Source organism: Podarcis bocagei (genome assembly GCF_964188305.1).
Source record: "Podarcis bocagei genome assembly, chromosome: 8".
In the NCBI taxonomy this organism is placed as follows: domain Eukaryota; kingdom Metazoa; phylum Chordata; class Lepidosauria; order Squamata; family Lacertidae; genus Podarcis; species Podarcis bocagei.
This window is the reverse complement of record NC_138133.1, coordinates 45,018,274-45,306,631: the sequence shown is the minus strand read 5'-3', so window position 1 is coordinate 45,306,631 and position 288,358 is coordinate 45,018,274. Positions and strand designations below refer to the sequence as shown.

Genomic DNA, 288,358 nt, shown 5'->3' with positions numbered 1-288,358 from the left:
CTTCTACTCAGGGTAGACCCAGTACAATTAATGGTCATTACTAACTTAGGCCTATGAATCATCATAATCATCATCATTCATATGCCGTCTTTCATTAGCTAAAACAATGCTCAAGGAGGCTTACAACACAAAAGGATATACATATTTACAAAAATATAAACAAAAGTAGTCATAAGCAAGAAATAAAACATATCATGATGTGTGCAACTTGGTTGAATTCTATTACAGTGGTACCTCGGGTTACAGATGCCTCAGGTTACAGACTCCGCTAACCCAGAAATAGTACCTCGGGTTAAGAACTTTGCTTCAGGATGAGAACAGAAATCACACGACGGCGGCGGGGCAGCAGCTGGAGGCCCCATTAGCTAAATGGTACCTCAGGTTAAGGACAGTTTCAGGTTAAGAATGGACCTCCAGAACGAATTAAGTTCTTAACCTGACGTACCACTGTATTTGGGTAGGAGTCAACTAAGTTTCACCCACTGAAATTAATGAACATGACTAAGTTAGGTTCATTAATTTCAATAGGTCTACTCTGAGTAAAATTTTGTTGACTACCACCTTTTGTTTTGCTTGTTGCAAGATGTAGGATTTGGCTTCTTAAGGTTGCTCAAAAGGGTCCGGCTTCATAATTCATCTGATTTCCCACTACTATTTATGATCATGATTTAAACCAGGCAAAAAGTTATGTGTATTAGCTGTAAGCTAATTTTGAATGTAAAAAACAGTTGGTTTTGAGGACTTCTCCTGAAAGTTCAAAGGACATTTGTGAAATTCATATTCTGAGTCCCCTGCAATGCACAATAACGTGATACTGAATGATGACAACAGCTGCTTCCTCTGTTTTTGAGCAGATGGTTCCTTGAGTCCTTAGAACATTGAAGGCCAAACCTTTCCCTGAGGCTGGTGTTTGTGGGAGAAGCAATGGTCTTGTCTGCTCAACATTAATCATGAGGGCACACCAATGGAAATATTACTTTGTTCATTCAAACAAAAAAGCAGGGCAAATCTACCACCCTTTGCTTTGATTTTTTTTTACATTTCAGTTACAGAATTCTGTTCCTGTCCTGACCCTATAGTGTGGTGAATGGGGTAGTTTTGTGCCCCACTCCAAGGACAAAACAAGGCATTGAGGTTGGTTGAACTAACCTTGAGCTGGGCAGCCAATAAAGCTAAAAGGACAATCACCCCATGTTATTCTTCAGACATTCAAAACCCCTCCATTCCTTCCTGTCCAGCTACACCAGCTTTGAAAATCAGCCCCCCAATGGGAGGCTGTGCAGGGACAGGGAGAGCTATTTTCAGCAGGAAATGACTCCATGCATGCTGTGCTCCTGATAGCAACTGCCCTCTACATTTGTAATTAAAGAAAATACACAGATGCATCCTTTAGATTAAGTGTAACTTGTAGCTTGGTCCTTAAGACAGCAAAGATGTCTCCCTTGCCCTGTCTCTTAAGGCTCCAGAGGAAAGGGCATCAGAACCTTCTTGGAGGTCTGCCACATTCACCCACCCAAAACTTAGAGGACTGGAGTTCACGATCAGTGCAGGATTCCCTTGGCATATTATTGGATGCACAGGCCATGAGCAGGAAGGTGCACCTGCCAGTGCTGAGCTGAAAGTTCTCATATGAGATATTACAGCCAAATTTAGTCGGGTTGAAGCAAAACTGCCTCCACATTTCAGGGTACAAAATTCAGTTACACAGATTTTGGTGGAATTTACTGATACATAAATCACAGCATGAGTAGCCTTCATGAATTACCGGTAGTTAAATGGATGTATGGAAGTGAGAGCTGGACCATAAAAAAGGCTGATCACCGAAGAATTGATGCTTTTGAATTATGGTGCTGGAGGAGACTCTTGAGAATCCCATGGACTGCAAGAAGATCCAACCTATCCATTCTTAAGGAAATCAGCCCTTAGTGCTGAAGAATTTGGAGCAAATGATTCAGCAAAGGAAACACAGCCCAGAATAACTAAGGAGATAGTCCAAGAATACTTGGCTAGTTTAGATGTATTCAAGTCTCCAGGGCCAGATGAACTGCATCCAAGAGTATTAAAAGAACTGGCAGATGTGATCTCAGAACCACTGGCAGTCATCTTTGAGAATTCCTGGAGAACAGGCGAAGTCCCGGCAGACTGGAGGAGGGCAAATGTTGTCCCTATTTTCAAAAAGGGGAAAAGAGAGGACCCAAATAATTACCGCCCAGTCAGTCTGACATCAATACCAGGGAAGATTCTGGAGCAGATCATTAAGAAAACAGTCTGTGAACACCTAGAAAGGAATGCTGTGATCACCAATAGTCAGCATGGATTTCTGAAAAATAAGTCATGTCAGACTAACCTGATCTCGTTTTTTGACAGAATTACAAGCCTGGTAGATGAAGGGAACTCAGTGGATGTAGCCTACCTTGATTTCAGCAAGGCATTTGACAAGGTGCCCCATGATATTCTTGTAAAGAAGCTGGTAAAATGCGGTCTTGACTATGCTACCACTCAGTGGATTTGTAACTGGCTGACTGACCGAACCCAAAAGGTGCTCATCAATGGTTCCTCTTCATCCTGGAGAAGAGTGACTAGTGGGGTGCCACAGGGTTCTGTCTTGGGCCCGGACTTATTCAACATCTTTATCAACGACTTGGATGATGGACTCAAGGGCATCCTGATCAAATTTGCAGATGACACCAAACTGGGAGGGGTGGCTAACACCCCAGAGGACAGGATCACACTTCAAAACGACCTTGACAGATTAGAAAACTGGGCCAAAACAAACAAGATGAATTTTAACAGGGAGAAATGTAAAGTATTGCACTTGGGCAAAAAAAATGAGAGGCACAAATACAAGATGGGTGACACCTGGCTTGAGAGCAGTACATGTGAAAAGGATCTAGGAGTCTTGGTTGACCACAAACTTGACATGAGCCAACAGTGTGACGCGGCAGCTAAAAAAGCCAATGCAATTCTGGGCCTCATCAATAGGAGTATAGCATCTAGATCAAGGGAAGTAATAGTGCCACTGTATTCTGCTCTGGTCAGACCACACCTGGAGTACTGTGTCCAGTTCTGGGCACCACAATTCAAGAAGGACATTGACAAACTGAAACGTGTCCAGAGGAGGGCAACCAAAATGGTCAAAGGCCTGGAAACGATGCCTTATGAGGAACGGCTAAGGGAGCTGGGCATGTTTAGCCTGGAGAAGAGGAGGTTAAGGGGTGATATGATAGCCATGTTCAAATATATAAAAGGATGTCACATAGAGGAGGGAGAAAGGTTGTTTTCTGCTGCTCCAGAGAAGCGGACACGGAGCAATGGAGCCAAACTACAAGAAAGAAGATTCCACCTAAACATTAGGAAGAACTTCCTGACAGTAAGAGCTGTTTGACAGTGGAATTTGCTGCCAAGGAGTGTGGTGGAGTCTCCTGCTTTGGAGGTCTTTAAGCAGAGGCTTGACAACCATATGTCAGGAGTGCTCTGATGGTGTTTCCTGCTTGGCAGGGGGTTGGACTCGATGGCCCTTGTGGTCTCTTCCAACTCTATGATTCTATGATTCTATGATTCTATGATTCTATGCTCACTGGAAGGACAGATCCTGAAGCTGAGGCTCCCATACTTTGGCCACCTCAAGAGAAGAGAAGACTCCCTGGAAAAGACCCTGATGTTGGGAAAGATGGAGGGCACAAGGAGAAGGGGACAGAGGACAAGATGGTTGGAAAGTGTTCTCGAAGCTACGAACAGAAGTTTGACCAAACTGCGGGAGGCAGTGGAAGACAGGAGTGCCTGGCGTGCTCTGGTCCATGGGGTCACAAAGAGTCGGACACGACTAAACAACTAAACAACAACAACAAATGGATGTAACACATTGGCTTTGCAAGCTCTGGCCAGGATCCCGACATGGCAGCATGCACATGTGTGAGAGCATCACACCCTGTAGTGTTGGAGTTTTTCTTCCTCAATTCACTGTGGGTAACTGTCCTGACTTCGGACTTGTCAAAGGCACAAATCACTGTTCAGTGCCAATAGCAGCCAGTCCCTTCTGAAACAGGAACTGCTAAATAAAGGAGACAGTACCATTTCAGCAGTGGCCATGGTAAGTCTCCCACATGCATATAGTTGTTTCACTCAAGCCCCAAGAAAGACCTAGATTTTGCTCTGGTCTGAAACTGTCATCATCCCTGACCATTGGGGATGCCTGACTGGAGCTGGAGTGTAATGAAGTCTAGAGGTTCACAGCTTCCTTACCCCCCACCCAATGTTATTTCTGGACACACAACAGCAGTCAGACATCTGAATTGCACTGAAAGCATAGCTATTAAAAAGTTTTCCTACAAAAGTCCCCTCTCAAAACCACAAGACTTCATGTAATTCGTTGTAGTAGGAGTATGAGCTCAAATGTCTCATACAAAGGACTGATTAAAACAGCATTAGACTTCTTACTTTGTGATTGTTGTTTTTTAATTGGAGAATGCTAGTTGTTATCTCCAGCTGCCCTTTTCAGCCACTGCCAGTGGTAAATATCAGCATCGATTGGATGAAAACCTGTTAATTCTCCAAATCGATACTTCATTCACCCCAGGAATTTACTTGCTGCTATTCATTTAAATAAATGTCACTCAAGCCTTACTTTGAAAAGATCTGGTGAATGCTGCAAAGCACAGGAAATACTACTAGGAGAAACTCCTCCAGACTTTCATTTTATGCTGTACACATAGCAGTAAAGGGATTGCAGTCTCTGTAAGTTACAACTACAGAACAGCAGCTAACATCTGCTCTATGGATTATGCATAAGAGTATTTGCCAGCTGAGATTTGGAAGTACTCTGTATTTTAAAACAAATGCTATATACTTAGATATTTAGTGTGCACACACACACCACCCCAGGAGGTTAGCATGTGTAATAATACAAACCACAAATGATATGTATCAACTATGAAATCAAATATGAATGAAATATAAATTATGAACTAAAGCCATCCAGTGCCATTGTAAAACTCACCACAATTGTGTGTGGTTATTTAAATGCCATTTCCCTCCCACCCCACAGAGATATCTTGTTTGCATCCATTACATTATTTACATGTACACCAACTCAGAATCTATTTATTGTGCAGCGCAGAAGGAAAGCTTCATAAACCATAGCAGTGTAAAGAAAAAAAAACTATATGGAGATCTTTTAAGCAAAAAGATATCAACCTACATGAATGCTGAACAAATAATGGGTCATGTTATACTTTCATACTTAGAAAGAAGGCCATAAGGTCTGACCTACTAATGCCAATTCTAGTATTAGTATTTTTTTAAAGAACCAAAAGCACTCTGGTTTTGACAAGCAAAGAAATCCACTTTACAGAATTAAGCATTGAATTTAGTTCATGCATTACATATGAATTAGAATATGCACTAGGACAAATTGGCTCAAGTAGGCTGCAATTTCCATCACCTATGATCTTTAAGAGCAGATTTGAGCAGCTTTTCCTTGGATTGGTTCAATTTACTGATCAGTCCCTCTGGTCTGAGAACCAAGTTCATTTCGCCATGTATTCAAAGATAACCATAAGTCAAAATGAAGGTGGATTGTTCTTTAATAAAAATAGCTTTAGATACAGTTCTAACTTCAGATAGGGAATTGGGCTTGATATCGCATGGACTTCTCTTTCTACTCAATGCTGTGGTGCTACTGTTGTGGCAAATCCTACTAACATCAGGTACTCCCCTCCCTCCTCCCACTGGACCCAGATGTGTCTCCTGGGAAGGTGTCAATGTTGCTTTGTAACTGGGCCAAAACCAATGCAGTTTAACGATCTTAAATTGCCCAAAATGCAATGCTGTCATGACCCAAGCCTCTGACTTCCCAACCTCAGGGGGAAGGGGGCATGGATTAAACCTGGACCCTGCTTCTTCAGAAGTTCCAGCACCAGAGAAATCCATAATGCCAGCACCTCTCTGACCTAAAGAGGTCATATTACTTTCTTCAGACTATGAAGATTCCAGCTTAGAGACTGTAACAGAACCACAGTCATCCACTCACTGCTGAAGTTCGAGCCATTTGGTGTTCTCCATGATGCTACCTACCCTGATGGTCTTTTGGATGTTTACCTCTGCCTTGCTGGTTTGGACTTTCCTTTGGTTTTATGTGACCTTGCATTGCTGGAATTTGACCCTTGCTCAGCATGATTCTGTTTCCTGGATCTGGAACTTGTACTAAAAGAATATAACCTATTGTCTTTGGACTCTGCTCAGCTCAAGTCCCCACTTGAACTTGAGCAGTCCCCAGCTGGGACCACTACCTGGGACAGAACAATTGGCTGATGTTAATTCCAAGCATTGTGTTTTGAGCAATACAAGATGGCGGCTAGCCACTGTGTTTAAGAGTTGAGCACTGATTCTGTTTCCATTCAAAAGTCCTGCTGTCACTGCCACCACCATTCAGGGCTACTTCCAAGAGGAGGTGAATACCTGCTGATGTCAGCACCAGGTGAGGACCTTCAACGCAGTGATGATAACAACAGCAGCAACACCAAACAGAAGCTCTGGTAACAGTGGCAGGGGTTTGAGCTTTGGGGTGTTGTCAGGTGCCTGACGCCTTCAAGGCCTGGCATGAACTTTTGCTTTGAATCTGTGTAAAGTTGATGCTTGCACTTGCAGCAAAGAAAAACAAAGATGGGTAGAATATTCAGGTTCTGGCTTGATCAGATGCTGAGAAGCAGAGGCGTGGGAAGGTCAGGTGGTACCCAGTGTGGAAAATTTCTTGCCACACCCCCACACAAACATTTTTTTTTTTTTACTGCAAAAATGGTTTTACATTATTTCATATTTTCTTACAAAGGAATGTGGATTCTGAGCCTCTGATAACAAGTAGGCGACTTAAATCTACAGGATGGATTGTGTTTTGGCTTGTGTTGTTTTATTTATATTTATTGTTTAGGTAAAGGTAAAGGTACCCCTGACCATTAGGTCCAGTCATGACTGACTCTGGGGTTGCGGCGCTCATCTCGCTCTATGGGCCGAGGGAGCCGGCGTTTGTCCGCAGACATCTTCTGGGTCATGTGGCCAGCATGACTAAGCCGCTTCTGGTGAACCAGAGCAGCGCACGGAAACGCCGTTTACCTTCCCGCCGGAGCGGTTCCTATTTATCTACTTGCACTTTGACGTGCTTTCGAACTGCTAGGTTGGCAGGAGCAGGGACTGAACAACGGGAGCTCACCCCGTCGCGGGGATTCGAACCGCCGACCTTCTTGATCAGCAAGTCCTAGGCTCAGTGGTTTAACCCACAGTGCCACCCGCGTCCCATTTATTGTTTATTTATTTAATAAAATTTATATTTTTTTAAAAAAAAACCTGCAAAGTGGTTTACTAAAAAAAAACACAAAAAACACACCACAGCAGTATAATCAAGAAAAATTAACAATCCTACTTTAAAACATACAAAAGCTAAAATATTAAGATTAAAATTTCTTCAACTTCCTAAGCATCTAGGTATGCTTGCTTAAAGAAGAATGCTTTTAGCAGGTGCCTGAAAAGAGTCTAGCAAAGGCACGTGCTTTGTTGAAATTTCAGCCTTCATGACATAGGAAAACAGCCAAGTAAACAGCTATTTTCGTGGAGGAGGGTCAAGATATTAACAGATATGCATGAAATTTCATATGTAGCTATATAATCCGTAGTGTAGTAAGATAAGACCTTTGGAACAGGCATTTTCAAAAAAAGTTTTTTATAAACCACCCTAGTAGGGCAGTAATTGTTCCTTGATTATTTGTCACCCTCCTCCATGATGGTCAACCTGCCCTCCCACCCCCCTTTCCTACGCCCCCGCTGACAAGTTGAAATTTGAACCAAACTCAGAAAGATCATGTGGAGTTGAGATGAAGATGGGAGAAACCAATTTTTTTGAAGCTTAGTAGATGGGAAATTTTAGCATAAGGAGAAAAGGGGAATAGAAAAAGGAGGGGAAAGCAGATGGCAATTGTGTTACGAACATCTAACATAATTTGCTACAGTTTTGTCAATTAAAGATTAGGCCTTGCAGAGGAACTCCCTGGACAACATGGCAGGTTCACATGTTCAGTTGCTGAAGCCACAGCTTGAACTGACCAGAAAAGGCCTAATATTTGCTTTTGCCTGAAGAACTGGCCTTGCCCTTTTGCTGAAGGTGTAACATTAGGTTGCAGTGAACCATCTTTGATTGGTATAATTATATCTTCTGTTGTGGTTGAAGCCATTCAGGCATTTGTTTTGAAGTGCCTGGTAGACTTGTGGGCATTCGTAATTGCATTTGTAATCAATAAAACTGAGCTGTATCTTTTCATTTTGTGGTTTAGATTTCTGTTTATAATTACAAGGTCAGTATATAACCCTTGTTAATGCTGACCTGTATCACATGAGCCTGTGTCAATGCTTGCACTCTGACACTATCGCTGTGTATTTTATTGGTGAAATGCAGTATGTGGTCAGAATCCCAGGAGATACTGCTATAAATAGCACATGTTTCTAGCTGTTCAATAATATTGTATTCTTTTCTATTGTATTATTATGGCTAAAGCCTTTATCCCACTTATATGACTGCAGACTCTCATTCCTTTCACTCATTCTAGCCTGATTGGTGAGATGGAATCTACAGTTAGATACAAGGAGAATCAGTGGAGTCTGCAGCTGGGTCATCTCTATGGCTGCACACAAACCTTACATTTAAAGCTCATCTCCGCTACCAAACAAGGAATCCTAGGTTCTGTCATTTACCTTACACAGAGCTACAATTCCCAGCATCCTTCACAAACTACAGTTCCCATGATACTTTTAGGGAACTGCTTTAACTGTATAAACTTTTAAGTGTATATATTTTACAGCAGGTCTGCACAGTTTGTAAGTCACCAAGCCCAAAGAGAAACTTTTAAAACCCTGTGGTGGGCTTTATATGTGATTGGTGGACTGCATTCAGATTTGTGGGTCAAACATTTTGCAAACATTGCCTTCTGTGATCAGAGATCAATACCACCACCACAACTACCAGTGCTTTGTTGGCTGAAAAAAAATGTAGTATCTATACAAAATGGCTGATCACTACCATAAATGTTTACCTACCAAGTTAATCAAATTTGGACAATGGTCTTTTATTATTTATGTCCAAATCATGCCATAAATATTTCAAGGCATAGTCTGAAGATACAGATACAGCAGAAGACACAGATGCTTGTCTGGATCTGAATGGGATATCACCAATGATGTCGCCTTGAGTTTCACGATGAAAGAAAGTTGGGATAAAAATTAATACAGTAAAGAAATTAATGTTTGAAAGGTAAACTCTAATATGCTTTAATAGTTTCTTTTGAATAACTACAGGTCATTCTACAGCTGTGGGTTGTGTGCAATAGAGTTCTACTCAGAGTAGAGCCACTGAAATTAATGGAACTAAATTAGTCATATTAATTAATTTCAATGGTTTTGCTCTGAGTATGATGGACATTGGATCCAACCCTTTGATTTTATAGCTGGCCATCATGTCCATATCAACTGGACTACTGAGAATACTAAAACATACTCCATAAATCCGACTACTCTTCCATGTATTACAAATTCATAACCAACATTTGCTAAACCTCCTTGTCCAGATTTAATTTACAAATTTCACTTTCGGTATTTATATTATCATCTATGAATGAAACACATCTGTGGTGTTACACACATCCTTGGGATGAGACATGCCATTTTTCCAGGTCTGATCACACCTCTGCTGGCTCCTCAGTAGTTTTCCTCCTGGCAACTATTATCACCTCAGCAAGCTTGAGAAAGTTGTATTTCAGCTAGTTTCCTCCATTTTCTTCTAGCAGGAATACAACACAGTCAATGTTTGCTGAGAAGTATGTCTGGCATGCCATGTTGGGAGGAGTGGCGGATGAATAGCAGATTCCCTTGACTAATTGCTTTTTAACATCTTTATGCGCCCCCTTGCCCAGATTATCCGGAGCTTTGGGCTGGGCTGTCATCAATATGCTGATGACACTCAGCTCTATCTACTGATGGATGGCCACACCAACTCGGCCCCTTACACACTGACCAGATGCTTGGAAGCTGTGGCTGGATGGTTTCGTGGGAGCCGATTGAAACTAAATCCTTCGAAGACAGAGGTCCTATGGCTAGGTCGGGATAGCATGGGGATGAGGGACCAACTCCCTTCTCTTGCGGGGGCCCAATTAGTGCCATTGCCTTCCGTTAAGAGTTTGGGTGTAGTCCTTGACGCCTCCCTTTCCATGGAGGCGCAAGTCACAGCAACAGCCAAGGCGACATTTTTCCACCTTCGCCGCATCAAGCAGTTGGTCCCTTACCTTTCCCGCCCCGACCTGGCCACAGTGATCCATGCGACAGTCATCTCCAGGCTTGACTACTGTAACTCGCTCTACGCGGGGCTGCCCTTGAAGCTGTCCCAGAAACTCCAGCGGGTACAGAATGCTGCAGCGAGGCTCCTCACAGCGTCTCTGCCATGGGAGCATATTCATCCAGTGCTTTTCAAGCTGCACTGACTCCCGGTGGAGTACAGGGTCAGATTTAAGGTGCTGCTTTTGACCTTTAAAGCCCTTCACGGCCTAGGACCCTCGTACCTACGGGACCGCCTCGCCTGGTATGCCCCACGGAGAGCCTCAAGGTCCATAAATAACAACACCCTAGTGGTCCCAGGCCCTAAGGAAGTTAGATTGGCTTCAACCAGAGCCAGGGCCTTTTCAGCACTGGCCCCAACTTGGTGGAACGCTCTGTCTCATGAGACCAGGGCCCTGCAGGATCTGATCTCTTTCCGCAGGGCCTGTAAGACAGAGTTGTTCCGCCTGGCCTTTGGATTGGAGCCAATTTGATTCCCTCCGCCCCCTTTTTCTTTTTTCTTTTCCTTCTCCTGCAATGAGGCTCCATTTTAATATTTTAATGTTCCATTATTTTAATGTTGTATTTTATTTTTGTTTTTAAGTTGTAATCACTCATCTTGTTTTTATTATTGCTTGTAAGCCGCTCTGAGCCCGGCCTTGGCTGGGGAGGGCGGGGTATAAATAAAAAATTATTATTATTATTATTATTATGTCATAAATAATGCTTTACATGCCTAGAATTTGTGGGTCTCTGAATTCATCACTTTCTAAAATGTCATTCAAAGTTAAGAGTAGATTACAAAAGCATAAACAGACAGATCAGTTCAGAAAGAAAGAGAGATGCAGCTTCCAAGTAAAGTCATGATAAATAACGGTTTCACAGGTCTTGAAGAAAGTGAATCATTTCCAGTTTTCACTCAGTATAACTTTTTTCACACTGAGAAAAGATAACTTTAAGAGGTGAAAAATGGTCCTTTTCACATGTGAACACTGAAAAGGGTTGGGGGAAACCCTTCACCATTTCATACCAACACTTTCAAATTGTACTCACATAATATAAAATTACACCCTGCCTATTAACACACATAGGTCAAAGGTCTGAATCAATGAGGTTACAACCCTTTATATATTTACAGTGGTACCTCGGGTTAAGTACTTAATTCATTCCAGAGGTCTGTTCTTAACCTGAAACTGTTCTTAACAATTATCACTGTAGTTTAGGTACCACTGTAGTTCCTAAACATGGCTATTTTTCCTCTTGTTTATTTATTCATCCACATGTTACAACAATTATCTGCCAGTGTGGTGTAGTGGTTAAGAGCGGTGGACTCGTAATCTGGTGAACCGGGTTCGCTTCCCCGCTCCTCCACATGCAGCTGCTGGGTGACCTTGGGCTAGTCACACTTCTCTAAAGTCTCTCAGCCCCACTCACCTCACAGAGTGTTTGTTGTGGGGGAGGAAGGGAAAAGAGAATGTTAGCCACTTTGAGACTCCTTCGGGTAGTGATAAAGCGGGATATCAAATCCAAACCCTTCTAATTTGCATTGATTCCACTGGGTCAGGAGGAAATAATTAAGATCAGGGATTTTTTTAGGTGCCTCTACTGATTATATATATATATATATATATTTGTCTAATTCCTTCACTTGCAGCAATTACAATATTTTGAAAGCTACCTGTGTTTCTCAGATAATTTAACAACTATGCCATTATTATATTTCCTTACAAGTGTAATTGCAATCATTTTAATTATATTTAATTATAATTCTACACATTTTAAACTCCAAAATATCAAGTGATTTTGAAATTATAAATAATTTAATTATGCCATTAAATCTGACTGCTTTATTGCACTGCGTTCATTATTGAGCAACTGCAGCAGCTGAGTAGCTAAGGTGTCCTGTACTTTCGTAGTGCAACCATGCACATACATGCCTCCTCAGAAATAAGCTGCAGTGAAATAGATTGGGGCTATAACATTCTATCATTATAAAGCAGGGGTCACCAAACCTTTTCAGCAGGGGGCCGGTCCACTGTCCCTCAGACCTTGTGGGGGGCCAGCCTTTTTGGGGGGGAGGGGGAAATGAACGAATCCCTATGCCCCACAAATAACCCAGAGATGCATTTTAAATAAAAACACACATTCTACTCATGTAAAAAAACACCAAGGAGACCCCACAAATAACCCAGAGATGCATTTTAAATAAAAGGGCACATTCTACTCAGGTAAAAACACGCTGATTCCCGGACTGTCCATGGGCCAGATTTAGAAGGCGATTGGGCCAGATCCGATGTTATAAAGCATAGATTTGATTCCATGCAAAACTGATAGAATTGTGGCAACAGTGAAAAGGGGATAGCAAAAAGTAAACTTTCCTACCTTTACAGTGCATAATTATGGAAGTGACGATTATAGCACTGGTGTGTGTGCCACAGTTTGCGGTTTAAAGAATGCAAAGTAGAACTTGATCTTGCACGTGTAGTATTTGATAGTGTGCATGTTGAGAGATCAAACATGGATTCTAGTCCCTGCCACTTCTCTCCTGTCTGAGTGCATTAATTACAGGACTTCAGGGAAAGAAAATGTTCCAGGAAGCATGAAAAGAAACTAGTGTACCAGATTTGATTAGTTATCAGGACAGAGATGCCACCTACTTTGGCTCGTTAATTGGAATATGTCTTGAGTTTGTCTGCTGGATGTTTTAAACTTCAGTGTAAGTGTTTTGTCAGCTTCAAAAATGTATCTCGTTAAATCATTACCTGGCTAGCAATTACTTCAGCACTTCATGTACAGCAAAAGAGGGTGGTATTTATTTATTTTAATAAGGTGGATACAGTTAATGGAAATGTAGAGAACACAATCTTTTGAAGAAAAACATTATGCCATACCTGTTGACCTAATAGTGAATGTATTGAGTAGAGTCAATTTTATATACACTGGTGATTTATTTATTTATTTTGCAGCAAACCATTTACACAAAGCCTTTGTGCCCCCCAAGCATAGAGATCTTTCAAAGCTTAGCCCCCCCAAGCCATTAAATGTGCCCAGCTTCCCCCTGGCACCAGCAGAAATGAATTTTTCCCCCTGTCAGCAAAGCATTATGTTCTGCAAGCATAAGGGGCTATAGGAGTGGTTTTATCTCAGCAAGTGGTTGTAACTCAACAGCAGGAGGCTTTGATGCTAAGGACACTGTCATTGAAGTATACAGTGTATTTAGGACACTTAAAATAAGCGTAGAATTACCAACTCTAATTAAATTATGTTATTACCCACCTCAATTACAGCAGTTAAAATCTATGGCAATATATATTCAACATTTAAATACTAAATTATAGTGCTTTATGGTTGTTTTGGGGTACAACAATAGTAGGTAGAATATGATAACAACAAATATGAGTCATGAGTTGGATCCTGCAGTTCATACGCAGGCAATATACTCATTGATCTCAACAGGATACTTGCTTGCGTAAAAGCTACAGGATCAAACTCATTATGAACAGTGAGTCACCCCAGGATTGTAAAACCAATCAGTATATAAGAAGGAAAGGATATTCAAAAACTATTTTTCATATCAGAATATTTCTAGTGGATGCATAGAGCATTTCTTGATATGATGCCAACTTGACAAAATGTTGCAAGCTGACAAACAACTTATCAGTTCCATATAGAGATAGGCGATTTCTCCTTGGGTTAACTTAGGAAAAAAATTAAGGAGTATCATTTTTTTCCCCTGAGCCAATATGAGTGGCACAATGGGTCAGTGCATCTGCCTGTTAACCAGAAGGTTGGTGGTTTGAGCCCAGTCATGGACAGCTTTGGGCAGGATTCTTGCATGGCAGGAGGTTGAACTAGATGATGCTCAGGGTATATAAATGAATGAATATAAGAATAGGCACACACAAACAAAACAGACAACTGAAAAATGTACCATGTAATTCTGCACACTCTCTAATGAGAATGGAGATTGCATTTTTCCCTGAATTACTTTACAAATATTTTAGAACCTGTTATATCATTAAGCATCTAACAGCTTACTGATTTAAATCAGATTTGTAAAGTCATCATCTTAAATTTATAATTGCCAAAACCTGCTACTGTTGCACCACAAAATTAAGAAAATGTAAGTAGTTGCTTGCAGATTGACAGTACTTTATATGCAGGACAAAGCTAATGTAATTTTAGAAATATAACTTTTAAAATAGCAAATTCTATCAGGATAGCCATGTGAACAGCAAAACAACGGAATGTTTAAGTTGCTACAGGACTGTTCTTCTTCTTAATATAACAGCACACTTATAAGACATCAAAAAATCAATGATAATATGCGATTGATTACCTTGCAGTTCCTTTGTGTGACTATCCAAAGGAAATAATTTGCTTACAGTGCCATTGTGCTTGGTTGTTGCTTATGCCTTCACTTCTTGCTAAGCGGTTCCCACTGCTAAGACAGAAAACAAGTGTAGAATAGGGTTTCCAGGGACAGTCCCCAGATTTGCAAATCTGTCCCTGGACAAATTCCGTCCCCGGAATGTCCCCAGATTTGCAAATCTGTCCCCAGGAAACGTGGCAGTGGCAGCCTCAGCAGCCTGGTAGCGTAGTTGGCTCTGGCTGGCTTCAGGAGCTGCTCGCTGCCACCACCACTACCAAAGGGAAACCAGGGACATCTGGCGGCACAGATCTCCTTCCCCCTTCCCCCTTTGTTTTGACAGATCGGGGGAGGCTCGGGAGTCATGGGTGGGCAGGCGCTGCTCAGGAGGGGTATAAGGCGCATGGTTTCTCTGCAAGACAAGGTGCAAAGCCCTTCTTTTGCACCCTGTGAAACATAAACGCGCAGAGTTTTTTTAAAAAAAACTGGGCAACAGCTGCCCGCCCATGATTCCCAAGCCTCCCCCAATCTGTCAAAACAAAAGGGGCAGGGGGCAGGAGATCGGAGGAGGCTCAGGAGTTACAGGTGGGCAGCTGTTGTCCAGTTTTTATAAAAATCTGTGCATTTATGTTTCACAGGGTGCAAAAGAAGGGCTTTGCACCTTTTTACAATATGCATGTGTGCTTGGGCCCAGGGTCTTTTGCCTCACCATCCCCTCTACTGACTCCCTGTTGCTACTCAGCTTAAAAAAAAAGTGTCACTGGATTCATTGAAAAAAAATCTGGTAACCATAGTGTAGAACTCAGGGCCTAACCACATGTTAATTGTGTGGTTTGCAGTTCATGTCAGGAGATTTAAATAATCTAATCCTAGATGCCCACACCCAACCCCCAATTTCCATCAGGAGTGTAGTTCAGAGGGAACTTTTTTCTATTATTAATTACAGTAAGAGAAGGGGGATTTCCTCTGGGAGCGTGTCTGGGTAGGGTGGCCATTTATAATCACCCCCAGAGGAAGACAGCCTGCATAAATCGAATATAATAATGTATGTGATGTCTCCTTCTCCCACTCCTCTCCTGGCCATATGTTTCATTAGGGTCTTTTTATTATTATTAAAAAAAACCATAATTAAATGTTAGCCCTGCCCCAACATAATTTGGAAGAAATTGGCCATGGGTGTCCTTCCAGATTTGAGCCACAGGCTGCATCAAGGGGCTGTGCACAACCCTAGCCAGTTTGTTCAGCCTTGATGTTAATGTCTCATGGACTGGAAAACACAAGTTTCTTCACTTATTGATATATGGCTGTCGATTTATTTTAGATTGATATGAACTGTGATTCTGCAACCTGGCAGGATTGGCAGGGGAGAAGGAAAGGGCTCTCCCTTACACTTGCTGCAAATGCATTAACATTAATGATAATATACTATTCCTATTTTTTATGCTCAGCCTATGGTACACATGGGTTCGTCAAATTTTATAAAAATTTAATGGAGACACCATAAAATATTGATAGTACCACAGAAAGCCCCCAAGACCAACATGTTTAATTAATCAGGCATTCAAATAAATAGATAAAGCCACATTAAGATAAATTTAGATAAAACCACGTTTACAGAAGAACATGGTGGAAGTCGTCATGGACCCAGATAATGAAAAGACTATATTTTTAAATGATGGGTGTTTTACTGCAGCATATATACAAGACTGTGTCTATACACAGAAAGCTCTGTTCAACCTTTAATATGAAAATTGCTGCCACTGTTGCACAATATATGAACATGTCATACAATCAGACACTCATATACATTTAAAATGCTTGATACCAAAAGAAGGTGAGGTTTACCTTTAAAAGAATGGCAGATTCCTCTCTAACATTAATAAAACTTGCAGCTTTCTGTTACATATTTTCATAGTTTATTAGTTTATGTAAAGGCAAAGGTACCCCTGCCCGTACGGGCCAGTCTTGCCAGACTCTAGGGTTGTGCGCTCATCTCACTCTAGAGGCCGGGAGCCAGCGCTGTCCGGAGACACTTCCGGGTCACGTGGCCAGCGTGACGAAGCTGCTCTGGCAAGCCAGCACCAGCGCAGCACACGGAAACGCCGTTTACCTTCCCGCCAGAGCGGTCCCTATTTATCTACTTGCACCCGGGGGTGCTTTCAAACTGCTAGGTTGGCAGGCGCTGGGACCGAGCAGCGGCAGCGCACCCCGCCGCGGGGATTCGACCCGCCGACCATGTGATCAGCAAGTCCTAGGCGCTGAGGTTTTATCCACAGCGCCACCCGCGTCCCTATTAGTTTATGTAGTATTTCCTTATGAAATTTGCATGTGGAAATGTGGAAGACATTCTAAATAAACATGCCTGCGTGAATTTTTCAAATAAATCAAGTTACTATGTAGGCTGAAATGTCAATATGTTTTTGTTTGAGATTACATTCCATTTCTGTTTCTTTCTCTGCTTTACATGTATGTTTGTATACAAAATTTGTCTCTTTAAAATCTGGCTATAATTGGAGTAGGTGTGAGGATGCTATTAATTCCACACTTAAATGCTGCTGTCTAGTCTCAAAGATTCAAATTTTTTCATCTTGTGACCTCAAGAAATGAAAGTGGTGTTTAAGCACCATCATACTTTAAGCATGATCATATTTTTCTACTTCTGATTTTTCTGCACTGGTTACTTTTTCCATGTTGCATTCAGTGTAAGCATATGCTATTACTTAAAATGTTTCATTCTTTTGTTCTTACTTATTTTTTCATCTTTGGTCTCTACATACTTGCCTTCTTGAACTTAGTTTTGCTGTTTCTTTGGTTGCATTCCGACATAACTCTAAACTATGATTTATTATTACAATAACAGGTTTAGCCCGCCCGCCCTGGGCTTATACATTCTCCCCTCCCCTCTTTCAACATAGCTGCAAGTAGATTGAAGTTTCTGCTTCTAGTTTAGATTAACCACAGTTTAGCGGTTGTCTAATCCCTAAACTGTAGTTAATGTCAACTATGGCTAGTGAAAATTCATTTAAAATGCTTTGAAACTGGCTTGTTGATGAAGTGAAGAACATGAGGCAGGAGTTGATAATGCAGGTGAGCTGTACACAAGCAAGCTGCCAGCTAGCTCTGTGGATGCTCCTTTTATTGACACAAAATGCAAACCCAGGCAGATACATTTTGGGCTGTGACCTTTACACATCTTCCAGTCCCGAGATTGTGGGGTGGTACAAAGTTATTTTGGCACCTGTTTCCACCGCATCATTTTCCCGTTCCACAATGTATGACGAAAGAGACAAAGGTCTCAGAGACAAAGGTCACAGACAGGACACGGCAGACTACTGAGACCGCAAAAGGTTAGACAGAGGGCAAGATGTTCAGACAGTTGTGGGCCTATCTGTGAGGGGGAGTGTGCTCCGCACCCCAAGGTGCACACAGCTGAGGCTGTCCGCGGGCAGGAGTGTGCTCCACAACCCAGCGATCATTCCTGCAGTTTCCATTAACCGTAGTTGAGATTGATCAATTTGTCCATCTATGGAAAACACAGGAAGCTGTGGTTGTTTAGTAATAATAATAATAATAATAATAATAATAATAATAATAATAATAATAATAATAATAAATAATAATAATAAATAATTAAAAACCAACCCCAGGAGCAAAATCTTCCATGTTGGAAGAGAGGGGAAAGCCTGGGTTGAACTTAGACTAATTTACCTGGGTTGAACACTAATTTACTGTATGTTTGTACATTATATCCAATCCAGACCTCTCCTTTTGTTTCTTCTACTTCCTCTTATTGCTCCGTATTCATGGAATTTGTAGCTAGCTGATATTTGTTTAGCTAGTTCTCTTCAATTGCTTGAAAAATTCCTCATCTATTTATGCTAAGCCTATACTGAAGCTGCTGTTGTTTAATTTAGCATTAATCTTATCAGCATCTGGTTTTTAATTATTTTTCATTTTCTTCTTGCCTGGAAGACTACAAGCCTATCTGGGTAGCACATTAAAACAAGATCTAAGATATAATTGAAAAGTTTTTGAGAACAGCATACACAAAATCACAAGCTTATTGGCTGTGAGTCCTGGATGACGTGCTTCCTGCCTTGCAGGCCTTTTCTACCTGGTCTGGGGCCCTTATTGACTCCAGCTACCAAAGCTGAGGCTTCCAAACAAACTCTTTGGCTAAGGTATTGTTTGGGGGTTTTGTTGGGGTTTCCTTTTTGCTGTTATTGATATTATTGTTTTGTGTCTTTTAAAATATGTGGATTTATGTGGAAATGGTTCATTTTGATGTTTTATTTATTGTTTATGACTACTCTTGTTAAATTTTGAATTAAGTCCCCTCCCCATGTTGTAAGCGGCCTTGAACATGGATTTAACTATGGAAAGGTGGCTTACAAATAATATTTTGTAAGGATGGATAGATAGCAATTCAACAGAAGCCATCAAGATAACTCTGGTTTGCAAGTTGTTGTGCAAGAATTGCACACTGTATCTTATTTAACCTTTTGTTTCCCTTAATCCCAACAACATGTGAACTTGTGCAGTGGTGGAGGAAATTAGAATTGGTCAATTAATGTCAAAAATCCATATTTGAGGTCTAAAACTTCATTGTAAACAGCTTTATTTTAGTTTAGTTTTGCTTGGTTGTGTCCTATACAAGCCATTTCCTTTGTGGATTAACAGACATCACCCCTTTCCTGTTTTCCATTGTGAGCTAGAGTGTGTGTATGCATGTTCAGTTTCCTGTGGAAGAATCTTCTCTCACGCAGGGACTCAGGTCACATATTAACAGAAAGGGCAGTGACTTCCCTACTTGCTGTGGTCAACAGGGATTTGCTCATGTCCAAACCTGGGTTGATTCTTTCCTCTTCAGCCGAGCCATTTCTTATTTTTAAAAGGCAGAGACAGGAGGGATGAAAATAGAGAGAGCTCCATTATATGTCAGAGAGAAATTTAACTCCAGGCTACAGTGTCCAGAAAACCACAAATCAATTTCCTCCTCCTCCTGGTCTTTGTCGTCTAACGGCATGTGCTTGCAGCCATCTTTATCATCGAGAGAAAAGGACTGTTTCCCCCAGTATATTGATGGACTCACCTGGTCTGATAAACAATGTAGGTTAGGTATAGAAAAGTCTTGCATTGTTAGTATTTTCCTTGCAACCTTTTATTCCTATCTGTTTTTAAAAGATTCAGTGGGTGGGTGTAGCTATCCCCTCCTGCCTGCTTGTGACTAACACTGCCTTGCCCGCTAGCCCATTCAAAGAAGAAGCCAGGTGCCATCCAGTTGTAGCTCCCTTTCCCTCCCAGCTCCAGCTGTGGGAAGAGTGGACTCGATGGAACAATGGCAACAGATGGTGGCAGCTACTGGAATAAGGCTGGGTTATGTTTCAGTGCAATTTAGGCTGCTTTCTGGCTGTCACTGTTTTGTGGGAGGGATTCAGTTGCATGCTGGGAAGTACACATTGTGCAACTGCTGCGAGTTTTGAGGTCATGTGCAGAGAATTCGTTTCCAAAAATATTAGCAAACATTTTGCAGTAAGAAAAGAGACAGGATACTGCACTGGAAACTGTGGGATAACGACATAGTATAACCTCCCCACAAAACAAATAGGAATGAATACTTAATGAATAGTAGATGCCATATAACCTCCCCGAAAGTTTATGGTGGGGGGAAATCAGGTTGTTTGAAAGTGACCTTAGAGAAGGCTAGTTGCCAACTGCAGAAAATGTTGTCTGCTGGGGCTTTAGTAAACAAGACTACAATACAATCAGGCCACCATGGCTTTAAAAACAAAACAAAACAAATGCATACAGACTGTTCTTCAGGCATTTCCCAAGCAGAATTAACCATGGAAAAATGGCATGCAATACATTTATACTGTTAAAATGCATCACCTGACAAGAAACAGCCTATAGCCTGTGACTACTCCCTAAAGCAAAAATTATAAATACTGTACAGACCTCTCATTTAGATTACATTTTAAGGAAATGTACATTTTAAGGAAATACTAATAGCCAGGCTTCTTCTTATCTTGTCTTTCTCTTGCTATCTTAAGCATAATTAATAAACAAAGTGTAACTTAACAGAAAGTAACATTCTACCAACAAATCCAAACCATTATATTTTAAGAGCATTTGTTGTGATTATTTTCTTTTTTATACCTCATATTAATTACTATTTCACAAGACTCTCTCTCTTTCTCTGTCTCTCTCTGGGTGGGTGGGTGGGTGAGAGAGAGATTTATTGGAACTGAATCCAGTCAGGGAGGAGATTTTTTCCACAGTGCTGTTTTCCCAGTATAAATCCACTCATCATTCCAAGCTAGGAGTTGTCCCATATTGTGCCTGTATGCTTTTCCTTCAGAAGGTAAACAGCACCTTCAGTGGTCAATTTGGATTACGAAAATGGCACAGGGGAAAACCTTAACTCCCACCTCTCCTGTATTCCCTCTTTAAGCTTTAAGAAAATCAGATCTGCTCATAGATCTCCCATTGCCTTTTCTAGTTTGACATTCAGTATGTACACAAATAGTGAGTTGGCTTGAAATATATAATAGCCAGTAAATTTGTTTGCTTCCATTTTCTGTATTGATATATAGCATACTGATCTGGGGTACTGTTGGGTCCAGTTTATGTCCTAGTTATGCAGTAGCAAGAAAGGACTATCACTCTTCTTTACTAAAGAAAGCTACCGACTGTAGGGTTCTGCCTCAGATCATTAATTAATACAGAAACAAAGTTGTAAATCTCAGCTAGACAATGAAACTAGAATGGGCCACATGCAGAAAGTGAAATATGCAATAAAACAGCAGGTATAAAAAGGAAATATCTGTGCTAATTAGCGTACCACTTTTGGGCCGCGGGTGGCGCTGTGGGTAAAACCTCAGCACCTACGACTTGCCGATCGTCAGGTCGGCAGTTCGAATCCCCGCGGCGGGGTGAGCTCCCGTCTTTCGGTCCCAGCGCCTGCCAACCTAGCAGTTCGAAAGCACCCCCGGGTGCAAGTAGATAAATAGGGACCGCTTACTAGCGGGAAGGTAAACGCCGTTTCCGTGTGCTGCGCTGGCTCACCAGATGCAGCTTGTCATGCTGGCCACGTGACCCGGAAGTGTCTTCGGACAGTGCTGGCCCCCGGCCTCTTAAGCAAGATGGGCGCGCAACCCCAGAGTCGGACACGACTGGCCCGTACGGGCAGGGGTACCTTTACCTTTACTTTGGGCCAGCGCGTTAAATTTAAAGCACAAAGCTTTTCATAAAAAGAGGCTAAACTCAGTGGTTTGTGTCGGGTCTCTCACATAAAGTTAAGGTGCCACAGCATATTTTAAGAAATGTAATGCGGATGTATTCTGTGATTTACTTAGCCAATGGTTTCCTTCATTATTTCTCATTCACACTTGATTACTGGCCATGCTGGCTAGGGCTGATGGAAGTTTGAAAACATCTGTAGGCCATCACATTGGCTACTTCTGGTTTAGTCCAAGGCAATTGTTAAGACTTCGTGGGCATAATTTTACTTTATGCAATATAGGGCATAATCTGTAATTTTCAGTTTCACCAAAATGCTATCATGATGATATTGATGCTGTTTGTTACAAAGCAGAGGAGATAAATCCTGCAGTGTTTAATTTTTGAAATTCTTATAAATAGATTGTGTGGTGGTCTCTGAAAACACTGGGGATCCCACGTCTTGCGGCAAACATGCAACAAAAATCTATTCAATCTGTTGAATATGTTTGCCCAGGATTCACTTTCCTAAAACTTAACTGCTGCAAGTAGTCAGAAAAAGAAGCAGTTTTCAAATATTCACCGTCATGAATTGCAAAGTGCATATTGCAAAAGAGCCCAAATTATTAACAGACATGTTGTTAATGGAGAACATCCCCCAACAAATAATATTCCAATGACTCAGAGATCAAAAGCTTTTCAATTACTAATGTGCAATTTATGATAATGCAGAGTTACTATATTTATTTGCATACTCTTCAGCCTATAAAAGTCAAACACTATGCACATCATAAATCATTTCCTGAAAGTTATTCTAGATGCAGAGACAGAAATGCCCCTTCCATTGAATCATTCCTTGAGACAGCTTCATATAAGATTATAAATGAGCCTGAATAAAAGCAGAATCCTCAAAGTAATATTTGTTCTATTCCTGGAGGTTATCACAAAGATAAACTATCCATGTCTGGTGCAAATGATATCACTTCTTGGTACTGATTTCGCTGACAGTGTATACATTTTTAAAAATGTCATGGGAAGAATGTGGAAGAAGAGCGAATCTCCTGCATGTGCTCAAAAATAGCAATGTGCTCAAGATAAGTGTTGCAGTGTGTGGGCCTAAGATTGTGACAAGAATAATGTGTAGTTTAGTATCTTTTACTAGACCACCTATAGATGCAGCAGTAAGCTTTGCAAATGTTTCCAACTTACCAGTTGGATGTTAAGGACAGTTGATGTTAAGGACAGTGTGCAGCAAAAGGTGTACAATTCTAAACAAAAGAGTATTAGAACACAGGAGGGAGCTGTCTTACACCAAATCAGGCTATTTATTCATCAATACAGTGGTGCCCCGCAAGACGAATGCCTTGCAAGACGGAAAACTCGCTAGACGAAAGAGTTTTCCGCTTTGGAGGTGCTTCGCAAAACGAATCTCCTATGGGCTTGCTTCGCAAGACGAAAATGTCTTGCGAGTTCCTGCGGGGGTTTTTTCCTCCCCCCCCCTTTTTCTAAGACACTAAGCCACTTATCAGCTGATCTGATAAGCCGATAAGCCACTAAAAGCCGCTAATAGCGCTAATCCGTCAATGGGCTTGCTTCGCAAGACGAAAAAACCGCTAGACGAAGAGAATCACAGAACGGATTCTTTTCGTCTTGCGAGGCACCACTGTACCTGTTTCTCTGGCAGATGGCTTCCCTGTCACCAGTACAGTGGTACATCAGGTTACATATACTTCAGGTTACATACGCTTCAGGTTACACACTCCACTAAGCCAGAAATAGTGCTTCAGGTTAAGAACTTTGCTTCAGGATAAGAACAGAAATCTTTTTCCGGTGGCGCGGCAGCGGCAGGAGGCCCCATTAGCTAAAGTGGTGCTTCAGGTTAAGAACAGTTTCAGGTTAAGAACGGACCTCCGGAACAAATTAAGTACTTAACCCAAGGTACCACTGTAATGCCTAAACAAAAATTTGCAACATAGTCAACTAAAAATAATCAACAGGAACTATCTGTTTTCAATCTCAACTGTGAAAGAAGTCTGCAATTTTCCTTATCATGCATCAACTAGCAGCTTTGCATATGTGGAGATGTATATACACGATGCAGTCATATATACACGTTTACTCAGAAGTAAGTTCTATTGTTGCCAGTGGAGCTTATGCCTATCTGCATTACATGGAGACTAAGCCTCACTAAAAAAAGCAGAACATACCTCTGAGTAGACATATATATTGTTATAGATTTGGGGAGGAACCCTCCCAAACCCTAGAAATTAATAGAAGGTAGAATTTTGATTATTTGGAGTATTAAAGGGAAGATTGCAGGCCAGCAGGAAAATACAGACTTAGCTCCCTTTCCAAGCCAGTTGCTCACCTGGAACAGAGGCATTCACAGAGGCAAAAGGTATTGATGGCCCATCTAAGAGGAATCCTTGGGCCTGGGCAGAGAGAGGTTGCCAAGGTGATGGGCGTGTGTGAGAGACAGGAGAAGAGTGTCTTCCGCAAGGTGTGCTGGGAAGAAGGCAGAGAACAAAGGTTGAGATCCATCTTTGGCAGGGCAGGCTGACTGAAGGCTGGTTGGGAGAGATGCCTTTGACTCCAATGCTGCACTGCTGTGGGGAACAAGCCCCTCTTGAAATCATGAAGGTGTAAGATCTGTACTCCCTCCATGCAGACTGAAGGTGTAAATATGTGAACAAATCATATTTCTTAAAGCTGTGGCAGTCTCCGCCGCATCTTCAATTCTCCAAAGGAGAACAGATCCTGGGTGAGTGCTTTGGCAGAGAATGGTGGTAGCACCCAACTTTTGTAAACAGATGATTACATGATTAATTCTGTTTCTACCACTAAGCAGTCTGGTGGACTTACTGAACTGTAGGGATAAATCCTTCATAGGCAGCTTGCTGGATATGTGAAGAAATAAATCTAAGGCATTAAAAGGAGATTTTGGGACCTCGCTTAGCTCAGATAGGCAATTTAATCAAAGCAATGTATTAGCATTTCTAGTTGCTAGGGAATGGCACCTCTGTACATCTGACTACAAGCTGCTGACTAAGGCGAGAGGCATATTAGGGAGAGGTTAATATGATTCCATCCATCTTTCATTAAAAGGTGAAGCTATTTGTACTCTTGTGGCCAATGACAATAATTCAGACACTGCTCTGGATGGTACCTCTCAGGCTCAGGACTTAGATGTCTCTAATTATTTGATAAATGCATGGACCAGTTAATAGCCAAGTGCCGTTTCAGTCGCTATGCAAATAAAAGTGGACACAGGTTGAGTCATTATTTAATCTGGGTGAAACATTGATATGGTCACTGATGGCTAATCTACTTTTGCAGCTAAATTTATAGTTTAATAATAATTATTCAACATTATATTATCAGGCAGCACTCTGAAAAGAAGATGCCTGATGAAAACATAAGAATAGTCCATTACATTATTTCCAGCAATTATTGTGAAATTGCTTTCAAAGCAATCATGTATTTATTAGCCTGTGCTAACAGAGACAGAGCTTTGAGATATGAAAGATTCCGACAGTCTCATCGTAAAGGATGCTTTCGATGCAGTTTGCTGCAAAAACTAAGCTTATTTCCTTCAAAAGGATTCTCCAACCCTCATTCAGCTTTGCTTCACTTGCCCTAGCAAAATCTGTGAGCCAATGAATAGGATATTGTGCAAAAGTTCAACAACAAATTCCATGCCTGTCTGTTCTGATAAGTTGGGGCTAAGCTATATACGTACAGCTGCTTGAGGTGAGCCTGGAGCTGGCAACTGTATAGTTGCAAAAAGAGAGAGAGGGAGAGGGAAGGAGGAGGCAGGAATGAATGACAAAACCAGGAGACAGAATTGAAGAGCAAGCCAAGAAGTCAAGGCCAAAAGACAATTCCATCAGGGCCAAAGGACAAACCAGGAGGCAAGATGAAGGACCAATAAACAGATACAGGCACACACAAATGTTCCTGAAGTCATGTTTCTTGAGCAAGGCTGAACTAGAAGGATCCATTAGGCATCCTGAATGAGCAGAGTCAGTTCAGGGCCTGAGAGTCCGGTACTTCATTGCCTATTTGGGTGGCTGCACCCTGCAGTTTGGTGCCTCATTGAACAAGGCAGCAGCACCTAACTCCAAAGCCTATTTGAGTCTCAGCAGCTCCTGCCAGGCATCTGCACTTGAGCCATGCAGGTGAGGAGAACTTGGGGGTAGTGGCCATACTGGAACTGTGGTGGAGGTCAGGTGCTTTCACCAATGTAGGAGTGCATATGGACATCCCCATCTGAAAAAGAGGATAGAAATTTGCATATGACATAAAAGTATTGGCAAATTTTATGCAAATTTGTATCTTTTGCAGGCGCAGCAGAGGGCCCAATCCACATACTGTTTACTAAGCCCAACAAAATCCTGTAGGCACCCCAAGTAGAGCCACAATCTATGGGTGCATAGCAACAAAAAGTACCTGCCCAGAACTGTTTTCTGCCAAACTAAGACGTTTTGCAGAAATATATTAATTCTTCATGTGCTCCAAAGGAAGCCCTATAAAATACCTTCCTGCTGTTTGTCAATCGTACGGAAGTCTTTCTCAGGTAATTAACGCTGCTGGTGAACAGACAGCCTGGATGATATTGCAAAGAATTAACAGATTTTTTATTACCTTGGGGTAGAAGCTAATTCTGAATCTTTCTAAAGGGGAAGATGGACAGTGATAATGAAAGTAGCCAAAAGGAAATTTGGAGCTTATTAAGCAATTCCCTCTTCAGCAAATGCCATAGAATATCTTAATATTCACGTCAGAAAAGCAAGCAGCTTTTTGAGAAGTACTGAGCTGATCCTCTCTCAGGAGAAGCTTTCACACATTTGACCCTTCTCCATATAATAAACCAGAAAATGTAGAGGGATACAGGGAGGAATAGCAATGAACCTTCTGGAAAACATATCTAGACATTCCATTTCAGAACAAAATACAATAAACAGCCTTGCTGATGCTTCTGGGAGCTCAGCCACCATGTGGCAATGCTTCTAACACAACATGAGCATGGGACTGTAAATGCTCAAGCACCGTTGGTCAAAACTGAGAACAGCATTGTCAAGAAACACACTGATATTCCACAGTTTTGATCTTACAATGACAGTTCTGATTAGTTTATAATTATGATTTTTAGCCTGCAAAATTGTTCCTTTACAAATTAACTAACAAAACAGAACCTGGGGAAGTGAGGTTCTTGTTGCATTTGATAATTCCCAGTTCCAACATCTCATCTCAGTCTTCACCTTATTCTTCTTATTTTATTAATTCATTGCTTGCAATATTTATACCGTGCTCAGCAGCGAAGGTAGTTTGTACGTCAAAGATTAAAAATCACAACAAAGGTCTGTGAAGACCTTTGATCACAAAAAGCCTCATCCAGGAAACCTTCACAAAGACCAGAGCTTTGATGGACCACTGAGCTACTCCACATATATAACTTATCTGCTATGGTGATGAAAGAGCACCTTCTTTTTCCATACAGATGAATGTCCCTCTGCTCCTAATATTTAAATCTAGGAGGACATCCACTCAGTTAGAAGCTCTATACTCACTAGGGCACATACAGAGCTTTAGATCAGAGCCACCATATGCTTAATAAGTACAGTGGTATCTCGGGTTAAGTACTTAATTCGTTCTGGAGGTCCGTTCTTAACCTGAAACTGTTCTTAACCTGAAGCACCACTTTAGTTAATGGGGCCTCCTGCTGCTGCCGCGCCGCCGGAGCACGATTTCTGTTCTCATCCTGAAGCAAAGTTCTTAACCTGAAGCACTATTTCTGGGTTAACAGAGTCTGTAACCTGAAGCGTACATAACCCGAGGTACCACTGTAGTATTATCAACTGATTAGAGAGGTGGCGTAAGGTCAAATTTATGAACTGTGACACTTCAGGCAAAAGTTATGCCCAGTATTAAAGCTGAAAGTCGTGTCTTCCCCCCTGTCTTCCTTTTGCTGGGTATTCAACTCCCCATCCCATCTCATTTTCACCCCCACCCCCACGCTGAAGCTAGAGCCAGCCCACCCATGAGTCAGGGTGAAGCACTCACCTCAGGCAGCAGGTGGAGTAGTTTCGGCTACATAAATGTGAACACTCAATATTAGTATGTAGGTAGCAGTGTTCCCATATTTCACCCCTCCACAAACAGCTTGAAAATTGCTGATGGCCTTAGTGGACCACTTAATATTATTTTCTTCCTGTTGTAGCAATTGTAATGCTCTGTGCTAGATGCTGTATGATTTTAAATTGTACTTATATTTAAATTGTATTTAAATTGCTTGTTGTTCTTATTTCTTATGTTGCATTTCTTATGTTTCTTATGTTGCATTTAATTGTACTGCATACAATAACATGCAGAGTAAGAAATAAATGAAGCAATAAAAATACAATTAAAAATAAGTAAGAATACTTAATAAAGACATTCCACAGACCACCTGAATGAAGCTCGTGGACCTCAGCTAATATTTTATGTGCCAGGAGCCACATTGACTCATGGTCAACCCAGTGGCAAACTTTGAGCTCTCAAATTTCAGTGGCGCCCTGGGTGACAGCAAAATCCCGCCTTTCTCACTCCATTCTACAGCATTGTTGTGGCGCTTAGTGCAGCCAAACCGGTCGCACTCCCCTAAACCTGCCTCTGGTCAACCCTCCAGGTGTGGCTGAAGAGTAAAAGTGGGTGTGGTGAAAATTGACATTTCAAATTGATTGACATCCTATACCCTTTTAAATTTTTCTTTGGGGGGGTTATTGGGTTATTGTTTTTATTTTGATTATCTATATTGTGGTTTTATATTTTAATTTGTTCTGTGAACCATCCTGAGACCTCCGTGTATAGGGCAGTATATACCGTAAATTCGACTAATAATAATAAAAAGAAAATGTGGGGAAGGTGGGTGCTGATGGCCAGACAATCAGGAATGTCTACAGAATCTACAGCAACTTGACATGAGCCAACAGTGTGACGCGGCAGCTAAAAAAGCCAATGCAATTCTGGGCTGCATCAATAGGAGTATAGCATCTAGATCAAGGGAAGTAATAGTGCCACTGTATTCTGCTCTGGTCAGACCTCACCTGGAGTACTGTGTCCAGTTCTGGGCACCACAATTCAAGAAGGACACTGACAAACTGGAACGTGTCCAGAGGAGGGCAACCAAAATGGTCAAAGGCCTGGAAACGATGCCTTATGAGGAATGGCTAAGGGAGCTGGGCATGTTTAGCCTGGAGAAGAGGAGGTTAAGGGGTGATATGATAGCCATGTTCAAATATATAAAAGGATGTCACATAGAGGAGGGAGAAAGGTTGTTTTCTGCTGCTCCAGAGAAGCGGACACGGAGCAATGGATCCAAACTACAAGAAAGAAGATTCCACCTAAACATTAGGAAGAACTTCCTGACAGTAAGAGCTGTTCGACAGTGGAATTTGCTGGCAAGGAGTGTGGTGGAGTCTCCTTCTTTGGAGGTCTTTAAGCAGAGGCTTGACAACCATATGTCAAGAGTGCTCTGATGGTGTTTCCTGCTTGGCAGGGGGTTGGACTCGATGGCCCTTGTGGTCTCTTCCAACTCTATGATTCTATGATTCTAACTACTGACTTCTCTTATCAAAATAAATGTGTGACAGCCCCCCTTTTAATCAAAGGAAAATAAATAAACTGCTGGGCCCCAGGAACTTCTGCCTTTATTTATTTATATGATTTATAAGATAATTAGGTGCCTTGTTTTAATGCATACTACACAGCCTGCAGAGTCCTAATGAGACTTTTATAATGTGCCTAGATCAGGGCAAAGATCTGCATTGCAAATTTAAAACCTTTTTAAAAGTTGAAAACATTTGTGAATGGACATTAATTTAAATATAGTACACATGTGTGTCAGCATATCCGAATGCTTTTAACAGAACAGTTTCTAAATTAATTTGACATGATTGTCAATCTCACTATATTCAATCTTGCAGCTTTTAGGTCAGCTGAGAAACCTATATACTCATCATTTGGACTGCTAAATTTGAGAAGTACATAATCTATAACTCAGTTTTCCTAAAATGGCACAGCACTGAGAGCTCAGAGTTGTAGATTTAAATTTTAACTGGAACATTGGCAGTACAAGCAGAAAATCAAATTCTACACAATAGCTCAATTCTTGACCCTATCTATAACCTCTTCTGCTTATTACCAAGCTGAGAGGAGGGGGAAGAGTGCTATATAACATTTAGTAATGGCACTGTAACCACTGCAAATATAATTTGATTAGCCATACTTGAAACACCTCCAATTTCTTGCTGTAGCTGCAAAGTCTGCCAGTCTTTTAAGGTATATTCCAGAGAAATGAAAAGCAGCATTATAAAAAAAAACTGGGGCTACTTGTGAAAATTAAGAACAACAAAAGGACTGTGGATACCGCCAATATTTATTTCAAGTTAGTGGATACTAAGGGACTCTACCCTGATATCAAAGACCATATGGAATGAGAGAACTCAATGGGTGAGGATAAGAGGGGCAGAAAACAAGCAAATCATTGTTATAGGCATATAAATGAAAAGGAGTCCAAGGCCTTGCATCTGAGAGGAGAGCATTTTGTTCTCTTACAGGAAAATCATCCATGCAGTCAACTGCGTGTATAAAAAATAAACTTGGTAGAGATTCTTTGAGTCCAATATACTGTACATTGCATTCATTTGATGCAATCCAATGACTTTCAGTAAGCTAGAGAGTCAGCTGCTGGAGGTCCCATGGCCAAATCTGGCTCCCAATGGCATGCCACTTTACCCTCATCCACTTGCTAATGCAGGGTAAAGAAATGACCAACAAGCCATTTGGAGGGAATGAAGGTTGAAGATGTATGACCAGCTTCAATAAAATGAGTCCTATTGGATCATTCCCAATGGATCCTTGAGTCCATCAACGGACGGTTGGTTGGTTGGTTGGTTGGTTGGTTGGTTGGTTGGTTGGTTGGTTGGTTGCCTGCTTGCTTGCTTGCTTGGTTAGTTAGTTAGTTAGTTAGTTAGTTAGTTAGTTAGTTAGTTAGTTAAAAACATTTTAAGGTTGCTATTCTGAAGAAATGCCCATCCAAAGTGGCTTACAATAAAAGCAGAAGATAAAAAAGTACAACATTTAAAACTAAAAACCTAACGCTACACTTTTTCTTCTTCAAAGAACTAGGGAGAGCATAACTGAGAAAGACCACGACCTAGCTAATGAACATCACACCTGGAAGGCCAGCTGGAAAAAAGTGAACAATGGACTACGTTTGGCTCAGTAGGTCACATATTGCAAAGGTCAGCTATGAATAAATATATGACACCAGTCATGTCTTTATTCAAGTATCTTTGGTATATCCTTAATAATTCCCCCAATTTCTCTCTCAATATGTTGTAAGCTGGGGGAGCTGAGATGGCAAAGGTTGGATTTCTAAGCTCTCCCTGCAAAAAAAGCCATGCAAGATATAATGAGTAGGTCTTGTTCTCTGCATGAAATAATATAATTGCTGGGGAAAGATTAATGGCACCATATGTCTTCAAGTAGTAGTTCAAGCCGTATTTTTAAAGAACACAAAATATTAATGTCCCTGCTTTTCATATAATATGTACTGCTTATAAACTCAGCATCTTTTAAAATGTTATTTCTTCAAACACCTGTGCAAAATATACAGAAGACATTAAAGGGAATATTCCTTAACGCAGCATTTATTGAAAGCTCTATGTGATTAATCAGGAGCACAGCAAGCTAGCTAAGCACCTAGGAAGTACTCCTTTCCCCCACTTCAAAGCCCATGTGCCGATATTAAGTATGTAACATTGACATTTTCAACAGACAGCTACATGATTTAGGGCCTAACATCTAGTAAAAATCAAATGATCTAGCAACCTACCACTGCAATCAGTTCACTTTACATGAGCATATGTCTTTATTCACAGTAGACATTCATAGATTGGGCTATGTGTGTATGAGTCAGTTTTCAAAAAGGGAACTTACAGTGCACAGGTTTGCTCAGAAGTAAGTCACGCTGTAAGGTCCGTATAGTTAAAGCTATGGTTTTCCCAGTAGTGATGTATGGAAGTGAGAGCTGGGCCATAAAGAAGGCTGATCGCCGTAGAATTGATGCTTTTGAATTATGGTGCTGGAGGAGACTCTTGAGAGTCCCATGGACTGCAAGAAGATCAAACGTATCCATTCTTAAAGAAATCAGCCCTGAGTGCTCACTGGAATGACAGATCCTGAAGCTGAGGCTCCAATACTTTGGACACCTCATGAGAAGAGAAGACTCCCTGGAAAAGACCCTGATGTTGGGAAGGATGGAGGGCACAAGGAGAAGGGGACGACAGAGGACGAGATGGTTGGATAGTGTTCTCGAAGCTACGAACATAAGTTTGACCAAACTGCAGGAGGCAGTGGAAGACAGGAGTTCCTGGCATGCTCTGGTCCATGGGGTCACGAAGAGTCGGACGCGACTAAACAACCAAACAACAACAAAGTCATGCTGTGGACAGATCCACACCATACAACAAAAGTACATCCTGTTGACATTTTAAAGCGCATGACTTCTCCCAAAGGACCTGGGGAACTTTAGTTTGTTAAGGGAGTTGGGAATTGTAGCCCAGTGGGGGGGAACTACAGTTCTCATGGGTCTTTGTGGGGAAACTGTGTGCTTTAAATGTACGCTTGCCTGCTTACTTGCATGTTGTGTGATGGGGCTCTGAGAAGGCAATTGTTAGCAATGTTCTCTTCCTACTACCTTTGTCCTGAGGATGAGCACCTTTTATCAACATATACGTCAACGCTTTGTAACCTGTCAGCAAGTAAGACAATATATGCTCATGATGGCATGGTGTAAGCAACATGGATAAAAATATTTCCTGGGCACCCAGGCTGTACCTTCTTACTGCAGTCTGAATAAAATATATTCTTCCCCACCCTGGTGTGATTTATTAGCTCAGGTCTCCCCAGCATCAGACTCTAATCTATTAGAGTACAGTGGTACCTCGGGTTACATACGCTTCAGGTTACATACGCTTCAGGTTACAGACTCCGCTAACCCAGAAATAGTACCTCGGGTTAAGAACTTTGCTTCAGGATGAGAACAGAAATCATGCTCCGGTGGCGCGGCAGCAGTGGGGGGCCCATTAGCTAAAGTGGTGCTTCAGGTTAAGAACAGTTTCAGGTTAAGAATGGACCTCCGAAACAAACTAAGTACTTAACCTGAGGTACCACTGAGCTTCACATAGAGCAGCAGTTGTTACAATACCCCTGAGTGAAAGGCCAGTATTGTTCTCGAACTGCAGAAAGGCAAGTATTTGCCTGAGTTCACATACTGAGTACATGGCTGAGATGGGATTTGAACCAGAGACTGACCAGCTTGTAGTCATCAGCTAATCCACTTCATTACTTCACAAAAGCCTACGCAGAAAGTTCAGTTAATAAGCAATGCTCACATGGAGGGGAAATAGGGATCACAGTTGTTGGCCCCAGTCCTGATCCTTTTTAAAGAATAAAGTCCAACACGTCAACAGTCCCATTTTCAAGGGGGCCAGATTTAAGCAAGACCTCTCAAATTCACTAGGAGCATTATTCCCTCCATGATTGACTTTATGATTGACTCCATGATTGACTTTATAATTTTTTAAACCGATGCATTATTTTGCTGAAACCTGGTGTCTGAATTCTCTTACTACTACTTTCATTGTGGGTATCATTTTAAGAGTCTCTCTCTCTCTCTCTCTCTCTCTCTCTCTCTCTCTGTGTGTGTGTGTGTGTGTGTGTGTGTGTGTGTTTTAAACTGATTTTTATCCTGGATATATCCTCCACAACATGTAGCCTTTTAAGATTCTGAGTAGGACCTTGCTCTTTTCAGAGCTTCCCCACTTTGATCAGTCTCTTCCCCTGTGTAATCACCTCTTCCTGTACATATAATTGGCTCCTTGTTTGTCACAGTGAACTTTTACAATGTCAAATTAATTTCCTGAAATGTGCATGGTTTCCTTGACAGCTCTATAGCCTGTGCAGATTTGGATGAATTCCATATCAGGTGGTATCTCTCTCTCCACCCCGCCCCCCAATTTCCCACTGAAAGGATGTTGGTTTTAACAGTGAGCTGGATAAGCAACATTGCAAGATACTTAACATTAAACCAGCTAACCCCTGAATAGTAGCCTACAGCCTTCAAAGAATTATGTTACATCATACATTTATCATGTGTATAGCCTCAAGCCAACAGAGCACTAATGCCCCTGTGAAATTTTATTGAATAGAGGCACAAATCAGTACTAACATGAGAGTCACTGCCTATGTTCATAATAACACTGCCCACTTTGGGTATTATAAAATATTGTTCAGTACGTATTGGCACTTTTAACAGATGCTTCTTTGATAGTAGAGTGTGAATGTTCCAAAACATCCAAAGACAGATTGTTCGGAACCAGTTTGGGAGATGTGGAAGGAAAGCAAGGACCAAATGAAAACCTTCCCAATAGCTCCCCAGATGTGATGGAGCTGAATTCCTCTTGCTCCAGTTAGACCAAGAAGAGGGAACCACTCAGAAGATTTCCCTTGCCTTTATCTCCCCCTTGCTTAAAGAGACAAAATGGCGACAGCAGTCTTGAAGAGATTATTCAATTCCTCTGGGGTGGCGCCATCTTGAATAATATGGGGCTTCCGTAAATCAATCCAACAGCACCTTCTAGAGTAGGCAGCCTCAGTGGCAGAGGAACCCTCTCTGGCACCTGGGGCGGGACGCCGAGGGGTGGGGTGAACTGTCCGGTGACACACGTGCGACATCCATACAGACTATGGTCACTGTGCAAGAGGCAGCCCGTATGGACAGTGCACGAGAGTGGCAGCCCGTACGGATTGTACGTGCCCTCGGCCACTCTACAGCTGAGGGAGAGGCAGGGGCCATCTTGTCACCCCCCCCCCCGAGTGGCACCCGGGCTGACCTGTCCCTCCGCCTCCCACTTCGTACGCCCCTGGGCAGCCTGTGGCTTTAGAACACCCACCTTACCTGACCATTGGCCATGTTGGCTGGGGCTGATAGGAGCTGGAGTTCAACAACATTTGGAAAGCTGTAGACTTCCCCTCCTCCTCTCGGTGTTCTGCACTGTGTGCTTTACATAAGAGACAAGCAGGTGGGGCTTGAGCAAAGAGAAAGGCTGCAGCAAGGGAAGCGAAAAGAAGCACCATTTAAGTGTTTTTGGTGCCGTGGTCTAAACCACTGAGCCTCTCAGGCTTGCTGATCAGGAGGTCGGCTGTTCGAATCCCCACAACGGTCCCAGCTCGGTCCCAGCTCTTGCCAACCTAGCAGTTCGAAAGCACCCTCAGAAAATGCAAGTAGATAAATAGGTACCACTCTGGCGGGAAGGTAAACAGTGTTTCCATTCGCTGCTCTGGTTTCGGTGTTCTGTTGTGCCAGAAGTGGCTTAGTCATGCTGGCCACAAAACCCAGAAAAACTGTCTGCGGACAAACGCCAGCTCCCTCGGCCTTTAAAGCAAGATGAGCGCCGCAACCCTAGAGTCATTTGTGACTGGACTTAACTTCCAGGGGTCCTTTACCCTTAAGATTTTAATATTTCCTTAGACTCTAATGATGCCTGGATGGAGGAAGGGTCTCTGAGTATGTGTGGAAACTAACCTATGTTACAAAGGTAACATATATCGGTACATCTGTCATTCTGCCCACTTTGCATCTGGCCTCACCCAGCCCTGGCATGTGGGCCCCCTAGGAGTTGCTTAGAAGGAAATGTGGTCCTTGGGCTTAAAAAATCCCCCTGAAATCTTGCTGCCACTTGCCAGAGATTGGGGTTCATGTGTAACAATAGAAATGTGATGTGGGGGGAAATTAAGTCCTCCTGACCCTTCTTAGTATTTCGTTTTGAACTTAGGCAACCACTGAATCTGTTAACCTTCATTAATAACCAAGCAGCAATAATATTTATGAGGCCTATTTATTCCTCAAAGATTCTAGGTAAATATAATTCTGACTTTATGCTCACCAAAATAGTAAATGAATTTTGAGTGCTTATGTGGAGGAAAACCAATTTAGGGGTTTAGAAAGTGAGCACAAATTGTTCTAAGATTGATTTCAGAAGCTAACATGCTCAATAATATTTTTTTAAAAAAAACAAACAAACCCACATAGCACTTGTTTTAAAATGGCTTCATATTTCTCACCATGTTTTCCAAATAAAATCTTCTCCAGTTAGCATCTTAAAATATATCATTGTGTTTCCTCTGCAGCCTTAGTATGTGATTTCAGGACCACAACTCATTTACTGCCGGCAATAAAATCCTGTCATTAAACTACACAGGTAACAACAATCTTCCTGTTCCAAGAATCTAGTTGAAAATATTTAATCAGTTCCATGAATCTCTTTTAGAAACAAAAGTGAGGGTTTCTACACAGTCAATGTTTGCCGCAGCAGGACAGGAATGGAACAATGCATACTTTATTTCCAGTATTCACAAAACTAAACTACCTCTTTGCAAATCCTCTTGACTGGTATTCAGCAGCCTAGTGCCATCTAGATTTTTTGGACTACAACTCTCATCAGCCCCCAGCCAACACCGCCATCCATGCTGATGTGAGTTGTAGCCCAGCACACCTCGAGGGCACCCGGTTGGAGAAGGCCGTTTTTGATCAGCCCAAGATCCATGGATTGTATGGTGAAATGTATTGTGTCACCCTTTCCTCATCTGTCATCCTTGGACCGGGGACATGAGAGCAGGGGCAGGAGTAAGACAAGGTTTCTCAGTACAGTAGAATGGAGACCGCAGGAGACAAGAATCGGGAATCACATAAATCCTATTCAGGCATTGTAAAGGTAAAGGTAAAGGGACCCCTGACCATTAGGTCCAGTCGTGACCGACTCTGGGGTTGCGGTGCTCATCTCGCTTTATTGGCCAAGGGAGCCGGCGTACAGCTTCCGGGTCATGTGGCCAGCATGACTATGCCACTTCTGGAGAACCAGAGCAGCGCACGGAAACGCCATTTACCTTCCCACCGGAGCGGTACCTATTTATCTACTTGCACTTTGATGTGCTTTCGAACTGCTAGGTTGGCAGGAGCAGGGACCGAGCAATGGGAGCTCACCCCGTCGCAGGGATTCGAACCGCCGACCGTCTGATCGGCAAGTCCTAGGCTCTGTGGTTTAACCCACAGTGCCACCCACGTCCCACATTCAGGCATTGTACTCACAGTTAAAATGTGACAGGGAGTAGGGCCACATTGGCATAGCTCCTCTTTCTGGCACCCATGTGAAGAACACAAATATCTCAAGTGGGGGCTTTTCATCTACAGGTTTCCATGCATTCTGGAATGTTGAATGATCATAGTTCTGGATCACAAGGAAGTCTGTATATGCCCCCTTCAAACATATGTATGGGCAGCAGGGTGCCCTTTCCTGCTCACACGTTGGTGTTAGCTGTGACTAATACAGCCAAACAGGGCTATATAAAATAGAGGTTAAAGCCAGTGTGCAATTTATGTAGCTCAGAAACAATCTGAAATAGATATGGTAGAAAGCAGATATCCAAAAGCCCTTTGTACAGATTATTTAAGGAAATACTGCAAAGAACCTAAGCAAAGTATGACTTAAAGAAGAAAATATTAAGAAGGACATGGTAAAGTTATGAAATATGTAATCAGCTGTCATGAAGATAAAGAATAATTAATGCAAGGCCCTCTCAGGGTAGCACAGGAGGGAATGTCTTCAAACTGCAGCAATTCAGAAGTAAAAATAAACTGATAGGCAATGGAATAAGTTGCCCTCGAAAGTTGGAAGATTTTCAATGGCAATTTTAAAAGGTAATTTAAGGATCATCTTCCAGAGTAAGGGAGCCATGTCGCTGCAGAAGGGGGGACCAGATGGGGCTCAATACTTTTTCAGTCTCACCTGTATGAATTGTGCACACAATCTTTTATTTCCCATGTTTCCCCAAGAAATGACAATAATTTAGCATTTGTTTCAGCTGATATTCAGGGTGTGGGTTTTTCCCCCCCAGCCAGAACTTGCTGGAATTTAGTTCTGGCACCTCTCAGGTGGGCACCATTGCCATTCCAAGAGAATGAAGGAGGTGCTCGTGGTGAGTTCTGGCACCTCCTTTTTCTAGCAAATAGCACTGCTGATATTACTAGTGGCACTATTACCCACCCCTCACCAGCAGGTCCTAGGGTGGGTTGCAGCAATTTACAATTCAGAAATTCAGAACAGCTGAAACAGACTAGCCCCCGGAATAGGTTGGGTCCTGTGAAGTCTTAGCAATGGCTTTCCAGTTGCTGGCCTGCTGAAGATAAAGGCAAGGGAATGCATCAGAGTTCTACGGGCCAAGAATTTTACCCCTCAGGCTGGGTCTGGATGACTTCTGTCTGATCCTTCACTTTGACTCTCAGTTTGAGAGACATGGAGACACCGGGACCATTGTGTGTAACTTGAAGACAGTCAGAGTAGAGTAAATAGCTGAAAGAGTCAGACTTTCCCTTCCAGCTGGGAAAAGACCAAGATCTTTGATGCTAAATTGGTGGCCGGAAAGCTATTCCACGGGCAGCAACTTAAGTTCCCAAATCGGCGGCACTGAAAACGATAGAGTGCCTCTGTAGCTAATACTGTATCTCCCCCACAAGGATTTGTAACAGCCATTTTCCTGACTGAAGTGAGAAAGGGAAAAATAGTTTCCTGTAACAGTACTGCTAGAGAGGAGGAAGGTCTATAAACTCCTGTTGAAGCTGAATGAGTCTCAACTTGAAGGTCATCTTTTTATCCAGAAGTGTACAATTGTTGAATGTTTCTCTACATTATTCACCGTTAGCACAAAACACCTCAAATCCAGTATAGGAAGTGAATAATAAACTCTGCAAACGTCAGGTACTTGGTATGATGGTAATCAAGGTCAACAATGTATTCTCAGAGTATTCTAGTCATGAGAAATTTGAATGTCAAGGGTAATGAAAAGAAATGCGTTATTACCTAGCTATAATGGCTGCATTTCCCCCAGAACAGTTTGATAAGACCAGGAATTAACCCCAGACACATTCCAAGATCTGTATTGCAAAGTATTGCCTGAACCTGATGTGGGGAACCAGGTGTCAGCCTTGGAAGCTGTTCCATCCTGAGACTTCCCTCAGTCTGGATAACTATAAACAAAACACCACAAAACTCTCAAACATGTATTTTATTGAAGTTCACAAGGCACGTTTACTCACATTCCAGTAGGCCGTTCTTTTGGCTCTGAGTGAATGTGGTTAGGAGGCTCTTTATGAACTTCTGTAGGAATGAGTGAATTTACTCTTCTTCCTGGGCTTGCAAGAACTAAAACAGAACTAGGCTACAAAGGAGAGAGGGAGGTTTTCCCCACTCTAGGCAGAGACAATAGAAACTAGAATATTATTGAGCCTTCATTTCCCAGGCTGCCTGGAGGTCTGGAAACAGGAAGGGCACTTCTTAAAGGAGCACCATTATTATTTCTTCTACCCAATACTAAAACACAGATTTGCTGTCACTAAATAACTGAACCCTGTGGGCGCAGAACAAAAGCTGTCTTACACCAAGTCAGATCATTGCATTGGTCCATTAGTTCAGTATTATCATCAGTGACTCTCCAGGGTTTCAAACAGGGATATTCCCCCCACTCTACGCAGAGATGCCAGGGGTTCAGCTTCAGACCTTTTACATGCAAAGCATGTTCACTGTCACCAAGTCCCAGCCCTTCTCATCATGCACAATTATAAAGAAGCTTACCTCTAAACTAGCACAGACCGAACAAGCTATAACAACCCTGAATATAGCTTGGGGAGGGAGAGATAAGGAGGAGGATTGCCCACTTAGAGAGTATGCATGATCCCTGTGGCAAATCTCTTTGAAGATTACCCAGAAATGGTAATCTTCTGCACCTGTCCAAAGCACTGGTATTTAAGAAGCAATTGTCAGCAGTGTGTTCCACCAGTGTAAACCAGCATAGAGCCCCAAGTGGAGTATTACAGGGAAGGGCTGTCCATGGATTAGTTGGAGCCTAAGATGGTCCATATTCAAGACAGAGACAAGTAAAACAAAACACAAAACAAACCCAGCTCCCCATCTTCTGCCCAGAACAGCAGGAGCTGGAGCTACCTCACAGGAGCTACTGCTCCCCTCCTGGCCAGTCGCTCTTAGGATTTCTCTGCAGAGAACTTTTAATGGGTCTACCCCAACTAGGATCTGTAGCAGAAGTGGATAGGAGACTCAAAAGTGGGACACATCCATACTTTTTCCACTGCAAAATTTTGTTTCCATATCAAATCATGAATGCCATCTTGGTGAAACACTACAATCTGAAAAATGTTCATAAGTATGACAAATTTTCTGTTCTTAAACATTTCCAGCATAAACTTGGAATATGTATGGGAAATGATTCCGGATTATAAACCTTGGCATCTAAACTCCTTTCCCACATATGATTGCTAAATCAGTTCCCTCCCTTACTAGGGATGAGAGTCACTGTTCTGTACCTGATTGTCTTTTGAATCACATTTTCTTAACTCAAATTTGGTCTGTTGCAATTCACATTTCATTAGATTGCTTGATCCAAGCCCAGGCAGGGCCGGATTTAGGTTTGATGAGACCCTAAGCTACTGAAGGTAATGGGGCCCTTTATATGTCCAGCTGTCCTTTGTCAACAACAAATTGTCACTGTTTTTGTGTTGAATATATGCTATATGGTAATTTATGGATCTACACAACACAACACTGTTTGCTGTATGTAGGTTTTACTTTGTTTTTATCTTACATTTTGGAAATGTACATGCAGGTTTTTTCCCCTTTAAATTTTTTTGGGGGCCCCAAGAGAGTGGAGCCTTAAGCTATAACTTGTTTAGCTTATACGTAAATCCAGCACTGAGCCCATGGCTGGCAATTTGCAAAAAAACACACAAAACTACTGTTTTTGATTCTCCTAACAGGTGTTGCAGTTGTCGCTTAGTAGTCAATATCACACTTGACAGTACTGCTACTGTTATTGATTGCCCATTATCAAGCAGCCATTTGGATGCCTCCAGGGGTGTTGTAATTTGTCCATCAATGAGTTTAATTGATAATATGTGATCCTTGTATGTTGTTGAAAGAAGATGCTGCCCAAAGAAAGTGGGGGGGGGACAGGACAGGACAGGACAGGACAAAGCATTAGATGTATTTTATCGTAACAAGACATAGAAATATCAAATTTTATAAAATGGTTCATTAAAATATTAGTTGATTTGGTGGGCATGGAGACAGAATTCTATATATTAACTTCAGGAGTTGTGGAACCTCTGTCACTAGCACTACAGGTCTGCTGTGCACCTGATTTCCTCAGGGAACAGGAAAGAAACAAAAGACTTAAAACCATTGTCTGTGTGCGAATGGTGCAGACATTAGGCAGCAAGATATCCCCTCCTCCAGCAGGTATGGGGTGAGGGACATTGCAACATAGCAAAGAACAACAATCCAATAATCCTCCCCACTCTCTCATTCCCACCTTCTTGCAAAGCCAAGAATGGCCACATGCAGTAACAAAGTTGGCAAAGGCCTTTGCTTAAAATTGAAGGGAAAGCTGTAGTATTTTAAATGTAACTAATGTATTTTGAATTATGCCATGCATATGTGAGTGGGACACAGCATGATATGAAAGCACGGACACAAAGTACCTGGTTCTGTGAATGAACAACTGTTGCTCAGGGCACTGAATTTTTCCTTAAGCATTGTGCAGTAGTGAAATTTACAGAACACAGGAAAGGACATAACTGATATTATTCTTATTATCAGCTATTAAGAGAAGCAGTGCCACTGCCATTTTCTACTGGATGGTGAATTATGTATGTGTGTGTGCATGATTTTCATGCAACAAATACATGTTTAGCGCAATGGAACATGACCAAAGCAGGGTATGGTTTGTACTCTTGAATCTATGCACTGTACTGCTGCTTAGTCCTTTATTTTAAAATATATTTCCCTATATTTGCAAAGCTGCTAGTACCATTAAGCATTTACCCACCTTTGTGTAATGGAGAGGAGATAAAAGATGAAAAAAATAGCAATGAATGTTAATGCCAACTATCATCACCTCAATAAAATTGAGTTAAAGGGAATACACATTTCAGCACTTCATATAGCAGTATAACTCCAAAACAATGGCAATTAACAGAGTATCAGTTTAATGGCTGTGACTCAAAAATGTTGCTTGTGCTGTTTTAAAACATATAAATTAAATATTTAAATTTAAATTAAATAGTGCTAGCACTCACATGAAATACTATTGGCTCACACTGTGTACGAGCGAACAGTGCAGAGTTCACATTAAAGTTCAGTTATTGTGAAATTCTCCATACCCCTCATCCACCTATCCTGCTGACCCAAATATCTACCTTACTGCATGCTTGCAACCACCAATTGATGCTCAGTAATTCAGTCCAGTAATTTACATGGAGCAATACAGTTTTCTAGGATTCATTGGAGACCCCTAAAGGCCACGATAAGGCTTCATGCCTTATATTTGACACTCATCTCCAGTGAGATATAATTAGGTAAGCCAGGATTTGAACTTAGATCTACATAAATGGATGGCCACATGTGGGTAAACATGAGCTCCTTTGCAGAACTGAAAACTAAATAATTCCTGCCACTGGACCACAACATAATGTGCATACTAGTATAAACCTGGTAAATCTAGTTCATACAGTGAAATCATGCTAGTATAAGCCTTTTAGATGTAACTCATACAATAAAATACTCTGATACTGATCACCGAATATTCTTTAACATAGCAGGGCTTTACGATGATCCTCTTTTCTAAGAAAAAGTCGCAAGATTATAACACTCGTCAGTCATCTCAGGAGAAAAAGCAGTGGTACCATGTGTTACTGGAGAGTGCTTTCTTCTTTCCTAACAGCAATTACATACTGCTCAGAACACTGACAGCAATTAAATAGGATCTCTGTTCCTGAACACCTTTTCTCTTCTTTATGTGTGTGAGAAAGAGAAAGAGGAGAGAGAAAGAGAGAATTTCAGCAAACTGAAGAGCAAAATTAGATATTGCACAAAATAATGAAGAATGGGGAAACTTTACATTTGGAAAAGAAGTAATTTGACAGTCTTTTGGCTATAATGAAAGGGCTAGCAAGCCTAATCAATTTCTTTTGTTGGAGATCTTCTTTGAGTCAGTGTGTTATTGTTTAAAATACATCTCAAAAGTGCTGAACTGCATGCACTTTCCTTGTGATAATACTTTTTTCCAGATCAGCTAGTATAATGGTAAAAATATGCTAACAAACGTTACTTTTGCATGTGGCTTGACAGCATTTTAAAATTATTACAGATCCCCTTTGTTCAACACAGGTAAAATTAGCATGCATGGGGAACAGCAGAATTGTGGCAACAGGCTGTGTTCCCATACCCTCCAACATTTTTTCAATGAAAATAAGAATGTCCCATCCCATAATGATAATTTTACTATTTACCGTATACCCCATACATCTTACTGGGTTGCCCCAGCATTCTGGGCAGCTTCCAACATATCTAAAAACATAATAAAACATTAAACATTTTTTTAAAAAAACTGTCCTACACAGGATTGCCTTCAGACAGCTCAGGTGCTGGATACCCTCCCACATTTCTCCAATGAAAATAGAGACATCCTAAGGAAAAGCAGGACATTCTGGGATCAAGTCAGAAACTGGGATGGCTTATCTAAATCAGGGGCGTCCCTGAAAAATAGGGACACTTGGAGGGGCTGCATTCCTGCCTAGACACATTCATTAGAACATCAATAGAGAACCTCCCTGCATACAGTTGTGTTAGACTTCCAAGAAAAGGAAGGTTGTCAGTTGTATGAAAAGGTCCTGTGATCATCCTGGACTCCATTAAAAGGACCTGTCGTTGGATGGTCACTTGCTGAGCCCCTCCAATACTCAGCTGAGATCCGGCTTCCTTTAAGATACTTGCTGCTGCCACTACCTTCTGAGTGGGGGGAGGGAGCCTTAGGCCGCCCAAGCCCCTCTGTTTGGCCCCCAATACTCTACCCAGATCATCTCCTAAAACAACAACCCTCACCACTCCTGCGCACTACTCTCCTTGAAGGCTTTTGCCTGGCTGGGGTGTATCAGTGAATTGTAATAATGCCTCCTGCTCACCTGTAAGAAGCTGAAAAATAGGAGGTGAAGAGCGTAGATAGCAGTGACCAGAGGAGACATGACCACTGGAAGGTGAACAGAAGGAAGCAGTTTAGTCATGCTGGCCACATGACCTGGAAAGCTGTGGACAAACGCTGGCTCCCTCAGCCTGAAAGTGAAATGAGTGCTGCAACCCCATAGTTGCCTTTGACTAGACTTAACCACCCAGGGGTCCTTTACCTTTGCATCTGTAGCAACACAACCAGACACCTTCATCTACCCCATCTGCAATAAGACACATTTCTCCCATATCAGAACACAGATTTGTAATACCTCTAACAATTGCCAAAAACAAGAATAAAATGTTCTCAATTTAGTGATTTTATATAGACAGCCTAACCACATATTTTATCTGCTGGCACAATTCTGAAAGTTTTGAAGTACTGATTTCTTACAACTGCTTGGAAATTATATTATTTTTTGTATAAGGTCGATATTCAGTATATTTATTTAACATTGTCCCACCACAATCATACACACACATGAATCTTTGTTAATTTTCCCTTGATGTTTTCTACAGCAATTAAGCTATTATCACTGAAAGCTTTTCTCATAGAAACTATGTTGCTTCTGTTTTCAGAGCACTGAAATCAAATATTAGGCTTGTTTTTTAAAAAAAAATCTAGTAAATCTACCTGACTCTGTATCCAAGGCAACAAATCTCTGGTTAATGATCAACTAGAATTTCTCTGTGGAGGTGGATATTAGTTTTATTAGTTTTACCAAGCACTGAAGTAAGAAGCTTCCACTGAAATGTCTCCTTACGCCCATCTGCAGCATAGGTTAAGGCAGAGAAATGCAGAACAGGAAATTTGGCAAACAGTTTTTGCATGGAAAATGTTTAAATTTTGAACATATATTCAGGGGGGAAATGGAATTAATATTTTTCAGAATGAATGTTTAAACTACATCAGTCCATGCATGTGGTACAATATCACAGGAAAGCTCCTGCCTTCTCCACCAACAGCACTGTGGGGGCTCACATTGGATTAATAAATTGAACAGATAAAAGCTGAACAATGGCTTTCCCATGACAAACCAAATTGTAGCAGCTTGGGGGTGGGCTGGGGAATAATACTTTGGCCCTATCCCTGCTGGGCAGAGTATATCCTTTGAAAACTGTCCTTTCCCAAAACTGATGTAAATGTTTTTGAAATAATTATTTGAAAAACTTTTCACATACTAATAAATCCTACTATGTTAGTTTCACTTTAAACTTGTAATTTTCTTTCCAAAGTTGGCTAGCTGAAATGAACTGAGCTGTCTACATCACTTCCGACACAAACACACTGGGGGCATTCTTTGTTCACCAACTCATCCTGTCATTCTAAGCAATGGCTCAGTCATTTACTAAACAAACAGACAGTGACTATTGCTATTGCTTCTGGTAATTTTCAAAAATTCTCAGTTGAGTAATGAATTTTTTCTCAGCACCGTGGAATTAAAGACCATCAAAATTATGAAAAATAAGAGCCACAAAGTGAGATAGGCTCAATAATTCACAAAAAAATGGATGAAATGGAACAATATTGTGAATTACATGGGAGGTATGCAAGAGCTGGGCAATTACATCCTTGGGTAGTTAACCATTATTACCACACTGCTTGCAACAGGCTACAGTGCTGCACAGTTTCAAGCATGCCTTGAAAGGCAGTCTCAAGCTTTTCCACTTCCAGCTTTTTCTATAGGCTTATTCACACACCGAGCACAGGCGCAAGCTGTGTGCAAGTGTTTGCGTGAATGAGTATACACTTCATTTGTACAGCACACTGATCATACACTTGTTGAATGATGAATGCAACTAACTGCATCAGTTTACTGCTCAGCCATTTGTGTTCACAGGTGCACCGACTACATTCATCGAATGGGTGAACACTCCTTATGGGAAACCACTTCCAGAGTTCCAATCTGAGATGTGTACTGTTCCTTGGAAGTGCATCACCATATAAACCACTCTCAGTCTTGATCTATATGGCTATAGGGTCCATAAGATGGTGTTCAAAAGCCATATCATGTATCTTCCTCCTGCCTGCTGCTGTGGCTAGAAAACTGCTTTGCAGAGCAGTGAATGTGTGTTATAGTCCTGCCTTATCCTACCTTGTTTAAAATATACCGTGCGGACCAAGTACACAAGCATTGTCGCTAGATACATGGTAAAACCATTCCCTGCATTCCCATTTATTTTGGTTCTGAAAAGCAATTTAGTTGTACAGTAAAACAAACAGCCAATAATTTCATCATGCGCTTAGCAGCAACATGCATCACTTCAAAGCCACCATGTACAAAGTAGTGTGTGAATTGGAGGTTTTCTTTCAAGTATCCTTTGGATTTACTGATCTGCTATAAAGGGTTATCTGTACAATTGTGGAAGATAAACATCCTTGATCCAAAGCAGTGGTCTTCACACTGACACAAAGACTACAGTGAATTGCACTTTGGTAACAAAAGCTATAAATCTTCAATATTAGGAAATAAACAAAAGAATGATTTGAAGCAGAGCGAAGTGTTCCATGCTATTGGTATCTGATAAATCCTTTTCTTTGATAGTGTAAGATAGCTTCTACTATTAGAACTCAGATCTCCAACAAATTAAAGGGGTTATATGAAATAAATTCTCAATCTGTAACATGCTTTCCTTTTTCCTTAGATGAAAGATGATCTGCTCTTTGAACAAGGCTCAGGATGCTCTAGGGAATTAAAACGTTTTCTCCATCAATCTTGTCTGGCATGTCCAAAGGCTGTCCAAGTATCATCCCTCTCAGATCACAATAGGTTCTCATAGTGAATCTTAATTACGGTTTTAGTTATTGGATACAATGGTTTAGAGTGGTGTAACTTGTTCCGGAAAAGCAGTGAACAGATACAGCCTTCAAATGCTATACATTTATATTGCATGCCATCCCAATCTCTGTGCAGTGAGAGATTCCAGAGTGCTTACCCAGGGTTCATGTTTCCTTTGGAACAAGGCACAGTGAAGACTGTGGTTTCTATATGATATATGGTTTATTGATGCATATATACAATTTGAGTCTTGAGCCCCTTGATGGAGGGGCTCACAGCATTAGAATCCCGAAAGGGTCTTGCTTCTCCCATAGCCGCAGCCTTGGATTCAAGCAAAAATCAGGCATGACACTCTCTCTGGCTTCCCAGCCTGCAGCTTTGCTTCTACCTTCTAGCTCACATAACTCAACTCTGGTCTATGGCTTTTTAACTATCAGTGAGTGGCACACAACCACTTCATTTGTTACCATAATGGCCCATACTTAGAATCAGAGTTGGAAGGAACCCCAAGGTCATCTAGTAAAAAAAACCCTGCAATCATTACTTCACCTGGTAAGGTGAGGGTCATTACCTCAGCAAGAAGCTCGCCTGGCTATTCCAGGAATTCAATTCCTGCTGGATCCAGCATACAACCACAACTCATAACAATGCTCCTAGGGCTTTTGTAACTTCTCTTGTTGTCGTGAATTTTTATTTGTTCTTCACTCCCATCTTCCTCTGGCCTTCATGACAATTACAGAATGTAGGAGATAACAAATCCATATGATCATGAACATAAATCATGCATCCCGTAGCAAAGTAAATTGACTGCAAAGGTGAACATTATTATTAGAAGGTGGGAGATAAAAATATAAATTGCATATTATTTGACTTTTCTGCTGATAGGTTGAAATGAATTGGGAATTGTATGTTGGAATTAATTCATCAAGAAATATATCATTTGCTGAAAGTATAATGAAATAAGTGAGTGGCTAGGTCTGTATGTTAATTGCTTCACAATTATAGAATCTGTGCTGCATAGCTCAGATTGAAGATAAACATTCTACCACCATTGCAGTCAAATATTTTTCTCATTTGCAGCCAACATTTTCTTGCACAGTTCCTGACCGCCCATAAACCATGCAGTGTGGCACCTGTTTTTGCAGCCAACCAGGAGAATAATAATAATAATAATAATTTATTATTTATACCCCGCCCATCTGGCTGGGCCTCCCCAGCCACTCTGGGCGGCTTCCATAAAAACCAAAAATACAGTAAAATATCACACGTTAAAAACTTCCCTGAACAGGGCTGCCTTAAGATGTCTTCTGAATGTCAGGTAGTTGTTTATCGCTTTGACATCTGCTGGAAGGGCGTTCCACAGGGCGGGCGCCACTACTGAGAAGGCCCTCTGCCTGGTTCCCTGTAGCTTTGCTTCTCGCAATGAGGGAACCGCCAGAAGGCCCTCGGCGCTGGACCTCAGCGTCCGGGCAGAATGATGGGGGTGGAGACGCTCCTTCAGGTATACTGGACCGAGGCCGTTTAGGGCTTTAAAGGTCAGCACCAACACTTTGAATTGTGCTCGGAAACGTACTGGGAGCCAATGTAGGTCTTTCAAGACCGGTGTTATATGGTCTCGGCGGCCGCCCCCAGTCACCAGTCTAGCTGCCGCATTCTGGATTAGTTGTAGTTTCCGAGTCACCTTCAAAGGTAGCCCCACGTAGAGTGCATTGCAGTAGTCCAAGCGGGAGATAACCAGAGCATGCACCACTCTGGCGAGGCAGTCCGCAGGCAGATAGGGTCTCAGCCTACGTAGCAGATGGAGCTGGTAAACAGCTGCCCTGGACACAGATTTGACCTGTGCCTCCATGGACAGCTGTGAGTCCAAAATGACTCCCAGGCTGCGCACCTGGTCCTTCAGGGGCACAGTTACCCCATTCAGGACCAGGGAATCCTCCACACCTGCCCGCCTCCTGTCCCCCAAAAACAGTACTTCTGTCTTGTCAGGATTCAACCTCAATCTGTTAGCCGCCATCCATCCTCCAACCGCCTCCAGACACTCACGCAGGACCTTCACCGCCTTCACTGCTTCTGGTTTAAAAGAGAGGTAGAGCTGGGTATCATCCGCATACTGATGAACACCCAGCCCAAACCTCCTGATGATCTCTCCCAGCGGCTGCATATAAATGTTGAAAAGCATGGGGGAGAGGACAGAACCCTGAGGCACCCTACAAGTGAGAGCCCAGGGGTCTGAACACTCATCCCCCACCACCACTTTCTGAACACGGCCCAGGAGGAAGGAGCGGAACCACTGTATAACAGTGCCCCCAGCTCCCAGCCCCTCAAGATGGTCCAGAAGGATGCTATGGTCGATGGTATCAAACGCCGCTGAGAGATCCAGCAGAACTAGGAAACAGCTCTCACCTTTGTCCCTAGCCCGCCGGAGATCATCAACCAGTGCGACCAAGGCAGTTTCAGTCCCATGATGAGGCCTGAATCCCGACTGGAAGGGATTCTTAATGCAAGGTCTTAAAACGGAGTCTTTCGTAAATGCATGTATTAACAAAAAAGTTTCTATGATTTGCAAGACATAAATTTTATTTAAAGATCTGTTATCCAAATGTAACTAATAATACATCTCATTATGTGACAGCAACATGCTTTCTCAGGTCTTAATGCCTGTACATCCCACATACATCCTAAGAATGTTGTCCAGGGATCTGTCTTCAGTACAAGGGATCAATGCTTAAATAACTCAATAATAAAATAGAAAAACACACACATAAACACATACATGTATACACAGTAGATTGTTTCCTTAGTAAATGCATTGTGTTTTGGGGCTGCAACCACATCTGAGTAAGCACAGCCAACCACAGCACATCTGGAATTAGAGCTAAGGACTTCAAGATAGGCTTGATTCCTTACACAGCTAGGGATGAATGGAGCTGTCAATTTCAATTCTCTCAGTTTCTTATTTTTCCAATCTTAAATTCGGTTCTCCACATTTCTGCAGCAACACATCCTCATTAAAATTCATCAACATTTTAGTGTGACTTTTTCTTAATAAGCACATTTTAGGATGTAACGTTGCCTAATAGACACATTTTTGCAAATAATTCCTCCAATGTAATGCATTGTTAATATTGTTCTCACTATTATATGCATTCCTGTGCACATTTTACCCTGGTACGAGCATTTCTGTACACACTACTTGGCAGGAGAACTGCACTGCAAAAGTTGGAGAAGTGCATCTTTTGAAGGATGGATCTATTTCAGTTCTCATTTTGCTTCAGAAAGTGTGAAATTGATAGATTTGCTTTTAAATGGAAATTTAATCTAATTTCACCTCCTTCCCTAGACACAGCTGGTTTAAACATTGGGTCTTTAGTCCAGCACATGCCAACCTGGTGTTTTCAGATGCTTTTGACTGTAGCTCCCATAATTTCCCAACCATGAAGACTGGTCCAAAAGATCTTGAGGGCACACTAGATAAGATGTGGGAGAACGAGGATCAGAGCACTCGACCTTCAGCAGAGTAGCCGGTGTTCTTATAGCAGAGTCTGGGGGAAGTGCAGGATTTCTGATCCCAAAAAATGGCGTTGGAGGAACCCGTCATCACCACGTTTCTGCTTTAAGAATAATAAAATCAGGGACCTCCTACACTATAGCCCTTATGAAGATCAAATTATTAATTTATTTTTAATGTATCCTGGACTGTTGGAAAAATGAATGTTGTACCATTGTTGCTTTGATTTGAGAAGTTGGGTCTGTGGCGAATATTTCAGCATTATTAGATTATCTCTGAAACTGGGGACTTTCCGTTGAGGGGAGGGGTGATTCTCATTCCTACTGTAATAATTATTAGGGACAACAGTAGAGAAAGTGTTTTCCTCAAAACAAATAACTTAATTTCCCAAGCTGCATCTCATTATGCCTATTTGCGTTACTTACAAGGCATTAAGTTTCACAACGGATTGTAACACTTGGTGACTAATGCCTAAGCCTCTGATGCACTCATTTCTCAGTTGGGTCTCATTACTTGTTATTCAGCCACTTTTAGACCAAACTTTGCCTCCACCCACATAGCCTTGTCATTACTTTGCTGTTTATTACAGTATGTTTGTGATAACTTAAAGAAGAAGCTATGAGCAAAACAGAAGACCTAATTTTGGGTGAAACTTCAACTACCATTATCTGTGAATTCACTATTTAAAGCATTTATTGTTGTCTGTTTTTAAACACTTTCTAAGTTTACCAATCTCGGTATTTTGATACAGAGAATCATACTAGGATGAGGCAATGAGCGATATCTTTTTATTTTAAAAATGGAGCATTTGTACCCCATCTTTCAGCCAAAAAGACCTTCAGAGTGGCTTACATGCAATATATCTAAAAGACTGCACAAAAAGAAGAGAGGATGGGGAGGGAAGTAGGGGAAAGCTAACTCAGACACCATTTCTCAAGCTCAGGGAAATTCCAAGGTTTGCAAACGTACAGAAGGAAAACTTTTAAAATGAAACCTATGCAGGACTGAACGCACACACCAGTTATGAAACGTACAGAAGGAAAACTTTTAAAATGAAACCTATGCAGGACTGAACGCACACACCAGTTATGGAATGTTGAGTGTCAGTTGGTGGGAAGGAAAAGGGGAGAATGAAATGGAGTATCCTGAAAAAGGGCATGGCTGACTGGAAGGAAGGAGCCCTGCACACTCCTGCTAAGAGACGATGATTCACTGTGACATTTTGTTGCAGGTTCCACTTGCGATTTGTTGGTGCTGAATGTTACAAAGGATTGCACACAATAGTTTGTCAAAATGGTTGCATATTGCAAATCAGATATTTGAATACTGTAATAAGGAAAGAACTGGTGTCAAAGATTTTGGTCTGTATGCCCTTAACCTCTTTGGTCATCAATGCCTTTTACAAGCAAAACTAAAATACTCATCTGACAATATGTTTCAAAGAGACAAGTCCTACCCAACCCACTTGAAGGATGAACACAAAAAAGGCCATTGACATAAATTGCCCTCTCGATTAAAAAACATACACCTGGGTGTTTTTGCCTTGTGCCTAAAAAAACAGACAATGATGACACCAGGCATGCTTCCCTGGGGAGAACATCCCACAAATGGGGATTCACCACTGAAAAGACCTATTCTAGCATCATCCTATGAATTTTTAAGTGCATCCTCACTTATAATTATTACAATCATCCTAAACTAAGAATTATCCTGAAGAACAAAAATCTGATAATTTGTCACCTCAGAATATACCACAGAATGTGTGGGTATTTGTAGGAGTGTTTTTAAAACACATTTGTTGCCTTTCAGTATCTGATTTGCACTGAATTAATACTTCATGATTCTAAAAGTAATATTAAAGCCTTTCCCCCTATGGCTCTAGCAAACCTATAAATTTCAGCTACGTCATACAACATGAAATATTAAAGTGATTTCATTATCTTCACTAGCACTCCAAGAACTGTAAAAACAGCAAAAGGAAAGAAAAATGTATGGCATGTTTTTGGAGATAACATCTTTCTTTGGCAATACAAAGCGCAGCAAGTAAAGCCATTCATTATTAATGTACAGAGAAATGAAACACACTTAAAGACTACTTTCATAGGCCAATGCTTTCTTCTCACAAATGTTAAAGAATTCAAACCTCACCTTCTCCGACTGAAGAATCAAGAAGTGTACATCCAGATTTGTAATGATCACATATTTTGTAGACCCTTTCAACTAATATATGAAATTAGCAGGGCCCAGGTGGCATAAAAGGCTCCCATTTTTTTATTTTTTATTTTCCTTTCAGCACCATTGCATTACAGGTTATTTTCTCAGCTGTAGCCAAACCCATACATTTTTATATGATATTCCCAAATCCTGTAGATTCTGCCCTAGACTAGAGTCTATTTCATCAGAGGCACTAAGTATATACTAACATATCTATATTGGCATATCTATACTTGGGGGTAATGGGGTCAGAGAAGAACGAAGTCAGTGGGAAATGAAACGTATGAAGAACAGTGACAATTACATAAAAGCAAACTAATTACAGTGACCATTGGCAAGCAGTGTTGGTGATGCTACCGGCTTCCTGGCATTGGTCAGCTAATTAATACCTATAGTCTAGATTCAAGCCATAAGTGATAGAATTGAATTTCCTTTTTCCTTTTTGCCACTGATGCTACATTCTTATTAGAATTATTAGCTATACTCACGCCAAAAAGTTAGGATGGATAAAAATAAAATTTAAAACTCTTTGGACCAAATAGAAGTTCTGGTAAAATCTACTGCTCTCTCTTCTACTCCAAAGACAGCAGCATAGTCCAGAATTCCTTCCCAGCTGGGTACAGTCAATGAGAAGAGTATTTTTCTGGCAAAAAGATGTGCCATCCTCTTGAAGAGTATATGCAGGTTCCTCCCACCTCCTTTCATATTCTTCCTTTTCATGATAAAGCTCAAGGCAGCATGTGCTCAGCTAGTGTCTTTATCCTTCAATAACTTTGCAAGCTAAATTAGATCTGAAAGTGCCTTGCTGCAAAGCTACCCAGTGCGCCTCATGGCTAAACAATGATTTCACCTCCAAAATTCCTTGGTACAAGAGCCCTGTCATGGTTTTACAATGTGTCTAGAGCTCCAGCTGCCTTGGATGATAGGTATTTGTTATATGCATGTTGCTATAGTGTGTGTGTGTTTATTACTTTCTGAAATATGTAATAAGCCTTTCAGAACCTACAGTCTCAAAGGAATCACAAGACAATGTAGATTGTGTTGGTTTGATTCCAGATAATGATTTCTATTATTTTTCTTGATTGGATGAAAAAATGACTGTCAAGGTTGCTGATTTTGTTCTTGCTTGATACCTTTCCCCATCTCATTTGGATATGGTTGAATATTTTGAGACATTTGTGGGACTTCCGGGTTAGCGCCACCAGCAATGGCGGATTTCCTCTGATTGGAGGAATCCGCTCCGTGAAAATCAGGGTCTGGACCGCCACGGCGAGGCGGAGACCCATTAAAAACCACAGGCGGGAGACGCCTGTGGACTTGGGATTTGGCTGGCACCTTTTGCGCCTCCCCTACTCGCGGGGAAACTCGGCTACGGGGATCCGGAGTGACGTGGGGTGAGCGGCACAGTGCTTCGAATTGATTGCTCTTTTCACGGAGTGAAGCCGCATTGCTGTTGTTGGAGAGCGCTGACTTTTTACCTGTGGACAATTGGACTCTAAACAAGTACCCGTGAGTAGAACAAAAAATTGGATTATTAAACTTCGTAATTTGGCACCGGAGCGGGAAGGTCTAAACAGGAAGTCCGCCTTCCGCTTTTGTAAATAGATTGAAGCAAAGACATTGCAAGCTAAAGTCTGGAAAGTTGTTTGTAAAGGACTAAATTTCCATCATTTAAAACTACCAAACCCCCCTTGGAAGCAGGAGAAGAGGGGGGAAATCTTAAATTGTTCAAGCCTGCAGGAGAGGGAGCAAAGAAAGATAAATTTCTATCGTCTTGAACCTGGGAACGGGCTGTCAAAGATAGACGTTTTGGGAAAGTTCATTGACTGTGAATAATAACGTATGTTGACAGATAGTCAAATAAGAGAAACATATTGACTCCAATGTTTCCTTTTGCACTAAAAAGGAACAAAGATTTGCAAAACGAAAGCAATTTTGCTGCTGGATTTGATATTGATAATTCCAGTCAAACAGTGAACACTGATATAGAACCTGCTCAAGAATTGACCCAGGAATCTGCCCTGACAGGGCAAGCCGCGGAGAAGACAAAGGAGGAGGTTGTTGTTGAACCTCAAGTAATACAAGTTGAGAGAGATGCGGCCTTGCAGGACCATAAGCTGTCGTTTCTGGTGGCTGAATCTGGAGTGAGGCAGACTTGGAGAGACAGAGTCCTGTCGGGACTGGAGATGGCAAGTTGGTCATATCCTCCTATGCAGGGATGTCCTGACTTTTGGGATTTGGTTTTGGGCCAGGAGGAGATTGGAGTGGTTGAGGCCCTCAACTTTGGAGGGACATTGAAGTATGCTCTGGAATATTTTTTGGATTTTAGTGCTAACTAATGGAGAACGGGCTGACCGGCCGAGAAGGGATAAAGACATTCTTAGGTTGTTCCCCTGAGATCTACTCCTCAGAGACAAAGGAAGGAAATTAAGTACAAGACCAGCAGAAGACAAAGTAAAGTGCAGGTACAATTATGAAGAAGATCTGCAGAAGGGACATGGAAAAGAGTTAAGAGCCTCGGACATAAGATCACCAGGTTGATGGACTAGATGGAACAGACAGAAAGGACTGACAGAGCCCGAGACCAGGAAGAAGAGACGGTGGATGAAGATTGGCAGAAAGTTTAAAAATTCATTTAGAGAAATATTGCAAAATTAATGACTGTTAGGAAAATCTTGGAATGAAACTATTAGGCTTTAGTAGAAATGTTATAAGGAGTTATGTATAAATAAGTTTTTAAGTTCTAAGGTTCTTTTTTATGGTAAGATAAGGCTAAAATAAATTAAGACAACTAAAGGACAGAATACAGTGAAAGATGGAAAGGATTTGCTGAGATAATTAATAATTAGAATACAAAAAAGGGCGGTGTGAGGAGGTCGATGAAACAAGTTAATGAAGATAAGGATATGGGAATATTGGATTTGTTTCTAAATTTATTCTTTTGCTCTTGTTTTTGATTTTAGTGTATTGTATGTTTTGTACTTTTTATTCTCTTTTTATTGATTTGTATTGTTTAATCTCTTTTTTTCCTTGCTTTTTCTTTTTCTTTTTTAATGTAACTTTAAATTCCCAATAAATATCATTTTTTTTAAAAAAAAAGAATATTTTGAGACATTTGTGATGAAGGGAATCTATAATGAAGGTGAGCATAAGTTATACAAAAGCAAAAAAAAAAAGTGGGGTGGGGAGATATTACTGACACTGGTGTTTACAAGATCTATAGAAGCACCTCAGTTCAGATGTTATCTCAGCCCAGTCAAATGCTCCACATAATTCTTAAGTCCTGAACCCCTGGCCTACCTGACAGGAAGTCACTATGTCAAGTCCAAAGTTCAAAGTCTGAGGGTCAACCCACACCAGTCCAAAGGCCAGAGGTCAGGAAATGCAGTCCAGGGTGAGCCCAAGGAAGCTAAGTCTGAAGTCCAGCAGTCAGGATACAGTCAAGAGTCAAATCCAAAGCACAGTCCCACGGAAATCCTGGCACATCCACGTCAAGGTCTATCAACATGGGCAGCTGAGCAGACAAAGCACCTCAACTCTGCTTCCCTTTTGTACTTTGCATGCTGATTGCAGCATCTGAGCTTGATGAGACATGTGACCCTCACCTGTTCTAACTCTGCTCTGGCTGAGGAATCACACACCTTCTCCCAGAGCTTGCGAGCCCCATCTGCTCTGGTTCCTGTGGGGTTGACCCCCATCCCCTTGCCATCCTCTGTCACCCTGTGAGTACTTCCTTCACCAATCCCTGCTTGGCAATGCTCCTCACTGGGATCCTCATCCTCCTGCCAGTTAATGGCATTTAATGAGCTTATGGAATTTGGTGCTAGCTGAAGTGGTCATATTCTAGAAATGTGAGATGTTGCGTGATTGTCCACATTACACTTTCCCCCTGGATTGATGCAATTGGTATGGTTGTCAACCATGAGAAGCCTACATATGTTTGGGTGGCAAGTATAATGGGGCAATTACTATTTTATTGTTTAGATACAAAGGCTCCAGTTGTTTCATGAATGCTTGAACATTAATAGAAGCAATTGATTCTGGCCACTGCATAGCTCACTCATTGGCGGGGGGGGGGGAGTCTGGGAGGAGGAGAAAGGAGAGCAAGCATATGTAGTGTGAAAGAGTTCATGCTGCAAAACATCTGTTGCTAGTTTGGCAGAACACACATAAGAAAGCTGAATGATAAGAGCTGGGTAAACCATGCCAGCAAGGGGAAGGGAAAATAAATCGTATGTTCATATTGTCCATCTCATCTCCATTCTATTCACATCCATGGGGGGAGGGGGAAGCTGGGTAAAATGGTATATCAGGTGATCAAAAATAGCAGGAATTGATGTTCTTTGTGCATTCTCCCAACATAAGATTTTTTTTGGGGGGGGGGCGGTGGACAGACAGGCAGAAGTGTTGATTCAATGGAAGATGTGGAAATCTATCAGAAAATGAACAAAAAAAAGTCAAGCCTGAGCAGGAGGAGAATGATATGCCTCTCTTTAATAAAGACTCTCAGTTCTTCAGCCAAAAGAAATCGATGACTTTTATAAAGTCAGATGGGGGCACATAGCTCAAAGTAAGTGCAAAATGAATTATTATATGGCTGAAAAGCAGTTAAGAGGCTCAGCTATGATGAGTCTTCTTGCATCCCCAATCTGTCACTCAAGAAGATTAGACAGCAAATTGGGACCTGGCCTTTCTGGTTTAAGGTCATCCTGATGAGCCTTCCCTGTTTTTCGGGCTTAAATGGCAGAAGTGGACACAAAGGTGCTTTGGGGATCACTTTTCATAATTCTTGGATCTAATTGATGGTTCTCAGTTATTTTGCTTGGGGAACAGATGCCAGAAGAAGACAGTATTGCAGTAGGAAAGCAAATAACATATATAACAATCTATAGAAGGTGTATATAAATTAAGCAAGTGGAGCCTAACAGCTGTACCAGGATTTGAGTTTAAGCAATTTGGTTTGAGTTCATTTCAGCCACATTTTGTTTGTTGGTAGTGTCTTTAGGTTTCCTCCAGGACACCTTAGTGTCCATCAGCAGTAACCTTGGGCAGTGGTAGATTCCTGCCCCCACTCCCCATGCTTTTATGAGGTTGGTTTCTCAATAAAAAGGAAACTAAACATCAAAGTACATTGAGAGCACTTCGAAAACACCTGACTCCACCCCCCTCATTAAGAGTGCTGGGGATTGTAGCTATGTGAAGGGTAAACTACAGTTCCCAAGATTCTTTGGAGGAAGTCATGTGCTTTCAATGCACGGTGGGTGTACAGCCTTATATGTACAGTGGTACCTCGGGTTACAGACGCTTCAGGTTACAGACGCTTCAGGTTACAGACTCCTCTAACCCAGAAATAGTGCTTCAGGTTAAGAACTTTGCTTCAGGATGAGAACAGAAATTGTGCTCCGGTGGCATGGCAGCAGCAGAAGGCCCCATTAGCTAAAGTGGTACCTCAGGTTAAGAACAGTTTCAGGTTGAGAACAGACCTCCAGAACGAATTAAACTCTTAACCAGAGGTACCACTTTACTGTAAAGCTTTTCAGCAATGCTGTGTTTGCTGATGTTGCTGAGGGGGGCCTCCTTTCTTGTTCACCTTGCCATTGAAAGACTCTCAAAGGTGAACTTTCAGAAGCCTCCTAAGAGGCCTGCGTGTGTAATGCAAGAACCAGAATATGAGGACATGCATTTGAGATAAACCCCCTGAGTGATTTCAGTGTTTCATTTAAGGAGCTACGTTCATCTCTGCTAAAGTTAGCAGTGACATTGTAGGGAATAAGTAGAAATGAAAACTATTACTTTGTTGTTTTGCTGTGTTGGTTCCATTGATATATATAAACTAAAAACAAAACTAAATAAAGTTCTAATATAAAATAAGTAAATGGAGATATGAATGCAAGTACAAAAACTAGACATGGCAAGGGGAAATGTAAATGTTTTCTTTTTTTCTGTTTACATGACTTTTAAGAAGCTACCCAGCCACTCTGGGCAGCTTCCAACATTTATAAAAACACAGTAAAACATTAGACATTTTTAAAAACTTCCCTATACAGGGCTGCCTTAGGATGGCTTGGGGGTTGGATCACTCTATACCCTCCAACATTTCTCTGATGAAAATAGGGATGTCCTAAGAAAAAGTGGGATATTCCGGGATCAAATCAGAAACTGGGACAGCTTCTGTAAATCAAAGACTGTCCATGGAAAAAAGGACACTTGGGGGGTCTGTGGTGGTATCAGTCCTGCCTGGTGTATGGCACTCCTTCACAAGCAGTTTCTTGGAGGGGACTAGGGGAGGTCTCCTAACAACTCTCAGCATCCTTAGCAAATTACAGATCCCAGAATTCTGAGGCTGTCTAAAGTAGTATGGTACTACTTTAAAAGTATTGTTCAGATGGGGCCGAAGTCTACAACAGTTTTACATATTTCCAGACCAACTCTTAGTAACATTCTGTTAGCTACCATTCTAAAGGCCCATCCAGGAAGACTACAACTCTCACTGAGAGGTGCTTGTTCTTTTTGCTTTACAAAACAATGTGTTTTTCACCCTGCATATGTCAGGAATCTCCTGAATATGCAGAAATGCCTGTTTTGTGGGTGGCCCCCTACAGGATGGCATGAGGCTATCATGTCTGCTGTTAGAGGGAAGAATGGTGACGAATCTTCGTCATGAAGCATTAAGAATCGTGTTTATTTTTGCTCTCAAGCTGCAACAAGGATGCCTCCTCAGTTATAACAGATGGCTAATGAGAAGACCTCTGGATTTTTAGAGAGTTAATCAAACTGAAAAGGCCTTAATTAACAGTTGCAACAGATCTGAGCAATATGTAAGTTTTTCTCATCAACAATCTAAAGAGCCAAGAACATGAACAACATTTTAAAATATATGCATCCCCACAACACCCCACTGCTTGAAAGAATAAATTCAGAACATTTCCCATTTCATTTATTCTTCCTTTAGAAGCATAGCATTAGACAAGGAATACTTTTATTCAAATTTAAGTATTCAACCAAGCTGTGTAATGAGAAATCGAACTCTTAACATTACAATCGGGGAGAATATAAAATAATGAGGACTTCAGGAAATTCAGCATCTACAATTACCCATTCTGTTGCCTGATTTTCCCCCTCCCCCTACAGCCTCACATTATAATTCAGACATCAGTGACCTCAGGGGTAAGAATTAAAAGCATCAGCCAGACTTTCTGGTGTATAAATGACCTAGCTTTAAATTCCTCCTCTCATTCTTCTACCTCCCATATTTTTGATTGTGGAGAACAAGAGAAGAGTACTTCATTTGTGGTCTCATTAACAATCCCAAACCAATCGAAGAATCATAGAATTGTAAACTTGGAAGGGACCTCAAGGATTATCTAGTCCAACCCCTTGCAATGCAAAACTATGCAGCTGTCCCATATGGGGATCAAACCTGTGACCTTGGCATTATCAGCAACATACTCTAACCAACTGAGCTATCTGTTAAAGGCCAGCTAGAGGGGAAATAGCTACCATGTGAAGGGTTTATTTTAGCTACATTCACATAGTAATCCATTCACTGAATAGCAGCTCACCACAAGAATCAATAGATTTTCTTCAAAGTATCATAATCTCCACACAATATTATAAATAACACCTTTCCCCTAATCCATCTGACAAACCACAATATACAAAGTCCCTGCCCCATGGACACTGTCTCTAAATGTGAAATTATTTCATAGTGCACTAACTCAAATTCCCGTTTTGGGAGGAATTTTGTTTGATGACCAAGGAAACAATTATAGATTGCTGGGTTTGGGAAAATAGGCTTATTTTGTGTGCCTTGGCTCCCCATTCCACAAACAAATTTTGTCTTTCATATTTGCTGTTGACTGGCAAACTTGCATGGTGCTTCCATCTGTTCCTTTTATCTTTTTTATGAGAGAACAATGTTTTGGTTTGTGCACATCCATGAATTTCCACAGTTCTGCTTCACTGATATACAACTGTGATAACAACAGTCCTCCACTTTTGCGAGGCCATGTTCATATTAGGTTCTTCCCCATATAGCCTCATTTTCAGACTTCTATTTTCTCATGGTGCAAGATCCTTTTGACCAAGCCATTAGGAGCAATCCTCCCCCCCGTGCCTGCCCCTGCTGCCGCCAGCTGCAGCAGGGAATATTCATTCTTCTTTCCACCAACATGAAAGGAGGCATCTTTATATTGCCATTAGCCTTCCCCCGTTGCAGTGAATGGAATGCTAGGATATTTGCTAGAACTGCAGTGGCTGTAAAATACTTTCTTCTTCATTCCTCAAAGCTCCTGAGACACATTTTCAGACAGCGGAAATAATCAACATTAAAGAATCCAGAGCAACATTTTTTCATGATTATTTTCTACCGTCAGCAGCTCTAATGTTGGAATTGTAATGGATTTAATCATTCAGGTGCTCATGTGGTACAATCCTCAGTATGACTGTCCTGTCTCGGAATGCACATAAGGGGCAGCCCATTTAGAAATGCACCCACACTGGAAGCTGACAGGCCAAAGATAAAGTGTATCAGAAAGTAGGAGAATGGGGGGCACAATCTGTGACTCTTCAAATGTCAGACTGCATCTCCCATCCATTGGCTATGTTGGCTGGGGCTGATGGGAATTGGGGTCCCACAACACCTAGAATACCACAGGTTCCTCATTACTGAAGTGAATTTTCACCTTATTTTTACTTCATTATCTATGAGATACAAAGTAAACAAATGACTTTAACTTTTGGGTCTGATGTCTGTTGAAGAAGCCTTTAGTTATAGGCTTCCTTAATTCCATGAAACTCAAAGAATCATTCATAAAGTTCCCAGGCACAGACCAACCAGACCCAGACCTACTTAGTTTCAGAAAGCTTATGGTATTGCCTGCCTTCAGTTTTTGCCCTTGGATCCTACTTCCGGCTTTAGCTGCTGATGTTTATTTATAACAGTTGATGTGATATCCTGCTGTAAAGCAAGTGGATCAACGCAGAACTCTCACACTTGCCTTTAAACAACTACCAGCATCCTTGCCATAATGATTTGATACGTTTATCCTAGTGCTTGGTAGATGTGCTCAATCATAATGACCCTTAACTCCCACTGAGTTGATGCCAATGTCATTTCTGGCTCTTCCTTCGCCCACTGCATCCGGTACATGTACAGAAATATCGTTTGTACAGAATCTTTACTTAGCATGGTACAGCAGTGCCAGTGGTGATTGTGGCTGTTGCTGCTACAGCTCCAGTACAAGGAGTGAGGCTGAATTAAAAGAGCTGGAACTAGAAGCAAAAGTGAGTCCAAACATAATTACAGAGGCTGCCATTTACCTACAAATCCTATGGCAGGGATGGGGAGCCTTCTGTCTTCTTGATGTTGTTGGACTACAGTTGCCAATACTCCTGCCCATTGGCAGTGCTAGCTGGGACTAATGGGAGTTGAACATCTGGAGGACCATGGGTTCCCTACCCCTCCCATACACACACCCCTTGGGATTTGACAGAAGCAAAAGCAATACAGTGCCTATCCTGAGCCTGATCGTTAGCAGAGAGCAGAAAATGCTGGTTCAGCACCAATCTCCACCCCTTGTTCCTGACTGAAGCCTAACTGGAGATTTGGAGTGCCATTGTTGATAAAGTCAAGGACTTGCTTTCCCTAACTCTCACCTACTTTATAAGGCTATGGAAAGGATACAATTAGAGATTCCCACATACGTAACACAAAACTGCTTTGGAGACCCAAATGTGCACTTAAAATATGCACTGGGCAGTTACGTATCTTGTTTTTCCATAACTGATTACAGCAAGGAGGAGCCCGACTCTCCCTATGAATAAAGGGGATGCTTAAGGGGACGCTTATCTCCTCACTCTCCCAGAAATTTCAGAAAGGAGATTTCCCCTGCCTGCACAGCTAGGTGCAAACAGAGTCTTTTCTCTAAGGCTCAGAACAACATCATAAAAGGCCAGACTCCATTCCTAGCTGTGAAGAGATAACCTTCTCCTTCCTAGTTCAGGAAAAAACAAGAGACGTAGCTACTGTACTTTCTAAATATTTAAGTATACATCTAGTTTGGCCCTTGAATAAATAATGTTGGGTGACAGGAGACGATGATAGGTCAGAGAGTCCTTCTGTTCCTCATTGTTTTTTTGGCACAAAACATATTTTTCCCCACTTACACCATTGACTGCAGCTCAGTGGAGAGCATCAGCATGTTCCAGATTCAGTACGAAGCATCTCCAGGAAGATTAGGAATGTCTCCAGTTGGAAACCCTGGAGAGCTATTGCCATTGTAGACAATACTGAGCTAGATGGACTGACTTGGTAAAAGGCAGCTTCCTAAGGTCCTATGGTGGGAACCGGATTTTATGATCTTTTGCCAACGCTCATGGAGGGCAGGATAGGCCTATTAGGCAGTAAGAAGAAAATGATCCTAATCTCAATCCTTGGGAAGAACACAGCAACAAGTCTCCACAAAGCTTTGCCTGAAGGAGACAACTCTCAGTATATCACCATCTTGTGTGCTCTTCTTGTTTTTTATTGTACAAACCTTGGCATATTATTAAAAGCTTTAATAAAAAGAGAAGGAAAATAACCAACTTTGTGAAAGAGTAATTCTGTAATCAGTGCACAGCCTTTCAGGAAGCAGAGGTTCATTCCTTCAAGTGCATCAAACTCTGATGCCTCAGTTATACATTTTTGTGACACCCTAATTTATTTCAATTTGCCCCAAGCTTGGACCTGACAGGGAGCTGTTTTGCAATTCATCTATTTACCGGGAGTTTTCCAAAGGTTATTCTTTTTCATGATATGCTTTAAACAATTAGACTTTTGTCCTGTCTGCTCCAAAGGTCTGGGCCACTATAGCAGTGCCGTGGGCAAAGTAGTAAGATGAAGTTTGATGGCTGATAAACCGTCACCACCACAACTAGGAATATTTATTTGTCTATGTGTTTAAAAAGATTTATATCCCATTTTTCATTTTCCAAAGAACCACCAAAACTGATTCATAAAATCATAAAACATAAAAATATCCGATAAAAGTATCAAGGACTGGTATTAAGGGTCAGGGAAAAGCTGGGTGGTTGCCTTCAGCTGGCAATGAAAACACCTCACAGTCAGGGCTCACCACATCTTAACAGGGAGAATACTCCACATGGTAGTTTCCACAGCACAGAAGGCCCTCCTCTTCAGCTTCACCAGATAGATATCCTTAGATGGTATGGTTCAGAAGGTCCCATATCTGCAGACCACAGTGGTCTGGGTGGTTTACAAGAGCACCTGGCAGGTGTGCTGGTGCTATGCAGCCAACCTCCCAATAGTGAAGTCACTGCCATTTACCAGGGTGGCGCAGAGGTGGATCTGGGTGTCATCAAGGTTGCAGGTGGTTCAGGTACACCAGCAGGAGTGCTACATTGGCTCTGCTGGTGTACCTGACTCCATTCTCACTGCCACCATGCTCCACACCCGCATTGCCCTGATAAGCAGCAATGCTCCTGCTGCTAGGAAGCTGACTCCACAGTGTTGCCATGTCAGATGCTCCTGAAGGTCCTGATTCTCCACAGCAATGTTGTTCTAACAGTACAGGAGGTCTTATAACTATCACAATGCCTGCACAAGGTATGGACAGGGCCCCAGAATCATTAGCATGCTTGGATACAACAGAAGCAAGCAAGGAAAGTGAAAGAAAGGCAAACTAAACCTAGTTGAGTGTTCCTAGACACACTTTTGGTGGCTGTTTTTCTCTCAGTGTAGTGGATGTTAATTAAAGTTGCTTATTCCAACATTAATTCACTTAGACTGCAATCCTATACACATACTTATTGGGTGTAGGTGCTACTGAGCTCATGAGACCATATGAGTAGGCATGCATAGGACTGTACTGTCAGTTAATTGTTTAAACCTCCAAAAAAATACCTAATAGTTTTACACTTCAAATTATTCAATAGACTTTAACAACATTTCGTGGCAATCAGCTGCATTGTTTATCCTGAATAATTACAACTGGGCATAGCCAGCGTGGTGCTCTCCAAATGCTTTGGACTCTGGCTGCCATCAGCCTCAGCCAGCATGGCTAATAGTCAAGGATGATAGGAACTGGAGTCCACAACATTGGAAGGGAACCACATGAACTACCTCTGAATTAGAATGTGCCAGTGATTTTGGCCCACCTAATTTCCAAACTGTTTTCAGGTTGGTTGGTTGGTTTTCAAATGGTATTTAGAATGTTAGCTGAAGTACAAATGTTAGAAGTACAAAAGAATATTTAGCAAGGAAACCTTAAGGGCAGGAAAAACAAAACTACAGACTCCAGACTCAGGAGGTACTGCTGACTACTTGGATGTGAGGGAAAGTGGTAGAAGGTAATGAAATGGAGTATTCTGGGAAAGGGCATGGCTGAATGTCTGGAATCCTTAAAGGGAGCACTCCAGACTGCAATATTTTGTCCCGCTTGTGAATAATCTTTGGGTTAAACTGCAATCTCCTGGTGAGGGTCGGGGTAGTCACCTTGGCCATTTAGATTAACTGATGCATTGTAAAGGTGTTGCTACCATGAATGTAGAGGGCAAAAGAGGCCTTTGCCTTCTCACTCCCACACTTTAAACAAATTTAATCACACAGTACAGTTGGTCATTAAAAGAAATGGAAAGTAGCTGCTCTACAGTAATTGTGTCGATATTTTACTCTTACCCTTCTTAATGTTCTAATTGGAAGCTTTTCAGCTAAACGAGATGTGGGCTTTTATTCACAAATTCTAATTTCCTTTAGCCAGATTTGCTTGAGCTTGCTTGTTGATTTCTAACCTTGTAATATATATAAATTTCTTGGCAAGGGGGGGCAATGGCAATTTTTATAGCAATGCTTTCTTTGGAATGCTGCTTTCATAATGAACATAAATTGTTAGCATTTATCATCATGTGATGTAATCATATAAAGGCCTTTTCCATCTTCATCCCCATAAGGTACTGTTCGTTATATTGCATTATCATGACAAATGACAAGATTGCTTCCATGACATTTCGGCTATTACAAAACTCTGAAGGGAATGGTTGTATATAATGCTAGCCAAACCCTTCTGAAACAAGTGCATGCATTTGCAAGACAAAACTGCAAGACTTGGAAGCAACCTCAGAAAATCTGTTAGGTAGTTTTACTTCACAGCATTTGTTTCAGGAGGAAAGTGCTTTCATTAAAGCTTGACTTTAACATGAGTGAAGAAATTGCAAACATGTTGTGGGCACCTGTAACTTAGGTAATGCCACATATTTAACCTTTTGTTAAATGGGATATTCAATAAGCCAGAAAGAATGTCAGCATGCATTAGGAACCCTGGCAAAGTCATGGAGGTATGTTTGAGTTTGGGGCAATGCTATGTCAATCTGGCTGGGGTGGTAGACTTTATTTGTGGGGTGAGGGAGGGAAGACACTTGGGGAATCAACCAGTATATCTGGTGGATAACTCTGCCCCAAGTAGAGTCAGGCGACAGTAACAATCTTAGCCCAAACACCATCACTCTTGGTCTTAGAAGACTTGTAGTCACCTTCACTGCACTCAAGATTAAGTGTTATTAATGCCCATCAGAGAAAAGTCTCACAGGAAGTGGTCATTAACCTAGAAGATCATCAGCAAACATCTCCTTGAGGTGAGGCATGCAACCATTGTGAACTGCTGCACCAGTCACTCATTTGGTGGGATTTCTTTATGGAAAATCCCTCAGCAGTGGTGCCATTTGGCAGGGAGATCAGTAGTAGGTGGAACCAGAGTCAATGACAGGCAATAATAAGAAAGTAGGCAGATGGACTGGCTGAGAGCAGACTGAGGTTGTAGGGGAAGCAGCCCCTTTGATCTAATGAGCCAGTCTCCACTGCCACCAGTAGTCCAGGATATGCTACTTCTGCCAACCTAGCAGTTTGAAAGCATACCAGAGCAAGTAGATAAATAGGTACCATTGCGGCAGGAAGGTAGATGGCATTTCCATGCACTCTGGCTTCTGTCACAGTGTTCCCTTGTGCCAGAAGTGGTTTAGTCATGCTGGCCACATGACACAGAAAGCTGTCAGTGGACAAACGCCCACTCCCTCGGACTGAAGTGAGATGAGCCTCACACCCCATAGTCGCCTTTGAGTGGACTTAACCATCCAGGGGTCCTTTAGCTTTTTTACCTTTACATCGATACATTCTATTTCCCCTGCTATAGCCAGATATTTGCTCAGCAAGCAAAGTGGAACTGGAGGGTTCTACATTGCTTGTCATTCACTGGATCATTGGGTCTGGCTTTTATATTGACAACACTATTGTAGTTCTTCTATTGTAGCCTATTCATCAGATCAATCTGTAACTGCACTGATGTGTAATGTTACAAAAATAACTACAGGTGCTGAAGATGGAGAAAATGCCAACACTCAGCCCAGTGGTCATGAGTAAATGCCACACTTGTCTCTCTTTCTGCCAACACTCCAATTGCTTTACCTGATCAAAACAAAGTCATGACATTTCACATTGTCATAAAATAATGGGAGGGATTATTTGACATAAAATATTATCTTTTGTCCTGTCAAGGGATGAGTTAATGCAGGCTAATATTACAAATTTAAGAAGCAGGAGGTTATACTTTAAGTCAATCACTGTCAGGTGGATAAACATTCATGGTTACCTGAAATGTTTCATGAACTTCTCTCACAACACTTAAATGAACCTGTGTAAAAACATTTAGCAGATTGGACAAAAATGATGGGCAGATACCAGGATTTTAGCTATAGGCCTGGATAGTCATCTCTCTGAGCTGATAGATTCACAGTTTTGCATGAATATAGGTGCTAGGTGCTGTTGCTTTTGACAAGAGGAGCCAACATGTGCCAGAGGTGGATTTAGGGGAGCAAAACCGAGACAAAAGGGTGTCTCAGGGGGCACCACAACAATGACAGAGAACAAAAAACAAAAGGCGGCAGGCACTGCATATTTGTGTTGCACAGGGAGCAGCTGAAATTTGAAAACCCAAATGGGCAATGTAACTCTTTGTGTAAGTTCCCTACCAAGGGGGCATTTTGAGTACAAGAAACATCTTGGGTCCAGGGACAGGAACAGAGCCAATATCCTTCCTTCCAAGCAATTTTTGGCTGGAGATGCCAGGATGGGAATCTGGGACTTGCTACCTGTGACAACAGCAGCTTTTGCTAGTGCAGCCGCAGCGGCGCTAACCCATTATCACTCCACTGGTGCAATGTCCTTTATTAGTTTGTGATGCCAACACGATGTCACATGACCTGACATTGTTGAAAGGCGTTTCTGTGCGCTCTGACAATGTTCCATTGCACCAGAAGCGGTTTAGTCCTGCTGGCCACATGACCTGGAAAGCTGTCTGTGGACAAACACCAGCTCCCTTGGCCTGAAGGCAGAGATGAGCGCCACACCCCATAGCAGAATTCGACTGGACTGGGGGTCCTTTACCTTTTTTTACCTCAGCTTAAAGATTTTATCCTTGTCTGTGTAGCACAGTGGCTCCAGAGGCATAACTAGGGGCAGGCAATACCAGCCCCAGCTTTGGGGTGGGGCAGGCGGGCACAAAAAATCACCCATCAGGCATTGAAGTCCTCCCATGACACTCCCCGCCCAGACTCAGCATTCCAGCACCTGCCTTGGCCTCAGAATGAATCTGTTGGGATCTCAAGCAGGGAAAGCTGTTGCTGCTGCTGCTGCCGCTGCCGGAGGGGGTGCAAGGGGTTGTCAAAGAGGCTTCCAGGCACACAGCAATGTGGGCATCCCATCAAGTCCCAAGCAGGTACATTCCTCCTGTTCAGGCAACCTCACCTGTGTCTCAGATTTTTTTCGAGGGTGGGTGTGCCAATACAGCGCCTTGCCCAGGGTGTAAGGAACTCTGCGCTCTGAGCAGCTTATACAATCTGCTGAACAGACCCCCCCCCCAAAAAAAAGGCTGGATACAGAATTCCCTGTCCCTGGAATGAGTGCCTTAGATATTGTTCTGGATAACACTGAAACAGAAGTCAGATACTTTCAGATGTACACATTTTTTGACAGCTTTCCTACTTTCCCAGGAAAGAAGAATAACCTTAAAGGCATCTCTGTTTTGGCAAACCATCTCCCCCCCCCCACACACACACACTTTGCTTTAATGTGAAAGATTTGAAACAGAGCTATTTGAAACACAGCTATGAAAACAACCTGTTTCAGATTTTGAACAAGGACGGAAACTAATGACATGCTAATAATATTTCTTACTACTGAAAGCTGCTCATCCAAAACACATTTTATAAAAAGTACATTTCTGATGCCTTTTTAGGGGTAGTAGATTTACTTCTGAGAAGATATAGATTGGATTGCACCCCCCCCAAAAAAAATATGTTTATTAAGAATGGGTTTGTCACATGCCTCAAAAAGGATCAGAAACTTTTTTTATTCATATTTTATTATTCCGCATCCCTATTATTTTAATCATTGCCTACAACATAGGCAAGTCATTGAGAGTAAGGCAAAATGGGACCATTTTCATGTATGGTTAGTTATATCACTAAATTTCATAGTCACGCTAGGCCATCTGCATCCAAAACAGCAATGTGGGGCTACCTCAAAAAATGAGAATGATTACAGTATAATTCTTTTTATGTTTATTCACAATGTATCTTAACCAGCAGACAAGTTGTTTTCATGCTTGGTGGTGGGTTTTTGTTATGGTTTTATGCATATATTTGTTTTGTGGTACAGTGGTACCTTGGGTTAAGTACTTAATCCATTCCAGAGGTCCGTTCTTAACCTGAAACTGTTCTTAACCTGAAGCACCACTTTAGCTAATGGGGCCTCCCGCTGCTGCCGCGCCGCCGGAGCACGATTTCTGTTCTCATCCTGAAGCAAAGTTCTTAACCCGAGGTACTATTTCTGGGTTAGCGGAGTCTGTAACCTGAAGCATCTGTAACCTGAAGCGTTTGTAACCCGAGGTACCACTGTACAGTATTAGGTGAAATTTTCTAATGTAATTCTACAAAAATTCAATAAATGTGCTTTGTTTTTTAAAAAAAAAAAGTGACATCACAATGAGTCATGGCTCCTTGTAAATCTTAGAACTTAACCTACATGTTCCATACTCTTGTCAGAAATGTACAAAAATGAAACAACTTACTTTCAATCATCACCATAGCAACGCTAGGCAAAGGGAACGAGGTAGCGGCACTGAGTCAGGGCAGGAATCTTGTATTGTGATACGATTTGTGTAAATCCTGATTTGTATTAAAGCTCACAATCCTTCTTTTTGGCTGGTAGGCTATTTACCCCTTTTAAACCTTCTATTTTTCCACTCTTGATAATGGGGAAAGAATAAGGATTAACCACATTTGTGTCATGTTGTGTTATCTGCGGAAAGGCAATAAGGAGAGCAAATCCAATTGGAACTCCACATGCTTTTATTGGAATAGCATGGTGGCATCTTTCTGCTCAAAGCATGTGAGAATCTCTTTGGCATGACATCCAGATAAATGCTGATTGTACTTTTTATGCACTGATTTCATAATACATTGGGAATGTCAGGATAGTGCAGCCAGTGGAGCATGAGTCTCTTAAACTCAGGGTCGTGGGTCAGAGCCCCCTGTTTGGAAAAAGATTCCTGCATTGCAGGGGGTTGGACTAGATGACCCTCGTCGTCCCTTCCAATTCTACAATTCTGTGATAATTTGCACTAAAGGGCTGCATTTTCAGAACCATCCTCGTCATATGCCTCCTTCCAGCATATTCTGCAGCAAGGAGCCTGCTGTCATCATTTAGGCTCCCTAGCAATTTAGAGCAGGGTTCTGGATCATGCGGTGAGGCCTACACAAGTACAATAGGCTCCTCGCTGCAAATATTTGCTCTGAACATGTGGGAAGCCAGAAGCATCTGTGAAAGTGAGACAACAATGGAGTTGGGGTTAAAGGTTTGCTCCCACAACCCCTTTCTGCTTATGTTTCCCCTTTCAACTGAATAGGGCTACACAGACTGCAACAGATTGCCTCCTCACTTGCATACCTAACCAATCGCTGCATTCCCCAAGAGAAGGCATTCTTCAGATACCATCCTACCAGAAGGGTCATTCCTCATGCTGTCAGAACAGGACCTTTAGGGTGGTGGCAGCTACCCTTTGGAATCCCCTCCCCGCCCCCCGCCTGCTACAGACGTTCCTTTTTCAACAAGCCTTCTAAATGGCAAGCTTTATCCCAGTTGGCACCTCTATTTTTTATTGATTGTATGTTCTGGTGTTGTTCTGAACTGTGTGTGTTTTTGTCCACATGTATATGTGTGTGTAAGGGACATGGGTGGCGCTGTGGATTAAACCACAGAGCCTAGGACATGCCAAACAGAAGGTCGGCAGTCCAAATCCCTGCGACAGAGTGAGCTCCCATTACTCGGTCCCTGCTCCTGCTAACCTAGCAGTTCGAAAGTATGTCAAAGTGCAAGTAGATAAATAGGTACCACTCTGGCAGGAAGATAAACGGTGTTTCCGTGCACTGCTCTGGTTTGCCAGAAGTGGCTTAGTCATTCTGGCCACATGACCCGGAAGCTGTACGCCGGCTTCCTCGGCCAATAAAGCGAGATGAGCGCCGCAACCCCAGAGTCGGTCACGACTGGACCTAATGGTCAGGGGTCCCTTTACCTTTACCTATATGTGTGTGTGCTAGATAAAAACAATTACAACAAGTACATATATATGTAACTGTTCTATATATGTTTTTATTATATTGTATATTGAGGGTGCGTCATGGGAAGTGATTCATAAATGAAATATCAAGAAATCGTTCACATTGTTTTCAAAATTTTCAGTGGGCATCCAAGGACTTTCTCTCTTTAGTCATCCCAGTTAGTAATTGTGGAAATACAGGACAGTGGCCTTTTCCTCTGTAAAGCTGATGTGACAAACACATAATGTTAACAAAGGAAAATGCACTTTTAGGGATGCAATAATGGTACTTAAACAAAGAGAGAATCCCTCTAGAAATATGCTGCTACTTGTCCAAATCTTTATGCAAATACTTTTCAACTTTATGCACAAGCAGGCTGTAGCCACATCTTTAAAGATGATTTCATAAAAGAAAAGGAGAAAAGAATGCAACCCTTCTTTCAGTCTCGGTAACTAAATCACTAGCTGGAAAATCCCTGCAGGCCAAATATAAAACCTTTATTCAAATTATTGAAGAAACTGACAAGGGAAGATTCCTTTTAGTTTAATCAGAATGGATTACAATGAGCCTATCTCATTACACCTCTATTTGGATTTCAAAGTTCCACCTTCAAAAATATATGTCTGCAGCAGCAGCCCTTGCAACTTTTCATTTCAACTTGTCTCTTGTCCCGGTGCTAATAGATGAACCGCACATTTCACATAAATACTCATGTCATTCTCTCAGGATTTTGGCAAGGTATGTTTGCTTTAAAACATAATTAATTACCGTATTTTTCTGTGTATAAGACACCACCTATTTTTGGAGACTCAAAATTAAGAAAATACACTCAGCACTATCCGTGTATAAGACGACCCCAATTTTTAATTATTATTTTAACGTAAAGAAAACCCCAACCTAGTCTTTTACATGGAAAAGTACAATAACTGAAACTTATTTTTGGACCCAATGCATGGGATGAGTGGGTGGTATCTCATAGGGGCAGTCACAAGTTGAACAAGGACATAAATAATCTCTTTCTCCTTGACAAAATGACTGAAGGGCTTATGAAGCATTGTGAACAGCACCAGCTTTTTTCAGTCCTAGCTCCATGATTTTGTAGGTGCCCTCTGACACAGCACCTTCAGTAGGCCTGCTTGAAGAAATGAGGTGGGCAAAATAATGTTTCTCTTTAGGGTGCATCTGATCTTCCTAGATACTTTGTACAAAGTGGAAATGGTAGCTCTGTTAGGGCAGCGGGCCTCCTGTCAATCTTGAGGCCCTGACAAATGCCAGTGCTATTTTTCTAGAAAAAGAGGTGACAGAACTAACCATGAATGCCTCCCTTGTTCTCTTATAATGGCAATGGCGCCCATCTGAGAGGAGCTGGAACTGAGTTCCGGCACATTCCGGTGTTGGGATACTGCCAGGGAGACAAAGTCCATCATAGCCCCACGTCGCCTCCAGACGTCCATCGATCTCCCATAGACACGCAGTATCATCAATTAGCGACACGAGCTCCAGAAATAGCTTGCCACATTCCAGGGCTGATGCACGCTCTTATCAGCAGATAATGCACAGCGCAAGATGTACGCAGGAGAGTATCATTTATAATTTTATTCTGCGTTAGTCAGAACAGAGAAAAACATGACTGCCTGCTTCAGCGTTCAGGCACTGAGAGAGAGAAAAAAACGAAAGCAACAGAAAACATAAACATCTGTGAACAGGAAATACGCAGACTCTGTGACTCTCAAAGCCTGCTCCCTTTTAAGATGGAACGGAAATATCCTAACATCTGGCTGGAAAAAAAAGCCCTCTAATGTCCAACCATTCCACCCTCTGGATCAAATGCCATAAGTGAAGGAGGAGAGGGAGGGTGGATGGATACAGGCAAGATAATTTTATTTTATTATGAAGGCAGAGGGAGACAACTGGATGCCTCATAGGATGAGAAACCTAAGCAAATTGGGCCATTAGTATGACTTTCTGTGAGCTCCTTCTGAAGGAAATCCAACCTGAATAAAAACGTACCCCAGAAATTTTCGCTGCTTGGATAAATGCAGAAAGCATCACACTGATTCCATCCAACATCATGTTAAATTGCATTTAATTAATTTTCTTGAATATCATACCCTTAAGATACTTAATAAAAACGAGCTTACGCATTGTGTCGGAGAATTAAAATCTACCTTTAGGGTCTATTCTAATTACAGGATTACAAAAAATTGCCAAATCATTTCACAATATTTACAACACAAAGCCCCAGAGCTACCATCCATATCACCAGCATGGTTTAATGGTTGTATATTCACTTGCTCAGCTTTAGACTTTAACATGAGACTATTTAATTGGTGGATTTTCTAGGAAAAGTTCCCTCACAAGTGGCTTGTAGACTATGTTTTGCTTCAGAGGGCTGTGTTCTTTAGCCATTTGCACAATATTTAAACACCGAATCCCATGCATAGTCTCAAACCATTCATTCAATTCATGCATAGTCTCAAGCCATTTTGAAAATTTATTCATAAATTTCAGTATTAGTTACACATTCAGCTCAAACTAAGGCAAATGGAATTTTGAGAGGCAGTTCCTTAAGCTCTGAAATGATTGAACTGAATTTGCCTCTTGGGAGTTCTTTCCCAGGTACAGCAAGTGACAAAATGACCTTTGCCACAAGCCAGGGTCCAAGGAGACTTCCTTCACCTGGGCAATGTGAGTACTTCACTTAATTCACTCTGTATGTCAGACTTTCTCTGGGCAGAGTGCGCTTGGGTCAGGAAGGGTGGGGAGAGATACCCCAGTGATCAATGAACCCATGCAAAGGGTCCCAGGTTCAATCTTAGGTAAGGCTGGGAGAGACTCTCACCTGAAACTCCAGAGCACCACTTCCAGACAATACTGAGCTAGATGTATTCATGGCATCTCTCAGGATAAGGCGGCTCCCTATGTTCCTATGAAATAAAATGCTCTGACGTCAGGTCCCAGTACAAGGTAGTGTAAACTAAAATTTTGCCTGGACCAAACTCAGTGTGACAGTAAATGCACACATGCAGTTCCATTTGTTTGTGCATATGTGTGCATGTTGATGCAAGAGAGCAATTTTTGTCCAGACCTTGATACTTGGGGAGGCTTTTTTAACCCCTACCACTCCTACAGCGGTTCCAGCAAAAATCTCCCCTGAAGCTGTGATTAACCCTGAAAGAGAAGCTTCCATTGGAACTAATGGGAACTCCCCAAACCCCCATGCATAATTAATTTATAACTAATTTATCATTATAACCAGGTTGTTTTTTTCACCTTGCTGGAACTCAGTTCCAGGACTTCTCGGGTGGGCGCCATTGCCATTATAAGAGAAGAAGGGAGGTGTTCAAGGTGAGTTCCGGCACCTCTTTCTCTAGAAAAATAGCACTGGTTATAACTATAATTTATAACTTAGGCAACAAAGATGGGAGCCTCCCAAGTGCTTAACTGAAAATTGGTAAACAATCCAAGTCATAAGAAAGCCAGTACACAGACAAGTGGTTGGTGTCCAGCTTCCCTTAAGGCCCGGGTTGTTGCTGGAAGGGAGAAAAAACTCCTGGCAGTTGTTTTTCTGCCCAATAACAGAGGGGCGCTGGCTGCCTTGTCTCTTGCTTCTGTAGCCATAGGGCAACAGCCAAGTCTGGTAGATTTTTAGGTAGGAGGGAAAAGGAGCAAACTTCCAACAGCTGTTGGTCCTTTGGTCAATGAGAAGCATAGGAACCAACTCCTAGGGGCCGAGGTCCCTTCAGCCCTCCAATAAAATATTTGAGGGGCCAGGGTTATCCCAAAGTTGGTAGGCATTCCCATTCAAATGGTGTGTGCGCGCAACACATCTTGTGATCCATTATACAGGGTGGGGCTTACCTGCCCCCCCCCCAGTTTATTCAGGTTGGCACCCCTGATGAGAATTGTCATGCCCTCCCATCCCCTAGCTTAAATAGCTACAACTGAATCCTTTTTGGTGCAAGGAAGATTCTTATTACTCACTTTTTCTAGAGGGGAAACAAAAGCAGAGACAGCGAACTTGCTCAAAGTTACCTTTGAGTCCACGTCTCCGCTGAGATTTGAATCCAGGTGTTTTGTGTCTTTGTCATGCATTTATTCTTCTGTGCTCACAGAAACCAGAATGTCTATCAGCGATTTCAGATGGAAATGTAGCATTTTCAAAGAATTGCTTCTGCTCTAATATATAAGCATTTCATGAATATTTTACCATTTAGAAAAGACACAAGAGAACACATGGCAAGAAAACCTTGAATAACAACATAAGGAATCCATTACAAACCTAATTAAAGTGCATTTTGTTTAATGGACAATGGAACACGTGTACCAAGCTCTACTAAATGCATCTGAGAATTGGGATGCAGACCTGGAGTCCTTAAGAAAAAATCAGAATATAATTTAATTGAAGTCGGAGTGAGATGGGTGGGGAAATCAACAAAATTTTACAAACCAGTAATTATTGGGTCCTAAATTTATGTAACTGCTGTTGAGCAGTAGATATAAGGTGGTGTACAAAACCTCCAGGCAGATCGGATGCAACACTCTGCCAAGCACTATACCAGTGGGTCACCAACATTTTTGCACCCACTAGCCATTTGCAAACTGGAGAAACAGTTGTGGGCAGCAAGCACACTGCAACCAAGCACATACCACAGCCTGCTCTATTGGTTATAACAGAATGTTTCTTTTAAGACTAATTTCAGAGGAGGAATGGGGGAGGTGACCCTGTGAGTGCCAGGGAACATATTTGCTGGTGGCAAGTGTGTGTGTGAGCACCATGTTAGCAATTCCTACATTATACATATGGACATGGAGACATGATTCTTGTTTTTAAGCTCTTTGCTATGATTCCGAAAAGATGGGTAAGGTAGTTCAAAAGCCACAGGAACCCTCTGCTGCTAACACAGCTACCTTGAGTCCCCCTTTCTTTGACTCATCCAACGATCACCAGGCAGCCACAACTGTAATTGCCCACAATACTCTACACCAGTCATTCTTAAACTACAACTCCCATCATACCTAAGGTTTGGACATGCTGGCTGAACTGGAGGGCCACAGGTTCCCCATCCCTGCTCTATGGCAACACTGTGGACAATTGCAATGGGAGCTACCCTATGTTCATCAGAAGAGTGCTGCTGTGTGGTCATCCTTAATATGCTCCTCCTCCTCCTCCGGCACTAAGTCTTAGGGCAGTTGTCCCTTAGATTGTCCCATCTTCTTCTTTGGCTATCACTCATAGCTGAGTAAGATTGCCTTCTATGAACACAGTCTTAATGATGTGTCCATAAGTGACTGTGGAGGCCAATTCTGGATCCACACATCCTTCCACAATGGGGACATAGGTTTCCAGGTGGGGATTAATCACAGTGAGGATTTGCCAAATGTCCCACACCAAAGGTCCTCTCAGTTCTAGAGTCAGCAGTGCTGCTAGCACCAGAATGATGTCAGCTTAATGTACTTCATTCAGGGTGTGCTACTGGATGACCTGTTTTATGAGCATTCATCCTGATTTGGTTTTTTTTTTCCCAGTGCCACACGAAAGCTGCTTGGGTCTCTCAGATGTAAAGAAGCAACATCAAATGGCTGTTTGGTTTATGAAACTGTGGATTCAACCATAAATTGAATTTGGGATCCTGCCCTTTTGTGGACCTGCCCAGAACCTGTGTGCCCACTCCAATTTACTCTGCATCCTGTGTGCTTCCATCGTTGGTTTGGAAGCAGCACACCTACGTTAACCACCATCTATATCTATCCTATTGTTTTTTAAGAAATGCTGCATTTGACGCATTTTCCTCAAAACCGTCTTTCATCCAATTTGAGGAAAAGAATGAACAAGCTATGTTTTAAGTTGGTGATGCATAAGCCAAAGAATGCATCCACTATTTAAGCTATAGTCAGAAAAATATGAAAACATGAAAAATTTAGAAAGGCTATATAGTGTAACTTTATTTGGTTTTCTTAAGAGTCATTTTTCAGAATGCCTTAAGAAATAAGATCCATAGTCATCAAGGGCAGATTTGGCAATACAGATGAACAGGAAATGTAAGTCCTTCCTTCCAAGGACCTTAATTGCCAGTAGATATTTGAACCTACAGCCTTGAATTTACTGAATGCAAAGTACAAGAGGATCAAAAACATGATTAAGATACAGCGGACTATAAACAGATGAGTATGTGTTCACATATAAGTAGATAATTGCCTGTACTGACATACTCAAGGTTATTCCATTGTGTTTAATGAAAAACTGTGCTTTTATACAATTATGCCAAAAACACAGTGATGCAGTGACAATGTCAGGCTTTTACCCCATAACATGTGCACCAAGGATAAGTCTCTGGCTTATCAACCCATACACGTTGACGTGAATTCCCCATTTCCTTGCTGCAATCTAAAAAGAGTGAAGAACATATGCATCTTGTCCAAGGTTGCACGGTTATGCTGAACATTGTCAAACTTTTCAGTTTTTCTGTCTCATGCTGCCTGCTCAAAAATGAAGAAAGATATTAATCCTTTATGTTCACAGCACTTGGATTAAGAGAATATACCTAAAAATGGGGTGCTGAAAAGGGTATATACTGTATTGGTCTCTGAGCAAATATGATTACCCAACCCCATTCTGGAAGCTGATGTTCTCGATATTCGTTCTTTACATTCCTCCCCTTGCCCAGATGCCCAGTCCTAATGCAGATTGCCTTCTTTTGTCCCTTCCTTGCACCCAGCTTCCTCATCATATCACACCTTTGTTTCTGCCAGCACAGACAGGAGTGCCAGTGAAGGAAAACTAGCGCACAGGTCCTTCAAGTCAACATTTGAACTAGTAGTGCACAAGGACGTGGGAGATCAGGAATCAAATCCCCACTGAGGCACAAAGCTTACTGGGTGACCTTGGGCCAGTCTCTTAGCTTAATCTGCCATGTGACCCACCTTAAGTTCCTTCCATGAAAAGTAGGATATAAATAGAATACTGTAATTGAATACTCAAATATTACACCTTACCAAGTATGGCTTCTGATTCTGTGTTCCCTTTGGCTGAACAAGAGATTCACACATTTGCTTTGAGCATTCCCTGTGTATCACCTAAAGAGAGAACTCATGCACTTTGCTCTGCCCCAAAGTTTCCCAGACATGAAGACAATTACACTTCTCTCTGTAGAAGAGATACATGGCTCACCTGTTTTGAAGTTATACCAGAAGCCTAGACTGCTGAGGTACTACACACACACACACACACACACACACACACACACACACACACCCCTTCCTTATTTGATCATACTATCTAAAGCCACACAGAGTATTATTAATAAACTGAACCTGTAGAGCATGGGTAGGCAAACTAAGGCCTGGGGGCTGGATCCGGCCCAATCGCCTTCTAAATCCGGCCACAGATGGTCCAGGAATCAGCGTGTTTTTACATGAGTAGAATGTGTCCTTTTATTTAAAATGCTTCTCTGGGTTATTTGTGGGGCATAGGAATTCGTTCATATCCCCCCCCCCAAAAAAAACCCATAGTCTGGCCCCCCACAAGGTCTGAGGGACAGTGGACCGGCCCCTTGCTGAAAAAGTTTGCTGACCCCTGCTGTAGAGTGCCATAAAGTTAATGACATCTGTGATGTACAGCAGGAAAAGGTCACCATGTACTTCAAGGAAAGTTTCATCAATGTTGTGTCAGCACTTTCTGGCAAAGATCCAACCACGTGGCACCTGTATTCATTGGCCCCAGGAAAAAGTTAGAAATGTAGAAGCTTGGAAAGGCTTCACAAACCTCTGAGGGTTATGTTGTTGTTTACATGAGCCCTTTTAAGACGAACTGGTTGCCTCACCTCAGCAATGATATTGCGCTACTGGAAAAGGCAAATGCAGTGACCAAGGAGATGAAGCAACCCCACCCCACCCCATGAAGAAAGGTTGCAGCATCTGGGGAGGGGGGTTAGTTTAGAGAAAAGGCAAGTAAGAAAAGGGGAAATTATGTGTATCATGGAAAAGGAAGATAGAGAACAGTACCACCAGCCTTCCACCTCAGCATTAGAAATCAGGACCATCCAGTGATGCTGAATGTTGGAAGGTTCAAGAAAGACACAGATAGAATATTTGTGCTTCTTCACACAATGCATAGTTAAGCCATGGAGTTCACTTCCACAAGAGGTCGTCGTGGCCCTCAACTTGGATGGCTTTTAAAAAAGATTAGACAAGCTCCTAGAAGTTAAGGCTATCAGTGTCTACTAGCCACAGTGGCCAGGTTCCACCTCCACTTTTGGGAGCCGTGTGCTTCTGAATACCAATTGTAGGATATCAGCTGCCTCATGCGAGAGAGATGAAGGAGGTGGAGCCCTCACATATTTCATAGTGCCTGCCTTCACACAACGCATTACGCTCTTGGCACCCTGTGCTGTCTTTAGCACCAAGTTCTAGATTGAATGTAGTAATGTAGAACAGGCATTTTATGAACAAGCAAACACCCAGATACGTTCAACGCCCATCAGTTGAACAGAACCTTCTCTAACATAGGCTTGCTCTAAGATTCTATTCATCTTAAAGATACAGTAGATCTATAGATATATCAATTGGAGGTGTGTGCTCAAAGGGGGCCACAGAATAGGAGAAGGGAGGAGGAGACATGGAAATGGGAGGTGATGGTCTGTATGCAAGGGAGAGATGAAAACGGAGTGACGAAGAAGCAGAGAAAAGGAGGTGAATGTGAATATGGGGGTGCAAAGGGAGTTGCAAAAAAGGAGGACGTAGGAGGCCTGGGGGTTGAAGATTAAAGCAGTGCATGGAAGTGTCTGCAGAATGGGAGGAGATGGTAACTTCATAACTGGGAGGAGAGAGGAGTGGAAAGTGGAAAGAAGAAGAAGAGTTTGGATTTGATATCCCGCTTTATCATTACCCTAAGGAGTCTCAAAGCGGCTCACATTCTCCTTTCCCTTCCTCCCTCACAACAAACACCCTGTGAGGTGAGTGAGGCTGAGAGACTTCAGAGAAGTGTGACTAGCCCAAGGTCCCCCAGCAGCTGCAAGTGGAGGAGCGGAGACGCGAACCCGGTTCACCAGATTACGAGCCTACCACTCTTAACCACTACACCACACTGGTTTGTGTGCAAAGGTTTGTGTGCAAAGTGGGTGCATAAAAGCAATGGGGAGGAGGCATGGACATGGGGGTGAAGGTGAAAATGGGTATAAAGTGGGGTGCAGAATAGAAAAGTGGCTTCAGAAATGGGGGTGGGAGATAAAAAAGAGCTTTGTATTTCCAAGGGGTGGGAAGGGGAAGCTGTGGGCTGTTATTGTTGGGAGAATGGCAGAGGGGTTGGCAAGTGGAATGGGCAGAGGCACAATTCCCTGTTAATAATAAATATTCACGTATTATGACCTCACTATGTCACTAGAAATGCATAAGTAAAGGTTGATAAATGGAAACTTATTCAATTATCCACGGAACAGAATAGGGTATTATTCTATTTTCATCTTATAAAAGATTGAAATAACAGAATCAACTAATTTTTATAGCACCTTGTACTGAATATTTAGTTTTCATTTTATTTGAGTATCATATATACTTTATTATTATTTGTACCCCGTCTATCGGACTGGGTTGCCCAATATATAAAAACATATTGACAGTGTAATCCTATACATTTACTCAGAGTTCGTTGCGTATAGGATTCCAGCGCAATAGTGCATTCCCAAGATTCCTTTTGCTTGTTGAGAATCTGCCGCTGCTACAATCTACAGGCAAGGTTTTGAGGGACAGAATGTGGCAAAATTTGCTCTCTAACTCCTTCTTCTATGGTTTTCAGGACCAGTACTATTATTAGACAGAGAGGTAGAGAGCAATAGCACTCAGATGTTGGAGGACAGATATTGGTATGCCACAGGGCCTAGCCTGGCCTTTGCCCCCAAAGTAGTCTGATCATCTGTTCTGTAGTCAGTGATGAAGTCAAATTCAATTGCCAAGCCCAATCAGCTTCTGTGAGTGAAAGAAGGAGGGGATGGCTTGCCATCTTACCTACAAGATTTCCTGGGCCGAAGGGTATTGCTGATCCCAAGTAATCTATGAATTAAAACAGGAGCGTGTGTTTATCACACTATGGATCCACACTACTTTTAGAATTCAATGGATAAGATACTAAAGGTATTTTCAAAGACCCATAATAGTAGAAGTAAAACTGACATATAAATTGTTCCTATTAAAGTTGGGGTTTTTTTAAAGGCTACAAAGAGGAATTGTGGTGATAAAGCATTAGAAACAGAGATGAAATGCACCATAAGAAGAGTGGTGATGGAGAATGATCAATATGCTCTGCCACAGGAGCTAAAGGGATTAAAGCAAACCACTGCAGCAAAATGTTACCAATAATGATAAACGGAGAACGGTGCTTCTCACAGACACAAGAGACAAATCAAGATGAGACAGTGTTGTAGAAATATCACATGAATGTGAAACTCGGTACTGCCATCACCAAGTGTATATTTTAAAATAAAAATGTGAAATAACTGTGGAAAGGACTATGGATTGTATCGCAGAGAAGAGTGAAAGTTAGAGTATCATTCAATGGCTTTCTAAAGAAATCTACTAGCTGCTTCCCCCACTTCAAGGATCTTTCTTGGTGTTTTGAATGTCTTAACTGAACTCTCTCTCTCTCTCTCTCTCTCTCTCTCTCTCTCTCTCTCTCTGTGTGTGTGTGTGTGTGTGTGTGCGTGTGGACAGTAAATTGCATAAGGGCCATTTAGATCTGTACTGATTTGATATTATAACTTACTGTAATTGATGTTTTGGGTTTTGCACAAAGCCCTTGCAGAACTTTGTTTCCATGACAACATCTGATGGCTTCTACATTGTGTTATAGCCACAAAAAGAAGATCCTAGAGCCAAATATTTCCTTAAGAATGTATTTAGTCGATGTATTTTTCACCTGGCAGCATCACAACTGATTGTAGAATGGTCAGAAAATGAAGCAGAGTATTAACGTTTTAGAGTTTGGGGCAGCATCTACTACAACAGGAATCTGTGGCTCTCTATATTATTCTTTATTACTATTATTATGTCTATTTACTCAATTTATTTCCTGCCTTTATGCCCAAAGGAGCCCAGGGTGGCAAACACATCAATAATATGAAACATTATGAAAAGCATTCTGAAAACAGTTAAAGAAACATTCAACCAGTAGTTTCTGAGTTGCCTGAAATAATATCTTTCGGCCATCAAATGCCTGGGTAAACAGAAATGCTTTCAGATGCCTCTTAAAGGAAGATGTATCGGCTCTAAACCAGTGTCTGTTATCAGTAATGGATTGGATGAGGGTGAACAAATTGGAACTTAACCTGGACGAGACAGAGATGCTCTTCGTAAGTCAGAAGGCAGAACAAGTAATAGGGATTCAGCCTTTGCTGGATGGGCTAATACTCCACCAGAAGACACAGGTTCAGTTTGGGCATGCTCCTGGACTTAGCCCTGAGTTTGGATGCCCAGGTCTTTGCGGTGGCCAGGAGTGCATTTGTACAGTTAAAGCTAATGCACTAGCTGTACCCATTCCTTGAAATGCCCTATTGGCTGCAGCGACACATGTCTTAGTCACATCCTGTTTGGATTACTGCAACACTCCCTATTTGGGGCTGCCCAAATCTCTTCAGAAAACATTTTAAAAACATTGTTTGATGAATCTGATCCATTTAAGTAAGGGATATTCTTACAGTCGTACCTTGGAAGTCGAACAGAATCCATTCTGGAAGTCCGCTCGACTTCCAAAACGTTCAGAAACGAAAGTGTGGCTTCTGATTGGCTCCTGAAGCCAATCGGAAGCCGTGGAAGTCCCGTCGGATGTTCAGGTTCCAAAAGAATGTTTGCAAACTGGAACAATTACTTCTGGGTTTGCAGCGTTTGGGAGCCAAAACATCCGAGTTCCAAGGCGTTCGGGATCCAAGGTACGACTGTATTAATTTGGGGTAGAGGGAGTAGGCTGTATGCAAAATCCTTCTAAACCCTGGATCCAGCAAATGTTAAAATATAAACTAGGCTGATTTCCTGTGTTGAGGTGATAGGATGGGTGAAGGGCCATTAAGGGAAACAAAAGAAAGGGGTTTTGTAGGGATATTGCAGAGCGGGGAGTAGGGTCCGGAGGGAGCACACTTCCCCACCAGCAGGCAGCCACGGTCTGCCTGCACGCGTGACCTTGGGGTGCAGGGCAACCCCCCCCCCCAGACAAGCCACAGCTGTCTGTACATCATTCCACCTCTGCCTGACCTTTTGTGGTCTCAGCAGTCTGCGGTGTCCTGTCTGTAACCTTTGTCTCTGAGACCTTTTGTCTCCTTTTGTCATACACTCTGCAAGGGGAAAATGACGCTGTGGAAACAGGTGCCAAAATAACTTGTACCACCCCACGATCTCGGGACGGAAGATGTGTAAAGGTCACAGCCCAAAATGTATCTGCCTAGCTTGCATATTTGTCTCAATAAAAGGAGGCTCCACAGGAATGGCAGCAGCTTGCTTCAGCTCACCTGTGCGCAGCTCACATGATGATCAACACCTGTCTTGGGCCTTCACTTCAGGTTTTGTGGGAGATGGCATGTGGGTGGGGCCCCTCCCCAGCTCACAGCTACTTACAAGGATGAAGCAAGGTTTAGAGTTTACAGTTTGCAGGGATGTGATCTAGAAGTAAAGCAGTAAGGTGGAGAAAGAGGGGGAGAGCAATATTTGAGAGCAATGCTGGATTTCTGTTTGGCTCCAGGGCTCTGGCTCTGGGAGGAACAAGACCCTTTTGGAGTGTCAATGCTGTGAACCCTTCCACGTAGGCTCAGGTTGTCTACATGTGTAAATAAACCATACATCAAAAAGACACCACAGTCTCTGCTGTGCCTCATTTTCAAAAGGAAACATGTAAGTGCTTGGAACTCCTGAATCTCGGACCGCTCAGAGATTGCGGTGGCACAAGGCAATATTCTAGCCCCATTTATTTATAGGATTTCTAGCTCACCTTTTTGTGAGATGTGAAACACACAGCAGTCAAGTACAACATTCCTAGAGTGGACATGCTAGGGGATGCTTTGTACCAGCCTGGAGAAAACTTCCTGTTTCCTCCTGAGCTGGGACACACTTCCTCTGCATGTGACTAGAGGCGGGTATGGTATAATCTGGCCCTCTCTCTGCCCAGGAACAAGAGCAAAGCAGGGAGCACACCTCTCTCTCTTTCTGCTCTTTTCCATTTTGTTTTTCTATGTGTGAGAAGTGACTGCTTGTTCGTAGTCATTTAGGAACTAACTCCCTTATGAGATAGTTCCACATGTGTATATACTTTTGTAACATAAGTCTGCCTTCGGGGATCCAACTGTGAACTGAATGAATGTGAGTAAACTACTTTTATATTTACTTTAATAAGATTGTCATGTTTATTCTTTTTAAGAGGGACAAGAAGGGATCTTTCCAGGAAACCTATATTTAGAGGCTAAAACTAGCCTGCAATAAGCAAACCGCTGTGCATTTAAAGGGGAATGTTTAAACTCTGCTTAGATATAGAACTTGCTAACACAAGTTAGGAAGGATAACATTAAACAATATATCCTCTCCCACCTCCCTGAACATTCCCACACTTTTCATCTGTACAAAAAGGTAGTTTACAGGCAAGTCCATACAGTAGATGATGCAAAACAGCACAATACAGATATCAAAACTGTGCTAAAATGGCAGGAAAATGTCAAACCCAAAAAGGCCCTAAAAGTGTGCTGTCAATTAAAAGCTATAGTTTACTGTGTTTTGCCACATGATTTTTAAGCAAATACAATGCACGTCTAGGGCACTCTCAGATGCAAACTAAAATGTTTATTCATTAGAGTATTTGTGCAAATTTGCAAAGCCATTTATATGAATTTCAATTCAAGGTAAGAATAACTTTTGCAAAGCTATTTGAGTTTCTATAAGGAATAAGGAAAACATTCGTTAGCATCATCAAAATTTTATTTTGTCTTTGCCATACGCCATAGCAATGACTTCAAAAATAAATATGAAAGCAAACATTTGTACTTATAATCTTATCTGATTCATCAGCTTTAGCTTCAGGAATGATTCCCTCGGCTAATGTCATAAATGGAATTGGGCTGCATGTCTCCCTTCAGAACCTGTGGAGTCCCCCTTGACATGCTATTATTAATGGAGCTCTTTTTATCTACCAATGCACATCTCTCTCAGAGTGCTTAAACATATTTTCCACCCTGTGAAGCAACTATCTTCCTCTCTAAATCTCTCTCACTCATCAGATTTGATGACACCCCCGGTTGTTGTTTTTTTTTACATATACAAAGCAACAGGCAATTCTAGACCTTGTTTACAGCTTCGGATTCCTTGGTGAAGTCAAAGAGTTCTGCTCTCTGGGACAGCAGTTCACAAGGACCAGCATGGTGTTGTGCAAAGGAGAGATAAAAAATATGCTAACACTATGGAACAGTATTTCAGGGGCAATCCAGCTGAAGGCTAAAGAAAAAAGACAGGACTGCCATCACAGTAGGTAGTAATCCTCATCTTTCCATGATAACTGAAGGCAAGAAATTGTTGTCAATAAACTGTCAGAGGCAAAAAACCATTAATTAAACCAATAAATAGAGGCAAAGGGGCTTTTCCCCAGTGTGTGTTGGCAGTTCCAACCCATAGATGGTTAGCGATTGGGAAGGTGAAATGAGATTAAGTTTGCATGTAAAGGCAAACTTGACCAATTTGCTTTTTTTTTACACAATCCATGAACCAAAGCACAGCCATCCTTCAAAAGTTCTCCATATTTTGTGCTCACTTCAGCAGCATATATACAGTAGTACCTCGGGTTAAGTACTTAATTCGTTCCGGAGGTCCGTTCTTAACCTGAAACTGTTCTTAACCTGAAGCACCACTTTAGCTAATGGGGTTTCCTGCCGCCGCCGCGCCACCGCAGCACGATTTCTGTTCTCATCCTGAAGCAAAGTTCTTAACCTGAAGCACCATTTCTGGGTTAGCGGAGTCTGTAACCTGAAGCATATGTAACCTGAGGTACCACTGTATACAAAAACTGGAACAATACAAAGAAGATTAGCATGGCCCCCGTGCAAGGATGACATGCAAATTCATGAAGCGTTCCATATTAAAATAAAAAATTCTCCCAATTTTGAAATGCATTCTCGAGCCAAGTAATGAGTGTGAAGATGCATATACTAGGGTAGGCTTAAAGGACACAGCAGTCTGGAAAGTAAACAAGAATGTTACCATCTTTTCCCAACAAGAACAGAACAGGAACAGGAAAGTCCTGACTCCGCCCTCATACAATTAACTCTAGTGCCACCTAGTGACTAAAACTATATAATGATACCATCCACAAAATCTCTACCCAGGGTGAGGCAGGAGAGAAAAAAGCATCTACTGTTTGGTCCTGTCCTAATCTGTTTCTGAGGAGATACCCAGGTGTGGGAGCTGTAGCATTTAAACAGATCCTAAAAATGGAAAAGGAATACTGATTGCTCCTCCCGTAATAAAGAAACTATATCCAAATATAGTTTGCCTTTGGTTTTGTGTCTTATTTCTCATTTGGGAAGAAGACATGCCTCTTCTATAAACACCAGCTGTTGTGAAGCAGGGTGGATGTATGTGGAATTTTACAACGAACCATTTTGAGTTTCAACCTAAGTTCTAGTAACCTGGCACCGTTTCAATGATGTCATGATAGTTTTTGGCATTTTATATCAACTAAGAAATACACACACACCCAAAGCCTTACTACTTTATCACTAGAATGAATCCAGTAATGTAGCCAGTATTACTGAATACATCTAGTAATGTATTCCTTCCGAATAGCTGCTAATGTAACTACTGTTTGCCTTCATTTTCAGACATTAACGTTATGAAAAATGCTAAGCACAGTTTGCTAATCATTACCCATTGCAAATGAAGATATAAGTAATCTTCCTTAATCAGGTCTTTATGATGTCTCTATTCTCTCCCCCCCCCCTCATAAAGCATTTATATTACAGATGCCTGGACATATTTTACTATGTAGCCATTTTATTGATTCATAAATAGGGAAGTTATCAGACTTCTGACTGCTTCTCATGAGGGGACTAATTAGATTATTTGATTGTCTGGTTCATCAGAGTAGGAAATACTTAAGTGTCACAGCTGGCCTCAGACTCAGTGTCTTGTGCCATGATTTTTAAATGAAAACAATTATATCTTCACTGGGAAAACATTTTATAAATGACTGGACAGTAAAAATGATCTAGGCAACAGATAATATCCTATTGTGCTTGCTTGGAGAGACTCAACATCTGTAGTGCCTTTGAATTTATTTACAATGGTTCTTTTTTCCATTTTGGCTCAAAGAGGCTTCTTTGCAACAAAGAGCTGCTTAAGAACCAAACACCTAATTAGGTTGCCTGTAAAGACCTAAGGCTGACATTTCAGGAGTGAGAAACTGGCAAGTTCTCCATTTTAACAGAGCCCCCAACATCTGTTACTGATGTAACCTTTCCAAATGGTGTATTTGTTGCTACAAATTGCTGTGCCAATGAGACTTTTAAGGAGAAAGAAAAATGACGTCAGTCTATTGAATTGCCTTTGCTCGTCTTCCATTCTGTGCCATCTCTCTTGACTTCACCAGGTTTTCAAAAGTCCTTTCACAAGCACAGGCAAGGAATGTTGGGTTCAGGAGCATGCAGAGCTTATTTCGAACAATGGCCGCGAAATGTATGGGTAGAGAGAGGCAGAATTATATAACTAGCTGCAATCTATAACATGTGCTAAGAAGAATCACTTCTCCATAACAGAACGCAAGGCGCCCCTTCTGTGTTCTCAGCTGACCTCGAACTGGCACATTTGGGTGATGACTCTCCTGCTGGACTGTGGCAATGCATAACTAGATACCCCCTACTCAATGCAGGAGGGGCCCCCGCCAAATGCAGGTGTGTTGCCTACCCATGTTTACAAGTGAGTTAAGCTATCTGATATGACTATCTGAACAGGCCTGGCCCAGGATATTGGGCCGCTTGAGGCAGAACATCCTGCTACCCCGCTCCCCATAGACACATGCCCATGACCCTGTGCCCTCCCTGCTCCCATGCTGCTGCTCTGCCCCGATTGCAGCTGGGCGAGGCACCGCATGGATGCTGCCACCATGGCAACCCAGGTACAAAGGAGGTGGCGGCAAGAAGCATCTTCCTCAGGTGTGGCTCTGCCACCTGAAGCAAGAGTCTCAGCTAACCTCATGAGCAGGCCGCCCTGCACTTCAAGTATGTAAAAACCTAACAAGGACTACTCCATTCCTAAGACCATTAAGTCCAGTGTTTACCTAATGGGCGCACCAAGTTTACCCAATGGATATAGGCAGGTAAGTCACTGCACTTGGGGACCTCACAGAGCTGGAGCAGGAGAGTTGATATAAGGGTACGTTGCAATCTTGGTTCATATGGTATAATTAGTTAATTCAATAACTCTCCATGCAGAAACATGGCAGAATCATTTGCCCTCATAGTCCAGGAATGGCAAAACTGTGGCCCTCCAGATATTGCTGGAATACCGCTCGTTATCCCCGACTGCTGGCCATTAGAGCCCTGGCTCATGGGAATTGAAGTCCAGCATCTGGAAAACTTCTAGCTTCCCATCCCTAGGCTGATAATGGCTGCTGTGATGCTGCCTTGAGTATTTATTTCTCTAGCAGGTCCCAGCCCACAGTTTGGGAAATACTGTTTGGTTGAAAGTCACTTTTAGAAAAAGTCAAGACTGACTGTGCAAGCTATACACAAAAGTTTAAAGATCTGTAAAGTGAGTCATCACCATGAGTCTTCTTTGAACAATGTGAATAAATATCGCATGGCCCCATATCTTCCAGCATTCCATCTATTAATAGTGAGGTAAGATTACTCCTAATTTGTATTTCACATCTATCTCAAAATAATGGTTGAAGGGTGATGATGAACATAGAGACGTCAAGCCTCTTATCTCCTGAGCATCACAGCAATGTCCTCAGGAGGTCTTCCCCCCCCCCCCAATTTCTGCTATTTATTATCACTGACATTCACTTAGGCTGCAGGCAATGCAGTTGCAGAAGAACTGACCACACATTAGGTACTTTCTTTTTGCATCCAGTTTAACCTTCTCAAACCAAGGGTTGCTGGCAGATTTCTGTGCAAACCTAATTCCATCATTTGCCTCCATTAATTTATCTATTCCAAAAATATCTCACAAAAGCATTACCAGCCATATTTTTGCTTATTAGACTACAAAGATAAGTAAAGGTCATATGCTAATTTGACATTTTAAAATCAAACTCAATCCTTCACTTCCATTTTTTAAAAGTTTGATTATAACATTGAGTTAATCTAAATATAAGATTAGAATATATTCTTACAGGACGTTGTCTTTTCTAATCAGAGACAACCGCAACACCTGTCATAGCCTTTAAAGTGTTTACTGTCAGGCCCCAGACCTCATTTTCTGTGCCAAGCTGCAGCCTTTAACGTATAAATGATAAAGAGCACATTGGAGCATATGTGTAATGCCTTTTTTCAGACCAGAAACAGCACCTACCTATCTGCATATAGATGAAAAACATTCTAGATCAGTGGCATAATTCCAGGCTGGTTTAAGCCCCAGAACCTCCTATGAAGATGACGCCTGGAGAGATTGTGGTCACTGTGCTACTCTCCTGGCTCCTGCTGTAAACTAAGCCATACTTTGTCATCCAAATGTGGGCTCCTTGCTTGCCTCCTCCAGATAAACCATGAGCTGTAAACCCAAGAACAAACCTTGGCTACAACTCCTGGTTTGTCTGGAGTGAGACAAGCCATGAGCCACTAAGCTAAACCTAGGGCTTAGCTCACTGCAGCACAGCAACAGCAGGAGCTCATACACTTGCACTAAGTTATAGGTTGGCTTAAAGTGTTATGTGTAAACCATGTCACTGTAACAAATAAATACTATCACCTGTCACACACTAAATTAGTAAGAGTCTGTGGGCTCTGCCTCGAAGACCGGTCCATTCATGCCCTGCTGCCTTATTCGTCTTGCTTTAGGGAAGCCAAGTGGCCATCTTTGCAGACCCATCTATGGGATTCTGTGCCTAAGCATCATTTTAGAACTCAACTAGCAAGGCCCACTTCTTCTTAGGATCTGTGAGCTTGGATGAAGCAGATTGTTTTGATTTAACTACTACTGAAGGCTGCATCAAACCCAGCCTCACTTATAGATTTGGTATAAGACAAATGAGAGTCCAGGGGATTTTAGGTATGCCTTCAGACCTGAGACGGACATGGAGGACATCAGTACTGAGAGGGCCTCCAATGCTGGGCTTTCTGTTACACTGGTTGGTTTCATTTCCATGCCTGAAGAGCCTGTCGATAGGCCATCATCAACATTGCATCATGACAGCTTGATCAGCTATGAAAAGGGAAGCTGGGCAGCGTTGGGATGGGAGTGCTGTAGAGGTTTTTGTTTTGGTATCTGCTGTCAGAATTGCCTCGTGCCTATATGAAGACTAAAGCACCAATCCTACACTCACTTTCCTGGGAGTAAGCCCTGTTGGAACTCAATGAAACCTGCTTCTGAGTAGACACATATATTTTGCACTGTTACTTCTCTTTTAGGTTTGCACCTTTCCACAAACCAAAACAAAAAGGCGTTGTTTTCACCTTGTTTATCTCAAAGTACAAAAGGAAAATCTTTTAAATAGTTTAACTTGGAAAAACAAGAAGCCCGTAAATAGTGTATCAAGAAAAATATCTCTGAAATTGATTTTTTATTATTAAAGTACAAAAAATCCAGTCAACTTGTGAACATCCAGAGCTTATTTAAAAATTTAACAGCACACTGAACAATCCGAAGTTTATTTAATTTGTAGCAGAGTCAAATTTATTCCGCTCTCTTTTAAATAATGGTTACTCCTTCTTAAGATATACTCCTTTTCTTACAGTCTTGCATACAAACATATGGTAATTTTTATTAGAGCATTTCCCCCCCAAAGTAAACCCTAAGGGGAAGAAAAAGGAACAAAAGCAGTTTATCATTCAAAAAAAAATTAAATTATTGCAGTAACCATTTTAAAACATCTTTTTAAGAGCTAATGTCAGAATACATATTCAGGGAAATTCTGGTCCTGTATATTTGAGAAAGAGGAATCATTAGAATACAGAGACCTAAATCAAGCTGAAGTTAATCATGATGTAAACCCACAGAAACCAAATAAGCCATGATTATTGCTTTTGTTGTGACAAGAACACTGTTGACTTTGGGCTCTTTACATTCTCTCACTCTCTCTGTGTCTCTCTCTCAGGACAGACTCTACTGGACTAGGAAGGGATAACATGTCCACCTGCCCTGCCCTGTGACATTTTGTGGGTGGCTGACCTTTATCCTTTTGGCTGGAATACGAATGCATTTGGCTTTTAGACTTTTGGTAATACGTGGAGATTTTGTTGTCTTAACTTTTTTTATAAATTGCATCCTGTATTTGTGTATGAATTTAAGTTGCCTTAGGGGTCAACTTAGGTATAGGAATCATCATTACCATCATCTCCATGAGATATGATTCAATGTACAGACACACCTTGGAGCCCAACTGCAAAGGGCAAGGCTAATTTTTGAAGGCTGCTGTTTATATGGTGGCTCAAACAACAAAAACTCCAGAAGATGATTGCAAAAGTCACCCTACCACAGCAGAGGACATATATGATGAACCCAGGAGCAAATTATATACCTGAAGGCATCACTGTTGTGCTCATCACACAGATTTCAAAAACACCATGCAGACTTACAGTTAATTCATACTGTTTCCCAAGTGCAGCATCAATGTCAAGGACAAAATCTAGAGTGCTCGCAAGAACCCCAGCCTACAGTTACTTGTCACTTTTGTTCTGGAATGCAGTGAAGTAATCTATGTGCTGGAATTTGAGAACTTCATTGCCCCAACTGGTCCATCCAGGCTGCAAATTCCGAGCAAACAGCTCCAGACATTCCACATCCGGCTTGGTATATCCTTTTAAAATCTCTGGGGAGGAAAAATCATGAGATTGATTTAGTTTTTTTAAAAAAAAACCCCACACCTCTGTTTCTTCAATTTCCTCAAAGCTGTTGGAAGGTGGTGGGGGTGGTGGGGAAGAATGTTTCAATAAAGAGAGAGAGAGAGAAAGAGAGAGCAAATTAATTTCAAGGATCTCATCAGCCAGCTTTACTATTTATAGCCAGAAAGGAATATGAAATAAATGACCTTGAGAGTATGAACAATACTGTCAAAGCTTCCAGTCACTCTAATTTATCAGTATTCATTTGGAGACAGGGAATGAGAGCTTCAGCACCACCTTGTTTTCAGAATTGTCACCATAACATCTCTCAAATGGGAGTGCTTTTTTGGGGGGGGCAGCAACACATGGACAGCTATATTCAATGCATATTAAAATTTATTCATTAAAAACTTAAGCTTTGAAACAGAAACTTAAAAGGAGGAGACACGTCAGGCACCGATTGATTTCACTGGTTAATATATTCCCTCGCAGCACGGTTTACAGCCCAGTCCTATGAAGCCTCACTCATCTCAATGATTCCCAGCATGCACAAGACTGAAACTGCAGATCTGCAAGCTTAGTAGCTTGCAGTAGGTTTGTTGTGGGGCATATCTCTTCTTCAGCCATTCCGATTCTTATGGTTTCCTTCTGAGGATCCCTGGAGACTGTAGTTTATTAAGCCTGCTGCAGATCATTACCTCCTTCACAGAACTCTACTTCCTTGGAAATTGTTAAGAGGAAGCTGCCAGCTAAAGCAGTTTTGTGCTTGTTTAAGACACGCAGTTAAGATGCTGCGCAGAGCAATCCTATATTTGCATTATGACCTGGAGACATGCCTCTACTATACTCACAAGACAGCAGAACTTTGTTATGGGATTGCACCTACATAACTGATTAACAGTTTATATAGTGATTTGTGTGGGTGGAATCCAATGCTACGCGAGTGGAATCTCACTTATGAAGCAAGGGCCCTCCTTCCCCGGCACCCCACAAAATCTGCACTATACTATCAGGTGTTAGTATCCCACTTCATTAGCATTCAGCACAGTCAACCAGATCATCAACTGAGTTCAAACATATATTTCACCAACTAAAAATGGACAGGCCAACACTCCCTCTCCTTGCTTAGTGAAGACACAGCACCATTCAGGAATACAGACATGTCTGAAAACATGATGACATAAATGCTAAAAGGCTTGGAAACAAAATGAAGGTTCATTTGATTCTCCCCAAACCACACACCCCCCACTAAAAAAAACCACATCAATCATTTATCAATAAAGGTCCTATCCATAAAGGTCAATAAAGGTTATGTCCTCTCCTCTCTCCCTTTACATTTCACAGTCAATTCTATACTTCTGTTTCTCCAATTTTATCTGCAACTTGAACAGTTGCGCAGTAGACAAAAATTCAGCTGCTGTGTTTTTCTCTACCAACGACTCTCTTCAGCAACCTGCTGAATTTCCGCCTGTTTTACAGCTGCTAACATTTTGAGTTCAACTGTTTCAAAATGATAACACTCTTACCATCCATATTAACTACAAATGGTTTCATATGTACCTACATTAATGCCAGTCCATATGTTCTGAATCTGGTCCTCTCTTCTGCCTACCTTGTTTTCATAATTTCTGGAAAACTTAACAAGAAATGCATGAAATAATAATATATAAGAAGTCAGAATGCATGTCTGGAATAACAAGCTTTTTTGTTGCCACAGGCACACCTAGGGTCACTTGAGCTCTTGGCAAGGAGCTGTATTATGGGTCGTCGTCCCCGTGTGTGTGTGTGTGTGTGTGTGTATGTGTGTGTAGCTGAGAAGCAGGAGAGGTTGTGTGGACAGGAGGAGAGGAAGAACACACCTCCCCTGGCTGGATAGGGCACACATGCTGCTCTCTGCCTGGAAGCCACTCCAAGGACCCTTTCCATCCCCTTCTATAGCACCACCAGCAGCAGTTTTTTTCTGCTAGAGATCCCAGTGGATTCCTTCTGTGGGCAAAGTAGGTGCTAAGCTGGGGGGTGGGGGGTGGGGGGTTCTCCAGGTGTAACAGGAAAACTTCCAATGCCTGATAGGGGATTTTTGAGGGGGACGGGTCTGTGCCCCCTAGGTTTGCCTCTGTTTGTTGCTAATGTTAGCCTTACCCATCACAGAATTAACTGCTTACAAAAGATGAGTACAGTACTACCTCGGGCTACAGACACTTCAGGTTACAGACTCCGCTAACCCAGAAATAGTACCTCGGGTTAAGAACTTTGCTTCAGGATGAGAACAGAAATCGCGGCGCAGCGGCAGCTGGAGGCCCCATTAGCTAAAGTGGTACCTCAGGTTAAGAACATTTTCAGGTTAAGAACAGACCTCCAGAACAAATTATGTTCTTAATTCAAGGTACCACTGTAGTGGGAAAATTCCCCCATGTTTCACCCTAAATTTCCACTGAAAGGGTTGTCAGGAAAAGCTAGTGGGTGCTAACTTTGCCACTTTGCCACTGTCTTGCGCGCGCCCCCTCTTCTAGATGCCTCCACCAGATTTTGTTTCTCCCTTCCCTTCAGACTCCTCCAGTTTTATCTGCACAAACAGAGCATTTAATCTCCTTTGCTACCAATGCTGTAAAAACACAGAAACTATGAAACTGTGTTAAGATGTTATTGTTGAAGTTTGCTTCTTCGCATAAAATGTCACCGTTGCCGGAAAAGGGAATCTCTTCAGCAGGAAGGTGAGACAATTTAATAAAAATTTAACATTTGCACAAGTCTTAGCTGGTTTAGAAGAGCCTTGCACATAATAATTTAAGATGTGGCTGCTCAACCTCTGCTATGCGATCATGCTTCACTCTTCACCTAAAGTGAATTGAAAGAGAAGACTGGCATCTTTTACAGCTTTATAAATATGAAGCCTTTGACTGGAATTGGAATACAAGTATACTTTCACAGCCTGAAGACAGATACATCTAATGAACTACAGATTAAATAAGATGTGCATATGGAAAGGCAACTAAATAACTTGTTAAACCAATTAATGTTATTTCAGAATGGTGGTGTTTTGGCCATTTTTGTTAGCACCGTACAGTCTTTTGATTAAAACATTTATATCCCATCTTCCCAATGTAAAACCAATAGTTAGGGCAGAGAACAGATTCAAAATAACCACTGACACATCATAAACCACTTATATTTCCAAATACTAGGTTGCATCCAATTTAGCCTTACTGGGTGTAACTAACACCAACTCAGTAATTTCAGGGGGTCTGCTTTGAGTATCTTATTTGGATACAACCCTCTATGTTGTGATCCCTCTGGAAAGAAGCTAGACTAAAGGATAAGTAGCAGATCACATGACCAAGGGAGCCATGATGGCTGCCATGTCATCACAGGGGAAAACTGGATGCTCTGGGTTTTTTCCAGGACACTTGGTGGGTATGTATTTTGTGTACGTTAGTAAATAATTTTTACTTAAGGAACAGTTCACCAAGTCTTGTTCACACAAAGCTTCCACTAATGGTGAAATCCCGCTTTCTCACTTTTCTCTGTTGCTCCCTCAACTCAAATCATCTCTTGCTGGCCACAATGACATGCAGCAATAAACCAGGATTTGGGGAATATTGTGCCTACCTTGAATGATTCACTCCTCCCATGTTGCTAATGTGATAAACAAACCAGCAAACCTTGGGTTCCCATTATTGCTGAACCAGGTATTATGGTTTGCAGGTCCCCAGCAATCATTGATCCATAAGCCAATAATAAAACCCTGCCTTAATGCTATTTATAATAATATTTATATACTGCTGTTCATAAAAAACACCATGTACTTGGTCACACATAAAACCATACAGTATGAACCATAAGTAAGTTGAAATCAGCTAACTATTATGTACAAACATACCCACTATATGTAACAAGCGCTCGGTCTTGGGTTTGCTTGGGTTTAACAGATAGAGCCAAGCAAAGGAAAGACCAGCCGAACCTGCTCTACACTACTGAAAGAAACGAGCTCAATGATGAGGGGTCTTCTTACAAGACAGACAACTATACAGGACCTTGCAAATCAATGTAGGCAGTAATCCAAGCCATGTCTACTCAGAAGTAAGTCCCACTGAATTCAATGGGGCTCACACCTAGATAAATGGAGTTTATGTGGGGTTACGCCTTCAGGCATAGCTTCCTGGATTAACTGAGCTGCACACATAGACCACAAACCAGTGCAACCAAAAATGGAAGTTCAAAGGTGCATTAATTTTTTTCCCTGAGTCCTTGACAGTGGAAAAGGTGGGGTATAAATAAATATATGATACAAATGATATTTGGCTGGCATGGGGATATTAAGAAAGGTCTTGCTATCTGTCATATTGTAAACAAAAGTTCTACAAGTGGGCACTCAAAAACACATTAAAAAAATTGTCCAGTAGCACCTTAGAGACCAACAAAGTTTGTTCTGGGTATAAGCTTCCGTGTGCATGCACACTTCTTCAGATGCCAAAACACAGTGAGTGAAAGAGATTGAGGAAATGGGAGGAGGCGGCTTCATCTCTCATTTTCCTCTACCTCCCCATATTCCTCTCGAAAAGCATTGTTGCTGCCTCTACCAAGAACATACAAGCTCAGTAAGTAACTTCCTTGACTCAAAGTGAACTTGCTTGCTATGACGACGATAAAAATTGCAGTCTTTCAAAGCAGCCACCCAAGGTCCAGGTTAGTAGAAGTACGGCTATGAATCAGCACCTTTAATAATATCAGAGGAATTTTAGAACCAAAGAATTTAGAACCTGAATTCCTCAAACTGGCAGCAACATGCATGCTACAGTGCTCTAGCTGGAACACAAATGCAGCATACTAAGAAATGTAATGGGTTGGATCCCAACCCTCCGTAACAGCTTCTCAGAGGGCACAAGGAAGGCAAAGGAATTAGCTAAAATTGCCTCTCCCCCCCCCCTCACTTCCTTTCTCAGGAATGTCCACTGAATATACAGGAACTCTGCATTCAACCAATCAACTGCAATCTACTAGTTATTCACCTCTTCAAGATCAAGGTTATTTCTAAAGTGGTTATGCCAGTTGCAAAGCCAAGTATGAAAGACGAAACCTGTCCCTCTTAAAATGCCTAATTCGTGCATAATTGAATCCACAATTAGAACCCAATGAAAATATCAAAATTTTCAGTAAGTTTTTAACCTCAGTTGTTCGTTATTGATGGTCAGAAACTAACAATACAAACAAATGAGCAGAGGTACTCAAGCCATTAACCCGTCTCAAAGGTATCAATAGTTGAAAATATAAAAAATGTTTAGCTTTATAGAACCATTTCAGGAACATACCTGTCAGAGGTGGTTTGTGTGAGTGAAGGTTGCAAGGTACACTCACAATTAATTTCTGATCAGGAATTTGAGGCATGTCATCCTCTGAAATCCTACTGTATAGATCAAAACAAAATAAATGGTGAGAGCACAAATGAGAATATCTTGCTAAATATCCAAACCTTCATTGGTCCCGTTCCCCCTCTAAACAGAATAATTATAATAATATCTCACTGCCATACTAGATGGTAAGCCCCTGGGAAGCTAAATATCTAAATGCTGAGTGTATTTGTTTTCTTGAAAGATAAAGGGCAGCTTATGAAATTTCTTAAGCTTCTTCAAAAACTAAGCCAATAAAGAAATATGACTGCAAGAAGACAAATATAGTGCAGCCAATATATGTTTCAACTTTAGAATATTGTTTGCCCTTAACAAAACAGATCTATATTTAATACAGGGGAACAAGTGGTCTACTTGGCAGCAGAAACCAACAGCCCTGCAGGGCTAACATGGGTGACATGGAGAAGATCTGGTTTGGGCTAGCCAAACAAGGAAGATATGGAGCTACCCACTTCATATAATATCACTAGGAGAATTCCTGTTTTGGCAAGACTTTCCTGTATAGGTTAATGTTTGCTATTTTAACCACACACATAAAAGTCCAAGCAGCTGTACTAAATCACCAATTCAAAAACTCTTCAAAGAGACTTCGGCAAGGGACCAAAGAATTATGAAAGTAGTTCTGCAAGCCCAAAGAGGCTTTAATCTTGCTAACAGCAGGCACAACACTCTAAATTGAAAGTTATGTGGAAGTTGTGCTATGGCGTGGAGATTGCCTGTTGAAAGAAAGAAGGTAAGAAAAAGAAAATATCCCACTGGGGTTGCACAAGCCCCTCACATTAGGCTAAGTGGCTCTTTGGATCCCAGCCCCAATATTCACATAAACCGATTACACTTTGCTAAAGGGGAAGAGATATAGTTCCTTTGGGATCCCCCTCCTCCTATTCCAATTCAAATGAATGCTCAAGGCAGCTAATGATCTTGGCCCTGCAATGACATCCCACCCATTTTAGTGATAATTGGTCATCAGTTAAAGGCATCTGCTTCCATGATTTCCCAGTGTCGTATCTTGAGAAATTGAATTTCACAGCACTGTAAGAAACAGACAACTAAATATCTAAAGCGAACAGCAGAAGGAGTCTGGTGTATTTTACAGCTTTCTTAAAAGCTAGTCTTTCAAGGGAACTGGAGTACAAGAATACTTCAGTCTTCATATCGTTTTGTTAAGAAAGGCCATTACGCCCTCCTTTGAACCTCAGCTGAGCATTCCTAATGAATGCCTTATAATAATAATTCCCATTAATAATATAGAGAAATCAATGGACTCATACCTTAATGGCACATCTGTATTTTGCTGGACTCTTCCCAATACAAGAACTTCATAAGGCTTCTTGTGAAAAGAGTCTAATGGAAATACAAACTCTCCAGACTTTGTAATCTGATAGAAAGGAACCGGAAATCAATGCTGCAAGTTACAAATCAATGTTACAATATTTTATTTTCTATTGATCTATCCTAAGGATGTTTTCACACTATACCCAAGTCTAGTTCAGAGATTGGTAGTCTTCAGGCTTGTGTAATCCACTTTCTTTTTCATTTACACCCTGAAGTCTATCAGTGGTGGCTTGGGGGTAGACCACTGAACCCAAAGAACCTTAACACTGTGTGGCTACATATACAATTATAAATCCTTATCTGAATTGCTTCAGATCAAGGATTCTAACATCAAATTTGAAATATGATCAGCAGGGCAGCCCAAGACTGGTCAAAGCAAAGTAGGTTTCCAAAGCCATTTGCGGGGGGAAATGGGGGGAAACCTAGTTTCCCTCCCAAATTTCCAGGTTTTTTTCCAGGCCTTCCCATCTCTACTTATGGGGGAAATAGTGAAATAAATCAAGAATTGCAACTGGGGTTGCAACACTTCGTTGACCGATTTAAAATATTTTGATTTAAAAGAAAAAAGAAGCGACATCAGATTAACCAGGAAGACTTTTTTTAAAAAAGGGGAAAAAAGAAAAGGCTATTTACAAATTATTCTCAGGAAGGAATGCCTCCTTCTGCTACTTGCTCAAAAAAAATAATGTTTCCCCCCCTTTTTATACATGTACAAATGTGTGTAATTTATTAGAACTCATGCAGTTAACATAGTAAGGTTGCAATCCTATATAGACCTGGGAGTAAGCCCCATTGAAGTCAGTGGGACTTACTTCTGAGCAGATATGTATAGGATTGTGCTGACTGAGTTCCTTAATTGGGTGTCATCCCTAACTGTAACTTCCCATGTGAGATAATATATTAAAAAATTACATACATAACAAAAATTTGCTTCAAAAATGCTAATATTCAAATATTTTAAATGCTACCAATAAAAACAGTTATTGAGAAATAAATTTAAAACTAAACATATATAAAAATAAGTCCAAAGGTTCCAGCAAACTTACTTTCACCCAGAACCACTCCACCACTCCACGCACAGACCAATGGGGATAGAGTTCATTCTTCACAAAACATAAATGCTTCTGTCGGTTAGTCACCCAAGTGACCACAAGACAACCTGGGGCCGCCAGCGCTGGAACAGGAATTTGCTTGATTTGCCAATGGGACAAGTAATTGTACCTACACATGAATAAATTCACAAAGTCTGAGCTGGACCAAAGCTAGAAAGGAAAGCAGCAGGCCTTTACAAAGCAATGGCAATCTTTTGCAAACTTTTTTCAATACTAACATTTAGATAAATTAAAACTGAGCCAACACTGACATCCAGTGGTGAAATCTGTTCCCATCGTATTTGAACATCTGTTTATTTACATTCTGATCCACTGGGTGCAGCGATAAATATCCCTCCATTTCCAAATTCTGTTATGCATAGAAACTGAACTTATGGTCATTAAAAGTTACATATTACATTAAAGCAATTCTCTGCAATGCAGAATATCTAATACTTTGATTTTTTCCCCACTTTAATCTACAGCAGATTCATACAATATTTAAAAAGCTGCTAATTAAGTTAAGCAATGGAATTTGCTACCACAAGATGTGGTGATGGCCACTAACTTTTAAAGGAAAATACAATAATTCATAGAAGATAATATTAGCAACAGTGAATAGAATTGATAGCTATATGCTACCTGAAGCATTAGGATCACCAGTTGCTGTGGGTAACAGGATGCTGGACTAAATGGGCTTTTGCTCTGAGTCTGCAAGGCTCTTCTTCTAATATTAAAACTGCAGTAATACAAATTTGCAGTAATACAAATAGAAAAATACTGACATGAAAATCTACGACTTTTCACAATGAAGTGTAGAGCTTTCTGAGTGATTGTTCAGGCGATTTGTATTAGTGAAATGCCCATCACACAGATATCTGTATTTTTTGTACTGCATTTTAAAGAGGCATGCCTGTTGATCACCTGAGAATCCATCTGGGTGGGTAGACACATACCCAAGTATTACAGCCAGAGTTATAGACAGCAAGGAAAAGTGATATAAACTCAAAAGTGCTGTTATGCTATTCTGTGACAACTCTTCCTTCTATTCCTCCCATTCCAGAAGTACCACTTCTTTTCTACTTCTATTCTAATGTGAACTGCCTCCATTCATCCCTCCCATGTCGTAATCCCAGAACACGATACAAACATTTCCCTTCCTGTCTAGCAAATGGCGGTGGAATCAGAATCCTCCTACGATAGTGGAAACGTGTTGCTTTACTAGTCTCAACGCATTGCTTATTTTAAAAGGAACGTACAGTACAGCTCTTGGCCAGCTTGCCTCTCAGACACTAAGGCCATCCCACCTAGCAGCTTTTGTAAAATATGAATTAATTAGAAGCAGACCAGAGTAGCTTTAACTTCTGCAAACGCTCCGCAGGCACAGAAACCATTCATTTTGATTAACCTTCAAATAGCAGAGCATTCAGAGAGGTATATTGCTCAGAAGTTAATATTTTCAATTATGAAGTATTCTCATTAAGGGGGCGGGGAAGGTTCAGTGTTGTAATCTCATTCCCCAACCCCAGCATAACTATATTTTCACCTTAGAAAACTATCAAACCAGGTTCCCCACTGCCTCGTAGAACTTTCGTATTAATTCAGTTTAATTGAAGTTCTACTGACATAAAATTGCAGTTATCCACTGGAGAATTAGATGCATGCATTCTAATGTCGTAATCTGAGTTTACAGAACAGAACCCATTACATTTGAGAACATCAACCAGAAAATGAGAAATGAAACAAAGCAACAAATATGCTAATATGCCTTTAGTTGCCACCCCCACCCCTCAAGCTGGAACAGTAGATTCTGGCCGCAGTCCCCTATATTCACTTACCTGGGAGTAAGGACTTAATGGAACTTACTTCTGAATAGACATGTCTCCTGTAGTAAACAACTCTTAATTGCACTAGTAAAGCCAGAAATTGTCATTCCACATACACCATTAACATCTAAAAGGGAGCTGTTTTAATATGTATGTTTAATAAAATATATGTTTTAGAAGGTAAAAGGCTACCTGTTACTTCTTTTAACAGACTTGTTCTCCCATGGTGGATCTATTATAATTATGCCAAACTTTTTTTTATCTAGAAAACAAAGCAACAAGAATACACATTTTTCGGTATTTCAAATTATGTCTATTTTTATTTTTTTGCAACAAAACCAAGTTGCTCACCAAGTTTTAATAAACAATTTTCATACTATTTAAAAGAACATGGAAATGTGATGTTTTGTCTTTAAAAGTGGTAATGCTACCCTGCTCTGATTACAAATAAAGATATAAACATACTTCTGAGCAAACTGAAGTGGCTCCATTTCACGTTCATTCAAACTAACAGGCAGTCATGTCAGTTCCAAAACTAGCATAAAATGCTTCTCTTTTATTAACAGAGGTTTCTGTTCCACAAAGGATGTATTAGCCTCTAATTTTTCTAATATCTCCCACTATGCATGCTAGAAATCAGATAACAGGTGAAAATGAGTGACTGCCGTATAGTATGAATATGTGTTTGTAACAATTACTGATGCTCAAATCTAAGCATTTCTGCTAATAGGTGTTCTACACAATTTGCTCTGTCAATATATTAATGAAACATTGAAAAGTGGGTAATTTTGCTTGGAAATGTACTTACAGTCCAAGAGCGGCTGCATAACAGAAATATCAGATAAAAGGAAAGCACTTTTGGGAGGAAATAGGTACTTCTGTCCCATTAATGTTATTATCTTTGCAGAGTTTGTGGTGTTTTCTGTAACACAGGAAACCTGAACTTGTTCTGGAACACAGGAGTCCTCACTTATCATGCATACAGCTCTTTGTTCTGATTCATTCACTGAAGGAAACTGCTTTGCCATCTCACATAATTCAGCTAAACTACTGTGTTCTATAACAGGAGTCTTGGCACAAATCTGTTTTGAAGAGCTAGGCTGGAGGAAACCACTTCTAAGCCCCTCCTGGACTAAACTCCTGGTACCATCCAAAATCAAGCCGCTGATCTGTGCAGCAAAGAAAAATGAAAAAGAGAGAAAATATCTGAGGCGGGTTGTTACAATTCCACAGAGACATATCCACAGACATGCAAATCTTCAGTCTGTGAACAGGATTATCTGAATGAATGACTGAACAGTCCACACTATAAATCATTCTGATAGTTTTGCATTTTAAATATCAAGCCAAGGAAAGTGCCATTCTAAAACACTGGCATTCATTATCCTACTTTAAATACTGAAATGGTGCTATTTATAGCTCACTATGCTAAGAGCTGCAAGTTGAACTATCATTTATAGTATATGCATATTTAATCATGGAAGTGTGCATTTGAGGTTACTTAAACAAGCAACACCTCCATCACAATTATTTCTCCGACTTACCTTTAAATGGTATTCTAAAGCATCACGTTCACCATGGTTAAGTTCACTGCTTCTTTTTCGTTTCTAAAGTTAACAACATGCACAAATATCAGCACCTCTATCATTTAAAAATATTGCCATACTCTATGGTTCTTTATACTTAAAAAGATAAAGGTAGATTCTGTGATCCATCTTGCACTCTAGAACTTGATAGAAATAACCAAAGCCTTGCTGCTATTGTGCCCCCAAAGTGATAACACTTTAGTGCTGTCAAAGGCAGACATATTATAGGCACACCTTGTTAAATAATGTTGTTAATTAGTCGACTCACTGAAATCAAAAAAACTACATGGTAGTTCAAGTCTAATGTGGATGTTAATTTTATTTATGTTACTCCAAGTAACTAGTGACTATTATAATGGCACTGAAGGAAATGGGACTGTAAATGTTTTAGAGGGATTGAGCCTTCAGTTCATTAAAGTAATCAAGCATCAGTATGTGCTTATACAGTGACAAATAGAACTCTTGTTTCAAAGGAAGATACTTTGCAGCAATTCCTCTATACTGTACCTTTTTGGCTTTAGCAGTATAGTAAGAGCCATTCATCTTGACTCTTTCTTGCTGTTCTGATCCGCCATTTCCTAGACCAGCCTCAGATCCCTTTTGCTGGAGTTCCATTTGATTGTTTGCAGCTCCATGTGGCTTCAGCACATTAAAAAATTCTTCCCGAAAAACATATGTATTCTTTACCATTAGACTTGCTTTCTCTTCTGGGGCCTTGACCTCATCAATAGAATCTTTTCTGCAAGAATTTTTAGCATCTAGGCTTATAGCCTCAATGAGTGCCCCATCTGAGGAAGTAGCAGTAGCAGGACCATCAACAAAGGCCAAGCCAGAATGATCATGGGAATGGCATGGCTGGTAGTTAGCTTTGTTTATGAAGGAAAGGTGGTCCAGTAGCCACCCAGCTGATAGATGACAAACAACAGACATTCTCTGCTTTTCCTGCTGTTTTTCAGTGTATTGTTCTTCCAGGTGGATTCAACATAAATAAATAAATCAGTATCTCTGAAAAGTAAAAAAGTAAACCTTTTATAAGTATTGCAATTTATTATTGGGGAGTTTTTTTAACCAAAAATATCAATATTCTAACAGCATAATTCTATGGAAGTTTACCTGGCAGTAAGTCCCACTGTATCCAATGTGTCTTACTCCCTAAGTAAATGTACTTAGGACTACAGCCAAAGACAGATAAATTTCTTCCAGTATACCATGTTAAATTATTCAAAGACTTTGATTTTAAATTCTTTACAAGATTGTAGTTTGATGACAGCAGTATGTTATTAAATCATAGATAGCAGTGGTATACATTTTAATGCTTCTAAGTGCAATACTGTTACTTAGCCCTTGTTACACAATTTGTATAACTGTAGGAACCACGTTATTTAAATCTCTGCCTCCTAATGGGATTGTTCAGGCATTACTTGGGTTTTCTACTCAGGTGAGCTTGGAATGGGGTCTCCAGCTCATGAAACTTGCTCTTTTCACCATGGACAGAGAAAAATTACTGTAACAGGAAAATCCCATATTGATTTGAAAGGGTTGCCTCACTTACCTTGAATATGCAAGAGAGAGAGAATGTAATTCTGAGACTAAATCGTGTTCTCAACCCACGTAATGCATTTGTTTATATCACTAGTTTATCATAATTGCACCTACTTAAAAACAACTATAATTGAAATTAACAGAAGTAAATTGTTTATCACTTGGATGTCAATTATGTTTAAAAACCAAGGGAGAATGTACCTCATTTATCCAGCTTTATTGCTTTAAGTAAATTTCAAGTTTTTAACCATTTCAGCAAATCGTACTTAAAAGTCAACTTTGTATTTGTAGAAAAACGTTCCAAGCTTTTTATGCAACATGTTATGCACTATTATGGCAGAAACAATGTGCAAATCTAGTCTGAGAGCACCACATCATGTTACAAACTCTGACACCTATTTTAGAATAGCTGGAATTGTACATGAAATTTAAACTTAAGTTTTTGCGGGCCTTTCCAGATACCCAAAAACTCCTTGCTCTTTTTCCTGCAAAAGTATTCCCCCCTGGAAGTTGTCCAAAACAAGTCATTCAGACTGCCCCAACACCCTTAAGCAAAGTTATCATTAACACTTACAAGAATGTCTGCACACAATACATTTTAAGATGTTCTAGTTAACTGCAGTCATCTGTAGCATAGGCAACAGTAAAACTTCCAATGAGGTCGATAATAAAAACATAAAAACACCTAGAGGGAGACTATTGGGCAAGGCAAACCCAAATCACTAACACCCAAAGGCAGGATAAATAAAACTGCTTGCTTTACTGAAGGACAGAAGGGAAGATGTATGTGGCAATTTCACTCATAAAGCACTTTCGAGGGCTGATTTTAGAGACATTATCTTATTCTAAACATTATCTTATTCTAATCCCTACCATAAGGTAAAACAGTATTACTGTCACCATTTCGAGACTGCCTAGCGAGTTCGTAGCTGAGGACAGATCTGTGCCGTGGGGGCTCGTGCAGGAAACCTACAAATACGTTTACTAGGAAGCCAAATCGCAAGGAGCTCAACAGTTTACTCCCAGAAACGAGCGCATTAAAGTCAGACAGGTCATCAGAGCAGCCCAACAACCCAACCCAATGCCTCCCTGCCACGGCTACAACGCCAGCGCCACAGGGGAGCCCACGATGGACCACCGCACAGCCATGAAGCTTCGCTCCCATGGGCGCAGCCACCTTGTCGTACGTAAGGCACGGTCACGTGGTTGAGGTACCGTAGCCGACGGCTGCCGCAGATAACCATAGAGATGAAAACGTTTTTACTGTATATACGGCCGTTGCGATCATTTCGCTCGTGAAGAGCGGCTTCCTCTTTCTGAGGGAAGTGACGTCGCCTCTCCTCCCTTTACGCTTTCTTATACTGAGGGCGTCACTGGTGACGTTCCTGATTGGCGGGTAATTTAAAAAAAACACCAACCAACCAACCAAGAGCGGCTCCGCGATTAGACCGAGAAGGGTCTAAACAACGGGACCGGCGGCTGAAAGCCCTTTGGCGCAGGCGCTGCAGGCCTTGAGTGGGGTCGGGGGTTCTTCAGCTCGGCGGAAGGAGGTGATGGGGGGGGGACCTATGGGCGGGGGGGGGGACCGTTTCTTTTCCCAGCGCCCTATGCAGGGAACGCCCTAATTTAAGGCTCCTCTGATCCTTCGCCGGTGGGCTGGGGCTCTGCGAAGCCTCCCGTCTCCTAATGTGAGATGCTTGGAAATATTCTTCTCTTCCTGCCCCTTGAAAAGAAACCCTCCCTTAACCGCACCTTCTGGCCTTGGTATGCTCAAGCGGGAATTTTATTTATTGCTCTCGGGTAAAAGGCTGCCCAGGGCTGCAGCCTCAAGGAACGAAAGTGCCCCCCTCCCGGTTCTCCGCTTGCTTCCCTTCTCAGGAGGGGCGCAGTTCCCCTCGACCTACTCTGCCTAACCCAGGGTGAGGGTCAGTGGCGGAGGCTCTGGGTGGCATCCCTGAGGGAGATGACAAAAATGAGTTTTTAAAAATAATTTTTGAAAATTGAGCTCACAAAACTTTTTAGTTCAGTCAACAAACGTAACGAAACACGGCTGGCACTGGGGGCCACACAGTGGGGGCGGGCACTTACCGCGGGGCCTGCAGCGTGCCCGAGCCACACATCTCTCCTGGGAGTGACGTGGTGGCTTGGCGCTGCCTGAAACAGCAGTATGGGACTTGTGTCTGTCCTCCTCTCCCTCAGCCGCCCGACAGCTGAGGGGGAGGCTCTATGCAGCGTGCCTCGTCCCCAGCTGCAGGACGCCACACCTGGCACCCCAGCGGCTAGCTACACCACTGGCGAGGGTGCTGGAGAGTCCTCTCCTGCTGGGGCGGCTCGAGGCCCTTTTCTCAACGGAACAGGACTTTCGCCCCCGAGATCCCCAGTCGCCTTCCTGCCTCGTGGTAGATAATGGTGCCCTATTTATTTGTAGTCTGCCTTTTCCCTTGATGGGGTTCAAGGCGGCACACAGATAAAAACCCAACATAGACAGATGCCCAGCTTTTAAAAGAATAGCCTTGCTTGGACCTTCCCAGTTCTGTCGCTGACCAGGCAGTATCTTCACTCTCTCCAGCAGGCTTGCTCCTCTGCAGTTCGCCTACAACAATGCATCGCAGCTCCAGTACCAGCCGCCTCAGCTGCCGGCAGTCCATCCATCCTCTCAGGGTGCAGGATACCAACAAGGCGGTGCCCAATACTCCTCTAACGTAAGTAAGATACATAATTTCTCTTGTGGCAGGGTTTCATTCCTGAAAGACAAAAGGGGTCCTGGGATGCTGCTATATAATTGCTTTTTGAAAGTCCATCCTGTGTGAGATTGCTGAGAACCTAAATTCTGTGTTAAGAATCATTAGGAAAGGAGCTGTTATGAGGGGGAGAAACTGCTCCTTTTCCCTTATGGGGTACCCAAGAGCCCATATAGAGCCCTTTTGTAGGTTCTCTATTGGTAGGAGAAATAACAAGAGGCCAAACAGAGAATATTGAGAAGCAAAGTAGCTATTAAGCCTGATCTTTATTAAACTGTTGCAACTGCTCACCACAAGCAGGAAAGAGGAGACTTTTGAAATTGCCCACCCTCAAACTCCAGACCAACCAAGAAACATCATACATACATCACAGAAGGGGTGTAGCCCAGGACCATCTCCCCCAATACATCATACATACATCACAGGGGGGGGGCAGCCTAAAACAGAATCCTGAGTGTGTTATCTCCTGTCTGGCAGGTTACCCGATTGCATTATCTGGGTTTTGGCCACTCTTTCGTTATTATAACTACTTAATTCCCGAATCCAGGTCACAGGCTCACCCTATTCACACCTTAAATGTGCCCTTAAGGCAGGATTTATGAGCACAGAGACAGTGGGGAGGTTTTTCCCCATTTCCTTCAACCTTGCAGAGAAATATTTGAGGTCATTTTGGGAAAGAGAAAATGGTTTCAGGACTTTTCTCTGGGTTTCAGATATGTGGTTTACATATTTGTATGTGTTTGCTTGGTACATTTATGAACATCATGTGTGTGTGTGTGTGTGTGTGTGTGAGAGAGAGAGAGAGACCTTAAAATTCTTAGAACAGAACAAAACAACAACAACAAACCTGCCAATGCAATTCTCTGGTGACCTGTACCTGGAATGCTGGGTGCACTTCTGATCCTCATACCTTAAAAAGACATTGTAGAGCTAGAAAAGGGCAAACATAATGTTCAAGGTGGGGAGTAGCTATGCGGAAAGGCTACAGCAGGCTTCCTCAAACTCGGCCCTCCAGATGTTTTTGGCCTACAACTCCCATGATCCCTAGCTAGCAGGACCAGTGGTCAGGGATGATGGGAATTGTAGTCTCAAAACATCTGGAGGACCAAGTTTGAGGAAGCCTGGGCTACAGCATCAGGGCTTTTTAAGCTTGGGGGAAAGGCAGGTAAGCAGCCAGGGAAGGGCATGATGGAAGTATAAAGTTATGCATGATGAGTTTGATTGGGGATAGTGTTTCTTCCTCTTTAAATATTAGAACCAGGGGACATTAAGTGAACATGAATGCTGAGAGCTTCAGGGTGGACAAAAGGAAGTACAGTGGTACCCCGCAAGACGAACGCCTCGGAAGACAAAAAACTCGCTAGACGAAGGAGTTTTTCGTTTTCTTAGCCACTTCGCAAGACGCATTTCCCTATGGGCTTGCTTCTCAAAACGAAGCTTGCACCGCAAGCTCCGGGGATAGCGGGGAAGCGCAGCGCGTCTTCCCCTCTCTCCCCGGACCCCTTTTGAACCAAGGGGCGGCAATGGGGAGAAGCAATTCTACCCGCTGCCCCTTCCCTTGCTTTAAAACAGGTCCGGGGACAGAGGGGAGATTGCGGGGCAGGCAACGGGGAGAAGCAATCTTCTCCCCACCACCCCTTGGTTTAAACAGGTCCGGGGACAGAGGGGAAGGCGTGCGGTGCTTCCCCTCTGTCCCCGGACGGTCTCCATAGGAACGCATTGATTGATTTTCAATGCATTCCTATGGGAAACCGTGCTTCGCAAGACGAAAAACTCGCAAGAAGAAAAAACTTGCGGAACGAATTAATTTCGTCTTGCGAGGCACCACTGTATTTCTTAACGTAGCACATAGTTAAGTCTTGGAATTAACTACCTCATGTAGGCGTGGCCACCAACATGAATTATTTTAAAAGGGGGCTAGACAGATTTATGGAGGATAAAGCTATGCTCTACCTCCACTAGCAGAGGTGGTATACCTCTGAATACCAGTTCCTGGAAATTGCAAGTGGAAGAAGCAATGTTCCACTGAGATCTCATCCACAAACTTCCCATAAGCTTCTCACTGGTAACATCTTTCAGCAAGGTTCGTCTTACATTCTTAAAGTACACATTTTGAAAATTGGAGTCCTGTTGATGTCTGGTTTCTATTTTAATGAGATTATTAAAGGTGTTGTATATAGCACATTAAAAATAAGCATAAGTCACAGTAAAAGGTCTATTTTTAAGGTAAGCAAGAGTAAAAATAATTAAGTGGATGTATATCGAACTTAATGTATGCAGCCTAACAACATCTGTATTGCAGTTTGATACTAATAGCTGGCAACTTAATTGTACAGAATTTAAAGGTAACTTATTTCGCTATGATGTGTGCAAATCAATATTCTTTTCAAGACAAGAGAGGAGGACAACCTTTGGAAAGCTGAGTGTGGGAAAACGCGGATCAGTGACATCGGAAAGGAAAACCAGTTTCTTTGGCAAAAGGTAATAGAGCGCACAGACAAAAACTCCTGAAAGGCCTACACTTGGCAGAATTCTTTAAAAAAGAAATGGGCATGAGGCTATTTAAGCCACAGCACCATTTAGAACGCTGGAGCAGTGTAACTTTGTGATGCTATTTCCAGCCAGGGGAAATGTTGCAACACTGTTACTTCCTATGCTTGGAAGTACCAGTTTAGAAGCTATACCTACCCTTTGAATGTGGGAGAACTCTGGGTTGCTTTGTTTTTTCAAGCCAGATATAGAGTGGTTTAACGCTTTTATTTGGCTAGAAAGAAATTCAAGAATACCTTAGGAAAAGGAAAAGCCCCACACTGCACTTTAATTTTCTGGTGGAATACTGTGGTGTGGCAAGTTGAATGACATTGTCAACTGTGAGTCTGACTTATTCTTGTAACCTAACATTTGTATCCAAGTAGCTCTGTTTGCTTAGTAGCAGCTAACTTGAGATTGTCATCTTACTCCTTTGTTTCTAGGAGCAGTGGCCCTGGAAGCTTACGAAGCAGCCAGTATGGGGCATTCGGGAATATGGAAAAGATCAAGGAACCTAGGCCACTTCATGATAAAGCATACGTCCAGCAATGTATCCGACAACTCTACGAAGTACTTTTCAACTACTTATATTTGGCCTGGGTTTAGAATATTTAGCTGGTTTTAGTTGCCCCTGATTGATCCACCTTAGGAATCTCATTGTAAGATAAAAAGGGTAAAAAAAATACCCTAATTAAATGAGCAGCTGGATTTTTTAAAGTGTTAAATACTTTGATACATTTATTTTTTAAAAAATGAAAGGTGCTTGGTGCTGTTAGAAGAGGCATTCCTTTCTTTTATACTGGTAGGGGTGGGGATGCCTTTTCTAAGATGCCACCTTCTGAAAAAAAGGATTTTTAAAAAACCCAACAACAGCAACGTGCAAGACAGAAGTATTTTTGCTCATACAAGTCTTTGTAGACAAATTCATTTAACTTGCATGGTTAGCTTTATTTGAGTGGTGCCCTAATTTGGATTGTGTGGCTTCATGCGGCTCTGGCGTGAAATCTAACATATATACACTATGTATAAGCTGCTCATAGGTCTTTACTGTAATAAGAGGTATAATTTTTAAATAACTAATTGTGATAGAAATATAACGTTCCCCCCCTCAGTTTCTTACTACATATGGATATGGTCCTACCGTCTCTGTGAAGTCACTCCAGGCTCCATCTACTAAGGACTTTGTGAAAATCTTCACTTTTATTTATGGGCAATTTTGCCCTTCTTATGAGCTTCCCAGTTCTAAGTTTGAAGAAGAAATTCCAAGAAATTTTAAAGAGCTTGGGTAAGTACCAGGATAATATACTATATGCACATTTTTGTCAGTATGAGAACATTGTCTACACTGCTAAAAACAGGAAACTCTGACCCGTGGGCCAAACTTCACCCACCAGATTGTTTAAGGGAAGCCATACCCACCCTCCCTATGTAGGGAAAATTTGGAGATTCCCTTACTGGAGGTCAATAAGATAATGATTGCATTTGCAAAGTAGCAGCCCCAATTGTGGAAGTCACTACAAAGGATTCAAAGACAATACATGCATGCGCATAGCATTGTAAAATCATTAAACCCACCCCTTCATTACGTTAGTTCAACACAGTCATAAAACATCATTTCAGCAACACTAATTAGCACTTTACACTTTTTGACATGCTGCCAGGTGAAGGCACCATCACACTCTGACCCTCAAACTGAGGGAGGAAGGAGCCACTAGGTGCCAGAGCCTAGAAACATATTGCAAGTCTTCTCAATGGACTTCATCACATTGATTTAACTTTTATCAAGGGGCAGTTTCCTCTGTAGCTCAGGTCCCCCCCCTTCTCTGCCCAAAACAAAGCCTCTAGGCATAATGTATGGCATTTGTTTTAATCTGAAATAACTACCATTGTGTAGTCCACTGGCTCATTACCCATAAACCACTGGCTCACATTAAGAATACTATTTCATATTTATCAAAAATATAGAAATATGATCCATCCTATTTTGTGTAGGAAAGGATAATTGGCTGGATCTAGACACATCAAGGAAGCATTTCAGTTGAATGCATTGTGAACTTTATGAGAAATTGTGTTGGCAAAATAGAACTCCACAGCGCCATTTGGTGTTACTGTTATAATGCAGCCATATACAGTGGTACCTTGGTACTCAAACGACTAGCCGGTTTGCGAACGTTTTTTGGAAGCCAAACGTCCGACACAGCTTCCACAGCTTCTGATTGAGTGCAGGAAGCTCCTGCAGCCAATCAGAAGCTGCACCTTGGTTTTTAAATGGTTTCAGGAGTCGAACGGACTCCCAGAACAGATTAAGTTTGAGAACCAAGGTACCACTGTAAAACACATAAAACACATTTTCTTTACCAATCTAGCTGAGTCCATTATATGTATAACTAGAGATTCCTACTCTCTGTCAATCATTCTCTTGAAGTGCTTGACTATACAGCATGTGGTCTGTCTCACTAACATATTGGCACAAAGCAAGTATATTGCAAATATTGACTGGGTGACAATTATGCATCGAGTCTTGACTTTAACCTGGTCTTGCTAGCTTTGATAACGTGTTGTTATCTTTTGACACAGGCATAGTCAACATGCTATGCACAGTTAACTTAAATGGCCAAATTGTGGATTGTAAGAAATAACAATAACTGAACCTTGGGCAGAGCAATCCTAAATGGGGCTAGGGAGCAACTGCATGGTAGAGTAGAGTCACTGCCACATCCAAAGCCTTGCTGCTTGTACTGGTATAGTGTGTTTGTGTGAGAGGCACAGATATGTGGTCTGCCTCTTACTGCAGTAGCACCAGGCTGGTGCACCTAAGGAGTCCTAATAGGGGACCTCTCAGCAGGAAGCAGTCGTGGATCCAACAGATCCTTAGCTAGCTCTGCTCCACCCCTGTAATGCCCTGAATCAGAGCCCTACACTGGCTACCAGTGATGGGATCATTGCTAGCAGTAAATAGCTTCTCAACTGACTGCTTTTGGCAACCACAACAAGGTGTCTCAGGTGGCTGGATTTTGCAGACAGATAACTCCACCATATCCTAATCTCTAGTGGGTTGATGCATAATCAAAGTGGAGGGGGGAAATGCTTTTCATATCTGACTATACTTCCTAACCTTAATATTAAATAGCATATATTTTTGTATATTTTAAAAATCAAAATATATTACACAACTTTCTAATATTTTCTGCTTCTGTTATAGATACCCCTTTGCATTGTCAAAAAGTGCTATGTGCACAGTGGGAGCACCGCATACGTGGCCTCAGATTGTAGGAGCTCTGGTCTGGCTGACAGATTGTGTCAAGGTACCACAAAGCCATTGGAATAAGTCTCCAGTTACTTTTACAGGGTTTGCAAGTACTGTAAATCAAACATGGAAAGCTAGGGTTTACTTTTACTTTTTATATTTTTACAAACATGGAAACTCTAAACATTTTATATTGGTCAGGTAAACTTGTAGCCGTTTTAGACTCACTGTTCTGGCGATTTTGAGAGCCAGGTTCTTTGCAACTTAAGAGTTCTAGAACTACTTTGAATTTAGGTGATATAGAGAAGGCTCGGCCAAAGCAATAATATCTAGGTAATTTTAATACTGCATTTTCTTGGTTACATCTATTTTGGTAAATGTGCTATTGACAAGAGATTTGTACAGCTTCATTGCTGTTACTAAGGAAACCTACATACTCCTGTATAAATGTAAAGAAATCTACTTTGCACATTTATTCATGAACTTCACTGGTCTACAGCAGCAGCTAGGTATCAGCTGTATTCTGTTGAATAGTACTAATTCATGCATGTTAATATATGATCTTCTCTGTCCTTTTCAGTTGTCTTTTTATTTGAAAGAAAACATGCCATCATTTGATGAAGGGCAGACCTTGGAAGGAGAGACTGAAGATGGAATTATACATAACAAAGTATGTGATGTGAAATATCAGGAAATGTGCTATTTTTGCAAGAACACAAAAAAGCAATGTTCTGGTCTAAAGGAAGAGGCAGCTTCTCTTCCCCTCCCTCCTGATTTCCCCAACTCTGCCCCAACAGTCTCTTCATCTGTGAGCCTACACATAGGCACAGAGTTTAGAAAATTTTGAGAGAAACAGAAAAATTCTACTGAGGTCTACTAATCTCATGCTTTAATTCCTGTTAATAGGCAGGGTTGAGTATCCATCTGAGTATTTTATAATTCCATTTGTTTCAACAGTGTATCATTACCACCTCTTCTCTGCTCTCTCCACACACACAGTGGTGTATTTCCAAAATACAGTGGTGCAGAAGATTTGCACCAATTCCTAAAGCACCCCTGCCAGTGTAGTTAGCAGATAGAATCATGCGCCTAATGTCCCTCAAAATACCAAAAAAAAAATTATTTGTTTGAAGTTCCGTTAAAGCTCTAGCTAAAATGCAGCTGATTCCAGGAAATGTAGAAATAAATAACTTAGTTGCTCATCTTGGATTATTTTATAGACTTGCTACATAATACAGTTCTGATTGGCCTCTGCTTCTGTGGTTAAAAATCCCTATAATGAAACTGACTTGAATAACTTTATTTGCAGCTTTTTTTAGACTACACTATAAAATGTTATGACCATTTTATGAGGGGTGGAGACAGCTTTGAAGAATTCGATGCTGAAATATACTCCAAATTAAGTAAGTAGTTTTCATTTAAAAACTAAATAGAACTCAATGGGTGCAAATGCTAATCTTGTGGTTTCTTCAGCACTTTTCTGTAGTTAACATGTTTTTAAAAAATTGTTAACCCATAGTGAACTTGTTGAAATATAATCAATCATTTAGTTAAATGGAAGAATCTTATCTCAAAACCTTCTCACTTTGCCCAGCTCCCTTTTCTGTGATCCCAAGTACTTATATATAGCCTCTAGAAGTCATATGGATAAAAACAGTCCAATCCAGTCCAGGTATCTTTAGGAAACCCTATCCCTGGTTAAAGTAATCATTGATTATAAAAAATAAACAATTTGTGCTTGATAAACTACAGTTCCTGCATTTTATCAGTCTTTTCTGACAGGCATGGGTTAGTTTTTAGGTCATTGGGGCATTCTAGTCAATAGTCCATAGGTATTTAATATTAAATATTGTTATTTGGCAGTATCCAGGTCCACAGCAGAGCTGCTACACTGGAGTAATGTGGGCAAGAGTATAGGATGCTTGATTAAATTTTAGCAAAAATATGGGGACTGATTTTTTTTAATGCCCCATAGACGTGGTGGTGGGAATAGTATTAGTGTCTCAAACAGCTTCAACCAAGCATCAAGTCTTCCTGTGCGCACTATGTTTTGACAGAGAAATATGTGATGAACTAGTGAAAGCTTGGTACAGTGGTGCCTCGCAAGACGAAAAGAATCCATTCTGTGATTCTCTTCGTCTAGCGGTTTTTTCGTCTTGCAAAGCAAGCCCATTGAAGGATTAGCGGATTAGCGCTATTAGCGGCTTTTAGCGGCTTATCTGCTGATCGGATCAGCTGATTAGCGGCTTAGAAAAGGGGGGGAGGAAAAGAAACCAGCAGGAACTCATAAGACATTGTCATCTTGCGAAGCAAGCCCATAGGAAAATCGTCTTGCGAAGCACCTCCAAAACGGAAAACTCTTTCGTCTAGCGAGTTTTCCGTCTTGCGAGGCATTCGTCTTGCGGGGCACCACTGTACCTTAAATTCTCGTCCTCATGCATTTGCCTTGCTTTCCATCTTTCCCTGAAATCTATTCCTTTTTTGATGTTTCCATATACTGTATTTTTCGTCCCATAGGATGCACCTAGTTTTTTGGGGGGGAAATAAAGGGGGGGGAATTCCTTTATTTCCCCCCCAAAACCAGGTCAGGGAAACCGAACCAGGTCGAGGAACAGTGGGATGGCGGTGCTGCGCCTCCTTGCTGTCCCCCAAGCTTGTGGGGCTGGCCGATGTCTGTCCGGCGGGCGGGGCGCTCTGCTTCAGGGTGCCCCTCGCGCCGGGCGGCAGGCTGCTATCCGCAGCGTGGGGAGCCCTGCGGGGAACTCCCCAGGGCTCCAACACGCTGCGGATGTCTGTCCGGCAGGCGGGGTGCTCTGCTTCAGGGCGCTCCTCGTGCCGGGCGGCAGGCTGCTATCCACAGCGTAGGGAGCCCTGCGGGAACTCCTGCAGGGCTGCCTAGGCTGCGGATGTGTTCCCGAAGCGCCGGACGCTGTGCTTTTAGCGCGCCCAGCGCTCCGGGAAGCAAGCTACAGATGTGTTCCCGAAGCGCCGGACACTGTGCTTTCAGTGTGCCCGGCGCTCCGGGAAGTAGGCTGCCTAGGCTGCGGATGTGTTCCTGAGGCCTGGAGAGCGAGAGGGGTCAGTGCGCACCGACCCCTCTCGCTCTCCAAGCTTCAGCGAAAGCCTGCATTCGCCCCATAGGACGCACCCAGATTTCCCCTTCATTTTTGGAGGGAGGAAAAGTGTGTCCTATAGGGCGAAAAATACGGTATGTTGCCCGTTTACATTTCCGTATGGTGTTTCCATTTATCTGGTAGTTTCCATTTCCCCTATCCAACCAAACTATTCTAGCCTTGGTTGAACTGTAATATATTAAAAATAGTCCTAGGACATGCTCTCAGCCCCATGATGTAGCTTTTTGGCTAATTATGTACCGACATTGCCTGGATAATTGACTACCTGGGAGCCCTTTGTACACCACCTTGAGTTCAATGATGAAATAAAGGTAGAATATAAATGTAACGAATAAAAATAAGTGCTAATTGAAACTTTTACTGTATTCATCACACACAACTTGTATTTCATGTAAACAAGCGACAAAGTATTCCACACAGAGAGCAGTTAGGGCAATCTATTCTGCAATGCAGCAACTTCATTCCTTTTGGACATTGCATTGCAAAATAGCAGTGGCTTGTAAAATCTGCAGAAGCCTGTGTAAATTTACTTCCTAATGTATTCTTTGTTCTGAGCTCCCTGTTTTGGTATAATTGGTGTGTTGAGTTATTAGCAGGTTATTTTGACTTTTTTTTTCTTTTTCTTTCAGAGGATCTGTTTAAGATAAATGAACATCATTTGGAGGCATTTGAAGCAGAACTAAAAAAGCTGAATGAGGAGATTGCAAAGCGTGAGAAGGAGAGAGAAAGTGAACCGGTGTGTAAATGGCTGTGGGAATACTATTTAAAATATCTTCCCCACACTTGTTTTATCTGCCATTCAGGATATGATTTCATTGCAGTATGTTAACTTATCTATTGTGGGCATTTGTTTTCTTTTTTTAAAGGACCGTTTAGGGAATCTACGGAAACTGAAATCATCTTTAAAGGCAGATGTTCAGAAATATAATGCTTACATGGCCAACCTGGAATCTCGCTCAAATGCGTTCAGTCAAAAATCAAAGAGTATTACGGAGGAGTTGGAGGCTGGTGGTAAGGACAAAACACTGCTCAACAGTAACTTGCTGTATAACTTATTTCATTGTCCCATCTAAGGTTTTCTAAAATAAAATATTGTGCATACCTCTGTATTGTAGTGAACTTTTTCCAAAGGAGGGATTTGCATAGAAATTATTTGTTTTTGAACTACTCTGAGCTGGTAAACAAAGTCAAGTTACTCATATGAAGATAATTTTTAGATCTAAAATAAAGGTACCCTTAAAGTATATAGGGCTTATTCCAAACTATAAGACAGGTTCTTTTTTGTGGTATTTCCCAAGTGCCAGAAAAAAAATAACACTGAGATTATCTATATCTTCCCTTCATAATTTTGGTAAGTTTCTCATTTATTTCAATAAGTTTCAGTTTGTGAAAAAGCAGAATTCCACTTGAGAACTCAAGTTCCAAACACTCTGGAATTTTATCCACAAATGTGTTTTAAGCTAATTTAAAAGAAGTAGAAATGAGTGTTGTGATCTGCAGCAACATCTTCGTAACTGGTTCTGTTTTTCATTTTGGGTTCCTAACAAAGTTTTACATGTTCTTAAATTTAGCCATGGAAATGGAAGCCCTGAAACAAGAGAATGCTCAACTGAAGTACATTTGTGATAATCAAAAGCACTCAGTTGCAGATATTGAGAGGCTAAAGAGTGAAATAGAGGAGTTGCTGCAGACAGTCAATAAAAAAACCAAGGAACTGGAGACAGAGCAACATCACTTGTGGAATGAGGAATTAAAATACGCTAGAGGAAAAGAAGAGGTATGTGAATCTACACTAATGTTTTGAAATCAGATATTCTGGCCACTCACAAAGTCTGCTACTTTATGCTTTCTAAACTGGAGGAAATTGCAGAGCTTGATTTTTGTGGTAGAAGAGTGATTGCTAGAACCCAACGGTTTCTCAAGCAGCTAGAGCATGAGGTATAGCCACGATTTTGCTTTTAGTCTTTAACTTAAGCAATAGTAGTTGCAGTTCTGTTTGCCGGACACTGGATCCTGTTTCAGCTACAACAGTGCATATTTTTGTTGAGAATTGGTGTAGTAAAACTGACTTGGATCAACTGCTGCCCGGGTCACTATAGTCTAACAACTACTTAACTTTTTACTGAATCACACTCTGAAAGACAATATAGAAAGGGTATTTTTTCCATGTTGAAGCACAAAACAAATGTGAACCAAAAAAGCACCAAATACTTTAGGTTTTGTTTCCTTGCTCTTGTCAATTTATCAACTGCAGTGTTTTAAAGCTGTACCTCTTTTTGTGTCCCCTCCCCCCACCTTTAACAGATTGAAGCCCAATTGGCAGAGTTCCATAGAGGGGCTCGAAAGCTGAAACTAATACCTATAAATTCAGAGAACTCCGGTGGCCTTGATTTTGAGATTAAGTTTAAGCCAGATTCAGGGCCGAACTGTCTGGTCAAATACAGAGAACAAATTCATGTAAGTGTATGCTTATGTTTTGGTGTAAATAGTCCTCTTTTTAAAAAGCCATGCAAAGTGGATGGGGGTAGATTTTAACATTGCTTACAAATGAAGAACACTTAGCAGAACTAATTTGTCCTACTTGTGGACTTCCCATAGGCTCCTGGATGGCAACTGTTGTTAAAGAGGATGCTGGCTGTCTTTATGATAGAATGGATAAATGAATCAGAATGATAGTGTATTATCTTAAATTTATTAAAATATAACTAGGTCTTCCAAAGTTGTCACAGGGGATAAGGATGCAAGCAGTCAGGACTAATTTGGCCCCTTGGGTATTCTATCGGTTCATGGAAATGTCTCTTTCACTCAGTTTTCATATCTCTCTCCCACCCCCTTTACAATATCTCTATAATCATTACAGGTCCCACTTAAGCACCTTATAAGCAATACTGAAGACAAAATTGAGAGTGCAATAAAGAGAAAAATTGGTCTAGAAGAGGCCTTAGAACAGGTGAGTGTCCAAATACTTTGGCTCCAATTGGAAGCCACTGCCTTTCAAAACTGTCCCCAAAACAAAAAATATAAACTATGTAGATTTGTGTTGGTGGTTAAGTACAGGTAGCTAGTTAGTAGTGGAGGGAATAGCTGAATGAATAGTGGAATGAAGAAAAGACAGGGAACTATTGGTGCCTTTAATCCCTTTTCAGCTACACACTTCTCTGAATGTAGATGTAGCTCATGCATTTTCAAACCCTGTTCTGCATGTAGGCTAAGTAGTGAAGTTTTAGATTATTGAGATGCCAAATCTGACAATATGATTGATTCTAAACTCATTCCCTGATCCTCTAAGGCAGCATGTTAGGAGTGTTCTGTCTGCCACCACTAGAAGTGTAGATGTCTAAGAAAAGGACTGGATACAAGGGCTACTTTGTTCCTTTCTTCTGCTATTGATATCTTTTTATTAAATGCACATTTTTAAAGGGAAGCACAATGGTAGCAGAGCAGAACAGCACTCTGAAAATGCTAAGAGAAGAAGGCCAAAAAATGGAAGATCATTATCAGCAAATAATGAAGGTAGGTAAAGTGTTGCTAAACAGGTTTGAACACTTACAAAACAGTAATTTGTTTACTGCATTGCTAGTCTGCATCTGTTTATAAATATATGTTTCTAAATAATTCCTTTAAAGTGCTGACAATGACAATGAATGTTTGCTTTTATGAAATGACATCTGAAATTCGGAAGTGGTTGACACTGGCAGGCTTGTAAGCGACAAACTGCTTGTGAGGGATAGTGTGTCTGAATTTTCATGAAAGCTTGAGGATACACCACAAGAGTCTTCACAGCCTCCACCTGGAATGGGAGCTAATTATCTGCTGCTGAAGAAAAATATTCCCTATCCTAGAGCAATATTCCAGAATTGAAACAAGGCCACTATATTTTATATTTATAGCCCTCCTCCCAATTTCCTCTTTGAATAGATAGTGTCTATATACATGTTACAACCATGTCATTACATTAACGTATTCTGAAGTGATAATTCATATTGCAGAAAACTGAAGAAGAGGAAGAAAAAGGTATCCAAGAGCTGGAATCGTTGGAAAAACATAAATATTTGCTTGAGGGAGGAGTCAATGAAGGTGTCAGTGAAGCTAAGAAAGAGCTACAAGAACTCGAATGCCAGTAAGTCTATTGAGATGTAGATGTAGGGTGTGTTTTAAAATATGCTAATGTATCTGAATTTTGTTGCTCTTCTGCAAGTGCTCAGTTATTTTTGAACAGTATCTATATTGAATGAATGCAAGAAAAGATCTAACACCAAATTTGGTATGCCTTCACCCATTAAAATCAATAAGCATACTTAACAGTTTTGGATTGTAGTCATGATGTATTTACTCCCCAGATACCAAGTGGTTATGAAAACAACATCGGAAGAGAAACGGAGAGTGCATAAAAATCTACAACTCTGTCTGGAACTGACATCTAGCCATCTTGTGTCTGTAAAGGTAACTAATTCTACACTTAAACTGTTGTTTATTTTCATCAATCTGTGATTCCTTAAATGCTTATTCTTTAAGTGCTTATTTCTTCATGAGTGACCATACATAGTTTAATAACCATGCATGTGTTTTTCATATGGAGGGGCTATAGCTCAGTAACAGAGCATAAAGATGTGCAAGCAGAAAGCCCCAGGTTGGGTCCCTGGCATCTCCATGAGATAGATTGATGAGAAAGCCCTCAGTCTGAGTCATTGGAGTGCTGCTACCAGTCAGAACAGATAGCACTGAGCTTAGGTGGAGCAAGTGACCTCATTAGGTACATGGAAGCTTTGCAAATTGTGGGGAGATAGTTTGGTACTTTCATATTATATTCCTGTTTCCATATATGTGTTGGAATTATGCCTAATAAAATACTACCTGCATATTGCAGGGGGTTAGACTACATGATCCTCAGGATCCCTTCCAACTCTATGATTCTATGGGATTACTAATTTATTAAAATCATGCTATGGTAGTTTCTCAAAAAAAATCCTGATCATACTGTATGATTTACTGCACCAGACTGGATGGGCATGTTTATTTGAATGCACATCTAATTGAGGGCAACAAAGTGCATTGGATTTATGCCTATGGTTCCTGATCCAACAAATGATAGCTTGTTTCTCTGTGTTGGTTTTCTTATCTGGGTCTGGACAAGAGTTTCCAGCAAGATGATGAGACATATTCCCAACATTACTTTGATAATGTTGCTTCTCCACAATGCTTGCTTTGTTTTTATAAAAGGTGAAAGGTTGAGATTTCTCTTCTGCTGCTATGCATTTCAAAAATACAGTTCTAAAATCTGATCTCTTATTTTATTCTAGACCTACCTGACTGAGCAAAATGCAAAAGTTGATAGGGCATTTGGTAAACTGATGTCTGAAGATCCATTGGCAAACTTGAAAGAAATCCTAAATACTTACAAAAAGAAGGTTGAGACTTTGTATGCCTCAGAAAAATGAGTGAAAACCTATTTGAATCTTTTACAAATAACATTATGCTATGCTTAACTTTATTTCCATATATTCCAATTTAGCATGTAAGTATTTCAAAGATGAGAAAGTTTTTTTAAAAAAAAAAAAGCTGTGTTGATCCAGTAGTGTGTTGTCACACGCTGTTAATATCCCTCACTTCATTTAATGTCCTTACTTGAATGGGACTTAGCATCATGGATAGGCGTACACACTACACCTTTTCTAAGATGCTATCTGTCTCATTCACTTTTTGTAAATTGTTGCAGCCCTTCAAAAAGATTCTTGCAGGCAAATGGCTTCATTTTTTATAATGGCATACCAAAATCAATATACAAAACAAACTGTAGATACAAAGACTGTTCTTATACCAGCTTGATTTTTGGCACGTATAACTATTTTCCTATTAATATTAGGTTAAGTAATTTCAAAAGGCAATTAAGGGTTGGGACTTGGTCTAGTGAGCTATTTAGCACTATTTAAATTATCTGTTAAACTACTAATTTGTATAGTTCCCTGAAGAGTTTAATAACATGTACATGTTTAGTTCAATTTTATACTTTTCATCATTTGTATTATCCTATTTTTGTGTATTATTGTTGTTTGTTATCCATAGTTACCTTTATTAAATAGATGTTGCTTGCTACCCTGTGCTATATGCTATGGTGGTTTTTAAAATATATGAATGATGGCCATTCTCCTGGTCCTCAAGAAGGTCACCAAAGTTTTTCAAGGTGAAACCACTATTACTAAGATAAGCTATGAGCACGTAGTGGAAGGTGACCATGCTTTCTTCAAAAATACCCATGACATTGTTTGTACAGAGACGAATTGAAATGCAAAGTTCTCTGGTATTCCTGCGTATTGTACAATCATACAGGATCCTAAGGCACTGCTCTGTGAACAAAAAGGGCCTTTAATCAATGGAGGCGCTTGCTAAAAGGATGAGGATTTTTGTGTGTGTGAATTTTCTTCATACATTAAGCTGCTCATGCTGCTTCAGAGGACTCCTACCCTTAAGCAGGTTTTGCAAGAATGTAAAATCAGAAAAAGGGCCTCCTTCTTTAGCAGAAGTGGTAGGAAGATTGATTCATGAGTTCTTGGGATGCGGCACAATTGTCATATGCCACTTTGGGGATGCGACTGAATAGTGAACTTTGAACAACAGCCTTGTTTTGTGTGCCAAGTTGATCAGGTATGAGATACACAGTTCGGGAATCTTTATTTGCAGGTGGTGAATGCAAAGAAACTAGGATGAACAACCAGACCACAACCTGCGGTCTTTCTTTGCAACAATTAAAACAAATAACTAGATCACAAATGAAGGTTCAAAGCTTTATTTTCTTAAACCAGTATTACACAGTGAGCAATCGGAGCCTTATTCTTTTCTGACTAACCCATCCCAACCTTCTCATAGTGTGGTTACACACTGCCATCCTTCAATGTCTAATTTTATTATTTGTTTATTAGATATTTATTTCTGATTAATTATTCTATTCTTAAGCTGTCTACAAACATCTATTCTTAATGATCCATGATTAATATATCCATTCTTTACATTAATTTGAGATTAAACAATACTAGCCATACTTCATGTATATTCAACTTTTTATTCTTTCACATTTGAACACAGAATGTTCTTAACCTCTACTTTAAAAAAAAATTTCTACTGGGAGGGGTTAGTGAAAGTTTATAGATTGCTAAGGAGCACGGCTAATATCAAATAATGGAGTTTTAATAAAAAAAATGGAGTCCCAACGGAGAGAGATAGGAAATTCTCCTTTATTCCTTGATTTTATATGATTACTAGGGGTTTGTGTCTGCTTGCCAAGTCCCCTAGACTAGAGCATCACTGTCCTACCCCAGCTGACAGCAGCACCCCAACATGTGCCAGCTTATTCCATAGTACCCGCATCCTCTCTCTGAAGCATCTCTTGCTCTGCAGGGCACAGCTGAGCTTAACTGTTTCTCCCTGCTTCTGGTGACATCACTCCACCACCCGCCCCTCAATCAAGCCCTTTTTATCTACAGAGGACTCCATTCATTTGTATTCTAACACCTATTTCTTTTGATGCTTTGAACTCCTAATTGTTAATCCCACCAGGTGGTCACCTCACAAAGAAGTTTGCCTGACTTCATTAACACTTGTTTATTTGGATAAGATTATAATGTCTAATACACAACCCAGGAAGTGTGCCTATTTAACTAGCTTTTATCTGCTAATTACTGATGCCTATCCCTGGGTCCACCACACCTCTTCCTACCCCTAATACACATCTGGGTCTGGCTATTTTCCCATTCTGACATATTGGCTCTAATAAAATTCTAACATTTATTAAAGCTTAGCAACCACAGATCAATACCAGTTCTCGGTAGCACACATTCGTATTAAAAAATATAACAATAAAAGGTAGATAAGTTTATTTTATTTAATACATTATAATTCTTGTACTATAAATAAGAAAGGCCTGGATTACCATGTTGGTACTAGCCAAGCTGCTCTAGGAAGGAAGTTTCAAAGCTGCCATGTGGTTGAATGGCACTTTAAAGTATGAGACACTACTCTCCTGCTCCTAAGGGCTTAATAGAGCAAATGGGGGGGGGGGGCGGGAATAAGGTAACCCTAGTTAGACATAACTCTGGGAAATAGGGATTGTGTCAAAGGTTTCATAGAAAAGCTATGATTGGCGGAGGAATTTGAAGAAAGCAAGGAAGTAATGGAAGCAGTTACAGGTATAGGAACAGCAAGGAAGAAAGCAATTATTTAAGGGAGCAGCAAACTTGAACAGCTAACAGTAATGGAGTAATCTGTGTGAAGGTAACATGGTTTTAATAGCAGAAAGGTAAGAGCAGGAAGGCCTTGGGGAATTCTGAAAGTAAGCAAACATGTTTGAATGGGATATGGAAATAGAAAGGAGGCCAATATAGGATTGAAGGAGTAATGCATAACCAGGCAAAAGGTGAATTTCAGGTGCATGACGTGTGCAGCATAAGCAAATCAATCTACCTTTACATTAGCTTGGTAACAGACCAGTCTAGACTGAAAGGTACTAAGACTGAAAGAAGGGTCATGCAATGGTCACCAAATTTGGTGAGAAGTTCTGCTGGGTAGCATGGCATGCTGCATGACATTCCAGGTACAGCAGTGAATCCAGGAGAACACCAGCCTGTGAATATAAATGAGCTGGTTCTTTTCCCCACATGCCTTTCGATCCTGTCACACAAATAGGGAAATCCTCCCCTGCTGTCCTCTAGTCTAGGCCACTATGGCATAGGCCCGCTGATCCAACACGCATTACGAAAAGAGAAAGGACTTTTCCAGTAGTGGGAAGGGCAGCTGGGGGGAAACACTCCCTCCCCTCAGGAGTAACTTAACGGCCAGCGGAATAGCGGCGGTTTCGCTTCCCACTTTTCACGTCAGCGGCGGTCGCGCCCTTCATTCTCAGAGCGGGCCGGGTTCCGACATCGCCAGAACAATAGTTGCCATGGTGCGTTTCACAGCGGACGTGACGTCCTTGAACTAGAACGGGCCGGACCCCCCTTGACAGCCGCCGGATTGAAACTCCCGCGAGCGCTTTCGCTTCCGGGTTTGCCCCCCTCCCTCGCCCCGCCCCCCGTCCGAATCGCCTCACTCTTTTGGGTTTTGTTCCCCGCAGCGGGGCACCGCCCCCTCCGGCCGGCTCAGGCCCCGCCCCAATCCACGCCCCGCCCCTTTCCTCTGCCTTAGCAGCCGCTGCTCTGAGCTGGGCGAGCCGCGGCGGCGGATGCGGGCGGCTCGGTGGTTGAGCTGAGGCGCTCGCTCGCAGGGAACTGTCAGTCAACATGGCAGCGGCTGAGGAGGCTGCGGAGAGGAAAAGCGGCGGCGGAGAAGTCCTGTCTGTCTACGTGTTCGACCGGCGCCAGGCGGATTCGGACGGCGAAGACAAAGTTGTGAAGTGTCCTGAGGGAAACTACGGCGCCTTCCGTAGCGCCGTGTGCCAGGTGAGAAAGCGCTTGTCGGGGCTGGGGGGGGGGGAGAGAAGGGGGCAAAAATGCGTCACGGCATAACGGGCAACCGACGGATGGGGAGCCAGCAACCCAGCCCGCTTTTTCGTAGGGTGCTCGAAGAGCCCAGACTCGAGGGCGCCCGGTGGCTTCTCTGACACGGGGGTGGGGTGGGAGCGGCGAATCGCGCGCGGGTTGTGGGGGGGGGGGCTTCTCTTGACACGGGTGGGCGAAAAGGCGCGAAATGGCCCGGCGGCTGAGCGAGGTTGACGGGTCGCGGTGGGAAGCGAGAGCGCGAGTGTCTCTTGAGTGCAGGGAGGATGGCCCGCTCGGGAGGAGCAGAGCTGTCATGTTGAGAAGGAGCAGGAAATGCAGGTCCCTCGCTGTGGACTTGCGGCTTGCCAAAGAAGTCTGTTGGGCTGTTTCGGTTGGGTGCTTGTTTTTCTTGTCTCTTTCACTCTAAGAATAAAAATCTCATCATTGGAGGATTTGCAGTGGCTCATCGGCATCTTGGATTTGCACGGAGTCAAGGGGAAGGGGGTGTAAGAGAAAGCGGGTTGCAGCACGAGCGCAGCAGCCTTTGGCATGGGAGCTAGAAGGGGAGGACCCGAAACCGAAAGTGGTGGGAAAGGTCCGGAGAGATTGCTGTTTTAAAGTTTTGACAATCAGAGCTGGCTTCAGTACAGAAGCTGTTGTAACAGAGCCTGGTCAAACTGCCTTTTTACTGAATCCTTATTTCAAGTAACCACTTTTTCCCTCAGTGCCCTCCTTGCTCCAGTCAAATGTCTGCCATTGTTGAAAACTATGTTTCTCACATTATCTCCTCTGCTTACTCTACGAAAACCTCTGTTGTTGTTTGAAACCTCAGTTTTCCTGTTAAGTCTCTGCAGCTCAGCTTGCTTTACTCAAACCTCTACCATTGATTAAAACTTCATTTTCCTCTGTGTACTTTCCTTCTTCTGTACTCAAACTTCCAGCCCCAGTGCCAGACTATTTTGTGCCCTAGGCACAGCTAATTACTTGTACACACACATACACATACAAATTGCATCAGCAAGGGCCTTAGCATCAGTATTTCCAGATAAACCTTATGTCATAAAAAAAACTCTATTGAGCATCATATATACCAAGATGGTATCTCAGCGGTTTCAAAGCATCAGTTCAGCTCCCCATCTTGTTTTGTTCAATGGCATTACAGTTATGCCTCATTCTGATACATGGTTAGTGAGAATTTTCCAATGCTGAGTCGATGCAGAGAAATAATTATAGATCCATTGAACCAAACTGAAGAAACTAGTTGCTTCCAGACAACACTTAGCAGCATTATTGACTACGAAGTTTAAAATGTGTGCATTTCAGGCCACAAAAAGGCACATGGATTTACGTCCAGGACTCTTTTGTATGCCATTTTCTTTGCATTTAATGTTACTCCCATTCACATAACTTTGAGCACACAGATTCTCATTTGGTAATGCATTTGCTCGAACTGTCCAATAAGAGTTTCTGTGATAAAACACCTGTAGTCTCCTTTAGTGGAACAAATCCCAAGAAGTGTTCTCTTATGATAACCTCATAAGGCATGGACAGGGAGGACAACTGCCTCCTCCATCAAGTAAATCCATTAAAATACTTAACTGAGGTTCTGTGCCCCCAACATAAAGCCTGGCTATGCCCATGCTCACGGAGGCCACTTCAGTGCTGCTAACACAGCAGTTTGACTTTACCCCCGGTGGTGCACTCCATTATATCTCAAGACAGACAGATAGCATCAACAACAACCTCAAAATATTAATATATACATAAAAACAGTTCTGATGTATGAATTACTTCAAAAATAATAAAAGTATTCAAAATATAAATATAAACTAAAATATTATCAGAAATTTATAAGAAAAAAACAAACTAATCTGTATAAAACTGTCCCTCAAAGGTCAGCACTGTGCCCCTGTGATATCTGCACCCTAAGTTGGCCTAATGATAGCAGCCCTCCTGCAAAGTTCTTACTCTTTGGTACTTCAGCTGCCTTGTGTGAAAGAGATGGAGGATAAAGAGCCCACTTTGAATATTCTATAGAACTTTCACACAATTTGTTTCATTCCTGGTACCATGTGTTATCTTCAGTTTGAAGTTCATGATACAGTGTGAAATTTAGTACAGGTATTTTATTAACAAACAACACCCATGTATGCAACATTCACCAGGGTGGATACAAATCAATTATTTTTAAAATTTAAATTGGGGTTTTTTATTTAAATTGGATTTTTAAAATTTAAATTGGATTTTTTAAATAAAATGCTTTTGGATGGAAAATATTTCTAAAGATAGTTTTCTATTTAAGTTACATTATAGTCCAAAGGCTATTCATCAGGAAATAAGGATTTGTTTTAAGTTTTTTAATGTGTTCTAAGGGATGCGGGTGGCGCTGTGGGTTAAACCACAGAGCCTAGGGCTTGCCGATCAGAAGGTCGGCGGTTCGAATCCCCGCGACGGGGTGAGCTCCTGTTGCTCGGTCCCTGCTCCTGCCAACCTAGCAGTTCGAAAGCACATCAAAGTGCAAGTAGATAAATAGGTACCGCTCCGGCGGGAAGGTAAACGGTGTTTCCGTGCGCTGCTCTGGTTTGCCAGAAGCGGCTTAGTCATGCTGGTCACCTGACCCGGAAGCTGTACGCCCGGCCAATAAAGCGAGATGAGCGCCCCAACCCCAGAGTCGGTCACAACTGGACCTAATGGTCAGGGGTCCCTTTACCTTTACCTTAAAACTCAGTCTAAGTTTTTTTTTTTTTTTAGTTTAACAATATCAGTTAACAAACGTGGATACATATGCTATATTAAATAAATTAAATATATTAAATAAATTGTTTAAATTGTTATTAAGGAAATAATTATTTTTCTCCTTCCAGTAAAGTACAGCAGGAAAGTTGTCCAAATATAAACAGTTAACTTATTAAACCTCACAATAATTTCATAATTATCTGTCTATGTATTTCTAATAGTATAACCAAATGAGTAATTTTTGATATAACTGTAAAAACTACTCTGAAAATTTGTTATTCCAAAAATGAAACCTTCATCTGGTTGTAAATATTAAGATTATACCAGCAAGAATGAGTTTTTCTGTAAAAAATGATTTAAAACAAGTCTTAGTGACTAGTGATTCAAATCAAGTCTTACTGACTAGTGATTTAAATCAATTTGATTTAAATCAAATCCACCCTGACGTCAACCCAGTGGCGTAGCGTGGGTTCTCAGCACCCGGGGCAAGGCAAGTAATTTGCGCCCCCTAACCCGTGGATTTTAGCACTCGAGTCTCTTCCGCGCCCCCCCCCCAGATGTTGCACCAGGTGCGGCAGGCCCCCCCTGCACCCCCTGCACCCCCTACGCTACGCCACTGCTCCCACCACAAGTCTTCAGGACAGCCATCCGAAGGCTGGTGCGGGGAGAAGGTCTCTCCGCCCCACCGCCAGCCTTCGGAGGAGGTCCGAGGACAGTGGGATTCCTGCTTCCTCGAGGAGGGCCGGCCAAACACGCCCCCCCAAATGTTGCGCCCGGTGCGGCCGGCACCCCTGGCACCCCCCACGCTACGCCACTGCGTCAACCAATGGAACTTAACACTCTGTAATTTAAACAAACAAACTACCAGACTTGCTCTTAAGATTCTGTTCATCTTAAAGATGCAGCAGCATACATCAGTATTGGAAGTGTGTGCAAAGGGGGCTGCAAAACAGGAGAGAGGAGGAGGCATGGGAATGGGGGGAGGGAATGATTTGTTTGCAAGAGTGAGCTGAGAAAAAGGGGGAAGAGTGAGGGAAAGTGGCAGCATTGGAGATCATAGAATTGTAGAGTTGGAAGGGATTCTGAGGGTCGGTCTAGTCCAGTCCAACCCCTACAGTGCAAGAAATCTGTTGACAGTCTTCTCCAGGTGGGCTCAAACAACCAACCTTCTGATTAACACACTGACCCAGAACTACTATATTCCTCTTAACCATGCTGTTTCCTGCAGTAGTGAAGATAATTGTACACAACTTTATCAATACTAGGCTACATCTCGGCTTTGGACTTGTTGTTCAATATAGAGGTCTGCTGAGAAATGATTACCAACCATGTTCTGATGCAATACTTCTAATTAAAGTGTAAAACAAACGCAGGAAGAGTGTTTTGATTAGGTGCTCAGAGACTTTCTCTAGGGCAGATCGAAACTGCATTCTAGTCATTCTAGTCTGTAGTTTAAGCTTAAAAGTTTAGAAGACTGCAGGTAAAGCTGAGTAAAACTTTGTCGATATTTATGAGATGAACAAAATGTGTCATTCCATATTACAAGAAGTAATAAGATCTTGGTTATAAAAGTAACGTACAATATCATATGGAGAAATGAAAATGTTTGCAAAGAGAAAAATTTAGAAGCCACGGAAGCCCTGTCAGACATTTGGCTTCCAAAAGAATGTTCGAAAACCGGAACAGTCACTTCCGGGTTTCAATCATTCAGGAGCCAAAATGTTCAAGAACTAGGCTGTTCAAAAACCAACGACTTATAAAAGTGAACTTATAAAACAAATTAAGCTGAAACCAAAAAGTGCCTACATGAAATACTGGGCTCATAGTAAAGAATGGAAAGGGTCTAATGTGCTCCAATAGCCTTATAGAGTTTCTCCTACAAAAATGTTTAGATGGCTTTAAAGGGGGATTAGAGAAATTAATGGATGAAGTATCTTCAGTATCCATTTGCCAGGGCAGCTAAACAGATTCTCCAGGTTCAAGTCCAATATGCCTTTCAGTGCCAGTTGCTCGGGGCAACAATAAGGCATTGTTAAAGGAAAGTGCATCCAGGACTATATAAACCTTTTTGGTTTATAGGACACTTCTTAAGGTTCTTGAATGTTTTTACCCCGAGCTCTGCTTTATGTCCCTCCACCCTTCTAATTTAATATTTAACTTGCCTTTGTAGGTATTTGGCATTTCCTCCAAAGAAACTTTTATTGTGACAACCACAAATAGAATACAGATCACAAATGAAAACTTTGGTACGTAAGTTTTTCTTAATGGATACAAGCTATACCCAAATGCTCTCTGATAAAGTAGCAAAAGTGCATCAAAACTCATGCCTCACCCATTGTTTATTTCTGAGATGCCACAGGACTCCTATTTTTTATCAGAACTCTAATTAGTTTCTGTATACATAGCAGGATTTTAAAACATAAAATCAGAAATGAGAAATATTTTTATGCTCTGTGTATGGAAATCAGTTTTTTAAAAGAATAACACAAAAGTTAAGTGCTAACATTCATGTAGTAGCAATCGAAAATTAATATCCCTTGTTAATTGGATATCTGATTTCATTACTAAATTGTTTTTTATAAAATGCAAGCTAAGTAACTTATATTGCAAGTCTAAGGGGGAAAGAAGCTTTGTACTAAGTAATCAAAACAATGTACATTCAGGTCCTTCTTTCTGAACACAATGCGTTCACTGGAAATTGTTCGTTAGGCAATTGTAGTGTTTTATCTCTCAAACAGTGTATAAATTTTATGAAATAAATATATAAGTAAATAAAATATATTTTAACAGCAGTATGAAAAATGAAGTTGGATTTTTATTTCATATATGTGTTGTAGGGGGAATGGTTAAAGATGGCATGACTGTCTATTTGCTACAATCAGTTGACCAGTCACTCCCCTCTGCAACAAAAGAGCGTATTGATTTCCTACCACATTATGATACACTTGTGAAAAGTGGAATGTATGAATACTATGCTAGTGAAGGACAAAATCCGCTGCGTAAGTATATCAGGTATTCTTTGAACTGTAACTGTATGACACACAGTTAATTAGTACATTGTATTGTTAAGACCAATGTTTTGCTATTAAATACCATGCAACAGATTTAAAAAATAAGCTGTAATTAAAATAAAGTTAGTTTTAAAGTAATCTTTTAAAAATTGCATCAGGATTAAAACAAACTTTTCCTATCTATCTTCCTCTTTTCCCTTTAATAGCATACACACTTTACAGCCCCTAAAAAGTTGCCTCCCCCTCAAGCTCTTCAACAACATACTTTAATGTGTTGAACAGCTGTACCAGTCTATAGTGTCCTTTTAATCCCTGGTATTGGCATAGCACCCCACATTGGGTTGTGGGGTATGTGGGGAACTCAGGTCAGAATACTGCTAATTATATTATGGATGGCTGATCTAAAATGCTGACTGGGACTGGGAAATTGTCCCAACAGAAGACATTACCTGAACTTACAGTATGACATCAAAATTCAGTGTAATCTTTATATGAATGAGTCTCTGTCAAGTTTCTAATAGCCATCTGTCACTACCTCTCCTGTCAGAGAGAAAGATACTCCTCTTTTCAGAGGGAAAGAAGATAAGGTATAGCTTGTATTGTATGTTGCCTTTCAGGAACATGTCAAAAGTGGATATTCTAATTTTTGTTAATAATTTTAATTATTAGCAAACATTTCTCTCTTTTTCTGTTTAGCGTTTGCTCTTGCAGAATTAATTGATAACTCTTTATCAGCTACTTCTGAAAATACTGCCGTCCGGAGAATACAGTTAAAGCTGGTAAGTAACTAAGGAGCTACTCCAGTGTTTTGCAGGGTTATTGTATGATAGAATCATCATATACTGTTTCTTCTTCTTTTAAAAAAATAGTTATTTGATGACTCTCAAGGGAAACCAGCCGTTGCCGTGATTGATAATGGAAGAGGCATGAGTTCTAAACAACTGAATAATTGGGCTGTGTATCGGTTATCAAAGTTTACACGACAAAGTGATATGGAAAGGTTAGGATGTTCTAATTTCAATGGTATTTAAGTATTAAATTGGTGAATTTCATTGTGTAAGAATTCAGTGTTCTCAGGACATGTTTTAAAAAGTTCCCGTAGTTCTTAAATGCTGAGAAATTGAAACAGCTAACAAAAAGTCCAAATAATTATACTTTGAGGTCTCAGTATTTCAAGTCTTTTATCTTTTGTTAAGATATATAGTTTTTACATTGATAACTTTGTCAACCACTTGAAATACTTTAGTAATTACCAGGAAGCAAATCAATGTTTCTGAATATTTGAATGAATATATAATGGAGATATTTTGTAATGTTTAGTTAGTAGTAAGCATTATGTGTTCTTGCTTGGTATTGTTATTAATTGGAAAAGTTTTCAGTAATGTCTGATATACTCACACTTGCATATTTAACAGCTTCTGCTATTTCTTTTTTTGTCTAATTTTGGTATTAGTGACCATTCAGGATATGTACGTCCTTCAGCTGTACCCCGCAGTTTAAACAGTGATATATCATATTTTGGGGTTGGTGGTAAACAAGCAGTGTTTTTTGTTGGACAGTCTACCAGAGTAAGTAACATTTTATATTTTTACAATTTTAGCCATTTTATGTGGTACTTCTTGGCTAACCTAGATTAGCAACTGGCTGTGTTTTCCTGCTTCTGTCTGCAGCATACCTGTAAAGTGTGCCCCATGCTGATACAGTAGTCATAGGGAAAATCATCAGACCATTGTCACCAATTGGCTATTAGAAAGGGGGCCTGTCCACTTAGCAGTTATTGGGAACACTGGTTTGGCTTACCCACACCCTTCATGGCCTTTGGTAAACGAACAGGACCCCTTTGCCTCCCAGCTGTTAGTTGGTAACAATAGTTTTCCTACATGAACCACAGTCTGGCAATTGGGACTGCTGGTCTCAAACACTGGATATTACACACTTAAAATGAATGAGAATACTCTGTGTTGCTGGTGGAGAGAAGGCAGTCTTTGTCTTGAATACGACATGGTAATGAGACGGGGTGTATTCTATATCTGGGTGCTGTATTGGGGGGGGGGGGAAATGCATACTGATGGTCCCTTCTTGTCATCTTGTGTGCACTTTTGACAGATGTGGCTTCTCTTGTAATTCTGAAACTGTTCTACAGTGGTACCTCGGGTTAAGTATTTAATTCCTTCCAGAGGTCCATTCTTAACCTGAAACTGTTCTTAACCTGAAGCACCACTTTAGCTAATGGGGCCTCCTGCTGCTGCTGCACCGCTGGAGCACAATTTCTGTTCTCATCCTGAAGCAAAGTTCTTAACCCGAGGTAATATTTCTGGGTTAGTGGAGTCTGTAATCTGAAGTGTATGTAACCTGAAGCATATGTAACCCAAAGTACCACTGTATTTATTATTTAAAATTTTTAAATCTTGAACAGATGATAAGCAAACCTGCAGATTCTAAAGATGTTCATGAGCTTGTACTTTCTAAAGAAGATTTTGAAAAGAAAGAGAAAAACAAAGAAGCTATATACAAGGGATACATTCGAAACAGAAAGGTAAGGAACTTAAATTATTTGTTGAGTTATACAAAATACTTGAAAAAAGGTCATCTTAGTACTTAACAAGTAGCTACCAGGGTTTAGGCAGTTGTTGGGAAATTAATTGTACCAACAAGTTTTATCTTTTCTGATAAGCAGCTGGACAAGAAAGATGAGAGCAGTTGTTTCCCAGTTTATGGTTACAATTCCAGTCAAGTGACCTATTTTATTTTATTTTAAAACTATTTCTCAAAGCCATCTGACTCTTCCCATATTGTTAATGATGATGAACGATTCCTGCACAATCTTATCATGGAAGAAAAAGACAAAGAAGGTTTCACTGCAGTAGTTATTACAGGAGTACAGCCAGAACACGTACAGTACCTGAAAAACAATTTTAACCGTTGGACGAGGCAACTATCGTGAGTTGTTTGTTAAAATAGTTAATATGTTCAAATACTATTGACTCAAATCTTGCATTACTTAAGATTTTTTTGTGCAGTTTCTGCAAATCATTTATTAATTGAATTTACTATAAATTTATACTAGTCTATATTAGTGCATAGTACGCTTAGTGCTGCTTTCAGGTTTCCAGCTGCCAGTTGTGGGGTGCCCATTTTATAACTTAACTTGAAGTAAATGCCTGCTTGATTATTCAACAGTGTACCAATTTTGTAAATGTCTTTTATTCAAACTTTTAACAGACACATATACCATTTTTTTACAGACACATATACCATTACTATATCCATGGACCAAAAGGAAATGAAATTAATTTGCCAATGAAGGAAGCAAGAACTTTCAACAATATTGATATTGAGGTAGGATCTATATACATTGGTTTGCAAATAATTACATTTGCTTAGAACCAGGGACTATCCAAAGTGTTACACTTGCAAAACAGGGCTTTCCTATTTCCTCCTTTCCCTGCATTGTTTCTGGTGTTCAGGGAATAGCATGAGCAATGATGCAGTGGGATGCCAGTGGAAAATATCGTCCCTTCCTTGCATGAACAGAAGTGTCTTTCTGCTAGCATAAGGAATCCCACCCATTGAACAGTGGGAACCTCTGGATCCTACCCACTTCATATTGTGTACATCTGCCCTGCAAGGAGATAAAGCTCCAGTCATGGCTCTAACCTTTAGACAGCCCTGCTACTACCATTCCTATAAGCTATAAGTTACTGGGGAGCACAGATTCTCCTGATTCCTGGTTTGCACAAATCTTGGAGCATGTTGTTAAGTTTGTATTATTTCTGCCTCTTGATGACCGTGGCAACGAACAACATTTATAGGAGGAACTTGCATTTATTTGTTGTTTATTTGTAGATTTCAATGTATGAAAAAGGGAAGACACCTAAGATTGTGAATCTTAGAGAAATTGACAATGATATGCAGACATTATATATAAGCACAGCAGCGGATAGTTTTGAGTTCAAGGCGAAAGTTGAAGGAGACGGTGTAGTGGAAGGTGTTATACGCTATCACCCTTTCTTGTATGATAAAGAAACCTATCCTGATGATCCTTGCTTTCCTTCAAGTAAGTTGGGTAACTTTCATACTATTTCTCAATACTATTCGCATCCTCCTTGTGCAGCTCTTTAGCTTGGGAGCGGGGAACACTGCACTGAAGTGGTCTCACCTACCCTCCCGAGGTTCGTGCAGCTCTGTGCGACCCTCCGGAGGCCGGCTTGGCACCAGGCTCCGGAGGGTCGCGCAGAGCTGCCTGCCCTCCCGGGGTTCGCGCAGCTCTGTGTGACCCTCGGGAGCCCGGCGCCAGTTTTTGAGATCTGCAAGGGAGGCCTTGTTGGCAGTTCTGCTGTGCTGTGAAGTTTGTGAAGTGGCAGTATCTGAGAAGACCTTCTCTATGGTAGCCACTCGGCTGTTGAATGCCTTCTGAGGTGCATCTGGTTTCGTCACTGTATACATTTCAACAACTGGTCAAGCCACACATTTTTGCACTGGCAATTGGGACTAGAGGATGAGATTAGAATATTCCTCACTGCAATGTTGTTGTTTCTGTCTGCTCTTCATTCAGCTTAATGATCTAGTACTGTTTAGGTTTTACTTAGTTAACTTGTAGTATTGAGCTTGAAGGTAACCTGCCTCGGGGCAGGCTACATGGCGAAGGACAGGGCTATAATTACATATATATATAATTCTACAACCTGAAATTATTATGCTGTAAAGTGCACCTAAGGTTGATGGGGACGTTTGGCTGAAACTTTTAGGGTGATCTGTTTCCTGCCTTGTATGACAAGGGAGAAAACCATGAAGCCTATTGGGTCACTGGGTATTAAGCTGTACAAACTTTACTTTACTTTACTTTACTTTACTTTACTTTACTTTACTTTACTTTACTTTACTTTACTTCACTTCACTTCACTTCACTTCACTTCACTTCACTTCACTTCACTTACCAGTGTTGAATAACTTTTATTAGTTTGCTGCATATTTGAGGGGAAACTGTATGACTAATAAATAATTAGAAATAGTGGTTTAATGTTCTATTTTGGAGAACAATGTCTTCTGTCCTTGCATTCCTTTGTAATTTGACACTAATTTTTCAATTTAGAATTAAAAGATGACAATGATGATGAAGAATGCTATGTAATAGAAAAGGGAGCAAGAGGGAAAAGGCCTATTTTTGAATGTTTTTGGAATGGAAGACTAATACCATACACAACTGTTGAGAAGTAAGATTATGCCTATGCAATAATTTACATTTTTTATTTTTTTATTTTTGTAAAAGTTTCTAATCATTGCCTTTCTCCCTAAGCTTTGAGTGGTGTGCTCTGCCCAAGAGAGGTCTTGCCCCATCTGAATGTTACAACAGAATTTCTGGTGTGTTATTTACAAATGACAGATTTCAGGTCAGCACAAACAAACTAACTTTCATGGATTTGGAATTGAAGTTAAAAGACAGAAACACAATTTTTACAAGAATCGTCAATGGACAGGTAATACTTGTTCAATTTAATTGCTTGTCACAATTGGATAAATAAATTAAGAGAACCATTATATGTGAGCTTTCTGTCTTTTTATTGACGTACTTTAGATTTTTAAAGTACATTGCCTAAGACAATTACATTGCCTAACTTTATTTGAGGAGTTTGGTATGTGTTACCATAATGTTGGGGCTGGCTCTTAGTCTGAAGGGGCCCTGGGCAAAGTACTTTGTGGTAGGTTCCTTCCCTACTTCATCAATGAACCTTGGGAGGCTTACCTGGCTTTAGTAGTAGTACTGAGCAGGTGGGTCTAGTCACCTTTTTAATTCCCCTCAGTGGCCAAGTGATGCTAGGTCAGGAACATTGTGGGTAATTAAAATTGCCACACCTTGTCTCTTCGTAATTTTAAATAATGACTAATTGAAGCTGAGGCCTGCACAAGACTGCACCTTCAGACAGTCATAAAGGCTGAACTACAGTTACTCTAATACATGTTCAAAATTCTTCACAGGAGCAAAGAATGAAAATTGACAGAGACTTTTCATTGTGGCTCAAGGAGTGCCATGAAAAACATGACAAACAAATAAAATTCACACACTTCAAAGAAATAATTACACGGACTGAGCTGCACTCTAAGCGCTTGCAGAGTCCCTGGTCTACATATTTGGCAATAGAATGGGATGGAAAGACATACAAAGCTGGGCAGCTGGTAAGTTAATTGCTTGTTGATGACACTTTTTAAAGATGGCCTAACACAGATTTGAATGCAACAAAAGTTTAATATAAATAAAATTATAATATGCTTTTAAAAGAATGTTTGCTGGGGAAATAGAAGTACTTTGTTGCTTATCCTGTATAATGCAGACAAAAATATTGATGTTATATATTATTTTATGTTATAAAAAGCTAATTTAGGATTCAATTATTGCTACTGTAAAAAAAATATTTTAAATATTTTTATTGATGTGAGCATTTCTTCCCCACCCTTGTAATGCATACATATCCCTCTGGGTGTCTTCGAACAATTAAAATCACAGTATCATTATGAACCCATGATGTCACAATACTTTTTTTTACTGATAATTCTAATATTCCTTGTAAATGGCTTAGTGGTTTTATTGCAATCAAGCAGTAGATAGATAGACACTTTAATTATGCCCAGAAACAAATTAGCAAACAACACAGCTGTTGCAGATGATGTGTAAAGTTAGCTGTTTGAACACTGCCCTAAAACTGGATCTTAAACCCCCCCTCATTCTTGCAGTTGTGTTCTGAATCAATCGAAGTTTCCAAAGATTGTTCAAACGTAGCCCAAATTTAACACATTGCAGAAATATAACCTATATGTAATTAACACATCTGTTGCTGTAGCCGCATCTCCTAATCTCAGATAAGTGGCCCATCAGCCTATGAGGGGGAAAGGCACTTCTGGCGCCCAATAGCCACATGCGTCCCTAGATACAAGGCTGAATCTAGGACTAGCCACAAATTGCAAGCCTGCTTCTTCAAGGGAAAAATCAATGAGACAGTGTTTTGGCAAGCAAGGTGTGAGTGGGTGAGTGTTGCAACCCAAGGTGAATATTGATGCTCACCCCTCTTCAGTGTTAATGTGTTCCATTTTATTGTTTTTATAAATTAACAAAGCCTGTTGGGATAATCTGGGGTGACTTTGAAGGCAGCAAAAAAGTCTCAACAAGGCATTTATTAATTATCAGCACCAGCTGTTGCCTCTGATAACTACAAACGTACCCCATCAGCACATGGGTTTCCACTTGCAAAACAGGACTTCCCCCCTCTTACTACAACCCAGTTTGGGGATCAGAACTGAACTATTAACTTGAAAAGCATCAGCCTTGCTGTGTTTGCTGGTCCCGTGGGTAACTGTGAAGCGAGGTCCGAGTCCAGTCCGAGATCAAGGGTGCAGTAGGGAGGCAGTCAGTCAAAGCTGAAGCTGGGTAAAAGGCAGGGAGTCGGGTGAGGTCAGGAGCTCCAGCAGGCAGGAACAGGCTACCAACAATGTTGCTCCCGCAACCTGGGACTGGCTGGCTTGTATCTGCCCCGAGGCATAGGGCGGCCCCGGTCCACAGGTGACTTGCCTCTCCTGGCCTGGAGGCGAGCACTCCTCCTGCGGGAACTTAGTTCCCTCCGCCTCTCTGCCCTGAGCCTTTGCAGTTCAGGAGAGGCTGGGGGGTTACCAGACCCAGAGGCAACCTCAGCTTCCCCTGACGGGGCTGAGAGTGGAGCACCTGTAGGCAATGGGTCCTCCATCACCTCAGGAGCCAGAGCAGACTCAGCTGGTGCCTGCACCTGAGGATCCAGCAGAGGTTAGGACCCTTCAGCTCAAGCCCCAGCCCCAGCTCAGCTGGTTCTGGAGGCGGGGAATCCTGTGCAGGCTGGGATTCCTCAGGTTCAGCCTCTGAGTCTGAATCCCAGGCCATCACACTGTGTGTGTCAAGGTGATCAAACCTAAGACACACAGCCTCAGAACTTCCTTTGTAATAAGGACAAGTAAACTTTCAAAACACGAAAATGTAAAAGCTTTATTCTCCTAACTAAGTTTTACACAGCCTGTGGTATCTCTCCCTAATGAAATGCTATCCCTCAGAAAAGGGAAATAGGAGAACTCATCTTTCCAGTTTCCTATCTAAGCAGACTAGCCCACCCCCATCCCCCACAAAGGATTTTGTGATACCCACACCAAGGATCCTTCCCAGGAAATCCTTGCAGCAGTGATAAACAGGGAAATGGTGAGGTGTGAGAGAAAGACACATGTTGCCTCTGTGGGTTGGCATAGCCTTCTCCAAAAGGGATCAGAGGGAGAACTGCTTTTATGGAGATATGGGATGGACAAAAAAGTCCTATCCCACAGGATCCAGAATGCCATAAGATGGCAAAGCAGCATTAAATCCTGGTTCTAGATATAAAAAATGTCTCTGTATTGTCCTCTTCACATGCATGGAAACATACTTCAGGCTCAGAGTTAGGGTCTAGCCCACATTACCTGCATCACCGGGCTGAAACTTGACCTTCACACCTCCCATCCATTAGCCCACAGCCTTGCTTCTTTGTTTCAGCCTCTGTAGGGAAAACACATTTCAGATAAATGGTTGCTAAGGCTTGCTAGATTGAACTGTTACTTTCAAGGCCGGAGCAGACTGCAGAAAGCTCCATTATTTTACTAACAGCTTGGGTTTCAAAATCACAACTAAATTTAATTATTTTTAAAACATTTCAAAATGAAAAGATAGAAGAGATAAAATAAGTGTTTTTGAAAGTATTAACTTTTATAAATAATGAATACACAAACTTTCTTCCCAGTGATATTTTTTTAAAGTTCCAGTTTCATGTTGGTATCCAGCTAGTGTCACGAACAAGCTATGCCTGTCACTATGATACGTGGGAAGGTTTATTCCCAACCAGAACAGTTTTTACTGTATCCCCTAACAGAATATAGACCGCAAACAACTTTTTCCCCCTAAACACTCTGTGCCGTTGAACCAGCATGGTAAACAGAGGTTTTTTAGAAATGATGCACTGTGTCTTTGGAATAAACTTGGAACCTCTTAAACAGTCCCCCCGCCCCACCCCCAACTCCAGTTCGTAACATAGTGTAAGCTCTGTATTTCACCATGCAGTGGGTTCTCACTTGGAGAAGAACTTTTACATACCAAATTGCATTTGCATGCAGGAGATGCTTTTACCAATACTGTTTTTGGCTACTGAAGAATTACAATAAATAGAACTACAGTGGTACCTCAGGTTATGTACTTAATTCGTTCCGGAGCTCCGTTCTTAACCTGAAACTGTTAGCTAATGGGGCCTCTTGCTGCCGCCGCGCCGCCAGAGCACGATTTCTGTTCTCATCCTGAAGCAAAGTTCTTAACCTGAAGCACTATTTCTGGGTTAGCAGAGTCTGTAACCTGAAGCGTATGTAACCCGAGGTACCACTGTATGTTAGTTAGTCTTTGTTGTTTCTGTATGTTCATGCAGATTGAATGGATCCACCAAATATTATTTCTAGGATTAAATTAAATCTGTAAAGAGTACAGTAAAAAAAAAAAAACTTCTGTTTGTGTCTTAGGTAAAAACAATTAAAACAGTTCCATTACTCTATGGCAGAATAAGGAAATTTTTTCTATATGGAGATCATGATGGAGATGTGTATGCTACAGGAGGAGAGGTTCAGATAGCCTTGGTAAGTGAATAGTCAAAAGTTGTAAACTGATTAAGTGATTTAATTAGATTAGAGGTAACAATTTCTTTGAAAGTCTTCCATGAAGATTGTATTTTTCGCTCCATAAGACGCACCTGACCATAAGACGCACCTTCTCCCGCTGGAGCCTTAGCAACCGGACAGAGCCTGCAGCTCAGTCAGCCTGTATCCAAAGGCGGCGGCGGCAGCAGTGAAACTAACCTCATTGGCTTTCCTGGCGGCTGCACCAACAGCCTCCGCTGCTCTTTTCAATGAGCCTCATTCTCCAGCCGCAACATCTGTCTCCCTGGGCAATGTTTGCTCAGACATTACTCGGCTCTGGCGGTAGCCTCTCTCTCTCTCTCTCTCTCTCTCTCTCTCTCTCTCTCTGGCCTGGCATTAAGCCGCAGCAAACTCCTGCTGCAACTACATCCGCTCCCTGGGAGAGAGGATGCCAGGGGAGGGGGGTGGAAAGAGAGAGAGCGCTTGTCTAGATCAGGCGTTGTTGTTGTTAATTTGTATACTGCCCTCCATCCGAAGATCACAACATAAAAATGCAAAGCAAAAACAGAGCAAAATTGAAGGTCGACGCCTTGCCTTGCAAACAAAATCCAGATGTGTTGCCTGCCAGCCGTGCTTGCTCATCCAAGGGATAAAGAGACCCGTTTCCTCTACTGGGCAACGTCTCCTTCAGAGCCTTCAGACACACATGGGCATCTGGCAGCTAAGCCTCAGGGTGAGAGGCAAATATATTGTTTGGCGGAAGCTCCCCATCCCAATTTGACAGAGCATGCGAGGGAGAAAGATCCCCCTCCGCGCTGGCTCCTGGCTGCTCTCATGCAAGTCACAGAGCCCCTCAGATGGAGGGAACTCTAAAGCGTATTCTAAAGCCCTCTCCCCCTGCCTCACCTCTCCTTACCCCCTCGCGCAGGCGTCACCATTAGGACACTCGCACGGGCGGCGTGCCACGCCCCTGCCGCCCTGGGAACCAAAGTCCCCAGCTCCTCTGCTGCCAGGGACCACACATTCACTCCATAAGATGCACAGACATTTCCCCTTTTTAGGAAGAAAAAAGTGTGTCTTATAGAGTGAAAAATACGGTAATTATATGCAAGTCAAACCGATTTCAGCTAAAAGTGTTAAAAATTTGTACAAATCTCTAAATGATGCTCAGCTTTTTATTAGCTTGTTTATTATTTGTCTGATTTAGAGATATTAGAGAAAAGATAGCTGCACTTGACCCATTTCACATTTTATTTGATAATAAGGCTTTTAGCCCCTCCATTATAGATAACAGTTCTTTTAACCTACTTTCCTCCCAGATCTTCATATCTCTTAGATAACAGCAAAGAGAGGTGACAGCCCTGTACTTAAGTACTGTACTATATAATATATTATTTTATATTGAATTTAATGTAACGTTTAATCCTGCAGTCTCGGGGAGGGCAGCCCAGCTTTCAACCAAGAATCACAGAGCAATTTACAATAGAAAAATACATACCACAGTAGCAAATAAAGCAATAACCACCTCTATACAACCTATGGCTTTTTAAATTAGCCAAAGGCCTGAGAGAAAAGGAATGTTTTTGCGTGGCACCTAAAGTTATATAACAAAGGCACCAGGCGAGCCTCCCTGGGGGGAGCATTCACAAGCAGGGAGCCACTGCAGAATGTTATGAGTCTCTTGTAAACCCCCTCACAGGCACTGTAGATAGAACCACAATTAATGCTTCAATGGTAGAGAGAGCAAAAGCGCAGCATGGTGGAGGCTAACCTGAGGAGGATTTGGACCCTCCTAATTCCCCTGACTGTGAAAGAATATCAGCCCTGATGTCAGTATAATTCTTTTCCTCTACTTTCCAACCCTGCACCTTCTGCCCTAGCCAACGTGAGATTGGGTAGACTCAGGATTTGTTGGTTCCAGGGGCACAGATTTACCACTTCCAGCCCTCATTGGATTGTTCTGCCCATGATGATATAAAGTTCTATGTATCTGAATCCAGATATAATTTAATTCTATGCTTCCTTATCGGAAGTCATTTATAAATAAGTAGCTTAACTTTTCAGGAACCCGAGGGACTCTATGATGAAATCAAGGTTATACCAATATGCAAACTTGATCGTTCCGTTTCCAACAAAGCAGTGAAGAAATACATTGAAGAGGAAATTTCCAAGTAAGTTTATATAAGCCAATGAAAAGCTAACCTGTTAATTCAAAAATATGCAGGCTGTGTTTATTTATATTTATTAAATTTGTATACCGCCCTTCATCTGTAGATCTCAGAGCAGTTCACAAAATTGTTTAAATGAATTAATCTAGCAGATTTAATTGATTAAAGCTTGCAGTGCCAGAAAATTTAAATAATAACTTTTTTTTTTAATTAGGCTTCCTGATAGGTTGTCAGTAACATGGCCCGATGGAGATGAATTATTACCAAATGAAACTAAGCTTGCAGGAGCTACCATAGGTATGTGTTAATGATAAAGGGCTGGATCTAGAAAGAAGTGACATTCCTCCCACCAGCAGATCATCATACCTCCTAAAAGGATCCTCCTGAATAATATGAGCTATGGCACAGGAGACTGAGGAGGAAGTGGGGTCATCAATAATCAGGTAGAGGCAACTTCCATGAAGGGAACTAGCACTTATGGAAAGTGTCTCTGCCTGATTTTCAAGCATTTGTCTCCCCCAACACAACACAGAAGAAGAAGAAGAGTTTGGATTTGATATCCCACCTTTCACCCCCTTTAAGGAGTCTCAAAGCGGCTAACATTCTCCTTTCCCTTCCTCCCCCACAACAAACACTCTGTGAGGTGAGTGGGGCTGAGCGACTTCAGAGAAGTGTGACTAGCCCAAGGTCACCCAGCAGCTGCATGTGGAGGAGCAGAGACGTGAACCCGGTTCCCCAGATTACCAGTCTATCGCTCTTAACCACTACACCACACTGGCTCTTTCAAGAGGGTTCTCTGACTTTTGGAGAGGCTGCTAAGGAGAGAAGGGGGTTGGAATATCATGTTCTACCAATCCACTTCTATGGACCATGTGTGTATCTAATTTGTAGTGTAATTTAAATATTACTTATGGACAAGTGGAGTTTGAAAAGAACTTACACTTGGATGTGTTTAATGTATTTGGGGGGGGTGTTCTTTTTTTTATTTATAGGAGCACTAAGAATTGAAATATTGAATAAAAAAGGAGAGCCTATGCAAAAGCTTCCAGGGTCAGGTCATGGAGCAGCGAAGAAATTGCTTGTGGAACTTAAGGTCATTTTTCATTGTAAGAATGCAATCTGTTTTCATTAGATTATTTTAAAACATTATTATATTGAGGTTTGATACACTAGCCATTAGAACAGAGCTTTCCAAACATTTCATGTTGGTGACACATTTTTTAGACATGCATCATTTTGTGGCACAGCAATTCAGTTTTACTAGCAAACCAAACTAACCACTTTCTAGTCCCGGGAGGAGCGTGGGGAGCTTTCATGTGACACACCTACACAATGCCAGGGAAACTCAGCCAGATGGGCGGGGTATAAATAATAAATTATTATAATGCAGCTGCCACACTAACGTGTCGCGACACACGGTTTGGAAAGCTCTGCATTAGGATAATACAATGTCTCATGTGTTAAACACTTAAAGTCCTGATGCATCTTAAAATATATTCCTCTAAAGCAGCAGTGGGGGATCTATGGCCTTCCAGGTGTTGTTAGACTCCCACTCCCTAGCTACTAGCCATGCTGACTTAGCCAGCACATTTCAGGCTAGTAATTTTCTTGCAGACTACTAACTTTAGAGGATTTATTTACAAGGTTGTGTTAGCTGTTTCTGGGCAGACTAAAGCAATCAACTATTCTTCAGTGCATCAGTCATGGGCACTTCATTTTTCTTTGCTACATTTTGTGAGGGTAAGGACAGAAGGAGCAACTTTGGAAAAAGAATATAAAATTGTGCATTGTATAGGTTCCTATATTCCCATATTTAAGCAGCAGTCTGGTGCTCACTTATTTGGAAGAAAGTCCTCATTGAACACAAGTGGATATACTTCTAAGTAAATTGGATTGTGCTGTTAACATTGCAGACTCATGGGTGCTAGTAGTAAGAAAGACCCCCTATATAGGAATATATTTAAAATATATCCTTCGTAGGTAAAAAAAAAAAAAGGAAAGTATGCAAAATGTATACAGTATTACTAAGAGATGCAAGGCTTAATTATGAGAATGAAACAACATTAATACTATGTTTAGTTGCTAATTAACATTATTTAGTGGCCAAATTTGCACCAACCTTTAGGAAACATGAAGAAATAGCAATAGGAAACTTTTAAGTCATGCTTTAAAAATTCACCATTCAATTAATTTTCCTAGAATTCAGTCAGCCTACCTGGAAAGGGACGACCTTCCTCACCCCAAGTTCCAGATGGAGCTGGGATGCAAAGTAGGGTTATTTTTGACCTTGTGCAAAGGCACAAGGGGCGAGAGGAAGATTAGGCTCCTAGCAACTACCATTTTTCATTCAGCTACGAAGGCGTTCAAAAAAGTAGTGAATCTCTACATTTCCTGCCAGCTGCCTAATTTTCTAATCCTGTTGGTTTCCATTAGGGGACATTTAAGCAAAATCAGTGTCATTTTAAATAACATGGCTGGGGCTGAATCAAGCCTACATCACTTTAAATTTAGTTCTCAGTTCACCTTCACCAAACTGTTAATGTAGGGGTGGTTACCCCCTGACTTGGAGGCCTTATCTGCCCCCCCCCCAGAGCACCAGTTTTGAAGACAGCAACAAAACTAGTGTGGGGTTGTTTTTTTAAGTAGAGACAGCACTGGTGTGGGCAGAGTAACCCCTTATTTAGTTACCTTAATATTATTATTAAAATACACATATATCCTGTATTATTTGTTTGCAACCTAATGCATTTAAAGATACCTTAGCACAATTTTTATATGTGTTTTCTTTCTTTCCCCCTATTTAAGCCCATGATGGAGATAAGGAAATCATTTCTCATATCAGTCAGCATGGGGGTAAATGGCCTTACTGGTTCAAAAAAATGGGTGAGTGTTTTTGCTTTAAATCTACCTTACAGTTGAGCAATATTTTGATTATTTCATTTTAAACTTTGTTTCTGATTATACACAGAAAATATTACTAAACTTGGATCCTACACATTGAAACTGCAAGTGGTGTTGAATGAAAGCAATGCCGACACTTTTGCAGTAAGACCTCTTCCATCAGAAACATTTAAATTTAATATAATAGGTAAGGTTAATACTGTTGTTGTATTTTAACCAGTCAGCCTGTTCTTTGCATGCAGAAGTTAGCTGTGACACACTCAGTAAAATACTATTTTTCTATTTAAAGTTGGATTAAATGTTGAAAATGTTATTGAAAGTGTCAATAAAATATAAATGAGTTGAAGCATTCAGGCTGTATTCAGATGGGTGAAGAATGACTAGAATTAATCCACTAAACAGTTTCATTGTAATAACATTGTTTTCCCCCCATCTACCTCAGAGGGCAAGCCTCAGAAGTTTTCAATAGGTCTTTTCGATCTCACATTTCGAGTTGGGCATCCATTCAATATTCCTCTAGATGTCCAGGATGAATTTGGTCATGCTACTCATCTGACGGATGATATTGTGCCAGTTCTTGAGGCTAGGTAACTGTCATTTTAATTATTTTGTTTATTTAGTATTCTTAAATAAAGATTTGTATTTTCTCTGTTTTCCCCAATCCAGTGGGTCCCAAATAAATGTTGTGCACACACAGCTAGATGCTTTTATTTCAGAAATTAGTGATCTGTCTCCTTTGCACCAAAAACTAAGAAATCGTCTCTTGAATTATTACACAGTTTTGAGGTTACATGGTGTTAATGCAGGAGGAGGTTACAGGTGCTTGCTGTATCACAACTGAGGCTTTTTACCCATGGAAAACGAATGGAGTTCTTAAACTGGGATTTTTCACAGTAGTTTTAACATGGAAGGATTCTGTATGCTGATGGGAGATTCCTCCCATCTAGTTCAGGAGAAAAGACTAATTTCATTAGAAGGAGCAGTGTCTCAGTATTTTTCTTGCCTACAGTGAAAAGCAGTGATGCTAGACAGTGATCTATTGAGAATATACAGGAGTGAGACAATATTTCAGGTATCTTGGATTAAGAGGATGTGTCCCTAAAATATGGAATTAAGCCATAATCTACCTATTTAACTGAAATGTCTATCATTCTTTTGAGCTGTCTTATACAGTGTACAAAGTGCAGTGCCCCCCCAAAAAAACTAGGCAATTTGAATATTTTGCAGCAGTGCCCAATCTGGACAGGGTGTTATCATTCCCAAACCAAGAAAATAGTGTTGGATTGACCCATAAGAGTTATTTCTGATCATAGACAGACACCTGGGCCCTGGGCCTTTAATTTTCCTCTGGTGGGGAGTTGTTCCCCATAGTCATCCTGACAGAAAAGGTAAAGGGACCCCTGACAGTTAAGTCCAGTCGCGAATGACTCTGGGGTTGCGGTGCTTATCTCGCTTTACAGGCCGAGGGAGCCAGCATTTGTCTGCTCCGCAGACAGTTTTTCCAAGTCATGTGGCCAGCATGACTAAGCCGCTTCTGGCACAACGGAACACCATCACCAGAGCAGTGCACGGAAACACCATTTACCTTCCCGCCAGAGCAGTACCTATTAATCTACTTGCACTTTTTGGCGTGCTTTCGAACTGCTAGGTTGGCAGGAGCTAGGACTGAGCAATGGGAGCTCACCCCATCGCGGGGATTCGAACTGCCAACCTTTTGATCGGCAAGCCCAAGGCTCAGTGGTTTAGACCACGGTGCCACCCGCGTCCTGATAGTAGCCCTCTCTTTTCTGTGCAATGTTAAAATAGCAAGACCACAGTTTTGCATTTTGCTTATTCCTTACTTTTGGCCTGATCCACAGTAGAGGTTTCAGAAGCTTCTGGAATTTTAGTCTTCTGAAGTGAATGAGAAGGGTCACTCATCATCACATAATATTCTGTATATTCAGAAAGAGCCCTCATGGGTAACTCCACATTATGTATTATTTAGTTGCAATTTTAAAATGGTCACTTTAGTTCTTAAAATTATTTTCACTTGTGTTTGTAGTGGCTTAACATTACAGTATGAAGAAATAGATAAAGGACCAAATTGTGCCATTAAGGGTGTAACTGCTAAAGGCCTGGTAAACAATTACCAGGGAAAGGTAAGTTGAATTATGGCAAAAATGCATTGTTTACTTTTAATAAATATGTGGCTGCATACTTGTTTTCTAAAGAATCATAGTTGTTTTTCATAAGAATTAAAATATTTATCTAAAATATTTTCTATATATTTTCTATTCAATTATTAGTTTGTAGAGTATTAAGTCAAGTATTCTAGAAGTCCTTCAAGTCTAAGGGGGAGCGGGTGGGCTGTTGCCCCAGCTCACATTTTCTGGAGGGGGCACAACTAGGCGCCCCCACAACAGGCTCCCATCAGAACCTGGCTTTGGCGTGCGAGGCAGCTTCCTCGTGCCCAGCCTCAGCTCTGCTTCAACTCCACATCCAGGTCACGTTTGACCCTGGGAAAGAGTGGGGAGTCCATGGCACAGAGCTGCCGCCCCTCTCCTCACCGAGTGTACCCCCCACGGCAGCTCCATCCCCAAGTCAGCCCTGAGCAGAGAAGACGAAAGACTGTGGGCGCATGTGGCGCCCAGCCATGGCACCACCATCCCCAGGTCAAGCTTGACCCAAGGGGCAGAGTGAGGCTGTGAGGCGTCAGCCTGGCAGCTCCGACAGAGGGTGGGTGGCAATGCTGTCACCAACTCTCCTGGACTGTGGTGAGTGAGTGCGCCCCCTGCCCCATTTTGTGAGGCAAGCCTCAGGGAGCTTCCTCTGCCCTGCCCCCCTCCCCCCCCCCCCCGTCCACCTTCCCTGGGTGCAATTTCCTTACCACTGTTTCAAGTACCACTTACTTATGTTGGGATTACTGTAAGTGTGTCTTAATGTAGCATTTTGAAATAGAAGGAGCCTCAGTTAAGAACCTCAGTTAAGTAGCTGAGGGTATTAGACAAGAGTAAAGATTAAAAGTGGAACATTTTAAGTCATTTCCTAGGGGGTGGAAATATATAATTGCTTTACAGGATTATTCACTTTGAAAACTGAACAAAAAAAATTCATGGGCATTATTTAACATTGACTTTTAAAATCATATTTTTCAATAGAACTTCAATCTGAAAGTTACTCTTCCTGGCCTGAAGGAGGAATCCCAAATTTTGAAAATTAAACTTCTTCCAGGTTAGTGAAATGTTTGAAACATATGACTTCATTAATGTGATCCACTTTACATGGGCCTGTCCTTGAATTTGGTCTAGAAGCTGCAGCTGGTAAAAAATACTTCTGCTCTCTGGGACAACCTATTGGTAGCATGTCACTGCCAATTTGTTACTAAGCTAGATTCAAGATTTTACTACTGTTATATAGGGCCCTTTATAGTTCTGGACCAGGGTATCAAAGAAGCTATCTATCTTCCTACATCACACCCCAATTAGTTACATGTCTTGATGAAGCTCTATTGATGATATAAGATGCCCCTACAGTAAAGTTGTGGTACCCGGCTCTGGAATTCTCTTCCTTTGAACTGAAGTAAGCCCCAATGTTGTTTTTGATGCTTGCTGGAATATTTTCTTTTCTACCAACCCTTTCCAAATGAATCTATTTCTGCAGGTTTAATTCTGGTTGTTCTTTATTTAATGCTATTTTATGATCCATATCAGGTTTTATATTTAATTTCTGTATTCCACTCTGGTGATTGTTGAATGGTTTATTAAAAAATGAAAGTCTCTATGGAAGTTTTTTTTAAAAAAAGTTTGAATTAAATAAAAATAGGTGTCTGTTCTGGAGCCATAATCAGATGTAACATGGTATTATGTGGTCTCATCCCAGAAGGTATACCTCAAAACCAGTTTCTCTTAAACGTAATTTTGAGGGGAGATTTCCCCCCCAAACATAATATTAATCCAATTTATGCCTTAAGTGATGATACCATAAATGTTACCTTCTGTACAACTAAATTGGTGTTTTCAGTTCCATTGAATAAAAACTTGGAAATTATTCTTAAAACTTGCTGTATAGCAATTTTTTTAAAAAAATGTTTTTGACTTTTTTAAAGCTTTCTTGGTTGTTTGTTTGAAAACAGAAACTAAGCTTTAGTTTATAAACAGGTCCACCATGGCAGCTAAATGTCAAACCAGACACTGACACATTGAAAATTGAAAATGGAACAGCATTTCCTTTCCAGGTTGAAGTGCTGGATGAAGTAGGCAACATAACAGCACAACCAAAACTAATAGTTCATTGCAAGGTAGGTCAACAGCTTCTGTTCTTCTTCTTTAAAAAATATGACATTAGTGCAATTGGACAATTGGACTAGTGCAGTTATCTCAGTATTATATTACTGAAAAATTGCCTCTGACACTGCATACGAGCATAAAAAATTCGAGGGTAGAGGCCCATCCTTCCTCAGAAATGAATTAGAGATTGTCTTCCTTGCCCCCTTGCTTCATTTTTCAGCGGGAACTCAGTTCCAGCACCTCTCAGGTGGGCCCCATTGCCATTATAAGAGAACTAGGGAGGTGTTCATGGTAAGTTCCGGCACCACCTTTTCTAGAAAAATATCATTGCAAATCCATTCATCAAACGCTTTCCTTGTATCAGGGTAATTTTAAATATGCCATAGTTAACTACTATGTTCAAAATATTTTTATAAGTTACTGTGCAATTGAAGTTTGCAGTTACATTTTTTTTATATTTAAACCCCTGAGCAGATTTTTGCTTTTACTTTCTTCCTTCGAGTGAAAATGTTCTTGGGTGGAATGAGATTTCCATTTGATGCTTGAAGGCAGGATTGCAGCTGATTAAGGGGGCTTTGCTCATATCCAACTAGTCCCTTCCAGGTTACTTCTGCCTTCGCTCTGGAGAGCCTGTGTCCCACGCTATTCAGCTTTGCTCAGACTTGTGCTTCTTGTGTGCTGTTGTGTTAGTTCTCAGTGGTGTTTGTTTGGTGTCTGTTGCTGTTGTTTCTTGGAAACAGTAGCGTCTGATTTTCTATGCAGTTTTTTCTTCATTGATGCATTTTGTTGCCCTGCGGTGCTCCCTGTTTGCTTGAAGGGATTTATTTTGGTTTCAGGGGTTGACTTGTGTCCTTTGTGCTTTGGCTTGGTGCTACTACTTATTTAATAACTTGAGATTAGATTAATTATAGTACAGGAAGTACTAGAGTTTTAATTTTATGTGGTGTGGCACTTTGAATCTCTCACAAAGAACACAAATGGGCTTGAATTAACGTAATTTATAAAGATGTTATTTAAATGAATCAAATTAGCTTTTGTGATAGGCGGTCATTAAAATTTCTTAATAAAAATTATTCTTCCTTTTCTTTATGACAAAACTCCCCCCAAAGTACTTCAATTATTTCTGAGATTTTTATTCCATTACTCGGTACCTTTATCCAAGGGGTAGGGAACTGTGATCCTCCAAGTTTTTATATCCGGCCCTCAGGACACTCCCCTGGCCACCACACAGTTCACTGGCTCCCTCCCTGCTTTCTTCGAATGCTTTTGCCTGGCTGAAATGTGTCATTGCATTGGAATAATGCCTCTTGCTTGCTTGGATAGAGGATACAGTGTGTCTCTGTGTGGAACATAGCATACTGTACAAAGTGTCTCATCCATTACTCTGCCTACTTTTGCCCCTTGCCCTGCCTGCTTTCCCCCTCTTGACCCTACCCATCAATAGCATGCAGCCCTCAGAAGGGTTGAAAATGGGGAAATCCAACCCTCAGGCTGAAAAAGGTTCTCAACCCCTGCTTTGTGCCCACCTATTGATATGAAAATTCTTATTTATGATGGGATTGTTTTAGTTTTCAGGAGCTCCAGGCCTTCCTATATATGCTGTGGATTGCAGCAGTGGTGGGATAAATATCTTAACTGGACCAGTTCTGCATGTAGAGAATATAAAGAAAGATCAGATGCTTAAAGCAAGGTTTGAAATACCTGTAAGTTGAAATAGCTGTAATGTTTTTGCTACTTGTTGCCATTTAGTGATCTATGGCACTTGAATGCTCTAATTTCCATTGGTTGAGATGTGGGCAATATTGCTGCATGAAATTCTTTCCACAGGTGGCTGGATCAGTGGAAGTGACCCTATCTTACTCTGTATGTAGTTGCCCTTATATTCTTCTGGATTACCGATATCTTTGAATAATGAGAAATTGGTTGTCCTTGATAAATATGATTAGGCATTTCCAACCTATTTCACCCCTCATTTAGATCAAAAGATCCTCAGAACCCCAGGACCATCTAGCATGAACTGAAGGGGCCTGATGAGTCCCTTATTTTTAAACTAGAAAGTTCAGGATTTCTCTCTTCACAGGGGTTGCTTGTATACACATACAACACATCTAAAAAATCTCTCCTTTGTAATCCATCACCTACTATGAACTTTATTTCTCATTTGGGTGTCAGATGTTTCTAAGTGCTATTAGCTTCCTGTACTGCTCATAGGCAGGACACACTGTAACTTCAAAGAAAGCTATTTTCTCCCTTCCTCAGCTTATTCCTTGCCTCCAAACCACTTGATTCAGCTTTTCTTTTCATTTGTAATTTTCCCAGTCTCCCATATTGGCTAGTCTAGTGTGTGTAGTTTTTTATTTTATTTCTATCCAATTTGTTGGCCTTCTTTCTGGCAATATCTTCCTTTGGTCTTCAGAACATAACATGGTAAGAAAATAAAATGATAAACATAAGACAAGTTTGCTGGATCAGGCCAGTGGCCTGTCTAGCCCAGCATCCTTTTCTCGCACTGGCCAACCAGATGCTTGTGGGAAGTTTGCAAGTGGGACAGGAGTGCAACAGCAGTCTGGCCACCTGTGATTGCCAGCATGTGGCATCTCCATCCCCATCATTCTGCCCGGAGACTAAGGTCCAGCACCAAGGGCCTTCTGGTGGTTTCCTCACTGCGAGAAGCCAAGTTACAGGAACCAGGCAGAAGGCCTTCTCGGTAGTGGCACCCACCCTGTGGAACGCCTCCCACCAGATGTCAAAGAGAAAAACAACTACCAGACTTTTGGAAGACATCTGAAGGCAGCCCTGTTTAGGGAAGCTTTTAATGTTTGATGGACTATTGTATTTTAATATTTTGTTGGAAGCCGCCCAGAGTGGCTGGAGAAACCCAGCCAAATGAGCGGGGTATAAATAATATATTATTATTATTATTATTATTATTATTATTATTATTATTATTATTATTCAGAAGCATACTGACCAATATAGAGATAAAGTTACCATGAGGTTAGATTGCGGTATATCAGTGTAAGTGTATCTCTGAAGTGCTACAGTTCCAGTTACTTCTTCTGTTTTCCTTTCTCCTTTTTATTATTAGAGTTGTAAAAGTGTACCACCATTGGAGAAGACTATTAAATTGCTTCCCAGTAGATCTGTTGCAAGATTACAAATTTTTAGCATCGAGGGAGAAAAAGCTATGCAGATCCAACACCAGGATGAAATTAACTGGGTTGCAGGTGATGTGATGCAGAATCTCATCTTCCACATGTATGATGAAGGGGACAGAGAAATATTAATCACTCCCACGCTGGCCGAAAAAGTTAAGGTTGGTATTTTTAGGACGTTAAAACTTTGATTCAACATAAACATTAGTTTTGTGATCAGGCAGTGATCAGAAGAGGAAAGGTTACCATAACAAAAATACTATAAAAAGAAAATGTTTGCTTTGTTTACATCAGTATTTCCATTGCTTTTTTGAAGGAATTCAACCTAAGCTGTGTGAGAAAGTGGGATATATCATGGCATCTGAAAGGCACATTTTCCATAGTTGTTCCATAGTTTATTTACATAATTCAGATTTCTAGGCTTCCTCAGGGGGAGTAACAACAGACATATGTATATGCTCCTAGGCCATCAAACCATGCTTCTGAATAGGACTCGACCATGAGTTAAAATAACACTAAGAAATTTAAATTATGGCTGAAAATATACAGAGAGAATAGCATGTATTGAGAGCCAGTGTAATATAGAAGACTAGCTGGGCCAGTCATCACCTTTCAACCTAACAGGGCTCTTGTGAGGCTAACACAGACAAGGGGAGAAGCATGTACTGTTTCTCACTTGGAGCTCCTTGGAGGAAAGATAACTTAATTATAGTAGTGTGGGAGGTCTTCCCAACTCAGAAGCTCCACAAATTCATTGTGCCAGTGGAATACAGCAGTATCTGCCAAGCATTTTGACATGGTTTGAAAGTGAATAGCTGTGAAGAAATCCCGGAGCTTAGGGAAAGTCATTGTATATCAGGTGGACAAGAGGCTGTACTATGGCCATTTTAAAATTTTTCTGTGCAAGGTTGAAAGTCTAAATTTTTAGCTCTAGTTTTGTTCCACACAGAATTTAAGCTTTGATCAGAGAGCCACAAAACTAGAAATTCAAGCATAACAGGAGTTCAAATGAAAGCTTTTATTTATGTTAATAATTCAACCATTTCCACTACTTTTTGTATATCAGTGAAGAGTGCACTTGGCAATCATGTTTATGAATATCAAACCAAAGTGAACATTTAAGGGACATTTTGCAGTGTACTGATGGGAGTAAAATATCAGAGATTTTAAAATTGAATGCTTTTAGGCAGCAGAGTCATATAAGATGAACAAACACTGGACAACTACTCCAGTGATCTACCTTCTCTCTAAATACTGGTGTTGACCTATAAAATGCTAAACGGTCAGCATCTAGCACATACCAGGGACCACTGGCCCATGTTCCATCATGAACTTTAAGGCTAAACATAGTCCTTTCTGACACCCACCACCGCACAATCAATCATCTGTTCCACAGGTGATAATACCCAGATCTTTGCAGGCAGAAATGCATGTAGAAGCTTCTGATATGTAAGAGGAATGTGGACTCCTAGCTGTGTATGGGATGATGGGCAGGAGTGCAGTCTCTCTGCAGAGCTTAGACAAAATACATATAGAATGAGGGTAGAAATGTCAGTAAGGCTGCTCATGCCACAGATCTTCTCTTGCCTCAAATATTGTCTACTCTATGACAACTTACATGGCATGTTGGATTTCTCTCTATATCCTGACAGCTTCAAGAACCTGAGCAGAAACTATTTAACACACAGCAGTTAGTTGATATGGTGATGTTTTAATCTGACCAAGCCATGAGTATATTTGGATTTATGCTATTTAATGTTTTAAAAGTTTCAATAATTTAGTTTTTTTCGTATTTTGGAGCTTTTGTATTTTTTGAGTTTTGCACATTTGAAATGTATCTTCTGTTCTCTAGGATGTTTCAACAGCCATTGACAGAAATAAATCAAACATTATTATACTTTGTGGTAGTTAATAGATTTGCTTGAAATGAAGATTATGGGAATGATCCAGTCCTCTCTCTGGATCCTTTCTCTTGAATATGTAGGTTCCCGTATAAGCAGTCTCTCCCTTTCTCTCTCTTTTCTTTTTTCTTTTTTTCTCTCACTGCAGATCTGTGCATTGCTGTATGCAGGTGAGGGGCTTGTTTCCTCTGTATGCAGCACATATAATTAGTATTTAATTCCAGAAGTAGTAATGATGTAAATAAAGCTGAAATTACTGGTTTATTTTTTTTTATTAAAGTCAGCCCAACATTTTGGTATCTCATTCTTAGTCAGTACTATACCACTTTTGTATTTAGCTTTATGTTACACCATAACCTAAATATTTAAACATTTTCTCTTAAAAAAAAAAAAGGTCTTGCAATCTCTTAATTTTGTTTGTGGAGGCAAAAAATAAATTTATTTAAATCTATGCCAGTAGTTGAATGGGACTGGTGCTCATGATACCAAGGGACAGTTGGCCAACAGTTAGTGCAAAATCCTGTTCTTCTCACACTAATTCCATTAGTCCCTTCCAGTCCTCCAGTAAATGCCACCACCCTCCATAAGAAGTATGGGCTGTATCCAGATGTAACAGTAAACCAGAATTTAGTCCTCGAGGAATGAGCTTGGGGTGAGGCACTGGCTCTTATTCGCCTTCCTCCAGTGTAGTCAGAAGGAGGAGATTTGAAGCTTTCACACCAGTTTCCAACCAAATCACGGTTATTCATTCCTTGAGGAAGTCACTGCCAAATTTTCTGAGGAGGGCCTAGAATCCTAGCGAGTGGCATGATACGTAAGGCAGGCTGTTACAGTAAGCTGAATAAATTGTAAGGCAAGATAGAATGAGAGTCTGGTAGTCCTATCTATTTGCAACACAGTACGGACAATTTGATTACTACACTTCCACAGCCTGCTTGTTCTCGTGAATAAAACCTACTCTTGCTTAAAATATTAGTGTTCTTATTTTATCCCTCTCACATCAACATTTAAATTTGTATGGACTACATTGACTGAACAAGCCTTTTTATTATTAGTGCACTTGTAATAGCTGCAGAGAAGCTAAATTTGTATTTCAATCAAATAATTTTATCCTCTTTAAAAATTGGCCATAAAATAGCTACTATTATCTATAGTTGTTTAAAAGTGGAATAATGTTTATTACGTAGTCAGAGACCCTGTTATTTTTAAAATTTTGTTACAAAAGTAAGCAATTGTGTTATTTTTACACCTGACACACTCCATTGATTTTTTGTTTGTTTGTTTGTTTACTAGGTAAATTGGACTCCAAAGATTAATAGAGAACAGTTGGTTAATGGCTTATTACCTGATGTGAAGGTACCAACATCTGTAAATGATGTGCACTATTATGTAGTTTCATTCCATGATGGGCATGTATCTTTGGAAAGTGCATTCACAATAAGGTTTGTATATTTTCCTCAGTTGTAGTCCTGTTACAAAGTTTGCTCAGTGGCTGTTTCTGTTGGTTACAGCATACAAAAACATGTTTGCTGTTCCTGGTAACAACTTTTAAGTATGTAAATATCAGTATACAATCAAGCATATATTAGACACTAAGAGCTTCAAAGGCAGTGCACTGCAAAAGCGTAGCGTGCAGATGCACAAAACAGCCAGTTCTAAAATAAGTCATTATAATGATGTTGCTCATGATACTCGCGCTTTTGAGTGCTGTGATACATGGAATAACCTTAGTGCTGTGTGAAGTATATATACAGAAGAATCATAGGAATACATGGAATATATTGCTTAAAATGCACTTTTGCTAAATAAATATTTGCTCTGCCCACGTATATATATATGATGTGTGTTTATAGTTGGGAAATTAGCTCTAAAGCATATATAGCTGTAAAACATAATAAGACATCTAAGAACCCAGCTAATGTCACCTTGTTGGATAATAAAGGACAGTGAGGAAGTATTTAACATAACTCTCACCTTGAGGGGAGGGGAGTGACATGGAGGAGAGAGGCCACTGAAATCTGAAGGCTTACTGGCCTGTTTCCTTGATGTCCAGACAACCTCCTGTCTTTAAAGTGCTCTGCACTCCTTTCAGGCTCTGCAGCTACAAGTCCACTTCCAGACAAAAGAAAAAGAAAAAAAGAGGGAGATGACAGCAGACGTATCTCAGCAGGCAGGGCATTCTACAAATGAGCTGCCCACTTCCATATTGCTGCATAGTGAATCTTTTCAAGCAAATTGTTAGCAAGAAGGGCTTCCCCTAATGAGTTTAATGTTGAAACAGGAGGAGACACACTTTCAACTAAAGTCCTAAGTTACGTAGGGCTTTATAGGTGTCATTGCCAGCACATTGAATTAAACCTGGTATCATATTGGCAACCAATCAACTCTCAGGATCATGCAATCTTGATAGTGCAGATTGTTAGGTGGCCTAGCCTATCTGAAGCTTCTAAAACAGCTTCAGGATCTGCCATAGTTTTATAGTAATCCAACTGGAAGATTACCAGTGCATGAGTTACTGTGACAATGCTACTCCTGTCTGCAGACTGCCACAGCTAACCAAAGAAATTATTTGTCACTGCAGTCACTTGAGCCCCCAGCAACTATGTTTTATCTAGGAGCATCCCCAGACTACATAGCTGTTCTGTCAAATGGAATGCAACTCCATCTAGAATCGGCTATTTACATTTTAAGAAATTGTATCTTGAAAGAATTATAGCATTTTTTCTGTTTTACTTAGAAGTACACCTCTGTTAAGCTGTCAGTATTTGTTTTTGTAGACCACTTGCTGATGAGCCAAAACATATTAAATGCAAATTAAAAGGATCTAATACAATACAAATGGGTGAAAAACTACAAGAAGAAATTGGTAAGTATTTTACTTTTTTTCTTTTATTCCGACACAAATGTAGGTGTGATGCAGCGGTACCTATTTATCTACTTACACTGGCGTGCTTTCAAACTGCTAGGTTGGCAGGAGCTGAAACAGAGCAATGGGAGCTCACTTCGTCACAGGGATTCAAACCACTGATCTTCTGATCAGCAAGCCCAAGAGGCTCAGTGGTTTAGACCACAGTGCCACCCGCATCCTGGCGGGAAGGTAAACGGTGTTTCTGTGCTCTCTGGTTTCTGTCACGGTGTTCTGTTGCACCAGAAGCAGCTTAGTCATGACCCGGAAAGGGCATTGTGGACAAATGCCAGCTCACTCAGCCTAAAAGAGAGATGAGCGCCGCAGCCCCATAGTTGCCTTTGACTGGACTTAACCGTCCAGGGGTCCTTTACCTTTTACCTTTAGGTGTGATGGCATACTGTGTTCTTGTAGCAAGCTACATCAATATCATGCTCAGCAAGTGTGACAAGTTGCAGTCTTGTTGCCTCCCTTGCCTTACTCATCAGTGTCTCAGCAGACAACCGTGTCTCATGACATATATATATATATATATATATATATATATATATATATATATAGTGTACAAGTTGCATTTGTGCAAAAGGCAGTAGTTGCTGTTGCTTATATAAGATGACTGATCCACACTGGTGCATATTGTGACTCCGAGTACTCATTATCTTGGGTCACAACTTTAATCTCCTCTGCTGGTCATCCTGGCTTAGGTGGAACTCCTGCCACCTAGCGCTTGAGGCAGAAACTTCTCACCTCAAGGAAATTTTAACTGGTGATGTTATTGGAAGGGATTTCAGTTTCAAGTTCCTACCTTGTTCAAAGCAGCAGCACTGGACATCTCTTCTGCCATCTGCACTTTATGCATTAAGGCCTGCATTCAGCCTCATCTCTGGAGATCCTGGCATACCTGCCACCAGATTGGATTGGGATTTGGCACCACCCTGGTAATTAATAGGCTACATTGCAAGCTTTTAAAAGATTTAAAAAATCAAATAGAAAACTGCAGTCTTAACGCCTCCCTGCTCCTTCAGCTTTTTACTTTGCCTCACAAGAAATAGTTGTTTCTTCCTGAGACTCCTGGTGTTCTTCTTTCAAGCTGGTTATTTCCTTGCTTCTTCTACTTCTTGTTTATTTTCTCTCTGTGTTTAGCTTTATCATTAGTTCTCCTTCTCAGTGCTCCTTCCCCCACTGTGGTTGTTTCCCACTCATTTTTCTTGCCTTTCTAGCCTTTAGTTCCCTTATCTGCAGCCCTACTCTATTGCCTTTTTTGCTGCCTTTAGTCACAGTATCCTCTGTATTTCACCCACTCTAAACTTTTGTTCAGTACAGCTAAAGCTTTCCAAACTGAAAGACTCCCAGTTTCCCCATGTTTATGGAGATCAGAACCAGCTGCAATTAATGCACATTCTAGCTGGCTTTACCACTTGTCTTTCCTTTACTGCATTTATTTCCGGTGTATTTATTCCTGGTGTGTGTGTTTAAATTGTGATTTTCTTTGGCATTACTCTTATTGTGACCCTCTGAGAAATTAATTATAAATTAATTTACCCCAAATTAATCTTCCCCATAACTTGATCTTCTAAGGAATTCATTGTAATTTTATTATCCCTAATCAATTTCCCCATCATTCAGTCCTGAGCTAGTAAACCAATGAAACCCTGTCAGTTAATTATTTCCTCTACAATCAATTTCAAGTACAATAAATGAGACCTTGCTGCTTAGCTCCATGTAACTTGGCCCAGAGCTTGGCCCACAGGTTGCTGCTTTCCATATCATCCAAAGTTTGGATAGGAAAAGAGGCAGCGGTGCACTAGTATGTACAGCCATGCCCGCCAATTTGCCCACCTACTCTTTCGCCTGCCATATTGGGAATTCCAGACATGAGTTCTGCTCTGCTTTGTTGTTTGGCCATTGATCACTTCAATTGGTAACGTCATTTTCGGTGGCCATATTGGGAGATTTGTTTACCATCTGGCAGTTGTCTTGAGTGGGACAACCTGGACTGGGTTTAAGGAGGAACACCTCTGGTTGCCATCTTCAGAGCATTGTTTACTTCCAGTAACCATCTTTAGAATTCTAAAATAAAATATAAATAATAACAGATGGTTTCTAATTCTTCTGTTGTTGTTTTTTTCCTTAAAGAGGTAATGATTACAGATCAGCATGGAAATCACATTCAAAACCTGACATCAACTTGTTTGGATTCCTTGAAAATAGACGGTAGTGGTCTGGATAAATCAGAATTGAGAAGTGTTTGGCAGGTATTTCTTAACACCATGTTATGTAGGATTTGCATCAGTGAAATTCATCTTATTTGGGGGGAGGGAACTTGTGTCTCTATCCCTGACACAGCTTAATAACATTCATACAACTGATAAGAGGCAAAGGGGAGTTACTACTTTCAAGCTTGTAAAGATTCTTCAAATGATTTACTTCTATTTACTTCTGTTTTCATGGCAAGTAAATAGTCACCTTTGTGGTGCTATTATTCTTGCTAGTTGGGTCTTTATCCAGAACTCAAATAGTACAAAGCTTTCATAAACTTTCTTGAACGTTGTTACCTTGAGTTGAATTCATTTACTGTTTTCTCAACTCATACTGGTTGACATGGGATATATCTAACTAAGGATAAAGGTGGATCCACTTTGATTTATTATGCCATTTAAGTGTACCATATATTATGTTGCAGCATAATATAGATTCTTCACATAATATAGAAAGTGTGCAGACTCCTAGAGAGACAATGAGTTGAGCTGTGGTTTGGCTTTGCATGTCTGTTGAATCCAGGCTCATTGTTTAGCTCTCTCCAGACTAAACATGAGCAGCAACCAAGGTTCTATGTCTTAGGGCTCATGGTTTGGGTGGGATAGCTAAGCCAGAAGCCCAGGTTCAAACAACATGCTCAGTCAGAGCGTGGGAGCCTGCACACTCACATGTATGCTGCCTCCTTTGCATCCCTATTATGCCGCTCAGTGGAGCTCTTCTGGTTAGTGCAGGGCCTTTTCCTGTCTGGCCTGAAGGAGGTAGCAGAACTGATGGTAGTTTGCTGTAACTTGTTTGGAAAGCTTTTTGAGGATAAAATTGCTTGCATCCAGCTTTACTCAGCTGTTACAGCAGATGCATCTCAGGGGATGTCCAGAACACTGTCTAGTCCTGCTGTGTTGGATGAGTGTCAGTTGGTAAGACTTGAGCAGGTGGACAAGGTGTTTAAATTGCAGAGTTGTAAGAGCAAACCCCATATGCCATAAATAGAAGCATGTCTAGCCTTTCACTTGTATAATCAAATAACTTTATGAGATCAAAATCCTATTGGTTTGTTAAATGTTGTTATGTGTTTCTTTATAGGCAGATACACAAACTATTTGTGTCACAGGAATCAGGTTTAAACCAGGTCCTCCTGGAACCAAAGAACTGTGTTTTGCTTGGCGTGAATTTTCTCATTTCTTGAGACTAAATTTAATTGCAGGACCTCCAGCTAAATTGGTGCTTGTGGACTGGACAGAGTTAGAAAACGTAAGTCTGCATCATGTAATACCAGCAATAGTCTCCATACCTCTGGGAAATAGAGAGAGGAGAGGCATGAACATAACGTTACAGCATTTCACTGATATTAAATACTTCTGAAACTTTAGCATGGTCTCTGGCGTGAAAGGAGACATTGAAACAAAAAGAGTACCTTGTATGAAAATAACGTTTCTGACTGGAGTTTCTCATAATTGGCTCTTCTTCATAAGTAAGCGATTGATGAAATGGCTTCTGATCACTGTATGTTTTGCAGCTAAATTGCATTACACACTTAAAATGTCTCATTCCTTATATACCAAACCAATCACTGCAGCTTGCAGGAGGGGGCATCTTCAGATACCATCTTAATAGAAGGGTACATTCCACTCAATGTGATAATTGGGCCTTTAGTGGGGCAGCACTTACGTCTTGAAATTCCATCCCGTTACATATTAGACAGGCATCTGTTGAACATTTTCCTCTTTTAACAATCCTCCTGAGTAGAGATTTTTATCCCTGTTGAATTCTGTATTGCATTTGAAATGTTTTACACACAAACACACACATATTTGAAATACTTTAATATATTAATCTATTCTATATGTATGTTTTTACTGTATTGTTAAATCACTTTGAAATGCTTCATAAATAAAATAAAATAAAATAAATAAATAATACTACAGGTTTAAATAGCTATAATTTTTGAACTGCTTCTAGCCTGTGTCAGTGATTAATGGCAAAGAACTACAGAAGCCACTTATAGTCCAGCTGTGTGATCAGTGGAATAACCCATCTTCTGAACCTGATGTCAGAATCAACCTTTTAAAGGCTGGGAACTTAAAGGTAATTGCCTTTGAATTCATACATCTCACTGGAATATATCATTGTGCAAGACACCCAAAATACAGAATGTTGTTAAAATGCATTCATCTGCATAGTGTCAGCACTTTATATGAGGACAAGTCCTTACCTCAGGGATCTTACAGTCTAAAATGTGACATAGAGGAGATATCCAGAGGCACTGAAAAGTAGGGTAAGAATGTAGTAATTGTTGCATTAGATATTTATTCTTAATTACAATAGGGTATAGGAACTCGGTCTTGTGCTAAAAGCCCTGTGGAAAAGGTGGGTCTTGAGGGATTTGGAAGAAGTGAGCAAGAAGTGTGTATTTATAAAATACACCTCACTTTTTTAAATGCTTAGATTCCTAGCATATGTGATTGGACAATACGTTTAAAAACACATAATATATTTGGATAGATACATAACAATTTTAAAACTATTATTTTATACTGTTTTAGGGATTGAAATAAAACCCTTAGTGTATTGCTCTATGCCAGATAATCCTGGGAACTGAGTGACTACAAGCTGGCTGCTAGGTTATTCAATTTACAAAAAAGAGACATGTAGTTGACAGTCCATTGGCCCTGTCTGACCCACCAGTTGTCTGTCTGATGATTACAACTTCTCTTTAGCTGGAGCCACACACCAGTCTGACTCCAGGAAAAAGAGAGTAATAGCTGGAAATATAGGGGTTTTCTGCTTAATGATTATTTTAAGTTTCCCGTGGTAAATAGCATTGTAACATAGAAGTGGCACCCCTAATCCTTAAGTGTTTGCTATATGCTGGGAGGGTAAAGCATCTTAACTATGGAAATACATGGAAAACTGAAATAGAAAATTTGCTGATTAGTAATAGTTAAATCATTATCAGTGCTTCTTAGTCATTCATTAATGGGGAGAAAATCAATTTTCTTGTCAGATTATTCCTTCAAACCAGCAGCATAAAACAGATGAAAATGGCAGAGCAAATTTCGGAGTTCTTAGAATTCATGCTCCTTGGTAAGTGATTGAAAACTCTTACATTCATCAGAAAATGTTTGGAATTGTTTCCAGGCCCAATTCAAAGCGTTGGTTTTCTCCCCATATGAACCAGCCCAGACCCTCCGATTATCATCAGAGGCCCTGCTTCATGGGGCCCTTCTCCACAAGAGATCTGAAGGGTGGCAACATGAGAATGGGCCTTTTCTGTGGCGACCCCATTTGGGGAATGCTGTCCCAAGGGAGGCTTGCCTGGCTCCTTCATTACATATCATTAGGCACCAGTCAAAAATGTTCCTCTTCAACCACGCCTTTGGCTGTTAGTCTATGACCTTTTAAATGTGTTATGGAGGGGGTGTTATTGTTTCTTTGCTATTTTGTCATGTGTTTCTTTGTTGAAACCTGTCCTGGGATCTTCGCCTAAAGGGTGATAAAGGTAAAGGGACCCCTGACAGTTAGGTCCAGTCGCTTACAATTCTGGGGTTGCGACGCTCATCTCGCTTTATTGGCCGAGGGAACCAGCGTACAGCTTCCGGGTCATGTGGCCAGCATGACTAAGCCGCTTCTGGCGAACCAGAGCAGCGCACGGAAACACCGTTTACCTTCCCGCTGGAGCAGTACCTATTTATCTACTTGCACTTTGACGTGCTTTCAAACTGCTAGGTTGGCAGGAGCAGGGACTGAGCAACGGGAGCTCACCCTGTCGTGGGGATTCGAACCACCGACTCTAGGCTCTGTGGTTTAGACCACAGTGCCACCCACATCCTTTTAAAGGGAGGTACATAAATTTAATAAATTATTACTGTTATAAAAATCAGATACCCTTAAAAGCCTGAAAGAACAGGGTGGACTTGTCTGATCCTTCTCATAATTAGCAGCAACAGCTCTGCAGCTCTGCTCCACCTTGCGAGCCATTCCTAAAAAAAAAGTTAAAGGTGATGCAGCATGGCTTGTGAGGAAAAACTGAAGATTTGTGCACCTTAGATATGCTTCCCAGCAGTCGCCAGTCTAACCTTGACGGCACCCAGAACAGGACGTCCAGTGAAAAATTTAATTAACAGGAAGGTTTATCAAAGAAAAATTCTTTCAAATGCCTCAAGTCTCAAGCCAATTTAGGGTTTTATTGGCCAAGCTAGGCACCTTGAATTGAGTAAATATGTTTTGACCCAGACATAATGCATGTATAGCTATCGGTTCCAGTTAAAAGTGTGATGATTGCATTCTGCACCAGTTGCAGTTTTCAGACAGTCTTCAAGTGCCTCTTCACTCTCCATGAAGAAATAGCCTTCTCCTACACCCAACTCTGTCATTGGAGGCACAGGTGCCCTTGGCAACTAAGAGTCCCTTTCACCAGCTTTGGCTGGTTAGCCTGGTGTGGCTGTTTCTGAATTACTGCAATGTGCTCTGTGTGGGGCTACTCTTGAGGTCTTACTATTTTATTTATTAAATTTCTGTATCTCCCTTCATCTGAAGATCACAGAGCAGTGTACAATATAAAAACACAAAATACATACCATAATAACAAACAAAAAACAATACCACCACCCCCCCACACAGTTTAACAGGCCAGTTTGTTTTAATTAGCCAACGGCCTGGGAGAAGATAATGTTTTTGCCTGGCACATAAAGATACATAATGAGGGTGCCATTATCTGAATTGAGTTTCATATATTTTCCCCTCTTAAAATCCATTACTGACTCTAGGCACTTGTTCAAAATGTACATGGCTACACCTAGATCCAATGAAAATGAAAAGTGTAATCCACATATTTATAGCATTCAGTTCTAAAACTGTGAACAACCTCTCCCATTGACTTCATACAGATGTAGTGGAAAATCTATACTTTTTTTTAGGTTTGTTGAAACTTTTTGGACAAAGAGGTATATTGGAGTTTAACCACGATTTTATTTTGCAGGGGAGAGCATACATTGCAATTTAAAGCGACATACAACAAGAACACACTAAACTGTCCAGTAATCAGATTAAATGTTCAGCCTGACCCCGAGAGACCTGTACGTTTGAATGTCAAGTATGACACGAATGCTACCCTTGTAGCTGGAAACTCCTTTCCTGGTGAGTTTTTGTTTCTGACATTTTAATCTAACCATATGTAGGGTCTTCACCATTTTTAGTTTTGTAACTGTCAGGACTGGCCATAGCTATATATAGCTTGGTAAAGTGTAACATTCATGTATAAAATGGGTTTAGAACTCAGTTTGTGAAGACCTGTCTACAAATTCAGCATGCCCTTGCCTAAGTTGCTGTGATGTTACATTTTCATAATTATTTAATTGCTGAAGCATTTACGTGGAGCACTAAGATCAATGGTTTATAGCAGTCATTAGTAACATCTCTGGTATGTAACAGTTAATCATTTTCAGGAAATGGATCTAAGCGTCTTGCAGGTTTCCACTTGCATGCCTGTCCTGGAAAGAGCTGGAATTCAGTGGTAGAGTACATGCATTGCATGCAGAATGTTCAGTCCCTGGCTCCTCTTAAGTTTTGCTGAGAAAGACAGCTGTCTGGAATCTGAGCCTCTGTCAGTCAGTGTAAGACAGTACTGAACTAGATGGGACCAGTGATCTGGTTTGGTATAAGATAGCTTCCTAATATTTCAGAACATTTTAATTTTGAAATGTAAAACAGAACTTTAGCGAGAAAGATTCATATGTTTTTTTCTCCCCACAGATTTCATTATTAGTGTTATTTCTGAAGCTGATAACATTATTAAAAATATAAGCCCAGGAATAAGTTATATGAAAATGTGGGAAGGTAGTAGAACTGTATCTCAAAATGTAAGTAAAATTCTCTACCTTTTAGCTACTGAGCCAGGTTCAAGGTCTTGCTGTTGACATTTAAAGCCCCAAGCAACTTTCAAAGACTTGATATGATTACCCAAGCTTTCCTGGACTCCTAATTTTTAAATTCTCCTTTCATGCACTGCTCATTTTAATCAATCTATACATATTATTATGTTTTTACTTTATTATTTAAAAGTCTTGTTTGAATAATGTTGCATTTTTACATGAATTGTTATTGATTTTTTTAAAATCTGATTATTATGTAAACGGCTTAGTTTTTTTATAGATATACAGTGCATATTTTATAAATAACTATTAATATATGAAAGAGTGGAGCAAATGGCTTACACGAGTGCCACATTGGTGCTGTTTTAAATGGTTATACATGGCAGCTATTTAAACTCAGCATATGGGGATTGGATATCTCCCCTATGTCACTGAAGATATTTAAGAATCAAAGCATATGGTAATACAGTGAACCATTCCACTTGAACTGATCTTCCATGTATTATTAACCACATAATGGTAGCAATTTTATGCTGCTCCAACATGGCAACCATATCATGTCAGCCAGTCTTGTTGTTTGGAGGGCTTAACTTCTATTCCTTTTGTGAGGCTGTGGGGTTTAATCCAGAGTGGTGTTAAGTAACAAATCCTGTCGGTGCAAGGATTTCAGCTTGCATGACAGAACTTCCTCAGGGCAGGGCAGATTTGGAGAGGGCACAGACCACATGCAGGGCAAGTGAAGGCGTCCCGTTGTGCAAGCTGAAATCCCTGTGCTGTTGGGATGTATCAATTTGAATACCACCTATGATCTATTGAAAGCGTGTTTTTGATAGTAAAAGGACCAAATGGCAGAAATCAATGAATTTCGTAGTACAGTAGAAGGAGAGTGAAGGATTGAGGAAACCTACACAACAACATCTTTACAGTGGTGCCCCGCAAGACGAATGCCTCGCAAGATGAAAAACTCACTAGACGAAAGGGTTTTGCGGTTTTTGAGCTGCTTCGCAAGACGAATTTCCCTATGGGCTTGCTTCGCAAGACGAAAATGTCTTGCGTTTTTTGCAAGTTTGTTTCCTTTTTCTTAACACCGTTAATACAGTTGCAACTTGACTTCGAGGAGCAACTCATAGCACGCGGTGTGGTAGCCTTTTTTGAGGTTTTTGGTGATTTTTGAAGCTTTTCCAAAACTTTTCCGACACCGTGCTTCGCAAGACGAAAAATTCGCTAGACGAAAAAACTCGCGGAACGAATTAATTTCGTCTTGCGAGGCACCACTGTACTTAGTTAATGAAGTGCCTTTCTTTAAAGCCCAGTTTTATTTATTCTGCTTGTCTACTTCATATTTAACATAGTTATCTTTAAAATTATACATATATGATCCCTTGTAATTTCTTTTTAAGGTTACAACGTATGTCTGTACCAAAACAAATGATGACGACAGTAGCTTTTTTTACTTCAGGTAAATAAATTCGGTAGGGCTCTAAATGGTTTTGTCATAGCTTAGAAGAAGCAAAATGTCAAAGGTTAATACTGTAGTTACTTTATCAAGGAAGGCAGTGTAGTAGCTGTGTAGAAATAATCTTTTAAAATGTGTTTATTGGGACAGGATTTGTTCTATATACAGTGTAAAAATTTCCTGCGTGTTTGGGGTTATGTAAACAGTGACATTTCAACTACAGTGGTACCTCGAGTTACAATCGTCTCAGGTTACAAATGCTTCAAGTTACAAACTCCGCTAAACCTGGAAGAGTTACTTTGAGTTAAGAACTTTGCCCCAGGATGAGAACGGAAATCGTGTGCCCACAGCGCAGTGGCAGCAAGAGGCCCCATTAGCGAAAGCACGCCTCTAGTTAAGAACAGTTTCAGGTTAAGAACGGACCTCCAGAATGGATTAAATTTGTAACTAGAGGTACCACTGTACTAAGTATCCATTGGTGGCTGGCAGTTGTCACTTAACTAGTTGCATAAGACTGGTCTGGGAAAAGCTGGGTTCTTTTTAAACTGAGTTAGATTGCAAAATTTCACTTCTGATTGGCTTGCTGGATAGAAATTCTTTGTCACTCATTGGGTAGGGCAAGTGTTCTGATGGGGGTGTAGAATTTTGAGCCACTCAAATCTAATTGGTTGAAGGGTGGGCTGGCTAGAACATAAGTAGGCTAATTTTGACTGTCCAGGGGGAAAGCATGACTGTCTGAGGCTGCTGGCCAGAAGAGGAAAGGCAGAAGGAAGTCTGGAGTTGAAGCAGGTGGAAGCCAGGCAAGTGGCTATTGAATATATTGTTAGGAAGAGGCTTGGAAATACAGTCTTCCCCCAAAAGAGCTAAATTACTAAATTAAGTCAAGGATTGAAAGGGAGGCCATCAAAGGCCAGTAAGCAGGAGTGGAGCAAGAAGCTACTGGAGCCAACCAGAGAGAGAACTGCCTGAAAGCCTGGCTTAGAGAAAACCAGCAGAAGTCCTCTGTACCTGATGGTGAGACTGACTGATATGGGGAGAAATGACTAAATGTACGGTAATTGGTATATGAGTTTGATAGGTAAAGGAACTAAGTTTTTACAAGCCAGTCTTATGTAAGCTTCTGTATTACCAAGTAACTGCCATTTATAATAAGAGTAACCCTATAAAAGCAAATATAAGCCTTAAAGAAACGGTAACCAATTTAAATATAGTATTCACCTTCAATCAATTTCTTTATTCTGTGAACCGCCCTGTACCTGGGGGTCTCAAGGCAGTTCACGGAATATAAATTCAATAATAATAATAATTTATTGTTATAGTCAGAATTTACCTTGTTTTCCTTTATAGGTAATAATAAAGGACAACAAAATGAATCTGCTGCTTTGTACCTTGTCTAAAGTAACACAGCTACTGTGTTATAAATTAAGGTTTTTGTAAATGCCATAGTAAAGATATAGGGGGGCAACAGTTACAAGATTTGAAATATAAGCACAGAGGTGGGAATAAAATAGGAACCCCTTCACACCACCAGTGAATAAGCAGTTGTAAATAGAAGCTGGTTTTCCACATGTAAAATGGGGCAGCTCTCCACAGTAGCAAATACCTTACTAAGCTAAGGATTATTTGAATTTTTTTACTGCACTGTTTAGTTTTCAAAATGCAATGTTCATCTATTGCAATGAACAAAATAAGGGCTAAGTATTAAAATATTGCAAAGAGGTTGAAGCCAAATGCAACCAGAATGAGGTTGTGTTGATAAAAAATGTCAAATCCAGAATGTAGCGATTCTTTCAACTTAGCTCTCTGCTGAATGCCTATGTTAAGCATATCACTAATCTAGAATGTTTGCTTACAAGGTAGAGTTTGATTTAAAGGAGACCAATTAAGTAGTTGGAGAAAAAGTTGAGGGGTTTGCATGCGTTTAACTAAGATAATTTTTGTTGCAGCATATGACAAGGCAACTACATTTATAGTCTGTATTTATAGTCTTCAAATACAATAGTACCTCTGGTTGCGAACGGGATCCGTTCCGGAGGTCTGTTCGCAACATGAAAAGAACACAGCCCGCAGTGGCACGTCTGCGCACGCGCGGGTTGCGATTCGTCTCTTCTGCACATGCGCGTGACGTCATTTTGCGTGTCTGCGCATGCGCGAGTGGCAAAACCCGGAAGTAACCCTTTCCAGTACTTCCGGGTCGCTGCGGGACATAACCTGAAATAACGTAACATGAAGCGGACGTAACATGAGGTATGACTGTATAGGAATTAATTTTTTGCATATTAGTAATTAGAATAAGATATATGAGGGGAAAATATATTACTTAGAAGAAATTTTGGGTTAGATTCAGGTGTCTTTCCTTCAACAAGATCTACTTGCATTGAAAGAATGAAACATTTGGTTCAGCTCATAAAATGTATCCTCATTTAATAGAGAGGTGGGTTTGTGTTAGAAAATATAAATATTGAAAGTTTTGTTACTAAAATCCTGATATTTGCAATTTAGGCAAAAAATGGTTCCAGAGAAAGTGGGCACCTACAGCATCCAGTTTGCATTTGCCATTGACAAAATAAACATTCTTAACAGCGAACAGGTTTGCTTTTGAAATAACAGTTATAAAATAAAATGCTGTAATTTGCTGTAGACATTTTTCTTATTTTATCTCATAAGATTTGAATGAGTTACAAGCTAATTTATGTTGATGTTTTGAATAACCTGTTCAACTTGTCTGACCTTTACTACTTTCTTAGAAATAAAAAGGCCTTTCCCTGAAGTATTTCCTTCTCTCGCATGAACCTACCAATCGGTTAAAATCATTAAAACATCATACAACAATAAAATAATAGAATACTGAATAAATGGCCAACACTGAGTCAAGCCAATTCTCTAAAAACACTTGGTGAAACAAACATTTTTAGCAGGTGACAAAATATCAGAAGTCTAGGTACTTGTCTATTTTCAAAGGAGCAGTCTTCCAAAGAGCTAGTGCTATTCATAAGTCTATTCATAAGTGTCAAGGCTGCCTCAGGTCCCAGCTCACAAAGGACCAACGCCAGTGTCTCTTTATATACAGAAACGTTTATTGAAGTTCATTCTCCGTTTCACAGCCGAGGCGCGCAGCCTCACGTCCGTAACGCTAGACCGCCGAAGTCCCCTCTGAGTCAGTCCCTCCCCTGCACCAGTTTAATAAGCTTGCGCTGCTCCACCTCTTCCTTTCTCTCCTTTTCCGCAGGGTCTTCCTGCCCACTGGGGTTTCACCCCTCCTGGATTCCCATGACGCTGAATCCCCAGACTGCTCTCCCTCCCTCCTGCGGGCTTTGGGACCTGGCTCCTCCTCCGGGCTCCCTGTTCTTCCGCGCACCTGCACATTTGAACTTGGCGCGCGCGCCCAACTTCTAACCTTCCTTTTGACAGTTACGCTACTCCCCTCAGTGCTCCCCTCCCCTTCTGGGAGGATGGCTTGCTCTGACCTCCCCTCCTTTTCTGCTGCCGGAGCTGCTTCCCCTGTCACACTGGAACCTCCTCCCCCTTCGCTGCGCTCTGGGGGGGGGAAGCTGGTCCTGACTCCCAGCTGCCACTTTGGGATCCCCTGCTGGCCCCTTGCCCTCGCTGCGTCCCCCCTGGGACTCCCCTTGTCCTGCCCACAGGCGCCCCCTCCTGGGAATCCTCAGATTCGCTGGAGAGGCTCATGGAATCCTCTGACCCACTGCCATCCTCTTCCTCGGCGTCCTGGGATTCTTCCCCATCGCTCTCCATCTCCTGCCTCCCCTGTGCCTCTGTCCCTGAACCCCTGACAATAAGGAACTCATCTATCCACTTAAAATGATAGTCCCTGAATAACCACTCATATGCAGACAAATTCGACAGAACTTAAAGGGACATTTTTTTTCCTGCCCACCCCCCAATTTCCTGCTCAAATATATACACACGGAGATCCCTCTTTCTCCATTTGGAGGCACCCAGAAAGAAACAGTCTAAACACTGCTGCCACCCAGAAATCATGCTGTCATGCAAGGGACCCCAAGGGTCATCTAGTTCAACACCCTGCAGTTCAGGAATCCTGTCCACAGCCATCCCTGGGTGGACCCGAACCACCAACCTTCTGGTTAACAGCCAGACACACTGACCCGTAGCACCACCTGAGACGGATGCCGACAACAGAAGAATCGCTCCACTTTCCCATTTTTAAAACTTGCTCTCTGGCACTACTGTTTTCTCTGTTGCTGGATTTACTAGATTGATGCTGCTTTTAATTTGCTTTTGATTTCCATGTTGTACTTTATATTTGGGGGGGGGGGTAAAAAAATGCACCACCTAGAGAACTATCTATAATGGGCATTCTATAGTGGAATTCTCCCATACATAAGCTCAGTGTCTGTGCTTGACTAGATCAAGCCCAATTTTTTCAATGCATGAGGCAAGTCCTGATTCAAAAGTACCTGGCCTTCCTCTGTATGTTTTTGCTCTACCACTGTCATATGGAACAGTGGTGGAGAAGAGAGTAGTACAGCATTTTAGGAAATACTTGTGACAACAGCAGCTACTTCTTTTCCACAATTCCTTGTTGTGCAGTTCATATAAAGGTCCACAGGGATCGGCTAATTAGTAGCATTAATACTTTCTTGAATGCATTATATAAAGCTGCAATGAATAAGCACAAATCCAGAAATAGATGTAGTGTGGCCCAACTCATACAAGTTTTGAAGTGTGATTTCCACTTTTGTGTAGTCGGGGTCTTCAGTGATAGCAGTGTAGGAACTATCCAGTGGCTGTCAGTTGCAGTTATTAAAACTACAGCATGGGCCCATCTGTATGGAAGCAAAACACACAAGAAGAATACATATGAATTGGAAACTTAGTATTCTACAATTAAGGTTGTTTCTATTCTTGATTTGCCTTAAAAGACATGCTTCAGTACTTGTTGACCGCCTTTAAGACTGTGAACTGAGTATTGTGATGATCTTTTCCTCAGATTGTTTTTGAAGTGGAGCCTAATGAACCAACACAGCTGATGCCAAGAATTTTGCCAAATACTCCTACCGTTTCTAATGCTCCGAGTGTTGCCAGTCGGACCCTTGTCAAAGACTTGACTCTCGTTATTATGGTAATTAAGTAGGATTGTATGTAATAAAATGACTTAAAATAGAATGGATTTCACTTTTTAAGAAAGGTATATTGAAGCTGGATAAAATAGACATTGGTTCTCTTATTTCCTGCTTTACAATCAGTATTTTGAAAAAAGTGGATTTTAAGTTCCATCTGATTGTTTGGCCATATAGCTATAGAGAGAGGCTTAAAGGGCCTCAGTTGGTCCCTTGGCCGGAGGGTCACCCCACACGTAAACAGTTAACTTGTACTTTATTTATCATTTCCATTAAGGTTGGCAGCCCATTACTTGTATTTTGTTTTAGGAAAAACCTTAAATTTTATCCTGGGTTATTCCAGCAATTGCTCTTTATAAGATTCTGTCTAATTAAATTGTAAGGTGGAAGTTTAGTCTTCTGGGCTTTAGTCTTCGTGATTAGGCGTGCTGAGACTGAAAAACCTGGAATTTATTCCACTTGAAAAGTAAGATATGAGATATATGGAGCCTATTCCCAGTATTCAACAGCAATAATCCATAATCTTAATTACAAAGGGTGATTCTCATCTAATTCACACTCAGAGTAGACCCATTAATTTCAAAGGTCTCCTCTGAATATGACTATCAGTGAATATAACTCAAAGGCTTTTGATTATTGCCTTATACAAATGAATAATCTGGTCAGGGCAAATACAACAGGCTCGCTAAAACACACACCTAAGCCTCCATTTTTCATGTTAATTGATATTACTATTGATACAGGCATGTAAACCTTTATGGTGGGGGTGGGCACACATTTCTCCATTACTGCTGTTTAACTAAATTCCCCCAAGTTAATGCTGCAATTGAGTGACAATATAAAAAAGCATTTCCCACTTCACTCTTCCCAGGTTATTTTTTTCTTTTGAAAAGATCTTGGGTGGTTTTCAACTAAGTTTTACCTGGAGTACAGCCATTAAAATTAATGAACATGACTTAGTTAGGTTTATTCATTTACCTTGTGGGATACTGGGGCCAATGGTTTGGGCTGTTCCTCAGCACGTGATCGCAGGCAGGAGTGATTTGATTGATTTCAGTGGGTCTACACTTTGAGTAAAACTAAGTTGAAATGCCCAACTGCATTTTGAGCTCATGACAGTGCAGTTTGCAGGAAATGGGGCTGTAAACTTCCGAAGAGTTCTGGAAACAAAAAGGGCACACAAACAAAATATGTGCGCATACTCCAACCTCAAAATACATGTTATGGGCAGGGGACACAACTCTAATATCTTCTTAATTTTAAGGATGAATACAAAAACTGCACTGGCAATGACTTGGATGGGAAAATCATAGCTAAAATTCGAAGTTCAACTGATAAAGTTAAGGACATCCCCCTGTTTCAGGGTAAAACAGATACAGTTGAGTTTCCATTTCACAGAGGAATTGTTGAAATTGAGGTGAGTCTTCTAAACATAATTGTAATGTAATTTTAGAGGTAATATTCCTAAAACCGAAATCAGCCTTGTATTCTCTTGCACATGTGTCACTTTTCCTTACATTTTTCATTTAGTTTTTCCTGTGTTTTAAGAAACTTTAGATACTAATGGGCATGATCCAGAGAAAATAAGTAAATTTATAGCACAGTCCTATATATATATATATATATATATATATATATATATATATATATATCTACCAAAATTATCACAGAGTTCAACAGTGCTTACTCCCAGGAAAAGGTTATAGGATGGCAGGTTTAAGTCCTGTTTATTACATTCGAAGAATTAAACCTATAAAGCTTATTGAAATCAATGGTTTCTTTCAATCGTGTTCAGTATTTACAAACTGGCACCCATTATATTTTAGTGCTTATTGATGAGAAGTGATTCTTTTTTTTCTTATGACAAGCTCTGATCCCTTGGGATCTACTGTCTGCTTCCATGGTAATAGCAGTAACTTTAACTCCACATTGGGAGTTGAATGTTTTGTTTTACTACGTATTATTCATTTCGGTTCTCTCCATGCTGCCTTTTGTACTATTTTAAAGTATAGAATAATGAATAAAAGCTTACCAAGAGAGCATACAAGGTATAGATATATTTCTAAATTGAAGCTGCATTTTATGTCTTACGTTACAATGTAAGCTAGATCAATGGTACATATAACCTTTTAACCTTGAAAAAATACTTTTTGCTAAAAATGTTCTGTTAGTATATGTCAGAATTAATATGGAATGAAAGTATAGCTAATTTTTGCACAAATATTTTTATATACAGCAATCTGAAATCAATGATAAAAATATATGTCTGTTTTTCTTCAGGATCTTGTGCTGGCAGAAAATAGTCCAGGGAGAGATAGTACTGAATATATTCTTGTATTTGAGCCAGATATACCCATTTTGAATCGACGTTTGGAACCTTATTGTCTGCCTTTTATGTTTTATGATGGTGAGTTTCAAATGTTTCTAATTTTTACTTTCTAAAATGTAATGTGTATTTTCCACAATGCTTTTAAATCTTTTTTTCTTGCATTCTTTCAATTATCAATGCAACATTTCATTTTCTACTTGGTCTTTTCCCAAAATACCCACAAAGTAGAATGGATTAAATTGCAATTTTTTTTGTTTAGGTTATAAGAAACAACAGCAGATGGCCACACTTTCAAAAGAGAGAGACGAGCTTTCTAAGTCAATAACTGCATACAGAGATACGTTTGACACCACTAATCAGCTTCTAACTGAAATGAAGCGTAAGTAACATACAAATACTGTTTTCATTTGAATGTATTTTTCATTGTTACAGACAAAGAGTTGCTAGCCTTTAGCACTTCAGCTGTTGCTGAATTACAACTCCTGTCAGTCCCTGCTAGCTTTACCAATGGTGAGGGATGATGAGAATTATAGTTTAGCAGCATCTGCAGGGCCACAGATTAGTAAAGTTGCCATGTATTTTTATATGTGCTACTCCTTTTCAATAGTGCTTAAGTATAGTTTTGGATTGTGCAAATTAAAATGGGTCCAGATATCAAGCCTTTTTGAATACATCTCTTGTTTTCGCATCAGTCATCTAATGTCACAATGACATCAGGTGGTTGACATTGTCAAAGGTGAGGGGAGATTGTCAGGCGTGTTGTGATGCACGGCACAACAGGTCTGAGCTAGCTTTGCAAGCTCTGCACTTGGTGTTTAGGAAACAGTGAGCACAGGATTTGGACTGAGCTATGATGTACTGGTTCACAATATACAGCCACTCCCTGTGAGTAATTTCTTCATCCAGTAGTATACACAGCTATTTGGTGTGAATTGAGCTGTACGCATAGATCTCATTCGCACATTACCTTTAATCACAGTTGAAATAAAATGTGCTTTAATGTGAATGAGCAGAATGCTGGTGCACAACGCTACTGAGATCACAGATGCTTTGCATCTGCCCTGCTCCTGTTGCAGCCATGCTACCAGAAACAAGCCACAGTCTGGTCTGCTTGTTGTCAAAATCTAGATTCATGGCCTGTTTGTCTTCTTGACTTCCTCTTGTGAGTTGTTTGGAGAAAAAGGAACTATGAGTCCCAGTTCAGATGACAAGATGAACCAGACCATGGCCTATTTCCTGGTAACACAGTAGGAACAAGGCAGCAGCAAACCGTCTCCGATTTCAGCATCCTGCACCAACCAGCATGCTACTTCACATTAAACCAAGAGTGACTTTAGGTATGTGGTACGTGGACCAGACCATAGTGTGCTGAGAGCTGATTTTGTGACTGCAGCCGATGATAAAAGAACACAGCTGCAATCATGGAGATCATTCTGATTGCTCGCTGTATGTATTGCGGATCTTTCTTTCTGTCGCCACGTATTCTTGTGTAGACATTCAGAAGAGTGATTTGACCCCAGAATTATTTGATAATTCTTAGCTGAGTGCGTAAACTATCACCACTGAAAGTATTAAGCCTGAGATGGTATCAGACATTTGTCTGTGCCTGCTCTGATTTTTTATTATTATTATTATTATTATTATTATTATTATTATTATTATTATTATTATTATTATTATTATTATTTTGCACATGTGAATCAACAGTTGATGTTAATTCGGTGGACGATGAGACCAATGGCGTGGGTGGTTCCTCACCACATGACAGCGTTAATGTGGTGTGACCTGTGTGAACTTAACCTCAGACCAGCCTTAACTAATTTTTACTAATTCAACACATTGTTTCAGGTCAAGTTCAGGAGGCTGAAACAAGAGAGGCTCAACTGAAGGATAAACTGAAAAGACTTCGGATTGATATACCTCAGACTAACGTTGTATGGCTTTTTTCATTTTCTTTCATTTTTATCCATCAAGATATCTAACAAAATCCTAGTGAGGACAAGTAGAGTATGACTTCAGGAAAGGCTTACACAAAAGTATCTATAGCATACAGTTCTTAGCCTCATGCCTAGATAGATGACCCTACAAATTTCTCGCAAGGTTTAAATAGAAGCAAGACTTACAGTTTCATTAATACTTTCGTTTCCACTTAAGGCTTCTTTTTCTCAAGATTGTCACAGCCATTGTTAAAACTTTTCCAAGCCCCCATTTTCAGTCTTCTCCTGTCCTTATCAGGCGTATAAATGGGCAACATGGTCTCTTACTCACTGATGCCCTTTTTATTACAATCTGCCAATCGTATGGAACTATCTTGAAATTGTATCTTCATGGTGACTATTTGGTATGGCTCTTGGTTTTTATCTAGTGACTCACCTTTGGGATTGGGGTATCAGTTCATGTCACCACCATTCCTATTTTTCTAGAAAAAGAAGTGCCAGAACTCACCATGAATGCCTCCCTTGTTCTATTATAATGGCAATGGCGCCCACCTGAGAGGTGCTGGAACTGAGTTCCGGCAAATTCCAGCTGGGGAAAAACCCTGGTCACTACAAATTATAAGACTGTTTTGTGAGAACATGGAGACACAGTGCATATCAGGAACTGAGCCATGCTGAATCTCACCACATGAAGAAACTACAACCCAGGTGCAATTTCAGGTGACCTCCATATGGCAGCTATTTCACATGAAGTGATCCTGAATTTGTGAGAGAGCGCACACTCATTGTTCAGGAAAAGTAGAATGTAAGTTGCCTGTCTTAGGATTAGTTAGCAGTCTGCCAGCTGATAGCCAGGTAACTTTCAGATTCTACTATTTGGTTCAAATGAGCAGTGTTTTGAAGCAAAGCTTCTAATCTGCATCTACAGTGTAATCTTGTGCATATCTACTCAGAAGTCAGTTCCATTGACTACAGGTATTTAGCCATGTTAGTTTGCCATAGTCGAAACAAAATAAAAAAAATCCTTCCAGTAGCACCTTAGAGACCAACTAAGTTTGTTATTGGTATGAGCTTTCGTGCGCATGCACACTTCTTCAGATACCATTGACTATAGTTTGGCCTACTCCCATGTAAGTGTGCATAAAGTTGCAATGTCAAACTATTGTCTGTTGGATACAGCTTTTTACATCAAGAACAGAAAAACCCTAACTTCATTTTGAGATGTTTAAGTGTGATAAATTCACCTTCTTAAAATTCTAATCAGAAAACGAATAGGTTATATCCAATTGGCGCACCTTCACTAATCCAGGTGAATCTTCTGTCATTGTAACATTGATCAAGGGGACTTTAGGGAGGAGGGGAAATTGCTGAAGATCACATTTATGTCTGTTCTTTGACAGAAGGCTCTGCTTAAATCAAAGAGCTATCTGTGAGTGGAGGGATACCAGCTAGATACAATGCAAAGTACTGTATTTAGTCGAATGTAATGTGCCATCAAATCTAATGTGGACCTTGATTTTCAAAAACTTGAAACCAAAAAAGTATTTGGTGGTGAATGTAAATGCACCATCAAATCCAATGTGCACCCTAATTTTCAGGGCGTAATTTGGCCAAAAAAGGTATGCATTACATTTGAGTAAATATGGTCTTTAATAATGCTTCATATGCAAATAATCTACTCTGGTCATGTTGAATATAAAACTAAACCATGAAGAATAGTTTGTTTAACCATACTGTGCACACAACTCAAGCTCTTTTGCTTTACGACTCCCTTAGTTCATACAGACTAGAGCTACTAGCTCAACATTACATCAAAATCAGTACTTGTGATTTATTTTACTTGATGGTGCATACCTTCAGTAAAGAATTTATCTTAATTTTCAGCTGCACTTTGCTAATTCTCTACTAAAAGAGAAAATCTCTGAGCGGGAAGGAATAATGAAACAACCTAGAAGAACATGCACATGTTCTGATTATCCCAAAGACAAAGATGTTTTGGGCAAGGTGAGTTTTGTCTTAATTTTTTATAAGATCATCTAATTTTTTAAAAAAATACCTAGTCCTCTAGGATACCATACACTGTTCTCTCTTTTCATTACACATGAAATGGTGGTGTGAAGATAAGATAGTGGGTAAGAAAAAATAAAAATAAGAAAAATATTAGTTCTTAGGACGTTCTGTAGTACTTTCCCCACATTTCCCCCTATCATTATCTTTATTATGTATACTAGCAGTATGCAGTATAACATAATATTGTGAGCTACATGTTTTTCTCTTTTTACAATGGACCCAGAAATGAATAAATTTTATCTATATCTATATATAGTTTCTCTATTTCAGATAGGACTAGGTCTTTTACATAGCCAAGTAATCCAATGGTTGAATCTACTGGTAGTTTGTATCCCATTATTTCTTCAGTTTTGTTTAGTATACTTGTCAAAAAGGGTCATTTTAGGGCAAAACCAAAAAATATGTTATATTTTTTATTTTTATTTTTTTACAATATTGCCAGCACTAGAGAACTGCAATTGGGGCCTGTCTGTTATAGCAGATGAGAATGGAAAAGGTGAATAAAACTTCCATAAGGGCACTTGTTAATATTACCCCAGGAAGCCAGTAACACTGCAAAGGAACCATCTCGTTTCTTCCTTAACTTCTCCTGTCATGTCACACTGATGGATAGTGCATGCATAACTGTGTCTTTGTGCACAGCTACTTCCATGTCCAGCTTCTTGTCTCACCTTTCCTGGCTACAACAAAAATTCTTCAAAAGGCGGTATCTTTGTGATTTCCTATAGGCTTGAAGCCTAGCAAAAATATCAATGTCTTGACTTTCTAACTAGACTGAGGGCACAGGGAATCTATATTTTTCCTCCCATCGGGGGGAAAACCTCATCCTTTCAAATTCATTATTTTATTTTGTCAGATTTCACACTTAGCACAAATTGAAGATAATGAAGCAGCAAAGGTTATTTCTTGGCATTTGGCAAGTGACATGGACTGTGTAGTCACTTTGACTACTGCTGCAGCTCGTCGTATCTTTGATGAAACCAAAGGTCAGCAGCAGGTGTTGCCTCTTGATTCTATTTATAGGAGGAGTCTTCCAGACTGGAACAGGTAAGGTTTCTGTATTCTTTCCTAATCTAAATAATGCTTGGTATTCAAATTTTCAGAGTTCTTAATATTTTCAGATTTTTTAAGCAATAGATGTATGGTTGGGAAATCAAATTCTGTGCCTGCTTTATAGATTGACGGCCCATTCATTTTGTGTCTGTTGCATCCATAAAACCCTGATGATGACTTGTTTGTTTTGTCCATTTGTTTGTCCTGATAAATCTTTTTCTTCCCCTTCTTATGGTTCTGGTTCATACAATTTCCATTGTACAGTCGAACCTTGGTTTTTGAACAGCTTAGTTCTCAAATGTTTTGGCTCCTGATCGCCGCAAACCCAGAAGTGAGTGTTCCGGTTTGCAAACTATTTTTGGAAGCTGAATGTCCAACAGGGCTTCCATGGCTTTTGATTGGCTGCAGGAGCTTCCTGCAGCCAATCAGAAACCGTGCTTTGGTTTCTGAACATTTTGGAAGTCGAACAGACTTCTGGAACGGATTCCGTTTGACTTCTAAGGTACGACAAGGTAATCGTAATCGCTTATGGAAATACCAACATCCACCAGCATAATGTCTAAACACAAAGTCTGAAATCCTAACCCCACATACCTGGAAGTAAGTCCCATTGAATTCAGTGGGATTTGCTTCTGAGGAGATGTGGTTAGGATTGTGCTGTAAATATTGCTTAACTTTTATTTGGTGAAGGGTTGTGTTCAGTGGTTGCCTGAGCAGAAGGCAACTCATGCAACAAATCTTTCTCCTCTTCCTATTCAGCTCATTGCTGAAGCAAGATCCCTTTGCTCAATTCTGGGCACTTCCCCTGTATGACACAGCCCCCGCTGTTCAGCCCATCCGCACCAAAGGTTTGAGGGTTGCTGGAGAAGGAAGGGATGAGAAAGATTGGTTGCATGGACTGCCTTTCACTCATGCCGCCAACATCAATGCCAAAAGAAAATAACTTCTTTGACTTATTTCTAACTAGGCCTTTACCTCACTTACAAAATGGAAGAAATACTTTCAAGGCTATAGGAAATCCTGTGTTTGCCAGGAACTTGCTAACATTTCCGGAGCACACAGAGAATTGCCAGACAGGTAAACATCATGGGAACAGCAAAACTTGGAATTATAGCGTGCTCTGATAAGTTTAGGGGCAGCAATTTTGAGAGGTATGAAGTCTTGTCTCTCTCATACACACACACACACACACATATATAATTACATATATATATATATATATATATATATATACACACACACACACACACACACACACACACACATTCTATCATCTTCTCAAGGAAAAGTGTTCATTCAAACTCATGAGATCTAGACTAGAATGAGTATTAATGAGTTAATGAAGGTATCATTAACAGAATGATCAACCATAAACTGAATGATCGCTAATGATGATTTTATTTTAAGCAGGGTTTAAAGACACATTCTAGCCTTTGCACCTTGCTTTTTATTATACAATTGATTATTTATTTCTTGTGGTAGCTGCTTAATGTGCAATTTGTACCTGTCTACTCAGAACTAAGTCTCACTGAGTTCAAGGGGGCTTACTCCCAGGTAAGTGTGGATAAAATTGTAGCCTAAGGCCAATATCTGATGAAGTGCTGTTGCTTGCCCAAGGATTTCTACTTGCGCAACAGAACTTCTGTCTCTTAGTGTCTTATTTACCCTTCCCAAACCTGTCCCAGAAGATTGGAAAAAAACCCAGAATAGATTTAGGGGCCGCAACCCAAATACCTTGTGCTAGTGGAAGCACTTGGTTGAGTACTCCTCTAAAACCCTATTAAACAACATAAGGTTTTTAAAAATTTCTAATCATGCCCTAGTATTTTTTTTGGGGGGGGGTTCACTACTTGGGAAGAATTCGTGGAAATCCATTACTTTAATCTTGAGAAATACTGAAATTGGAAAAATATATATATCTATTTTTTACATATGAAGGAACAGTGAAAAATAACCTAGTGTGAGATGCTTTTAAAGCATTCATAATAAAGTCGTTTATTAATCTTTCAGTTTTAAAGAAGAAATTCAAAGAAAAAGGAGGGATATCCATGATGGCTGTAGTTTTGGAAAGCAGACATAAATCTGAACCCTTTTCAGATCATTAGAATGATTTTTAGTGGAGTTATTGCTCAAATCTGGAATCAAGTGAATGTAACATTCTTGCAGGAGGACAGGATTTTTTTATTCAGTCTTGCTACTAAATTCCAGCTATAAAATCCCAGCTGGAATTATGTTTAAATGTTACCTCTGATGGTCATGTGACTAGGAAGTAGGAATCTGTCAACTAACATTTGGAGAGCAAGACAATTAAAAATTCATCCCCTCTTGCAAGAGCAATTTCCCCAAATATCTGGCCACATTATTTAAATGACACTAAAGTATTAGACAAAATTAAATGGTCCTTTCTGTATCAAACTGGAGATTTTCAATATCAATTCCATTTTTAAGACATGGATCAAAGCTTTTTCATCCGCGTCAATTGATACGATCACTGTTCTATTCAGTTTTGAAACCATGTACATGGTATGTTATGCTTGTTACTTTTGACTTGTATTATACTAGTTGTTGGGAGTCAGAAGTGGGGAGAGTGCTATTGCGCTCATGCTCTTTGCAGGCTTTCCATTGGCATCTGGTTGGCCACGGTGAGAACAGGGTGCTGGACTAGATGGGCCTTTGGTCTGATCCAGAAGGGCTCTTATAGTAGCAGTATTTCCCCATCTAGTATAGCATTTCAGAGTTCCACTGAACTATGTCAAAATATCAGTGCTGTGTTCTGTATTTATAGTCAGCCTTATACTGGGTAGATGATAAAGGAAACAGTGGTTTGTATAGAGGTTGGAATTCTAAACATTAAAGTCTCATTATTTCATTTACCTTTCTAGTGTTTGGGATGCTTTTAGGAGATGCCATTCTTATTGACAATTTGGATGCTGCCAATCATTACAGAAAAGAGGTGTGTATTGCCACTTCAAACGTTTCCGTTTTGTACATACATGAGAGAGGCAGAGGCAGAATAGAATTCATCCGTGTTTCTATAATACTTGCAACATATAGAAGTCTCAAACACCTCAGGGCTTGCGCCATTTTCTGAAGTTCCTTATGTTGTTTTGGGGTTCACTTCAGTGGGTCAGTGTTGTTAAAGTTACGTGTTGCATGTCACAGGCTTGCCACATATTTATTAATGAATATTAAACCTATGTGTACAGCTTGTTAAAAACACGCATTGCCCAGCATTATTGACAAGAGATGGAGAGAGAATTCGTAGCAATGGAAAGTTTGGAGGTCTTCAGAATAAAGCCCCTCCCATGGATAAGCTTCGAGGAATGGTTTTTGGAGCACCTCTGCCGCAACGATGCAAAATTCTCTCTGAACAGATAGGTGTGTTCAAAGCATAATATATTAAATAATTATTTGTACAGCTTTTCTTAAAATTTTACTGTTTTTAGAAATTCAGTCTGACTCTTAACTAAATATACTTGGCATTTCATATTGCTGCTGAAACAATTGCAATTACTAAATGAGAATCTGGTGACATTAGATTCTTTTGGCTTTCTTGCATGTGTTTGAGTTTGCTCCACGGTCCTTTGGTACAGGCAAATCATCACAGATTAATGAAAAATGTATTCACGTAATTGGTAAATAAAACTTTGTAAGCAATTATTCTGAAATGAATTGTGAAATATTGTCTTCCATTTTCAATCGCTATTGTATTTTAATATTCTGTTGGAAGCCGCCCAGAGTGGTTGGGGAAACCCAGCCAGATGGGCGGGGTATAAATAATAAATTATTATTATTATTTGCGTCAATAACCATAGTTAGAGATAATGTGACGCTTACAGCTCAGTTTTCAAATCTAGGACTTGGTGGCATTGTGTTGATGGCCTAGTGCAAGACTCCAGGTTAGGATATCGTGCAGATTCTGTACCAGTGCAAAAATATGTGATGCCCATTGCCAAGTGCAATGATGTGGGATTGAAAAATTTCCACTACTATAATTCTGTGCAAAATTTCCCTTTTAAAACTCTATAGTAAGTGTTCCTAAGACTGTATCTTAGATTCACTTTGTTAATCCCCACCTCAGTCAATTATTTTCCTACTTTTGGCTACTGGAAACACATTAATGTATTTTATACAGCACATAAAATGATATACTTTTCAGTTTTGTTCAGTTAATTTAAGACAGATAAACTTGTTAAATCTGAAATCCATCAGTGTTTGAGACACTGGGGGGGTGGGGGGATAATGAAAATCCATATCACTGCTTCTGTGACATAGTTCTCTGGTAGCATATTGCCCTAAGTGCCTTTGAAGTTGGGTGGGCCTCTTGATTGTAATAAACTTTTAAACAATATAGAGTTTGTGTGATGGAACAGAGCAATTTAATCTCCAAAACTGTGTTTTTAAGGCCATATCATAAATTACCGTGTCCTTATACAGATACCATTTGTGTGTAGTTTAAATGCAGAGTAAATAAAATGTGAATGTTGATGGGTACATTTGTTACAAGTGTTCCTAATCAGTGGTGGGAAACCTGACCAGCAAGCCTAATTTAGCTTGGCAGGCCTTGGAGACTGGCCCACCTAATGGTTTGGGGCAAATCATGCACACCTTTCCTGCATCTGATTTCATTTAGTAACATCAGATGCAGGAAACTTCAAGTTGTGGCTAAAATTAAGATGAATCAGGAGTGCATTGTTGATTTTTCCTTTGCGATTGAATTCAAGCCAGGTGATGAGATCCTAAAGTCATGCCTGCAAAGGAAAAATATCCCTTTGCCTTGCACAGCAACAGAAAAAGGTGCCAAATTCAAAAAGTGCTGGCTTTTTAGTGCAAAAGAATTGACTGTGTGCTTACAGCGCATTTCCAATTCTTCCTTTGAATTGCTTGCTTGAGTTTAACCCTGGAATGCAAAGAATCCTTTTCAGAGGCTTGCTGCAGGGATCTACAGAGTGCACCCATTTCTGCCCAAAAAGAAGGACTTGCTATTTTCTGCATGGGTCTTCCTTTGCACCTGACTTCATATATGACATCTCACCCACCTGTTAAAATGGCTATGAGGGTGGTGGAACTCAGAATCCAGCCCACCAGCTAGATCCTGCTCCCCGACCCGGTCTAAACCCATGCAGTTTTCTCTAGACTACAATGATATATATTTATGAAATTCATTATGTTTGAAGAATATTTTAGTAACCTTTGTTTTTTTTAAAAAAAAGTTACACACAATTTCATTGTTATCCTGTCCATACTTATCTAGAAGTTAGCCACAGTGAGTGGGGCTTAATTTGTGAGTAGATATGTGTGGTACTGCACTGTTAACAGCTTTACTGTCTGTTATTTATTGCTACTGTTCTTAAAACTTTTGGCCTTGTGCCTTACTATCCTATTATTCTTGTACATGTTAGATCTCCTTCAGCAGTACCAGAAAGCAGTTGCATGGCTTACTAATAAGAAGGCAGACCTTGATTTCCACGAGCGATCATATAATAGTCCAGAAATGAATAAAAAGAAAAAAGAGCTTGCAGACCAGGAAAAGAGACTCAAGGCAATAGAGCAGGAATTGGGTATGTTACTCACACATTCACTTTTACATGATGGAGTCGAAAAGTTAACCATTCTAATTATATCAGAAACTCATTCTGGGAATTTACAATTTCATAAATAAATTCTAATTTAACTGCGTCAGATTTATCAAAATTCTGAGTACATTTTAAAGATGTGAGCTTAAGCTTAAGAGAGCCAGTGTGGTGTAGTGGTTAAGAGCAGTAGACTCGTAATCTGGTGAACCCGGTTCGCGTCTCCGCTCCTCCACATGCAGCTGCTGGGTGACCTTGGGCTAGTCACACTTCTTTGAAGTCTCTCAGCCCCACTCACCTCACAGAGTGTTCATTGTGGGGGAGGAAGGGAAAGGAGAATGTTAGCCGCTTTGAGACTCCTTCGGGTAGTGATAAAGCGGGATATCAAATCCAAACTCCTCCTCTTCTTCTGGTATGTATGTATCCTGATACAGCATTCTAACATAACATATTTATAATATATAATGAGATATAAACTTGGAAACACAAGTAACAACAATTGTATAGTTCTGTTTTTCTTTGGTGACATTAGGAAAAACAAGTGGGGCCTTCAACAAAATGTTACAATGCGGAGCACTCTGATTCTGTGTTCCAGCAGTCCTTCCAATGCCACTATCTTCTAGGATACCTCATGCTCCTCCCACAGTTTTCTAGTTTTCCTCCATGCAGAAAGCAGTGGTTTTTGACCACAGCCTCCTTTGTCTTTGTGGGGCTGCCCACTCTCTTTCCACCCCACCCCCCAGGAGAAGGAGAGGCATAGGTGTGGCTATATGTACATAGGATGCATGTGTAAGAGACAGGGAAATTCAAAATGTGTCCACTGGTTCAAAAAGGTGAGGGAAGGAGGTTGATCTCAGAGGAAGTGCCCCCTCTGATCTATCTTGTGAGCCCAGTTTCACAAACACAAGGTCCTTTCTGCAGGAAGGGAAATTGTGGGTTTATTTGCAAATAATTACTTGTGGATAATACTCTCAGACCTTGAACTACAGCTACTTTTTGTATTAGCTTTAAAAATCTAATTCATGCTTGGTATGCCTATGCCTTTTATTTCTGAAGTTATATGTACTAGATTTGAAAACAACAGTAATGTTTGTGATCTTCATAGGCATTACCTCTTCTGGTCGATGCTCCAAATCTTCAGTTCACATGGAAGAACTTGATACATTTGACAATCCTAGCCCTCCAAAAAGAATGCGGAGAGAAACAGCAAAACGGTCACTCAGGTTTGTTTGTGAGATTCTAAAGTAGTTGGTGTTTTTTAAAAAAAAAAATGCCCAGTTTTGTGGTGTTTTTGCATGAATATGCATGTACAGGGAATATCCTACAACTAAGTGATTCCACCTGACAGTGCTAGTAATACTGCATATAGTCTTTGCATGAGGGTAAGGAAAAAGAGAAGAAGGGAAAAGGGAAAGGATAACTACAACAAAAATCTTGCCTGATATTTGTATTACATTTATGCAGTTTTTAAAATGACCTGTGCTTATTTTTTGTAGTCCAGAAGAATGGGTATCATCTCCTCCCATGAAGAAACAGCAGCAAAGAGCAACAGATACATCAGGTGTTAATGGAACAGCCCGAAAAAAGAAGCCATAGACTAAACAGATTTCTTAAAAAGTAACTGTATATTGAAATATGTACAAGCTGGGGAAAAATAAATTCATGTTAACCACCATTCTTGTATACTTCTAGAGAAACGTTGTTAGTAACAACTGTTAAGCTTTATTTTGTATAGCTTTTTCTATGGTTATTAGACTTCAGTATGTGGAAGTAATAAATATGCTTTTTTATTTATGATAACACATTCAGATTTTACAATAAAATTGCTACAATACTACAGATTTTTCTATTACTATATAAGGTTGCAATTTAGATTGTTTGAATGTGTTCCCTAAGGGTTTTTAAAATAAAATAAAGTGTTGTATCCATATGTAAAGTCCCTAAGCACTGCCCCCATTAAATCTGTGGAGAAGAGCTGAACTAAAATGATTGATAGACATTCTTATGCTTTTATTCACTACTTGTATGAAAGCAGTTAGAGGCATTTTTCAAAAAATGGTCAGACTTGCTACTACTCCAGATGCAGACAGATGCCACTGATTGGTTATGAGCAGCAACCTGACACATGGATACTACTATCTGCCAAAGTAAGTAACTTGAGTATGTTAATTGTTCTAAATTGGCCACTACCTTCCAGAGACCAGGTGATATATGCTAAAACACAGCTTGCAAGTCTCATCTGGCAGAAGGACCACTGTCTCCTGCAGTGATGAAACAAGGGCCTAAGTGCAGGTTGGGGAACCTGTGGCCCTTCAAATGTTGACCCACAGCTCTCACCATCCCTGGCCATTGGCTGTTCTGGCTAGAGTAGATGGGAGTCCAACGGCATCTGGAGGACCACAGATTCCCCACCCCTGGGCCTAGTGGGTTCATTTTAAGAGAACTCTCAAGCAGAGAGGATCTGCCAGGCTCTCTCGGGCATAACTGCCCTAGATGCTCCAGCTAAGCCTGCAAAATTATGAGACTCAAATCACATCCATCCCAAGTCAAGAGTGAAGAGAACAATCAGCAACCCCTTCAGGGTCTCTCCTGTGAGCTACAGCAGCAGAATATAGGAGAACAGTCTGGTGGAAAGTGGTACACATCCCAGCCATTGAATGCCAGGCAAGGGTGAGAGGGTGATTGTTCAGTGATTCTCTGAGAAGCCTATTCCTTTGTATAAACAACTAGAGAGAAAGGGGAAGGTGAGGAGTTAAATGAAACCCTTAGATGCACAGAGACAGGTACTAACCACCCTAATAAAGGAAGATATACTGGGAACAGCAGATCTGTTCTATCCATGTTTTCAGTGGTGGAGTGTTCTATCCTGTTCCATATCATCTGGGACAGGAAGAAAACGACCTCTCAAAAGAGTTGGAAATTTTGCTGCACTGCAATTATATTTTTATGAAAGATTACTAGTTTGATCTTCATAGTCATAGTTTTCACACACTATAGTAGTATTGTCCTAAATTACAGGGTTTGGTGTTTTTAAGTGTTCCAATGCACGCACTGAAAGAGGATGTTCTGGGTCACGTGCATAAGTATATATAGGTCCCTTGATTCATTTAGCTTGCATCCCATTGGCCTGATTAAACCCAGCATCAAGGGACCTACCAAGTAGGTGTTGTGGCTAATCAATCAAACCCACACAACACAGGGTTTGGTTGCCAGGTCTTACCGCAGGACCCAATTTGTTAGTGATCCTGTGCTCTGTACTAATTCATAGAATCATAGAATCTTAACAGTTGGAAGGGACCCCAAGAGGCATCTAGTCCAACCCCCTGCAATGCATTAAAGGATTATATTAAAGGAATCTGAACCAAGCTGAAGTAACCACATTGACTATATGAAGTCCCAGATTTTAAATAGTTTACATATGTGAAGCTTGGGGGACTTCTTGCTCAATCTGAGAAAGCCAAGAGGACAGTTCTGAAAAAAAGGCTGCTTTACACTAGTTGTGCACAATTAGAGCTGAACTGAGGCCTTTATTATCTCCTCTATACCCATTCTGAGGCTATCTGCTATCAGATTATACATGCGAGTTGCAAATAGGTTTAGTGTGTCAATTTGTTTTTCTGGTGCACATGTTTGGTAAGTATTTATGTAGAAGCCCAAACACCAGATTTATGTCTTAAGGAACTAATAATTTAAAAATTGAAAGTAGGAAATGCAATAGAAGGAAATAATTGGGTAAATACGTGCTGGTATAGAATCCCAAGAATCCAATGTTTTATTTTTTCTGCTACAAATACAAGGCTGAAAATGTGTGTTCAAAATCTATTCAAATCTCAAAAGCCAGAACTTGAGTAGGTCTCTAATGGCAGAGATTCTAGAGTTCCTCCAAGAGTCTGTTCCAAATATGTTTAAACTTTAGCTGGTAAGCTGGGTTTAGTAAAGATGACGACTCGGGAAAATCATCCACAGAGCAAGTATTCCTTAAAAGGACTTAAAAATTAATTTACTCGCAATATACCCATTTGCTCGCTCTCTCTGTGAAGATTAGCATTACAAATTGTGATGGAGAACTTAAAGGGAGTTCAAAGAACTAGCCTTCTGAAAGTGTTGTCACTCAAGATGCTTTTCCTACATCAACACAGTGACAACACAGGGCCAGACATTAAAGGTTTGTGTGTGTTTCATAAATCTTTCAAGATAACATTTGTGAGTGCAGTGGAGCAGTTAGGTAATTTTAGACTCTACTTAATGGTCTTAGGACCTCTTTTGATGATAGTGCTTTACTCACTGCCTTGTGGGACATCTTCATGGGGGAAAGGGCTAAGGAGTAAGCCCTACACAAATCCAGAGTGGAGTACCAAGGGTGGTTTGATGGAGTCTTGTATGCTTCCTTCTGGCAACTCCTGCAGCCAAGCTGGTCCCAGATGTATTGCTTTCCTTTGGACCATATTAGTGAGGCCATGGGGAGGGCGGTTGTTATCCAGGCAGCCCAGGACTTCCATATACAGCTTGCATCCCAGACAGAGCCATAGCAGGTGCTGTAACCTTCCAGCAGTGCATTTTATTCTCAGAAGGTTTTCTTACTCTATTTCTGCAAGTCTATTTTAGAACATGCTTGTTATCTCTTGCATGCATGTTAACTGTTCATGCCACCTCTCTCATTAAGACAGCTATTCTGAAGACTGTCAGAGCATTCATTAGGTTTCAAGTATGCCATATTATTAGTGCTGCCAGAAACCATTATTTTTGACATCTGGAGAACCACTCTGGTTTAATTAAGAGAACAAATGAGGTGGCATTAGTAACCTATATTAGTCAAGACAATTTATATATGTTCTGGGGAGAAGTTACAGTATATCTATGTTAACTTTTTTTCTCTGCAAGTTCAAACTATTATCCTGAGCATAGTTTGCAGCTTTAGAGCCAGTGTTGACAGTCTTGCATTATCCACTCAAAACAGCAAAGGGAAATATAATGAGTGAATGTGAAAAACCTAGACTGGGTCTCACAGCACTTGAAATTAATCGTTACGCCCTGAATCATATTAAGTCCACTGTAAGGCTTCTGTTACTCATTTCTGTGCTCAGATCAGTCTTCCAGTATCCTGGAAATGAAGGACTGTGGGGTTTTCCATTTCTGGTACCAAAAACAAGTTCCAAGGTTGGACAGATTTTACTGGAAAATGGCTTAAAATGTAGCCATCTGTATGGATTAGTCTAAATTAAGGCACTTGCTCTGTATAGAGCTACACTGTTGTTACTAGTCATTAAATGCACTGCTTTGCTTTGCAGGCAGTCATGACTGGTTAAACTTGTGTTTAGTGGGATAATACTCAGAGGGAAAACAGAAAAACAAAGGACTCCTGAGACTCGTGAATTACAGCATCTGAGTAATGAAGTCCATATGATTTCTGTCGGAAGACAGTTTGCCATTTATGGCAGCAATGTATATCCCAGGCTTGTATTCAAGAAGACAATTAAACCAACTCACGTAGCATTCCTACTGCCATGGAATAGACTTTTTATTTTAATAGCAACATAGAAATAAGTTTGGCAGTCATATAAATATGCAAGGCTTCACTGGAGCCAAGTCTCAGCCCATATGAAATTGAATATTAATGTATTTGTGTGGGTATCTCCTGCTACAAAGGGCCAGTGTCCTAACATGCCCCCGATCTACCCACCCTTCCTTGAAGCAAACTATACACCCTCTAGGGATTTCTGGGAACGGGCTCTAGAAAAGTCATATAATGAGCAGATGCAACCTTCCCCCTCCCCCCGAATCCAACAGATGCAGCTTTTCTTGTCCCTGCAGAACAAGCTGCACCTGTCAAAAATCTACCACAAAGGGAGAGAAGAATGGTTACTCTCCTTTTTCAAAAGACATACCACTGATTCACCCCACCCGAATCTGGGTTTGGGGAGAGTTATATCTATGCTAACATCTCTTCTCCTGTACCGCTCAGTTTTATAAATCAAAGCACTGCCAACACAGCCTATACATTTTCCCTGTCATTTGTCCAAACGGCAATGCATGCCAAAATGCATGCCAAAAGCCAAAGCCATGCTGTATTTAAATTCATATCCCAAACTGTCCCTATAGGAACTTTTCATTTTGTATCTTCATCATCACCACCACCACCACCATTACCACCACAACAATAATAAATGCCCCTTCAGGTTTAACAGTAAGTCCAAACAGAAAGCCTTTTCATCACATGTGGAAAACATTTAGTCAAAGATCTTGGGAACACTCCCAGAAAATGGAGCTGTACTTATGTGAGGCAGCCAAGAATGCCTCTCTCTCAGACAGCCTTTGCCATTTGAGCACAGTGCTGTAAACATTTGTTTATTCCAGCTTCTATTTTGCCTCTTCCTTACACTTCAGGCTGTTAATCGTTTTTTCAAAAAAGTATTGCAGTAAAAATAGTATGCCCAGCTAAATGTGTATATAAAATGTAGAAATTAAAATGACCCCACACTTGCTTAACTTAAGATGGAAAAGGCCAACTCAACAATGGCAAATGTTTTACAGCACATAGGTTCAGACTCTGAAGAATCTTCATATATTTATATATTACATCTAGCATAAAAGGTAAAGGTAAAGAGACCCCTGACCATTAGGTCCAGTCACGGACGACTCATCTCGCTTTATTGGCTGAGGGAGCTGGCGTACAGCTTCCGGGCCATGTGGCCAGCATGACTAAGCAGCTTCTGGCGAACCAGAGCAGCACATGAAAACGCCGTTTACCTTCCCGCCGGAGTGGTACCTATTTATCTACTTGCACTTTGATGTGCTTTCGAACTGCTAGGTTGGCAGGAGCAGGGACCGAGCAATGGCAGCTCACCCCGTCATGGGGATTTGAACCGCTGACCTTCTGATCAGCAAGCCCAAGAGGCTCAGTGGTTTAGACCACAGCGCCACCCACGTCCCTACATCTAGCATAGTCTTACCTAATTAAGTTTGTATAACAGCTCATCGGTGACATCTAAGTCTGGGATTTTCTTACTATGCCCAGGAGCATCTTTTCTGCCCTACATTTGAAGAAGGGTTCTGGGGAAGTTGTTCATTACTTTGTGTCAATTTAGTCAGTTGTATCAAATATATTATCCTGCATTTATTCTCAGATTCTCCATGGGCAGTGGGTTCTACAATTGAGCAGCAGCTACCAAGAACACTAAGGGTGCAGCAGACTTCCGCTTTTGTGACAGGACTTTCCACTTTCTCTCCTCCTCCTCCTCCTCCCCTGTCCCCGCAAACACCTCCCCCAAAATCTGTTCTTATGGGTTGGGGGACTTTTTCAAGCAGATTGGTGGACCTGAAGTGGCAGGACAGGAGGGGGAAAGCCCTGTTGCAACCATTGGCACAACATTAGATATTGCCCTACATGTCCACGTTAGTAATGCAAAATTATTTTATTTGCTAACTTTTACTAGTATAAAAATAACTAGCATAGTCATGGTACAAAGTTGGGATTTCCTTTCGCACAACCACAACTCATACAAAATAACTACTATAGCATTTTTAATATATATGTCAACTAATGCAGTTCGAGAATGTGTAGCAATGCAGATGTTGCTGGACCCCAGCTTCCACCAGTCCCAACCAGCATGGCAAATGGTCAAGGATTATGGGAGCCGTAGTGTAACAGCATCTGGAAAGTCGCATGTTCCCCACCCCTGAAATAAAGAGAAGCAGAGTTTGGGGAAATTGTGTTGTTTTTCCCCTCACTTATGTCCCTAAAGGGTGGAGAATGAAGCTTAGGCAGCAGTTGGCTTATTTGATGTTTTGTTACTTCATTAAAAGGAAGCAATTGACAGTTCACCAGTTAATCTCACTCTCTGGTTATACAAACACATTTGCCATCTAAGGCAAGGGGGGAAACTTGGTGGCAGAATCAAAATATGTTTTCGAGGTAATTTTTAGCACAGCTGAAACAGATGTAACTTGATGTGATATTAGATCAAGCCAAATATTTTCTATATAAAGACATGTCAGTGTTTCCTGTTATTTTGATTAAGTCACTATTAATATTTGGCACTTAGTCATTCAGATTAGAACATAGCAACGACCTCAGTAAATGCATTATTTTCTCTTGTTGCTTTGCGGTAATGGAGAGATATATGATTAATTTACTAGTCTTCAGGGATGCAAATAGTTTTATTTCCTTTCAGGGTGTATATGCATCAGTCATAGTCCATGGCAGCCTTGTCTAACCCCATGACCTCCAATTCCCATCAAGACCCAACCAACTTGCTTATCACATGCCTGCTGGCTGAGGCTGATGGGAATCAGAGTCCAGAACATCTTGAGGGCACCAAGATGGGGAAGACTATGGCTCTTTCGGGATTAGACTAGATGCTGTTGTCTTTTCTCACCAGGAAGAGGTCTTGAAGCATCCAGCAACTGTTCACTGATATTAAGTGCAATATACTTGCAGCTGTAAATCAGAGCCCAGCAGAGTATTTAAAATATGTTTCTAACACTGTAAATTAGAATGAACATGCTGTTGTTGTTTTTATAAAGCAACTCTGGACCCCTGTTAGAACAGTATCACTCTAGAAAAGTTATTACCGTAAATAGTTCAGTAGTTAGAAGCATTGGCTGTCTATAGCAGGCATGGCCAAACTTGGCCCTCCAGACATCTGAAGGCAGCCCTGTTTAGGGAAGCTTTTAATGTTTGACGGACTATTGTATTTTAATATTTTGTTGGAAGCTGCCCAGAGTGGCTGGGGAAATCCAGCCAGATGGGTGGGGTATAAATAATAAATTATTATTATTACTCCAGATGTTTGGGAAGTACAATTCCCATCATCCCTGACCACTGGTGCTGTTAGCTAGGGATGATGGGAGCTGTAGTCCCAAAACATCTGAAGGGCCAAGTTTGGCCATGCCTGGTCTATAGCTTCATCCTGCCAAGTGGTCAGGAAGATTTGAGTCCCCAACAGGTGCACTGGGCTATGATAATGACCCGTGTAGGGGTAACACGGCTGCCTGCATCCCCTCTGTGACGGCTAATCGCCTCCCTTGGCCTAAGTAAGCAGCCTTCCTTTATTAAGCAATTTTTGGGGGGGAAACGCTTGCTGAGTTGCGTAAGATTGTTCTTGGAAAAGAAGAAGGCTCCGCCGAATGGAAAGAAAAGCGGGGAGAGAAGGAGCAGCGGCCGCCAGAGGAGATTCCTCTGTCTGTAGCTCACAATGGCGCACGTGCCTTTCTCTCGGAGGTCACGCAGGGCAGATGGGGGGAGAGGAGCCCTCGAGGAGGGGAGGGGGGGTCAGCGCGCGAGTCTGTCGAGAGTCCCAGAACACCCGCGCGCAGCGGGAAGCACCTCGCCGCGAGCCCGGTCCCTCGTCTATTCCATCCCCGCTGCCCCCCGAAGTGCGCGGTTGCGCCCGCCGCGTCCAGGGCAAGAGCGGGGAAAAGAGGAAGGGGGCTGCCGCCCCGCTGTTTGGCCAGGGGAGATGTTTATGAGGCGAGGAGGCGGCTAAGTCATCCTTCGGCTCGGGGTGTGCGAGCCGGAGGGCGGAAACTTGGGAAGAACTAAGCGGGGCGGGGAGCGGGGGGTTGAGGAGTCTTGCGTCAGTGAAGGAGTGAAGTGGAGAAGCGAAGCTGAAGCGAGAAGCGGAGTTCGCGGCCGAGCCCAAAGAGGAGCGACGTAACAAGGAGATAAATAGGCTAGGAAGGGGGAAAGGGGTCTCGGGAGAGAGAAGAAGTCTTCAGGACGGAGGCTGAGCTGCGGGACGTCTCTCCTCGCGCCCGGCGAGCCGGTGGCGCGCCAGCTGTGGCGGGCAGCATGGAGCTGCTCCCGAAGCCCCTCAGGTGGACTGTGCCGCTGCTTCTCCTGTCTCTGTCCGGCTGCCTCGGCCAGACCGCGCCGCACTTGCGCCCCAGTCGGCCGGGCGTCAGGAACAAGTAAGTGCCCGCCTTACTCCGCGCCAGCTTGGGCTCCCCTCAAACTCCGCTCTCGGACCCTTGACGAAACGCTCACCACCCCCCGGGAAAAGTGAGCCGCAGGGCTGAGAGCGGCAAGCTGCCTGCAAATGGGCAAGTTGGAGCAAAGTGAAAGGGCTGCGTTGTCGGGGAAGAGGGAATTGGTGGGGGTCTGGCGTGTCCAGGGAATCCCCTTATCTTTGCGGCTGCGAAGCTCTGATGAGAGTTTAGGTTGAGTTCCCAGCACATGGTCGGTCATCAGTCCCAGCAGAGAACAGAATTGGATGTTACACAACCGGGGTGGGGTGGGTGTAATCTGTATTACTTGAGGTGGTTGGAGCTCTTTATGCAGTGCTTGATATGTGACCAGTGTTAGAAACTCAGAAAGATAAGCTAGGTGCCAAATGGTTCCGCTTAAACCAAGGTTACAGTCGCCAAAACGGAATGCCTACTTCCAATTTGGGGGCAAGAAGACAGCTCTAAAGTCTTATTTTTCAAATGATGGACTGACTGTGAATGATTATCAGTTAAACATCAGATGACAACCTTCAGATAGCTTAACAACTTTGAGAACTTAAAGAAGAAAAGTCAGTTTATCCAGGGGCAGTTCACACATTTATTGGCCTATTCCAACCTCTTTTTCTTAATGGTGACATGGACCATAATGTAAGAGTGTTCTTCACAATTGAGAGCAGGGCAATTGGGTGGGGTAAGCTACAACAATTGGTCCTGCACAGGCTGCGTAAAAAAAGCATTTTGGTTCCTGAAATTCATTTTGATTGTGCAGATAAAATATAATTGACAGAATTCTACAGGATGTGTTATTAGTGTGCAATGTATATTAGGGGGCATCTTCACTTGGTTGCAAGTGGCTGACAGGTACAAAATGCACCTGTTGCCTGGCTGATTTTGAACACTGTGTCTCTGTTATTATTTCTTTTGAAGATTTACAGCTTGCCTTGAATCATGATCTTCAAGGCTTCTTACCACTAGTTGCAGTTATTTAAACAGAAAACACTTCACATTGACAACCTCACAACCATGCACATATAACTCAGTAGGCCTTAGTTCTCCAGCTGATAGTTAGGGCCAGACTCTGAAGTTACCAGTAATGTATCTTCTTGTAGGCAGTGGACTTTTAGATGGTAATATTGCATTTAGGCATCCTTTGGGATTGCCACCCCATAGTACTGCCATGTGGGCCCTACGGATTAAAGCCAGTTCAGCCAGGGCAATTTGCAATTGGATCTGATAGCTATTTCTAGCGGGGTGGGAGAAAACTAGGTCTCCACAGTTGCTCCTTCTTTGGCCAACTGATGTGATGTTCTTCCTGGGAGGCTGCTGTGGACTGGAGGAGGGCACTTTCCCAAAGTCAGTATTAAATGAAGATGCAACTGGAAGCTCACTCAGATTCTTTACATGGAATTGGGGAGGGGAAATATTCTCCTTTGCCTCAGGCAGCAAATGTATTGGACCAGCTCTGTTGACAAAATGTAGGCAAGACATTTCTCAAAGGCTGTGTCTGCATGTGCCCTATTTGGTTGGCTAGTTGAGCACTGGGTGACATAACAATATACACAGTCTGCTTGTGTTGGGCATGGACAAGTTGAGCACAGACTAGATACTGAAGGATAAACAGCTTGGGGGGGGGGGAGGTTCAGGCTCCATAGTTCAGTGATCCAGTCTACTTGTGCCACACCAATTCTGTTTTTGGTGCCTACTTGTGACCCCTTTTTGTGACTAGTAACAGCAGAAAGATATTTGCTTCTTTTTAGTAATTGTCTCTTCCACCCATGTAGCACTAAACCGTATTGTTAAATGAAGCTCCTCAATTCTCAAGCAGTGAGTAGTTTAGGGGGTATCAATGAAGAGTTTAGTTTCTTCCAGATAGGAAAAGCACTGGAGAGTTATGCTGCCTTTGTAGTGTTTTATTTATTTTATTTATTTTATTTATTTATTCAAGTAGAGGGAGACTTTTAGAAGTAAACAGTTTAAAACAGGCAGACAACTCACTGATCCTTCATCTGATTTCTGGACAACTTCACCTTGGAATCCCTACTGTCTTTTCCCTGCCCCCATCTAGTCTATCTAAATCTAAAACTCTATCTCCAAACCCGCATTGCCAACTCCTCTGCACACATGTCTCTGCAAAAGGACTGGACTCAGACTTCATCCTAACCATTAGCTCCTTTTGAAGAAATATCAATTGAAAATCACTGTTAGCAAGCAATCACCCAAACAGCATTCACCTTAAAAGGTGATCTAGTCCCTCTAAAAGCTCTAGAGAGCCTATAGCTCATCCTGGAAAAGATGATAAAGGGACATAAATTGAAAACATTCAAGATGATTCATAGTTACTCATTTCTATATTTACAAATGCATTTCTTTCTCCAGTCAGTATAACCATCCCCGGTAAATTATTCGCTCTTTAAACAGCATTATTCCTTTCCAGAATACAGACTGCATTCACAGTTTACAGAACAAAGAGACTTAACAGCAAAGTTATATTCCCAGGTTTTTAAATACTTTCTGGTTCCATTATATTGTTTACAAAGAACAAAACAAAATGACCATCATTTTACCCTCTACACAAAACTGTAGATTCAGGGCTTCGCTTCATGCTTCCATAAAGACAAGGCAGTTTGTTTCTTGTTCTTTTCAAGCATGGTATAATTTCCTTAAATATAACTGAATCTCACCAAGTCCTCAATATTTAGCCAATTTTTAAATGATGCCTGGGGTTTCACTAACATGGGTAAAGCAAGGATGAATTAATGTGCCTTAGAACCAGGCAGTAAAACTGCAAGTGTAAAGCAAGCATTAATGCAGCTCCCTTACGAACAAGTCTATAAAACAAGTTTGGATTTCCCCCCAGCTTCCATTTAGACTCTTATCAATTGCTTGTGCACATGCAACTTACAGCATACTCTCCATCTTCAAATCCCAATTGCCAACTGCATATGACTTTGTAAAAACTCTGAAGTCCGACCGCACTCTGCAGATAACTTGCTCATTCAGGAAAATATATATCCTAACCTTTAAATTCCCTCTGTGGACAGCTGATCATCCATCATAAGCAATCTATTTAGCAACGAAGGGTTGGTCACCCAAGTGTCCTACTACCAAAGAGATGGAAAAGACCAAAGGAGGCCATTTAGCCCAGTGCCTTCTCACAAGGCCAGAGAACATGGTTGATTCCTTAACATCCAAAGTTATCCACCCCAGATTCAGTATTCTGTGGCTTCAGTTTAATGTTAAGCAGCCAGTACCACATTTGTGTTCTAACATCAAGTACCAGTTGTTCTCCTAATTGTGTCATAATAAACTATTTTGCTGGGCTGGGATGTGTATTTGGTCATTTAAAGTATCTGCATTTGTTCATATAGGAAGAACAGAGCAGAAAGAAGAGTGTACCACCACACCCTAGGTTCAAACACAATCCTTGTCAATTTGATATGAGATGCTTTTATTCCTCCATTTCAGCCTCTACTCTGTAGTCACCAGCTATATTTAGTGAGAATATAAGTTTTAACTTGGTGCATTTTACTCTTTTAAAGTAAGCCAGGTATTTTTGAATACTCAAGTTCCACAGTAGCATTCAAGAGACTACTTATGTTACATCTCCTTACAGCTTTGAAATTGGCTTTACAACCCGGCTAATTAGCCGGTATTAGGCTAATAATAATAATAATAATAATAATAATAATAATAATAATCAGATAATTTCAAGTCTGTCTTCTCTGCCTCTTGAATGGAATCTTTGTGGTTGTATATTTGACCCAGAGAAATGTCTAATAACTTTCACTGTTTGATGGCTTGACAGTGTGTCTGTCCTGTTCTTGTCTCCCTCTCTTCTTCTCCCCTGCAGGAACTGGTGTGCTTACATCGTGAACAAGAATGTGACCTGCTCAGTGCTGGATGGCACAGAGAGTTTTGTTCAAGTTCAGTACTCCTGTGCCTGGAACCAGATCCCCTGCCCACATGCTCCTGTGTAAGTAACAAAGGAAGACGAGGAGGAGACTGAGTGGGTGGGGAAGTATTTGGTCATCTTTCCAGCAGTGAGGTATTCCCATATGTAGGCAGAAAAATCCTCTGCTTCATCACACAACTTAGTACAGCTGTGGAATTCTTCACGTTTCACCATGTGGGTACTTCAGGAGGATGTGCACCATTTTCTAACATCTGATTTCTAAGCCGTAGTATAAGCTGAACAGAGCTTGCTCTTTTTATTGCAAACATGAGGCAGCTGCAACTAATTAGAGCTATGTTGACTCTTCTGTCAACAGATAATACAACAAGTTACCATACATTATTCAGACAAAAGAAGGAAATTGCAAAAACATTACCCCAGCATAACTACTTTGGGGTTGGCATCAGTTAAGAATTTTTTTTTAAAAAAAACTCTGATTAAAGTTGAAGCAATTAGTACCTCAATTTTTGCGGCAGCTCTGCGAACACCTGCTGCTGAGTACAATTACATTCCTTGGCCTACAATCACCTGCAGGCTGTAGTCCTGCAGAGCAGTCATAAACTTTGCTGTAAATCAGTGCAGGTCCTCTTCTTTGAAATTCCTGGGTGGAAGCCAAAATGTTCCAGTAATTTTGAGCCCGTAATTTTTTGCAGTGTGTGCTGCCCTGTGATCCACATGGACAAAAGGAATATAAATAAGGGCTATAATGTTGGTGAACAGAATATACAGCCATTGAAGTGGCTATTTGAATAGGCCGTCTCAGCAAACCATCTAACTTTAGGAGATGTTGCCAGGTGCGCAAAAATGTATTCCATCACCTGCTCTCAGAATGGTGACAATTTTAAGGTCTGGACAATATTTTACTCCCTCACAATCTGAGAAAACCTAGCAATTCAGATGCTCAAAGCCCTGTTTCTGTGTTGCTTGATAGTCTAGAATGCTTACACTCAAGCTACAAGCTTCTGGGCTATATAGTTTATTTCGTAAGGGAGGAGGACTGGGAGAAGAGCATATGGAAATCTTCCAGAATAGTGTACTGGCTTTCATGAAACTACCCTGGAATAAGTTGTAAAGAATTGAAACTATCATCTTGTGTTAAATGGAAATCAGGTGCCTTGGAAATCTAGATATCTTTGCCAATGTATGCATGTCTGCATCTGGAAGAATGCTGTGAGTATTCCCGCCCCCAGCAAATTTGCAGTTACTATTTCTTCAAAATCATGTGAAAAGAGGCATACGATTAGTCACCTCCTCGGGTGTGTCAATTATGGCTTTACATTCTGATAGTCAAAGTCGGGACGCAGGTGGCGCTGTGGTCTAAACCACCGAGCCCCTTGGGCTTGCCGATCAGAAGGTTGGTGGTTCGAATCCCCAAAATAGGGTGATCTCCGGCTGCTTGGTCCCAGCTCCTGTCAACCTAGCAGTTTGAAAGCATGCCAAAAAGTGCAAGTATATAAATAGGTACCGCTCCGGCGGGAAGGTAAACAGCGTTTCCATGCGCTGCTCTGATTTCGGTGCTCCATTGTGCCAAGAGCAGCTTAGTCATGCTGGCCACATGACCCGGAAAAACTATCTGCGGACAAATGCTGGCTCCCTCGGCCTGTAAAGCGAGATGAGTGCTGCAACCCCAGTCATCTGCAACTGGACTTAACTGTCTGGGGTCCTTTACCTTTTTTTTTTTAGTAGTCAAAGACATCCTAACAAGTTATGTAGTGCAATCCTATACAAGTCAACTTGTAAGTAAATCCTGCTGTATGCATTGGGGCATATTCCCCAGTATGTTTGTTTAGAGCTGTAACTATTGATCAGCATTTTTGTTTTGTGTGCTTGAATTTTGCAGCACAAATGCTTTTGGCAAAAAAGTAGCTTGCCTTGGCCAAAAAAGAAGCTTACATTCAACTAAACATTGACAACATCAGCTTAATTAGAGGAAGCTGTGGTGAGATGTTCTCTGTGTAATGTTCCCTGTTGATTCTTTTCATAGTATCTTAACTTAATTGACCACTTTATAATACTTTAAAGAGAGAAAGAGGAAGATTGGATTGGGCTGACTGATGAGAGGTTCGGTTTCTCTTTCTCTGCACCCATTGGGAGTAGTTCCACTTAACACAGTAGGACTTACTTACAAATAAGTATGCATGTGTTTGCATTGTGAATTAATAGAACAGCTAGGGTGGCCTGAGCAGGTACCTTCACTGGCCTGAGAGAGACCAGCATGTGGGGACAGTTACGGCAAAAAGGTCCCTCCCATGTCTTTCTAAGCAGAAAAACCATGTGGTTGATAGGGCTGCCTACAAGGTTAATCCTGCTAGGAAGGCTCTCACTGTATCTATTGTTATGAGGCCTAACAAGAAGTCTCAGTAGGACTGCCTTGAATGGCCATCTGAGCATGCTCAGAGCTGTTTCTGGAAGCCACGCCTCAAAGCCCATTATTTGTAGCTAGCCAGGAGAAGGGTGTGGTGGCTAGTTTGAGCAGCTTGTGTTTTTAAATGAATATTCATCGAGAGAAAGCAATAGTGGACAGGGTGAGTATCTTTTTATAATATCGATTTTTAAATCATTTTTGTGACTGGGTGAGGAGAAATGGTTGGTGGCTTCTATGTGTGTTGTAACTTTCAACACTTGTGTATTATTGGAACTCTAATGTTTGTACATAGGCTTGAGATGTATGGATGTTTTGTATTCCTGTTTTTCTTTAGGTTTTAAAAAACACTGTGCTGCTTGGTTGGCTATTGTGAGAATAGGATGCTGGACTAGATGGGCCTTTGGCCTGATCCAGTTGCTGATCCTGAACTACTGTGGTGATTATATACCATGGTGGATATGTGTGTTACATTATTAAATACAAACAAAGGTTTGGTGAGACTGATGCACTCTGTGCATGCTCATTCTATTTATTTCTGAGGCTTATAGTTCCTAATCATGTCTCCTCTACTCAAGTCTGTGAAAGGAAGGTGTGGTTTGTGAGTAGTTGGCGGTGCCCTTAATCTGCACCACATTTTAATTGGATAGAATATTGACTGTACATTTTCCTTCTCAGTAAGCCAATTGGCAAGAGCCTTCTTGTCTATACCTTTGGAAAACAAGCACACCAGTGGCTCTGAAGACTTAAGTTTACAATCCTCCTCTCTTGTCACTGGCTGTTTGGGTACAGTACTCATATTCTTATAATCAAAGGGGCAGTCAACTATTTTATAGGTGCCAACTATTTGTAAAATTGCAATGCTTAGGTTCCACAGTAGCTTTGCAAGGGAGGAGGATGGGGAGAAAATCAGAAGAATTTGGACACACCCCTGGGACCACTCATTCTCCACACCCCTGAGACCCCCTAGCAGCCCTACTACGTGTAGTGGGCATGAGCTGCTGCTGGGTAGCAGTAATACACAGAGCCCTAATCTGTATAAGGATATTCATAAATGCATGCATTGCATGGGCTTAAATGTCTTGAGATAAAAATGGCTCGGGCGGAATAAATGCAGAAATCTGTCCTAAGCTGAAAACTTGCATCATATGTAGACAATACTTTTAAGTATAGACAATCTTCGTTTTGCACATGGGTTATATTCTGGACCCCCGCATACGTCAGCGGGCCCCACACAAAGCATTCTGCCCCGTCCCCATTCCGCTCTTTTAGTAATGTTTTCAGGTCACTTCTGGATTCATCGCAATGTGTGTGTGTGCATTTCCATCGGTCATTGCCGGTAGCCTAAAATTTGTTCTAGTAAATTTAAGAGTAAAAAATGGTTTTGGATGTCTCCAAAATATTTACAAAAGGAGCACTGCTGTTACATAATCAGGAATGACTCCTGGATGCGCTCAGGGAAAGGTTTTTCTGTAGAGGCTCCATCTTGCTTATGGGGAATGCTGCAGAGGGACAGTGTATTGGAAACAAAAAGAAGTTATCAGTGATCCTTAGTATTTTGGCATGTTTGATAGTCTCAGTTTGCTGGATGAGATGAACTTTTCTGGCCATGTGTCGTTGACCTAAAATTGCCCGTTTTTGTCTGTAAACAGTGAACAATAGACTCTTTCTCATCTATGGGTTTCAAAGGGGTATATTTATTTCATACAACATTCATAACTTACTGCATAATTTCAGAAAAACTCAGTATGAACGTTTGATCTTTGATAATACTTGATGGGAGTTTTAAACAAGCTCTTTGTTGTATTCATTCCTAGACAAATGCACAAATAATGTTAAAATTCTCTATATTTCATAATACAATGTAGTGTACCTCCAGGCGAATAGAAACAACATATTTCCAGTGCTGCGGAGCATAAAGCACATATTCTCATGGTCCAGAACCTATCAAACTTCTTCTGTCTTCTGGTAACATATTGTGGGTCCTGCTACAGTATTGACATGGGAAATAATATGAAATACAGTTGTACCTTGGATCCTGAATGCCTTGCAAGTCGAACATTTTGGCTCCCGAACGCCACAAACCTGGAAGTGAGTGTTATGGTTTGCGAATGTTCTTTGGAACCCAAATGTCCGAGAGAGCTTCTGCGGCTTCTGATTGGCTGCAGGAGCCTTCTGCAGCCAATCAGAAGCCGCGCTTTGGTTTCTGAATGTTTTGGAAGTTGAAAGGACTTCCGGAACTGATTAATGTTTTGGGCTACAACCATTAGCTTCAGCCCACATGGCTAATGAACAGGGATGGTGAGAACTGTAGTCCATAACACCTAGAAGGCACCATGTTGGCCAACCATGAGAGAAAGGTTTCCCCCAAGGATGTGGTATTCTGTTAGGGGAGAAACTACTAGTTATCTAAAAGTTGCATGAACTACAATGTTCTCACAGCAGAGGTTGCTTTAACTTTACTTTTGTATATAGCTGTACAGTGGTATCTCTAGTTACGAACTTAATTCGTCCCGGAGGTCCGTTCTTAACCTGAAACTGTTCTTAACTAGAGGTGTTCTTTCGCTAATGGGGCCTCTTGCTGCTACTGTGCTGCGGGCACACAATTTCCGTTCTCATCCTTGGCAAAGTTCTCAACTCGAGGTAACTCTTCCAGGTTAGCAGAGTTTGTAACCTGAAGTGTTTGTAACCTGAGGCGTTTGTAACTCAAGGTACCACTGTACATGTAGCTGATTATTCTTGATGGCAGTGGTTCTTTTAAAAACATTATTTTATGACATACTCTAGGGTTTTGCTTATTCTTTGTGGACCATTATGTATTGTTCCCATACATAATGTATTTTGCCCAGCTGGCAAATTAATTCTTCGAAATATTATGTGAAATTCAACTGTAAATGAATATGTCCTGTACTTCTTAGAATAGTTTATTTGCTTTTTCTAAGTGAAGGACTACAATAATGCAGGGGAAATATAGCAATAATAAAGCCATATACTAAATTCAACATAAAACTGCAAGTGAGTCACAAGAAATGAACCACCTTAACATGGTTGCCATTTTCCTGGAATAATAGTTCCCCTAGAACAGGGGTCTGCAACCTTTAAGACAAAAAGAGCCACTTGGACCCGTTCCCGAAGGAAAAAAAACTGGGAGCCGCAAAACCATTGCGACATAGAAAATTAATCAGGGCCCCAGTGTACCATAAATCATAATCAGTGCCTGATGTATGTAATAATTAATAATGAGGGCCCAATGTCATCCTCGTCATTATAAAAAGAACTTTTTTGTCACTTTTTTATTATTTCTTTGTTTGACCCCTCAGAATTACTCCTCCTCATAGAAATAAATGTTAAATTAACAAGTTACCTTTTTTGTGTGTGTGTTCTTCACTCCCCTTCAAAACAGTGACCAGCGTACATGCCCCCTTTCAATGCAGGGACCTGCGTACATGCACCTTACAATGTAGTGACCAGCATACATGCCCCTTACAATGTAGTAGTGACCACCATACATGCCCCTTACAATGTAGTGGGCGGGAAGGTGACGTCGGGACGGTGCGTGACTAACGCACACACCGCCCCCATGCGACGTCACAGCCAGTACAACGCCCGCCACAGTGGGGAGCGTCGGGGCGCACAATGCGCCTCCTCCCCTCGCTAGTATCCGCCCCGGAGCCGCGGCAAAGGTGTAAAAGAGCCACATGCGGCTCCGGAGCCGCGGGTTGCAGACCCCTGCCCTAGAACTTTATTTAGACCTAGAGGGAACTATGTGCCCTACTATAGAGGACAGGCCTTTATTTGATGGACTAACTAGATTAAATATAAAAAACCCCGCAAGGATGGGGAACAGGCGCTTTGAAGTTGGTCATCAACAGTTAACACCAGAACAGGCACACAGGTTACTTGGTTAGAGTCTTCTCACCTATGGCCACATGCACTGTATATCTATTTAAATTATTGTAATTATTTTTAAATTTGCATCTATGCATATAAATTAGCATATGCGCATTTTATGCAAATTTGTATCTTCTGTTGGCCTCCTTTTTGTTGAACTGTAAATGGCCATGCTATTAAAAATGTGTCCTTGTTAAAAAAGTTTATTTTATTTTCATGTGAATCAACCTGGGGCTTATCTGCAGAGTCATTTTGAAAAGTCTTGACCAGTGACCCACCATCTCTGGATGTAATGCATTTTCCAGACCTTCCTTCCTTCATGACTCATTTGTCAGGTTTTCCCATTCATATTGTGTTAAACTAAGTCCCTTCAAAAAAAGGGAAACTATTGCCAGAAACTATTTTGATGACAGGGTTAATCCAGTAAATGGATTTCTAATTAACAGGGAAGAAGGAGGAGAGGAACATGTGGAATAAAGGTGCTTTGGAAGATTAAAGGCAAGAAGTGTACTTTGAAAATGGCATCACTGTGGCAAGGTAGAAAAGCCAAGAGCCTGCCTAAAGTTTTCTGTTAGTTTCTATGGAGCTGAATATGTGGGTAGCTATCTCTTTTAAACCACAGGGCCTAGGACTCGCCGATCAGACGGTCGGCAGTTCAAATCCCCGCGACAGGGTGAGCTCCCGTTGCTCGGTCCCTGCTCCTGCCAACCTAGCAGTTTGAAAGCACTTCAAAGTGCAAGTAGATAAATAGGTACCACTCCAGCGGGAAGGTAAACGGCATTTCCATGCACTGCTCTGGTTCGCCAGAAGCGGCTTAGTCATGCTGGCCACATGACCCGGAAGCTGTACACCGGCTCCCTCGGCCAATAAAGTGAGATGAGCACCGCAACCCCAGAGTCTGTCACGACTGGACCTAATGGTCAGGGGTCCCTTTACCTTTACCTATCTCTATTACCAGCCTATGCTATGATATACAAAGGTGAAGGGAGTGAGGGAAGAAGTCCTCTAAGAATACAAATGCAGGTAAGCACTACTTTCTTGCTTTGCGTTTTTAGGACTCATAGGTAGTCATGTATCACAATTCTCCATCTTTCTGATAGTATGCATTACTATAATAGAAAAATGAAAAGATTTGTGTTAATGCTAGCAACAGACATGCTGAACAAGTCAGCTTAGGTTTGAACCCAACAGATTGCCATCAGTTGATTTCAGTAGGACTTTGTACGTGTTCTTGATTTCAGGAAGGCAGCTTCAATTCTTACTTCCCAATAAATGAAAGTGCAGGTGGTAGCTATTATGAGTTCAAGCACTTCTTCGAACTAATTAATTCATTGATGTTTGTGAAACATTTAGGAAACGGTTGGAAATCCCCAAGCGACTTCAAAGGCAAATTTTGTCTTTCTTTCTGTAGCAAGATTTAGGAAGCAACCTTAGGAAATCTGAGCATTTTAGATGGTGCAGTATAGTGGTGCCTCGGGTTACAGACGCTTCAGGTTACAGACTCTTCAGGTTACAGACTCCACTAACCCAGAAATAGTACCTCGGGTTAAGAACTTTGCTTCAGGATGAGAACAGAAATCATGTGGCAGCAGCAGCGGGAGGGCCCATTAGCTAAAGTGGTACCGTACCTCAGGTTAACAACAGTTTCAGTTTAAGAACGCACCTCCAGAACGAATTAAGTTCTTAACCCCAGGTACCACTGTATTTGGGTTTGTGAGTGTTTAGCTTCTTGTGCTGCGTAGCTAATAACAGAGAATCAGCTGAATCCCATGAGGAGCAAATGATTTCATTGTTGGAGAATTTTTAACTGCTGCGGATTCAACAGTAACAAATAAATGAAAATAAGGGAGTGGTACTAAGAGCTTCAACTGTTATGTAACGTAGAATATTTCTACTTGTCTTCTACAATGGACCATTGTAATCCTGGTAGCCTGGTAATCTAGCCATACTCTTTAGCCTTCTTTCTTTATGCAATCTGCAATCAAAGTTAGAGCTATGTCAATCAATAAAGCTCTATAGAACATAATAACTGAACTTATGACTACTAACTGTAGTTAATGGCAAAGCACTGGTTATAAAACATGGGTCTTTCTACTTCAGTGGACCACAGTTAAGGTTGAACCTGATTATAATTTGTTATTTTGATGTTGTTACTGTAATTGGAAAATAAATAAAAACATTAATATAAAAATGTTAAATAAAGAATGGAAGTTACTTAAAACAATTTCAGTGAATTAATAAAACAAACATCCTTAAATATCAAAATGCTTTATTAAACTTTGAATTGCGTTGGTGCAAAGATACTACAGTTGAATGCATGTGAATCAGATTTACTAGGCGTAATTCAAAGCAGTTAAATACTGTTAGGGTTAGAATATCTTTTTAATGACTTTAAATCACTTCAAAGTGGTCACTGTTGTCTCTAGCAGTGAGTTCAAAGAATACTCATCCTAGCTAAATTGCTTTCACAGTAATAAGTAGTTAGACATACATAAGAGAACAGGGAGGAAACAGGATAGTCATGGGTGGGCAGGATATTATATTTTCCCACTCTCCCCCTACTCATTACAGGGATTGTTTATATAGCTCTCTAACGACTTTAAATCTCTTAAAAGTAGTCATTGTTGTCCTCCTACATGGACAAAAATGGAATGATTTATTATTGTTTAATATGGAGGAATGGTTGCTGAAGTTGATATGTTTGATTAGAGAAAAACTATTGCTGACATTTATTAATAATAGTTAGAGAACCCCCTTTGGACCTTTTGGGTAAAAAGGAAAATGAATGAATTTGAGACATTTGGATCTGAGGATTGGGAAAATATTGCTTAACAGAAAGTCGTACAGTTGGATGCCGTGCTAGAGTGACTGTTTTGAATAATTTCTTTTATATAACTGACAGGTGGAAAATCAGAAGTCCCTTTTATTTTTATTCTTTTTTATTTTTTATTTTGCTTTGTTTGAAAGAACCCCCCCCTAATAAAGATCACCATAATATGTTAATGCTACCATTTTCATTTTATTTATTGCAGGTATCGTACAAGTTTCAGACCTAAATATAAAATAACATATAAGACAGTAACAGAATTGGAATGGAGATGTTGCCCTGGATACATGGGTATAGATTGCAAAGAAGGCACACCACAAAAGCCAAGGTCTGTTGTTTACCCAGCACAGCTACCAGCAGATGACATAAAGCCAAGCTTGGGTAATTATTTTCTTTGAATTTTGGTATGCATGTCCCTGTCCATATTTTTTCTTTTTGCTATGTTTGACACAGCACTTGCAGTCCAAAGTGTTTTATTTATTTCTCTGCCATTTATCAGTCTCATTAACCCTTTGAGGTAGGTTTTTGCAGGCCCAGTCACAGAGTCATCCCACATGTACCCCAAAAATCTGGTCAGGAGGGTGCCCCAAGCTTGCAGAGCTGTTTCTGAAGGTCTAGGAGGTTGTTGAGGGATCAGGAGAGGAAGAACAAGCATAGTTGCATGGATAGAAGTCCATGGAGCTGCAGTATTGGATGTGCATCATTGTATATATTTTTAAAAACCAATATTTTTAAAGAACATTCTATTAACCATATTGATAGCATAGCAGTAACTATAAAGTTTTATTAAAGCAAATGGACTGATGGCGATCTGTTGGGTTCAAACCTAAGTTGACTGTTGTAGTATAGTATTATAGCAGTATAGCAAATTAACAGTACCGAGTTATAACACTTTACTTTTCTTTCATTTAAAAAGCCATGGAAGCATTTCAGCAATAATTTAAAAATTGATTTTTTAAAAAAAGGCTTTTTCTACACAAAAGGTGGTAAACGTATACCATCAGTCCTGGAAGTGTTCCAAGCTAAACCCCTAGCACAGTTATTATATGGGGCTCAGATTTGGACAGGCACTCACCTTAGATCTATGGAAGCTGTCCAATTAAAGTTCTTAAGGCAAATTTTCCCTGTACCACCCTGTGTCCCAAACACATCATTGTGCCTAGAGGCTTATCTTCCCTTGGTAGAATTATGGATTTGGCATAGGACACTTAACTATTGGCTTCGCCTAAACTTAAATCTCTCCGGTCTAATATCCCTAGTGCTGCAAAATTGTCACAAGAGTGCCTGGACTAAAATTGTCTATCAAAAACTTCACTCTTGTGGTTTATCACCACAACAGCTACTCACTTTGGGTTTTAGCAAAGCAAACAGTCAAATTTGTCAGTGCCTAAATGATATCGAGCATCAGAACAACTTGGTCACAATAAGGAAATTTTACCCATGGTATGACAATTTTCCACCTACCCATTTTGACTCTCTGGCACCCTATCTGCATAACCTAGCAATTCTAAAATATAGACATGCTTTTACTCTCACGAGATTGAATGTATTGCCCTCAGCTGTATTTGAGAGACTATTCTAACAGATTCCACACGAAAAACGCTTATGTCCCTGTGGAAATGGCAGTACCGAATCGGTGGCGCATGCCCTTCTGGCTTGCACTCTTTATAAAGACTTGAGGAGTGAGGTTATCACCCCTCTTTTATTGTCATTCCAGGTTGCCCAGCCACTGCCACAGTGTCCTTTCTCTTGGCAGATCAAGATGAGCAGGTGACAGCAAGGTTTTTAGCTGGGGCAATTAGAATAGGATCCACTATTTGACTATTGACTCACAACCCTAAAATGTATTTTATATAATTAACTTTTTTCCTATTCTTTGTGTATCGTATTGTTGTATATCATGTTGTTTTACTGCTGTGGCCAATGGCTGACGCAAATAAAGATCCATTCATTTATTCATAAATGGTGTGTGTGTGATGAAATGGCATTCACCAAAAGAGTTATAATGAATATGTGCTGAACTTAAAATGGCCTCACCCCAGCAGTGTGTGGGCAGAACATAGGATGCATTACTGCCAATAGTGTAGAGATTTAATTCCAATTTCATTTGCAGCTTACAACAAAAGAACAGTGACTTGGTAGTGCTGGGGCCACCCTTTTGGAAGCAGCTGTTAGTGCCCATGAGCTTATTTCATATTTACAAGTTCAGTGATATTTTCAGAATGTTGTATGGAATGATTCTGTATTATAAGAATATGAGGGTTTTTTTAATGCTAGTGCTTGTCACTAACTTGATAAGTTAGTGATGACTTTTAAGCTACTTTGTGGAAACAGAGCCTAGAACCAAGAGCTGGGTGGGGGCTGTTTATGCAGGTGAACATGCTTTTTTCTGCACTAGAAGCTTTTGCTGGTCTTTCTTTCTTTCTTTCTTTCTTAACATATTCCATTTGGCAAGGCCAGTTGTAATATTCAGTTTGGATGAATTGGGGCTGGTTTTCCTTGATGTCATGTTGCAGGCATTTCTCCTTCATTGTCAGGAAAATGTTCAGGATTTAGGTGCAGTGGCCAATTTGCACAGCTGTAGCAAAAGATAATCAGTTTGATATGCAATATCCGCCCAAAGTACTGTGCATATTTCAGTATTTGAAAGGGCAGCTTAGGTTGCTTCCCTGTATAAGCTTTTTTTGTGCTGACTCCCATGAAAGTACAGAATGATGGAATTGGGTCATAGTGAGATCAGCACAGATGATGCAGTCTCAAATCAGTATCATATTTTGTGTGTGCATTGATTCTCATATTCCTAGTTTGGTGGAGGAGTGGGGAATCTAACCCTTCACATATTGCTGGGTTACAACTCCCATTATCCTTGACCACTGGGCATCTTGACAAGGACTGATGAGAGTTAGATTTCAACAACATCCATCATCAGACTTCTACCCTTGTATTAAAGCATAGAGCCAAATATAAAAGAAGCAATTCACTTTGAAGGAAAAACATGGGGGGAGTGAGAAAGTTGTAAAGATTTATCCCTCTGAACCATCTAAGTCAGTTTGGGGTTTTGTAACTTCAAGTTTAGTTTCAAATGCTGTTTCCACATTTTTCTTTCTTTTCCTTCTGCAGACACTAATCCGAAGCAAGAACAGCAGGACTCTCAGGATAAAAGAATTCAGCTCCTTGAGGATGAAGTATTCCGCCTTACACAGACTGTGCTAGAGCTTCAGTCCTCCTTAACAGGTGTGAATGAAAACCTAAAGCTTTCTGTTCAAGAAGATGCAAGTCGGATGCTTGTATCATGGTTGAACAACCTTCATGACCGTCCAGAGCCTGACAGTACGGCTGAGGGTGATACAAAGAAAATTAATGTGTTTGAAAGTAAAGACCAAAAGGAACCTGGAATAGAAAATATAAAATCTGAACCAACAGAAGATGGATTGAAGGACAAAGATGATAAGGTGGAAGAAGTGAAAGCAAATGGTTATGAAGCACAATTAAAACAGCTCCAAGAAGCCGCCCAAGGCCCAACCGTAATGATGCCGAGTAGCCAGTTGTATCAGCAGTACATTGATACTAGGTTTGAAGATCTGAGACAGGAGATTTTGGAAGGATTTGAGAAGAAAATGGCAGATCTGAAAAATTCCTGTGAGTACAAACTGATGGATATTCAACAACATTGTGATGATCATGAAGCCAGCTGCCAAGGAATAAGGGAACTTATTGGAGAGAAAGAAAATGACCTCAGAAAGGAGATAAAACATCTTCAGACTCTTATCCAAGCACCATCAAACCACTCAGTTTGTTGCAGTAATGCTGAAACTGATGCTTTTGGACAGCAGCTAAAACATTTGGGTGAGAAGATTGACAGAACTGCAGAAGCAAATAGGATTTTAAATGCCAGAATAGATAATGAAATGAAATACATAGCCACTCCATATCTGGAAGGCAACTTTGATGCAAAATGGGAGGAAGTGGAAGCCAGGATCAATGTTACAGAGAGAAATGCTGAACAACACTGCTTTTACATTGAAGAAACTCTTCGTGGCGTTATAGCTACTGAAGTAGATGAAGCAAGAGACATATTTGACAAAAAGCTTCAGGCACTGGAAAACCGTCTGAGTGCTACTTTTCTAGATGTTACTAATATCACAAATCCAGATGAGAGAAATGTTGATCTGTTATCAATTTTGCATAGCAATTCAGGGTCTGGAAATGAACAGTTTGTCTCTGAGATAAATATTGTGAAGAACAAACTGCAAGATATTGAAAACCTTTGCAGGCAGAAATGCCAGCCGGTATCACACAATGTGGAGGGCCTCCAGAGAGACATAGAAAACTGCAACAGTAAATATGATGTATTGTTTTTGAAAACAGAGGGTAATTCTGGTCTTTTAAAATCCTTAAATGGCTCTTTAAGCGAGAAATTTAATTTAATTAAAGGCAGCCAACGTGACATTCAGAAGCTTCAAAAGGATTTACGAATTATTCGTTATGGTCTGAATGCTATTGATAAAAATGTTAAGAAACTTCAGGGTGGTTTGAGCAGCTGCAATGAACAACTTCTAGGTATCAATTCTACTTGTGAAAAGGTACAACTTGCTGCTTTCAGAAAGGTAGATGAAATACAGAAAACAGTGGGCAATCAAACTCACCCAGACACTAATTGTTGTAATGACTTAAAGGATAGGATGGAACAGCTAAGCACGAAGCTATATTATAACCTGAACAAATGTCAAGAGAAATTGCCTGGTGTCTCTGATATGGAGGGTAGAGTGTCCAGTGTTGAAAAAACCTGCAGCAAACTAGATCAAGTGTCTAGCAGCCTCCAAAGGATAAGGGAGGGATTAAACAACCATGTCTCCAATCTTTGGAACTGTGTCAATAAGATGAACAAAACTATAATTTCCCATTCTAAAGATATTTCTGGACTCAAGAATTCATCCCAGCAGTTCCACAGCCAGTTCCACAAATTCACCATTGACCTCCAGAATCTGATGAAAACTAAACCTGCTACATGTAAGTTAGCCTCCCTCTTTCTAGATGCTAATTTTTAATTTTAAACAAGGTGACAACAGGGGTAAGCTAAACAGATTTTAAAATAACAATGTACATCATGGAGAGCAGACAGAATTGTGTTCATATTTTTACTTTCTACCTTTGTTTTTTAAATGTGGTTTACTGAAATCAAACATTTGGGGAGAATCCAATTTGAGCCAAATGCTGTACAATTTTTCTCTATACAACATGACATCACTTTATAGTAATACTGTTTTTTACAAGTTCTTGATCGGAATGTTTATGATGCATTAATTGAATCTATAAATCTAAATGTTTCTTTAACTATTTTTGGATATTCATATTCATGAAATGTTGCATGCAAACGGACAGAGAGCACCATTCTTTGCTCATGTACAGAGTGTTCAGGCTCAGACATGATCTCGCCCTACTTTCTGGGCAAACACAGCTGTGTGTGTGTGTGTGTGTGTGTGTGTGTGTGTGTGTGTGTGTGTGTTTAGAGAACAGCTGATAGTGCTGAAGTCAATCCCTTCTGCCCTACCTATGGCACACTGAATGAGACAAAAGCTCCTAAATTCAGCATAGCTGGGCATCTCTTCAGGCAGATCTGTAGCAAAGAGTTATCCCTTAGCTTTTAGAGTCCAGTAGTGCAGAACTGTATAGCTCTGCCCTGCTCATTTCACAACTGACACCGCACGAGCTGTTGTGAAATAAGCTGCCATATTACAGTTGTTAGAATATTCAGTCGGATCTGAAGCGAAGTGCTTGCATCATAGGGTAAGCACACCATCTGAGTATAGTGAGGAATCTGTCAAAACATTGCAGGCAGTGGAACTCTTAAATAGGAATGTAAATCCTCTGCACCCAGGGAAAATTTCCTCATGCCCCAAACATGTGACATATCTCCCTGACAGCATCCTTTGCATTTTGGACCAGATCCCCTACTCTGCACCAAGTTGCGAATGTGAAAAAATGTGAATGTAGAAGGGGCTAGTATTTGTCTTGTTTGTATTTCTTCTTCAGGTTTCATTTAAATGAGGCATATTATTTCATAATTTATATAAATAGGCTGTCTCTTATGTTGGCACAAGCATATGCATTCTGCACTATCTGTCTCATCCATGGCCTGTAAATATTCCTGATTTTTTTTAAAGCCACGGGTGGGGGATCTGTGGCCCTCCAGATTTTGTTGGACTCCCATCTGTCACAAACAGCATGACATTGGTTAGGGATGATGGAAGTTGTAGTTTAGCAGTATCTGGAGAGTCACAGGTTCTCCATACTTATTTTAAATCTTGGAGAATCAGAGTAGAAGGTTCCTGTACAGTCATAATTATTATTTTTTGTTTTTTTAAAAAAACTCGCTGCACAGTAGAACAAACAAATGCAAGAAAAGAAAAATGTGCTGGAATTAGATTCTAGTTCCCATTTGCAGAGATGTGGAAGACAGCCTTAGGTCGATCAACCCTTTACTTAGTTCTCTTTTCCCTCCTATAAAAACTACGCAAGACACTCTCTTTTAAAGTTTAAATGGCATATAATTTTTACTTAGTGTACTTGCAGTTTCGGATTAAATATACAATGCAGGTGGATGTTTCTTAAATTGCTAGAACCTCTTACACAGATTAAACTGTTACAGGGTAACTGACTCTGAGGCAGTGGCGTAGCGTGGGGGGTGCAGGGGGGCGGGCCGCACCAGGCGCAACATCTGGGGGTTAGGGTTAGGGTGTGGAAATCCATGGGTTAGGGGGCGCAAATCCACGGGTTAGGGGGCGCAAATTACTTGCCTTGCCCCGGGTGCTGACAACCCACGCTACGCCACTGCTCTGAGGCAGACAGCAATGTAACATAACCTGCTGCTCTAACTGTTAAGACTTTTCAACTAACCGCCATAACTGTACCAACTGCTTTAACTGCCACAGGGAGTATGACATCACAGAGTTCTACAGCTCTTGCGATCAACCCTTTGCAAATGCATTTTGGATGTTATCATCCCACAAAATGAAGTACTGTATGCATTTCCAAAATATACACCATTTTGAAACTGTGAGGCAGCCTTTCCCCATCTGGTGCCCTTCAGATAAACCTGCACTGTAATTCCCATCATCCTTAACTGTTGGCTTTGCTGGCTAGGGCTGATTGGTAGTCCAAAAACATCAGGAGGGTGCCAGATAGGAGAAGACTAGGGCAAGAAATCAATAACAGAACATTCTTCGAGATTCAAAACACTTTAAGAACCCTTTTAATAATGCTAACACAAGTAAAGATCCTACCTTCTGAGTACAAAGTATGCTTACATTTTTATTTTATTTTTTTAAGCAGAGGTTGGATGGTCATCTGTCATGGATGCTTTAGCTGGGATTCATGCATTGCAGGGGGTTGGACTAATGACTCTTGGGGCTACCTTCCAACTCTACAATTCTATGACTATCACTCTGCTGCCCTATATTTCATCTATATTTTCTCTGCTTGCTGTCTTCCTTTGTCTTGGTTTTCCCAGGCTGCAAAGTACATTGCAATGTTGCAATGGTTAATATTTCTGGTTGAACAGCTGAAGTAGCACAATGGCATTCTTCTAGCCCAGGGAAGTGGTGTAGTACAGTATGTGAGATGTTGATCTGCTACTTGCCTGGACAGAATTGCTACCCAACTCAGGCTCAGAAGTGTAGGGTCTACATTTGTAGTTTTCCTTTCCAAGTATATATGACCGCAAGGAAACATCCAGCCCAATATGTGCATGCTGTTTGCTTTGAATGAAAGCCTACTACATTAAGTGATGCTTGTGCCAGTTAGTGTGCACAGAATTTCAGACTTACAAAGCAAAGAGGTTTCAGAAAGTTTTGAGATGAAATGACAGCTGATACTGAAAATTGAGTAAGGATTCTTGGAGTACTAATAAACAAATTGTACTAGGAAATCTCTGATGAAGTTTTTCAGAGGGGTAACCACGTTAGCAGCAAAAATGACAAAGTGTATTGTGGCACCTTAAAGACCAATGGATCTTGTCCTACTTGTGTATATGTGAGTTTGTGTCTGTCACCTTGGGAATCAACTTGAAAAACAAAGCAGATGGTTCTCTGTGTCTGAATATCATTAAGTCAAACTGAAGTGTTCAGTATATGGCTGCAATAAACTGCATTTGAATGGGCAACCTTTAATCTTGCATAGGTTAGTGTTAACCTTTATGAAAATATCTGACAACGTATTATATGACTTAAATGATTGCACTTCAGTTTTGCAGGCTCAAACCATAATTGTCTTCTTTTGATAATGATTTTTTGTACTGATTATCAAACAAAACCTGTTAAATAATATATTCCAGTTGGAAATTCAAGCAGGGAAAAGGTGTGCTAATTTGCAGCCAAGAATATTCTAGCTTTGGCATCAGTTTTTACTTTAAGCAACATGGAGCCAAGGACATTTTTAATGAGTCAGTCCAGATGTATGTTGATGGGTTGTTGCTGTATAAGCCATGGGCCAAATCCTTATTTGGTTCTTAACTTATTCAGTGCTTCCCTGAAAGGTAGTGGGGTTCTTGCTTGGACACAGAAAGAATATTCAGTGCATTGTGGATATCCTCCAACAGCATTAGAATGTCAGAGCCTACTCATGATGAGCAATTTTGTCCTAGGATCAAACTTACTGTCAACTTCTCCAGTAGCTCACAACACAAAATTGCAATGAAGCCATCTTAAATTTGTAAAATAGTAATACCAGCAGGGATCCACAGCACAATAAAGGTATATCTGTGTTATCTTTTGATCATGCCTGGGCCATAAAGCAACATGAAGAGTTGTGTCCAATACAGTAAAGGCAAAGGATGAAAGTAATGGTGACATTCACCTGAATTACATGGTATATGTGGCAACCATTTTGTGCATATCCAATTGGCATGCGACTCACGGGTCCTTTTGGACCTGGAAGAGGTCAGGACGGGGCGGGAAAGGGTGTAACAGGGCAGAACAGACTTATGTGCACTCCAGTGACGTTCGCGGGGGCCAGGAATGGAACCCCATACAAAATGGTTGCAGGAGTTACCAGAGGGCCATGATCCAGCCATAACAGGTGTGTCTCCCATGCTGTTCTGATAACAAATGAAATGGGCTACAATTGAGGTAGAGAAAGTCAGGAAAGCCATCAATGCATCTCAGTGTTCCTTCTGCAAATAGGACTGCATTAGAGGAGCCTAAGTCTACCGCTGTTACATTTTCCTTTATGCTCGCTTTATTGAATTCATCAGTAATGCTGGGAATGGATGGAGATTGAACTTTGATGGATGATAAAATTACAATTGGTTGATTGCCTAGTACTGTTACAGATTTTAGTTTTATTACTAACTTAGACTTCCTAGTCTCCCTGCTTTGCATGAACCAAAGTGTAGAATCTGATGAAACCACTGATAATCATAATGAAAAAGAATATTTAATTAGGAACAGAAGGTAAGATGGCTGTGAAATTCTGCAGTCTGTTGGAGGAGTAGCCAATGTGGTGCCCTCCAGATGTTGTTGGAGTATAACACTCATCAGCCCTAGTCAGCATGGCCAGTGGTCAGCTGAAGGCCAGCATCTGGATGGCACTGTGTTGGGTACCCCTGGGCTAGAGGTTTTTGGTTTTTTTAAGGCGGTATAGTGGGACAAGGTTTTATGGATAAATGTGCGCCTGAATTGTTTCTATTGCATGTTAGAGATTTTCTCTTGCAAAGCATGGCATATGCTTTGCTGATGTGGTGCATAGGTTTTGGATTAACTGTTGCTAACTCAAGTCATTAATCTTCTATATTTTGTATAAATGGAATGGGTGAATCACTAGCTTTTAGTTTTGTCCCCTGTTCTAGTTTCTTCTTAAAAGAAATCATATTTTTTCACACACACAAAAAGTCAACAATTTTGATTTTAGCACAGTTTTCTCTGTACCTCGCATACCTCATCACATTAATAAAAGTTGTGGGCCAAGAAACAGAGGTTTAAATCTGAAGGTAGCTTATCTCATGGCCTGGCATCTGACCAGAAAGTAAAGCATGACGTTACTTGGCATGTTGCCTCCTTTGGTGTCATCATTTTAAGTTGCCAATAGTAAATAAAGAACTATGAACACTTCTGAAAAAAGATGGTGCCCTGGGGATATTCTATTTTCAAATGCAACAATGATCTAAGTGCAGTTCGCCTTTCCAGCTGTTTTTCAGGCTGTGGAGAAAAGCCCCTGCTTTATAATTTATCCAAAAAAGAGTTAGACAGAGACTGTCCTAAATGTACCCTTTTAATTTACTGAGTTAACTACAGTGGAGTGACACCTGGGATGAATTTTGCCCTTGCTGTCTGGATTACTAACACATGGTTTGCCCAAATGGTGGTTCCTTTATCACTATTTTTAGATCTTAAAGAAAGCAGTCCCTGATATAAAGCAACTCAGTATCAGAGGCCAAAAAGGCCAAAACATCAGGTACTGCTAAGTATTAGCACATGGGCGCATCCATGTGTGGAATATTTATGGTGAGCCACACCAAACAAGCTGACTCTTACACCTCTCTTTGGAACAACGGACCATCTGATTCCATCTAGATCTTTCATTGCCTTTTTTCTCAATGAGAAGAATTTAAATTATATGGGTACAGTGATAGAGATAAGGTAGCTTTGTGCCACATTTTTCAGGTGGCAAACCTCTATTTAAGGGCTGTTTGGTTGAAGCCTGGTTTAATGAGAGGTATTGCATTAAAATTTGTTAGCATACGAAATTTCTTTGCAAATCTTCCCTATTGTAATTTCTCTCTCTTTTTTTTTTGTAATGCATGAGTGATCACCCTAGATGGATACTTTAAGAAAGCATAGCTAGATAATATAAAAAGCATTATTGTGTTTCTGTCTAACAGCATTATAGTTCTTTTCTTATAAAGAATACTTAGTACTTATTATTGTGTTTAATTCAAAGCAGTAATTTAGTGTCCCTCGGCTTGTGAGTTCACAGCCCCCATTTTTAGCACTCTATGTCCCTTTGTTTTTCTACCTTCCTTCTTAGCTGTCAACAACACACAGCTCCCTCTTACCCCTTGGCTCTGAGTTATGTATTCCCCTAGTCCAAACAATCTAGTTTCCTTTCCACCAGCTAGACTGAGGTAGGCAGAGCTTCCTTTTGTTTTTAAATAAAAACACTCTGAGTATGAAATACATAAGGCCTGCATCAGTTGTGAATGTCACAAGAATGTTTTCAATTGCTGCTTTTCTTGGCAAATTATATGGAAACACGTTTCAGTCACCATTTCGATATATTTTGCAGAAAAACACCAGTTTCAATGCAGTGCACTGTTCACAAATGATGCAAGGAACATGTATTTTGTACTTGACTATCTGTTAGAGTTCCAAGTGTCAAATGAAAACTTGCCTTCTTTAGGATCACTTTAATCTTAACCCTGGGATTATGCAGGGAAGATTAGCATGGCTGCTTCTTACAAACTATTTTGCGCTATAGGCATATGCTATCAAATAAGAATGTGTGTGTTTGTCCATATATATTTGTGTCTTGTCTTTTTAAAAAGACATGTAAATGAAGACTGGGGAAAATGTAGGGTCCCATATATTTGCATTTAAAGGGAAAGGAACTTACTTACAAATGTGTGTGGTCTTCGTAATTAGTGCAATATGTGTGTTTGAGTATTTGAGTGCAACACATGTTGACAGGCTGGCTTCTTACATTCCATGAATTACTCTTGCTCATTAGCAGTTAGAGTATCTGTGAAGACTTTTGTGACACTTCAGTAACTCAGCCAATGATTAGCTGACAGACAGCAGTCAAAAGCTGATTTGGTATATGAACTTCCTTTGCTTAGCATTATTATATACAGTGGTACCTCGGGTTACAGATGCTTCAGGTTACAGACTCCGCTAACCCAGAAATGATACCTCGGGTTAAGAACTTTGCTTCAGGATAAGAACAGAAATCATGCAGCAGCAGCACGGCGGCAGTGGGAGGTCCCATTAGCTGAAGTGGTGCTTCAGGTTAAGAACAGTTTCAGGTTAAGAACGGACCTCAGGAACGAATTAAGTTCTTAACCCGAGGTACCACTGTATCTAGAATTATTCTCTGAGCTTCTGTGAAAAAGCTCTGACCCTCTATGCCATTTCTGTATTCACAGCATACTCTGAACAGAATCTGTCTCACTGAGATTCCTGCATTGCAGGAGGTTGGACTGGATAGCCCTTAGGGTCTCTTCCAACTCTACAATTCTGTGATTTTGGGGGGGGATATTCAGTCAAGCAGATGCAGAAGTAAATTGCACTTAGCTTTTTTCCCTTGCCAATGAAACAAACCTAAAAACCAATCAAAGTGCTATAACTAAACAAAAACAAAGCTACATTGTAGCCTGCTAAAGGAGGTGATGACACCTTACAGAATCACAGACTTGTAGAGTTGGAAGGGACCATGAGGGTCGTCTAGTCCAGTGTTTCCCAACCTTTTTTGGGCAAAGGCACACTTGTTTCATGAAAAAAATCTCGAGGCACACCACCATGCCAGATGGGGAAAGGTCACTTTTTACTTATGTAAAAATAAATAAATAAATAGTAACAGCATAGAAGGTAATGGTTAGGCTAGCATCCCTCTTCCAAATATGCTAGGTTTTTATTTGCAGGGACTGTTCTACATGGGAAAGCATTCAGCACTGTCATTCTCCCATCTGCCATCTGAATTGGTACTATTCTGGGTCAACTTACTCTGCTGCATGTGTAGATGAAAATGGCACCAAGTGTGGGGGAGGGGGCAGAACAGGTTTCAGATACAGGATATTAAGCATACACGTACTTCAGATTGAACTGGTTGCTTGCTTTGCAAGTTTTCATTTCCCAAATGACTGCCTTGGCAAGCGCAATACCTACCAGGCTCAACGCCGGTCTCGTGCTGCCGCTTCCCGCGCTCTCAAGGACCCGGGAGAAGGAAGGCGTGAAGGGAATCCCGAAGGCGCGGAAACCTCGAGCATGCGCAGGCCTTCCGCCTGCGACAGCCCAGTAGGCCGGCCGAAGCGAGCGGCGATGGGATGTGGGAGGGAGCTCGCTCGCCGCCCCGCGTGTGCCTATGTGGGGCACGTTACAGCCCCGTGACGTCAGCGCCACGCAGGCAGCCAGGCAGGCAGACGGCGAGAGCCCCACGCTGGGCGGCCTCTCCTCGCCGTCGCCGCCCCGCCTCTCGCCGCCCGACTCGCCCGCCTCCCTCCCACGGCACACCAGGCAACGTCTCGCACCGGTTGGGAAACACTGGTTTATCTCTTTGATGTCTGATGGGAGGGCATTCCACAGGGCGGGCGCCACTACCGAGAAGGCCCTCTGCCTGGTTCCCTGTAACCTCACTTTTCACAGTGAGGGAATTGCCAGAAGGCCCTTGGCACTGGATCTCAGTGTCTGGGCTGAACGATGGTGGCGGAGACGCTACTTCAGGTATACTGGACCGAAACCGCTTAGGGCTTTAAAGGTCAGCACCAACACTTTGAATTGTGCTCGGAAAGGTACTGGGAGCCAATGTAGGTCTTTCAAGACTGTCGTTACGTGGTCTCGGCGGCAGGTAGCAGCGCTCACAGCTTACGGACTGCACCGTGTAACAGGTGTCTGGCCCAGCAGCCTAAGGCGGACAAGCCACTGAAACAGGCATTCAGAATCCATTCATTTCATAAAACCTGCAGGGCTCAATCTCTGTGTTTGTGCATGTGTGTGTTTCTGTTTTGCCCAAGGGTCTGGGGGTGGGAGAGAGCTCTTTAGCATGATGCTTTTAAAACAATTAAATTATCAACAAATAAACCTGATGATACGAATAGCAACGTCAGGTGCTACCGGGGGGGGGGAGAAGGGGGCCTACTCGGAAGTAAATACTGCGTCCAGGCGCAATTAGCGCTGATTTAAGGTGCACCAAGACTGCCTAAAAACCTCACCAAAGATATGCAACAAAGCGCTTCGTTGCAGAGGGGAGAGTTTGTGCACCGTGGAGGCTGGAGGGCTTCTATTCTACATGCGGGGGTTGGGGGGGCGAGGAAAATGTGCTCCGTGGGGGGGGCGGGGAAGGCAAGAAAAGGAGCTGAGCTCTAACTATAGGCTCCCACGCTTGAGCAGGCCCGACTCGGTGGGGCGGACCACCCTCTCTCCTGGAGGAGGAGGAGGAGGAAGAGGAGGAGGAGATTCCCATCCACAGCGTGGCCTCCCGCGCTCCTGAACGGGAAATCTCTGCAGCCCAAGACTCCGCGAGGCAGCTCCTCCCTTCCTGCCTTGAGCCGCTGCCAGCCGCGCCCCCCTCCCCAGTTATCTGCTGCCTGCCAAGCCCCGCCCCTCTTCATTGTCCTCCCCTTCTGTTTATACACAAAGACCCCCCATCTTCTTCCCCCTTCCCCTTCCTCCATCCCTCGCTTTTTTCCTCTCTTTCCTTTTTTTTAAAAAATATTTTCTCTTCCCCTTCTTTTTTTCCCCCCTTTCTTTTTTCTCTTTCTCCCCCCCCCTCCCCGCCCTCCTGCCTTCCTGGGTTAAAGGATTTGAGCAATGGGTCTGGAGGTGGAGCTCGTCGGAGGATTAGCCCGACTCGCCAGCCTCCCTCCCACGGCACACCAGGCAACGTCTGGCGGCACACTAGTGTGCCGCGGAACACCGGTTGGGAAACACTGGTCTAGTCCAACCCCCTGAATTGTAGGAAACTTTCACCCACCCATGACCCTGAGATTAAGAGTCTCATAGTTCAGGTGGCAGTGTTCTGGGGAAAATGACTTTGGCAGTCCCACATATCATTTGGCCCAGTGGGTTTTGACTATACTCGATTTTGGCCTTAGGCACGATCACCAGTAATAATAATAATAATAATAATAATAATAATAATAATAATAATAATAATAATTTATTATTTGTACCCCGCCCATCTGGCTGGGTTTCCCCAGCCACTCTGGGCTACTTCCAACAAAGATTAAAAATACATTAAAATGTCACACATTAAAAACTTCCCTAAACAGGGCTGCCTTCAGATGTCTTCTAAATGTCAGGTAGTTGTTTATCTCTTTGACATCTGATGGGAGGGCATTCCACAGGGCGGGTGCCACTACCGAGAAGGCCCTCTGCCAGAATATAACCACCATGTAAGTTGTGGACCTTCTGTATATTACTGTCAGGAAGGTCGGGGGGGGGGGAGCAAAGTGTGCTGCAAAGGATGCTTGTGGTTGAACTAGATTGGCTGAGTGGGTGACCTTCATACCAGTCCTAGTAACAGGAGGCTTTGTCAGCTCAGGTATAAGAAGGCATCAATTTCTATTCCATCATATATTCATCCCATGCAGCACTATTTCTGCTGCACTGCAGCATGGCTTCTAACAAAACCACATTATTTGTCTCACGGTCCACTATGGTGAAATTTTAAGTACGGTAATTAATTCTGTTATTCCACATCATTGCAATGCAAAGGGGATGCAATTCAAATTGGGGGTGGGGAGTTATATATCTTTTGATCACATTCACTGGATGTGGGATGAAGAAGTGAACATTGGCAATTGCTGCTTCCATTTTGTTGGTTGTCAAAAAGGATGTAGAATATTCTGTGCCAAAGAGCCAAGAGACTGTAGCATTGTTAGGGGCACCCACAGGACGGAATCTGTATCTTTAAGAGATGTGCAGAATGGAAATTCATTATGGTGTGCCTTCTCCTGTCATTAAAACCCTATGATGTCGAAAGGCTGCATAATTTGGCCGCACAATTTGAAGTATTGTGCCACCTTAAATAAATCATGTTGTGATAATGGGATGGTTGCAGGATCTTCTCCTTGCTGTCACTTTCCTTGGAGTAGGGCATTTGGAGCACCACCTTATCAGAATATTGCTAAATTCAGCAATGACACTTACAATGTCAACATAGTTTATCTGCCTCAGATAAGCAGAACAGAATGGTGCAGAAATTTATTTCCACTCATATCTCTGTATTCTCTCATAACTGTAGAGTTCACTCAGCCTGCTAAACATAGTAATACTTTAGCTAACACATCTATCAGCACAATTATTTATACTATAGAAGATACAACAGTATTGTTTGATAGGGTGCCTATTTTTTTAAATAGTGAATGTCCTGAGGGCAGTGGGAACTGTAGGATTTTTTTTCTATATGAAATTTTGCACTGCCTAGGCAACATTCACATAGATTATCTTAAATAACACTTGCTCTGTTTATGACGTTATTAATAATCACTTTTTCTAAAGGTCTTCACATTCATCCCTGCTAGTAACAGTGCTCTTTTTCTTAAAAAATGTTTAGGGGTACTCTCATTTTCCTAATCATATTGAAATACTGCCCATCAATGAGGCTAAACTTAGATTCACAAAATGTTTAGGGCTGTGCGTGCCTCTGCGTCCCCCCGGGGGGGGGGTAAGCACTGGAAATAGGGTGATTACTGTCATTTTGCAATCCAAGAACCAAGGCTAAGAGAGGCTGGTTTAGCAGACCTGTTTCCCCACCATCTGCAATTACTAGTATATATTGCAGTTGTACCTTCTATAGGATTGCCTGTCCTACTGCATTTGGCTCCCCTTCCCCTTTATCCCCAAGGACACAAGGACCTATGCATGTGGCAGAACAACAAGCAAGAGCTCCCTCTCACGGGACTTAGGGGGAAGTAGGAAGCAGGAGCTATCAGTCCTGGCAACTGTGCTATGGAAGCTGGTCCTGACAAGCATTTTGGGTAGGCCAATTACTAGGATCACATGTAAACAGCTTGCTCATTTGGTTTGTTCACTTCTCGTATCTCAGTGAACTACCGTATTTTTCACCCTATAGGACGAACTTTTTCCCCTCCCAAAATGAAGGGGAAATGTGTGTGCGTCCTATGGGGCGAATGCAGGCTTTCGCTGAAGCGTGGAGAGCGAGAGGAGTCGGTGCGCACCGACCCCTCTTGCTCTCCAGGCTTCAGGAAGCTATCCTCCAAACCAGGTCGGGGGACAGCGGGGAGGCACAGCGCCACCATCCCGCTGTTCCCCAACCTGGTTTGGAGGCTGGCGCTGGGGAGAAGCGCGCGTCTCCCCACCGCCAGCCCCACAAGCTCGGGGGACAGATATCCGCAAGCCTGGGAAGACCGGCGCGACTTCCCACCGGGCTCCCTAGGCTTGCGGATAGCAGCCTGTTCTGGGGGCTGGGGTCGGGGGAAGCTCGGGCATCCCCCGCCCCAGCCCCGCACCTGGGGAAAAAATAAATTTCCCCCCCTTTATTTCCCCCCCAAAAAACTAGGTGCGTCCTATAGGCCGGTGTGTCCTATGGGGCAAAAAATATGGTATTTCTTTCATAATTTTCCTTTGTCATGTTCAAGATATCCCTGCAGCAACTGCATATATGTTAGAATACGAACTAATATCTTTCAGTGCAGTCAGTGCAGCAGTAATTTCCCTTCAGCACTTAAGTAGCATTTTTTAAAGTCCCCAGAGTGCATTATGCATTTTTTAAATGGTAAACATACTAATATTTATCAGCCTAAACTGCTTTATAAATCCCACTGAACACTGCTGACGTATTATTTGGCTGTGATCATCTAGCAAATCTTATGTAATAAAAGTGGGGCTTCCCGTTTGCTGGCAATGGGGAAAGCAAAGCAAAACATACCCATGTTTTCACTTAGCTCTGCTTCTCATAGCCCTAAGCTCTAAAGCTGTATGGATCATGATATGATGTTCTATATGTAACAGCTTTTAATCCTTGTATATGCTTCCCACAAAACCATCTGTGAACTTATACAATAATGGCAAGTATATTATATGGTTAGACACAGGCCAGAACTGGGGCGGGGAGGCGGGAGGTGGGCCAATTGGCATAGGCCTACGATTTTGAGGGAGCTTGTTCTGGGTCTGCCTGGTAGAGGCAAAGGTTATTGAAATGCTTGGCCATATTACCAGCTTTGCAAGGCTCTAGTTCGACAGTCTGAATTCAAAAATAGAAAGAAATGTTAAATTGGGAAAGATATGTCCTTAGCCCTGTTCTGCAAAAACGAGACTGCAAAGGAAACTAAGATTTCCCAAAACTGAGGGACACCTTACTGATCCATATTAAATACGGTGACATTCTTCCCTGGCTAGTCAGTTCAATAAAAACATACAGTTGCAGCTTTTGTGGTAAATAGTGAAGTTTGGTGTTTTGAGAATTCAGGTCCATTTTGTTTTGACCAGCTGCTTGTATCTATATTGTTTAACCCAAAACCAAAAGAAAATATGCCTCAAGATTTATGAAATGCTCTCCCCAGGAAAGCTCACCTAGCACTTTCGTTAATTATCTTTAGGTGCCAGGCAAAAACATTTCTCTTCTCCCAGACCTTTGTTTAATTAGCCAATCTATAACCTTTTAAATTGTGTGTAGGGGGTTATTGTTTTGGTTTGTTATTATGGTTATTATTTTGTGTTTTTATATTGTAAATTGCCCTGTGATCTTCTGATGAAGAGTGGTATAGAAATTTTATTAATAATAATTTTAAAAGAACACTGTGTTGTAGGTACACTTGTAAAGCAACAGAATTTTAAGACCACTCAACACAAAATATATGTTTTACCACCTGTAACACTGCCTGTGTAGTTTATATCACTTGCCAAAACAACAACAACAACAACAAAAAACCACAACCCCAACTACGTGGGGAAAGCATCAAGGGTCCTTAAAAAATTATCTTTGTAATATCAGAAATTTAAAAAGCCCCAACTCTGGGTACCCCTTCAGTCAGTCACATTATGGAACAGAATCATTCTGTAGCAGATCTAATGTTTTGGGCTCTTGAAAAGCCGTATACAGATAAGATTTTGTAAAGGAAAGAAACAGTGTAGATATTGAGGCTAAAAACTTTGCCCCACGTGGGCTTAATGAAGAGCTAGATTTTCTCTTGTACAATTATAAGCTTTGGAGACACTCCCCTGAGGTATTTTGGACTACCATGCTTACCATTTAAAGTCCTTTTTAATCACATATGATTCTTCATTATATATATTATTTCTTTCTTTCAGACAATAATTCAAGTCCCAGTTAATGTGAATACGAGATATAGCTAACAGAGATCCTCTGCAGTTTGATTTTTAGTTTAAGTAGGGTATACATGCAATTTGTGTATTATCAATTTAGTTTGTATCAATTAAGTGTTGAGAATATATTGTTCATTTGATGTATTGTCTTTTATAGCCCCTGAAAGTCTTAAAATGATAATTGGCCAAAACATGTTTTGAAAATAAAATCCACTCCCCACCCCCCGGTACTTTAATTAAAATATCAGTTTGTGATATTTGTGAAGCTTTGCTCAAACTATTAGTCACTTAAAGGTAAAGGGACCCTGACCATTAGGTCCAGTCATGGCCGACTCTGGAGTTGCGGCGCTCATCTCACTTTATTGGCTGAGGGAGCCGGCGTACAGCTTCCGGGTCATGTGGCCAGCATGACTAAGCCGCTTCTGGCGAACCAGAGCAGCGCACGGAAACGCCGTTTACCTTCCCGCCAGAGCGGTACCTATTTATCTACTTGCACTTTGATGTGCTTTCAAACTGCTAGGTTGGCAGGAGCAGGGACTGAACAACGGGAGCAACCCCGTCACGGGGATTCGAACCGCCGACCTTCTGATCGGCAAGTCCTAGGCTCTGTGGTTTAACCCACAGCGCCACCCGCGTCACTTACTTTCTGTTAAATAACTGATTACTCAGTATATGGAATTCATGCATAAAATCATTTTCTGTAGAACAGTTGTGCTTTATTCTCGAAAACTGACCATATTGTAGGTTGTGCCTTGGTGATCTGGAGTGAGAACTATCAAACCTTAAATATGTGTTTCTACCACGACCACCGGATTCCTTTAACGGAATACCCTTCAAAGGGAGGGGTAGGTGATGGCCACAACCTCCCTTCTAACACACAACACATTTTCCAATGCCTAACTGCCAAACCTTACAAAGTTGTGATGATTTGTTCCGTGCAGAATGCAGGCAGAGCGCTGGGCCCATGACCACTTAAATGCGGCAAACCATGCCCCCCAGATAGCTGGATTGGCCGGCTGAGGGCGTAACGCGGGCCCAGGACTCACTGTGATACAGGGGGCCCAACCATGCCCTCCTGCAAAGTGTGGGAAGCGAGTCCCGCTCGCAACTCCTTCCCTAACAGAAGAGGAGAGGCTTTGCCATTCTTATAATCATATATTCAAATATTATTCAAGCCAAGTTAGCCAAAACTTCTGATTGGTCCATTTTCTTCCCTCTACAAACCTTTAGCTGAAAATCCAGCAGTGTTACTACCAAGGAAACCACAAGGAAAGATTCCCTTGCCACCACCAGATCCAAGAAAACCATTACAACCATCTCAGTCAGGAACACATCCAGCACCATCACAGCCAAGGACACCACTACAGCCACAACCAGGGGAACATGTGCAGCCATCACAGCCAAGAATACACCTACAGATTCCAGAAATAAGAATACCTTTGAAGCCATCAGATCCACAAATAATCGTACAACCACCATTGCAAGGAATACCTCTTCAGCCACCAGATTCCAGAACTCCTTTACGGCCATCATCACCAGGATTTAAAGCAGGATCAAAACCTTCCTTGCCTGGGTCAAGTGGGATATTTATGGAAACTGGACAGGCAGGACCTCCTGGTACAGTTTTAATGTCGGAAAAAGGACGGAAAAAAAGCAAAAATGGCCAAAATGGCCAGAATAACATGCTGGTTTCTGAAGGGTCTGCTGGAGCACCAGGTGAGCAGATTATCTCTGAGTTACTTGTTGTTTCTTGTCATTGATAAAATATGCATATTTATTCAGAATGCGGTGATCAGATGTTCTGTGTAAAAAATATGGCTGTTTGTTCCATACCAACATACCTGGGGAATCCAATCCTCCTTACCTTAGCATGTTGGGATTTACGATGCTCTGGGGTCGCCCAGAGGCTCCCTCAGTCCCACTGACCTTTCCGAGTGTCCTCCCGGTAAGCACAACTCTGGAATGGCACGTTCCTTCGTTCCAGTGTGCCCTTCAGTGACATCTTCCAGATGAAAGATGCATGCTAATCTTCTGGCATAACGCAGCAAGAAGAACGAACCATCCATAGATCTAAACTTTATTTATTTATACTATATACAGACACAGAATCATGGCTCTCTCTCATTCAGCTCCAAGAGAGAACAGGCAGGCAACTAGTAAAAGTGAAAGTACATTACATAGTACATACAGATAGGACTGTATCCTGTTCTCATGCTTCTTCTCAGACAGTCATGTGAATTACACCAATCACATAATGCAGCCTCGGAGGAGTGATTTGCTAACATTGCACACCACTTCAGTGGAGGATAGCAGCCATTCCTATCTGCAATATCGCTGCTTCCCACCAACATTGTATAGATAGTAGCAGGAGCCACTATGTATATTCCTTTCTTCACTAAAACATGCAGGAAGGGAATGAGAATGTGCCAGGTCATGGCCCTCTAAATTCTTCATTTAAATAGCAGTAATTAAACCACTTACCGGTAGTCTACTATAATGCTACTCATTTCAAAAGGACCACTCCAAAAATTCTGAGAAATGCAGATACAGCAGTTACTAAGTACTATAGTACAGATGCTGGTGGTACTGGAATTAATCACATTTGACAGGAGGGGTGTTTCATTATTAGAGACTGTAAATTTGCTTGAAATACGCATCTTTTTCATACTTGTTTGTAGGTTATCCAAAACTTCCACGGCCTCCCTCTACAACTGCACAAGGTAATCCCACGTTTTCAGATTTTTTTTCTTTTCTTTTTGCTAATTCCCATAACTTGCTTGCTGGCATTTAATAAAGCAGTTTATAGCATAAATACTATTTCAGATGACAGTAAGAAACTATTTCTTCTAGTATAGTTTCAAAATCTGAAACTTATAAACTACTTTCCCTGAATCATCCTCCTGCCCCGCTGCCTCCTCTGTTCACTCTTCAGATTCCTGGCTGTCCCTGACACCTAGAGATCATTATTTAGTAATTTGTATACAGCCCTTCATCCACAGTTCTCAGGGCAGTTCACAAGATGCATGTAAAAGGCTATTAACTAAGTAAATAAACAAAGAGAGAGGATCTTTAAATACCTCCTTGTTGCTTTCCCTCTGTTTACAAAGGAAAGCTTGTGATATTCTTCTCTCTCAGGTATCCTACCCACGTAGGAACACAAAGGCTGATGCTGAAAATAGGCATATATGTCAGCATAGTGTCTGGGCTTCAACATATGGCTGAGTGCTGGCATTGGATCCATACATTGTGGCATGCACACAGATCCAATAATTTGTATCTAGTAGTTTATTACCTTCAATCTTCATGCAAGGCTAGGCATGGAGAGACTTAGCTAACCATAGCCCTTCCTTCAGCTAAAGATCAGAAAATATTCTACTGTCATCTTAAACTGTTTAAAGTAATTGATTGTTGACATGTTCCAGACCCGACTGTGTGCAGGTGACTGCAGAGAGCATAGCACTGCTGCTAAGACTTGGATAAAGTTAGCTTTCTCATATTAGGCTGTTATGTGGCTCCACTGTTTAAGAAAAGCCACTGAAATAATGGAGATTAAGATAATGGTGAGCTTCATTGTTTGCTTTGCTTTAGTTGGCAATCTATTGTATCAACATCTTAAAAACTTATATAGTGTGTATATACAAATGCTGTAATAGTTACCTGAAAATTTATCTGACTGCAGTTGGAGGTGTGGTTCTGCAGTCTGTTAAGCAGGGGTGAGGAACTCCAAGTCTGGAGGCCAAATGTGCCCCTCCAGGCCTCTGTCTGGCTCCTGGGACCCTTCCCAGGCTATGCCCCCTCCCTACTGGTCCTGCTCCTTGCCCTCCCAGGGACAATAGGTTTGCAGGGCCCAGAAAGGAGCAGCTACTATGTAGAAGGACACACTGACTGAAGAAGAAATCAATCAAAGTAAGTGTATTGTACTAGCTGAAAGCCATGTCAATTCCATACAATCACAAATTAAAGAATAAAAGGAAATAGCTACAAAGATGTTAAACTGGAGGTAAGTGAAAGTAAATTAAAACACCACTTTTGAATGTGTGTATGGAACAGTTGCAGCAAGGGAATATGCAGAGACTATTTAGAAAAGTACTTCAGTGGGAAGGACTGGGTAGGGGAAGCTAAATCCATCCACAGCACTCCTTAGAATGACTTTTTTCTAAGCAGGCTCTGCATGCACTACACTGCTCTGCTAGGTGGATGAAGTAGAAGAATTGTACATATATTACTCTTAGATGGATTGCAACAACTGCTTGTCCACTTTGAACTTCGTTACTTATAAGGAATGGTCACTTTCATTGTGCCAACACATGGGACTAAAATCGAAGGTTTGCAATGAAAGCAGTCTATTTAGCAAGTTTGTGTTATGCAACACACTTACCCCTTAGCAGTTGTGAAATAGAGCATGTTGCAGTAGCCTCCATGTGGTGGTTGTGATCTGTAGATTGGCCTAGTACTCTCTGCATTGGGCCTTCTTGGAGAAGCCCAAAGGCTTAAAGCCATGAAAGTCATCTTCATGTGGTGGTAATCTCTTTTAGCATAATTGGTATGTGGTACGTAAAGCATATAGCTATATCCATTGTGTTTATTCATTCCACACACTTTTGGTGATGTAGAACTAAGACAGTGTTGCCTAAACATTTGTTGCTGAATGAGATAGGGATAATATTGCTATTCACTTTGTAGATGATAGGAAAAGTGTAAATAGAAGAGGACCTTCAGTCGTCCCAACAGTGGTAAAACTGCAAAAGGTGTGCTTGTTTTGTTTTTGTTCAATTAAGGGCATGGGGAGAACTTTGTGTATAAGACCAGCTAAAGCACTTGTAATGCTGCATTATGTGTCTAAATTATGATCACTTCTTCATTCTAGGAGCAGCTGTTACTTCACCAGTGTCATTCTCTGCTGGTCTCACTCAGAAGCCTTTCCCTAATGGTGTGGGTGTGGTACATTTCAACAAAGTGCTTGTAAATGATGGAAACCATTATAACCCTAAAACAGGTATTGAAAGGTTCATAATTGATAAAGGGAAACGGGAGCAGAATCTATTGAATGATTTTTTAAATTTTTAAATTCTGTAGAATTTAAATGCATTCCGGCATTTTCTCAACTTGTACCTGCTTATATAAAGCAGCTTAATAGGAGGTTCCCTTCCGGTCCAAGTCAGTGTGAGAGCAGACACTACTGATACATTTAATAATAATAATAATAATAATAAATTTTATTTATATCCCGCCCTCCCCAGCCGAAGCCGGGCTCAGGGCGGCTAACAACAATCAAATAATCAGTCAAATAATCACACAATCTAAAAATATTTCATTATAAAAATTAATTAAATCAAATTGATGGCAACCAATTAAGCAAAATTCTGAGCAGGTTGCCAGAGGAGGGAGTCAGGCTGCGCCCTGACCAAAAGCCTGGCGGAACAACTCTGTCTTGCAGGCCCTGCGGAAAGATGTCAGGTCCCGCAGGGCCCTAGTCTCTTGTGACAGAGCATTCCACCAGTTTGGAGCCGCAGCCGAGAAGGCCCTGGCTCTAGTTGAGGCCAGCCTAACCTCTCTGAGGCCTGGGACCTTGAGGATGTTATTATTTGCAGACCGTAGGTTTCTCTTTGGGGCATACCAGGAGAGGCGGTCCCGTAGGTACGAGGGTCCTAGGCCGTATAGGGCTTTAAAGGTTAAAACCAGCACCTTAAACCTGATCCTGTACTCCACCGGGAGCCAGTGCAGCTGGTATAATACCGGATGAATGTGTTCTCGCAGCGAAGACCCCATAAGGAGTCTCGCCGCGGCATTCTGCACCCGCTGGAGTTTCTGGGTCAGTCTCAAGGGCAGCCCCACGTAGAGCGAGTTACAATAATCCAGTCTGGAGGTGACCGTCGCATGGATCACAGTGGCTAGGTCAGGACGAGAGAGATAAGGGGCCAACTGCTTAGCTTGGCGGAGATGAAAAAATGCCGCCTTTGTTATAGCTGTAATCTGCGCCTCCATAGAGAGGGAGGTATCGAAGATTACACCCAAACTCTTAACGGCCGGTGCTGGCACTAATTGCACCCCCGCAAGAGATGGGAGTTGCCCCCTCGATCCCATATCGTCCCGCCCCAGCCAGAGGACCTCTGTCTTCGAAGGATTTAACTTCAACCGGCTCCCACGTAACCATCCAGCCACAGCTTCCAGACATCTGGTCAGTGTGTCTGGGGCCGAGTCAGGATGGCCATCCATCAACAGATAGAGTTGGGTGTCATCAGCATACTGATGGCAACCCAGCCCAAAACTCCGGACAAGCTGGGCAAGGGGGCGCATAAAGATGTTAAAAAGCATCGGGGAGAGAATTGCACCCTGAGGCACTCCACACACCAAGGAGTGGCGTGATGACAATTCCCCCCCAAGCGCCACCCTCTGTCCCCGACCAGAGAGAAACGAGCGCAGCCATTGAAGGACTGTGCCCTGGATCCCCACGTCGGCAAGGCGGTGGTCCAGGAGTTCGTGATCGACCATGTCAAAGGCTGCTGACAGATCTAGAAGAATCAGCAGCCCCGACCCGCCTCGATCCAGCTGCCTGCGGAGATCATCTGTTAGGGCGACCAGAACCGTCTCGGTCCCATGACCAGCGCGGAAGCCGGACTGGAATGGATCCAGAGCAGATGTTTCATCCAGAAACCTAACAAGCTGTTCAGCAACCGCTCTCTCAATCACCTTACCCAGGAATGGAAGATTCGAGACCGGGCGGTAATTGGATAGATCTGAGGGATCTAATGATGTTTTCTTTAAGAGCGGACGCACCACCGCCTCCTTCAGTTCCCCTGGGAATATCCCGGTGCCAAGGGACAAATTGATGATATCCCCCAGGGGGCCCCGCACCTCGTCTGGACACGCTCTAATCAGCCATGACGGGCACGGGTCAAGAGGACAGGTGGTGGGCTTTCCAGCTTGGAGGAATCTGTCCACATCGGCTGGAGATATCCGGTCAAAGTGGTCCAATACTGGACCCGAGGACAGTCGAGGGGCCTCCAGTTCCTTTATTGTATCCAAATTGGCAGGGAGGTCATGGCGGAGCAACAGGACCTTCTCCGCAAAAAAGCTCGCAAATGCCTCACAGCTGTGTGTCAGATTGTTATTTAAATTTGGCTGTCCTTCAAGGGACGTTAAAGACCGAATTATACTAAATAATTGCGCCGGGCGAGAGCTAGCGGATGCAATGGAGGCCGAGAAGTAAGACTTCTTAGCGGCCTTCACTGCCATCTCATAGGTTTTCATAAAAACCCTATAAGATGTTCTTGAGGCTCCGTCACGGGCACCCCGCCATACTCGCTCTAGCCGTCTGAGGTCCCGCTTCATTTTCCGAAGCTCCTCGGTAAACCAGGGAGCCCGGTTTCTGCGGGGTCGCAGAGGGCGCTTAGGTGCGATCTCATCGATGGCTGCCAGGAGCTGGGTATTCCAGCCCTCAACAAGCTCAATCAATGAGTCGCCAGGGGGAGTAAGGTCCCGCAAGGCTTGACGGAATCTATCCGGGTCCATCAGCCTCTGCGGGCGAGCCCAAATCGGCTCGCCACCTAAGCAGGGTGGGGGTGGAAAGTCAATCCTGGCTTTCAGAGCGTAGTGATCAGACCATGGCACCTTCATCGAAGGAGACATGATCACATCTATACCGGCACCAAAGATCAAATCCAGCGTGTGGCCTGCTTGATGTGTGGGGCCCGAAACAAACTGGGAGAGCCCTAGTGTCGCCATGGAAGACACCAGGTCCAGAGCCTGTGAGGAGGGAGTGGCATCAGCATGGAAGTTGAAGTCTCCCAATACCAATAGGTTAGGGAACTCCAAGGCCCAGCCGGCCACCGCCTCCAGCAGGCCTGACAGGGTGGCTGCTGGTGCGCTAGGTGGCCGGTACACCAGCCAGACAGCCAAGCTCTCCTCGGAGCCCCACACTAGGCCAACACATTCAATGCCGGGGATCGATGGCGATGGTAGAGCCCTGAAAGAACAATTTTCCCGGATTAATACTGCCACCCCTCCCCCCCGGCCCACAGTCCGTGACTGGTGGAGGACGGTGAAACCCGGGGGCACCATCTCTCGTAAGGTAACAGTTACCCCTTCGCGCACCCAGGTCTCCGTCACACAAGCCAGGTCGACTCCCTGCGAGATAAAGAAATCTCGCAGGGTAGCGGTTTTGTTGCCTATAGACCTGGCATTGCACAACACCAGTGAAGGAGGTGAGTAATCCTTGCTCACCATACCCTCGTCTCTCGGGATGGGGCGCAGATTGGAAGGGGTACGAGCATATCCGTATCTCGATCCCCTTCGCCTATAACATCTGCCCCCACCGCCATACCTCCCTCGCCCCTCCACGGTAGCAATCCCAGGCCTCATACTAACCTCCATTTACAAAATAAAAACAAAACAACCAAAGACAATTATGCCCAAACAAAACCAATCCCCACCCCACTCAATATTCAACCCCCAAAACAGAACAAGATGGAACAAACAAAATTACATAGATAAAAACCACCATTCACGGTGGTACAACAAGTAAACAATAAAAGCACCTTTAAAACACCTTAAAATATATATAAACACCTTTAACATTTGCAGCAGATAATGAAATAATATAATATTATAAAAAACAACAACCCCCATTTAAGGTGCTGCAAATTAAAAGCAATTAAAACATTTAAAGCTATTTTGTCCATTGCTGCCGGTAGCTGCTCTGTCCTCTAAACTGTAATGGTAGTGCAGGCCCCGCCCCCTAGGCCGGATGGAGTTGGCAGAAAAGGGAGCGGTCCTCCCAACACTCACGCGAGCAGCAGCACCAGCAGTCGTGTCCCGGAGGCCTCTCCCAGGCCTCTTATGCTGTGGCGATGAGTGCAGGCCCCGCCCCCTAGGCCGGATGGAGTTGGCAGAAAAGGGAGCGGTCCTCCCAACACTCACGCGAGCAGCAACACCAGCAGTCGTGTCCCGGAGGCCTCTCCCAGGCCTCTTATGCTGTGGCGATGAGTGCAGGCCCCGCCCCCTAGGCCGGATGGAGTTGGCAGAAAAGGGAGCGGTCCTCCCAACACTCACGCGAGCAGCAGCACCAGCAGTCGTGTCCCGGAGGCCTCTCCCAGGCCTCTTATGCTGTGGCGATGAGTGCAGGCCCCGCCCCCTAGGCCGGATGGAGTTGGCAGAAAAGGGAGCGGTCCTCCCAACACTCACGCGAGCAGCAGCACCAGCAGTCGTGTCCCGGAGGCCTCTCTCTGGCCTCTTATGCTGTGGCGATGAGTGCAGGCCCCGCCCCCTAGGCCGGATGGAGTTGGCAGAAAAGGGAGCGGTCCTCCCAACACTCACGCGAGCAGCAGCACCAGCAGATCCCTCAAGCTGCTGAGGCTGGCATTAACTCCATTGCTAACATCCATTTCTTTTAATCTACCCAATATTGTTTAGTCCTTGAGCATGCTGTCTTCCCCCCATAAATCACAAATACAAGTGGCAGAACTGAAGGATTTAATGTTGGGAGAACTTGCTAACAGCAGACACCATTGCATTCTTTCCTATGCATTGGGGAACTGAAGTGAAATCACAATCAGCTCAGTGGATAAAAATGTATAATAAGCATGTGCAGGAGCTAAGGGAGAATGAGCTCATAAGAGGAATTTTATGTGAAGAACTCCTCTTCGTTGTCATGCCAAATAAAATATGACACGTTCAGATTAAATGCCCTTTATTTCCTCCCAGTTATTGTACTGACATACTTGTGTTATTTGAAAAAGCGGTAGGAATTGGACTTGGGCCAACTGTACACGTGTGTTTTGATTAATGTGTGTCTTCATTGCAGGCGTCTTTACATCTCCCTATGAAGGTCGTTATCTGATCACAGCTGTTCTAGCTCCAGAGAGAGATGAATACGTAGAAGCTGTGCTGTCCGTTTCCAATGCAAGTATTGCTCAGCTCCACACAGCTGGCTACAGGAGAGAGCTGCTCGAACACCACCGACCACGATCAGGGAAACGAACTTGTGGTGGAACGGGGGCTTTCCATCTTGTTCTTCACCTCAAAGCTGGAGCTGAAGTAAGCGTTGTAGTTACTGGGGGCAAGCTGGCCTACACAGACTCTGATGAAATATACTCCACATTCAGTGGGGTGTTTCTATATCCTTCCCTTTCTCATGCATAGAGGGGAGTAATGAATAAATGGTGAAGCTTTAATATTCCTCATTTTTTTTCATCACCTTCAATACTTCTGTTTTAAGTGCAGTCCTTACATGACTATATTTTCTTTCCCTCAGTTGACTTTCTTTTAGATTATGGACAGTAGTTACTATGGGGGTATCACTGAAATATGTTCAAAGTAAATTATGCACTGTTTATTAACTTTTGAAATAGAGACTTTATAATTGCAATCCTGAGTCATTGAAGCTAGTTAAATAAATTTAAAAATTAACCTTGTGAAACTATCTTGTTTTCATGCATTATCCTTAAAATGCTGAAAGCAGCAAAGGAGGTCCTTTTCACTTAAGTTTGAACTAGCTGTTGAAAATTATAGCAGTGATTGCAGCAATAACTTTTGTATTTCACTTTCTAGTCTTCAAAGCATTTCATGTGCATTAACTTGTTCTTGTAAATCATGTTGTCATCATATTTTAGATAGGGGGAATGGAGCCCAAGGCCACAGAGTAAATTCAGGAAAAAGGTGATATTTGAACTACTATGCTAGAAGTACGAGGTTCACACAGAATTAGGTTCTTGTAAGTATCTGATGTCCTAAAAGCTTTCATCTGGGAAAAGTGGAAGTTGAGAACAGGCATAATACAACATGGTCTAAATATCATCAATCCCTTATGTGTTTGTTTTTGCAGCAGACTAAATACTAAAAAGCAAAGACACCCAGCCAAATAGGCCACACCCTCCTTTTTCTGCACTTGGTAATCTACTAATGGTGCTAGGAATTCCTGCAGCCAAGGAAAGAACATCCCTCATGAGGCCTGTGAAATTTCTCTTCTTGTCTTGCTTCTTCACTCTTGCAGTTCATCCAAGTTATTACAAACTTGTAGCCTACCCTAAAATACTGAAGATGGCGCTACATGTACTTGTTCTATAATTTATGACTGGAGTTTCTTTATCGCAGATAGTGCAGATACAGTTTTGTGTACTGTAGTCTTAGTCCTATCTACTCATACTTAATAGAAGACTGCTGCTCTTCTGTGGGAATGGCCAGGAGCCCTTCAGTAAACAATGGGTCGTGCCTTTACTGAAGGTCTCCCTCATGTCTCCAGAAGAGGCAGTCACAGTAAAAATCTAGTGCTTTATTGTAGTTGGCAGAAATTTTGCCCCAGCCCCCAACTGCATTTAGCCACCATGGAGGAGGCTCACCAGCCCCAGTTCTGCAGCAAAAAAGTAACTTTTATGGAAATTGCATTTCTGAATCACTTCCATGGTAACCCAAAACCTTTTCAGCCTACTTTCAGGTAGAGTCCAAAATGAACATAACTACAGGCTTTTTCAGCTGACTGTCTCTTCCGTGTTTATTCTCCTCTACACCCAAGGTAACTTTTTCCTATATTGTACTGAATGGAATTTCTGTGATTAGGCTGCAGGCCGTTTTGAGCGCCACAGGGAATAATTTCAAATGTATAAAGATAACACATGTAGTGAGGTTTTATTGTAAATTTTATTAACACAGCACAGTGGACATTTTTTTCCTAACAGACCAGTCTTTACAAAAAAAAAACAAAAAACACTGTACTGGAATGTTCAATGATTAATAAGTGAATAAAGGTATATCAAAGAAAAAACTGGTTATAACACAATTAAATAGATGTACTGAAGAATTATCTCCAATCTTGCATTCAGAACCAACCACAATGTAGATTCTCTCGCTCTCTAAAGAAAGGTGTCAAAAGTTTTGCTGATGAAAGCCTTATCGCAAAGGTATCAGTTCTAATATATCTGTCTTACATATTAGTTGCTTTAAAGACTTGAGATATCTTGCACTTCAGTTACCAGCCTGCATCACAGTCATATTTGCATAAATTGAATGCATTTAGAAGTTTCCAATGCTGAGCCATATAATATTTTTTCAGATGAGGGCACAATTCTTGAAAAAGTATATGGATAGCGGAGTACTGTTTTTCAAGGATCCCATTTACCCTGCTTAATAGAGACTATTTTTGCATTTACACACACATTCTCTCCTCCAAATACTAGTCTTAACACAAGGACACAAGAGATCTAGAACCTTTACACTGCAATAGAAAACAACTGTTTTCTTGCATAAAGCAGAGATTGCCTTAATTATCCATGCATTACTTGCAGGCTTTGATTTCCCAGCTCCTTACTTTACTTGTATTCATTTTATATGACAAATTCCAGGTAAATGATTTGAGAGGTGCAGCATAAGCTGTTCAATACACTTCCAAAGTAAAAGGAAATGCATATTCAAAAACAGCCTTTAAAAGGTTCTTTGTTCATAAACACAAATGTATATATCTTTCATGGAAAGAACTAAGAAACTTGTGCTGATCTGAAATAGATTTAGTACAAGCATTGTTTCCCAATACCAGTTCCAAACCATCCATTTCCAGTACAGCAAGGAAACAGATTAAAAATTACCTCCAGCAGATAGCTATATTGGGCACCACCATCTACCAATGAGCAGCTCTGGAGTCACTGAGGTAAAATCCAAACTCATCATGTAATGGTCTGCATAGTGCCATTCAAATTGAGACCAAGAGATAGAAAACAATAGTATATCATTTTAAGAAGTGCATATTTTGTTCAAATGAAGGAAGTGTTTGGATCAAGGTGACTCAAGAGTACTCTTCAGCATTAAGCAAAAGGGAATTCTTCCAGAAGTTTTGGAAATTCTTAATATTCAAAAGCAGCACACAGATCTCCACTCCAAACACTGTCAGAATTATTCACTCCAGTTAACAGTACTGATGCCTTATGAGGAGCAAGATAACCTATTACTGCAAATGTGAAATAATGTACCGTACCGCAGAATAAAGAGGGAGAGGGAAAAAAAGATTAAGAGCATAATGTGAAACAAACATTCAACTCAAATTGAAATTTAATCTAGGATATTTCAAATTTTCAGAGTGCTTTACAGAATACCGTATAATATGAAAATGAACAAGTGCCAAATGTTGGAGTGAATTTTAACCAGTACAGTAGGCTTTTCTTTACTAGAGCTATAACTTGTACTTCCTTGTGTGTGGAGATTTAGGTATTCTATTACTTTAAGATATCTGATTGAAAAATAGTTTTCAAACCACATGACAATATAGAGCCCAATCACTGTTTAGTTAGAAATTTCAAGCCCCAACATTTTTCTAAGGTTACATCTACTGTACTGATCTATTTAACTGATCTAATTAGTCTCAAATGTTTTCCCTGTACAAAGTCAAAAGGAGCAAATTACTAGTTGTGAAACTCCTCGATAAGTCTGATAAAGATTTTATTGAGTGCACTACGTCTAGTCCTTAAATGCTGCTACCATAGTTGACAACATAAAACCAGCACCGGTAGCAAACCTGCAGATTAAATTTAGTTCATACCTGGCAGAGAATACAATTTTGATACGTTTACATGGATACTTTGGGTGACCAGGAAAGCACTAGTCAGCATTTCAGTTCTTAAGGACTGACCTAGCTTCAAGTTATATGATGATTCAAAAATGTTAACTCTTTCAGTTTGAGTTGGTTTATGGCACACTAGACTAACTGGCAGGGAGTTGGAATGTTTTTGCTTATAGACGTTTTAATCAACTATCATTTTTGTGTCAGGGGTTGGATAGAAATAGGTGAAAGAATGTAAGACAACTGGCTACTTAAATCGGGACCTCGATTGCTTTTGGATCCACTGCGGAGCTAAGATACTAAATGTCTAAACAGAAGTAACATTTTGTACCTGACACACACAGTATTTCTCACTTGGATGCCCTTGTCCTGTGCCACTTTTATCAAAACTGAAAAACCCTGATACAGAGTTCTGGAAAGGCATTAATAGTAGTTCCAGTTTTAAAGACTGACTATATACATTACCTTCTATAAAACAAGAATTTATCCCTGAATATTTTCTGAATCTGTTGCCTGCTGATCTATACAGTACCCATGCTAAGTGCAATTAAGAGATGTCAGCTGTTTGCAGCAAAGATGTTCTTACTGTTCTTTAGAATTCTAATTTCACATAGCAGCTTAGGGAAGCAAAATTGCTGCAAGAAAGAAAAAGCATCTCAGACAGCCCCCAATCACTGTATAGTAGTTGTTTGTTCTTTTTTTTTTTTTTAAAGGCAACACAACCATGAGTGGGTAATAGAAGTACCATTTCCACTACAATCCTCAGTTCTTTAACGGTGTAGCAAAACAGAGTGACCACTACACACAAACTCATGAATCCTTAAGATATTTTTAAAGAAATTAATAATGAGAGAAACATTGTATCTCAAACAGCCTAAGTGCTGGTTTAAGTACTAAATATAATTCCTATAGTGGGCCTATTAAATCTCTGCTATCAATTTTACATACTTTTTTCTCTTTTCCTTTAAGATGATATATCAAGGAGGCTAACATACATAACATCACACACATCCACTGTGGTTTGTATATATGAAGATGCAAATCTGCAACTAAATTTTCATTTTCTGTCCTCTATCCTCTGGATGGTCTGCTATTTCAAAGGATTGCTATCTTTCTAATGCCTTAAATCAAACAGTAAGGACATCTTAAAAGAACAAAGAGAGATCAGCCTTGCATTTCATTTGCTTATGCCAAACCTTTGGCGCTTCCTGTATTTAATAAGACACATGGTACCAAAGGATAAAGGAGCCTCTGCAGAAGGAGGTTCTCTGTGATCAGTGCTGTTCAAGCTAAGTCTTCTATGTTCACTTCAGGAAGCTGTTCTCTCCAATAGCAGAAGGAGCTGAATTCTGGGCATACAAAAGCAGAGCTCTGTTCTTTATTAAGAAGTGGAAACACATGTTCTACTAGTTCACTCAGCCTGTAATACCTGTATGCAGAAATAAATAGGAAGGGTTACTCATTATACTTGTTATACAGTGCAATCCTGTACATGCCTATTCAGAAGCAAGACCACCAAATTCAGTGGGACTTACAGGTAAACATCTATAGGATTGAAGGCTTAATACAGCCAAACAGCAGTGCTAAAAATCAATGCTTGTCTGATTCTGGGCGTGTTTAATGGGATATAAACCTTGCCAGGTTTAATCACCTCCACAACTGACTTCTGCCCATAGTCAAATCATTTAATACACTGGCAGATAGTAATGATTTTAGGCACTTTCCTTAATGATTTTAGGTACTTTCCTAAAATTGCACATACTAGGCAGCATGGTTACCCAAATCAATTCAACAATTATTCTTCCCACTGCTTTTTACCCTATACTTACGAAGATTTGTTTCCCTTTGTTTGTTCCTGGATTAGTTCACCCTTTGGGTTGACTGTGAATATTCTGCAGTCTGGAACTCCAACTTGTATGTAAGCATACACATCCTGCAGTCAACACAACTACATTTTAGACTAGAGGCCATAGTGCCATTTTTTTAATTGAGAAAATGTCACATTACAAAATTCATATGCATGTACTCATTCCGAAACCCATATAGAGATACGTGAAAAATCATCTCAAACTCCTTCCTAAGTTTCAAGAACTATTTGTGCATTTAGCATATTCATGTAGAACAGCAGAACATTTTAACTAATTGTTGGATGGTGCAGACTTACATTAGGTCTGTTTCCAAAAGCAGCATAGAAGGGTTGTTCACATGGAGAAAATAAGTTCTTGATATCATTTAAACACTCAATTTTGAATTTCTCTGGTTTCTTTTCTATCACTTCCCTGGGGGCAAAACATTAAAAAAAATCAGATATTTTCTGTGGCCTAAGACAATACCTTAGAAAAATATTGTCCAGGTTCTTAACAAAGTTATAAAGTTTAGTTCTGCTCTTCCTAAAAAGGTCATTTAAACAGATGAAAACAAAACAATATATGAAGACAGCTAGGCACTGATCTAAATCAGTGCAACTACAGCTATTGCCTCCTCCTGAAATGCTGTTGCCATGTGCCAGCTTTTGCCTTGCAATGAAGCTGTAAAGACGGTACAGTTTAACATATTCATTTGGAAGAAGGGGCTCAGTGGCAGAGCATATGTATGTGAAAGAGCCCAGGTATAATTATTGGTATTCTCAATTAAAGAATCTGGAAGGTGTTGAAAGAACCTCTGTCTGATTCCCTGGGGAGCTGCTGCTAGTCAGAGTACAAAATACTGAGATAGATGAACTAAGGTCAGGCTCAGTACAAATCAGCTTCATATGTTCATATTCAATCCAGCTACTTATTTATACCTGCACAGGGGGGCAGAAAACCCATTATGAACTAGGCTAAACACAGATACAGTCTACAGAAGCTAGCAACTCCTGCAGTGTAGTAAAGGGAAGCTCAAAAGCAGCTTTTAAATTCTGCTGCAATGGCGCCCTGACTTCACCATCAGACTAAGATCTAGCAAACAAGGGGTGTGCATCACTGGACCACTCCAGTTCTATCAAATATATAGGCTTTTAATACTACAAAGTCCCATGTGACTGTATACAAGTGAAATATTTAGAAGTTTCAATTTACGTCCATCACAGATTGTGCTATGATAAAAAGCAAGGTACCATAAATGATGACAAAAACACTTGTTTCACTCAGCTTCTTAAGTTATATTTCAAAATTCACCCCTTACAAAGATTGTTAGGGTGTTTTTGCTTACATACCTATGAAAAGCAGAGAACAAACTGCTAGGAGACAACATCAAGGGACCCCTGGGCAAGATCGTTCCTTTGTCATTAACCCAGTGCAAGTACCCTCTTGTCATGTCTGCCATTCCAATGGCACGAGCAGAGCAGTACAGAAACTTGTAGCCATTCCTAAGAATGAAATTCTAGATTAGGAAGCTCTCTTGATATGGTAGACCATTCACACCAAGAAGTCACAGTCAGATCATACTGAATTAAAAAAGAGAAGGCAGCTATTCATGTTTTATAAAGCATTTAAGCAACTGGAAGGGAGAAGGGTGTGTTGACCCAAGGTCACATCAGAAACTAATGCGCCAGTGCAGACATCTTTAAGACTATATTTCAGGGGTGGGATACTGGAGCCAGCTGGCAACCTTCCCCACCACCTGAGGGCCAACTTTGGCAAATGGGTGAGGCACTGCGATGTCCTGTGACCCATTTCCTTTGTCCACATGATATGAAATCAAACTGGGCAAAGAGGCATGGCTTTGCAGGTGGTAATGATCCACTGCAAGCCCTGCTTTCAGTAGGGGACAGGTGTGTGTGGAAAATGTAATGGTAAAAGACAAAGTACAACAAAACAACAACACTTTCAAGTGTATTTAATGTTCTCTACAAAAATGGTTTGAACTGGTTTTGAATCTTTAGATGGTTCCAACTTCTCAAAACTCTGGTTACTAATTCAACTTTTATTCTCTTCCCCACACTCCCTGAAGCATTTAGGCTGCAACTCTTACTTGGAAATAACGCCCACTGTATACACACATTAAGATTGGGCTGTTTTAGTCTCCCTCAAAAACAGATAGACATTGAAGCTTTTGATGTTGCTGCCATAGGCTTTCACTTTTCCATATCCCCCTTTCTGTGGTATTCATCTACTTGCTTGACTTCCACTTATTATTCCATATCCTCCAGCTGGTAGTCTGTCCATAGGGTGTGGCCCCTTGTGCTACTGCTGCTACTTCTGCTACTCCTCCTATATGTAATCTGCTTTGCCACTACCACCACAACTCATAGCTACTTCAATATGAACCAGGATCCTAGACTTGAGTCCATCTTTTTGGTACAGCCTTAATCTGCTAGTGATGCTAGTCGTATACTTCCAGGAGCACACAAGTCAGCAGAGGGGCCCTCTTTGATACCAGCAGTAGCTGTCACAAGGCGAAGAAGGGATGTACAAAAGAGAAAGTCCATGGGCAGGCTGCTTCTGCCTCCACTACTGGAACATGCAGGCGGCTATGAGAAATGGAAGGCAGAAAATCTGAAGATGGACAATGTTGTTGCTGCTGCTCAATCCCACAAATTTCAGCAGTAGCAGCCACTTAGAGGCATGCCCATTTCTTTTTGGCTGACATGAGGAGAAAGAGGAAGCTGGAACCTTTCCTCTGGAGTCATTTGACTGAAGTTTCCTTTGGTCTTTTTTTGTGCACCACAAGCTCTGCTCATGAACGCTAGGGGTTTGCAGCATACTGAAGAAAATAATGATAATGTGCTGAATTGGCCTACATTTGCCTCATGTCACATGTCTAACTTCTGTATTTTAATTCCTCTGTTATTTGAGTTTGAAATGTAACTTCTAAATAGGAAGGCAATGAGAATACAAATACAGAATATACAGGATCATGAAATGCACCTTTGGTTAAAAGTGAAAAGTGTTGTGCAAGAATTCAAAACTTTAGATCTTTAGTTGTTAGTTGAATTAGCAAAATCAATTATTCCTATGTTTCACAACTTTTACAAGCAAGGTACTTACTCATTAATGGAATGATAGAGCTTTGCAATACCCTGATGTGTCCAGTCTTTGCCAAGCTGTGGTAGGATCTGGCCTAAAGCATCAGACCTAAACCAGGAACGAGGGTTAGAAATAGAAGTAAGAGTGTGAATTGATGCTTTCTACATTAGGTATTAAAAGACCCTCCAGAGTTTTTTCTGTGCCAATTTTTAAATACTTGCTGAAAACCTTTCTATTCTGCCAAGCCTATGCAGGCAATTTAACAATACAGTGGTACCTCAGGTTACATACGCTTCAGGTTACATACACTTCAGGTTACAGACTCTGCTAACCCAGAAATAGGACCTCGGGTTAAGAACTTTGCTTCAGGATGAGAACAGAAATCATACCGCAGCGGTGCGGTGGCAGCGGGAAGCCCCATTAGCTAAAGTGGTGCTTCAGGTTAAGAACAGTTTCAGGTTAAGAACAGACCTCCAGAACGAATTAAGTTCTTAACCTGAGGTACCACTGTACATAGTTCAACAGTAGCTAATTGATGCCTGTTTAAAACTTTTTTTGTATGTTTTTTATTGTACAGCTTTGTGTTTAATTGATGTAAACCACATTTTATGACATGACAGTGTATAATTATTTCTTTAAACAAAGAAATATTCGCAACAACTCAAAGCCTACCTCTCTTTAGTAACTAAGTCAGCCTTCTCAAACCAGGAGCAGTCCAAATATTTTGGACTACAACTCACATCAGTCCTGGACAGCACAGATATTATGATGGGAGTTGTAGTCCATATCATCTGGCTCTTACCAGGTGTCAGAAAGCTGAATTCCTAATTTACTTTTCCCTACTTCTTACCAAGATTTAAGGAAAAGCATTGGTTTTCAGAACCAAGTCGCTGAGTAGTGTTCATCAGACACAAATAGATTTTGAACACACTGGTGCAGTGATTTAATAGAGGTAAAACTACATACAGCTTACTTGGTTATTGTTCCATCAATATCTGAAATAATTATTTTGTCATTCCAGTTCCACAGATATATTGTCCCCGCACAACGGCAAGTTCCTTGATACTGGGTTGTAATGCTGAACACAACATCATTGGGGCCATCTCTTAGCTTCAGTTTTTCCTTTAAATTAAAGAGACACAATAATATATTAACCCAAAAAGATATTGTATTTCTCTGCCAAAATATTTTACATTTTAATGCTAATGTTAATAAAGATAGGATGTGGGTGGCACTGTGGTCTAAACCACCAACCCTCTTTGGACTTGCTGATGGTAAGGTTAGCAGTTCAAATTTGCACAATGGGGTGAGCTCCCATTGCTCTGTCCCACCTCCTGCCAACCTAGCAGTTCAAAAGCATACCAGCGTGACAGATAAGTACCACTGCAATGGGAAGGTAAATGGCATTTCCATACACTCTGGCACTTGTCACGGTGTTCCATGCGCCAGAAGCGGTTTAGTCACGCTGGATACATGACCCATAAAAGCTGCAGACAAACACCAGCTCCCTTGGCCTGAAAAGCGGAGGTGAGAACCGCACCCCATAGTCAAATTTGATTGGACTTAACTGTCCAGGGGTCCTTTACCTTTACCTAATATAGATAGTGCACTGAATTTCATCAACTCTGGATTATTTTTTTAAATGCAGTAGTATATAGAGTAGCTACTAGCTTTGCCTACAAATTAGATAAACCAGATGTAATGAAGAAAGCATGTTACCACTGATCATGTAGTCAGCATACAGGATTGGATACAAGTCTTACGTCAGCACAATGTAACAACTGATAGCAAAGTTTGCCTACTCTAGACTAGATTATGAACCATGATTCCACACCAAGGTGGAAGTAAAGGCACCGTCATCCCATTACATGAAATGCATTCGTAAATTTGGGGAATGAAGTAAGAGTTCATCTGAATGGCACAACTTACTGAAATCTGCATTTAACCAGTCTGTGCATTGTAGATAAGCTTCTGCTGCAGTTAAAACTTCCCTCTTTTCTACAGCAGCATGAGAGTTATGTTTGGTGACTGGTAGAAAATATAAAATAGTAAAGCAAATAATAAATCTAATAAACCATGAGTGGTAGTCAAGGCCTTTTCTTGGCTTACTATTAGTGGTTTGTTTGGAGAGAAATAAACTTTGAGTTTGGATCCAGATGACACAATAAGGTAGGCCATGACTAGTTTTTTGGGAGTGCAGCAACAGCAGGAGGATAGGAGTGAAGTATCCAGTATGTCAGCACCATGCACATTGTTCATCCACATTGAACTATGGTTCAATTTATTACGTGATGTGCAAACCAAGCCACTATCCATTGAGAAAGGGATAACGGATTCCCCCACCATGACCATGACACAGTTTAGAAAGAAAAGGATAGGGGGGAACAATGATTTCATGTTTGCTATAATGCGTGACCATCTCTCTCCATGACCCAGATCCAAAGAAATCTTAGCAACACTGAGCCAAAATTATGGAAATTAGGGAGTGTTCCAGAGCAGGAGGATTTATTTAGGAGTTGCAAAAATTGATCTAAACACAGTTCACAGAACTGGTTTATTAATAACAACAGAGAAACAGATTTCAGCAAGGGGGCCCTTTTCTCTCTCAACCACTCTTGTCATTTCCCCCCTAACTACTTAAAATCATCAATATGTTTACAGAATTTGACCACTTACAATTTGATCTGAAGACAATCTAAGTGACTTTTTGTAAGATGTAGCATTCCCATGGCTTGGAAGTGAAGCGGAATCTATTTTTAAGGTTTCTTTTAGTTCCTGGGATCCTTCATCATCCGTTGAAGATTCATCACCTGTAGGCCTAAAACAATATAAGCACAGTAAGCAATAAGAAATGTTGTACATTTCACAGATTATTTCAAGAGATCCAAGCATTCTAAAGCACGTTAAGCCATTCTGAGAAGGAGCAGCATTTTCTAGACTGGGTGGGAGAAAACTAGGAAACCCTATCATCATGGTTGTGTTTTGTTTTTTAAGCTTAATGGTTTCCCATTTTAGTGACAGAACAGATGGATTTATGCTAAATAAAGGTAAGTATACAGCATGCTGACTATTTCATGCTTACAATGCAAGCAATATACAGTGATACCTTGGGTTACATATGCTTCAGGTTACATACGCTTCAGGTTACAGACTCCGCTAACCCAGAAATAGTACCTCGGGTTAAGAACTTTGCTTCAGGATGAGAACAGAAATTGTGCTCCGGCGGCGTGGGAGCAGCAGGAGGCCCCGTTAGCTAAAGTGGTGCTTCAGGTTAAGAACGGTTTCAGGTTAAGAACAGACCTCCGGAACGAATTAAGTACGTAACCAGAGGTACCACTGTAACTATATTTATGAACCTTTAACAAGATATAGTCAGTCTCTGATGTATTCAGATCTTTTCAGTTAGCACAGGTATTTTCCCACAGCATCAAGTCAGACAAAACCTCCCCTTTCTGAACAATTTTAGCTGTTGGGACAACGGGCAGACATAATTTTTTATTTCATCCTAGTTTTAATGCTTTCCCGTCAATACAGAACATTTTGAAGCTTACAAAGCAGATGGTGCATTTATGCAGCATCATAATTTCTTAAACTGGATTCTAGTTTTGTGTGGCATACACATACACCCCACCAGTCCTGGTCATATTTCTGTTCTGCATTGATGAAGTATCATAAGAAACTGCTTTATATCAAGTCAGGCCATTGGTTCATCAAAGTCAGAATTGTGTGGAACCTGTGACCTTCGAGATGTTGTTGGACTGCAAATCCCATAATCCCTGACATGCTGACAGGGACTAATGGGAGCTAGACTCCAACAACATTAGGAGGATCACAGGTTCCCTAGCCCTGGTCCACACTGTCAGAAGCTTTCTGGTGTTTGACAGGAGTCTTCCATCCCCACCTAGATATGCCAGCAATTGAACCTGGAAACCATTGCATGAAGAACATGTGCTCTGAGTCACGAGCCCTTCCCAGATCACCCAGTAGCAAATTTCTATTCTTTTGTCAGCTGTTCACTCTAATCACAACTTATTTAAAACATACCGGCTTTCAACTTGTTCCTTTGTGGCTGTTGATAGGTCGCCTTTTGGAGCTTCAGATTTTCCCTCCTTAGCTTCTGGAAGCTAATATATGAAAAGTACATAAAGACTTCATCAACATAGGTCATATTTTGCACTTTCACCTGATCAGAAAGAAAAGCTTGTAGTATCTCTAATTCAAATATCAACCTAGTTGTAAAAAGGTGCAGCAGGACTGAAATATTATTATTCAAATTATTTGAAGCCTTCTTCACAGGAGTGTTATTTCATTCACCTCATTTTTAAAATATAACAATTGTTTACTATAAAGTGAGAATGCAGTATTATTAATCTCCTAACCCAAGACCAGTTGGCAACAATAACTGGACAGGCTCCCAAATCACTGCAAGATAACAAGTTCTAAATTAATAATGAAAAATGTAAGGTTGTGTTGTTTGGCCAGGATAGGTGAAATTTTAAAAGGATTATGCAGTTGGGAAACAAACAAAAGCAGAATAAATTGTATAATTAGATTTCTGTACTAGAGCATCCTCCTCATAATTGATAATAATTGCTGGTTTTAATGTATGTGTGCTTTAGGTTATTTCAATCAGAGAGGAAATAAAACAAAAAATCAACAAAGACTGAAGAAATTCAACCATGGAGCCTGTACACAAGGCAGAACTAAATGTTGTAGAAACCAAAAGTTGAGTTTCCCTGTGTCCAATAAGATAGAGTACAACTCTATCTATACCCTGAGACCTCCGGGTATAGGGCGGTATATAAATTCAATAAATAAAATAATTAAAACTATGGATGGAGGATCTGTCTATTTTGATTTCTCTCAGTTTTGCCAACCTTAGTTCGGTTCACTCCATTTCAGGTTTCAAATATTCTTTTAAAGTCCACATGAATATTCATATGCACTTCTCCTTATGCACACCGTTTTTTTAGTGAGTTTTATTTTACCTGTTTGACCAAGCTGTCCTTCTTACGCCAAAACCACCATCTTCCAGACTTCTTCGGCATTTTATCCTTAATCCAGGATTCAACTGTAGCCTAATAAACATATGAAATCAGTGTACATCTACAAGGTTGCCATCCAGTTCTAACATGCATAATGGTATCTCATGTGTGCTTATCCATTGCTTGGTTATGCTAAATCTCTGAAATGTTTATGTGCTTCCATCATGACTATGCAGGAATGTACTTAGTTCAGCACAATTAAGTTATGGGAGAGCTGTACTCTCTTCATGAAATGGCTTCTCCCTACGGTAAAAAGGCTACCTCAGAGAACACCTCACTACAGCTACCACTGCCTGGCCCAAGTTCCATTAAGGCTGTATTGCAGGACACCCTTGGCAAACTAATACCTGCCAATAATTTCTTATGGAGTGCTCTGACTTAGCAGATGCCTCCTTCCCAGCTCATTAGAAAAAAATCACTGGATTAGGAGGGGTGGGGACCAAACCACAGTAGCAGAAGTGTTGTACCTTGGAACTTGGGAGCAACATACTAGTGTTTCTCACACAGCTGTTTGCCAGGCTCATGCTTTTCCCTTCACAAAGCTAGAAGACATCCCAAATACCCAAATTACTAAGCTTTGCTTCCTCCATAACTCTGCCATGAGAAGCCTTGGACAAGTAGGGGACAGGGCCTCTGCCACTCTACTCTGCTTCTGTGGCCCAAAATGGATAGCCTAGTTTAATATACTTCTGAGTATTTGCTGGTATTAGATTACCTGTGGCAAGCTCTTGTGGAACACCTGCAAGCTGAGAATCATGGGAGCAGCCAATGCCCAATTATAATACCTGTTTATATAGAAAAAGTTACTCATTATGAATATTACAAAATGCACAGCATGATAAATATGCCACATACTCTTTATTGTAAACATAAAACAGCCTCACGGCAGTGCTAAAAAACTTTGGTATGAATTCTACATTATATGCTGCTAACAGGCAAGAATTACTCACAGAACTTGGGTTTTAAATTTTAAAGGACAATAGAATAGAATGACAGATGAACCAGACAAAATTATTATTAAATAGCATAGGAAAAATAGGAGATTTGAGGATTGTTACCTGTTGTATATTCTTATTACCAAATTAGGATTGTCTATGAGTCCTGGGTTTTCAGCAAATTCATGGTAAGTAATGATATGCTCCATGAATTTTTCTGCAACACAATGACATTTTATCAGATAATTAAAGCATGTTTGTTTCCCCTTATTAGCTTAACCTAGTCCTTCTTGTATAAAAGAATTATGAATTTTTCAAATGAATGCATCTTCATTAAATGAGGGTGTAAAATCCTGATTAAGCATGTAGTTGCCTGACTCCCCACCCCCACTCAAAGCCCCAGATCACCTGGATCCAACTCCAGGTGATCAAGGGCTGCTTTGATCTGCCCTGGACAACTCCTGGATCAACCTGGACCTGCAATTTGTCTGGAGCCTGTGTGCAGCCTGATTAAGAGTTCTGTAGAACTCAAAAGCTTGCACACTGTGTTGTGGTCCAACACTGCCATTTCTACTTTATGCAGAATATAGTTATAGGTGTGATGGACCAAGAGGAGCTACTGCTACAAGGAAGCAATTTCTGGGGCCATGTCTTTCTTTTTACTCATGCTTTGTATATCCATGGTTAACATGTGGAAGAATTCAAAGTCAAGATACTAAGAAGCCAGATGTCAGTGGTTAATCTGCTGCTTTTTAAATGTCAATAAAGCAATTCCAAAGAAGTTCAGTGGTGAACTTCTGCTTATTAAAATGGCAGTTTGTTTGCTTCCAAACTTCCCGACTGCCCTACATGCACATCTGCTTAGCACCAGTTCCCTGATAACCTTGCTAAAAGTGCAAAAGTAAGTCTGGAACACAAGTTTCTTTCAATACTTACTTGCCCAGTTGTCTTGTACTAACGGTGTTTGTGCACAAGTGGAAATCACTTTTGCTAATGCAGACATGGGCCCCTGCTTTTCACTCAACCCTCCATCCAACCCAATGCAGCCCCCTGTGGTTCCAGAGAGTTCCCCAACCCTCATATCTCAATCAAACTGAGCAACAATAATGGCAACAGCAAGTTCTTAAAGCACTTCAGGGTTTTGAAGCTCTCTGTTACATTGAAAGCAGGACTTCCACAAAACAGCCAATAGCAGATATGGCCTGACATTTGACATATGGTGCATCTCAGCAGGAAATTACACTCAGGAAGACAGCTTCCTGCCTAGCTTTAGAAAAACACATGGTGGCACATATGTTATAATTTGATCCTGCACATTGAGATAAGTGCTTCCTATAGGGCAAAGTTATATAAAATACAGACATCAAGAGTTTATTAAAAACAAGGCTGATTATTGCATACCTTTTGATATCTCCCCATTTTCACTAAGACCTCCACAAAGGGATAATGTGACATCAGGCAAGTCCATTGCAGAATCAGACATACACTCTGTACCACTATCTGCAGCAGCACTTCCCACCGATTGTGGCGACTGAGAACCCGACAGCGTGTCAGACTCCAGCCATTGTCTGGTACCTGGATCAGAGTCACTGAAGACAAGAAAAACAAAACATGTGCATATGATTCGTTGCGCTCACATAGTACCCTTCCTTCTAAAGTAGTCCAGGGCAGGTCACAACATGATAAAACACAATGAATCTCAGAATAAGGAAAACTTCTTAACAAAAAGCAAATTAGTCTGACACGGCAGGCAGCTGTTGGACTTCAGAAGTGTATCTGTCTCCCAAAATATACAGTTTTTATACACAAACAAGGATACAGTGGTACCTCGGGTTACATACGCTTCAGGTTACAGACTCCGCTAACCCAGAAATAGTGCTTCAGGTTAAGAACTTTGCTTCAGGATAAGAACAGAAATCGCATGGCGGCGGCACGGCAGCAGTGGGAGGCCCCATTAGCTAAAGTGGTGCTTCAGGTTAAGAACAGTTTCAGGTTAAGAATGGACCTCTGGAACGAATTAAGTACTTAACCCGAGGTACCACTGTATACTGTACAGTTGATTATCCATAAGAAATTTCTGGAAAGTGTTCATAACTTGTTGCTGTTGCTATTTTTAATGTTGATAATGTTGTAAGAATGTAAGAAGCCCATTTAGTGAACTGCTCCCTCCGTCAGGGACCGCTCAGATGACAAGAAAGGCACGACCACAGCCATTACCTCTTGTTTTTCTCCACCTATTTGATGATCAGAAATGTACTGCTTCTGTGAAATTAAGACTAATTCCCGAGAGCGAAGGGGACAACCTGGCGGAGTTCCTAACACAAAAGTTTGCTGACTTTTGGGAAGATTTGGAGGAGGAAGAATTTAAGATAATAACAGCATTTAGATTGGGCAGGAGATTGAACAGAAAGACCTCGAGGGATTGCCTGATTACCCTCAGATCCAAGGAAGAAAGAGACAAAATATTAAAACTACATTATCAAAAGGCCTTGGAAATTGAAAATTCACCTATACAAATTTTTAAAGACATCCCTAAATATATCTTGGAGGTGAGAACCTTCTACAAGGATCTGGTCTACCTGCTGAAGAAGAACAACATCCTCTTTAGGTGGGAGTTCCCACAAGGACTGTCCTTTAACTATAAGGGAAAGAAGGTGAAAATAAAGACAATTCAAGATAAAGAGAAGTTTTTGGAGAGAAACCAAGAGGATCTACAGAAGGGAACGGTGGATCCGATTGCAGAACAAAGGAGAGCACTAGACATTTTTAACTTACCGTTTGGACTTAACCCACCACCATCAGAGGAAGAGCAACAACTTGGAGCGGTTGGAGGAGTAACGGAAAAATAACAAGATGGCCCTGCAATTCCTTAGTTGGAATTGTAATGGGCTGAACATGCCTTTGAAGAGACGTCAAGTGTTTCATATTTTGAAAAGAGAACAATTGGACGTGATTTGCTTACAAGAAACCCATGTAACCAGGGTACACAGGAAACTACTTATAAATAAAAGACTAGGACAAGAATTTATTTCATCGGACAAAGTCAAGAAAAGAGGAGTCGTGATTTATGTAAAAGAGAAATGGGCTCCAAAAATGATGTTTAAAGATGAACAAGGAAGATACCTGGCAGTTGAAATACAAGCACAAGGAGAAAATTTTTTAATAGTTGGAGTTTATGCACCAAATGAAGGCAAGGCGGAATTTTTTAAGAAGCTTCATGAAACTCTGATGGACTATCTGGATTACAATGTAATAATTATGGGAGATATGAATGGTGTGGTTTCTACAAACATGGACAAGGCACAAAGACTGACAATCTCCAAGGAAGGGAGACTCCCGAAGACCTTCTTTGAAATGACTGAAAATATGGACCTAATAGACATATGGAGAACGAGGAACCCTCTTGAGAGAGAGGGAACACTCTTCTCTCAAGCAATGATGACCTGGACCAGAATTGATCAAATCTGGATTACTAGTGGGATGGCTCCAAAGATTAAGAAGGTAGAAATCTGCCCAAAAACTTGCTCCGACCATAACGCCGTGAAGATGGAAATGAAACTTACAACAACTGGTCAATTTAGATGGAGGATGAATGACACCCTGTTTCGAGATGAGGAGATCCACATGAAGGCCCAAAAAACTTTAAAGGACTATTTTGAAATAAATCTAAAGGCCGATGTGGAAAAAAGAGTAATTTGGGACGCAAGCAAAGCTGTGATGCCAGGATTTCTGATTCAACAAAATTCAATAAAAAAGAGAAAGCAGAATGAGAAGAAGGAAAAGATTTTGGAAAAGATAAAAGAAGGAGAGAAAAAATTAAGATCAAAACCAAAGTCCCAGGAGATTTTGAGAGAGATCAAGTTATATCAAACACAATATATGGAATTGATGAATCAAGAGATTGAGTGGAAGATAAAGCAAATGAAACAAAAGACATTTGAATCGGCAGATAAATGTGGCAAACTTCTGGCTTGGCAACTGAAGAAAAGGCAGAAACTAAATACAGTTACAAACCTAGAAGTGGATGGAAAGAATATATCTAAACCCAACGAGATTAGAAACTGTTTCTTGAGCTACTTTTAAAAACTATACTCTCAAGGGCCACAAAATGAAGAGGACATAGATGAATTCCTTAATAAATATGGATTACAAAAAATCTCTCATCAAAGCAAGGTGGATTTAAACCAGAGAATAACAGAACAAGAGATAGAGGGTGCCATTCAGGATATGCAACTGGGCAAATCTCCAGGACCAGATGGACTGACATCCAGATATTACAAAGCTTTGAAGGAGTGGTTGGTTCAACCGTTAAAGGGAGTCTGTAACGAGATTTTAGAGGGGGAAAAGGCACCAGAGTCGTGGAAAGAAGCTTATATCACACTCATACCAAAGACAGAGACTGAAAAGACTCAACTTAAGAACTACCGCCCAATATCATTACTTAATGTGGATTACAAAATTTTTGCAGACATTTTGGCAAAAAGATTTAAAAGAGTGTTGATGGAGAAGATTCATAAGGACCAAGCAGGCTTTCTCCCAAAAAGGCATTTATCAGACAATGTAAGGAATATAATAGACATCTTGGAACTACTAGAGGTGAAAGCCTTTGACAATATTTCTTGGAGTTTTATGAAAAAGAATCTTCACGGGATGGGGGTAGGTCAAGGATTTGAGAATGGTATGGGTGCGATATACTCCGAACAAAAAGCTAAGCTGATTGTAAATAATGTGATAACTGAGGATCTTAAGATAGAAAAAGGAACACGACAGGGGTGCCCAATTTCCCCATTGCTCTTCATTTCTGTTCTGGAGGTGTTGCTAAATATGATTAGAAATGACCAGCAGGTTAAAGGTGTACAGGTCGGAGCTAAACATTACAAGTTAAGGGCCTTTGCAGATGACTTAGTATTGACCTTACAAGAGCCAGACACTAGTATGAAAAGGGTGTTGGAGATAATACAACAATTTGGCCAGGTAGCCGGATTCAAACTGAACAAACAAAAGACTAAAGTCTTAGAAAAAAAATTAACAGTTAGGGAGAAGGAGAAATTTCAAGAAGAGACAGGTTTGACAGTGGTTAAGAAGGTGAAATACCTAGGGGTTCATTTGACATCTAAAAATTTGAACTTGTATAAAGACAACTATGAAAAATGTTGGTCAGAAATTAAAAAAGATCTAGAAATATGGTCAAATTTGAAATTGTCAATGTTAGGCCGAATTGCAGTTATTAAGATGAATGTATTGCCTAGAATGTTATTTTTGTTTCAAACTTTGCAGATTCTTGACAAGATGGATTGTTTCAAGAGGTGGCAGAAAGACATTGCGAAATTTGTCTGGCAGGGCAAAAAGCCCAGAATAAAATTTAAAGTACTTACAGATGCAAAAGAAAGAGGGGGATTTGCCCTGCCGGACTTAAAACTGTACTATGAAGCAGCAGCGTTTTGCTGGCTGAAAGAGTGGATGCTCCTCGAGAACACAGATATCTTGGATTTAGAAGGTTTCAATAATACATTTGGTTGGCATGCATATCTATGGTATGATAAAATCAAAGTGCATAGGGCCTTTAAAAATCACATTGTCAGAAAAGCGTTATTTAATGTTTGGATAAGATATAAAGACTTGTTGGAAAACAAAACCCCTAGATGGTTGTCACCCTTGGAGGCTAAGGCATTGAAGAAACTCAATATGGAGGCCGAATGGCCAAAGTATTGGGAAATTTTGGAACAAGATGGAGATAAATTGAAATTACAAAGTCATGAGAAATTGAAACCCAAAGTAAGAGATTGGCTCCATTATTATCAAATAATGGAGGTCTACAAACAAGATAGGAAAATTGGCTTCCAGGTGGAGAAATCAAAACTAGAAACTGAATTGTTAGAACCCAATACTAAGAATTTGTCAAGAATGTATAACTTGCTGCTGAAATGGAATACACAAGATGAAACAGTTAAATCGGCTATGATTAAGTGGGCACAGGATATTGGTCATAACATTATGTTTGCTGACTGGGAATGGTTGTGGAACACCGGTATAAAATTTACGGCATGTAATGCCTTAAAGGAAAATATTATGAAAATGATCTATAGGTGGTACATGACCCCAGTCAAGCTAGCAAAAATTTACCATCTGCCCGATAATAAGTGTTGGAAGTGTAAAGAAACTGAAGGTACTTTCTATCACCTTTGGTGGATGTGCCCGAAGATTAAGGCTTTCTGGGAAATGATATATAATGAAATGAAAAAGGTACTTAAATGTACTTTCCCTAAGAAACCAGAGGCCTTTCTCTTGGGCATTGTCGGTCAATTGGTGTCAAAGAAAGATAGATTTTTTTTTAACGTATGCTACGACAGCAACAAGAATACTTATCGCAAAGTATTGGAAGACACAAGACCTACCCACTCTGGAAGAATGGCAGATGAAAGTGATGGACTATATGACACTGGCTGAGATGACTGGCAGAATCCGCGACCAGGGGAAGGAGACGGCGGAAGAAGAATGGAGGAAATTTAAAATGTATCTTAAGGATTATTATAAACTTGATGAATGTTAGAATGTCGAGGTTTTGAGAAAGAAAGGGTTACAGCGATATAAGACTAGACTGAAGGAAAGATTAAGAAGACATATGTTTGACAGAACTAACTTGGAAGTTGCTGGGAAATTTTGGACATTGGGATGCAGAAAGGGGAGGTATGGGGGAGTCCGAGAAACAAGGTTTATGAAAAAAAGGTCATGAAACTATACGTGTTTGTATGTCTTTTTATATGTTTGTATTGTTTTAAAAATTTTGTAAAACTAATAAAAATTTATATATATATAAAAAAAGAAATGTACTGCTTCTGAACATGGAAGCTCCATGGTTAAGTTATGCAGTTCTTAGACTTTTCCTCCATGAAGCTATCTCAAGTGCCCTCCTTCTCAAGTCATCAATTATCTCTGCCATCTCTGCAGCATGAGCTGCTGCCAGAAAGCCACTTTGCCCTGAGTGAGTTCCAGTTCTGGCACAGCGCACAATGAAGTAGGTTTTTTTCCTTTTTCAGCACATGCTGACTTTCTGCAATTGGCTTTTAGCACACAATATCAACACCAAATAGGGACAAGCATGGCAGTGATGTGCTAAAAATCCAACCAATATGTAACTCAGCATGACCCAGCAATAATCATAAAACCATCCCAGGGTTACGTTAAATAGGTCTGGAGCAAAGTGCAGCCAAAGTATTCTTAGGCAGCCCTCCCTATTGACGGGAAATCACAGGATAACATAAACTGGAGATTATCACCGTAGCATGAACAATGCCTTGTACGTAAATTACATGCTACGTGAGGAAAGGAGAGAGAGACAGAACGGTTACATAGTTTAGGCATGACACATTCTCTGTAAAACACAGATATATACACACCAACACACCAATTCTATCAATTATAACAGGAGAGAAGCCTCAGGATCAGAGACCAGATGAATTTCTATCCGACTTCCAAGACTTCCTCTCCAAGCCACATCCCTCACCCACACCCTAGAGTGCTTTTGCCTGGCTGAATGTGTCCTTAAAGAGTGAAGATGCCTCTTTTTTGGCTGTGTGGAAGATGAAGAAAGATATACATGTGTACTGAGTCCCCTGACATGTGGCTGAAATGTAACATATTGTAGAAATTTAAGGGTTATATTTATTGCTCTGCCTGTTTTCTCCCCTTCCCCTGCCCAACACTGTAAGACTACCCACAAGGGAATATGGTCCTTGGACTGAAAAAAGACCCCCACCCTCTCCCCCAACCAACATAATGAAAAACAACCAACTTAAATATTGGAGGAGGAGGAGGAGGAGGAGACTTATGTCACATATGTGCAGTGTCAGCAGGCAGCAAGTGGCAGAATAGGTTCCACCCTGTCTAGCTCCCCCTGGCTGTCCCCACATACTGCAGTTTCCCCCTCAATTTCCCTGCGCCTCTGAAGATAATGTAATTTTGATTAATAAAGGTTGCCAGGAGCCTCCAATGCTGTGCCTGCTGCCAGCACTTCCAGATATGGTTGTTGGCTTCTGCTGTGTTCTGGCACGCTGCAAGAGAACCAGTGCTCAGGGACCCCACTGCTTTAAGCGCACGCAGCATAACAGAAGCTAACAGGCTCCTTCCCCATGTCCCAAGCTGGCTGGTGGGCAGTGGGGAGGGGCAAGGCGAGCAGCCAGGCAGGCTGACTCATGATAGGACTGGCCTGTGAAGGAGAGGTTTGAGGGAAGAGTGAGAGAAAAGGCGGCCTTTCTGTCATGTTCCTGCGACACACTGTGCTCTGTTGACAACAGCACCCACCAGGGCTCTTTTTAAAAAGTCTCAGAAAAGTGGTTAGGGGGGCTTGGCTTTCAAAGTACAATTGTTAACATGGGAAAATTAAACTAGAAAGGGGTTTAGAAATGCTTCTCCATTATATGTACCTAACAGCTGTGTTGGATTGTAAAAACCCTTTTTAAAAAAGCCCATTATACAGCTCTCAATGCAATTTTACACTGACGATTTTACATTGCTCTACAGCACCCTCTGGTGTCACATGTTTATAACGCGTTTATAATGTTTTAACTGACAAGTATAGATTAGTTCCGTGTGGCTGAGTAAGAGGTGGGGGCAGGGAGAAGATTAAACAAAGTTTTTACAACTATCTTATTTTTAAGACTTTTCTCTTACATGAAAAAGGGAAAACAAACAGGGGAACAATGATTGATTTAAAGAAATACACATTACTTGCATGTTTTACTGTGAAATATCTCTGTGTTCTGTCAGTTATCTGTGTGTTGTCAATTAAGAAATACCTTTTGGGAAAATAAAGAGCAGCAACTTCAGGTTCCAAAGCTGTCAGGTCATCCAAATATATGTCATCAGGCCCTTGGTGATGACTTCTCTTATGTATCCCTTTAAAATAAAAAAAGGTATTCATTTAGGACAATTAATTAATGTATTTTAAAGCAGACTGCAGCCTCCACATAAAAGTTGCTTCCCGTTAAAAGTTAATCAAAGAGCCATGCAAGACGTCTCAACTGAATTCTGAGTCATTCCTTCCTATCCTAGGAGTCTCCTATATCCCATTTCCATTCCTCTACAGCAGTGTTGGCCAAACTTGGCCCTCCAGCTGTTTTGGGACTACAATTCCCATCATGCCTGACCACTGGTCCTGTTAGCTAGGGATGATGGGAGTTGTAGTCCAAAAACAGCTGGAGGCCCAAGGTTGGCCAACACTGCTCTACAGGAAAGGGCCATAGTTCAGCGGAAGAGCATCTGCTTTGTCCTGAGAAGGTCCCAGCTTCAATCACCAGCATCTCCAGGAAGGGTTGGGAGAGACTCTTGTCTGAAACCCTGGGGTGACACTGCCAGTCCATGTGAACAATACTGAGCTACACTGACCAATAGTCTTGACTCGGTATAAGGCAGCTTCCTATGTTCCTCTAGAGAGACTTTTGGAGGGGCACAGCAAGCTGTAAGGGAGAGGAAGACACACTCAAGTCCTCTTCTGTGAACTTCCTTCCATTTATATAATTACAATACAAGCTACTTTTAGGGGCACTTTTACCCATTCTGCTGAAATTGGCTTTCAGACCATTTAAGCTGTTTAAATATATGTGCTAAAAGACAAGACAGAACCCCCCCCCCAAAAAAAAAAGATCTGAAGGCAGCCCTGTTTAGGGAAGTTTTTAATGTTTGCCAGACTTCTGCATTTTAATATTTTGTTGGAAGCCAGATGGGTGGGGTATAAAAAATAAATTATTATTATGAATCAAAATAACATTTTACATAATGTAATTTTATCATCTGCATTACAGATGAAGTAACATAAATGATTTAAGCTTCATTTGTGAAACTTAAAACTTTGTGTATGAACCAGAAATTTTAAGTTATTTACTACAGTATTATTCTACATGAACAGCTGCAAGCAGGACTAGCAAACATATTTGCTACTTATCTATTGAAAAATGGTTAAATATGTGGAATCTGGGGTAAAAGAGAAAGTATGTCAACACTTTATCAGGTAATTAAAAATATGTTACCTTTTTTCTTTGATGGGGAATCAAGTTTTGCTGGTGGTTTAGTTTCTGTCGGAGAATCTATCAATGGACTGGGAAGAGTATCAGAATCTAATGCCAATGAACCTTGAAGAATGTCCAAAATTGGTTCTGTGGCTGTAGAAGCAAGTCTCTCTTTAATATCTAGCTTCTTAAGTAGATGGTGTGTTCTTGGTTCAGGCTTTACTACTGTACAAACAGAATCATTCACCAAAATTCCATCTTCAGCTGCATCACTGCTAGATATTACCCTGAAATGCGTCTTCTCTGATGGAGTGATTGTAACTGTTCTGGGATGTTCCAATTTTTCCTTCTTGCTTATCTGAAAAGAAAGCACCATTTTAAAACAATAATGCTTTGATCTCATTCATCATCGGCATGATTCAGTTCCAACAGCTTAAAGTGGTTCTAATTTAGCATTTCAATAAAGCTTGTGTCCCACCCTCCTCCAGAATTCAGAAGTGTGTGTGTGTTAGATCAATAGAAGTCCACCTCAACTGAAGAGTTTTTGCATCCTTACGGCACCTGATTTTCCAAATATAAAACAAGACTCTGCAATGTCAATGGGCAGCATAGTTGATAGACAAACGTGGAAAGATGTACCAATTGTTTGTACATTAATCCAGCCTTGCAAATCACTCCACAAAACTTACACACTCCCAAGCATTAGGGAGCTTCTTATAACGCTGTGGTCAAGTTGCTGGCACCCATCTGTCTAGAGAGACCATGGAGTGAAGTCTGGGGATGAAGTCAAACTGTTGCATTAGCAGCATCAAAGTACACCTCCTCAGGGTGCAAGCCTGGGCAATGTGTATGGAGGTCCTGGGCTGCCCAGACAACAAGATCCCTATCTCAGCCTTGCTGATGTGGTCCAAAAGAATTGAGAGCAATATGTTTGGCACCAGCTTGGCTGCAGGAGTTTCCGAAAGGAGGTGTACAAGACACCATTCAACTGTCTTAGGGACTCCACTTTTGAGTAGGGTTTACTCCTTAGCCTTTTCTTCTCCCAAGAAATCACACAAGGCAGCAGAGGCTTAGGATCAGAGTTTTCCTAGATGGGCCAACTTCCCCTCTGCACCTCACTTCCCTCTATAGCATGTGCAGAAACTATCTTCCTGACAGTTGGACTCATTATTGGGGTTGTCCACTCAATCCACTAGAGCCCGTTTTGGCATGCAGGGAAGTCCCTAACTCATCGAGGGTCCAAGACCCATCGGCTACCCTCTCCTGGTTTAGACGGCCAGTCCAAGCTGTTTCTAAGGGTGTGGCTGCTGTCACATGCTGACAGCTTTTGGGTGTCACTGGTGAGAGTTGAGAGCAGGGTGCTGAGCAAACCATGGTCATGGTCACACCAACATTCTGGTGAAGTCTGGTTTGTCAGTAGGTAGCAGGAGGAACTATTAAGATGCCCCACCCTTGGAGACTGATGGAATCTGATGGATGCCTAAATGCTCTAGAGGTTTCTTGTCAGTTTCCAGCTGACAGGCCTGGCACTGCTGTTGAATCTAGAGTTTCACAATGGACTGGCTCATGACAGGATTGCTCCCAAGCAAATTTCAGATAGACTATGACTGAACACAAGGAAGAACAAAATATTGTGCGTATTTTGTGATCTTGATGGTGGCACAGTGTGCTCACTTTTGTGACACCACTGCATCTCCTCATATAGCAAAATCAAGTAGAGCTCTTCCAGGTGGTAAATACATATTAAAAAATCATTCTGCGACACATTTGCAAAGCACTTTTGGGGATAAAATCCATCCTATTCACAGTGAACTAGACATTGATGCTAATACTGGTCTGTTGGAACAGGCTACTTCAGACACAGGTTTAACCTTCATTAACAATGGTACCCAAGCCACTTAGGCACAGTCAACCATAAGAAAAGGAAGCACTTTTCAGAATACCGAGAACAGGAAACACATCACATACAAAATATAAATTGATTTACATTATTCCATAATGCACGTCAGATACAAAATATGGCAGTGCCTCCTAACAGCACCCATCCATGAAATGAATGGTTGCTTGCAGTTTCTATATTTTTAAAAAATCAAAAAAAATCTGGACCTTCAAGGCAGAATAGGAAAATGATTCATCTGGACTATCATCAAATGTGACACAAAATCCAACACTAGCTGCCCATGATCTACACACCACCAAGCGTTAATGATGTAGGTGTTTTTACATTGTAACACTAACCATTAGACTTCAGGTGCACAAAATTCTACAGCAGGAGCCATGTAAGATTCCTGTGGTCAATCACAGCCTATGCTGGAAAGTTCGCCTGCTTTTAGAGAAGTACCAACAACGAACCACAAGAGGGAGCTACCTTCGTGCTTTTTCTATTGGAACAGTCTCCATAATAGTGCTACTTTTTAACCTATAAAAAGAAAATCTCATGACATTATCAAAACCTTCCCTCCAAAAACTTGTATTCACAAATAACTTTACCTTGGTAGATTCTGGGAACCCTCCCCACGTCCATTCAATGTGAGACTCTGCTCGGAGTAAGCTCTCCGTAGGCTTAACTTCAAGTTCTGAATCACTTTTAGGACAAGTTGGCTGGCTAAATGGACTGTCAAAATAAAACAAAGCTATTGTGTTTCAAGGCATGAGTTGTTCAGATCTTTTCAAGGACTGTTTTCTCCAGTTTAACAAAGCTTCACTTATACAGAAAGCCAAGTTGGGCTTTCAAACTGTGAGGCAACAGGAGAGGAAAACTAAAAATCACAATAAAGTAGTTAATGTTGGCCATTCTAAACAGATTTCTTCATTAGGTGTTTTTTAAACATTTTCAACATAACTGTTCTCACAAGGCAAAATAATTATAGTTGCAAGTTCTCTCTCTCAACAATATATCCCTATTCTGCAGGCTTAAAACAAAAATGACTGAGCACATTTTCAACTTAAGACAAGCATGTACTCATGTAAGCAGATCCAGGACTTCCAATCAAAGCATAGTGTATGAGTGGTAATTCAAGGATATTTATGGAAACTTGCAAAACCAAGTTAGATTTCTTGGTCCATTTGCAGCCTACATCATCTTCTTTTTTCTTGAAAGGAAGCAGTTTTCAAGACACACATTCAAATCAAGGAGATAGATGGCAGGCAAAAATCCACTGACTTTTCCATTGTGATCATAGATTACCCTCATTTCTATTGCCATTCTACCCCTTCCCCACATAATTTACTTGGTCAGTTACACAGCAAAGAAGCCCTAGTTCTTCTCAGCCAATTTGAAGAAAAGTGTCTATAGAGTTAATACCACATGGAACTTCCAGGTGTTATTAAGGTAAGAGGTTCTGAAAAATGTCTAGTATCAGAGGTTGGGGCAAGGACAGCTTAAGTTAACTGCCAGAGTACACTATCCATAGAAACATGGCAAGCCATAGAAGTATTGCCCATGTTTCAATAGTCCAGTGTTATGCCTAATGTAATGTTTACGCCAGAAAAGCATCCCAAGAAGTATTGATCTTTATTACAAGAGTAGGCAATCTGTTCTGAGTCAAGAGCAACATTCCCATGGGGGCATGTGCAATGCATGTGGTGCCAGGGGGAGAGACATATCAGCAGTGGTTGGGGCCAAAGCTGGAGAAAACAACCTCCTTTTTTGCTTTTTCCTTCTCTCTTATGCATGCTTTCTGGTGCACACATTCCCCACCACCACCACCACCAACCACCCCTTCTCTCTCACCAACTCTCTTCCCCACTTTCCATCATTCAGCGTTCTCTCCCTGCCAGTCAATCTTCCCTTGGGATGCCCAGCCTCCAACTACTATCAGCCTGCTCTGCTCCTGTCTCCCTCCCTCCCCAGTTTGCTCCAGATCCTCAGCCTGGAGAAATCCACAGATGTGAGTGAGGAGCCCAACTCTTCTCTTTCTCCATCCTGGAGATCACAGGGAATACCCTGGAGAGTCCCATGGGAGCCAGGCTTTGTCCAGATGTGCTGTAACACCAACATTCAGTACATTAAAAAGAGTGACACATGAAAGTGACCTACTTCTCCAAAGGAGACCAGTCTCCATCTGATAAAGGGTAATGGTCCTTTGCGTGGTAAATCAATGATTCCTTATACTCTTCGTCCTTTGGTGGAGAATCTGATGGGTTCCTGTGGAGATGAGACTATATTTAAAAGGGGGCTCACAGAAAAAAACCCTGGTGATGTATTTTAACTGAAGAGTTCCAAGCAACCTGAGGAGAAACCAACACTTCCATAAGCAACTTTTCAACATGCTCCATATTCTGATTTGAGCAAGACCTGGAGATCCAGCCCCACTGACTCACATCCATAGGAGCTGAGACACAAGCAAAGGGCTCCAACTCCATTTCTGCCAGAGTAAACAGCAACAGGGGCTTTGGAAGAACTCTCCTTTTTGTTGAATGCCAAAGCTGTTCACTATTGTACACATGCTTGGAAGGATTAAAGAGTCTTTGCTTCTTGGAAGAAAGTGGCTGAAGTATGTAATAATAATAATAATAATAATAATAATAATAATTTATTATTTATACCCCGCCCATCTGGCTGGGTTTCCCCAGCCACTCTGGGCGGCTTCCAAAAGAATATTAAAATACTATGGTACATCAAACATTAAAAGCTTCCCTAAACAGGGCTGCCTTCAGATGTCTTCTAAAAGTCTGGTAGTTGTTGTTCTCTTTGACATCTGGTGGGAGGGCATTCCACAGGGAGGGCGCCACTACCGAGAAGGCCCTCTGCCTGGTTCCCTGTAACTTGGCTTCTCGCAGTGAGGGAACCGCCAGAAGGCCCTCCGTGCTGGACCTCAGTGTCCGGGTAGAACGATGGAGGTGGAGACGCTCCTTCAGGTATACTGGACCGAGGCCGTTTAGGGCTTTAAAGGTCAGCACCAACACTTTGAATTGTGCTCGGAAACGTACTGGGAGCCAATGTAAGTCTTTCAAGACCGGTGTTATATGGTCTCGGCGGCCGCTCCCAGTCACCAGTCTGGCTGCTGCATTCTGGATTAGTTGTAGTTTCCGGGTCACCTTCAAAGGTAGCCCCACGTAGAGCACATTGCAGTAGTCCAAGCGGGAGATAACCAGAGCATGCACCACTCTGGCGAGGCAGTCCGCGGGCAGATAGGGTCTCAGCCTACGTACCAGATGGAGCTGATACACAGCTGCCCTGGACACGGATTTAACCTGTGCCTCCATGGACAGCTGTGAGTCCAAAATGACTCCCAGGCTGCGCACCTGGTCCTTCAGGGGCACGGTTACCCCATTCAGGACCAGGGAATCCCCCACACCTGCCCGCCTCCTGTCCCCCAGAAACAGTACTTCTGTCTTGTCAGGATTCAATCTCAATCTGTTTGCCGCCATCCATCCTCCAACCGCCTCCAGACACTGACACAGGACTGTCACCGCCTTCACTGGTTCTGATTTGAAAGAAAGGTAGAGCTGGGTATCATCTGCATACTGATGAACACCCAGCCCAAACCCCCTGATGATCTCTCCCAGCGGCTGCATGTAGATGTTGAAAAGCATGGGGGAGAGGACAGAACCCTGAGGCACCCCACAAGTGAGAGCCCAGGGGTCTGAACACTCATCCCCCACCACCACTTTCTGAACACGGCCCAGGAGGAAGGAGCGGAACCACTGTATGACAGTGCCCCCAGCTCCTCAAGACGGTCCAGAAGGATGTTATGGTCGATGGTATCAAACGCCGCTGAGAGATCCAGCAGAACTAGGAAGCAGCTCTCACCTTTGTCCCTAGCCCGCCGGAGATCATCAACCAGTGCGACCAAGGCAGTTTCAGTCCCGTGATGAGGCCTGAATCCCGATTGGAAGGGATCCAAATGGTCCGCTTCTTCCAGGCGTGCCTGGAGTTGTTCAGCAACCACTCGCTCAATCACCTTGCCCAAGAATGGAAGATTTGAGACTGGGCGATAGTTGGCCATCGTGGCCGCATCTAAAGATGGTTTTTTAAGAAGCGGTTTAATAACCGCCTCTTTCAGCGGGTCTGGGAAGGCTCCCTCACGGAGGGAAGCATTCACCACCCCACGAAGCCCATCGCCCAGCCCTTCCCGGCTAGCTTTTATAAGCCAGGATGGGCAAGGATCAAGGAGACAGGTGGTTGGTTTCACTCGTCCAAGCAGCCTGTCCACATCCTCGGAGGTAACAGATTGGAATTGATCCCACGCAATTTGACTAGACAGGACTCTAGCACTCTCCTGCCCCGGCCCTGCTCCCACGGTGGCGTCCACCTCTTCCCGAATCTGAGCGACTTTATCTGCAAAAAACTTTGCAAAATCATTGCAGGAGATCATGTGGCCCGTACTGGGCCCCGATGTAGCAGGTGGTTCCGCTAAATTGCGGACCACCTGAAAAAGTCTCCTGCTGCTGTTTTCTGCAGATGCAATAGAGGCGGCGAAGAAAGCCTTCTTCGCCGTCGCTACCGCCACTTGGTAGGCTCGACACTGAGCTCTAACCTGTGTCCGGTCAGCTTCAGAATGGGTCGTCCGCCACCGGCGCTCTAGCCGTCTCAACGATTGTTTCATTGCCCTCAGATCCGTGGAGAACCACGGGGCTGTCCGGGCTCCATGCAATCGGAGAGGGCGCTTCGGAGCCAAACAGTCAATAGCCCTGGTTAACTCCACATTCCAGCGGGCCACCAGGGAATCAGCTGAAAGGCCATCAACATGGGATAAAGCATCCCCTACCACTCTCTGGAAACCATTTGGATCCATTAAGTGGCGGGGGCGGACCATCCGAATCGGTCCCACCTCCCTGCAGAGGGGAAGGGTCGCGGAGAAGTCAAGTTGCACCAGGAAGTGGTCTGACCATGGCACTTCTTTTGTTTCGCTTTTACTTAGTGTCAGAACACCAACATCCATGGAGGTAAACACCAGGTCCAAGGCATGTCCGCGGCTATGGGTTGGGCCAAACTTATTCAGGGACAGCCCCATGGAGGCCATGCTTTCCACGAAGTCCCGAGCGGCCCCTTGTAAGGTCGTGTCGGCATGGATATTAAAATCCCCTAGGACAACCAAACTAGGTGTCTCCAGGAGAACATCCGCCACGACCTGAAGCAGCTCGGGCAGGGAATCCTTGGTGCAGCGGGGAGGTCGGTACACCAAAAGGAATCCTGTACTGCCCCTATTGCCCAACTTCCAGAACATGCACTCAGAAAACTGGGTCTTCCCAATAGGACGCCTGGTGCAAACTAATGACTTCCTAAAAATCACTGCAACCCCCCCTCCCCGCCCACAAGGCCTGGGTTGCTGTGCGTAAGAGAAACCTGGTGGACAAGCAGCGGCAAGAACAGGCCCATCTGCTTCATCCAACCAAGTCTCTGTTACACAAGCCAGGTCAAATCCTTCATCCATGATCAAGTCATGGATGGCAGTGGTCTTACGAATCATTGACCTGGCATTGCACAGCAGCACCTTCAGGCTATGTGGGTATCCCTTGCTGATTCTAGTATCCATCCGGACAAGACAAGACCCGGAGGCAGGGATAGTCCTCAGACAACGACTAAACCTGCCTCCTCTGTAATGACATGGTCTGGTCTTAGCGTAACTCCTCCTCCTACCCGTGATCACTGAGATCGGTTGTCCCAGCGCATCCCCCTCTGTGGAACATGCCCCAGCCATTTTGTTGGCTGGGACCCACTCCCCGGCAGCCCTGACCCTTCCCCTTAAGAACAAAATAAGACCTTAAAACAATAAAAAACCCCAGAAAACAAAAAACAATACAGATGAAAAACTATAAAAATTACAAATCCATTAAAATCAAACAAATTCCCAACTAAACATCCATCCCACCTCCATCCCCGTCCCCGCAAATACAAAAAAATAAAAGGAAAAGGAAAAGGAATAGTATGTGTAGGGGTTATGATGGAGGCTGGATAGAAAACCATGAGAACTAGATCACATTCACTCTGGTGCCGACTTCCCTATGCATATGACAGACTGTGTTTTCTTTGTGGGTCTCACCCTTCATGATTATCTAGTTTGTTGCGTGCGTACATGCACTCGTACACCACAACCAAGACTTGCTCAGGAAAAAAATTACAAACATATTTAATGACTTACAAATTAGAAAGTCTCCAGCAACTACAATACATGAAACATTTTCCGATTGAGAAATGGGGTTTGAGTGTTCTCAAAAGTAATGCTTTACAAATTAATAACTTATGTAATGCAATTTAGATACAGGTTAAAATTATATATTTATTGCAGGTATTTGCTTTTCTTATTTAACATTAGAAATACAACCCGAATGGGTAATTATCAGTGCCTGACTGTGTGACTAGAACATTCAGTTGCCATATCAGCATATTTCTTACTAAAGACCACCCCCTAGTTTATTATCTGCTTTTCTGATTTATAAGTAGATATAAGTTATTACAAACTCCAAATGTGAATTTCCAAATATTAAGTAGTTGAACATTTAAACAGCTGGAGGATTCTTTTCTGGTAGGATTTCACACTGTTGCCAAATATAAAACAAATATAATTACTGAGCTTTTTATATTTCAACAGGTTAGCCAAATAAGAAGGTAGTTTTAAAAAGTTTACCTCAGAGGCAGAATACTTCTCTCATCATCTGAGCTAATTTCCATTTCAAAGCCTTCCTCAGTTCCAGGAGCCGAGATCTGATCTTCCTTCTTGGCATCTTGTTTACATTTTCTTTTCCTTCGCTTTTTCTTCTTCACTGACCCAGAGGGGAAAAATGGCTCTGCTTCCACAATCTGTAGTATTTCTGAGCTTAGACACATCCGTTCATTGTCACCCAATTTCAGCAAGTGATCATCAGTTTCTTTGAAGAACTGGTCTTCTGTAGGTATTGGGGATGTTGCAAGATGTGCAGGAACTCTTTCCTTAAAAATGATTTGGGCAAGAATAACAGTTACATACATTATGTATGGACTACTAAAGTATTACAATATTCACTATATTGGAATTATATAGGAATTTAGTATATAGTATATTGAAATCACAGTGCATGTATAAATTCCCATGTAAATGCAGGTAATTCCAGATCCATTTTGTGATGTTCAGAAACTCAACCTAAGACTTTTCATTGTCACTTAAATATGAATGTCAGTATTCATTTATGTACGTCCAAAAAGTGAGGAAAAGAAACACCTGGCTCCTAAATTCAAAATGCGTAATTACAGCGGTGCCTCGTTCTGTGATTCTCTTCGTCTAGCGGTTTTTTCATCTTGCGAAGCAAGCCCATTGACGGATTAGAGGATTAGCGCTATTAGCGCTACTAGCGGCTTTTAGCGGCTTATCTGCTGATCGGATCAGCTGATAAGCGGCTTAGCGGCTTAGAAAAAGGGGGGGGGGAGGAAAAAAAACCCAGCAGGAACTCGCAAGACATTTTCGTCTTGCGAAGCAAGCCCATAGGAAATTTGTTTTGCGAAGCACCTCCAAAACGGAAAACTCTTTCGTCTAGCGAGTTTTCCGTCTTGCGAGGCATTCGTCTTGCGGGGCACCACTGTATATGAAATCCTTATTTCCCAATACACAATTTCCTCCCTACTACATAAAATATGTACAACAGAATGTCAGAATAGACATGGATGTTAAATTATGCTACTTACAAATTTTTCTTCTGTTTCTTGCACAAAGAAAGCTTCTCCATTATCACCCAGTTTCATATGAAGATCAATTGCTTCTCCGTTAATTTCAATATCAATCTGTGGAACATACAATACCCTTACAGCATTTGAAAATAAAAATACACACAAAAATTAAAATATATTTTGCCTCTTTACATCATCCATCCCCACCCCTCTAATCTTTGAGACAAATGGGTAAAGACTGAATGATCGACATACTCTCTAGTACTTGTCTACCCACTTTGATCGGAGCATACATTACATGTGACAAGCTGACCCGGTATATCTAAACTTTGTGAAGTTGGAAGGAGGTAACAGCCCCACTAGCATAAACCAACACATGTTACAGAGACTGAGAAAGGCAGGAAAGAGCAACTGCGGCCACTTCCTTCATCAAAGCTGAGAGAGAGAGAGAGAGGTGAGAAAGAAGCAGGTTGCATCATACCTCATATGAACCAGTGAGACTGGCCAAGAATGAAGTTAAGAAGAGTTCTGCTGGGTAAGGTCAAGCCCCATCTAGCCCATCTTGCTGTTCTCACAGTGGCCAGCTAGATGCCTATGGTAAGTCTGTTAAGTAGGACATGAGAGCAAAAGCACTCTCCCTACTTGTGCTACTGGTATGCAGAGGCATGCAGTCTTGGATGCTGGTGGTAGTACACAGCAATCATGTCTAATAGCTACTGGAAGCCTTATCCTCCATGAATTTTAAATCCATGACTTTTAAAGTAATCCAGGTTTGTGACCACTGCTGTATCATGTATCGGCAGCTGTTTGGCCCAGCTGCAACCTAGCTGCCCAAAGCCAAATGTGATCTGCAGGGACAGAGTCACCTAATGCTGAGTCCATGACAAAGCACTCATTCCTTGTCACCTTCCTGAGTAGCTCATCCGGAGCAACAACACTGACTGATTGTTCATTTCACTAGAGTTCCTAAACATGACTAAGGAGATTCATTCATTTTACACCAGAACTAGAAGCAACTAACCAAGAAAACCAGGGATCATTATGGATAGCTCAATGAAAACATCCACTCATGTCTGCTGAATGAGAAGTTTCTATACCCCCCCCCCATAAAACCCACCAAAGCCAAAGAGGGGCTGAAAATCAAACTGCCAGTATCATAATGCCTTTGTAAAAATATATGGTGTGGCCACACTTGGAATGCCGTGCAGTTGTGGTTTTCTCATTTGAAGGAGGATTTTGAATAGCTGGACAAGATGAAGAAAGGAGCAACTAACATTATTAGGGGCCTGGAGCATCTGATGTATGAGGAAAGTTGACTATTTGAAGCTTTTTATTTTAGAAAAATGGCAAAGGAGAAGCATGGGAGAGAGGCTTATAAAATTGTGCATAGTGTAAAGAAAGGGACAGAAAAGTTTTCCTCCCTCTCTACTAGAACTCACATTACTATGAAGGTACTGGTTTCCCAGTGAAATTGAGTAACAGTAGATTCAGACAGACAAAATTCAAATGAATGTATGGCATTTGCTGTCAACAAATTAACCTCACAAACTCTCATGGCTGCTAGTCATAAGATCAGCCCTACAATAGTTTAAAGACACCCCCCTCCTCTGTAGGTTAAAAGAGAAACGCATGCAAAATACATAGCATGCAACAGAGAGATGCAAGTCTTTGTTGTACTAACGAAACAACAAGGTTAATAATACTCTATTTAGTCATAAATTAGAGTGGCTTATATTTCAGATCTGCACCATTGTTTGAAAGAAATGCAGTATCAGTAGGAAATTTGATTTAAATCAAGTCATCCTGTATCAAATCTCAAATGCATCCATTCCCCTTTTAAAGCTCCCCCCCCTTTTCAAAAATAGATTTATATAGACGAAACTGCAGAATAGTTTTCATTACAAGGTCCCCATCATTCATGATACTCACAACTTTCTCCTTCGAACGTAAGACACCAAGCTTTCCAAATCGGACATGGAATGGGGAGCAAAGGTATGTGCCATCTTGTTGCCGAACTACAATTACATCAATGCATCCTGAGAGCGTTGCCTGGTTGATTCCTTTGTATAGTTCCTTAACAGTCACCAGAACTTGGCCTGCAAGCTGCCCCACGTAATTCATAATTTAAGGCTGCAAAGAAGAAATTGATTGAAATGATTAATCAAAATTTAGGTAGCCATGGTTGCACATAAGAAAATTCCAAAGTTCTCCAAGTCACTAGCATAAAAGTGTAAGAAGCTTTTCTAGACCATGATCTCTACACACAGCTTATCTTTATATGCCATATCCAGTATATCAGTTTCCAGCTTCTACAGTTTTAGGAATTGATAAACGTCACTTAAAAATCTCTATAGCTCAAACGTTCAGTTGCCTATCAGCAAGTGTTTACTTATGAAGTGTAGATGAATCCAGAAAACTACATACGTGTGCGAACTACTAAGTTTAGAAGCATCTAATGATGAAACTAGGAAGGAGGGCAGGGGAAAATGGACAGAAGATGGGAGGATGGGATGATCCTGTAGCCCAGTCCTTAAAATTTTGGTTCCAGTTATATGAACTAGATATTATTACTGTTCTAGTTTTTTTCTTTTATTTGACGGCATTTCAAAATGACCTAATCAGTTTCTAAAATGACCTAATAACCAGCTTAGATTGTTGTACACAACTGGTTACTTTGCATGTGAGTACTGCATAAAATAAACAAAATTCCATTTTCAGATGATTAAAATGGCATTTCATATTAAGTGCTATTATGGAACTTCATGTAATGAAAAGGTAGGGTGAAGCAATAGTTAAATATGCAGCAAGTAGCAGAGCAAGCACACCTAACTTGATAACCAATAAAGCATATATATATATATATATATATATATATATATATATATATATGCAGGTTTTGGTGTCTTCGGGTGTCTTCCCGTGTAAGAGTTGGGGTGTCTAGGCGACGTTTCGACGAGGTCTCACTCGTCATCTTCAGGCTGGTGCTTTCGGCTTCTTGTTACTAGAACAGAGCAGGATCTCAGTGTTTGAGTTCCTATAAATACTGTTGAGGGGGTGTGGTGTATAGCCTCCAACGTTCTGGGCAGAGAGGAAGTTCCCAGGTTAATGTGCCTTTTCTTCTTTTGTTCATTAATTACTTGAGGGATATCTTGAGTGATTACTTGAGTGATATTCTGAGTACCACTTAGGAGGGTCATTAGGTGTGGATTAGTTGCTAAAGCTTTCGTGTCTTGACCTCTTGAGCTTGTGAAGAGTTTTTCTGAGAAGATGGCTGTACTGCACTTAGTTGTGCTCTGGCTTGGCTTCCCGAAGACACCAAAACCTGCATTCCTGTACCCGTGAAAATCTACGAAAGCATATATATATATATATATATATATATATATATATATATATATATATATATTTGCTTTCGTAGATTTTCACGGGTACAGGAATGTAGGTTTTGGTGTCTTCGGGTGTCTTCCCGTGTAAGAGTTGGGGTGTCTAGGCGACGTTTCGACGAGGTCTCACTCGTCATCTTCAGGCTGGTGCTTTCGGCTTCTTGTTACTAGAACAGAGCAGGATCTCAGTGTTTGAGTTCCTATAAATACTGTTGAGGGGGTGTGGTGTATAGCCTCCAACGTTCTGGGCAGAGAGGAAGTTCCTAGGTTAATGTGCCTTTTCTTCTTTTGTTCATTAATTACTTGAGGGATATCTTGAGTGATTACTTGAGTGATATTCTGAGTACCACTTAGGAGGGTCATTAGGTGTGGATTAGTTGCTAAAGCTTTCGTGTCTTGACCTCTTGACCTTGTAAAGAGTTTTTCTGAGAAGATGGCTGTACTGCACTTAGTTGTGCTCTGGCTTGGCTTCGTGTATAGGGGCGAGCTGTGGTTTTGTGCCCTGTGCCAGCCAGATCAGTGTAGGGATTGCAGGGGGGTGCAGCATCCGGAGGTGCCACTATGGTTTGGCTACTGGATGGTGTCTGTAATTTATCTGTGGAGAGGGTCTGGGTTTGGGTCTGGTGTGGTTGATTGGAGATGGCGTTCTGTGTGCCTCTGGTTCTGGTGTCGGTTTTTGTGGGGAGGGCTAATTTCCAGATGTCTGGCAGGCGGGACGTGTCGTCACGCTTGTTCATGTTGTGAGGGTGTTTCTCTATCTCGATGGCTTCCATGATTATTCTCTTGTGGTGATGTTCCATGTTAAAGAGCAATTTGGAATCTGCAAAATTAATTTCGTGTCCTGTTTCTTTCATGTGTTGGTAAAGAGAGGAAGTTTTTTCTTCTTTTTTGACGGCATTCTTGTGTTCTGCGATACGTGCATTTATTCGTCTGTTTGTTTGTCCAATGTACGTGGCTGGGCAGACTTTGCAGGGTATTTCATAGACCCCTTGGTTTTCTAACTCAGTGTTTCCCAAACGTTTTTGGGCAACGGCACACCTGCTTACCGGAAAAAAATCTCGCGGCACACCACCATTAAAGCCCCGCCCCGTGACGTCAGCGCGCAGCGTCACGCCGGGAGGGACGCACAAAAGTGAACGTTTTTTCCCTCCCCCTTGCCGGGGTGGGAGGAGGCAGCAGAGCGAGGGCAGCTAAGGCGGCGGCGGCAGCTGAGGCGGCGGCGGCTGCGATAGCGGGCGGAGGAGGAGCCGTCGCCGGGAGTTGCTGCTGCTGCTGTTGCTGCTGCTGCCCGGACATGCCGGCCTCCTCCTCCTCCGCTGTCTTGCGCTCCTCCCTTTTGCGCGCGCTGCCCCGCCGCTCGGCACGACCACCGCGGAGCCGCCCCGGCTCGACGCGGATCCTCGCCGCCGCCGCCTCTCGCCGCCGCCTCTCGCCCGCCTCCCTCCCACGGCACACCAGCCGGTGTCTCACGGCACACTAGTGTGCCGCGGAACACCGGTTGGGAAACACTGTTCTAACTGGATTTTATCTTTTGGGTTTCTGAGGATATTGGCTATTTTTTGGTTGGTGCAAAAGGCTGTTTTGATATTGTGTTTATGGAGGATTTTGCTAATTTTATCTGTAGTGCCCTTGATATAAGGAAGGAGGGCCATGCCATTGTTTTCTTCTGTGTCTTGGTTTTTGGGGGGTGTTTCTTTTTGGATTAGCTTCGTAACCCTGTTTTGCTGGTATCCGTTGGCGATTAACACATTTGAGAGATTCTGTAACTCAGTTGTCAAGTGGTCTTTGTCAGCCAGGCGTTTGGTTCTGGAGATGAGAGTCTTGGCTACGGAGTTTATTTGTGCAGGGTGGTGGTGTGATTGTGCATGTAAGTAGCGGTTGGTGTGTGTTTTTTTCCGGTAGATAGTGTGTCCTAGGGAGCCATCAGGTTTTTTGTAGATTAGGACGTCAAGGAAGGGAAGTTGGTTGTTGGCTTCTATTTCCATAGTGAATTGTATTTTGGGGTGTAGGCTGTTGAGATGTGTGAGGAAGCTATCTAGTTTTTCCTTCCCGTGTGGCCAAATTACAAAGGTGTCGTCAACATATCTGAGCCAAAGTTTGGGTTTGTGTTCTGATTTGTCTAAAGCATTGGTTTCAAAGTGTTCCATGTACAGATTTGCGATGACCGGTGAGAGGGGTGATCCCATAGGTGCTCCTTCTATCTGTTTGTATCTTTGTCCATTGTGGATGAAGTACGTGTTGGTTAGGCAGTGGTTGGTCAGGTCCAGGATGTATTCGGGGGGATTGTATTTGTTTTGAATGGCTGTCAAGGCTTCATTAATGGGCACTTGTGTGAAGAGAGATACAACATCGAAGCTCACAAGTAGGTCATCGGGGTGTAGGTTTTGCTTCTTTATTGTTTCTATGAACTGGAAGGAGTTTGTAACGTGTGAAGCGATAGATTCTGCATAGGGCTGAAGTTGCTTAGCGAGAAATTTAGCGAGATTTTGTAGAGGTGAGCCTATGGAGCTGACTATTGGTCTGAGTGGTGTTCCTTCTTTGTGTATCTTGGGGAGACCGTAGAGTTTGGGGCATCTGGATGATTTTTCTCTGGGGATGATTCTTAGCTGGATTTCTTCACTGATAGGAGAGGCTTTTATTTTGGATTTGGTGGTTTTTTCCAGATAGGTGGTGGGATCTGTTTTTATAGGTTGGTAGGTAGGGTCTTGGAGTAGATTTGATAGTTTTGCTTGGTAGTCCGATGTGTTCATCACAACAGTGGCATTACCTTTGTCTGCTGGGAGAATGATTATGTTGTTGTCTTTCCTCAGGTTGGTGAGTGCTTTCTGTTCTTCTTTGTGTAAATTGCTTCTGGGTGGTTTGCTGGAGCAGAGGATGTTGGTGACTTCAAGTCTGATTTTATTGGCTTCATCTGGGTTGATTTTGGTTAGGCTAGCTTCGACTCCGCATATGATGTTTTCCGTGGGGATGCGTCTCGGGGCGACTGCAAAGTTGAAACCTTTGGAGAGTACTTTGGTTTCAGTTGAGGTGAGGATCCTGTCTGATATGTTATGTACTGTTTGTTTCATGGGTTGTTGTGGAGGGTGGCTGGGCTTCTGGCGTTTCTCTAGTTTGTGGAGTTTGTTGGTGTGTATGTCTGTCTTATGTGAGGACTCTGTTTCAGCTCTCCAAACGGCTAGTTGTTTGCATTTGTCCCAGAGTGCAGGGTGGATTTTGTTACAGAGTTTGAGGTGAAGAGTGAGCAGATCTTTGTTGGTTTGGTTTAGTAGGTATCTTTTCTTATGTAGTTCGTTTCTGATTAGGGATAGTTCAGTTCGTTTCAGGATCCTTTCGGTAGCTGGGGTTTTAGAGTGGAATTTAAGTTGGAAGCATGTGGGAATTAAGTTGTTGTCTCGGCAGTTGCGAGACAACATATATATGAAGTTTATATTGTTGTACCATGACAGAATTTACGACACTCTGATGAAGCCATTAGATAATGGAATAAGAGTTACAAACTGACTCTATGCCACATTAATATTTTTCTTTTATTTTAGTAAACCTGTGTGTGTGTGTGTGTGTGTGTGTGTGTGTGTGTGTGTGTGTGTGAAAAACCTAAATGCTCATTCAATGTTAAAGAACCACTTAACATAAGGACAGACTACTACTGGTATTCCTTTCTACAATAAAAAAGGTTTGAAAATGTTTCCTCAGCTTTCTTACAGAATACTGGTGCAGTTTAAAAACAACTAATCTCAAGAAAGCCCGTGTGTGGTATCTTTACTATATGGGCTTTCCCAGCTGTCCTTCGCTGCTAGAGATAACCAGTCATGCTCTGTTTACAGTGATAGGCAATGATGTTGCATTCTGAGTCACATGATATTAGTTTCATTCTATTGACCATGTGATTTCTCCTATCTGACTTAATCCCAGGCCTGCTTAGCACATGCCTTTTTCTGAATTTACAGACTGCATTCCGTCAGTGGGCAGGTGAAAGCAGGAGATGCATGCTTGCTCACTTCAGGACGTAACACAGGCTAACAGGAAGAAAGAGGTTTTCTTTCTGTGCGCCCACAGCTTTCTCTGGCTTCCTCCAGACATTAGTCTACCTGGTTTCGTGTTAGCTTTTGTTTTTCATATCTGGCCCATAGTCCAAACGTGGGAACAGGGTGCATGGGCATGGGCGTGTCCACATTGTAAAGGATAGGTCAACTGCTGTCAGCTGCTATGCACAGTGCAGCTGGAATAACAGCAAGAGTGGAGCACTGGGATGGAATCACAGATCAATCAATCCAGTCACAAAATGCAAGGTATGAGCTCAGATACCTAACTGAAGGGGGCTGGGATGAAGGTGAAGGATAGCAGCAGACAAAAGGACAGGTAGGCAGTGGAGTCTGGAAGAGAAGCTGCCTTGCATGTATCACGCTTGTCTTTGACCTGGGTGCTGTAGCAAATGAATTATATGCAGGTGAGTGGCCTGTGTGCTGCCAGAAGAGAGACAACACTCTGCTCCTCCTCTGGCAGTGCCTTGTGTTTCTGCACCAGGTGTGAGGGAGTGCCCTTTGCTTCCTCTGCACCCAGCACGGAAATGAAGCGAGCTGCCCGTGGTGGCTTCCTTGTTGCGAGAAACTAGGCAAGTGGTTAAATACCAGACTGGTATAAACAATTTCATTTTTGTATTCTCATAATGCAAAGCCCTTGTCAATACAGTGGTACCTCGGGTTACATACGCTTCAAGTTACATACACTTCAGGTTACAGACTCCGCTAACCCATAAATAGTATCTCGGGTTAAGAACTTTGCTTCAGGATGAGAACGGAAATCGTGCTCTGGTGGCGTGACGGCAGCAGGAGGCCCCATTAGCTAAAGTGGTGTTTCAGGTTAAGAACAGTTTCAGGTTAAGAATGGACCTCCGGAACAAATTAAGTACTTAACCCGAGGTACCACTGTAATAGGAAAACTCTCACACACCCCAGGTGTTCAGATGTCGAAAAAGTTGGTTCAGACTAAAACTTAGAAAGTTTCTATATTTTTTAATCCTTGTTTAAAAAAACACAAGTCTTTCTTTTCTTTCTAGCTTTCTTCTTGTATATGCTGCTGGTGGTAGTGTTATAGAACATTGCAGATACATGTAGATTCACTTGCATGAAATTCGAATACTTTAAGCTATTTCTTTGTTACCATCTTACAAGCAGCAGTCCAAAAGAAACTTCTTTTCCTTTTTTTTTTTTGCAATGTTGTTACAATTCTTGAAAACACTGAAAATTTCCTGTCATTATCCACCTATTTCAACTAGCTCCTCTGTCTATAATAAACCCTAGTCAAGGTATTTATTCCTTTATTTAATACTATTTCTTTCCCACCCTTAATCACCAGGTGTTTCAAAGGTAGGTTACATAGGAAAAAGCAGGTGCACACAATAAAACCAAGCAACAGAACACTAAACAGCACGAAACACTGAAGTGTTTTAAATAAAGTTGCTTAATATCACTATGTTAATTTCACCATAATTTGCAGTCGGGGGAAGGATTTAGTGCTATTTACCACTGCAAATACATTTTGAACTTCATTACTGCTTTGCCTGTACCAGAAAGGCAAAACAAAAGAACCTCAAGGTATTGCTAGGATATCTAGGATATCTAACAAGGATGCTGAGTGTGCAAGTAGATTGCTGTTATCACTGTGATAGCACCAAATAAACAAATGCAGCATGTAAACAAAAACAACAAACCAACCCTTCTGTGGTCTACTTAGGTGGTTCAAGTAATGCATGGGGAAAGGGTCAATAACTTGTGTAAACCCCAACACATTGTTAAGGACATTGTTTTCAGGGACTGCAGAGAGAAGGTGCACTTCCTGATACACATGTCAAACAACCCACAAGCCCATATATCTGGCATTTGGTGGACAGCAGCACTACGTTGTGAGCTGCTTCTCCACAGCCTTGATTGGCTGGGCACCATTTTTTAAAATTCAAAAATCTCCTTTTTCTCCTTCCTTGTAACACCATGCAGCCAGTCAGATTTGGCAACTGTGACATCACCAAAGGCAAACTAAACAATGCCCACATTCTAAACTAGCTTCCTTTGCCACCGACATCAACATAATCGCACAGCCAAATCAGTTTAGCTGTTATTAGGATAAAGGGGCTCATTTTTCAAACAAAATATGGCACCAAAGTGGCAACTAACGGGGCTGTAGAGCACAACCAGAGTAAGGGTTTTTCCAGTAAAGATTGAAGGGCCCCCAAAAGGTCCCTCTTATGCCAAAGTTTTTATTAGAAGACGTTTGGCTCAGCCCATGTTTTGAGCACATGTCATTATTTCACTTCTAGGTAGCTTGTGAAGGGCTTTCAATAACAAAACATGTTAATTTTTAACACTTGTAATCCCATCTCATTGTGCCATAAACACAAGAGATCTAATCTCCTCTATCTATCTGTCAGCTGTACTTTCTTGACAAATGCTAAGGGTGAAGTAAATGTGCCCAGAAGGTGAGATGAACAAGTGGAAAGAGAGGGAGGGAGATGGGGAGAGAGCACAAACCAGAAGTCAGCAGGACTCCTAGCATCATCCATTCCCATTCAGACTCACCTCACTTACTCACAGTGTAAAAGGTAAAGGGACCCCTGACCATTAAGTCCAGTCGTGGCAGACTCTGGGGTTGCGGCACTCATCTCACTTTCTTTGGCGTACAGCTTCTAGGTCATGTGGCCAGCATGACTAAGCCACTTCTGGCAAACCAGAGCAGCGCACATAAACACCATTTACCTTGCTGCCAGAGCGGTACCTATTTATCTACTTGCACTTTGACATGCTTTCGAACTGCTAGGTTGGCAGGAGCAAGGACTGAGCAACTGGAGCTCACCCTGTTGCAGGGATTCGAACTGCCAACCTTCTGATCGGCAAGTCCTAGGCTCTGTGGTTTAACCCACAGCGCCACCCGTGTCCCACTCACAGTGTAGCAAACTGTTTAATTCTCATCCTTCTGGCATAACTAAGCCAGCATCTCCACAGGTGTTTATACCTTTGCATGACAACAGTCAATTGACAACATCTGAGCTCATCAGGGGTGCTGACCTCCCAACACATGCTAGCCTCATGTATTTTCTTGGTATATGTTTTCTAGTTGTTTCCACTAACCCTTCTCTTTTTCTGTCAGGAAGCTCAGGAAGCCAATGTTCGTATGGATATGGCAGGCATCCCAGAGTCCACTGCTTGGGAAAGAGTATTCTACCACTGTACCAAAGCACATATATTGTGATATAGCTATGCCATACTATGGTGGCCACACCATTTCGTCCCATAAGGCCACGACATCCAAGGCCTCCATAGGTTCAGATTCAGGAGGCAAGAATCATGGCAGCTTTTATACGGGAGGCTTCCAAAATGTGGAATTTCTTAAGTTAGCTCTCCCAAAACTTTCCTCTTACTATTTTCCAAGCACTTGGGGGTGTCGCAGACTAATATGTGATCCTATGCATCTTTACTCAAAATTCCAGTGTGGTCAATAATGCTTACCCCATACGAAGGATTCACAGGATTGCAGTCTCTGTGTGCCTGTTGGAGAAGTAGGATAACCAGATTGTCTGAAGTCAGCAATCAAGCCATATTCTGGAAACATGAGCTTGCCATTGGGTATTGTAATAGAACTAATCAAGCATAATTATTGCCTGTTTTCATTTAAGATCGCAGGACAAATAAAATAGATGCACATGCATTTTGAAATTTCTTTTGCCTTACTGACTAAATCCTTGTGTGCTTTGTCCTATTATTTCATCTAGAAAGAGCTAACCAATGTGTAGCCTTAAATGGTTTCTCTCCTCTTTAGGACTCAAGAAATAAACAAGGTTTTATATCTCTGATCCGCAAAAGCACCAAAGTAAATGTGATTTTACTTATATAATTAGCAACTACGTGTTTTTTGTTTTTTTTTAATGGAAGTCATGAGGTGGGAATTACTAATTGTGTGAATAACATACCAGTATCTGTTTCAGCCCTTCATAATAAAGAACTGATCAACCGGCAGCCTTACATCAGCAGTAATGAGTGCTTAAGATTTCTGAAACCCCAGCTTGTATTGGGACTTCCAATCCCTGTGTCCATATCCTAGAGATAACAGAGAGAACTCTACTAATCAGCATCATTTCTCACAGAAGTTCACTAACAATAACCAAAAAGGAAAATTTATTATCCAGGTGCAATGTACATTTGATTACCAAACTTAGGGGGAGGGAAGGACAATAGAGTATGTGTCTTTCATTCAGCATCACTGCAATGCTAAAGACAGAGTGCAAGATAAGATGGAAATTTAATCTGATTCAAGAAGACAAGTCTTATATTCTTAACAAGCATCAGACAATGTTGTGCTGAAAATAATGCAATGTGTCTTCATCAAAGTATCCTAAGACTGATAAAGGGGCAATTCCATTACTATCGTAAGTCACTTTGAGACTACTTTATGGCAACAGGCATGATGGAAATTTTACAAACCAGTAAGTAAATTATCCTACACACTCTCACTTGTCAGTAAGTCTCACTGAATTCAACAGGATTAACTTCTGCCTAAGATAGCACAGAAAAATTCACTTAACCACCTTTTATTACAATCAGAAACTCAAACCTCACAACAGGAACTTGTGAGACTGCCAGGGGGTGATGTAAAGAAGTGCTGCAGAAAGGCCAGGTTGTTGGCAACATGGTGGCACAAAGAACCAACAAATGGACTTTAAAGTACTCACAAATTAAGTTTTGACTGTGCAAGTACAGATTTTTTTGTTGAACTTTCCCAAATCGAACCTGAAGAAGCAATGGAAGTTCCACAGCTCCAAGGTGCATATGCAGACTAAATTTGTTAAAATGTTGGTCCCTATTAGAAGGCAAACTTTATATCCTATTTTGAAAAGTAGGTGTACGTTTTCATTTTCAGGTTTTTGTATCCATGAGATGTTCTGAGAATTATATACCTTTTTAAAAAGACACCCCCCATGCTGTTAATGCTTTAACCATCTGGTGACACACTCACTGTCTCTCTTTTTAGGAAGAGTTGTGCAAATATCTTCTTATTAGACTTTCCAAGTAATTCAAATACCTCAGGCTATCTGCGTGCCAAAGTCTACCTTTTCAGGTTGTCTGGGGTGCATTTTTAGCCTCCAGTTTTCAGATATTTCTAGTAATCAGGATGTCTTATTCTACATATATATCAAATTTGGGAGCTTTAGCTCATTAGAAAGGATCCTAAATGTCAATTCCCCTCCCCCCCATGAGTAAGTAATGTACTAACCCAAATCTGCAATCCACTACAGGGGGGGGGGAGCCCAGACTAGACCAGCTCCATCAGGCTCTGGCCTAGAAGTGACACTAGCGACCAGGGAGACGAGTCGGTGGAAGAAGATTGGAAAAAATTTAAAGTATATTTACAAAAACATTGCAAAATTAATGAATGTTAGAAGGATGCTGGAATGAAGCTATATGGTTTTAGCAGAAATGTAATAAAGAATTAAGTAAAAGCTGATTGATAATGGGCCAAAATGAAAAAAATTTAAGGTTAGACCGTTAAGATAAATTATAGAACAAAAACTGAGAAAGATGGAAAGAATTTGCTGAAATAGTTAATTGAACTAGAATACAAAAAAGGGAGGTGTGAGGAGGTCGATGAAACAAGTAAATGAAAGGTAAAGATATGGAATATTGGATGTGTGTTTTAGTGTTTTTGTTTCTTTTTGCTGTATTGTTGTATTGTTTTTTATGTTTTTATTATATTGTAATGTATGTTTTGTTAAATTTTTTATTGTTTTCCTTTTTCTGTAATTTTTAAACTTCTAATAAATATCATTTTTTAAAAAACAGAAGTGACACTAGCTTTACTCAGCTGGCACAGATATCCTTGTTCCACCTGTTGGAAAGCTTTCTACCAATGGTAGTCTGCAGAATGTTTCAAAACAGAGTGCCCCAGAGAAAGGGCTTAGCCAGCCTGGGAGCCACTGAATCCCAAGCCAGCTCCACTACTATCACTTGATGGCACAGGGTCCAATTCAGGCCAGATTGCTACATCAAGTCTAGGTTGGCGAAGCCTGGAACAGTTTGTGACTCCCCCTCCACATTCTGCATAGGCCAACTTGAATGATGGGGCTCTGGATGTGGCAGTAGCTACACTGCTCCATTGCTACCTGCCATGTGTTTTGATTGCTCTGGCAGTCAGGCAGAGACCCCAGAGTACCTTCATATAGATATGTGGCTGTACCTCCTATTATCAGAAGTAAAAGTAAAAGTAAAAGATGACCTAACACCGTGCGTAAACATATCAGACAGTTTACTTTAACATACGCCACTGCTAAAGAAAGACATAAATAGGTCAATATTTATGACATCTCAGACTAAAACACATGGTTCTACTTTTTTATTTTAAAAAATGCTGTTTTAGACTTAACAGAAGATTTGCTAGGAATTTGGTATAGTATGATTAAGTCTTAGCACATGACAGCGGTTGCAAATTCATAAATAATGTGCCAGGCTTTCATGGTAATCTCAACCAAGACTTCAGCATGATTTTAACTTTATGTATTCATTTAGTCATTCATTCAAGCAGCAGTTCAACAAGAGTCCCAGCTCACAACATACATTAATGGTCACAGAAGCATTAACAACCCACTGAGCTACATGCATCACAGACACTACAACCATAGGTTTGAATCAGAGGAGCAGACAGCAACATCCAGAACCCAAGCAACCAAAGCACATGAATTCAAGAAAACCAACGGCCAGGCACTCACTTTTACTTTACATCCCATTGAAGTCAATGGGCTGTAAACCCTGTGTAAAGGATTGCAATCAGGGGCCGCTAAAAACCTGCATGTTTGCTTTCAGTGGCTGCTCTTGAGTAAACACTGCCCTGATGACAATAAAAAAACCCCCGCACAATGCATGCAGTTATGCTACAAACAGTGGAAGATTACACCCCCACCCCTCCCTCTCTGCTGGAAGGCACCACAGCCGGCGCTGATCGTGGGTCACCTCCTAGCACCAGCTTCCTTTTCCCCGATACACTGGCAAGCAAACAAACAGGGCTGGCGAGGGCCAAGGGAAACGGGTTTCTCCCTCACCATCTATCTGGAAGCTGGGGGGAGGGGGTGGGGACCAGAAAGAGAGGAGAGGCGCGCGGTTGCGCCCTGTGACCTCGGCGGGACTCCCTCCTCCTCCCCCTCCCTGCGCAGCTGTGGAGGCAGCCGCGAGTCCTGAGCTCCTCCGGCGTCTGTTTGGGGTGAGGGACCCGGGCGCGAAGGCGACGCTGGGAAGGGGCGCGTGCTGCGCGCGGGCGAAGGAGGGAAGGAAGGATGCAGCAGCAGCAGCAGAGCCTCCTCAGGACCAGACGCGGAGCTGGAGAGGAAGTGGGGGGGGGGGACGACGGGACGGGGACGTGGTGGCCCCTTGAAGCCGCCCGGTTCCCCGAGGCTGCCTTGGCGAGGTGGTCAGGGGGGCTCCCTCTCCTTGCCTACCTTGACTGTCCGCCCTCCGTGGGATGGAGGCAGGAGAGCGAGAGAGGCTTTGGCGAGGGCGAGGACCAGCCACCAGGCGCTCGAGGCGGCGGTTGAATGAACTGAATGGGCTGGAAACGCAGCCAGCGCGCGGCGCCGGAGGAGGAGGAGGCGGAGGGGGGGGTGACGCACGCGAGCGAGCGCGCGCGCCCGGCGGAAATTCCCGCTCTCGCGCCCCCTCGCTCTCTTGCGCGACGAAGCCACCAACTAGCGGGGTAGGGGGGGAGAGGTGAGGCGCACGTGACGAGGAGCGGGGGTGGGGGCGGGAGGCCACGGTATTCTCTCTCTCTCGAGCGCGCGCCCAGCATTCCACCCTGCTGCGATGTAAAACGACCCGGGCTAATTAGTGGCGGTGGCGGCGTCGGCAGGAACAGGGAGGAGCTTTCTTCTTCTTCTTTTCCTCCTGAAGTGGATCGTGTGATCTGTTGCTTGCAGACTCTTGCAAGCGCATCGGGCGCATCTTCCTTCCAGAGTGCATATACAGTAGCCAGCGCCAGCGTGCGCATTGTGCTTCGGGCGTGCTGAAGCCCTATACAGTATACAGTTGCATATTATAAGCTACACATTAACATTCCTGTTACAGGTTATCCTTCGAGCCTGGAAGGATAAACACCCAGCATCCTCCACGCAGTGAAGACTTAATAATAATAATAATAATAATAATAATAATAATAATAATAATAATAATAATAATAATAAGCCAATCTAGCATGGATCTGAACAAACATGGATCTGGAGGGCTTCTATCGACTCATATGTTTGATAAAAGTACTGATAGGTATTGTATTCTCAATGTGAGCTGCCAGTGTGGGTCCCCTGCTTTTTAATATCTTCCTTTTGTTTTTCTTTGTCAACTTAAGACACTTAAAAAAATACAAAGCATTCTTGTTAGATGAGAACATGCTTGTGAATACTTAATCAAA

The 288,358-nt window shown here is 41.4% G+C and overlaps 5 protein-coding genes and 1 long non-coding RNA gene across 16 annotated transcripts; 4 read left to right on the top strand and 2 right to left on the bottom strand.

The window, feature by feature from the left end:
• The first annotated feature begins 18,743 nt into the window (after positions 1–18,743).
• On the top strand, positions 18,744–46,225 carry LOC308593433. Its single transcript, XR_014010954.1, has 3 exons — positions 18,744–18,897; positions 31,100–31,221; positions 45,951–46,225. It is a non-coding gene; the product is annotated as an uncharacterized lncRNA (long non-coding RNA).
• Positions 46,226–90,975: 44,750 nt separating this feature from the next.
• METTL4 (methyltransferase 4, N6-adenosine) lies at positions 90,976–106,400 on the bottom strand. 5 transcript variants are annotated; one of them, XM_081204181.1, is made up of 9 exons: positions 106,305–106,400; positions 104,006–104,503; positions 103,457–103,519; positions 102,721–103,081; positions 102,105–102,174; positions 100,042–100,216; positions 98,932–99,038; positions 97,562–97,656; positions 90,976–92,242 (listed from the first exon to the last, which is right to left on the bottom strand). In XM_081204181.1, exons 2-9 carry the CDS (start codon positions 104,426–104,428, stop codon positions 92,091–92,093), a joined length of 1,446 nt encoding a protein of 481 aa, XP_081060307.1. In that variant the 5' UTR covers positions 104,429–104,503; positions 106,305–106,400; the 3' UTR covers positions 90,976–92,090. The 5 variants fall into 5 exon arrangements, with proteins under 5 accessions (XP_081060307.1, XP_081060305.1, XP_081060304.1 ...); XM_081204179.1 differs by lacking the exon at positions 106,305–106,400 and adding an exon at positions 105,615–106,255; XM_081204178.1 differs by lacking the exon at positions 106,305–106,400 and adding an exon at positions 105,914–106,255.
• Positions 106,401–106,415: 15 nt separating this feature from the next.
• On the top strand, positions 106,416–122,233 carry NDC80 (NDC80 kinetochore complex component). Of its 7 annotated transcripts, none has more exons than XM_081204177.1 (17): positions 106,416–106,436; positions 107,610–107,742; positions 110,173–110,262; positions 110,754–110,880; positions 111,423–111,595; positions 113,513–113,615; positions 114,138–114,227; positions 114,867–114,960; positions 117,321–117,427; positions 117,558–117,702; positions 118,263–118,468; positions 118,996–119,148; positions 119,552–119,641; positions 120,112–120,204; positions 120,681–120,811; positions 121,032–121,134; positions 121,992–122,233. In XM_081204177.1, exons 2-17 carry the CDS (start codon positions 107,642–107,644, stop codon positions 122,127–122,129), a joined length of 1,944 nt encoding a protein of 647 aa, XP_081060303.1. In that variant the 5' UTR covers positions 106,416–106,436; positions 107,610–107,641; the 3' UTR covers positions 122,130–122,233. The 7 variants fall into 7 exon arrangements, with proteins under 7 accessions (XP_081060303.1, XP_081060297.1, XP_081060298.1 ...); XM_081204171.1 differs by lacking the exon at positions 106,416–106,436 and adding an exon at positions 106,445–106,590 and having other exon boundaries at positions 107,613–107,742; XM_081204172.1 differs by lacking the exon at positions 106,416–106,436 and adding an exon at positions 106,445–106,590.
• Positions 122,234–125,687: 3,454 nt separating this feature from the next.
• SMCHD1 (structural maintenance of chromosomes flexible hinge domain containing 1) lies at positions 125,688–188,345 on the top strand. Its single transcript, XM_081205522.1, has 48 exons — positions 125,688–126,119; positions 131,065–131,140; positions 131,732–131,893; positions 132,602–132,684; positions 132,775–132,905; positions 133,359–133,473; positions 134,322–134,441; positions 134,679–134,845; positions 135,151–135,244; positions 135,752–135,962; positions 136,998–137,118; positions 137,202–137,382; positions 137,882–138,079; positions 141,452–141,565; positions 143,630–143,736; positions 143,948–144,030; positions 144,726–144,839; positions 146,539–146,616; positions 146,702–146,821; positions 147,077–147,221; positions 148,679–148,775; positions 149,775–149,847; positions 150,774–150,913; positions 152,471–152,605; positions 153,991–154,218; positions 157,252–157,400; positions 158,736–158,824; positions 161,000–161,118; positions 162,203–162,370; positions 163,079–163,204; positions 164,124–164,203; positions 166,098–166,255; positions 166,871–166,977; positions 168,390–168,448; positions 170,948–171,035; positions 173,415–173,546; positions 174,809–174,961; positions 175,825–175,951; positions 176,133–176,252; positions 177,722–177,807; positions 179,695–179,814; positions 180,737–180,927; positions 181,901–182,010; positions 183,816–183,886; positions 184,140–184,311; positions 186,336–186,494; positions 187,612–187,729; positions 188,003–188,345. The coding sequence occupies exons 1-48, from the start codon at positions 125,961–125,963 to the stop codon at positions 188,100–188,102; spliced, it is 6,054 nt and encodes a 2,017-aa protein (XP_081061648.1). The 5' UTR covers positions 125,688–125,960; the 3' UTR covers positions 188,103–188,345.
• A 7,446-nt stretch (positions 188,346–195,791) lies between these two features.
• On the top strand, positions 195,792–238,650 carry EMILIN2 (elastin microfibril interfacer 2). The gene is made up of 8 exons (XM_081205562.1): positions 195,792–196,415; positions 200,302–200,424; positions 209,689–209,864; positions 212,604–214,493; positions 229,709–230,194; positions 231,157–231,198; positions 233,346–233,474; positions 238,281–238,650. Exons 1-8 carry the CDS (start codon positions 196,297–196,299, stop codon positions 238,616–238,618), a joined length of 3,303 nt encoding a protein of 1,100 aa, XP_081061688.1. The 5' UTR covers positions 195,792–196,296; the 3' UTR covers positions 238,619–238,650.
• A 1,443-nt stretch (positions 238,651–240,093) lies between these two features.
• On the bottom strand, positions 240,094–287,553 carry LPIN2 (lipin 2). The gene is made up of 20 exons (XM_081205586.1): positions 287,397–287,553; positions 274,470–274,670; positions 272,559–272,654; positions 271,528–271,829; positions 266,994–267,101; positions 265,445–265,568; positions 262,976–263,312; positions 261,746–261,845; positions 254,352–254,539; positions 253,074–253,167; positions 252,731–252,800; positions 251,959–252,048; positions 251,015–251,094; positions 249,647–249,788; positions 247,944–248,092; positions 246,992–247,078; positions 245,218–245,370; positions 244,186–244,300; positions 243,851–243,954; positions 240,094–243,450 (listed from the first exon to the last, which is right to left on the bottom strand). Exons 2-20 carry the CDS (start codon positions 274,659–274,661, stop codon positions 243,306–243,308), a joined length of 2,676 nt encoding a protein of 891 aa, XP_081061712.1. The 5' UTR covers positions 274,662–274,670; positions 287,397–287,553; the 3' UTR covers positions 240,094–243,305.
• Positions 287,554–288,358: the final 805 nt, after the last annotated feature.

Bases quoted from the DNA above. Each gene is read 5' to 3' on its own strand.
- METTL4 (XM_081204181.1), bottom strand. From the start codon at position 104,428: ATGTCTGTTGTTTGTCATCTATCAGCTGGGTGGCTACTGGACCACCTT. The intron at 99,039-100,041 runs GTAAGTTTGCTG...CCTTTCTATCAG, and splicing joins TGGAGTGGTTCTGGGTGAAA to ATTACAAAGTCTGGAGAGTT. The intron at 92,243-97,561 runs GTATGTTCCTGA...TTTCCTCCCCAG, and splicing joins ACACAAACCACCTCTGACAG to AGATTTTAAAAGGATATACC.
- NDC80 (XM_081204177.1), top strand. From the start codon at position 107,642: ATGCATCGCAGCTCCAGTACCAGCCGCCTCAGCTGCCGGCAGTCCATC. The intron at 114,228-114,866 runs GTATGTGATGTG...CTTTATTTGCAG, and splicing joins ATGGAATTATACATAACAAA to CTTTTTTTAGACTACACTAT. The intron at 120,812-121,031 runs GTAAGTCTATTG...TTTACTCCCCAG, and splicing joins CTACAAGAACTCGAATGCCA to ATACCAAGTGGTTATGAAAA.
- SMCHD1 (XM_081205522.1), top strand. From the start codon at position 125,961: ATGGCAGCGGCTGAGGAGGCTGCGGAGAGGAAAAGCGGCGGCGGAGAA. The intron at 135,963-136,997 runs GTAAGTTGGGTA...TTTTCAATTTAG, and splicing joins TGATCCTTGCTTTCCTTCAA to AATTAAAAGATGACAATGAT. The intron at 180,928-181,900 runs GTAAGGTTTCTG...ATTTCTAACTAG, and splicing joins AGTCTTCCAGACTGGAACAG to GCCTTTACCTCACTTACAAA.
- EMILIN2 (XM_081205562.1), top strand. From the start codon at position 196,297: ATGGAGCTGCTCCCGAAGCCCCTCAGGTGGACTGTGCCGCTGCTTCTC. The intron at 200,425-209,688 runs GTAAGTAACAAA...TATTTATTGCAG, and splicing joins CCCTGCCCACATGCTCCTGT to GTATCGTACAAGTTTCAGAC. The intron at 230,195-231,156 runs GTGAGCAGATTA...ACTTGTTTGTAG, and splicing joins AGGGTCTGCTGGAGCACCAG to GTTATCCAAAACTTCCACGG.
- LPIN2 (XM_081205586.1), bottom strand. From the start codon at position 274,661: ATGAATTACGTGGGGCAGCTTGCAGGCCAAGTTCTGGTGACTGTTAAG. The intron at 254,540-261,745 runs GTATTTCTTAAT...TCTTGTCTTCAG, and splicing joins GCTCTTTATTTTCCCAAAAG to TGACTCTGATCCAGGTACCA. The intron at 252,049-252,730 runs GTAATCTAATAC...TATGTTTATTAG, and splicing joins TCCACAAGAGCTTGCCACAG to GCTACAGTTGAATCCTGGAT.